The sequence below is a fragment of the Rhineura floridana genome, chromosome 5 (assembly GCF_030035675.1).
Source record: "Rhineura floridana isolate rRhiFlo1 chromosome 5, rRhiFlo1.hap2, whole genome shotgun sequence".
NCBI lineage: Eukaryota > Metazoa > Chordata > Lepidosauria > Squamata > Rhineuridae > Rhineura > Rhineura floridana.
The window spans coordinates 52120143-52405450 of record NC_084484.1 but is presented as its reverse complement, the minus strand read 5'-3'; the positions used below and the strand labels follow the sequence as shown (position 1 = coordinate 52405450).

The 285308-nt window shown below is 42.1% G+C and overlaps 3 protein-coding genes, 1 non-coding gene and 1 pseudogene across 7 annotated transcripts; 2 read left to right on the top strand and 3 right to left on the bottom strand.

Annotated features, from left to right (window-relative positions):
* Positions 1–13905: 13905 nt before the first annotated feature.
* Positions 13906–14472, bottom strand: LOC133386057 (maternal B9.15 protein-like). The gene has a single exon (XM_061629681.1). The coding sequence runs from the start codon at positions 14470–14472 to the stop codon at positions 13906–13908; it is 567 nt and encodes a 188-aa protein (XP_061485665.1).
* A 36654-nt stretch (positions 14473–51126) lies between these two features.
* Positions 51127–135816, top strand: GAS6 (growth arrest specific 6). 4 transcript variants are annotated; one of them, XM_061626724.1, is made up of 16 exons: positions 51127–51221; positions 61224–62091; positions 69254–69426; positions 86577–86601; positions 87229–87291; positions 101967–102089; positions 103690–103812; positions 106972–107097; positions 109109–109230; positions 111532–111650; positions 112964–113153; positions 116218–116382; positions 118169–118337; positions 121865–122037; positions 127591–127819; positions 135234–135816. In XM_061626724.1, exons 3-16 carry the CDS (start codon positions 69256–69258, stop codon positions 135383–135385), a joined length of 1950 nt encoding a protein of 649 aa, XP_061482708.1. In that variant the 5' UTR covers positions 51127–51221; positions 61224–62091; positions 69254–69255; the 3' UTR covers positions 135386–135816. The 4 variants fall into 4 exon arrangements, with proteins under 4 accessions (XP_061482708.1, XP_061482707.1, XP_061482706.1 ...); XM_061626723.1 differs by lacking the exons at positions 51127–51221; positions 61224–62091 and adding exons at positions 67972–68400; positions 130217–130364 and having other exon boundaries at positions 135234–135318; XM_061626722.1 differs by lacking the exons at positions 51127–51221; positions 61224–62091 and adding an exon at positions 67973–68400.
* Positions 135817–140557: 4741 nt separating this feature from the next.
* TMEM255B (transmembrane protein 255B) lies at positions 140558–228301 on the bottom strand. The gene is made up of 9 exons (XM_061629385.1): positions 228241–228301; positions 204629–204771; positions 201973–202035; positions 184342–184431; positions 148858–148938; positions 144715–144800; positions 143545–143704; positions 141789–141932; positions 140558–141227 (listed from the first exon to the last, which is right to left on the bottom strand). Exons 1-9 carry the CDS (start codon positions 228299–228301, stop codon positions 141060–141062), a joined length of 996 nt encoding a protein of 331 aa, XP_061485369.1. The 3' UTR covers positions 140558–141059.
* Positions 154812–154930, bottom strand: LOC133386332 (5S ribosomal RNA; annotated as a pseudogene).
* Positions 205328–205452, top strand: LOC133386405 (U6atac minor spliceosomal RNA). The gene has a single exon (XR_009763149.1). It is a non-coding gene; the product is annotated as a U6atac minor spliceosomal RNA (small nuclear RNA).
* Positions 228302–285308: the final 57007 nt, after the last annotated feature.

The following is a 285308-nucleotide window of genomic DNA, read 5'->3' as shown; positions in this document are numbered from 1 at the left end:
TCAGACAACCCCTGACATTTCCTGATACATACCATCCTTAATTTTTTTCTGGCAACAATATGAAAACAATTGCAGATGGTGACAGAAACCTATTGCTAATAGCAGAAGCAGGCCTGGGCAATAGGTCTGATTGTACTCTGCTGCAAAATGGTGTAAGGAATCCAACAGAATACATTTAGGAAGAGCTACATAAATTCAGAGATGCATAATATTGTGGATATTTACATCAGGGTTCGTCCATGGAGACAGGGACAGCTGGGCCCCATACTTCGCAGAAAGCAAGTTCACTGGGTATACTGAATCAAGAGAGAAAAGTTGGAGATACATGGGTTCAAATCTCTAAGCCATAAAAGTAACTGGATGGCCTTAAATAGGGCAACCGAACCTACTTTTCTTATATGATCCATCTATGCCACCCTGTGATACTTGGAGGAAGGGTGAGGTACAGATCATCTGTAACAGGTGTGGGAAATAGATAAATCTTGCTCTCACTGCATTACTGTTCTACAACTCAACTGGTGCTGTCCAGGTGATGTTGAACTACAACTCCAATTATTCCTGACTATTGGCCATGCTGGCTGGGGCCAATGGGAGTTGCAGCCCAACAACAACTGGAGATCGGTACAGCTCTTGCACTATCCTGATGTGTAAAAATTGTACTTTGTTTTGTGGTTACTCTTACTATTAGATTTTTTTTTTAGCTGTCAGAAAGGGCAATACATTTTGTTAATGGGATTATACCAATGACGTAACACAGTAACCCACCTTCCATCCAAGCTTCAGTGGTTTACACATGACCATCATGTCATTTATGGAAAGTTTGATGTTAGGTTTTTGGCAAGGTCTTGGACAGATCAACAGAGACATCTGCTGGTCAAAGAAAATGTTACAGAGTTGCAATAGTATTGCTAATATTTTATAGTTGCTAATATTGGATGGGGTTTAAAAACCAACACAATACCTTTGTATCTACAGATTTTAGGGTGACAGCACACATTATGAGCAGGCATAATTGCTGCAGGGAATCTGATGTTGTATCAGTGTTTCACAGAGCAAACTACATAGTATAGTGATTAGAATGTCAGCTTAGGACCAGAAAAACAGGGTTCAATTCTCTACTCAGCCACGAAGTTCACTTGGTGACACTGGGCCAGTCCCAGTCTCCCACCCTAGCCTATCTAACAAGGATGTTGTAAAGATAAAATGGGGAGGAGGAAAATCGTGTACGCCACATTGAGCTTCTTGGAGGAAAGGTGTAGTGCAAATGTAAACAAATCCAAATCTTTTAACACACTTGTATGTGCCAGGAAACTAATTGGGTCAGGGGTTCCAGATGGGTGTACATGGGTATTTAAATATGCAAGTATGTAATCTACATGTTATAATTGGAATGTTACAAACCCATTTATGCAAAGACAAAGATACGTTAGAGGGCTGGAAGTTCCAATCATTCTGTCTTTGTTATGCTGGTACTTCTCAAAGTGCATAAATGGGATACTTTTTCTTGGCTTCAGCTTAAGTGAGGAAATTTAAGCTTTTATTGGATAGTTCTTCCCATACAGACAAACCAGCAAGAATAAAATTAATTAGTAATCTAGCCTGCTTTAAAAATTCGCAACATGCATAAATCAAAATTAGCCTCCCCTGTAATTATCCTGTAATTATCCTGTAATTCAAAATAAGTAATTTAACTGTAAGAAATGTAGCTTGCCAAAGTGTGGCTTTTTAAAATAAAAACATTTCTTATTTTAAAAAATTATATTTATTTATTATTTCCCACATTTATTACATACTCTGTTCACCAATTAGTCCCAGAGTAGGTTGCATATATAAAATATTATCTACATTAAGGCCGTAATAGCTAGTCACAGTTAAAAATATCAGCACTTGTTACGATAAATAATAATGTCTTTTCCTTAAAGCCCACCTTTTCCGTGAAGCCTTTGCCACTACTCTTAGTTCTCATGACTTACTACTGTAACTTGTGGTGGCTGAAGCACACTGGAACTTGGTAGGGCGGAAGGCAGGAAGCCCAACGGTAGGTGGAGCCGGAACCAATGACAGGCAGCGCCAACACATTCTGCTGAGTTCTGCTAGGGCAACACTGTGTCCGAGGAGGTCTCATAATTTGCTGAAATTAATTAAAAATCAGCCATGTTCACAGAGTACCTATACTCATATTACTGACCTTGCCACATACTCTGACCTTCATCTTCTGCAGTTTAAAAAATGCCTGGCTGATTTTTAATTAATTTAAGAAATTTAGCATTGAAGTCTATTATAACAGGGCATGCTCAGTAAGAACCAAATGTCAGTGTTCTAAAAGCCAGACTCACAGCAGTTTGGCTAATCAGGAGGCCACACCAACACCAGAACTTTATTTCACTTTAGATAGTCATTGTTTCCCTCAGAGAATCCTGGGAAGTGTAGTTTGTGAAGGGTGCTGAGAGGAGACTCCTATTCCCCTGGCAGAGCTCCAGTGGCCAGAGTGGTTTAACAGTCAGCCCCTCTTCTGGGGATTGTAGCTCCATAAGGGGAATAGGGTCTCTCCTAGCAACTCTCAGCACCCTTCACAAACCACACTTTCCAGGATTCTTTGGGGGAAGTCATGACTAAAGGGAAATAAAGGTCTGGTGTGGATGTGGCCAGGAACAGCTTTGGTTTAAATTTGGGTGGGAGGCTGCATGTGCCTGCTGTACAATAAAAAGGTGTGGGAAACCCTGAAAAACGATACTGTTCACAGTGTTTTCCTTTCAGAAAGGAAAGGGGCTTCCCTTCTGCCCAGTGCCCACCCACACAATCTCCCCCTCTCCCTTTCCCCCTCCTCCCCCTCCTTGCCCCTCCCCCAAGTCAGTTTCACCTATCCTAACCATGATTGTACAGGAGTAAATCCCACTGAACTCGTAAAACATGCAAATGAACAAATCTGCCCTCCCCTCCAATCCCCTCCCTTTTGCCTCTTCCCTCCCCCTTCCTTTGCCCCCTCCCCATCCCCTTGCAATCCCCTCCTCCTTTCCTCCTTCCCTCTCCTGTCCCCTCCCCCCCTCCATGGTCAGTTTTACCTATTCTAAGCATGTTTGCGTGGGAGTAAATCCTATTGAACTCAATAAGCATACAAATAACTAGACCTGCCTTTCCCCTCCCCTTCTATCCTCTCCTTCTCCTCTCCCTTCCTCCTCCCCTCCCCTCCCCTCTTTCTTCTTCCTCCACCCCGCCCACTCCAAAACTCACTCACTCACTCCTCCTCACCCCATGGTCAGTTTCACCTGTCCTAAGCATGATTGCACAGGAGTAAATTTCACCAAACTCAATAACGATGCAAATTATCAAACCTGCCCTCCTCCCCTTCCCCTCCTGCCTGCTCCCATCTCCCTCCTTCTCTCTGCCCTTCCTCCTCCCCTCCCCTTCTCCCCCCTGCACTTCCTCCTCCTCACCTTCCCATCCCTCCGTGGTCAGTTTCACCTATCCTAAGCTTGATTCAGGAGAGTAAATCCCATTGAACTCAATAAGCATGCAAATGATCAATCCTTTCTCAGCAAATTTGCACAGGACCCCATTTCTTACCTCTCGGATTAAAAACCAGAGAAATTCACTAATAGGCAAAAAAAACCTCTCAGTTTAAGAACATACCTATAGCTAACCAATATTTCTATCACACTGTAAAAAGCAGGGAAATTGGGCAGCTATAGTGAATGCACCAGGGGAGCAGAAGACCTGACGCCCTCTCTGAGATATTGTACTGCCCTAAAAATCTGTAAAAATGCAAACACAATTTGGGTTAGTCTTTCCAATCCACTTCCGGGTGATTTTCCATTTATAGACCACTTACAAACTGAAAGTTCTCAAAGCACTTTACAACTGAGTACATACGCATAAACACAATAAGTACAATAAAAACCATGTCAAATTTGCATAACTAAATACATGAAATCACATGTAAAAAATCCATATGAATGATCTGTCCCTGCATCAGGGTAATACACATCTCCTGATAAGAGGAGATGTAGGAGTTCCCCCATCATGCGGTTATCTTGGAAGTGCCCACAGAGGAAGTGCAAAGCCATCATCATCCACAGCAGCAAAAATAGATGTGCACCAAAAGTCTATGATGACTGTGAAGCTAGAGCTCCTAAATTAACTCATCCAATAAGAGTTTGTGAATGACATCAGACCTTTAATAACTTCTAGTCTTTGTTTAGTTCTAGAATCTATATTTTTGGTAGGATGTGTTTTCCTTTTTTAAATGTTTTATGCTATGAAGTGTTTTTAAAAATAATTTGAGTAAACAAGCAAGTAACAAATGGCTTCTACAAAGCTGCCTCCCCACACTTTCCCCTTTGCACGTCCCATCAGATCAGTTTTGTTCAAGATAAGTTTGTTACCCCAATAGTGTCACTAGGAATGTATTAAGCGTACAAAGGAAGCAAACACATAAACACAATTCAACAAACAAAAAAAGCAATCAAAAAACAATTATAGATTAAAAACTTTCTTCCATCTAACCCGTCTCTGGGTTGCTAGGAACAGTCTCCTTCAGCCATCAAATCCTTAGGTAAACAGGAATGTTTTTACATTTCTCTTGAAATTTGTTTTTGTTTATTGATCTGGATTCTACAATGAAATATTGTTTGTAATTCTAATTTTATTAGCACTGGTGCCTCTCCCAGAAAGGAAAAGTTCTAATTGTCATTAGCGAGAATTAATTTCAAGAGCTATGGTGGTGGGGCAGTAAAAGTAGTTAGGCCAATTTTAAAACCAGCCAGATGACAATGTAGGGCACTTTCAAATGTCACTACTTTCAGTTGGGATTCAGTCACATACTGGAAAGTTCAGGTTGCACAATTATAGCTGATTGGGCAGTCTTGCATCACAAAACTGCTTCCCCAGAAGACTGGACTTTTTGCAATAAGGAAAGTTGACAGGAAAATGTAGTGAGGAGTCGGGTGGGTTAACGCTTGCTTTGACACAACGTTGTCTAACTTTCCCACAAACAAATCTGAATTAATGCTCATTCAATAGACAATGTTGTCTAATCTCCCTGCAAACAAATCAGGATGAATGCTCAATAAGCACCCCTAATTACAAGTCTCCAGATAACTGGAAATACCCCGACATTATCAGAATATTTAAGGGCCAATCTTACAAGTCATGGTATAAGTAAATGAAGAACCACAACGCTGGCAGGATGTTGTACCTTGGATAACAGGATGTCATTTTGGTCCAGCAGAGTGGGCCAATGCAGCTCAGCCAGCAGAAGAGCAGCCATCTTCATATCTAGCACCTGAAGTAATCCCAAACCCCATTGCAAGATACAAAAATGGACTGAAAAGATGTGAGCAGTGTAAGCAGGACAAAGACAGTACTGTAGGCAAGCCATCTACATGGATGCCACCCTGAAGGTCTTTGAGCCACCAGGAACCCAGCCACATTAGTGGAATACTACACAGTTGATTGCTATATTATCACAGTCAAAACAGGCCTGCATTCCATAGGCAGCACAACTGACTGGACTCATGTAGGATGTTGCCATGATGACATTACTAGAACTGACCCTCAGCCACAAACCTAGAGATAAGATTACATGATCAGGAACCTTCTCTGTGCATATGCACATATTCAATTGATTTTATAGTGATGCATTTCAAATGAGCTGCCCAGTTGTGTCAGCCTTGATAAGCAACAGCTCCACATGTAGATAGCTTTTCCCATTCCTTCTCTCTAGGAGCCTTTCTGTGACCAGAGTCCTCAGGACTGAACCAGATCCATGCAATACGCATGCAGTATGCCAAAGCTGGGGGAGGGTGACGGGGATAAATTATCCTCCCACCTCATTAATATGTTTGCTGAACAGTGAGCTGCCGTTTATTTATTGCAGGGGAAGGCAACACATGTCCTTTCAGATGCTGTCAGACTTATCCGCAGCCAGCATAGCCAGTGGTCGAGGACAAGGGGAGTTGTAGTCCAATACTTAAGGAGGGTGCTGATCCAGGCAAAAGCACTTGAGTGAAGGGTGTGGCCTGGTGAAGGGTCATAGTCTAGGGATAGTCCCAAGGGCTGGATAGAGAGGCCTGGAGATAGCTGTATTTGGTTCCCAGTCGGGAGGTTCCTCACCTCTGAACTAACAAACTAGCTAAATGTCACCTGACTTTGCTGCAGACTGCTGCATAACCTTGGGGAGGGCATTTTTTTATTTGTTTTTGTCATTTTCCTCCGGAGTTTGTTCTTCTGTTTACTCTGACCGTGTTGGTATACTGCCGAGTAGAATAAAGCTTGTCACCTGTGCTGCTGCTTTGCCTCCAAGGTCAACATGAAGACAAACAACAACATTGGCAGTCTGCGCAGCCCATTTGTGCCTGCACGTGCTTATGAGCACCCCCATTATTACAAGGAGTTAATCCTCAACATGTTTGAATCAACAAACTGGAAGCTGTTTCTCCACTTAAAACAAATCTATTCTCTATGCATGCTTATTTATGCCAGATGTAGGAGGTTAAAAAAACAATCCGTGTAGGTGAATTGGCAGTTTGTATGGATCATATGATCTGTCAGCTGCTTGCTTCTGGGACATTTAGCACCTGGCTGATTTTTAAAAACACTACAAAAAAAGTATGCTATCATAATTTTACATCTGCAGTCATTTTGCTCTCTTTTGTTTCATTCACTTCTCCAGTAACAACTTTTCTTATTATCACATTCAACAGAAGTTGGAGGCAGTCCAGTCTTTGTTATAATAGTTTACATAACAGCTCTGGAAGGCACATAATAAAAATGGGTTTCTTTTGCACCTGAAATCTAACTCGGAGCTGGAAACTCATTATTGGGTAGATTTAAATAGCAGCAACTCAATGGATTTTTTAAAATGCTTACCTATAGATAGCTAGGTAAGTCAGCGCATTGTAGTCAGTGCATTGGAGAAAGCATCAGATCTCATTATTGTTAATAAAATAAATATATAATATGCCTTGAAGCTCTACTTGGGTTTAAAAATCTTCCATTTTCCCTTAAAAATTGCACCACAGGTAGAACTCTGATATATTGCCACAGTATCCTTAAAACATGATGATGGGAGAAAATACATCCTTTGCACCTCCTGCCAGTTCACCGCCTCCTTTTCCTTCTTCTTCTTCTTGGACTCACTACAGGGATGTTGTTGGACTCACTATAGTTCCAAGGAGTCTGTGGAAATCCATGTACTTTAAACATACGGTGAGAAGTAACCTCTGTGACGCCCTTCCCTGGCTCTCCCTGTCAGGTTCCTACCTGCTTGTGGCTACTACCTTTCACTAGGCACCACCAGGGACTCCACCAGTCCGGACTGTCCTTTTTTATGGTATCGCTCTCCGCTCTAGCACAGATCTCACTAGATCCCTCTACTAGGCAGCACCACCAGTCACGTCCTATAACCAATGTTCCCAGAGACTTTGCCTGAGCCTCTCTCTGTCTGGTTGCTTTTGTGACTGTGTGCTTATTATTTATTTTTTATTTATTTTTATTTCATTTATAAACCGCCCATAGCAAGTAGCTCTCTGGGCGGTGTACAAAACAAGTTAAAATACAATGTTACAATAAAATCAATAACAAATATCAACGAGGTTTAAAACTAGAACATCACATGAAAACATTAAAGCATTAAAACATTAAAATGCCTGGGAGCATAGCCAGGTCTTAACCTGGCGCCTGAAAGAAAGTACCGTAGGCGCCAGGCGTATTCAGGTAAGCTGTTCCACAGTTCGGGGGCCACTACAGAAAAGGCCCTAGATCTAGTAACAGTCCTCCGGGCATCTTGATGAGTTGGTACCCGGAGGAGGGCCTTAGATACTGAACGAAGTGCACGGGTAGGTTCATAGCGGGAGAGGCGTTCCACAAGGTATTGCGGTCCCACACCGTGTAAGGCTTTATAGGTCAAAACCAGCACCTTGAATCTGGCTCGGAAACAAATAGGTAGCCAGTGCAAGCGAGCCAGGACAGGTGTTCCCAACCCCTTTGTATCTATATAGATAACTCATATAACTCTGGGTTGCGCTGGATACTTGTAATGTTATTATTCTTCTCTTCACCGCTGCCACCATTCGTTACTGTTTCCCTTCAGCCTTGGTAATTACCTTGCCCTCCCTTCTGGTCTGTATATTCCCCAGCCAAGGATCAGGCCTTCGGTAAACCAAAATAGTATTTATTAAATATCAGAAATAACAAGATTACTTTTATAATGGTACATAAGCATATGGTTTCATCTATTCCTGTGATACTTGTCTTATTATTAACTAGAACTCCCCCTCCCTCTTTCTCCACATTCTCCTGACATCCACCACCAAACACCTTCTTTCTCTCACATTCACCAACTAACACCCCCCCAGATTCAACTGTCATTCTTCCATTTATATTCCCAGCCATTCAAAGGCTCAGCCAATCATCCAGCATTCTACTGCTCATCTACTCCCCCCTCCTCTTTCACTCCACTTACCATATGTCTTCTATATAAACAGCACTTACCATATTTACATTAATACAGGAACATCACATTTCCCCCCCCCCTTAAAAATAACGGCAAAGTATTATTCCTGCTCTAGGATTCATACGTCGCATTAACAATAAAACCAAGTCTTTATGGGGAAAATGTCTTTTTTTTTGTTCCTACGTCTGCGTCACGTCACTGCAGTCCCGGCCACCTGCCTTGAAAGTCCATCGGCCAATACATTGTCCTAGCCTTTTATGAACTTGAAGTCCACTTGATAGTCTTGTAGAGCCTAGGACCACCTCTGCAGCATAGTGTTATGATTTTTCATAGTCTGTAACTATAACAAGGCCTGATGATCCGTCGTCACCGTAAATCTTAATACCCACACATATGGGCGCAACTTGCGCAGTCCCCACACGACCGCTAGGCACTCCTTTTGGATCGACGAATAATTCTTCTCCCTCAATGTCAGCTTGCAACTAAGATATGCCACTGGATGTCTGGTGCCTCCTCTCTCCTGCAGCAAGACGACTCCCAGCGCGAGGTCTGACGCATCCGTAGTCATGATAAATGGTTGCTCATAATCTGGTGCTATTAATATAGGTCCTTGGCACAAGGCTTGCTTCAGAAGATCAAAAGCCTTTTGACATTCATCCATCCATACCACACGCTCAGCACACTTTTTCTTTGTCAGCTCATGCAAGGGGGTTGCAATTTCCCCAAAATCTTTCACAAACTTTCGGTAAAACCCAACCACACCTAAAAATGCCCTAACTTGTTTCTTGGTTAAGGGGATATGCCACGATTGTATTTCCTCAACTTTGCTCCATAAGGGGGTTATTTTCCCACTCCCCACCTTATGTCCTAAATAGATCACTTCATTCAACCCAAATTGACACTTCTTAGCTTTTATTGTTAGTCCTGCTTTCTTTAATGCCTCTAATACTGCTGTCAGGTGTTGGACATGCTCAGGCGACTTGCTAAAAATGGCCACGTCATCTATATAGGCCACTGCAAAATCTGACATGCCTCGCAACACAGTATTAATTAGCCTCTGAAACAAACTTGGTGAGTTCCTTAGTCCCATGGGTAAAGTCACAAACTCATATAACCCATCTGGTGTACTGAAGGCAGTTTTGGCTCTGGATTGCTCGTCTAGTTCCATCTGCCAAAATCCTTTACAGAGATCTATCGTAGAGATAATGGTTGCTGCTCCCAATAGCTCTAACATTGCGTCCACCCTAGGTATAGGATACGCATCTGGGACAGTAATTTTATTGATTAACCAATAATCAATACAAAATCTTGTGGTTCCATCTTTTTTCGGAACCAGCACAATACTTGAGGCCCAGGGACTGATGGATTCCCTGATCACTCCTAGTTCCAGCATGTCTTCAACCTCCTTTTTAATTTCACTCAAAACTTTCCCATTCACACAGTACGGAACAGATCTGATTGGGGCAAGATTTCCAGTATCAATGGAATGTCTGGCTATACTGGTTCAGCCAGGTTTATTGCTAAAGAGATCTCCATAATTTTTCAAAACTCTCAGAATCTCTTCCTTTACTTCTTCCTTCACCTCCTCCGACCATTCCAATTGATCCACCCCTCCTTTTGCTTTGCTTTCCTGTACCAGATCTGGAAGTTCAGGCCCGCTTCCCTCAGGGAATAAGGTAACTTGCAACACCTTTGCATCCCTGGTATGATAAGGTTTCAACATATTTACATGAACCACTTTATGCTTTTTTAATTGGTCTGTGGTTATCACATACATCACTGTGTCAAGCTTTTCCCTTATGGTATATGGTCCCTCCCATTTGGCCTGTAATTTATCGTTTTTCCTGGGTATGAATGCCATAACCATTTCTCCCACATCATACACACGTTCCCTGGCTGTTCTGTCATACCAGTAACTTTGCTTCTGCTGAGCTTGACTTAAATTGTTTTGCACAACTTCCATCATTTGTTTCACTGGTTCACATTCATTCTCTCTCTCAGCAGGCATCCACAGTCTATATAAAATCCCATTCTCACACACAATTTGATTCCTCAGTTTGTCAGTAAAGGGAATCTTTTGTGTCAGGGCTTGGTCCTTTATTTGCTTCAAACTTGTATCTTTATCCAGCTCTTCCCTGAACTGCTCTGCCTCTTCACTAGAGACCATTTGATACAGTTTGTCTCTTTCAGCAGGCCTGCCAAGGGTTGCTATGGTGACCTTAGGCTCGATAACAGGTTCCACTCTGTTTTCTTCAGCCTCTGTTAACATGGTTTCTGTTGCTTTGCCAAGTTGTCGTCTGGTCACCACATATATTTTTCCTTGTGCCCCCATAACATCTCTTCCCAGTATCACTGGTTCTTGTTGTTGGGCATTAATACCTACTTTATATTTTTCCTCCCTACCTCTCCACTTTATTCTTATCAGGGCCATGCGTATGCTTTCTGGTTCACCCCTCACTCCTTGGATAGTCACCGTTTCCTGAGGTAATATTTCCTCAGATTTTATTAAATCTGGCCTCAGTAACGTCTGAGCAGCACCAGTATCAAGCAATGCCCAATAATTTGCCCCTTGCACACTCACTTCTTCTCTTAGACTCGAATCAAAGTCTTTTATTTCTGTCCAGTTTATCTGGCAGAACTGAACCTTTTTCGTTTCCAGCTCTTTTGGTTCTGTTTTCACTGCCCTTTCCTGAGCAGGATTACCAATGGGGTTGGCAACCTCACATTGAAACCATAGGTGCCCCAGTCTACCACATTTATAGCATAATTTCTCCTCCATTTTAGGGTACACAGATCCACTCTGGTGTGTCCTGTGCCCTTCAGATTTTATTGGAGGACTCACTCGCTGTGGTAGTACATCCTTTCTGCCACCATTATATGGTCTGGGTTTAAACTCTCTTGATGTTTTCCCCACCCAGCCAGTTCTATTGGAGGCAAAGTGATCCACCATCTCTGCGGCCTCCTGCACCGATGTAGGGGAATGGTCTTTGACAAGGAGCCTTATTTCTGGTGGTAACTGATGGAATAATTGATCCAGTATCATGAGGCTTTTCACCTCTTCCACTGACTGAGCTTTGGCGCTACTCATCCACTTTCCAAATATATCCATCAACTTTGCTCCCAGTTCAACAAAAGACCTCCCTGCTTGGATCTGACAGTTTCGGAATAACTTTCTAAAATAGTCAGGTCCCAGTCTGAATCTTTTGTATACTGCCTCTTTAAACTCGGCATGTGTGACGGGCCTGTCTGAGGGGAAATATTGGTATACCTCTGCCAATTCCCCTTTGATCAGGTTTGATAAATATTGCATATATTTATCCTCCGGTAGCCCCCACATTTGAGCTGCCTTTTCAAAGGTGCTGAGGTAAATTTGTGGATCTTGTCCCGGCTCAAACACTGCAAAATCTTTTGGTGTAACCTTTATCTTTGTTTCATTTCTGTCCTTTCTTGTTTCATCCGAATGAAACTTCTCTCTTTCAAACTTTAACTTTTCCACCTGTATTTCAGCATCCACTCTCATTCTGTCAAATTCCAACTCCCGCTGCTTGTCTTTCTCCTCAGCCTCCCATTTTAACTTCTCTCTCAAATACTCTATATAAGCGGGATTGCTTGAGTATCCTTCTGGGGTCTCTTCCCTAACAGGTTGTTTTTGCTGAACAGATGCGAATGCTATCAGTGCTACTCGCAATTCATCTACCCCTTTACCCTTGTGAGGTAAATTGAATGTTATGCACTTCTCCACCAGCTCCTCTCTTTTCATTTTCATATATTCAGCCATGTTGTTGGAGTTCACTCACTCTTTGCCACACACTCTTTGCCAGTCACTCTCACAAGTAATCTTTATTTGTTATTTCTTTTTGCCACACCACTTTTAGGGACTCTCTTTTGTTCGTATCCCACCGCTACAGCCACCACATGTGACGCCCTTCCCTGGCTCTCCCTGTCAGGTTCCTACCTGCTTGTGGCTACTACCTTTCACTAGGCACCACCAGGGACTCCACCAGTCTGGACTGTCCTTTTTTATGGTTTCTCTCTCCGCTCTAGCACAGATCTCACTAGATCCCTCTGCTAGGCAGCACCACCAGTCACGTCCTATAACCAATGTTCCCAGAGACTTTGCCTGAGCCTCTCTCTATCTGGTTACTTTTGTGACTGCGTGCTTATGCTGTTCCCAACCCCTTTGTATCTATATAGATAACTCATATAACTCTGGGTTGCGCTGGATACTTGTAATGTTATTATTCTTCTCTTCACCGCTGCCACCATTCGTTACTGTTTCCCTTCAGCCTTGGTAATTACCTTGCCCTCCCTTCTGGTCTGTGAAAAACCCAGCCAAGGATCAGGCCTTCGGTAAACCAAAATAGTATTTATTAAATATCAGAAATAACAAGATTACTTTTATAATGGTACATAAGCATATGGTTTCATCTATTCCTGTGATACTTGTCTTATTATTAACTAGAACTCCCCCTCCCTCTTTCTCCACACTCTCCTGACATCCACCACCAAACACCTTCTTTCTCTCACATTCACCAACTAACACCCCCCAGATTCAACTGTCATTCTTCCATTTATACTCCCAGCCATTCAAAGGCTCAGCCAATCATCCAGCATTCTACTGCTCATCTACTCCCCCCTCCTCTTTCACTCCACTTACCATATGTCTTCTATATAAACAGCACTTACCATATTTACATTAATACAGGAACATCACAACCTCCTATTCCCGTCAGCCCCTACCGGATGGGCAAAGGTCAGGGATGATGGGGGTTGCAGTCCAACAACAGCTAGAGCGCCACAGATTCTCCATCCATTGTTTAAAGAAATTGGTACCTTCTCCAGAGCAATTCTAGTAACTGGCTACACAGAATGCATAGATACCTCTAATTATTCTAAAGGGTCTTTAATTGGTGGGTTAGTTAACAAAACTTGACATTGATTAAATGGGAGGGACCCATTTTAATTAGGGGGATAACGAACCAGAGAGGTTGCTTATTGATTTGGGCTCTTAAAATTCTTTATTAAAATACTACTGTAATAACGAACTATAGAGAAAAATATTAAAGATTAGTGTGCCTTAGCAATGGGTGGTAACTTAAAATTTAATGATTAAAAAGTATTCTACTCTTCTTCACTATTTTAAAAATACTGAATATATTTATTTATTTATTTATTTATTGGATTTATTAGTCGCCCATCTGGGAGGATATCCAACCACTCTGGGCGACGTACAATCAGAAGTATAAAATTACAATGAACAATAGACATAAAGACATTAATACATTAAAATCACCACCAATAACTGCAGAGCCCACAGAACCTAATTTTAAGTTGTTCTGAGTTTATGGCTAACTTTAACTTATTTAAACTGTATCCCTGTTGTACCTTGCTTGGAAAAGGCAGGATATATTTAAATACATAGAAGTATTGAGAAGATCCATTTGAAATCCACTTTACCCATCCCATCTTGAGCGGCTCAGAGACAAAGGTTTGATGAACTTCTTCTGGTTCTTACCCTGGTAGACACTGTTCGGGTTGCTGATGGTGGGGATGCTTTTGGGCTCTCCAGCAGAGCTCTCCTCATCAGAGAAGGTGCTGGAGGGGCAATCCAGCATCTCTGCCTTGTCCACAGCCTGCCTGATGCGCTGAGGGATGTCATGGTGCTCTGTGCTGCCTTCAAAGTGAGCCACTGTGAAAGGGGGGTTGTTCTCACCATATCTGCAGCTTACTTCAAATGGATCGACCCAAATGGTAATCTCCTTTGGTAAGCCAAGGCTGTCAAAGTCCACATTGCTCTCCAAACATGCCTGGTCCAGTAGAGGGTCTCTTGCCTGGAACTGGTTTATCCTTATACACCTAAAGGCTTGCCCTCTTGAGGGATTGTCAGGGTACCAGTGGCCCTTGTACTTCTCAAACAAAGTAGTCATCAACTTGGACGCAAACTTCTCCATTTGCTGTTTACTCAACTGGGTGTGCCTTTTCACCAAGCGTGTGATGAAGACTGAATATATACTACCCATACTAGTGTTTTGGCAATATGGAAAGTTATTTAAATCTGATTAATAACTGATTAAAAGGCAGATGATGTCAACTACAATGCACTTTACGTGGGGCCGTCTTTGAAGACAGTTCAGAAACTGCAGCTTGTGCAAAATGCAGCGGCCAGATTGGCAACGGGGACCAGACGGTTCAAACATATAAAACTGATTCAGGCTCGCTTGCATTGGCTGCCTGTATGTTTCTGAGCTCAATTCAAGGTGCTGGTTTTAACCTATAAAGCCTTACATGGCTTAGGACCACAATACATGATGGAACACCTCTCCCAACGTGAACCCACCCATCCACTATGCTCAACATCAGAGGCCCTCCTCCGGGTGCCTACTCCAAGAGAAGCTGGGAGGCTGGCAGCAAGGTAGAGGGCCTTCTCAGTGGTGGCCCCCAAATTATGGAATTATCTCTCTGACGAGGTGTGCCTGGTGCAATTACTGTTATCTTTTCGGTGCCAGGTCAAGACTTTCCTCTTCTCCCAGACATTTTAGCATGTGTTTTTAAATTGCTTTTTAAAAATGTGTTTTTAAATTTGTATATTTGTTTTTAATGTTTCTAATTGTTGTAAACCGCCCAGAGAGCTTCGTTTATGGGGCAGTATACAAATGCAATAAATAAATAAATAAACTAACATTGTTTAATTTGTTCAATCACAAATTGTTTAGATTTGTTTGTTTGTTTAAACCTATCTTGTAAAATTCAGCCAGTGGAAATCAAGGTATGACTCTGCTTATCATGTGAATGTGGTGAAACACTGATGTTCAAAAACCAGGTTTTTAGAAGGATTTTTTTATGCTCACCCACTTCTCTTGACTAGTGAGAAGTTCTAGGGTCATATAGCATTTACCTGGTTTGATTTGTATTTGGAAGCTTGTTGATGTTTTGTGTAATATTTGTATTTATTTACAAATATACAGCTGAGCACTCCAAAAGACACCCTAGGTCTACTGTCTCCACAGTAGGGGAGAACCAGCACCTGAGATGCTTGCAGAATTCAGACTCAGCTCTCTGTGTCTTTCTTTCTTGGGTAGGGGGGGGGAATCCCAAATGGTTGCGATTTTCAATAACGATTTTCAATCACATATCAGGAAATGCAGGTTGTGCAATTAAAATTGATTGGGAGGTCTTGCGTGACTAACATTGTTCCCCAAAAGATCTGACTTTTTGCAATAAGAAAAGTGATGGGAAATGCACTGGAAAGTGTGGGATATCATTTAATGGAAAGTAAATCTTCCCACAAACAAATCAGAATGAATGTTTAATAAATAGCTGACTACCTCCCTGCAAACAAATCAGGATGAATGCTCAATAAGCAGGTAGTCTGGAAGCAACCTCAGTCTCTGTCAAACTGTTGTTCTTTTCACACACCAGTACCTTGCCCCCTCCCCCTGGATAGAGGGAAGGGGATCCATATGAGTCATCATTGCTTCTGGTTATCAACACTCTTTTGTCTAGTCACAGATACTGGCCAGGTATTGCTTCAGGACAACCCACACTGATAGACCTATTCACAGAAATCTGGCACATACTGTTATGGGTTTCCCAAGGAAATAAGTTGTTTGTGAGATGGCTGCAAAATTAGCCTTTCTGATTTTTACATGATTCACATATGAATGTACAGATAAAACCTGTCCTCACTATGACCTCACTATGTAATGAGACTTTGCTCAGGTTAAACTGACTTGTGCTGCTCACAGTAACAGAACAGAGAACCAGATAATACTATTTATACACAGTATTCAGCTATGGTCACAATGCAACCAAAGTTAAGCCCCTTTAAATCCTTGATTTCAACAGAAGAATTAAGCATATGCTTCACTTTCTTCCACTGAAAACAATGAGGCCTGAAAGGGTATAACTATGGTTAAGTTAGCAGCTTACACAGATAATCACTTTTATGATGATACAAGGAATCTCTTAATTCTATCTACCACAAACTCGTCTCTGGCTGGGAGTAACTCATACACACATGTAATGCTGCATGTAAGTTAACACAAGAGTGGCTGTATACTATAGCCAGCATGGATTTTTTGCATTCCACAGTGTTAAAATGAAAATACCCCCCATGCCATTCTGCTGCTTCCCATAAGCTCATTTCAAAACAAAACATTACAAATCTTATAGTCCTGAACTCAGAAACACTTGCTTAACAACCCTTTAAGTTTTCATGGTGATACACAAAACAGTCAGAGAGAACTGAGAGTTCAAAGTGTAAAACAAGAGGAAAAAAACAGACCCCTGATGGACTTTTTTCCGTTAGGGGTCTCATAATTTGTTAAAATTAATTAAAAATCAGCCATGTCCACTGAGTACCTGTTATCCTATTACTGACCTTGCGCCATACTCTGGCCTTCATATTCTGCAGTTTAAAAGTTAAGGAAATGCCTGGCTGATGTTTAATTAATTTAAGAAATTTTGCGTTGGAGTCAATGATAAACCTGGGCGTGCTCAGTAAGAAACAACTGTCAGTGTTCTAAAATCCAGACTCACAGCTGCTTGGCTTGGCTAGGCTAATCAGGGGGCCACACCCACACCAGACCTTTATTCCACTTGAGACAGCCATGGCTTCCCTCGAGGAATCCTGGGAAGTGTAGTTTGTGAAGGGTGCTGAGAGGAGATTTCTATTTCCCTGACAGAGCTCCAGTGGTTTAACAGTCAGCCCCTCTTCTGATTGAAGTTCTGTGAGGGGAACAGGGTGTCTTCTAGCAACTCTCAGCACCTTTCACAAACTACACTTCCCAGGATTCTTTGGGACAAGCCAGGACTGTGTAGGTGAAATAAAGGTCTGGTGTGGATGTAGCCAGGGACAGCTTTGGTTTAAATTTGGATGGGAGACTACATGTGCCTGCTGTACAATAAAAAGGTGGGGAAAACACTGAAAAATAATGATATTGTTCAGAATGTTTTCCTTTTGGAAAGGAAAGGGGCTTTCCCCTGCCCAGTGCCCACCCACCCAATCCCCTTCCCTCCCTTCCTCCCTTCTCCTCCCCCCCCTCCCTGACCCTGACCCTCCCTCAGGTCAGCTTTACCTATCTTCAGCATGATTGCACTGGAGTAAATTCCATTGAACTCAATAAGCATGCAAACGATCAAACCTGCCCTCCCTTCCTCCTCCCTCCCATCACCTTCCTTTTGCCCCTTCCCTCACCCTTCTTTTGCCCCTTCCCCCCTTCCAATCCCCTCCTTCCCCCTCTCCCTCCTTCTGCTCCCCTCTCCCCTCCCTTTCTCCTTCTCTCTCCTGTCCCCTCCTCCTCTCCCATGGTCAGTTTTACCTGTCCTAACCATGATTACATGAGAGTAAATCCAATTGAATTCAATAAGCATGCAAATGATCAGACAAATGGTGGCCAGTATATTCCCTCGGCATTAAAGGTCTTCTCTGCTAAGGTTATCTCTAAACTGCTTTATGGGGCCCAAGTAAGTATATATAGTACTTTTTCACTTTTTGAGATAATTCAGTCCAAGTTTCTCAGAAGTATATTAGGCACTCCTCCTTGTGTCTCGAATGCTAAGTTACGATTTGTTACTGGTATGCCCACTATTGAGTCCCGTATTTGGATTCTTAAATATCGGTACTGGCTGAAACTAATTTTTGAACCAGTTGGTCTGTCTCCCCTTGTACTGACAGACAATTTTCAATAGAAATGGAAGAAATCCCTTGATACTCACCTTGTGTCCTTGGGATTTTCCCCTCTAAGTGTTTTGGCATTGGGCCCTGTGAAAGCTATGGAGACCATTAAGCAGAGAATCCTAGATGTGGATTATCAAACTCTTATGTCCTCCTCTGAGTATCGGCATTCATTTAACCTGCACTCAAAACTGTTCACAATGGCCCAGTATCTATCTCATTTATATACACCAAAGCTCAGAAGAGCATTTACATTGGCCAAATTTAATGTATTGCCGTCTGCTCTTTTAGAGGGCAGGTTCAAAAAATTCCCTTCTCTGAACGATTCTGCCCTTGCAATGCTGGAGCTATTGAGACTGCTGATCATGTGCTTTTAGACTGTAAGTTCTACAACAACCCCCGATGTCGTTTCATACTGCCTATCTTACAGAAACTTCAATGCAGGGATTCAACTTTATACGCCCAGCATTTATTTGCTGACAAAGATCCTTTTACTACCTGTAAGGTGGCAAAGTTTTTTGCCTCAGTGATTGAAATTCGGAAAAAACTGATGACCCCGAAATTCTGAATCTTATTTATATATTTTAAATTGCTCCAACTTAAAATTGCCCTGTATTTTATTATCTATTCTCTGATTTTTTAATGTGTTGTTTTTAACTGTATATTTGTTTTGTGAATATCTATATGAAAAATTTCTGGCTGGTCTATAACCGTAATAAAATTTATACATACATACATACAAATGATCAGACCTGCCTTTTCCCTCCTTCCCCTCTCCTCTCTGTTCCTCCTCTCTACCTTCTTCCTTCTCCCCTGCCCACTCCAGCCCTCCCTCTCTCTTCTCATCCTCTCTCCTCCTCCCCTCCCCATCCCTTCTGGTCAGTTTCACCTATCCTAACCATGATTGCAGGGGAGTAAATCCTATTGAACTCCATAAGCATGCAAATAATCCATTCTCAGCAACCTTGCACAGGATCCCATTTATTACCTCCTGGATTAAAAAGCAGAGAAATTCACTAATAGGTAAAAAAAAAAAAAACCTTGCCGTTTAAGAATGTACCTGTAGCCAACAGATATTTTTATCAAACTTTTAAAGGCAGGGAAACTGGGCAGCAATAGCAAATGCACCAGGGGAGCAGGATGACCTCCTCTCTGAGATATTGTACTGCCCTACAAATCTGTAAAAATGCAAACAGTTTGGGTTGGTCTTTCACAGTCCAATCCACTTCCTGTGTAGCTTGGAAGAATTTGGTAACGTGCCTCTGAACATATGGTGAGTAATGGCAACACCTGCAATCAGCCCAAATAACAGAAACAAGACATGTGCTGTGTTGATCTTGTTTTAACAGGGAAGAAGCAACAATATTAAGACAGTCGATATAGTTCAGATAGTCACTTTAAATATGTTTGATTTACTTTGCAATTTTAGTGTAGTTTCCTACAGCAAATCATTCTCTTTTGCTTCTGTTTCTGTGAATATTTGAAGTACAGCAACAATTTGCAATGCTAAAAAAAACTCCAAAAACAATTGTGGAATAATGGCACTGACTATTCTGCAGAATAGTTTCCAATGGACATGAGTAGTGCCTCAGTTTGCACTAGTGGGAGGTGAAATACTGTATGTTCTAGCAAAATTCTAGGTGTGCTCTATGTTTTTAATTGACCGGCCCACCTTTCCTTAAGTGGAGTGGTTTAAGCATAGCAGGCTGAAAACGTATCTTGGGCAGGCCAAGTTTGTTTTTTCCAACAGCTAGAGTCATTGCTTAAGTAGCAACATATTATAATCAGTCTGATTTTACATCAAACGGCAGTTTCAGATTCAACTGTTAATGCACCCAAAATAGAAATAGAACATAATCTCCAGTTTGAAACACAAAAGGCTGTCTTCACCATTATATGACACTGACCAATAAAAAGGCTTTGAAATTAATAAAAATAAATTTGACACAGATTTCTAGGATGAATCATGAGAGAAATATAATTTTCTAGGTTAGATTCTCTGTAGAAACAGTAGTAACACAGGAAAGAAGCAAAGTGAGAAGAACACCAACAAACATACAAAAATGTAATTCTCCATCTTTGGAGATGGCAGGTGTTGCCACCACTCACCATATGCTCAGAGGCACATGTTATCAAATTCTTCCAAGCTACACAGGAAGTGGATTGGATTGTGAAGGACCAACCCAAATTGTGTTTGCATTTTTACAGATTTGTAGGGCAGTACAATATCTCAGAAAGAAGGTCAGGTCTCCTGCTCCCCTGGTGCATTCACTATAGCTGCCCAATTTCCCTGCTTTTTAAAGTTTGATAGAAATATCTGTTGGCTATAGGTATGTTCGTAAACTGCAAGGTTTTTTTTTTGCCTATTAGTGAATTAATATAAATGCTGCCTGTCATCGCAGTATCATCATGGCCTCTTGGTTCAAGGACAATATATGTTTTCTTAGGAAATGCCAAATGAACTCACTTTTTCCATATTACTCAATCTCCAGCACAACTGGAACAGAGCAGTTGGCATGTGCCAGGATTGCTTCCACAGAAACTGTAATTATGTGCTCTGCACGTTCCAATACGTTTAAAATGTTCCTTTTAAACAGATTTTGAAGATACCAAGTTTGGGTTTTCTTTAATGCCCTCACAATGTATCTCTCTGTGGGAGCCTTGGCAACAATTCTGGGCAGATGAGCTTGCTTGGAGCATAAGCTGGTTAGAGTTAATCATTTTCTTTCACAATTATAGATGACAGAAACACCTTTGCTCCTCTGTCTTTTTGGCTGGTGCTTAGAAGTCCAATAATAATAGCATTCCAGAGGTTAAACAGTATGGTAGGGAATATAAGGATGCAGTCCTGCCTTTGCATGTTGTTTTATGTTAGATCAGTCATATTACATTTCAAAACCTCCATAAGGAGCAATCCTCCACAAAATCCAGATACTGCTTTAAGCACACCTTCCTGATACTTCTCATCAACTACAGTGTAACAAAAACTGCCTGGATCACATCAGCTGTATCTTCTCTCCAGTATTATGAAACGAATGCAAAGCAGCTTCTAATAAAATATTGGACAAATATAGCATCAAGTTGCTGCTGAGTGAAGGGTTTAGAAATTTACTTCACCAAATTAATAACATATGCTCCAATCTGGTTAATGCTAGTAGTAAAAGCTAGTGACTTATGTGCCCCTTTAGTTTTTTGAGGCTTTAATTTAATGTCCACCATGTTTTCCTGTTGTTAGTTGTTGGATTTTTTTGGTTGACCTTTGGTTTTAATGAGACTTAGCTGTGTGGCTAATGCTAGCTGGATTGAGGCCAAATGTCTGTCTCTTTTGCATAAGTTAAATACACCATACATTAGATGGTATTTTCAAAGGACAAAATATTCCATATACTAACTGCTTAAGTAAAGAGCAGCCTGAATGCTCTTCACATAGGATCTCTCCGGTGGGCTGGTATAAAGCAGGGGTTGCTAACCTATCACCTGTGGGCACCATGGTGCCTGTGAAAACCTTCAGGGTGCCCCCATCAGGTAGCTCAAAATCTGGACTTTCATCTTTTTTAAAAAAGTACGTCTCTAGCCCTCCGAAAAAGAAGTTATGGAGCAAAATGTGGAGGCACCCTTTTAAGTAATTAATGTGAAATTAGTAGAGATGTGAAGGCCCAGGGAAAAAATAGAAAAAATGGGGAAATTCATTATAAAAATTTTCCTGTTTTTTTCTGGGCCTTTACATCTTTAGAAATGAGCCAGCCTGGCTGCTCCTGTCTGTCAGTGTTATTAACCAATGAATGAAGTCCAAGCTGTGATTGATAAGTGAGTTGTTTAGACAGGGCAATAAGAATCCCTCTGGTCCTGAAGAGCTGTTTTGTCCTCCCTTTTAGTGCACTGTTTCTGCTTTCCTTTTCTTCTAGTCCTTGAAATCTCCATAGTTTGTACTTCCTTTTTCCCTAGCAGCCAGGATGCATCTTTCCTGTAATGGATTTACCTGCAATCAGATAATGCCTAAAAAATATTTTCTGCATATTCTGTAACATAATAAGGGTAGGTGAATGTTAAAGAATCTCCCTCTGCTCAAAAGACAAATGTGAAAACTTGGCAAAGAGCTAAAGGCCAGGAACCCACAAAGAAGTCACTGTTTAGTTAACTGACAGTACAATGGTATAATGTCTACTCAGAAGTAAGTCTCTTTGTGTTTAATAGGGTGTTTCCAGGTAAGTGGGTACAGGATGGAAGCCTAGGCTTTGGTTCAGGAATGGCACTGAGGAAAAAGGGGGTTTGTGCCTTTAACAGCTGTATTGCAGGCAGAAATTCAACAGGTCCAGCCTTTTCTAATGTTGCAATACAATTCTGGGAAAAGCTGGACCATGACTACTCTCTAATTTTGTGTTATGCTACATCCCGTGGCAACCATTTTGTGTTATGCCCTGCCCCCATGGCAGCCATTTTGTGACTGGTGCTCCCAGCACTCTCTCAAAATTTGAAATGTCCCTTCTGGTCCAAAAAGGTTGGCAACCCCTAGTCTAGTGTTTAGCTCTTGCTTTTTTTAATCTTAAGGATGTCCAGTAAAGACAAGGCCCAACCTGGTCGGACATAAGGAGTTGTGGTACATACTACTTTGCATGGTTGGTTTCAGACCCTGGACAGTTGGCAACTGCTGGCAACACCAAGAACTGGTTCCTGGGTTTGGGTGACTGGTTCTTGACACATACATCTGAGCTGGCATGAGATGGCAGTCCATCAGTCCTTGGACAAGCCACAATCCTTTGCCCAGTGCTGCTCTTCCCTGCTCCATCTGCAAGATGGGCAGTGCTTTATTTCTAAGTGATAGGACTCAAGTCTCTTTGGAGACCACACCAACTAATCTAGAAGCCCTTCACATAGGCCAAACTAGATGCAATGTTGTTTGGTGTGTGCGTATGTGTGTGTTTTAAACAAATAGCTGATCCAGGGGTGGGTGCCAAGCTGGATGGGGAATGTGGCATAGGAGGAGGCGGCTTTAAGCCTTTGCTCCTGCTGAAGTCCCAATCCAACAATGGGAGGAAAGCTGCTGGTTATCTCCACCTTGTCAAAGGTAAGGAGATTCTATTCTGGTTGCAAGGGGAAGGGAAACTGACAGGGAAGGGTGGTTTACCATTTGTGTTTTGTGAGAAGTCGTTAGTTCCTGCACAATCCCATACTGTCGTTTTTAATACTTGTAAAGAATGATTGGAAAAGCTAAATGATTTCTGGGGTGTTCTCACCCATTCCTAATTTGCTTATTTGGAATGGATCATCAGCTGTCCCATGTTGCTTTTGGGTATGCAACTGAAACTTCCAAAAATGGCTTCATCGTGCACCCCCAACCACAGTGTTAGACCTCTGAAAATGGATCCCCTAGAGTCAAACCAGAGAGAAGTGGAAACTGGCAGATGCTTTGGGGGCTGGCTAGTAGATTTAAACAGCTTAAAACTTACTCAACTCAAGCATTGGCACTCTCATGTTGAGGTTTTGGAATAAGTTCTTAATGGAAACTAATGGCTTGTGGGCCCATAACAAGCAAAACTGTGGTGGGGGGGGAAACAACTGTGGGAAGAAACAACTGTAGCTAGTACCAAATTAATGGAATGCTGGGAACTTGGAATGGTAGAGTATGAGTTGCTATGCAATGGTCACCTAAGGAGAGAAGGGAGGTTGAAAAAGGGCAGTTGGGGGAACTACAGGAGAGTGAGCTGCGCTGGACAGAAGGGCAGTCAGGAGCAGATAAATTGGGAGATCTGCCTCAGAGAAGCCAAGGCACTGAACAGCAGCTGCCTAAAAAGCACTGCAAGTTGATACTAACTGAGAACAATCACTTGAACACATGCACTGTGTTATCCTGAGGAGTGCAGACAAGGGACATTGGGTTGTGAGTTGTTCTTGCTTGTGTGTTAATATATAGAAATTTGTTATTTCTTCCGATTGTCTGCTGGAATCCCTCAATTATCCATCACAGATTGTCCTTAAAATCTTCTACACAACCTTAACACTTACGTATGCTGACTGAGCACTCCTCTTTTCAAGCTCTCTAGAAATAGCTCCACACATGCCCCACACAGAGAGAGGGTGATCTGAAAGTGGGGGACATAAAAACCATCCCTGCATCATGGTCAAGTCACCTGCTGGTGAGCTTTAGACTTACAGTGGCCTTTTCCCTCTGCAGGGGTGGGGGACCTATTAAGATGGTTTTCAGAGGGCTCTGGGAGTTTTCCAGTTGGCATAGTCGAAGCCCCGGTTGATCTGTGGAATATAGAGATGAGCCAGGCAATGGACATGATTGTACCTGAGTGTCCTCTCTCAACTGGCAGAGCTCAGAAAGCTCCATGGTATACCCTGAAGCTAAGAGCAATGAAACAAGAAGGGAGACGGCTTGAGTGCAGATGGAGAAAAACCCCTAACAAATGCAAACAAACCCTGGTACGTGCTCATGTTCGAGCCTACTCAGTGGCAGTGAAGGCGGTGAAGAAAACTTACTTCTCTGTCTTCATTGCGTCCTCAGCTTGCAGTCCAGCTGAGCTGTTTAGAGTGGCTAAGGGTTTATTACATACTGGTCCTCGGGAGGTGATAGAGCCTTCTAAAGCCGGCTGTGACATGTTTACTACGCATTTTGAGGACAAAATCACTTCCATCCACTGAGATTTGGACTCCATTATTGATGCTGATGATCCAAGTGAGGTGTCTGGAGCACTTTCTTGTCCAATGTCGGATGAGTTTCAGTTTCTGCTGCTTGAGGACGTAGACAAGGTACTTGGTGGTATTGCTATTGTTTTGTTGTTGTTTATTATGTTTTTATAGTCTGCTTTATTTGTCTGTTTTTAAACATTGTTTAAGTTGCTTGGGGACCTTCGGGTATCAAGGTACTAATAAATATTATAAATAACAACAACAATAATACTCCATGTTCAGCTCAATGGAGCTTGGTCGAATGAGTTACTCATGTGTAGGGCACTCATGTTGAACCAGGACAGGAGCAGGGCCATGCTGGCTAGCCCCACTCCTGCCATCTTTACATTGAGTGTGGACAAAAGGAACTCCAACATGTGAGCAGTTGCTCACGCATAGGGGCTCCTTCCGTGCAGTTGGGACACCCAATGGCATAGCTGACCCTATCACTTTGAGCACTTCCTTGCGAGCAGCTGCTTATATGATGGAGTTCCTTTTCTGGTGTGTCTTCTCAACATGTAGATGTCAGGGCCAGGGCCAGAAGTGCAACCTGCTCCTATTTCAACCTGTGAGTGCCCCACATGTCACTGGTATGTGAATATGCTGCCCTGGGCTCCTTTTAGGGGAAAGGGCAGGATATAAACAAACAAACAAATAAATGTGATTAGGGTTCCAGGTCACAGGACAACACTCCAGGGATCTATTTTTTCCTTCTGTGGTGTAGTGATAAGAGACTAGGATCTGGAAGACCAGGGTTCAAATCCCACCTCAATCATGAAACTTGCTGGGTGACCTTGGGGTAGTCATACCATCTCTCTACCTCACAGAGTTATTGTGAGGATGAAATGGGGAGGGGAGAGAACCATGTATGCCACCTTGAGCTCCTTGGAGGAAAGGCAGGATATAAATGTAATAAATAAATAATATTCTCCTGGATTTTAATAGAAAGAGGATGAAGCCAATTTTTTTAAAAACAATTTGAAATAGGTGAGTCGGGAGTAAATGTCTGGCTTCAGATTCCATGTTTTCTGCCTTCCAATCCCAAAATTTTAGTCTAGGATTCTGATTCCAACTTGTGTTTAGTTTTTAACTACTGAACGTACAAATAAATAAGGGGCTGATTTTAGATGAAATCCCAACCCCAAACGCAATTGTAGTTGAGCAGAGTAACTTCTGAATGAGGTGCTACTTGTCATCACACATTTCTGGAACCTATGTAAAATTCCAAGAATACAGGAAATTGTTGGAATGGAGACAGAGAAGAGTGATACAGGGCCCCAGAAAAATGCCAGTCCAGCTTCAGCCTGGTGAAGAAATGATGCAAGAGTAAGAAACTTCAGCTAGGGCAGTGCCAGCTCACAGTATGTTGGCAACTTGACTGAAGCTGGTTTGGCATACCATACGCAGCTATCCCACTTGTCTTGCATCCCTCCAAGTATGATATGCAAAACTGTGGTGATGTTTGCCATAGAGCAATTGCTGCTGACTGCTGACTGCATAGCTGCCTCAGAGGCAACTCATCTGCCTCTGAAATAACCCCAGTAACAAGGGTTGCATCTGCCTCTGTTGTTAAATATAACTTTTAATATTCAGTCAGACAGGATTTCAGGGTACTTAGGCCTGAATCATACAAAGAAGCATGCACAGACTGGCCTTTTTAACAGAAACCATAGATGGTTCCACATTATATTTTAGTACAGCTGAGGCATTCTTCTGCAATTAGTGAGGCGTAGAAGTATAATGGGGAGGCGATCCACACAGCACTTGATATACCACTAAATTATTCATCAATGCCCCATCACCAAGATCCTTCTCAAATGTCTACTCACAAGTAAGCTCCATTCAGCAAATGCTCTTTTAATGCTAATAAAAAGATTTTTTTCTGGAAAATTACATAATTTTCTCCATTCTTTACCCTGTTGTATATTTATATAATCTATACAGCAGCAGCAGTTTATAAAAATAATCACGTAAATAATTACATAATTCTTGCAGATTTTTTTTTAACTACAGAGTTGCTAACAGCCACCAACACACGCAAAGAGCGGGAGCCTGTTTGACAATGAGACGAATGTGCGGATTATCCCAGAATTTGATACCAAATCCAATTTTGCAAATATTCTACACCATCTCTACTGTGCAGATTAGACAGGATGCTGTTGCAACTGCATTTTTATCATCCCAAAATTGCCACAAATCAGGCCTGAAAAAAATCTGGGAGGATTATTCAGAAAGAGCTGGCATGCAAAGCCCAACATGACAACTTCATGTGGATGCTGCATAAAAGGTTAGTGGATAAACAATAAGAAAAGCCCTGCTTAATCAGGTCAAAGGCCCAGCTAGCACAGCACCCTGTTCTCACAGTGGCCAACCAAATGCCTATGGGAAGCCCACAAGCAGGACCGGAGCACAAGAGCACTTTCTCCTCCAGCAGTTTCCAGCAACTGGTATTCAGAAGCATCCTGCCTCTGACCGTGGAGGGAGAATATTGCCATTACGGCTCGTAGCATTGATAGCCTTATCCTCCATGAATTTGTCTAATCCTCTTTTAAAGCCATCCAAATTGGTGCCCCCCCCCATATTTTGTGGAAGCGAATTCCATAGTTGAGCTATGGCTTAAAAAGATGGGCAATTCCAGAGAAAAGTGCTAGTATGGAAGCACCCTATGTGTGGGACACTCCATGTAGCCAGCCATTCATGTTCCACTCCTCAACAGATCCAGCAGTTTTCTCCATGCCACTGAGATTTAACCTTTTAAATTTTACATGATGAAAATCACTGGATCTGTGTGGCAAATGGCTGCATCCAAGCAATGAAGCTTCCAAGGAATTGCTTTGAAAATAGCCATTGTGCTTTTTTGTATGAAACCAAACCTCAGATCAGCTTTGGTGTAGACAATATAGTGTAAATCATTGGGGTTGTAACCCACAAACAACTTTGTTTTAAACTCATTGTAATGGGTCTGAATACTCAACAATATAATGTCAGAATTGTGTCTGGGGTTTATTGCTTTTGCTGCATTAATCCAAGAGATATTGCTGTTTAATGTTTCTCTTCCCTCACAGTTTGAAAAAATACCTAAAAACATTAACAAGCTGGAAGCAATCACAGTATTTCTTCCCAGAATTTTAACACAGATACTGTGGATAACCACAAATTTATCATCCACATTCCTTCATGATAGTGAATAGAAATAAAATGGTTTCAAAATAGGGTTGCTAGGCTCAGGGCCTGAGAATGATTCTGTATCTTTAAGAGAAGAGAAAATTCAGCCAAGTGCAGGTTTTCTTCCAACACTGTAATGGGAAAAACCACAAGGTGAAATTCTCCCTTCCCCCTGCACAACTTTTAAAGATACAGAAGACTTCTTGGTTGCCAGGCCCAGCCTCCAAGAGGTCTTCTGTATCTTTAAAAGTTGTGCAGGGGGAAGGGAGAATTTCACTTTGTGGCTTTTCCCATTACAGTATTGGAAGAAAATCTGCATTTGGCTGAATTTTCTCTTCTCTTAAAGATACAGAATCATTCTCAGGCCCTGAGCCTGGCAACCCTTAGTATTGCATATATCAGTCAAACAGAATATCTTAAGGTTCCACCTAGATTACAGTCAGAACTGGCTCTGAAAAAGCAACATTTGCATGATACAGATTTAATTGGGAAGACACTGCAATATACCTATGAGATGTTCTTATAAAACCAGACAAGGACATGTGGACATGTTTAACTACACACAGAATGTACTTCAATAAACTAATTTCAAGAACTGAAGGGCCTGGCATATTTGACTACAACAACATTTTGTAACTCTGAAATTATTCTTCTGGTTGCAATCAAGATTACAAACTTCATGGCATGGTAGCATTAAACCAAAGTCAAACAACTCCATCTTTCTGTAACTAGGATTGTGTCAGTGTCCTTGAAATTATGCTGCTTTTTACTGGGAAGTGATAATAAACTTACTGCGCAGTACAAATCCCACACATTTACTCCAAAGTAAGCCTCACTCCATTCAGTGGAGCTTACAGCCATAAAGTATGCATAGGACTGCAGTTGTGCAATACAATCCTTTGCAATGCATATTTACTTGGAAGTAGGCCCCATTGTTTTCCATAGGACTTACTCCCAAGCAATCCTATATTATGCACTTACCTGGGACTAAGCCCCATTGAACTGAATGGGACTTAGTTCTGAGTAGGCATGTAGAGGATTGCAATGTCAGTCATCATTATTATTACCAACAATTATCTATCAAACAGAATCTCCTAATAGATAACAGCTAATTTTACCAAAATTACTAAAGAGAAGAAATTATTAATATCTCATAAATGTCAGCTTGGGGTAGAATTGTTTTTACTTCTCTGGAAATAAAGCATTAAACACACCTCTTTGATACAACTTTTTACAACAAAAGCAGCCCAAAATGGGCTGAACTCTGACTGCAGATACAGTCGCATTAAATAGATGTAGATCATGTGGCTGGGATCTATACATTAGTCCTGCCCAAGCAGTGAATGTGGCCAGTGAGACATCATGGCCTTTTTTCTTTGAGCAGATATTCCGTCCGCACCCATGCGATATCACAAACCGATTTTGAAACTTCATTCAATTGTAGAATGGTTTGCCATGCAACCTGTTGTGTTTATGTGTGTGTGGAGCATCTGCAAACTGATAAACATAAATCACTTTGGTGGGCCCCATGAGAAATGTCATTAATTGTATTTAATTTCAGTTTTCTTGGACATTCCTAAGAATGCTCAAGCTGGCTTTGAATTTAACTTTAGACATTTTGGTGGCAACTCTGCCTTTGGGCATATTAGATTAGTTGCATCGTTCTTGGATGTAGACCTATCATGTCATTGCTGAGAAAGAGGCAAAACAATCACAATTTGTACTTGTTCCCTCCTGCCTGGCAGTACAAGCGGCAACTCGATTAAATTTCAAATATTTTGGGCTGATGGAGGATTCAAGAAACTTGATGATGTGAAAATATCGCTGGTCTTGGACCGTAATAAAGATTTTACAGATGATGTGAAAAAACATTTTATGAGTGTTTCTTTGTGAATTAATATTGTCTTTAAACAATGGTTGGGTGTGTAATAAATAACTGTTATTGATAGTTTACTCAGATACTATTAACAGCCAGCAATACTTGTTTCTGTATCAAAGTTAGTCAGATTAGAGTGATTTGTTTTCCAGTTGTATCCTGTTTTTGATTCACCAAGGCTGACATTAATGGCATTACCACATTTTGTCCTTGCAAGAAGCCAGTGGGGCAAGCTAGGCTAAGAGACTGATTTGCCCAACTCTACTCAGTGAGCTTTGTGACTAGCAGATTTCCCTAGTCCAAGATTCTGTTACATTACACTTTTATCCAACCCTTCATCCAATTACCTCAGAGCTGGTAATTAACCCCTACACCACACTGGATATCAAGAACTGACCTGGTTTGCACATAACACTAAGCCATGGTTTAGTAAACCATGGTTTATTTGATTATCCAAACCTAATGCAGCAGCTTAAGCGTGGCTTGTTAACACAAACAAACCATACTCATAAGACACAGTGGCTCAGCAACGCAGCAGCAGGAGGACCGGAGGAGAAGCATAGTGGCTGTGATCTTCATCTCTGGAAACTCTCATATTTGTTCATTTGTACTAAGCCATGGTTTGGCTTAGCATTTCATGTGAACCAGGAAGGTTTGTTGTTGACTTTTTTGTTATTTTATGTATTTATTATTTAGTATAAATGGAACTGTTATTAACAGTTAAGAAAGTAATGTTATTTTTGTTACAAGTTGTACTTCAACATGAAATGTTTTCATTATGTACTGGTGTAACAAGGTGGAAGAAAATGTGAAATGTAAATTCATACACAATGTTAGAGTACTGTTTGCTGAAGTAATCTGAGATAATAACTGTAGGCTGACAACACTTTCTCTGCTTTGGATACTCAGCTGGTGCTTTTAAACCAGTAGTCTGTAAAGTGTATTCCAGGATATCCTTAGAGTTACTTGGAGCTTATTGGCTTTCCTCAAGCAGAGAATCAGTAATGGCAAAGAAGCTTCCCTGAAAAGTCATCTTATGGCATCACTGATCTCTGCAGGACAGCTTTGGGTATCTTCTAGGGGGCACTCTCAGTTCAAGCAGGCCACCTGGAAGATGACTGTAAACTGAGTTCAGTTTACGAAGAGATGGTTTGCATGTTACACTAAGCCAAACCATACCTTAACATGAAGGTTCCTAGAATGGAGATTACAGCTGCTGCACTCATCTCTCTGATGTACTGCCATGAACTAAGCCATAGTTTGGCTTTGCATGTTGTCCAAACTCAGGCTTCTGGTTTGTTTCCTCCTGATAAACCACAAGCTGTAAAACCAAGAACAAACCTTGGCTACAGTTTGGGATGGGGGAAAAATTCAATTCAGTTTAATTTTAAAGCTGAACCTATCAAAGTCACAGTTTTCAAAACAGCATGAGAACAGGAACACAGCCATCCTTCAAAATTTGCATTTGTCCAAATTTTGCAAAGCAGTTTTCCAACCAATCAGTGTTTACAAAAATGCATATATTAGAGAAAAGTGTTCATAAAATGAATATATTAGTGAAAACAGCATACACAAATGCATTATATTAGGAGAAAACGCTTGCAAAAGTCTGTGCATTAGTCAAACTGTGTACAAAGACGTATTTATATGGAGAAAATTGCACTAAAATGCTGAAGATTTTTCATGAGGATTTTTTTTGCAAGTTGCTGCAGAAGTGTGGAGAACTGAATTTAACACTAGAAAAATGAGAAACAGCGACAGCCGAAATTGACAGATACTTCCATCCCTAGCTACAGTATAGTTTGTGGTTTGTCTGGAGAAAAACAAACCACAATCCTGGTTTCAAATAATATGCTGTGCCAAACCATGGCTTAGTTCATGGTAGTGTAGCAGCAGAAGGACTGGAGGAGGAGCAAAGCAGCCGTAATCTCCGCTCTGTGAACCTCTGTGATCGCACTAAGGCAGCCTTTCCCAACCTTTGTGCCCAGATATTGCTGGAATACAACTCCCATCAACCCCAGCCAGCATGGCCAATGGTCAGGAATAATTGGAACTGTAGTCCAGCCATATCTGGGGACCCAAAGGTTGGGAAAGGCTGCACTAAACCACAGTTCGATTTTGTGCTACAGGTAAACCATCTCAAAGTAGATGCAGTATTTCAACCAGACACAGTCTTCTTCTAGGAATTCACTTTCAGTTATAAGCAACTCCACCCCCCAAGAGCCTGCTCTCTTCCCTATAGAGCAGGGGGTTACTTTTTAGCTACCACAGAGAGACCCAATAGGCCTGAACTGTTTCTTTCATGAACTCAACCTGTGCCCTAGCATCCCCAGAACCTTCTGCAATGTGCTAGAGCTGAGTGGCAGAAAAGATCCTTCTCCTCTTTATCACGTGGCCATCCTATTCTGCTCTCAGGTCAGCACTCAGCAGAGATAGGTAGTTTTACAAACAGTTCTCTTTATTAGACAAAACACATGGAAACACAAGGCTTGTCCACATGTGAGCAGTATCTCACAGCAAATACACTCCTTTCACTCTAATGTCCACCACATAGAAATGGCTAAACTACAACATGCAAATTTTAGAGGGGAAACTGGCCTGTACCATTACAGACTCCTTAATGGTACATTGAATATGCTACATACATTATGGCAGAACAACTAGTAACTGAATTGTCCAGAAATAGTAATGGATACAAATTCCTGTAATGAAGACACCAGCTCTGGGTAAACAACAGCACTATCATTGTTTCCTTGGCTCCTTCCAGTGAGGAAGAGTGGTTGCTGGCTTTAGCTCCTGTAGCATCTCTAAAATTCATACATATTGACCTTTTTGGCCCAGACTATGTGGTTAGTGGATTTCCAGTAAATCCTGTTTTATATTCTGATAGATTTTTGTTCTGAAAGTATTTTGCGCAACTATTTATCAGCAGCTAGCATCTGATCACAAATGCATGAGATGTACTTCAAATGCCTGGAAGGATTTCCCTTGGGAACAATCATCACTGAAATAATGTGGAATGTTGTGCAATACCGCTTCCTTCACTAATGAAGCTCTTGGACAAGGAGAAAAATAAATGAAATGTAACTGGAAGTGGTGTTCCTTTTTCATTTTTTTCATGCCAAGTTTATATTCACACTTTGGTGCCATATCCTCATTTATACCCATCCAATCAAATCTTTACACACAGAATGCTTGGAGTTTGTATAATCATGGCTGTGGATAACTCTGGTTTACTTGGATCACAAACAAACAAATTATCTTCCCTTGTGCTTTAGCTATCATGTAAGGCAGATTCAAATTTGCCTTTTCATGTTCTGTCTAAAGCATTTTATTTTAAACTTGTGAAGACTTTCACAATGACTGTGATATCATTTCTGTGTTTACTTCTTTTTAATGCATTTTCCATGCAGAAGAACTAATTTGAGTTTGAAACATGCTGGAATCTACCTTATAGGCTTGTGCACACCCATGGGAATTGCTTGCTGTATCAGTTATATTATCTATATACTTGGGTAAGCACCCATGTCCACGAACATAAGCTTGAATTTGTTACTTGTTTGCTACCCAGAGACAGTTGCAGTCATTGTAATGGAATGTTTTTCCCTTGCCAAGCCACTGGGCTTACAGAAACAGAAGCATCTGTCTACCTGTAAATAGGCATTACACACCATAGTTCCACATAGTGTGAGAAGACCCTAAGTGTTCTGTTACCTTATTCCCCAGCATCCTTACATGTAGACTGCTGAAGCACAGATGGATTAGCATGAGGTGGGTCAACTGCTTCCTCTTTCAATTTGCTTCTCCTTTAGAAGTGAAGGTGGACTGCCTCACTAAGCCAAACACAGCCCATCAGTGAGAAATGGTGAGGTGACCCTCCAAGCCTTGAGAAACCTCTGGCCCTTGCTGCTAGCTTGGACTCAAAAGCAGGGGTGATGCCAGTCACCTTGCAGGCCACAAGAGGGTTGGTCAGGTTCAGGCTTGGTGGGTCACAGGTTGTGGAAGCTGGATGTAAAAGAAATGAGCACTTCTCTGTTATTTTCTTCAGATGACCTGTTTATTCAGCATTCATTCTGATTTGCTTGCACAAAACTAACATGGTGGTTAGACTATGTCTGGACTTTATTGAGCATTTGTTCTGATATTTATGAGACAATTATAGGACTATGGGAATTCATCCTTATTGCTTGCGGGGTATTTACATATCTTCCCCATTAATCATTCATTTGTCCCACTCTTTCAGTGCATCTCCCTGTCACTTTCTAAACACCAAAAAGTCTTTTTTTAAGGGGAATTACAGAGTGCTTTTATTTGTTTGTTTATTAATGATTTGATTTATATCCCACCCTTTCTCCCAGGAGGAACCCAGGGCGGCAAACAAAAGCACAAAAAACACTTTAAAACATCATAAAAGCAGACTTTAAAATATATTAAAACACAACAATCATTAAAAACATATTAAAACACAACATCTTTAAAAATATTTTTGAAAGCTTTAAAACCATTAAAAAAGGTTTAAAAATATGTTAAAAAACAATTCCAACACAGATGCAGACTGGCATAAGGTCTCTACTTAAAAGACTTGTTGAGACAGGAAGGTCTTCAGTACATGCCGAAAAGATAACAAAGATGGTGCCTGTCTAATATTTAAGGGGAGGGAATTCCAAAGGGTTGGTGCCACTGCACTAAAGGCCCATTTCCTATGTTGTGTGGAACAGATCTCCTGATAAGATGGTATCTGCAGGAGTTCCTCACCTGCAGAGTGCAGTGATCGACTGGGTATATAAGAAACAAGATGGTCTTTCAGGTATCCTGATCCCAAGCTGTATAGGGCTTTGCACACCAAAACTAGAACCTTGAACTCAGCCCGGTAGCTAATAGGTAGCCAGTGCAACTCTCTCAGTAGCGGAGTGACATGTAACCTACCCCAGTGAGCAGTCTTGCTGCTGTATTTTGCACCAGCAGCAGATTCTGGACTAACCTCAAGTGTAGCCCCACATAGAGCACATTACAGTAATCCAACCTGGAGATTACTAGTGCATGGACAACAGTGGTCAGGCTATCCCTGTCCAGCTTTCTTACTATCTGAAGTTGGTGACAGGCACTCCTAGCCACTGAGGTCACCTGGGCCGCTAGTGACAAAGATGAATTGAGGAGCACCCCCAGACTATGGACCTGCTCTTTCAGAGGGAGTACGACCCCATCCAAAGCTGGCAACCGACCAATTATCCAAACTAGGGAATCACCAACCCACAGCATTTCCGTCTTGCTAGGATTGAGAGTCAGTTTATTAATCATCAACCAGCCCACCACCAAGTCCAGGCAGCAGTCCAGGGCTTGCATGGCCTCTCCCAATTCAGATGTTACAAAGAAATAGAACTGGGTATTGTCAGCATACTGCTGACACCTTGCCCCAAATCTCCTGTTGACCGCTCCCAAGGGCTTCATATAGATGTTAAACAGAGTGAAGGACAAGATGGTACCCTGAGGCACCCCGCAGCACAACTGCCAGGGGGCCAAAATAAAGTTGCACAATGCTGTTCTCTGAAAACAACCTTGGAGAAAGGATCGGAACCACTGTAAAACAGTGCCTCTCACCAAGTGAGACCATCTCACCAAGGTGGTCCAGAAGGATACCATGGTCAATGATATCAAAAGCCGCTGAGAGATCAAATAAGAATAACAGAGTTGCACTCCCTCTGTCCTTCCGAAAAAGGTCATCCATCAGGGTGACCAAGGCCGATCCAGGCACATAACCAGGCTTGAACTTGGACTGGAATGGGTCAAGATAATCTGTTTCATCCAAGAGTACTTGCAATTGCTGCGCCATAACCCTCTCAATCACCTTCCCTAAGAAGGGGGTATTTGTGACCGGTCAGTAGTTGTTGCAAACCAATGGGTCCAGGATGGGCTTTTTCAGGAGTGGTCAAATCACCTCCTCTTTCAGGGCGACTGGAACCACTCCCTCCTGCAACAATGCATTGACCACACCCTGGATCCACTCGGTCAACCCCCCTCGGCAAGCTTTAATAAGCCAAGAAGGGCAAGGTTTGAGAAGACACATTGCTGGCCACATTGTTGCAAGCACCTTGTCCACGTCATCAGGCTGCATCAACTGAAACCGTTTCCAAGAAGTTGCAGGAGACATTGCACTGGACACCTCCCTGGGGACTATAGTAGATGTGGATGGGGCATCAAGATTGCTATGGAGGCAAGCAATTTTACTCTCAAAGTGCCTTGCAAACAATTCACAGTGGGCCTCCCAAGGGTCTAAAACTCAATTTCCTAGAGATGATGTCAACAGACCCCTGACAATATGGAAAAGCTCCACAGGAAGTCTACTTGAGGATGTGATGGTGGCCTAGAAGTGGTCCTTCTTTGCCACCCTCACAGCCGCACTGTAGGCACGGTTATGATGTTTCACTCATACCCGATCAGCCTCACAGCATGTCTTTCGCCACTTGTGCTCTAGCTGTCATCCAGCTTGCTTCATTGTCCTTAGCTCACTAGTGTACCTGGGTGGAAACCGGGCTCCACAATGCCGGTGAGGGCACTCAGGAGCAACCATGTCAAGAGCCCAGCGTGCCTTGCTGTTCCACAGGGTGACAAGGGCTTCAACAGGGTCACCTGCTCTATCTACTGAGAACTCCCCCAGGGCATTCAGGAATCCAGTGGATTCCATTAGTCTCCAGGGGCGGACCATCTTAATCTGTCCATCGTTCCTGCAGGGAAGGATAGTAGCCATAAGTCTAAACTTCACCAGGAAGTGGTCTGACCATGGCAATGGGGTGACATTCACCCCCCCATCTCCAGACCATCCCTTCCTCCATCTGGAGCAAAAACCAAGTCGAGGGTGTGCCCTGCCCTATGCGTTGGGCCGATGACAACTTGAGACAGCCCCACGATTGCCATGGAAGCCATGAAGTCCCAAGCCAGAACACTAGAGGCAGCATCAGCATGGACATTGAAATCACCCAGGACTATTGTTCCAGGCTCTTCCAATACAACAGCCAAGATGGCCTCCACCATCTTGGTCAGAGAAGCTGCCAGGCAGCAAGGTGGACGGTACACCAGCAGCAACCGTAGTGTACTGTCTCCTGGGTCTGACACCAGGTGCAGGCCCTCACAGACAGCAGACAGAGTGGTTTCCTGGTGACAGAGATGCTGTCCACAGATGTAGACCATAGCAACTCCTCCCTCCCCCATCCCTGCAGCCTATGCTGGTGTTGCACCGAGTATCCAGGTGGGCAAAGCTGGGTCAGGTCTCTTCCTCCCAGCTCACCCACCCAGATCTCAGTAATGCGCACCAAATCAGCACCTTCATCCATGATCAAATAATGGATGAGTGTGGTCTTATTGTGTACCAATCTGATGTTAAAACAACAGCACACACAGGCCAGTGGGTACAGCAGATGAGCAACAAGGAACCCATCCATGAGAGGAGTGGGAATGAGGAACACGGTGTAGATAGCCTTGCCCTTGTCTTCTGTGGTAGTTAACCACCTACTTCATCTACTTTAATTTTGCAAACCTAAGTTCCAGTATGCTCTTGAACTCCTCCTGCAAAATACTGACAGTCTGGAGGCATCTTGTGTCTTGATTTTATTGATTTATCATTTGTAGTTCTGGCTAACCCTTCACTGAGTTGGTCCCAAGATGGGTTACAAAAATAGCACAGTTAAAACAATTACAAATTACCATTAAAACCATAGAATAAAACCACCAAACCAACTAATAAGAAAGTTAACAAAACAACAGTACAGCACAGCAATGCAGGAAGAAGGAAGACATCCACTCAGCCAAAGACCTAGGTAAAGAGCTGTGTCTTGACTAATCAGCAAATACATACAATTATGGTGTAAGATGCACCTGAGAGGAGAGGTGTGAATAGATGTTTCTGTCATGTAATTGAAAGGCACAAGGAAAGAAGTTAATTTTGTATTGAGGTCCACTTCTGTCAATATCTACGTTTATTTATATCTAAAAGTTCTGTCCATTCCAAGCCCAGATAGTTCTCCAAGTGAAATATTCTTAATAATATGTGCTCTATACCTGGGGTCACCAACCTTTTTCGATCAGTGGGCACATTTAGAATTTTGAGAGAGTGCTGTGGGTACCAATCACAAAATGGCTGCCAAGGGAAGCCATAGTCAAGGTGCTTGCAACAATGCGGCCAGCAACGTGTCCTCTCGACCCTTGCCCTTCTTGGCTTATTAAAGCTTGCCGAGGGGATTTGACTGAGTGGATCCAGAGTGTGGTCAACGCATCATTGTGGGAGGGAGTGGTTCCAGCTGCCTTGAAAGAGGCGGTGATCCGACCACTCCTGAAAAAGCCAACCCTGGACCCATTGGTTTGTGACAACTACCGACCGGTTGCAAATACCCCCCTTTTAGGGAAGGTGATTGAGAGGGTTATGGCGCAGCAATTGCAAGTACTCTTGGATGAAACAGATTATCTTGACCCATCCCAGTCTGGGTTCAGGCCTAGTAATGGGCAGAGCTTGGAAAAGTTACTTTTTTGAACTACAACTCCCATCATCCCAATCCAGTGGCCATGCTGGCTGAGGCTGATGGGAGTTGTGGTTCAAAAAAGTAACTTTTCCAAGCTCTGGTTATGGGACTGAATCGGCTTTGGTTGCCCTGATGAATGACTTTTATCGGGAGAAGGACCCTGTTATTCTTACTTGATCTCTCAGTGGCTGTTGATACCATTGACCATGGTATCCTTCTGGACCACCTTGGTGAGATGGATATTGGAGGAACTGTTTTACAGTGGTTCTGATCCTATCTCCAAGGTCGCTCTCAGAGAATAGCATTGGGTGACTGTCTTCTGGCCCCCTGGCAGTTGTGCTGTGGGGTGCCTCAGGGTACCATCTTGTCCCCCATGCTGTTTAACATCTATATGAAGCCTTTGGGAGCGGTCATCAGGAGATTTGGGGTGAGGTGTCAGCAGTATGCTGACGATACCCAGCTCTATTTCTCTGTAACATCTGAATCGGGAGAGGCCTTGCAAGCCCTGGACCGCTGCCTGGACTTGATGGTGGGCTGGACGAGGACAATAAACTGAGTCTGAATCCCAACAAGACGGAGGCACTATGGGTTGTTGGTTCCCGAGTTCAGATGATTGGTCAGTTGCCTGCTTTGGATGGGGTTGTACTCCCTCTGAAAGAGCAGGTTCGTAGTCTGGGGGTGCTCCTGGATCCATCTTTGTCACTAGAGGCCCAGGTGACCTCCATGGCTAGGAGTGCCTTTTACCAGCTTCAGCTGGTAAGACAGCTGCAGCTGTTTCTGGACTGGGATAGCCTGACCACTCTTGTCCATGCACTGGTAACCTCCAGGCAGGATTACTGTAATGCGCTCTATGTGGGGCTGTCCTTGAGGTTGGTCCGGAAGTTGCAGCTGGTGCAAAATGTGGTGTTGAGACTGCTCAGTGGGGCAGAGTATCACCAATATGTCAATCTGCTGCTGAAAGAATTGCACTGGCTGCCCATTTGCTACTGGGCCAAGTTCAAGGTTCTAGTTCTGGTGTACAAAGCCCTATACAGCTTGGGACCAGGATAAAGACCATCCTACCCCTTATATACCCAGTTGATCACTGCCCTCCGCAGGTGAGGGCCTCCTGCAGATACCATCTTATCAGGAGGTCCATTCTGCATAACATAGGATACGGACCTTTAGCGTGGTGGCACCTACCCTGTGGAATTCCCTCCCCTTAAATATTAGGCAGGTGCCATCTCTGGTATCTTGTCGCCTTCTATTGAAGACTTTCCTCTTTCAACAAGCCTTTTAAGTTAAGACCTATCCCAGTCTGCGTCTGTGTTGGAATTGCTTTTAATTCCCCCCCCAAACAATATGTTTTTTAACCCTTTTTATTTAAGATGTTTTTAAAGCTTTTTTAAAGAATGTTTTTAAAGTTGTTTTGTTTTAATGTATTTTAAGGTCTGTTTTTATGATGTTTTAAAGTGTTTTTACTGCTTTTGTTTGGCGCCTTGGGCTCCTGCTGGGAGGAAGGGAGGGATATAAATTAAATAATAAATAAATAAAATAAATAAATAAACATGGCTGCCATGGGAGGGCATGGTGTAACATATAATTAAAAAGCGTAAAATCATTGCTGCTTCTCTCTGTCCCCCAGCCCTCCTAGACAATACCCTGCTGGTTCGGATTGTCAAGATGCAGCTGTTAAAGTTACAAGAACCTGTTTTCCCCAATGCTAGTCCTAAACCAAAGCCTAGGCTGCCATCCCATACCCATTTACCTGGGAGCAAGCCCCATTAAACAAAAATAAATTTGCTTCTGAAGGTGATGCATATATTCCTATATACTATTTTTGTAAGCATTCACACATAGTGTGAAGCTGTGAAGAGAGGCAGGGTAGCAGTGGTGATGGCGCCACCGCTTGCTTGAGGTGCCCAGTGGTGGCGTTGTTGTGTGAGTTGCACAAGGTGCCCAGTGGTGGTGGCGGCAGTGATGCCCGCGGCAAGCAAGTGAGCGAGTGAGTGGGGTACAGGTGCGTGAGGTGCCCAACGTTGGCTGGCTCTGGCCCTTGGTGAGTCAGTCAATGGGGGCAGGTAGGGAGGGCAACCTGGGGGGAGGGGGACCCATGGTGGAAATGAGTGAGTGAGTGAGTGAGTGAGTGAGTGAGTGAGTGAGCAAGACATGGTGGGGAGGCACGCTGGTGACCTGTGGGGGTAGGGAGGGGAAGTGCTCGCAACCTGTGTGGAGAAAGGGAGGTGGGAGTGCTGGCGACCCATGGGGGGAGAAGTTCTGGTGACCTGTGTGCAGGGGGAGGGAGAGGGAGGCTGGTGACCAGTGGGGGTGCGCTGGCAACAGAAGGCGGGGTTGGTGAACAAAGTGAACAGGGGCAGAGCCCCTAGTACCATTATTTAATTATACAGTAAATTCTTAATAAGTGCCTGGACATCAGCTCTGGTACAGCAGGGGACGTGCCTACGCCTCTTTGCAAACCTTTCAAATTTTGCATTTGCCATTTGGGGAGGGGTTTCTTAACATCCATCTGCACCTATTTTGTAGTAGTATTCAGCAGTGTAGTGGCAAATTCAGAAGTGCAGGGTCTCTTCATGTCCTCCCTTCACAACCATGTCCCTCTTTTTTTTGTTGCTGGGTTGAGAATGAAATCCTTGTTAATGCCTTCTCCCACAACAACAGACTTCCCTAGGAGCCAGTAAGCATGAAAGAGGAGAATGTTAGCTACTGAAAGGAATCTCAGTGGCTGCCTCACCTCCTTTTTCTCTGATTGGCTCCAATCAGCCAAAAAGGACAAAGAAGCATGTTAGAAGACTGTTCCCAGCAGTTAACACACTCCCCTTTCATGCTGATCGGCTTATAGGATGTTGGAGACATAGGGACCCTGCTGGGATCCTGCTCCCAAAAACGGAAGGGGTCTAAGACCCCTCGGGACCCCAGACAACTACACCCTTGGCAGTATTTGCAGAAGATAACTTCTAGGGAGTACCTTTATTCAACATTCTGACTGCTAGAAAAAAAGGAATGGCAAACTATAGAGATTCCAAGGACTACTAGAAAATAAGACAGAAGCAGGTAAAGTGCAATAAAGGAGGTGGGGAGAAATAGCAGCTCTTTAGGACTGCAGGAAATCCGATTGCTTGGTGTCCAAACAACTCTCAGTCTTAGTAATCACAGCTCTGACTTCACTTGTAGGCTAAAAACAGTGATGGACAGGAGCGGCCAGTCTGACTCATTTCACAGAAATTGCTTAGAAGGTTATCTGCACATTTTGCTTCATAGCCTCCTTGCTAGGAGGGCTACAGACTTACTTTAAAAAAATAAAAGAACATTCAGCCTGGGGCCCTCCCCCAGTGCCAGTGGAGGCCTTCATGGATGCCATGGAGCCCACAGAGTCCAGGTTGGTAACCCCTGCTATATATTATATATAAGCCCTGCTTCACAGAATTTTAACAGGTTTATTTACGCAAATAATCAAACCTGTTAATCCTATTGGCTGCTCTTGTGCAGGTGGACTGGTTTGTAAAGAGGCATCCATTAAAAACCTGTTGTCAAGCTGGACTTGATTTGGAAGGCTGGCTGTGAGGTTTCAAAAGTTTTACAAGGGTGTTTTATTATTTGTCATATTGTGAATAAGATGTCGAAAGAGTTGGCTTTCTCCTCAGGTTTGTTGGTTTTGTAACAGTTCCAGTAATACATGGGAGTAAATGTCTTTCAAGAACACTTGCGTGGACACAAAAATTATGCTAAACAGATGGTGCTGGGGTACAAGGTGTCAAAGTCATTCCCATAAGTGCAAAACTGTATCTGACTCTTTTCCATACGTGGCTAAAGAGTTCTTTGCACACTTCTGGCTCCATATGGTGTCCATTTACAAATGATTTAAAAACAAGTGTAAACACAGTTGATTTCATATTATATTGAACAGACTGGACTGCAAAACAGATATAGCCTAAGGATAGTGATTTACAGTGAAATCCTACACCTCTCTTCAGAAGGAAATTCATTGGGTTTACTCCCAGTTATGTGAAATGGAAAAGGAAATGGCTTTAAGGCTGCAATCATATAATCATGTGCCCTATAAGACTGCAGCCAAAGACCTTTCCTCTTTCATGAATACTTACCACTGGAAGAGTCAAATGTATTGGAAAATATTCTGCTTGGTTTTAGAAAACTATTTTCATGGCTTAAAGCATTTCCTTTATGCTTATATCCTAGTAGAGTGGGTTCATTTTTGTTCACAAAATAATCAAATAAAGGTTTTTCTTACTGGTGCTTTACATTACAAGTCCAAATTGTTCAGCACAGTACTTAAAAATTTCTATCCAGATATTTTCAGCCTTGAAATAGCTTTCGCCATGAGTCTATCAGTCATTGTTCTAGCAGTCCAGAAACAAATCTCAGTGAGTTTAATAGGAATTCCTTACTAATAAAGTGTGTTTTGGATTGCAGTATGAAAAAAGGGGGATGGGGAGAAAAACAAAGATGACAGCATTGTATCATGAAAGCCAGTTTGTGTAATAACCATAATCTTCAAACCATTTCTGCACCTAATGTGTGTGAATGGCCCCTACAGGCAATTTTCTGCCATGCTTTGGAACTGATGTTCCGTGTACAATTAATGGGCTCATCAAAAAGTAAAAGTGGATATATGAATAAATCACACAACATGCCTGCACACATTTTCAGTCAAGAGTCATTTGCTAAGAGCATCCTAGGACAGATAATTATAGTGTTACAAAGTCCTGATGAAGAGGATGACTGACGGTCAGAGCTTGGAAAAGTTACTTTTTTGAACTACAACTTCCATCAACCAAATCCAGTGGCCATGCTGGCTGGGGCTGATGGGAGTTGTAGTTCAAAAAAGTAACTTTTCCAAGCTCTGCTGACGGTCTACCCTTTTAAAAAAATGTACAGTGTGCATTTGGCACACTGTGAGTTTGACAGTGTATGTAACTCTGATATACACTGACATAACTGTTTGGATGCATGAATACATGGTATCAGGACTAGAACTGAAGCCACCCTGGGAAAGTTTTTTGAAGAGTGAGATACAGATCTTTTAAATAAATTAATTAAACCTGTAGCTCTGGGCGCAGGTGTCTCATGTCATGTGGTGAGCCACCAGGGCTCCAAAATGGAGACTTTCCCTGGGTGGTAAAGGGACAAGAAGATTCCATCCACCCAGGATGGCAATCAGCTCTCAGGACGGACTATAAAGGCTTCCACTTCAGGCTGGGAGTTTTGCTGGGTTCTGGCCTGTTCACTAGATCTGGCCTGTTCTTTAGTTCCTATCCTTGGCTTGACCACCTACCTCTGCTGTCCAGCTCATGCTCATTGGCTGTCAATGGATCAAAGCTGACATGTAGATATTAATGCATTGGTAGTGCAGAAAATAATCAGTGTGGAACCTTGACAATAGGAAAAAAAGGGCAAGTTGCAAAATACGTTGTATTTAGTAGAAGAATGTGAGACTTGGAAGCAGGGCCACTGAGTGCTGGCACTGGGTGTGGGGCAAGATGCATAATTGGCTTCCTCTCCCTAATTCTTCCTACAAACGAAATGTTACTACTTCCTTTATTAAACAAGTTTTTAAGTGACTTAGGTTTAACTTGAAAATGGAAATGGACTGCCTTCAAGTCGTTTCCGACTTATGGTGACCCTATGAATAGGGTTTTCATGGTAAGCGGTATTCAGAGGTGGTTTACCATTGCCTTCCTCTGAGGCTGAGAGGCAGTGATTGGCCCAAGGTCACCCAGTGAGCTTCATGGGTGTGTGGGGATTCAAACCCTGGTCTCCCAGGTCGTAATCCAACACCTTAACCACTACACCACACTGGCTCTGTAGATTTAACTTAGGGCAAGTCTTTAAACTCTTAGCCATTAAACTGTTATGGCCTATAAAACCATGAAAATGCATATTATTTTGCATTGTGATTTAAACAAATATATTCAATATTAATTTGAGACATGTACTTTAGATCAGTTCAGGCTAAATAGTTTTAATATTTTTTACTTAGTGCAGCACATACAAAGGAGGTCCAGAAAATTCATGAGGTCCTAAATTTTGTCAGTACTGTACACTAGTACTCTACACAAATATTAACATGATGTTTGAAGAACAGGTGTTTCATATTTGGTTTTAATCATAAAAATGAAAGGAAAGGTAAAATGTGCAAATTTATTCTGGTGTGCTGAGTATACTGCCAAATTAATTCAAAATGAAGTATTCAATAATGAGATATGAGACAAATCTATCCTTACCTCTTAATGCTAATGCTTCTACTTCAGCAAAATCCTCATTAGCTTTTTCTTCTAATAATAATGCTTGAACATCCAATGACTGGCTTTCTCTATCTCCCCCATCACCACATTATAGTTTTAAAACAAAGCCCAGGCTGGATAAACTTGCCATCATCATCATCATCATCATCATCATCATCTTTTTCTTGCTTTTCTTTTTTCTTCTGTGCTCCAGACTCCTGGGCTGGCAACCAAGAGGTCTTCTGTATCTTTAAAAGTTGTGCAGGTGGAAGGGAAAATTCCACCTTGTGGTTTTTCTTATTACAGTGTTGCAAGAACACCTGCACTTGGCTGACTTTCTCTTCTCCTAAAGACACAGGATCAGTCTCAGGCCATGAACCTGGCAACCCTAGTTGGGAGTGATATGTGACCCATTAAATTGGTGCAAAACCTGTAATGTTCTGTTCCCAGGACACCTCAAAATTGTACTGATAAATACTTCAGACAGGGAACTCCATGGCATGACTGTTAACTAATGAAAGGATGTCACAGGGCAGATCAATTATATCCCATGGAAGGCCACCACTTCACACCAGAATATCATTGTCTTTGGGGCTGCTAGTACTTTGTGTTGAATGTCAGCAGCAGAGCCTGGAAGTAATTCGTTACAAGTAACAAATTACTTGTAATTCATTACTTTTTTGAGGAATGAGTGGGCAATTCTTTTACATTTTGATTGTAATAGAATTAGGAGTGATTTTATTACTTTTGTGGAGTAATTGTAATGCTTCCAGCATTACATCTGGACATTATTTTCTTCTCCTCTGATTTGTGGATGAAAATCATGTGCCTCAAACTGGGCTTCTGCACAGCGTCACTCTTCCCTCATGCTCTGTGGGTGGGTAGGAGGCAAAGAGGGAGGAGGTGGAGAGTGAGATGGGGTGGAGTAGAGAAAACAATTGTTTTAAAAAATGGATGGTGGTGGTGAAGAATGGAGTAGAGGGGAAAAGGTGCTGGAGGGCAAGAACATGGATAGAGGAGAAGGACGCAGCAGCAGAATGGAGATAAAGAACTGTGGAGGTGAAAGATGACTGTGTGTGTGTGTGTGAGTGTGTGAGTGAGTGAATACTGTGTTTGCACTTGGCACACAAAGTGGCCTCTACCACCCTCTCTGGCTACTGTACTGCATTTGCAGTATTTTAACTTTTTTGCATCTCAGGGGAAAATGTTTGCTTGGGTGAGTGTCCCTTAGTTGGTGGCAGGGCAGGGTCTGGGAAGTGGTTAAGTGAGAGAGATTATGCTTGCTGGCTTAAATGGGGGGGTTGCCCTTGGTTTGACGTGCAAAGATCTGAGTAGTGGCCTCTGCCCCACCTCCCTTACCAGCGGAGAGACCACCATTGCTATCTTATGGATAAAAAGAATTATTCTACTACCTCTGTATGTGTGTGTTTATTTTTAATGTTGTTTTAGGCTACTTAGATGTGCAGCAGCCAAGGCCAGCACATTGTAGGCGTTTTTTTAAAAAAGTTACTGAAATGTCCCATCCTCCAGCCTTCAAAAGGGAGCTGCCTCGGGAGAAGGACTATGAGGGGAAAGAGACTCTGTTGCCATCAGGGAAGGCTGTTTCCACCTGCCTTGCTGCACCCTCCAGCCTTCAAAAGGGAGCTGCCTCGGGAGAAGGACTATGCGGGGAGAGAAACTCTGTTGCCATCAGGGGAGGCCGTTTCCACCTGCCTTGTCCCATCCTCCAGCCTTCAAAAGGGAGCTGCCTCAGGAGAAGGACTATGAGGGGAGAGAGACTCTGTTGCCAGCAGGGAAGGCTGTTTCCACCTGCCTTGCCCCACCCTCCAGCCTTCAAATGCAGCTTCTTTAGGAGGACTTTCTGATCTTTGGGTTGGGCTGTGTGGCTTGGGGGATAGCTTCTACTTTGTTGTTTAGTTTTATTGCTTGTTTTTTTGATGTTTATATACTTTTATGTTTGATGTTTATATGCTTTTATTTTGTACGTTGCTCAGAGTGGCTGGGTTTTCAGCCAGATGGGCGACTAATAAATTGAATAAAATAAAAAAAATAAAACTGGTTTTGACAATAAGTTATTATATGTGGTGTGTGTATGTATGTATGCGGTGTATGTATTTTTACATCTCCAGCGTGTGTGTATATGGAATATTTCCAATGGCCCTGTGAGACAGGGTTGGAAACCAAGGCAGCTCACAAGAAATAAAGACAGTTAAAATCTAATAACCATAAAACAAGTATAAAGCAGTTGCAAAACAGTTTAAAGTGGAGTGCTTTTGAATTTTGGGTTGGGTGAGTGAAGTCCCTTATGATTTGAGGTTGCAGTTCTGTGCATGCTGTTTGAGTAAGCCCCACCATTGGGACTTGCTTCTGAGTAAACATGCATAGGATTGCACTATAAATATCTTTACAGGTTGTGTACATAATAAACATCTTTGACAGTCATACTTATATAAATACTTCATACTATGTGTTGATATGTATCTGATTTCACGCTATGGTTGTACAGTATTATTTCCTCTCCATTCTAAGTGTGCCCTTCTTCCTTGGGGTGGTCATGGTTCCCCTCTGTTGTTTTCACCCTGAGGGGCAGATTAGGTTGAGAGATGGTGAGTAGCCCATGGTCACCCAGTGAACTAGGAGATTTCCAAGTTTCTGGGTAAGCTGATTTCCATTTTAAAAATTAATTGAAATGATTTATATGCAGGCAAAATTGATGAAGTAACACAGATCCACATGATACATTTAAAGCACATCCAACTCACATTTAAAGCACATGACTTCCCCCAAAGAATCCTGGGAAGTGTAGTTTCCACCTCACAATTATAGTTCCCACCACCCTTAAACTACAGTTCCCATGATTCTGGTGGGATTCATGTGCTTCAAATGTTTATTGAATATGCTTTAAATGGATCATGTGGATCTGCCCTGGGTATGCTATGCATTCATTTGTGAATTGAAAAGAATAATTTTATAAGATACTTTTTTTAAACAAGGGAAGAGCTATAGCTCAGTGGTGGGGCATATGCTTTGCATGCAAAGGTCCAGAATTAAATATCTGGAAAATACTATTGCCTGGAATCCTGGAGAGCCAAAGCTAGTCTATACCATCAGTACAGTGCTAAATACAGTAGGGCCCCGCTTCCCGGCGCTCCGCTTCCCGGCGTTCCGCTAATGCGGCGGCTTTAATTCCCCGTTTTAAAGCTGCTTTTGCAGCATTTTTGTGGCATTTTTGCACGATGCGCCCCATTATACTCAATGGGGTTCTGCTTTACGGCGATTTCTGCTTTACAGCGGGGGTCCGGAACAGAACCTGCCGTATAAGCGGGGCCCGCCTGTAGTACCAAATGGCCTGAGTTGGTAAAGGCAGATTCCTTTGTTCCTAGAAGAGGAAAGAGACGCAAGGGCCACAGGGACTCTGAAATTTATTTGTGTATTTTACTTACAACATTTATACACCACTTTATTGTAAAAAAACCCCTCAAAGCAGTTTACAGAAGGAATAAAAACAATAAAATTATTAGCAAAACTAGTTAAAAACAGGTATTTAAAAACATTCAAAATAATAAAACCAACAATGAGTTAAAGACAGATAAAAAGCACAATAACTTCTACATGCCTGGGTAGGCTTGCCAGAACAAAAACAATGTTTTTAGCAGGTGCTGAAAAGAGTAAAATGAAGGTGTCTGCCTAATGTCAATACACAGGGAGTTCCAAAGTGTAGGTGCTGCAAAACTAAAGGATTAATTTCTTATAAGAGCAGAACAGGTACTATGTGGTACTGCTAACATGGAAAGCACACCTTGAACTTGGCCTGGTAGCAAATTGAGCAGAGGTATTATGTGCTGGCAGGGTCTGGAGCAGCCACGTTAAAAGGCAGGCAGGGCATTCCAGGCAGGAGGTTGCCAACCCTGTTTGATATAGATATCTTTGCAGAGGATCCCTAGTCTAGCCTTACCAACAGCACAATCCTAAGCATATCTACTCATAAGTATGTTTAATATTGCAGTGTTCAGGGGCATCCGAGTGCTCCCATCTAACATCTCCACAACAGTAGGCTCTCTTCTTCCTACAATGGCCTTCTGATGACTAGCCTGAAGGCACTTAAATCCTTCTTGCCAGAAGCAAGTAGGGCTAGGTTAAATGTTCCCTACCCAGGCTCCCTAAACAGGTGAGAAGGAATGATCCTGTCGCTTCAGCTGGACCTGGGAACACACTCATTTAGCTAAGGTTTCTATCTTAATTTCCAATCAGATAAAAATTTTTGTTTGAGTTGTATGCTCCAAGCAACTGTGTTTGGTGCTTAATGTATCATGCTTAATTACATCACTAGGGTCCACCTCTGAAATCTCAGGGTTTGGGGGGCTTCTGACTTCAGTGAGAGGACTTTTCCAGGAAGGAGGCCTGTAAATATTTAAAATAAAAATAAATACAATAAATAAATACTATTCGTTTTCTTTCAAAACTCTCCCGAGTCACCTCCCCATCAGACTTATAGACCTGTGGTTCAGCAGAAAGTGGCTGCTAGGGGAAAGCCTTTGTCCATGCTCCTCCTTTACTAAAACATCTCCTTCCAACAGCTGTCTACTTGCAATGGAGAAGACACAAGCCTAGCACTTCTCTTCTTAACCACTGGAGATTATTATCTCTTTACAGGCAAAATGTACTATTATAACTTATTATTTTCATTTATAGACCACTTAACATCTGAAAGATCTCAAAGCAGTTTACAATAGAATATACAAATCTATCTATGTAAACACAATAGGTACAATAAAAGCCATATCAAATTATTTATGTAACGAAATACATGAACAATATCCATATACATAAACACAGTATAAAAACCAGAGAGTATTACAAGGCAGTATAATATATGACAACCAACCTAACATATGCTCATGCAATCACTCACCATCCATTCCATACAATCATTACCATCATTCACTACATATGTAGTGAATATCAAACATATCAACCACGCACACTCAACGTTACAACAACCCACATACAAAGAATCACTACTAAGCACACACATGTAAGATACTCTTCCCCTACCCTACACCTATGGAATACTCCTCTCCCATCTCTCACCTGAAAGGGGCCCAGTTCTGTACCAGAGCAGGCTCTCACCCTGAGGAGGTATAAAACTACTTTCATCCTCTCATTCCCAACTACATAATCATAACATATATGGTACTACACAACCTCAAACTGTGATAAATAATAATTCAGTTCAACTAACACAAACATCACCCTGCACGTATGTACCAAACAAAGTAGCCTTCTGAATGTCTTGTGGTTAGTGACAGGAATAGAAAGAACTTGTTTTGGTCCCTTTGAGTAAAACAAAACGAAAAATCCTGAGTTGGCAGTGCTGATCCTCATTCCTGTTATAAGGAAGTGAAAACATTTCGAATAAAACAGAACCAGTTCTTCTTTCAGCTGAAGCAACTTTAAAGGATTCTGATCCATCAAGGAACCCCCTGAGGCATAACTAACCAACAAGTGATGAAATGGACTACAGCTCATGATGATTTATGCCATAATAAATGGGTTCATCTTTAAGGTGCTACAAGGCTTTCTGTGGTTTTCAACAATTAGATGCAGAAGTAATAAAATAAAAAGTAGACCCGAGCTGGCTGTATAGAAAAGTTCAAAAACAGAAACAAGACAAAAACCCCAAAGTGCAATCTGGTACTTTGTTATTAAATGATGCAAAAGCTACTTTATCAATTAATGCTTACTTCTCCCCTCATCTGTTGTCACAGTACAATAGGGGAAAAGTAATTAAATTTGCTGGAGTTTGAACTAAAAACAATCAAGTTATACATATGTAAAGCATGCAAAAACTATGAATAAAAGTTGAAAAATGTAACATAAGCCCTTTGCTTCATATGTTTATAGATTTGTTAATAGGTGCCTTAAGGATGAATATGGGTTTTTTGAATCCAGCCTGTGCAAAATCCAGCACATTTATAAACTATAAAATCATGATGTATCATTATTACAATATTTTAAACATGAATAAAACTAGAAAGCAAAACTTGCCATGGAAAAACACTATGCTGTAGTTCTTCAGCATTTTTGTAAAGACATAGTAATCAAGCTTTCACAGCAATAGATTGTCCCAAGCTGTGTGATATTTTTCAATTGCCTTTTTTAGGACATGATGACCACCTGAACATGTTTGCTTGCCTTTTAGAGACAGAACAGTTGCTTCAGCTTAACAACTCACTTCTGCATTTTTAATTCCTGTTCCATAGTCACTGTGAACAGAGTGAAGAGAGAAAACATGAATTTTGTTTTTTATGTTAAATTTCACAAAGGAACATATAATTGAGGGTGCCCACCAAACATGGAAATCAAAAAGTTTTCAAAAGTTGGTAGAAAGAAGCAGAGATATTTAACACTGTCCATAACTGTGAAGACTTTTCTGCTAGGTGGTGGTGATCTTGTATTTTGAACAGCTGTTTCCCCTCCCCTTGCCACATGGAACACCCCCTTTAAAACTAAGAGGACTTTCAAAAGCTTCTAAAAGGGGTCTCTCTAAAGTAGCTCATTGCTACATTTGCCATGACATCATAGTTTCATTCTTACCCAACTTCTTTCATGTACTGCAGTTTGGGGTCAGGTAAGAGAATTTCAGAATAGATTTGCAGCCTCACTTTACAACTGTTTTATTGTAACTGGTTGAGGGAGGACTAGCATGGAGGCCTGGAGTTAGCATGTGGTACACTTGGGTATCTGTCAAGGCTCAGCAACTGTGGCAGGACCCCCCACTGATGCTTGGTCTGTCCCCTTCCCTCTTTAATTTTTCTTCTTTTGGTGCTGCAATACATGTATGGGGTGGCAAGGTTTGGGGGAGTTGTCATTTTAATTGTACACAATTTCTCCATTTATGTATAACAATAACAAGGCAACTCAGCCAACCTATTACTGTCTCTTTCCATTTTCCAGGAACAACGTAAAGGAGACCATAAACACAAATGTAATTCTTAGAGGGTCTGTGCATTGTATGTCTAGAATTTGTACCACAATAACACTTTTATTTGGCAGCTATGCACAAATAGAACTATCTTTGTCCATACAATTACTCACTGATATTACAAAATCAAAATAAAGCTTCTGCACATTTATTTCTTTGAGTCTACGTATGTGGGAAGGGAACCAGTTTCCCAATAAAAATCATCCTTAAAATTTGGGTGAAGAAAGATATCATAAAAGCACAATGCTGTTCTGCATCTCTCACTTTCCTCTTTATAGCACTGTGATCCTCCACATGTCTACTCAGAAGTAAGTTCCATTGTATTCAGTCAGGCTTACTTCCAGGTAAGTGGTTATAGAATAGTAGCTTTAATTTCACTCTGAAAAGTTTGCTCATGCACCCTAACTGTAGCTTAAATTCATCTTACCTGTGACAGCAAATTGAAGCAATGCAGGGGGTGAAGTTTGGTTGCAGCAGGCATGCTACAAATTCTCTCATTAGTTCTGTTTTTTGCTGAGCAAATTGCTTGTTATTAAAAAACAAACCTATTTGCTGGTAAGGTCACTTAAGGAAAACTGAACAAAAATGGCTTACTTAGCCAACATTCCACTTTCTTCAGTTTGGTCTGAGCACATATTTTATTACTGCAGAAAAACACAAGGCCTAATTGCCTTTTGAATCTAGTGCAATAATTTCACAATGTTTCTTGTAAAAGTCCTTGTTCAACAAGGATAAATGCCATGTATTATTCTCCCTTCCTATTTGAAATTGATAACAAACATAATTCTTGCTGATAAGCCTACACTGTGCTTTTATAGAAACCCACAAAATTAAACAAAAGTGGGAAAACAACAACCATCATGCCATCCTATTGTCACCCTGACTCATTTTGTTCTTTTATGGATGCAAATGACAAGCATTTATTAAAATTGTCCCATTTCTAGCTATTTAAGATCCCAGGATTTGGGGGGGAGGAAATGAGCTTTAAATGTGCTTTAACTGTATATTCCTTTATGGTAGGGTTGCTAGGCTCAGAGCCTGAGAACGATTCTGTATCTTTGAGAAAATTCAGCCAGTACAGGTTTTCTTGCAACACTGCAATGGGAAAAACCACAAGGTGAAGTTTCCCTTCCCCCTGCACAACCCTTCTGTATCTTTAACAGTTGTGCAGGGGGAGGGAGAATTTCACCTTGTGGTTTTTCCCATTACAGTGTTGCAAGAAAACCTGCACTTGGCTGAATGTTCTCTTCTCTTAAAGATACAGAATCATTCTCAGGCCCTGAGCCTGGCAACCCTACTTTATGTTAACATGAATAGATACATTGCTATCAGGGGTGTCACTACCGGGGTGCGGAGGGTGCGGACCGCACCCGGGTGACACCCTGAGGGGGGTGACACCCAGAGCCGCCCCGCCCCACACCATTGGCCAGCAAAGGAGCCAAGAAGCACTCCGGGTCGGCACAGCCAACTCCTCCTCGGAGGCGGGTGGGTGAGACTGACAGCAGGTGCCCGCTTGCTGGCGGTGAAGCTGGGATGGGCCTTCCACCACCACCCTGGAGCGCGTGTTGAGTGCGTGTGTGTACACGTGCACGCAAGGCCAGCCACCCCATCCATGCACCTGGGAGGGCGCGCGCCGGAGGTCCGCACCCCCCTGCACTCCCGCTAGTGATGCCGCTGATTGCTATGGTTCTGCCTGATAAAGGAGAATGACTGATGAGGGATACAACAAAAAGACTGTAATAGCCCTTACCCTGGAAATCCCCCCCCCGCTCAGTATGTGACACAATCAGTAGGGAAGGGAGGACAGAGAGACACCTAGGTTATTGAGAACAAGCCATGGTTTGAGATCCTAGCTTATTGTAAAACCACAATCTAAGCAAAAGATAGGGAACCTCAGACCCAAGGGTCAAATGTAGCCCTTCAAACGTCTCTACCTGGCCCTCAGTATTCTCCCCAGGCCACAGCCCTCCCCGGTCACACCCTCCTTACTTTTTTTTTTTTGGTCTGGCTGGAATATCCCCTTGAACTCTGATAATGCCTCTTGTTTGCCTGCACTGGTGGCTGCTGACCTCTGGGGCTGGTGGTGCCGAAGGCAAAGAGCCCAACAGTAGGCCAAGCTAACTAATTCTAGTTTTGTCCACATTCTCCCCCCTGCTGAGTTCTACAAGGGGAACACAGAAACAAAGGAGGAGGAATGTGATAGGCAGTGCCAGTCCTTGGACTGGATGTAAGTAAGAAGTCAAGCAGATGGAGGCTGGCTGAGAGCAGACTGGCAGGGCAGCAGAGCCGCATTCACCCTAATGGACCAGCCTCCATTGCTTCCTTTTCTCATGGGTTTACTATCAGATTCCTGTGAGTGGGGCTTTTGGTGTGTGTTGCCCTAAAGAAAGACCTGGCCAGCAGCTCAGCTTTGACCAAAAATATAGTCCATAATATTCAGGTGATGTGACTCCATGGGAACGTAGATGGCCCAACAAGGTCAGGTGATGATTGGAGGTCATGATACTTCCCTATATTGATATTCACTAATAGGTAAAAAATAACTGTACAGTTTAAGAACATACCTATAGCCAACAGATGTTTCTATCAACCTTGAAAAAGCAGGGAAATTGGGCAGCTATAGTGAATGCACTAGGGGAGCAGGAGACCTGACCTCCTCTCTGAGATATTGGACTGTCCTACAAATTTGTCAAAATGCAAACACAATTTGGGTTGGTCTTTCACAGTCCAATCCACTTCCTGTGTAGCTTGGAAGAATTTGGTAATGTGCCTCTGAGCATATGGATTTGATAGAAATATCTGTGGGCTATAGATGTGTTCTCAAACCGCAAGGTTTTTTTTGCCTATTGGTGAATAGTGTTTAAGGTTTTGGATTACAACCTGGGAGACCAGGGTTCGAATTCCCACACAGCCATGAAGCTCACTGGGTGACTTTGGGCCAGTCACTGCCTCTCGGCCTCAGAGGAAGGCAGTGGTAAACCCCCTCTAAATACTGCTTACCATGAAAACCCTATTCATAGGGTCGCCATAAGTCAGAATCGAAGGCAGTCCATTTCCATTTTCCCCACCGTTTTATTCTACAGCAGACACGTGTAGCCTCCTACCGAAATTTGAACCAAAGCTGTCCCTGGCCACATCCACAGCAGACATTTATTCCACTTTAAACACTCCTGGCTTCCCCCAAAGAATCCTGGGAAGTGTAGTTTGAGAAGAGTGCTGTTAGGAGAGTTGTTAAGAGATGCCCTGTTCCCCTCACAGAACCACTCCCAGAATTCTCTGGGAAGAGGGGCTGACTGTTAAACCACTCTGGCCACTGGAACTCTTCCCCACTTGAGGTTTTGGCTTCTTAAAGTTGTGGCGGGGGGTTAAGGCTTTCTTCTGCAGGATGACCTGCTCACTGGAACCAGAATCCCTTGCTTAGGATGAGGAAGCCCTCAACCCTGTCTTGCTCAGATGCCAGCACTTACTGAAGTCACCAAGTCCTGGAATGAGGTCTTCTATAATGTGACAACAGCCAGAGCTGCAAAGGTTCAGTGAAACTTCCCTGGCTCAGCCACTGAGAGGTTTGAAGTGATTCTTCCATCCTGTGGTGGCATTGCATTGTCCTATGCTTTTGGTGAGGAGCTTAGAGAGTTCATGCTATGCATCAAGGGGAATAGCCCGAGCTCAGTGGTAGAGTACATCAGTAATGCAGGAAGAGGAAGGCTTCAGCAGACAATGTGGGCAACTAGCAAAAAGAGACTGGGACAGCTTCATGTTTAGACTTTGATTCACACATGGGAGGCGGGGAGGGGAGGATAGAGAGTCTGATGGGACTTGGTAGGAGTTTGAGGGCACCATGGCACTTGGCACTACATGAACTGCATGAGATGAAACAGAAGGGTCGGTGGATAGAGCACAGATGGTATAAATCTTGGTCTGAACCTAATCGCTGGTAAGGTTGCACCATTGTGCCTACCACGTAGTGGTGGCAGCGGCAAAGAAAGCTTACTTCTTCATCATTGTGTAAGCAAGTAGCTCGACAGCAGAGATCAAAGTGGTGAATGGGCTCTTGTCATCTAACCAAGACAGCGTTACTCTGACATCCTCAGAGGCCTATTATAACAACTTTGGGAGGCACTTTAGGGACAAGATTGCTCAGATTCAGAGTTGGATGCCACATTTTGAGCAAGTCTAATGGGGGTGTCTGAAGTACTGTCTGTTCCATCCAAACTGATCCAGTAATTGTAACTGATCCAAATTACTGCAGCCTGAGGATATGGACAATCTGCTGGAAGAAGTGCAGTCAACTACCTGCCCCCTTGACCCATGCCCATCTTGGCTTCTGAGAGCTAGCCATAGGGGGTTCACTGGGTGGGTCTAGGGAATGATTAATGCTTCATTGGAGGAGAAGGAACTATTTGCCTTCTTCAAAAGACACCCTGGACTAGGGATGGGCGGGATTTCTGCTGAATTTGGATTTAGCACCAGATGTTTTTTTTTCCAATTAATTTTTATTCAAATTTTCAAAATCAAGACAATACAAAAAGAAAAACACAAATCAAAACTAACACAATAAAAAGAAACAAACAAACAAACAGAAAAACTATTGACTTCCGATTTGTCGTAGTTCAGCTATAGGTCTATAATATATAACAAACCTGTCTCTTGATAAATTATAAAATCACCTTCCTCCAGCAGTTATCTTAGTTGGTATCAAATCTCATTAACATCATATCATTTTATTCTTCTACAAAAAGTCAAAGAGAAGTTTCCAATCCTTGAGATATATGTCCATCAATTTTTTTCTAGATAGACATGTCAATTAATCCAACTCTTCAAGTCTATTAAATCCAGTAATTTCAAATAGCTCTTCTTCCTTTATCCGTGTTGATTCCATCTTCCATCTTTACGCACCCAATAATCTTGCTGTCATAGTCATATAATAAGAGTCTGATAGGGATTTCCTTCATCACAAATATTTTCTTGCCATCATTTCCGAACGTATCACTGAAGTATTGTTGCAGAACCGCATCTCTGTTCCTCTTTTTTACAGAATGCACTAGCACATCTCTTGAAGGGTTTTTCATTGTCACAAAACAGGAATTAATTCTGTAAACTTTCTCCATTTCAAGTTCCATCAAATCCTTCCAGTCCATGAATTTTTTTGAACTGATGATATCTTTATCTGCAATCTCTTCTCCAATTCCTTCAGGGACAGCGCTGAATTCCAAACAGTAATATTTGTCTCCAGGATCCATCACAGCCAGGAAATCCAAATCTTTTTCCAAGACCATATTTAATCCAATCTCCAGGGCTTGAACCTTCCCTTTAATTTTTCTTTCATCCTTTTTTAATTTTCCAAATTTATATTTGTTCTCCTTTCTCATAGAATCCTGAATTTCTTTCAGCTTCTGTCTCATTTCGCCAAATTCACTTATCATCACTTGTCTGTTATGTCTGAGTTCTTGTTTTGTTAGCTTAATCTCATTCATTATTTTCTGAAACATATCTAAAGAGAAAGTCCCTTCTTGTACATCCATGATCTCAACCACCTTCTTGATTGTCATTCTTAGAACCAAAAAAACACACAATCCCTTCAATTTCCAATGTCCCAAGCAAAGAACAGTTTATTTCTTTATCCAGTTACAAAGGAGTTAATCTTTCAAGCCAGCTGACGTCACCCTCTAGACAAGATGAACTGCCTTATCTCTTGTATGTCCAAAAGTGCCAAAACAACTTTAATTCACAGCATCCAAATAATTAGTAGCAGGAAGAATGAGCAGATTCGTCAAAAAAAAAAAGTAAACCGGAAAATAGTCCCAGACATATATTACTCAAAAGTCTTATAAATCAAAAAAAAAATTCTCTTTAAATTAGAAACCCCTCAGCCGTTTGTAATCTTTATAATGCTGAATTCCATGCCAGCTTTTTGCAATAAAAATAAAGATAAACTATTTCTATTTTCTTCCCCTTAGCTCCGTGAATAAAAGAGAAAGCTATGACTCACCCAGGATTTCTTAATTGCTGGTTCTTTGACAAATCTCTTTAGCTGTATTGATAACAAAATAATGAGCAAAGACAGGAGAATGCTTGCCTGTTAATCTGTTTTTCTTTGAAGAAAAAAAAACGGCTCACTTAATCAGTTGAGCTGGTTGGAAATCCTAGCTCCGTCCGAGCTGCTGGAAGACCTTCTTTCACAGAATTCCAGCCTCCAACAAACACAACAAAGCTCTGTGGAAAATCTCTACGTTTCTTCCTTATCCGGAAGAAATTTTCCCCAGTCAAAAAGCCCTTCTGACTGGTTTTAAAACTGAAAAAGTTTCCACCAAGACGGGAGCCCGTCCCAGAGGCAGCACAGGCGGAGCGATCCTCCTGGGAAGTCCTATTTAGCACCAGATGTTTTAATGGTCCGCATATTCTCCAAATTTGCGGAGTGATCCTGTTTGCTCCAAACTTTAGCGGCTTTCCCCCAACACCAGATTTTTTCCCCTTGAACCTTCCCTCAAATACATTGTTCTTTTATTTTACTCACAGCACAGTACAGCGCTCTCTGTGTCACCCCCTCTAGTCAAATAATCCAAACTCCAAGCAGAAGAAAGCAAGCCAAGTCCCGCCCACATTAAAGATGTGCTGAGAACGGGGAGGGGGCACTGGAAGCTGCTTTCTTCCTTTCCTTTCCTTTCCTTTCCAAAAAGAAAACAGGTCTCTGCTTGTTAAGGTGAAAACTGACCAGCCTTGGACACAGACTTGCAGTGGATGAGAAGATGGCAGAACTGCTTTCCTTTCCTTTTTCAATACTTCCTTTCAAATTATCAATATTTTTTCAGTTTTTAAAAATGATATTTTCTTTTGTATTAAAATATCAATATTTTGAAAGAAAATATTAATATCTATTTTTGGAGAGGAGAAAAAGACAGGTAAAAGCAGCAGGTAGCAGGTAAAGAACAGAGTCAAATTTATACTGTTTGTTAGGTTGACAGATTGCTTTCAAAGCCTCACCAGCCAACACATCCCATCCCTACCCTGGACCCAGAAGTGTTTATTGTTTATTGCCCAAAGAGTTAGTTGTTTATTGCCCAATATCCCCTTTTAGGGCAAGGTGCTGAAGAAGGTGGTGGCAGCCCAGCTTCAAGTATGCCTGAAGGAAACTGATTACTTGGATCCATTCCAGTCTGGCTTCAGGCCTGTCCATGGAACTGAAACTGCCTTGGTTGCCCTGGTTGATGATATTTGTTGGGAGAGAGATAGGGGGAGTGTGACCCTGCTCGTTTCCCTTGATCTCTTGGTAGCTTTTGATACTGCTGACCACCGTATCCTTCTGGAGTGTCTCAGGGAGGTGGGGCTTGAGGGCACTGTGCTTCAGTGATTCCACTCATACCTCCACGGCTGCTTCCAAAAGTAGTTATGGGAGATTACTGTTTGGCACCATGAGAGTTGTCCTGTGGTATTCTGCAGAGTTCCATCTTGTTCCCCATACTATTTAACATCTATATGAAGCCGCTAGGAGCTTACATCAGGATTGGAGTGAGGTGTCATCATATGCAGTTGACACTCAACTCTCTCTGCTCCATCTGAATTAGGAGAGGCAGTTGAGATGCTGGACTGGTGCTTGGAGGCTGTGATGGGCTGGATGTGGGTCAATAAATTGAGGCTGAATCCTGAAAAGACAGAGGTGTTATGTGTCTGGAGGTGTCATGTCAGGGAGGTGAGGAGATGGCCTGTTCTGGATGGGGTTGCACTCCCCTGGAAGGTGCAGGTTCACAGCTTGGGAGTACTCTTGGATCAAACATTGTCACTGGAGGCTCAGGTGGCCTCAGTAGCTAGGAGCACCTTTTTCCAGCTCTGGCTGGTTCACCAGCTTTCGCCGCTTTTGGACAGAGATTTATTTATTTATTAAATTTCTATACCGCCCCATAGCCAAAGCTCTCTGGGCGGTTCACAACAGTAAAACTTCAATATACAATAAGCACAAAGAAAACTTTAAACATACTAAACTACAAAAATACTGGTATACTAAATGCTGAATTAAAATGTTAAAAAGTTAAAACATAGATGTTAAAATGCCTGGGAGAAGAGGAAGGTTTTAACCTGGCGCCGAAAAGATAGTAATGTTGGCGCCAGGCATACCTCAACAGGTACTTGGCCACAGTACTCCATGCTCTGGTAACTTCTAGATCAGATTATTGCAATGCGCTGTATGTGGGACTGCCCTTGAAGACAACCTGGAAACTTCAGCTGGTCCAAAATGCAGCAGCCAGATTACTGTCTGGTTTCCCTTTAGATCTCATATAACCCGTTTAAAAATGGCTGCACTGACTGCTAGTTAGTTTCTGCACCTGAAAGACTGCCTCCTTCCCTACAGACTCTCTTGGGTGTTGAGATAAGCAGAGGGGCTCTTTTGGTAGGTCTGCCACCCTTGGAAGCTCGGGGTGGTGGTCCAGGAGAGGGCATTCTCTGTGGCAGCCCCTAAGTTGTGGAACTCCCTCTCCACTGAGTGCATCTGGCAACTTCACTGTACAGTTTTAAGCGAATGCTGAAGATGCACCTCTTTACCCTGGTCTTTGACACCTGAGAGGTATTTTTAGGAACCACCCTATTTTGGGAATTTAGGTTGTTTTAAATTGTTCTTAATGTCATATTTTAACATTTTTGTAACCTGCCCTGGGACCTTTGGGTGAAGGGCAGGTAATAAATGATGATTATGATGATGGTAATAATACATAGATGGACAGGGGCCTATCGAGTATAAGGCAGGGTCCTGATTCCATGAAGAAGGCAGCAGGCTTAATATTGAACATTGCCAGTTAAAATGATCTTGGATAGAAGAGTTGAGGAAGAGGATGTTGTACACATGTGATGGGGGGGAGGGAGAGCTGAGGAAATAACATCTCCCCTTTTCCATGATGTTCTCTTGAATCTGGGAGCAGAGGTGAGATTCAAACTTAGCTCTTCATGGTCTAAGTGGCACCGTGGCTCTTTCTTCTCAAAGCCCACAGTGAGTGATCCTGAAACAAACACTTTACCAGACCCAGCAGGCTTGTGTCAGCTAAAAGAGCTTTTCAAAACCCAGAGGGTCCTTACAAGTTTATTGGTGGTGCTGGATTCTCAGTGACAAAAGCAGTCATGATTGGACAGCTGAACTATGTGAGACAGGCACAGGAGCCCTGAGAGAGCAAAATGTTGGCAACTCAAGTAGACAGGAGGGCGTCAGCACTCATTTCCCTTCTGTGTCTCCAGCTGGCCCTGCTTGCCCCAACTTCCCCTGAGCCACCTCCTTCTGCTGGAACTGTTGGCCCCTCCACCGTCCCTGCTAATAACTGCCTCTTTCCCCTGAGCCAACATGTCCTTTCGTGACATCACAGGCAGTCTGTAGCCAATGGCAACAGCTGGGGAAGCACCAGCAGATCTTCTCTAGGCCTCACAATTGTGAGGGTAACTCAGCAGTGATTTATTAAAAATATGTATAGCTCACCTTTCATATGTACTGATACCAGGGAGGTGCACAATATATAACTGGGGTGTTTGAACTCCCATTATCGTTCTTGGGAGAAAAGGTGTAATGAACACTACTTTAAAGGTAGAGATGTATGTAGAGAAAGACCTTTATTTAGAAGTCATATAAGCTGGCTTGCTTAAGTCCTGCAGTTCTCTTCATTACTTTTACAGGTGATCTCAAGAAAAACCTTATTGGGTTCAGACATCCCTGAAAGTCATACAAGGGCACAGCAAATGGGATGGATACCATCTGACAGGATCACTCAGGCACCTCCATTGGCTTCTGCTTGGCAACTTCATCCCTAACTTCAGCCTGCCAACTCCCACTGGCTTCCACCCATGAATATCTGCTGGTTCATCCATTCATCCTGCACCTGAAGGCACCCAGACACATACCATTTGCCTCGGCCAGATTCAAAGCCTTCCATTCATGCACACAGACGCATGTCAGCCTCACATCCATGAAGAATACCAATGGACACATTCACTCTTCAGCCACTCTTTGTTCATTCATATACATGCCCCAGCTTCAATCCACCAATATTCACATAGCTTCTGTCAACTGGCTTTTGAAGGTGAATTTCAACTATCTTACATCTGCAAACATCAGCCTGCTTCATCCCTACAGCATCCACCAGCTTGTCAATGCAGGCTGTACCAGCTTCCATCCACCAACATCTGCCAGCTTCTGCTAGATCTATCACCAGACATCAGCCAGCTTCCACCCATGGATATTAGTCACCTTCGAGCCTTAATCCCACTCAGCAAGTGAATTTACCTTCTCAGCGTGCCACAGCATCCCACCACTGGATGAACACTTCATTCCATATGCTGTTTTACCACCATGTGGAAGGAGACTGCACAGTGCTGAATGTCACAGCTGTTGCCTATTGTGTTCTGTTAGGGAAGAGAAGAAGGCTTTCCCCTTTATATCTGCTCAGCTGCTATGTCCTTTTGTGACATCAGACAATCCACAGATAATGGCAACAGCTGGGGAAGCATCATCATAACCTCTTCAGACCTCACAATTGTGGTTCAGGTATGTCTATTTGCTTGGTTACAATTTTAAAAATGTACAGCTCATCCCAGTGCCATAACTAGGCAGGTGCAACAGGTGCACAGGCACAGGGCCCAGGACGAAGGGGCCCCTGAAATGGATTTGCTGAAATGAAAGCAATTGTTATATCATATTTGTTTTATTATTATTTTCCCCCCCAAAAAATTAAAGGGCCCCAAAATAAAACCTTGCACAGGGCACATGAAAAGCTAGTTACAGTACTGGCTCATCCTCTATCTGTACTGATACCTGGGAAAGGTGCACCATAAACCTGGGTGTGGGACATTTTTCAACCCAGTGCCTGCATTCCCTTGTGGCCAATGTTCCAGAGGCCATATGCCATTGGTGGGTGGGGCCAGAAGCAAAAGGGAATGGAGCAATAAATGGGATTCTTATCTTTATACAGTAGACTCCATTCCAGAGGTTTCTATACCACCACCACCTCTCCATCCAGTTAAGCAAGCAGCATCATTGCAGCTAAACTGGAAACATTCCAACCAGGCAAAAGCACAACTGGTAAGGGGCTTAGCCTGGGGGTATGTCCTGAGAGCCAGATAAGAGTGGCCTGGAGTTGGCCCACAAGCTAGAGGTTCCCTACCCTTGTCATAAAGATTCAACTATTAATTTACAAGGCCCTTAAGAACTTGGGTCTAGGATATTTCAAGGACTACCTGAACCCTTATATCCCTTACCTGGATGGAGGATAGGGAGAGGTGCATGTAAGTATATTTGAAATTAGCCTACTGTACAAAAGTAATATTTATATTCATTTTCCCCTCTCACTTTTGCCTCTGGCCTCTCCCACCACTGGCATGTGGCCCTCAGAAGGCTCCTCAGAAGGGTATGTGGCCCTTGGGATAAATTTTTCCCAATCCCTGATTTGAACAAACCACTTCCCTCAGTTTGGACTTCATAGTTTAAAACTGGAAGTAAATGCTTTGGATCTCCTCCCCTGGTATGTGAAGGAAAAGGAGATGGAAAGGTGCGCATAAGGCTCACTACAGCTTGCCCCCATAGGAAAGGATGGCAAACCTCAGGCCTGGAGGCCAAATGCAATCTCCAGGCTTCTCTAGTTGGCTCTCAGGACTCTCCCCAGGCCATACCCTTCACCAGCTCTGCTTCTTACCCTCCTCATGTGCTTTTGCCTGGCTAAAATGTGTCCCTGAACTGTGATCATGCCTCTTGCTTGCCTTGATAAAGAAGCTTGTAAGAGGAAACTAGAAACCTCTGACTTTTGAGTGGCTGGAATATAATATTTTGTACAAAAAATAAGAATCAGATCCATTCTTCCACTCACCTTTTGCCTCTGCACCAACATTTCCCTCTGGTCTCACTCAGCCTCTGGCCTCCAGAAGGTTGCTCATGAGGGAATGCTGAAAAAGGTTCCCCACCCCTGACATAGGGGAAAGCCATTGTTTCCCATTATGTTGGCACTTGGCCAATGTGCTGTGGCAGTGATAAAAGCAAATCTAGTAATTAAGAGGATAGGGATAGAGAAGAAAACCACAGATATTATAATGGCATTATATAAAAATATGGTATTTATATGTAGAGGTCTTGCAGAGTTCTAGTTGCTCCATGTAGTTCCTGGAAAAGATACCTAAAGGATCTATTAAAATAGTCAGTGCATTGAAGCACCTTCCCTACAGAGAAAGGTGGAAATATTTGCAGGACTTTTTTTTACAAAAAAGATGACCAAGACGACTATGATGAAGTTTTATACAGTTATGAATGATATGAAGAGAGTGGATACCAGTAGTGAATACAACATGTTCAGAACTCAAAGTCACCCAATAAAATTGATGTCAAGGACTGACAAAAGGAAGTGTTTTTTACATAATAGCTTATGAAATGCTCTTTGTCAAATCCTGATTCATACAATACAATGCTTCCTGACTCATCTCAAAATGAAGTATTATTGATTCATGGGACATGGCAGGCAGTCCAAGGTGAAAAACTACAAAGTGCACAAAGGAATGATAGTAGCATTTGAAATGCAGTTATTCCTAATAAAATTGCACATTCTCCATTCCATATTGCCCAGAAAGTACATGTATAAAGAATGTTCCGAACCAATGCAGGTACAAGGCTTTGCAAAAAGGAAATAAAAACTTTTATTATCTAGCTAATCCTAAACATTTTTGCGCTGATGCATCACTCAGTCTATAATAAGCAGTACTTTCCTCACTTCTCTCCTGCTAAACAAATGGCCAGCACTGTTGTCTATTACAATGCTGTTCATTTGTGGAGGGAAGGGGATGTCTGGATGGTCAATATAGCAGTGATGGGACAATGGATCCGGCTGGAAGGCCAGCCACCTGTCAATCACATGCCATCAGGTGATTAAAACTTAGGGCATGCATAAACTGTGATGATGTGTATGCAGTGCTTGATGCAAGTGCCGTTTTGGGGTGCTGGACACTTGCCATCATCCTTATGTCATCCCTGTCTCACACTACTTGTTAATCTAAAGCATTCTGCTGGAACAATTATAATCCTCACTTCTCAAGAGCTTGCTGCATACATGTGTACACAGAGAGCGCTGTCTCAAGGCACCTCCTATTGGGGCAGACCTACTGATGTTGCAGGGTTGTGCCACTCCACATCGCTATGTTTTAACTTGTCTATGAATGGAATAGGCAAAATAGGAAGCAGTACAGTAACTTAGCCGCCTCTGTATACCCAGGGCTTTTTTGGGGACAGTACTCACCAGTACAGAGTAATGGCACCTCTTTTTTGCTCCCACAGGCAGCCATTTTGTGCTGGCACCCACAGCACTTTTATCAAAGTTTGAGTACTGGCACCACACGTTTTACCAAAAAAAGCACTGTCTGTACCAATATATATACCTGTATATCAATTCACCAGCTTTCAGCCCCTCTCTTTCGAAAGACTGAAAATTGTTTTTTTTAAAAGGTCTGTAGAAATACAAATGAGGAGAGTATGAAAACACACACACTTGTGTGTACCGACAACATGGATAGTTGTAGCTGCAGAAACAGTGTGTACAACTGCAAACCTCTATGTACAAGCGTACTGTGAAAAAGTGATCCCTGTGTGTTTCAAAGGTTATGTAAGTACACAGCCTTAAGTATCAGGTGCAAAGGAAGAACCAGCAGTGCACTTATAGTGCACTGCAGTCCTGATTCTTCCTTTGGAATTGGGCACCGTGGCTTCACCACTACATCACCTGACATCAGGTGATGGACAGGTGGATGATGTTTTTTCAGAACCACTTCACAAGGCCTACTAGAGAGGTGTGGCAGGCCTAATTAGCTCTGCCAGCTGGAGATTCCCCACAGCTGTGACACAGTCTTCCTCCCAAACTCTGCAGGTCCTCATCTCCCATCACAGAACCTATTTTCATAGATGGAAGGGAAAGTTAGCAAGAGAAAACAATTTTTTACATCTTCTTGATATTGCTGCAACAACAACAACAAAAGGTCTGGTGGCACCTTAAAAACCAACAGTTTTTTATGACATAAGCTGTCATGGACTGTGCCATATTACAGTTGCTTATGCATTAATAAGCAATAATAAATAAGCTTATGCCATGATAAAATAGACTTTAAGCTGCCACAAAACCCTTTGTTGTTTGTGCTGTAACTGCTAACCCTCTGGAATTTCTTGTTTTGGGTTGTACTCCCAATACCACTATTAATATCAGTGAGGCTTTTTTGCAATATGACTTTGAGAAGTGGGTTGCATTCATGATGTGTCAATGTCTCACATTACTCCCACATAACTATGCTTAGAAGCATGCTAAGATAATTCCCCCCTCCCAGATTTAAAAAGGGTCACGTGAAGTACAGACACAGCAATAATTTGCAGAGCTTTCAAGAACCCTTTGAAATTCAGAATGGCTTCCTTTAAGAGTTATAGTCATCTCCTAGGTGCACAGAATTATACAACCTCCAATTAGAGGAAATCACACTGAGAATTAACCAAGGCACACATTGTGGGGACAAAACTGGCTAGCATTTCCTGTCTTTGAGAACCATGCCCTACTTCCTGGCACCTGGGCAGGAAATACAATTAGAAAACTAAAGCTGCAAGTTCCAGATTGGAATGTTTCTGAAGCATATTTTGACACATTCCCAGACTGCACTGTATTCTCTTGAATTGCCCAATTTGCAGTTACTGTAAATGTTGCAAATATTTTTCTTCTGCTGAAAAAAATCTTTCATTTTATATAATTTGTTGTCTGCCAATAACGGTATGTGCTAATGCATAATTCTCATTGGGTTGCTTTCTGGCTTACCTAGTACAAGCCTGGGCCAGCTAGAGATATTCATTACAGTGACTTCATAAACTGAAGGAAGCATTGTCCAAACCTCTCTGAAACAGACATGCAACCCAATTGCATGGACATTTACTTAGAAGCAAGTTCCACTGAGTTGTACTTGAAGTAAGCATCCATACATTTGCAACTGCATAGAAATGCATAGAACCGGGTGGCCTTGCAATTAAGCAGATTTGCTCATAGGTGAAATATCACTAAAAGGATAAAAATTTCTTCTTTCCCTTTCCAAAAGCATGCATAAGAAGCAAATTATCTATGCACCCATATCCCATAAATGTGGCAGACCATACAAACAGCTCCCTCCCTCCTCCTCTAATTTAGCTGAAGGGAATTTTCAAAAGTGATTTGTGAAAATTGGTCTTCTCCCTTAATAAATCAAATTAAAAAGCTGCATCAACTTGTATTGACATTAAATACCCTCTTCTTTCCGGTTCTCAGCCATGTTACAAACATTCAGAAGCGATGCTTGCCAAGCTACAAAAGACATTCCTATCATCACTTAAATAAAGAAAGCCATTGTTGCCAACAATGAGCCATAGGAGTGCTATAACAAGTGATGAACTAACAATTCTAACACAAGATTCTGTTGTGGAGCATCATCACATCCCTCACAAAACTACTTCAAAACATGTACAAATGGCATGCATGCCATTAGACAGAGTGAGGTGGGTGTCTCAGGTGACAGATTGCTGGGAGGTGGGGAATGGTGGCGGAGTGCTGGAAGACAGAGCTGTGAGTACCATTTGACCTGACCTCCACCCTCCTAAACTGATCGCTGCCCCAAGGTGTAATGAGCCATGCTGTTTCATTTCCAGAGTTAAAGTAAGATGCAGCTATCAGTCTGTTGGTGCCTGTATGTGGAATGGAAGGGTTAGGGCTTGCCTTTTGCCTCAGGCAACAAAATGTCTTGAGCTGAGCCTGCATACATGGGGAAGTGGTGGCTAATAATAGATTCTCAAAATAAAAGTATGCAATCTATGAGCACTTTCAAGGTATCACTATTCAGGTTGCACAGTTAAAGTTGACTTGGAGTTCTTGCACAACAAATACTCTTCCCCAAAAGATTGGACTTTTTGAGTTAAGCAACAGAAAAATGCTCTAAAAACGTAGGGTGGGTGACACTTGGTTGGATACAATGACATCCAACCTTCCTGCAAGCAAATCAGGATGGATGCTCAATAAGTAGCCAAAGTGGTAAGCTTCTTGCAAACTCAATAAACTGGTTGTCTGGAGGTGTCCTATGTACATATTGTCATATGTGATTGTACCTGCATGTATTTCCTCCCTCTCTTCAACAAGAGCTGCGATTCTTCTATGACTGGGCACAGCTACTCAGTGCACGATTGATGCCCCATAGATACGCAATGATCTTTGCATAAGTGTATAATAATCATATGATATTTCACACAGAGAATTGCTGTCCATGTGGTAATGTTGTCACTTCAAACAAAACTAAACAAAAAAATTGAAGGCCGGAAGGAATGTATTTGTACACAATGGCTTCATAACTTTAAAGGAATCTCAGGCACGCGCGCCCCCCGCTTGCGCGCGCGCACACAAGAGCTATTGAGCCGGTTCAGGCACCGGAGAGCCTGTTTATCGACGGGTCGTTCGGTTCCTCCTGCAAACTCTTTGGAGCCTTCTTTTCTGCCCTCCTCGCTCTCTCTGTGCCCTCCATCCTCTCTATTTAGCTATCCTGCGCGGACGGCGCGGGAAGCATTAGGTGTGTCGCTGTAGCTGAAAAGCCCGAGTGCAAACTTTCTCAATTGATTGGCTCAACTGCACAAGCGACTCCCCCGCCGGGCTCGGGAGAATTCTCGCTGCCTCCAACAGTAGCTGCGCTCCCTCCTCCTGCACCAGACCGCCCTGCTCCTCTCCGCCAGTCAGAGGGCGCAGTCCCAGCCTCAGCAGCCGCCGCATCATGCAGCAGCCGCCGGCTCCAGCTGCTGCCCTATTGCTAGTCCTGCTGGCTACAGACTCCTCTCAGAGTGAGTAGTACTTCGAGGGGCTGCCTTTTCCTCCCCCTCACTGGAGGAAGAAAACACCTCTCACCCGCCATTCCAGTATTTCTCATGGCAGAGAAACCCCACTTCGACTTTCTCCTAGTCTCTCTTTTAATTATTAATATCTATATTAAAATCAAAATCTCCACACAGAGCAGTGCAGCATCTATGGCTACCCTTTTCTCCTCAAGGTCAGGGCATCCCAAAAGCCTTTCCCCACAAGGAGCCTGTCCTCCGTTGCAAGAAAAGCTAGTTTATAGATACGTTTGTTTTTTTTAAAAAAGGCTGCTTATGTTTTGTCTCATCCCCATCACTTTTTTGTTTTTTGAGACCTTCCTCTACTACTGGGCTTTAGCGGTTGACTTTACCCTTTTGCCGAAAAAGGGTGGGGTGACGCACACACTCGCTCCCTCCCCTCCCTCCTAAGCATTGTTCTTGAGGGCGAGCGCGCTCAGCGGGAAAGGGGCGCAGGGATGTCATTGTTTATGGCCCGGTGAGGTGAATCGTTGTGGCGCCGGCGCCGCTCTGGGCGTGTTGGCTGTGGCATTGTTTGGATTACTTGAGGCAGGAGACGGATACACTGAAACGCCATGGAGGACCTAGTCACTGAGGCAGAGCCCTGGGACGGAGGGGTTGAGGGAACGGGAAAGCTCCATTTAGGACTTTTATGTCGGCTGTGCCGCGGAGCTTATGAGGACAATTTCTCTGAGTTCTCTGGTTACGAGATGCGCGACAGTGCCATTGTTTCCGCCCCGGCCTTCATGCTCAGCTCTTCTGTTATGGTCCCATGTTAATCGCTTCCTCTTCCCACCTTTTCCTGCTTTCTTTGGGACCCCAGCTATGCTGCTCCACAGAACCCGAGAGGAGGCTTCACAGTTCCTTCGGCAGAGGCACCGCCGAGCCTACCAGATCTTTGAGGAGACTAAGCAAGGCCATCTGGAGCGAGAGTGTGTGGAGGAGCTCTGCGACAAGGAAGAAGCCCGGGAGGTGTTTGAGAACAACCCTGAGACGGTGAGAGACAGAGAGAGAAGTGGCGGTGATAACTGGGATGCAGGTTTTTTTGTTTAATGAACTGTGTTAAGGCCTTATACAGTAACAGGAATGGGAATGAGGGCGCCAGCTGCTTGCACAGCTGGGGAAGTTGTTTGGAGGAGGAGCATTAGATAATAAAACCACACAGGGTAACCAGCACTTCTCTTAAGAAGATGGCGTTATTGTTGCCAAGCCAAGAAAACAAAAAAGTAGCGAAATAGAAGGGGAAGTGGGTTGTTTATATTGAACTAAGTTGGCATTAATCTCTTACCATGATATTCCTGGTTTTGTTCAGTTTTCGTTTTGAAGGACAAAGTTACTGGAGGAGGGTGGGGAGGAGGAAGAGTTGTACTTTCCATATGGTATGAGGATCCTTTGGGTGTATCTTGTTTTCTGTCTCACTATCCCACCTCTCCTGATTCTTAGATACTTTAAATGCTTGTGAGGTTTAAGGATTTTGCTGCAGCTATCTGTTGCAAAGAAACATATTAAAATAGAACAATTTAGATGAGTTATCAAGCTCTCATATTGGATTGGGAGATTTTGCTAACCTTCTGGGTCAAAACTTGTTCACGTTGGTAGGTAAATGTCAGCAATCATAGGAACACAGGAAGCTGCCTTGTACCAAGTCAGATCAATTGCTCCATGTAATCCAGTCTTGTCTACACTGACTGGCAGCAGCTCTCTAAAATTTAGACTGGGGACATTCACAGTCTTACTTGGAGATGCTGAGGATTGGTCCTGGGATCTTCTGCATACAAATCAGATGCATGCTCATTAGGTAGACTGAATCTGATTTTTAAAAAAGTATTCTGCCTAGTGAGATTGATGTGGTTACAAATCTAAGGTGCTAAAGCTCTCAACAGTAAAGTATTAATGAACCTTTTAAATGGTTCATTAATAGATTTGTACTATGCTTCTTACAGTATTCAGATTGTCTAGTACTTTTGCATTAATATAAGTTGTATTTGAATGGTTACCTAAATATGATTTTCTGATTTGCTTGCATCTTCCAGATGTGTTATTCTGAATAGGCTCTTTTTTTGCTGGGATTGTCTGGCATTAGTTTAGGGAATAAATTTCCTGGAGAAGAAATTAACTGGTGATTTTACACAGGGCTATGCATTCCCGTTAATGATTTGATGGGGGTAGGTGGGTAGGGCGAGAGTTATGTAGGTCAAAAGTACTGGGAATGGGAGGGACTTGGCTGCTTTCTCTTACAGGAGTTAATGTTTTGTATTTAAGGCAAAACATGTCTTGACATGTATACTCTTAATAGCCTCAGAGCATAGCAGCATAAAAAATAGCTGCAAAGCAATAGAAAAACTACAGCTAATAACTTCTGCTAGAACTATTTACATTGAACTTTAAACACTAGGTTCCAGGTAAAATCAAGGTTTGGGAAGAGTATAAATAGACTGGGATGTTTTATTCTTATTTTATTCTGTACTGTTAAGACTGTAAATTGGATGGCATTACAAAGTAAACTCATTAAGAGTTGGGTTCCCACAGAATTAATCTCATAAATTATTTATTGATGCTTGTAAATTCTTGCTTAACTTTTAAATATTAAGTCCCGCACTTAGGCTGCAATTATAAGTCCCAGCGTTGAAGGCTGGGTGTGGGGGTAGAGGATAGAATGCAATCGCCTCTTTGGTAGCCTGCACTGGTGGGGAGAAGCTTCTTGCTGATGGGTGATTTTGCTGCAGCAAAGGCCAGAGTGGGTGGTAAACTACAACTGGTGGTTCTTCCTCCAGTAGTAGACAACAGAAAACCAGAGTGCTAAAGGCTTTGGATCTGCATGATTCAAAGCCCCACAGGATGCTGAAGGGACCTGATCCTTGGGCCCCTGGCACTGGCACAGGAAAAGAGAGAAATGGCCCCCGCTCACACATATATGTACCTTTTGCTGTGACCAACAGTAACCGGCAGGGCTTCAGATATGGTGGTGGCTCTGCTGCCCTGATCTTCCCTGGCCCCAGTTAGGATTGTTCTGCTCATCATTGTAAAATCTACTGGAATCCAAGTTTACACATTTGCTGCAGTAATTCATGGTAGCATACTGAGTAATTTTTTAAAAAAGCTTCACATCTGAACTTCCATCTGAAAACATGAGAGATAAGTCACCACACTTTATTTATTGATTTTTAACCAGAAAATTTACTATAAATTAGCAAGCATACCACACATGCTGAATTTGTTAGTTTGACATGAGGTCAGCTGTAAACTGATGTTTCAACAGCCTTGATAAAATAGTGTTCCACTGCAAAAGGGATACAGTGCTTTCTATTCTGCTTCTACATTTATTGAAATCATTACAATTATGAAAAGAATTTGATATCACAGTGCCAGTTGTTTGGCTTTCATCATGTGCATTTTACCTTTTTTAACTCTCCTCCAATTTGTTAAATTCTTGATGAGATTGTATAGTTTCAGCTTAACCAAGGAGGAGGAAGAAAGTGAAAATGGTGATTCTCCTAAGTTTCAGAGGGAAGAGAAGAGAATGGAGGTTAAACTGCCCTACAAATGTGGAAATGCAGTGAATATGAAGGGGTAGCAATGTATTTTTGGTATTCACCATTCAGTGTACTGAAGGAAGGCTAATGTAGCATAGTGACTGAGCTGTGAACTAAGAATGCTCTTGGTTCAAATGTCATCCCAGCAATAACTTTGATAGGTAGTGTGAGGCAAGCCACTCTCAGTCTTCCCCTTCACTTCCCAGTGGTGGTAATAATACTCACATTACAGGATGGTTGTCAGAATTATTCAAGTAATGTATGTGAAGTGTTTTGAACATTCAAATGTGCTACATAAATGCTCACTATTATTTGACAGCATATTTCTTAATGGTTGTATGAATGCAGATAAGTTATAATACACCTGTGCATGTTAATGAGAATTAATACCACTTCACAACTTTAATAAATAAATATATAGACTGATAAGGCATTTTATAGCTTTACATGCTATCTCAGCATGGTACTGAAAAGAGCATCAGAATTGTTCATTAGGCCACCAGTAATACATGATGGTTGCATTTGGATGTCACTATAATCTGTCGTTCAGCAAGATGTGAATGAGATTAGCCACTTCCTGGGCTTGCTGCTGACCCTATCCTGTCTTTCTCCTGTGGTGCTCTAAAGGAGGGGTTTAGAAGCTTTTGAATCCACTTGTGGTTAACTGTGATTTGTCATATCAACCGGACTCATCAAACTGTTGCTAACACTAACTATGGTTAGTTTAAAACAGACCAACTTCAAACTGTGGTTTACAAAGCTGGTTTAGTTTAATCACAGTTAATGTTAACCATAGTTGGGGTTTCAGAAAACAAGCTGTGGTTGACTAAAAGTATAAGTGAAAGCTTCTGAACTTCGCACAGCCTTATGGGAAGAAGAATGGGATGGGGAGCATGTAAACCCTGGAGAAGGCTAGGGTAATTCACATCTTGCTTAATCTTAGTTTAGGATGATACCTGGCCCTGGACCATCACATTAGAGTAGGGGGAGTGACTCTTTGATGCCACTGTGATACCAAAGCAAATTGAGTTCCCCTGCACTGGCTACTTGCAATGGGAGAAAGCTCTTATTGGCATCAACTCTATCAGGTTGAGGATGTAAGTTCTGTAGCTTTTTAATACTTAAGGTACACAAGATCCTTATTTTTATTAAATTTATTTCCCGCCCTTCCTCCCAAAAGGAGCCCAGGACAGCAGTAGCTGTTATGTTTTTCATATACGGGAGTAGAAATTGCATGCTGTTTCCTTCTCTACACTGTGTACTCTTTAATGTGCTTGACAAATTAAAAATATGACATATTTGGTCATATTACTGCATTTAAAATCTATGCTGGGAATCAAGGACATTGATTTGTGTGATATGACTCCTCTGCAGGGGAGATTATTTGAGAAGGACAAATTATCATGGGGATTAAAGAAGGTTTTGAAAAGCTTTATTGTTAATCCTGTTTATGCCATGCTGTCACAACAGCTGTTATACCCCAGTTTATGCATTTCTGTGCTGGCAGAGGTATTAGGCTTTTAGGTCATTAGGGAATTTCAAGAGATAATTTTGATGTAGCAGAAAGAAAATAAAAACAAATATTTAATTGATTGACATTGAATCAGTGTCAGCAGGTACAGAAATATTTGTTTGAACATATGCGAACAAGTTGGCTAGATATTATAACCAAGGCTGAACTTGGGGAAGACATCTAGGATACAAAGCTTTACAAGAAAGTATGTTGCAGTGTTTGGAATGTTTTCAGATTTACAAGGAACACAGTTTATTCCAGATTAATTCTACTTAGTGGAATGGAATCTCATTGAGAAGATTGTGGTATTGAATAATGAGTTTACAACTTGCAGAGAACACAAATAATTGACCTTTAGTGTTCAGTCGGGTACACAAGCTTGATAGCAGAGACTGTTATGGAATTTAACTGACGTCACCTCAAAAAAGTTTCTTAAACAAACATCTGAGTTAAAAAAACTGAAGGGTTTTATGGGAAGAAGCAAAAGAATTCACAGGAGTAGTGATTATACCTGGACCCAGTTCAGATGTCATGCTACCTGACTGCCAAACCATGATGGGGATTGGGGGGTGGAGGGGACAGTGTGTTGACTATTTGATTTGATTTGGTACAGGTCACTTTCCTGTTTTCCTTAAGGGTTCTACATCATGACAATTACATTTCATTTTACTAGTTTGTATTATCAATTGATCCAGTTCGCTCCTTTGTAGAGAAATGGTGCATGATTCAGCAAAAGTCAAGCACATTTTCCTATTTATTTCAGTGGAAAAGTTTTTAAGGAATACTTAATTCTTCCATTAAAAACAAATTGAGATATACAGGGCAATCCTGAGCATGTGTGCTCAGAAATATTGAGGTCAATGAGACTTTCTTCCTAATATGAATAAAATCATAGAATATTTAGAGTTGGAGGGAACCTGTAGGGCCATCGAATCCAACCCCCTACTCAGGGCAGGAATCTAACATACCCAACAGATGGCTTTCCAGCTGCCTCTTGAATGCCTTCAGTGTTGGAGAGCCCTCCACCTCCCTAGGTAGTTGGTTCCATTGGCATACCACTCTTAACAGTTGGGATGTTTTTCCTGATGTTCAGCCGAAATCTGGCTTCCTATAACTTGAGCCCATTATTCCATGTCCTGCACTCTGGGATGATCAAGAAGAGATCCTGGCTCTCTTCTGTGTGTTAACCTTTTAAGTACATGAAGAGTGCTATCATATTTATTTATTTATTAAATTTATTAGTCGCCCATCTGGCTGACTGTCCAGCCACTCTGGGCAACGTACAAAATAAAAACATACAAATACATTAAAACATTAAAAATCTCAACAATAATAATAAAACCTAACCCACCCCAAAAGCCTGCCTGAAGAGCCAGATCTTCAAGGCCCGGCGGAAGCTCATCATAGAGGGGGGCATGGCGGAGATCATTTGGGAGGGAATTCCACAAAGTGGGGGCCACAATTGAAAAAGCCCTCTCCCTAGTTCTCACCAGTCTAGCTGTTTTAACTGGTAGGATAGAGAGAAGGCCTTTTGAGACTGATCTTGTTGAGCGGCATCCCTGATGATGTTGGAGGCGCTCCTTCAGATAGACTGGGGCGAAACCGTATAGGGTTTTAAAGGAAAACAACCAGTAACCAGTGCAACTCCTTCAGCACTGGAGTGATGTAATCTTGTCGGCGGCTGCCTTTAATCAGGCGAGCTGCTGCATTTTGTACCAGTTGCAGCTTCCGGACCGTTTTCAAGGGTAACCCCACGTAGAGTGCATTACAGTAGTCTAGGCGAGAGGAGACCAGGGCATGTACCACCAATGGGAGCAGATGGTTTGGAAGGTAGGGGCGCAGCCTCCGTATCAGATGGAGTTGATACAGCGCCGCCTGGCTCACAGCCGAGACCTGAGCCTCCATGGACAGCTGGGAGTCAAGAATGACCCCCAAGCTGTGGACCTGGTCTTTCAGGGGCAATTGTACCCAACTGAGCACCAGGTCAACATTCCCCAACCTTCCCTTGTCTCCCACAAACAGTACCTCGGTTTTGTCAGGGTTCAGCTTCAGCTTATTCCTTCCCATCCAGCCACTCACCGACTCCAGGCACTTGGACAGGGTTTCTACAGCCAACCTCGGTGAAGATTTGAATGAGAGATAGAGCTGTGTGTCATCAGCATACTGGTGACACTGCAGCCCAAATCTTTTGATGATAGCCCCCAGCGGCTTTATATAGATGTTGAACAGCATCGGGGATAGGATGGAGCCCTGTGGCACCCCACAAGTGAGAGGCCAAGGATCCGAGACCTCATCCCCCAATGCCACTCTCTGGTACCTACCAGAGAGGAAGGAACAGAACCACTGCAATACAGTGCCCCCTATGCCTAACCTCTTCAGGTGGTCCAGAAGGATACCGTGGTCAATGGTATCAAAAGCCGCTGAGAGATCCAGGAGGACAAGGAAGGTGCTTTCGCCCCTATCCAACGCCCTCCTCATATCATCCACCAAGGCGACCAAGGCCGTTTCAGTCCCATGTCCAGGCCTGAAGCCTGATTGAAATGGATCCAGATAATCTGCTTCCTCCAAATGCACTTGCAACTGCTTCTCCCTTCAGTCTTCTCTTCCCATGGTTAAACATGCCCAGTTCTTTCAGTCTCTCCTTACAGGGCTTTGTTTCTAGTCCCCTGATTACCCTTGTTGCCCTTCTCTGAGCCTGTTCCAGATTGTCTACATGCTTCTTAAAGTGCGGTGTCCAAAGCTGGATGCCTAACCAGTGCTGAATAGAGGGGAACTAGTACTTCACACGATTTGGAAACTATATTTCTGTTAATGCAGCCTAAAATAGCATTTGCCTTTTTTGTAGCCATGACACACTATGGGCTCATATTCAGCTTGTGGTCAACAACAATTTCAAGATCCTTTTTGCATGTAGTGTTGCTGAGCCAAGTATCCCCTATCTTATAACTGCACACTTGGTTCCTTTCTCCTAGGTGTAAAATTTTGCACTTATCCCTGTTAAATTTCATTCTGTTGTTTTCAGCTCAGTGCTCCAGCCTATCAGGATCACTTTTGTTTCTGTCTTCCAGGATATTAGCTATCCCTTGTTATCTCCTTGCAGTTTGAGAAGGAACCATTGATAAACACTGTTTGAATATGATTCTGTAGCCAACTGTGGATCCGCCTGATAGTTGTTCCACCCAGCCACATTTAGTTAGCTTGCTAATCAGAATATCATGGGGTACTTTGTCAGAAGCTTTGCTGAAGTCAAGATATATTATGTCCACAGCATTTCCACAGTCTACCAGGAAGGTTACCTGATAAAAAAATGTGATACGATTACTCTGGCAGGATTTAATCTTGTAAATCCATGATGGCTTCTAATAATCACTGCATTATTTTCCAGATGCTTACAGACTAATCACTTTACAATCTGCTCCAGAATTTTTCCAGGGATTGATGTCAGGCTGACTGGTCTGTAGTTCGCTGGTTCCTTCCTTTTCCCTTTTTTAAGATTGGAACAACATTAGCCCTCCTCCAGTCATCTGTCATTTCACCCATCCTCTATGATTTCGCAAAGACAATAAACAGTGATTCTGAGAGTTCTTCAACCAGTTCCTTCAGTACTTTAGGATGCGATTCATTGGTCCCTGGAGATTTGAATTCATTCAAAGTAATTAGGTATTCTGTGGCCAATCCCATATTTAGGATTGTTGTCTTAAAAGTACTTAGCTTTTGGCCAGATCATACACATGTTTTATCTTGTATAAGAAGGTGATATTTAGGAGTCTTGGGTCATTTTATTTCAAGGATGGCAAACAATGGTGCCCTCCAGATGTTGTTGGACTATAACTATTTTTGGCCTCAGCTAGTATGACTGCTACATGTAGAAAAGAACATCAGCCATGATGAAACGTAATTTGCTACTTTTTTGCTCGTGTTCCCATTTCAGAAAACAAATATTATTAATTTTTATATAGCACCTTTGAATGTTTAAAGCACGCTATATTATTAACTATTATAAAAACCCTGTAAAGTAATGCATTATCATCTACCGTATGTTGCAGAAGGGAGAGATGGTGGTTTATCTAATTAGAAAAGTAGAAAGCTGCCTTATACCAGTAAAACATGTGCTCTCCCATTAAATTACAGGCCGTTCCCACAGACAGGACTTCATGTCTCATTGGGACCTGAACTTGGATCTCTGAATCCAGAGTCCAGAATTCCTGCTAGTGAGGCTATAAATGGCATAAGTTTTGAACAGGGCTTCTCCAAACTCAGCCACTAGGCTAATGTGCTTCCAATTCTGGATTGTGTGTGCGCACGCACATGCAGTCAGTGAAACTTGACTATCGGAGGTAATCATGAATTGTCAGTCATGTATAGAATAGGATTACCAAATGACTTGCTGTACTATACCAAAAGCTGCTGGATGGGTGGGAAGGGAAATTCACATTTTGTGAAGCAGAAAAATAGGAAAGACCCATTTGATCAATCTGGATTTGAGGAGGAGTTCTGCTTTTATAGGTTTTTGATTATTTATTATTGGCTCCAGTTTAATCTTTATATTTTAAAAATTGCAATGCGTTTATTGTTTGCACAGTTTCATTGTCTTTTAGATTTTGTAAGATCCTTTGAACCACTCTGAGGAGGCAGGGTAAAAATCTATAAATTGGGGAATAAAACTATAGGGAGAAAACAGGGCAGATTTTGCTTCTGCCATTAGAATTATAAGTTACAGTATTATGTATTTTTGTAGGTCATGTAATGCCCAGGATAAAGCAGTCTTGGAAAGGCAATTGCAGTTTAGGCCTGTCCTGACAATTCAAGTCAAGAGATTCCGTGATGTAATTAAAAGCAATATCAGCATCTTTCCACACAACTGAGTTTTATCAAGGATTTGTGAAACAAAAAGGGCTGGAGTTTTGAGCCGTGCTTCTACCCAGTGCCCACCCATCCAATTTCCTCCCCTGTTCCTCCCCCCATGTCAGTTTCACCTTTCCTAAACAGGATTGCATGGGAGTAAATCCCACTGAACTCAAAAAGCATGCAAATGATCAAACCTGCTCTCCCCTCCTCCTCCCTCCTATCCCCATCCTCTTGCCTCTTCCCTCCTTCCTTCACCCCTCCCTTCCCCGCTCCCATCCCCTTCCAATCCACTCCGTCCCCTCCCACCCCATGGTCAGTTTTACCTATCCTAGGACTAAGACCTGGGAGACCAGGTTTCAAATCCACACATAGCCATGAAGCTGACTGGGTGGCCTTGGGCCAGTCACTGCCTCTCAGCCTCAGAGGAAGGCAATGGTAAACCACCTCTGAATACCGCTTACCATGAAAACCCTATTCATAGGGTCGCCATAAATTGGAATTGACTTGAAGGCAGTCCATTTCATTTTCAAGTATGATTGCACGGGAGTAAATCCCATTAAACTCAATAAGTATGCAAATGATCAAACCTGTCCTCCTCCCTCCCATCACCCCCTTTTGCCCCTTCCCTCCCCCTTCCTTCACCCCTCCCCTTCCAATCCCCCTTTTCACCCTCCCACTTCTTCTGCTCCCCCTATTTCCCTTCTTCTTTCCCTCTACTCTCCCCTCCCCCTTCTCTTCCCGCATGGTCAGTTTTACCTATCCTAGCCATGATTGCACAGGAGTAAATCCCATTGAATTCAATAAGCATGCAGATTATCAGACCTGCCTTTCCCCTCTCCTCTCCCTTCCTCCTCCCTTCTTCCTCCCCTCCCCTCTTCTTTCTTCCACCTCCACTGCCCACTCCAGGCTTCCCTCCCTATGGTCAGTTTTACCTATCTTAAGCATGATTGCACGGGAGTAAATCCCACTGAACTCAATAAATATGCAAATGCCTCCCTTCCTCCTCCCCTTCCCATCCCCTGTGGTCAGTTTCACCTATCCTAAGCATGATTGCAGGAGAGTAAATCCCACTGAACTCAATAAACATGCAAATGATCAATCCATTCTCAGCAAACTTGCACAGAATCCCATTTCTTAACTTCTGGACTGAAAAGCAGGGAAATTCACTAATAGGCAAAAAACCTTGCGGTTTAAGTATGTACCTATAGCCAACAGATATTTCTATCACTTTAAAAAGCAGGGAAATTTGGCAGCTATAGTGAATGCACCAGGGGAGCAGGAGTCCTGACCTCCTCTGTGAGATATTGTACTATCCTACAAATTTGTAAAAATGCAAACACAATTTGGGTTGGTCTTTCACAGTCCAATCCACTTCCTGTGTAGCTTGAAGAATTTGGTAATTTGCCTCTGAGCATATGGCGGGTGGTGGCAACACCTGCAATCAGCCCAAATAACATAAACAAGACATGTGCTGTGCTGATCTTGTTTTAGCAGGGAGGAAGCAACTATATTAAAACAATTGATATAGTTCAGATAGTCACTTTAAATATGTTTGATTTACTTTGCAATTTTAGTGTAGTTTCCTATAGGAAATCATTATCTTTCGCTTCTGTTTCAGTGAATATGTGAAGTACGGCAACACTTTGCAACACTAAAAAACAGCTCCAAAAACAATTGTGGAATAATGACACTGACTGTTCTGCATAATAGTGTACAATGGACATGAGGAGTGTCTCAGTTAAAACAGTGGGAGATGAAATATATTCTAGCAAAATTCTAGGTGTGCTCTATATTTTTAATTGACCATGCCCATATTTCCTTAGGTGGAGTAGTTTAAGCATAGCAGGCTGAAAACATGCATCTTGGGCAGGCCAAGTTTGTTTTTCCAACAGCTATAGTCATTGCTTAAGTAGCAACATATTGTAATCTCTCTGATTTTACATCAAACTGCAGTTTCAGATTCAACTGTTAATATGCCCAAAATAGAAACAGAGCATAACCTCCAGTTTGAAACAAAAAAGGCTATCTTCACCATCATATGACATCGACCAATAAAAAGACTTTGAAATTAATAAAAATAAATTTGACACAGATTTCTAGGATGAATCATGAGAGAAATATAATTTTCTAGGTTAGATTCTCTGTAGAAACAGTAGTAACAAAGAAAATAAGCAAAGTAAGAAGAACACCAACAAACATACAAAAATGTAATTCTCCATCTTTGGAGATTGCAGGTGTTGCCACCACTCACCATATGCTCCGACGCACATGTTACCAAATTCTTCCAAGCTACACAGGAAGTGGATTGGACTGTGAAGGACCAACCCAAATTGTGTTTGCATTTTGACAAATTTGTAGGGCAGTACAATATCTCAGAGAGGAGGTCAGGTCTCCTGCTCCCCTGGTGCATTCATTATAGCTGCCCGATTTCCCTGCTTTTTAAAGTTTGATAGAAATATCTGTTGGCTATAGGTACATTCTTAAATTGCAAGGTTAGTAAATTTTCTTGGGAGGATTTTACTAAAATATTCCTATGTGGGTCCATGGCTTTATACCAGTTTAGATTCATGCCCCAGGACCTTAAGGATGTTTAGGGTTGTAAAAGTATGCACTGCAGCTATATCCCTGGGTGGAAAAGTGTGATTAATTGGTCCAGTGACAGCAGAAACTCCCTGATTTGGACTTCTCTGCAGTTCAACCAGTTTCAAAGCTGGCTGTTCAAATATGGGAAGACGAGTTTCCTTTAAGGATCCTGAAGTGGCCATTAATGCCATTATGATTTAAATGCACAGCAACTTTGTTGGGTGGGCAACTATTTAGCTGTTTTCCAATGCTTTCACCTCCCTCTGCTATGTCAGCCCACCTCCTGGGATTGGCCACAGGACAGTTTAGGTCTACTGCTTTATGAACAGCTTCAGCTTCTGTGCCAGCAGGTGTTTCTGCCAGTTACAGGATCTGCTGCTGTACATTCCCTGCTACTGTGCCCACTTGGGGGTTCAGTTTTAGGCTGACTGTATGCAGTGAGATAGGCGGGAGTCTATAGACTACTGAAAGGTTTGGGAGACAAGAGACTGGGCCTCAGATGGTGATGCCCACAGCTCACCTGAACTTTAAATTAAGTGGGAAAATGGTGAATTGGGAAGCCTGAGGCAACTTTGCCTTTCACCCGTTTTTCCTACCATCTATTATTTCTGTCGTGCTATGTTGAAGAAATACCAGAAAACTGGCTTTTATATACCTGACCAGCAAAAGGCTCATTGAAAGTTTTATTTTCAGTATTTTCCTGGACTGGAGTTTTAACACTCTCACCCAACCTAAAGGGATCACCAACAGCAATGTTTTGACCCATCCCCAATGGTGTCCCGGAGCATGCCAGTTTACTTTCTATTTTCTGGGATGAATAAGGGAAATTAAACAAATTTGCAGGTAGAAATTTGTTGTTTCTGTTGGACCTAATAAAAAACATTACGCTTCTGTGGTCATTCATTCATTCATTGGTGATCACTCATGGCCGAGTAAGATTGTCTTCCAGGGTAAAGTCTTTAACAGTGGGCCCGTAAGTGACTGTGGAGGCCAATTCTGGATCCACACAGCCTCCCACAGGGAGGACATAGGTTTCCAGATGGAAGATGGTCATGATGAGGATTTGCTTGACGTGCCTTCCGCTTAGCTTGTTTGTCCCTTTCGCCCTGTACTCGTGTTTCTTCAAAGTCCATAGCACCTTTGATAATGGCCGACCTCCAATTGGGACGCTCATGGGCCAAGGCTTTGAGAGAAGGAAGTGTTAGTCTCCTTGTATTTTCACATAGCTTAAAGTTTTGGGATAACCTCTTATACTATACCGATGGAGTTTTTCCTCTGATTAATTGTATTTTATCTTGTTTGTTCACCGCCCTGAGAGCTATTCTGCTAAGGGCGGTATATAAATTGAAATAATAAATAATAATAAATAATGACACCATGTTCAAGTCATCTGCAAGATGCAGTAACTTGTCTGCCTTGGACCTGAGAGGTTATTTGTTATGGAACAAGTGATGGCTGGTGAGTTTGTTTTATTGTTTGTTCTAGAAGTTATGTTTATACATGTTATTCTGGACAGTGCTGGTACTTGGTTGACTACTGTTTTCTGTAAATAAAGTTGGCTCTGATTTTTTTTAAAAATCCTACCCTTGTAAACCAGGTCAATGTTTGTTCCTTTTGTTGCAACTCTTCTTAGAATATCTCTATTTTTGTAGTTAGGTTTGTTATCACAAGGAATGATCATTAATTTATCTTTTGATGCTGCAGTCAAAATAACAAAGAGATCAATGGTACTTGAAACTGAATTAATTGTATTAATGCTACAGTTTTGAACAAGATTTATTCTGAAATCACTTAATATATATTACATATGTATATTACAGATATGTTAGCTTATTGTAACAGTGATAGGCCAAGATTATTTTCCTGTTATAGATGGAAATGTGAGATGAAGAGAGCTTACTTAACATAATTCAGTGAGTTGGTTGTTAAACTGGATTTGATTTACAGATATTAAGAACATATCTGAAGAACATAGCTTCTACTCTAAATTGCTATACTACACCAACCCTCTTATATAAAGATAGTTGCAAGTAAGTGTTCTCCTGTGTGTTATAGTCTTTCTCCCCTTCCTTCTCTTTACCAAATCAAAAAGGTACTGAAAGTTTGGTGGACTTAAGAAGTCTTCCTTCATCAAACTAATGAGTCTTTGAGCTATTTCCCAGAAATGGTATTTAAGTTGGGCTCAGGGCCAAATTAGACGTCACATGAGAATTACTATAAAATTCATGTTTTGGAGGTGGGGTGGGGAGGGAATACTGGATAGAAGCCTCAGGAGGCTACAGAATTGATCAGAAGGGTGAGGAGGAATGATCAGCCCTTTCCCCACCTGCCTTTTTTCTGAAGAAGCACACCCCTGCTGCTTCCCCCTCCCCATAGTGAGACAAATTCAGGTACTATCTCCACCCCTGCTGTAGGAGAAAAGAAACTTGGACGGCAATTTCGATAGGGAGAACACCTGACAGGAGAAGAGTTTAACATCTCCCTCCTCCCTTCCCCAACCCACCTGCTTGTTCATGCTTGCATGAGGTTGCTTTTCATTGAAGAGAGAGAAAGATGGAGAAAAGTTAAAAGCTTCTGCATGAAATTTCCAGTTTGGCAACCCCAAGCCTTGAATAATATCCAAGCCATGAAACTGTGTAACTCATGCTATGGCAAATGAGCCTGATGTAGCTGATTGTTTATCAGGAGCTTGATGGTGGGAAGTGCTACCTCTTTCTTTCAAAATCTTTTGAAATCAGTCCTTCTCGTATTCTGTGTCTTGTTGTGGTTCTATATTTATAAATGCTATTGCAGTTGCTGTAGTTCTCAAAGTATCATTATATGAAGATGGAAATAACATCACATTTATAGTCATTATATGAAGATGGAAATAACATTTCATTTATAGTGATTGCTTCTAAGGACTTGGGCAAGAAAAAGATGCATAATTTTAAAAAAGTTTTATGTGATAGCATTTCTACTAAATATTCCTGCGTGCTCAGTTCCCTACATAAGAGGAAATAATTTGGTGCCTCTATAGAGCAAGTGTACCTTTGTTCTGAATGATGCTGCCACCTTGACCTTAACTAACTTTTTCCTATATAGGATGTAATTTGCTCTTCCTGTCAGATTAATCCTTTAGCTATAAGAGGAACAGAAACGCCAATCTACTGAGTTTCGGAAGCCTGAAAAATTGAAACAGTCATGTGCAGGAAAGGGCTATTTCCAGCTCAGCTCAGCTCAACTCTCCTTCTTCTCCTCCTCCTCCTCCTCCTCTCTCAAAAGTAAACGAAACTATTTGGCCTTTGCAGATATTTAAAGTCACAGATGAAATGTCTTAAGAGCGGCTCATTTGACTGTCATAGAAAAATTCTGGATTAAATGTGTTTAAGCTGCGTAATAAATGAGAAACGTTCAGGCATCAGAAACTTACAAGTGCCAATGCAGTAGGGCCCTGCATTTCGGCGACCCACTAATACAGCGGCTTTCAATTAGACTAAGGCCCCACTCATACGGTGCTTGTTCTGCTTTTACGGTGTTTTTCAGGCATCGGGCGCCATTTTATTGACAGAGTTCCACTTTTCAGCGGGTTTCGCTTTTAGGCGGGGGTCTGGAACGTAACCCGCCATATGAGTGGGGCACTACTGTAGTTTAGAATTTATTGTGGGCATCTTGATGCGTTTTTCATGATCTTGGCCTTGGAGGACTCCCCCCCCCCAGTTCCTTTAAAGGCTGGGCTATTTAAATCCTTGTTACTTCCTTGGCTTGTAACTCAGTGCTGTCACTCTAAGGTGCACTGATTTTGCACCAGCTTCTTTTCCTGGAATATACCCTGAAAACAGCTGCTGATGTTTGTAACAACTCCTGGGTAGAATCAACATTTGGTGTTCCACTCCAAAGTCTAGTGCAGACAGACAGTAGTAATTGTTTCACCACTATCATCTTTTTTGTGTGTGTTTGAGGGTCCAAAAGAGAATTTACAAAATAAAAATCTGGTGGTGGTGAGACTTGAAATTGTTAGGTGCTTGGAAGGATTTGGGACGATTGTTACTAGAAACCTGATATGGACAGGTTTGGACATTTGCTTTTGCTGAAAAGCTGATGTGTCAACTGAAAGTGGCCAGAGGACTAATGGACTTGGACTCATTTTATGGTACATAGCAAACATTATTACGTCCAGTTTGGGGGATCATGGACAATGGAACGCATTGGAGAGATCTGCTTGAATGACACTGAGAAAACACCACGGTCACTGCCTAACTCTTGTTACCCATTGTTCATATTCACCTGATTTTTATGATCATAGTTTTGTTGTATGGAAAAAAGGGTAATTTGTATGGCTGGCTGTTGCAAGGTTTTTAATAGTTTTGTGGAGATCAGCTCGCTTTCCTTGTGATATTCAGATTTGTTGGGTGGGAGAGTTCATGCCTCACAATTGAAACTGAGTCTTCTCCAGCTAGTAGATTTGTATTGCAGATCTGGCACTTAGCTGGGAAGCACTGGTGTAGTGGTAAATTTTGAAGGCGCCATCTCTGTTATCTTTTCAGCGCCTACTTGAAGACCTTCCTCTTTCAACAAGCTTTTAAGTTGAGACCTTATCCCAGTCTGCAACCGTGTTGGAATTGCTTTTTAATATGTTTTTAAACCTCCTTTAAAAACAAAAATGTTTTTAAACCTTTTTTTAAATGATGTTTTTAAACCTTTTTTCTTAAATGTTTTTAAAGATGTTTTACTATATTTTAAAGTCTGTTTTTATGATGTTTTAAAGGGTTTTTAGTGCTTTTGTTTGCCGCCTTGGGCTCCTACTGGGAGGAAGGGCAGGATATAAAATAAATAAATAAATAAATAAGTGCAGGTGTTGATAGTGACAGTCCCCTTTGCCATACTCTGAAGGTGAGTATACTTATAGCCATGCCTACAAGGAGAGTCTGAAAAGGCCACCACGCATATATGCTTCCCACTAAAGAGCAGCACAGCAGTACATAGCATGACGCTTGATTCATTAGGATAAGCTGGCAGTTGTAGAGTAGTAAACTGGCAAAGGGTAGTGTAGCAGTTACTATATTGAACTTTTGGGCCTGTCACTGTCTGAGCCTACTGTACCCCACAGAGTTAATAGTATGAGGACAAAGTGGGGGTCCCTCCCTCCCATGTGTATCATTATGGTGCTCTGAAAGGTGATGTCAACACTCCTGCTCCAAAAGAAGTCTTGGAACTGTGCTTTCCTATGTTCCTTCTCCACAATGCCACTATTGGGAGAGCTCCATTTCTAGTGGAAGAAGAATAAACTGCCTCTTTAAACAATCTCAGCCCTTCCAACAAGTTTCTGAGAGCTGCTGGGGATCTGTCAACTGGGAAGACCCTATTTTCAAGCGTGCAGCTCAAGCCCTCTTAGCCAGCAGATTTACTAGTGGGTAAGTAACTCAAGGTGAGCTACTTACTCATAGGTATTCTGCTACTACTCTTTGGATGTGTGTGGCTTTAGCTTCAGAAATGCTGCAGAATGAGGAAGGCAAGAAGAAACAATTTGTGTCTTGTTATGGAAAAAGATTGGTACAATGCACATACCCTAAGACCTGATTAAGATGACATTGCTCAACTATCAAAGTGTCAGTAGTTTATTTTAATATTAATGCAATTGTGTATGAAATGTATTTATCTAATAACGGTTTGCTTTTTCTCTCTGACAGGACTATTTTTACCCGAGATATTTGGGTGAGTTCCAGTTATACCTTTTCAATATGTGGTAATGCTGCTTTGTTGTCCCTTTTTATGAGCAATCAATATCTTCCCAAAGAAGTGCATCATAACAGTGTACATCTTATTAGCTTAAAAGAGACCAAGTTGCTTTGCTGCTGCTTTAAAAAGTTGGCATACTTTTATATGTGTACATCTACAGTGTAATGGAGTTACAATAACTGGCTGCGATTCAGAGAGACGTAGTCCTTCAGAATCTGATTATTACACTATTATATTTGTGTTGTACATGTAAACACTAGAATCTTAAGAAAATAGTCTGTTTTGAGTGACTTCCTCACAATATTTTTTTTCTGAACTAGGAAAAAAATCTAGGTACTAATATCTGTTACACCCTTGCAGCATCTGATAGAAGAATTGCATTGCAAAGTAGCATTTCAATAAACCTTGGGGCCAAAATATTTTGATGAAATGAATAACATTTATAGTATTTGGGTGTGTGCGTGTATATTACAAGACATTTGTAGTCGAAATAGAACAAACAAGTAAACATGCTTGTTAGGAAATATTAGGACATCAGAAGTTGGTTAAGTTAATAATTTTTAATTTAAATTTAATAATGTTGGTGTATTTTTTGTTCTTCAGCATGTATTCATAAGTATGGCTCACCATATACAAGAAGTCCAGATTTTCATACATGCGTGCATAGTAAGTATTTTTCATCTTTCTATATATTACTAATAAAGTATTGTTGGCTTTTGTCTGGCTTAGGTGAGGAGCTATTCCAGTCCACGCTCACCTCTGTTTATACTGTCCATGCTCCTTGTAACTCTTTCAGTCAGATTTTTACTTTGCTCCACTGAGAAAACATTGGCTGTGTTCAGACATTGTAATAAACCATGGTCGTGACAGTCAGTGGTGTAATAGACTAGGAATGAGAAGTGCAGCTCTTGTACTTTTTTATTTTTTTGTTAAAGTAGGTGTAATGTCATCAAACGTTGTTGGGGTTGGAGGGCAGGCCTGGCCTGGCACATGATCCCTTTGTTAGATAGGCTAGGCTCAGATAGTGACTGATTTTACCCAGATATCACATCAGAGATGTGAACCCAGATTTCCCCAGCTGAAGTCCAACACGCTAATCACTGCACCACCTTTTGCCAGCTCTCTATTTGATGATTGTTGATACTAATAAAATGGGTATGATGCTGTGTCCTGCTGCTCTGTAGGTTATAGATATAAAGAATCAACTCAGTTTCCTGCAGTTTTGGACTCTTTGGGAATGGGGCTATGGGGCTGAGCTTCAGCACTTCAAAATTTGCCAATACATCATGGGTGTCAGAAATGAGTCTAACCTCCCCCAAAGCTCTCTCCCTCTCCTTGCCCTCTCGCTATAAGAAGGAGTTGGGAAACTTTCCGTTCTGATTTTTCAGTTAACCACAATTTAGCATTGTGACTGAACCCTATACTGTGGTTAATCTCAACTATTATTTGTTGAAAAGCCAGCTCCTTAAACTGGGCAGAATCCAGCTGATCCTCCCCTACATCTGTTGCTAAACTAACTGGGGAGGAAAGGTGATTATTGCCGATTCCCTGCCCCCTTGGAGGCCCTCAAATCTGTGCTGGAAGGTCCTTCAACTCTCCAGAAGAGATTTGTTTTTTGGGGGGTGCTGGGGGAATTGTCAAAAATAGTCTCTGCTCCTCCATAGCAAGATGCCTCTGGCTGGATCAGTATCCCTTGCACAAGGGGCACTATAATGCTTCATGGCTCTGCAGTTAGGAAGGTGGGGGGGGAATAATGCAATCACTCTTTGAGTTGAAAGAATATATATAAAAAAATTAAAACTAAAAGAACTTAACACAACCAGTATATGAACAGTAACAGTTCATGCACAATTAAAACACACCACAATGGCCCAACCCCAAACCACTGTTAGTTACTTGCCAAAAGCTACTTCAAGTAAATGAATTAACAATGTCAGTTAACTGTTTTTATTTAGATGGCAACGTCTGTATTTGATCTTTCTTTCTGCTTTCTCCTATACCCATACCCTTCCCTTCTTTGTCAGGTCTCTCTGTCCATCTCCTTCAACACTTTGCTGCTTTCCTTCTTCTCTTCTTTCCAGTCTCTGCTCCATACCGATAGTCCTTCCTTAATGGACTCCCACTTTCCTTTCTTGCCATTCTGTGTTCCTTCCATTTGCACAGCTCATATTCTAAGGATCTTAGAAACAGGCATTACAGCATCAATTGGATCCAACCCTATGGTTTGACATTGGCTTGTTACAGCAATTCATAGTTAAGGTTAGCCACAGTTTGTTGGGTTCAGATGACATGGTAAGCTGCGCTTTATCAGAAGCAAAAGCTGCTGAACTCATCCTTGTGGCTGTGCTGGGGGAGGGGGATCACACCAGGCTTGTTTAGGCTTGTAATGATAAACTGTGGTTTAGCATGATGTCCAAACCAGCCCATGGTTCTCTTATCTCTCCAAGATTGTTAAGTTTATAGCTTGGTTTGACCTGACATTTCCCTCCCGTTACTTCTCAAAATGAATTGGAAAAATATTCTGGAGTATTATTCAGTTGACAAAAAGTATAAATTCAAAGTAGTTATGAGATTACCATGTCTTTAATCTTGTAAAAGTGCACAAAAGTTAGTATCCCAAAAAGTTTTTATTAGCCACATACTTCTGTAAGCAGTTTCATTTCTTTATTAAAAATGTTTATAACCTGCTCTTCATCTATTCTATACAGATACCATGGCAGGTACCATGTTCAGAACATAAAATGAATAAATTGTACAATAATCAGCTGTGAAAAACAGTTGGTTATCTGATTTAATTTTTGTGTGGTTTTTGTTGTGTTTAAATAATTGTTGTAAGCTGCTTTGATATTTTATGTAATTGCTGTACACAAGATTTTTTTATAAATAAATGAATAAAAATCTTGTGAAAGTGAGTTCCACAGTTCAGCTATGTGCTATGTGAAGTAGCACTTTATTTTGTATGTTGCGAATCTTCCAACATTCAGCTGCATCGAATAGCCATGAGTTCCAGTATCATGAGAGAGGGAGAAAAACTCTGCCCATTTCTTCCACACCATGCATAACTTTGTACACTTCTGTCTGGTCCTTACTAAAAAGTCCAAAATGTATCCTTTCCTCATACTGGAGTTGCTCCAGCTTCTTGATCATTTTGGTTGCCCTTTTCTGAGCTTTTTCAGCTCTACAGTATCCTTTTTGAGGTGCAGCAACCAGAACTGTACACAGTATTCAAAGTGCAGCTTCCCCATAGATTTTTATTTGTGGCATTATGGTATTGGCAGGTTTATTTTCCTAATGAACCCTAACATGGAATTCACCCTTTCCACACAGTGGGCCATCCATCATGACCCCAAGGACTCTTTTCTGGTCAGTCACTGCCAGTTCAGACCCCATTAATAAATACTGTAAGAAAATTTAGGATTTTTCCCCAATGTGGGTCACTTTACACATGCTTACATTGAATTGCGTTTTTCATTTTAATGCTATTCATCCAGCTTGGAGAGATCCTTGTGTAGCTCCTTACAATTCCTAGATTTTTATCACCCTGAACAATTTGGTGTCATCAGCAAACTTGGCTACCTCCCTGCTCACACCTTACTCCAGGTCATTTATGAACAAGTTAAAAAAAACCAGTCCCAAGACCAATCATTGAGGAACTTTAATTCCTACATCCCTCCATTAGGAAAATTTTGCATTTATTCCTACTCTTTGCCTCCTGCTCCTTAATCAGCTACTGATCTGTAAGAGGATCTATCTTCTCCCATGACTGCTGAGGTTATTCATGAGTCTTCATTGAAAGGAGGGAATTTATCAAAAGCTTTAAAAAAGTCTTAAGTGCACACTGTTGACGGGAGTGTTCTTTCCTGTTCCCTGATCTCTTAAGACTTTGCAACTGCACTGGAGGGAGAGGAAGTGCCTGAGTTTTAGAGAGCTGGTTGGTTCCTCCAATAACATTTTAAACAAATTAAATTACTAAATTATTGTAGATCTTGAGAGTCCATAAAACTCTTTGGGAGCCAGATCCAGTTTGCAGGCCACAAGTTTGCCACCCCTGGTGTTTACGAGTGCAGCCTAAGTGTTTTACTACAAACTGGTCAAATGGGTTATGTAATCCTGACAAGTGTAGGGAGTTTTTCACTAAAAGAGATGCTACTTAAGCTTTCAAGATCAGAACCCATCAGCATTGTGACACTAAAAAGTTAACAGATGTGGTAGTAACTTAATTCTGGGATTAATGTGCAAAATCTCAGAGTTGCTGCCTACAAAACCTTTTTTTACTCAATACAAAAGAACCTCCTTTGCAGTGATTTAGAGCTACTCTGCCCAGTCATCAGTTGCCTGTGTGGTTGTGATATAAAATAAAGTTCCAGCGGCAGTTTTCTGTGGGCACCAGAGTACCTGCCCATGGACTTCTTTCCCTCTCCCCATTTAGCTGCAGCGTTTCCTCCTTGCATTGTCGCTACCATTCATGCCTGTGAATTGGCCCAAAGGGAGAATGCAGATGAACAAGTCAGCAGATGCAGAGTTGAGTTGAGTTGACTTGGGCTGCTACCTGAAAGCAGGCTTTTAACTGGAGCAAGCATCAGTGGTGGGAGCCTGCAAAGACAACAAGGTGATGCGATGAGCAGTAGTTGCCTCCTACATTAATAAATGCCAGCACAGTCATATTATACCCCCTTGTTCTTTCCTTGGTTGCAAGGATACAACTCTTGTCTGAGCATAAGCACAAGGCTAAAGATGGCAACAGCAGTGGAATTTGCTCGTTTCAGTCTGGTCCATGAGCCTCAGCAGGTGACATGGCTAGCTTTACAACGGGGTTTCTTATGTTCTACCTTCAGGGCCCACTTGAGATAGCTGAAAATTATGGAGGCCCACCAATCACAAGGCAAAATTTGGCAAAATCACCTGGCAATTACTGACATAATTTTCTGCTGATATTGAAACCATCTTTGGAAACTGCTTTGTTCTTTGCCACAGTGTTTTAAGGCATTCCATCTCTCAGCTTTCCTCAAGCTAAGTACAGACATTTGCCCTGGAACACTGATAGCTTGTGCCCACTAGACCTGGTAGGGCTGCCACAGGCCAAGTTCTGGTTTTCTCCCCATCCTCTTATATTGCAAACATACTGTGGACATTTAAGCATTGCAGTTTTATGAATAGCACCTAATTTAACTGTAAAGTGTCTTTCTTTGGTTTGGAAGGGGTCCCTGCTGTCATAGTTGCTTCTCTGCTGGGAAAAAAGTTGTGGAACCTCCACCTGTTTGCAAGCAAATAGCGGACACTTAAACATTGCCGTTTTAGTTAAAATTTAGTCCTATGCTCACTCTCATGAGAGTGCACACAGTTAAGTCATACCTCTTCAGTAGTGAACAGAAACCTAGGTTTCTGCTCATTTAGTAATGTTCTCCCAATCCTGTTTTTGCACACGCACGAGTGACTGAGTGAGTTAGTTGCTGGAAACTCATATTTAGTAGGCACTACAAAAGGCTTTAGTCCTATGCTTGCTCTCATTAGTAAGCCCCACAAAACACAATGGGGTTTACTTACTTCTGAATAAGATGAATAGGATTGTGGACCAGCAGGACTTGGAAAGTTCATTTTAAAAAGGAACAAAATAGTTCAGTTCAAGTTAACCCAAAAGCACGTTTAGTTCATAAGAATTTCTCCTTACCACAAATCTGTTAAAGATGCAAGAGTCCTGCTCTCCCTGAACACCAACCCTAAACCCTGCAAAGAACTCAAGTGAAGAGTAAAAAAAGAAAACATTTAAGCAACTTGATAATATATTTTTAAATTAAAAAATACTTAAAATGAGCATCTGTAATTGTGTAAACGTAGTGGTTAAAATGTTGGACTAGGACCTGGAAGACCAGGGTTCAGTTCTACACCCACTTAATTGAACACAATGGGGCTTCCTTGTAAGTAAAATGAATAGGATTATGTTAGTTACAACAGCTGAATCATACCTTCCCGTTGGTGTAGTTAACCATTACATATGTGAGATTGTGTCACTTCTATGGTAAAAACAGCAAATATTACATTCAGATGTTTTATTTAAGTTATGTCTAGCTTATTCCCTGGTGCACAGAAAGAACATCCCAGATCTGGAGCTGTGTTTTTAAGTATCATGGCTAAAGATCTCCAGAGGAGTTTCTTTTTTGCCCAGCCTGCCTTTGCAAGCAGGCAAGACGGCAGCAGCAACCTGGCCAGGGGATGAGCAGTTGGCTGGTGTACTGCGCTGAGGCAGCAGTGGTGTTTATCCAGGGGGCTGCAGCAGCCTGGGTGGGTGAGCAGGAGACTGGTCTGTGGCTTGACTGCATGGCGGTACTGTTTGTCTGGAATGCCAGTGGTAGTGTAGTGGAGGAACAAGTGAGGGGAATGGGGTTGCCTGGGGGGTGGCAGTCAAAGTTGAGATTGGGAGTTGGCGAGCGGGGGGCAGATCCCCTCTGGTGTTGAATATGAATGTAAAAAACAAAAGGGACTAGGCTATAGCAAATGTACTGAATATGAATATAAGGAACAGAGAAGGGACTGGATTATAGCTTTGGAGGGGTTGGGGGTTTAGGGTGGGCAGTGCCACACCTGTACTTAGTTATGGGCCTCCAAGTTCTGGAAGTATTGTGACTCAGCCTCCCCATTTAAGGCAAAATTTGCTGATACAGAGGTTCTAAGTGAGCTGTGGGCATGATTAAGTTTGCAAGAGGTTCTAATTTGGCTGTTGAGACAAATTTCCCTAAGCCACACCTACCTACTCCTGACATTGCATATGATGTCAGGTGTGGGGCAGATAAAGGTATGGCTTGCAGGCACCACCAACCAGCTGATCAGAGGTGTCTGCAAACTCCTGAGCCCACATGGTTTGAGAAACACTGCTTTAGAAAACTGCTTTTGAACTGGAAAAGTCAATGTTTACATATAATTGCTGTGGGGTGAAGTGAAGGTTCCAGTTCCTCCCGCATGGCAAGATCACTGTTTACCTTGAATAAAACTTTTGGTTGTTTCAGGACAAGGTGAACAGCACTCATATCCCATGGATGTGAATTCCTATAGGCATAAGAAAATTTAAATATTGTGGAGAAAACCTCAACTCAAGGTGGCTTATCCATGGCCATGTGAATGTGCTTGTGATAATGCTACTTGTCCTCTCGAACTTTGCCCTTCTTGGCTTATTAAAGCTTGTCGAGGGGGTTTGACTGAGTGGATTCAGGGTGTGGTCAATGCATTGTTGCATGAGAGAGTGGTTCCAGCCACCCTGCAAGAGGTGGTGATCTAACCGCTCCTGAAAAAGCCCACCCTGGACCCATTGGTTTGTGACAACTACCGCCCAGTTGCAAATACCCTCTTTTTAGGGAAGGTGATCGAGAGGGTTGTGGCTCAGCAATTGCAAGTACTCTTGGATGAAACAAATTATCTTGACCCATTCTAATCTGGGTTCAGACCTAGTTATGGGACTGAATTTGCTTTGTTTGCCTGATGGATGACCTTTATTGGGAGAAGGACAGGGGGAGTGCGACCCTATTATTCTTATTTGAGCTCTCAGAGGCTTTTGATACCATTGACCATGGTATCCTTTTGGGCCAACTTGGTAAGATGGGTATCGGAGGCACTGTTTTCCAGTGGTTCCAATCCTATCTCCAGGGTCATTGTCAGAGAACAGCATTGGGCGATTGTACTTGGGGGCCCTGGCAGCTATGCTGTGGGGTGCCACAGGGTACCATCTTGTCCTCAATCCTGTTTAACATGCATGAAGGCCTTGGGAGCAGTCATCAGGAGATTTGGGGTGAAGTGTCAGCAGTATGATGATGATCCCCACCTTTATTTCTCTGTAACATCTGAATCGGGAGAGGCCATGCAAGCCCTGGACTGCTGCCTGGACTTGGTGGTGGGCTGGATGAGGACAATAAACTGAGTCTGAATCCTAGCATGACATGACATGATATTGGATGAGAACGCAGACCTGGCTTGTATTACGGAGACCTGGCTGGATGAGGCCTCAGCTCCAATACTTGAGGCCATGTGTCCAGCGGGTTTCCAGTACGCATAGCAGCCGAGGATTGGTAGGCGGGGAGGGGGTGTGGCAGTCATCTATCGGGGATCTCTGGTTTTCGCCAGACCTCCTCTCCATGAGACCAAGTTTGTTGATTGCATGTACTGGAGGTTGGGCCCAACAGGCAGTTTAGGGATTCTGCTTGTGTACCGCCCACCCCGCTGCACAGCACACTCCCTGACCGAGGTGCTTGAGGTGGTCTCAGACGTGCGGTTACGTTCCCCCAACCTTTTGGTTGTGGGGGATTTTAATGTACACGCCGAGTCTATCCTCATGGGAGCCCCTCGGGATTTCATTGAAACCATGACTTCTTGGGATCTGCACCTCAGTAATACAGGGCCCACCGATGTAGCCGGTCATGCTATTGACCCTTGTGTTTGTCTCGGGAGGGGAGGGAAGTGTTCTGAAAGGGAGGGTTGTTTCTTCTAACCCTGTGTCATGGTCAGATCACTACCTGGTGAATATAGACCTCTCGATGCCACACACCCTCCATAGGGGACAAGGACCTATTAAGATGGTCCGCCCCAGACGCCTGATGGAACCTCAGGGATTCCTGAATGTGCTGGGTGATTTGGAGCTGACTGAAGGTTGCCCGGTCGAAGCCCTGGTGATGAAGTGGAATCGGGAGATCACTGGGGCTTTGGATCGGGTGGCCCCAAAACGTCCTCTCCCCCTGAATAGAACTCAGACAGCGCCCTGGTATACACCACGGTTGCGGGGTCTGAGGCAGGAGGTGAGATGACTTGAGCGCCGGTGGTGGAAATCTCGCACTGAAGATGATCGGACACTGGTTAGAGCAGCAATAACTGCCTACCAAGTGGCAATAAAGACAACAAAGAGGGAGTTCTTTGCTGCCTCTATTGCGTCAGCAGAGTGTTGTCCCAGGAGATTGTTCCAAGTGGTCCAAAGCCTGGTCGGTCCAGTTGCTCAGGAACCCATGGAACATTCTAAAATCTCCTGTGATACTTTTGCTAAACACTTTGCTGATAAAGTCAAGCGCCTGAAGAGCACGATTCCGCTCGCCGTGGATACAGGTAGTGGGCCAGGGTCGGCCAGTTGCATTCCGGTCTGGTGGGATCGGTTTCAGCCTCTTCTCTCTGAGGAAGTGGACAAGGTGCTCGTTACCGTGAAGCCAACCACCTGTCTGTTTGATCCTTGCCCTTTGTGGCTTGTTATGAGCTGCAAGGAGAGACTGAGCGAAGGGATCAAGGCAATGGTAAATGCATCCTTGAAAGAGGGTGCAATGCCATTAGCCCTCAAGGAAGCGGTGATAAAGCCCATCTTAAAAAAACCCTCCTTGGATCCCCGAGAACTGAATAACTTCCGCCCAGTATCTAACTTACCATTCTTGGGCAAGGTGATTGAGCGAGTGGTGGCCAAACAGTTACAGGCACACTTGGAGGAAACGGATTATTTAGATCCATTCCAATCGGGTTTCAGGACTGGGCATGGAACTGAAACAGCCTTGGTCGCTCTGGTGGATGATATGAGGAGGGCGCTGGATAGTGGGGAGTATACCTTCCTCGTCCTCCTAGATCTCTCAGCGGCTTTCGATACCGTTGACCACGGTATCCTTTTGGATCGCCTTGAGGGATTGGGAATGGGGGGCACTGTTTTACAGTGGTTCCATTCCTATCTCTCAAATAGGCACCAGAGGGTAGCTTTGGGAGATGAGGTTTCAGACCCTTGGTCTCTTAATTGTGGAGTACCACAGAGCTCTATCCTCTCTCCCATGCTGTTTAACATCTATGTGAAACTGCTGGGGGCCATCATCAGGAGTTTTGGGCTGAAGTGTCACCAATATGCGGATGACACTCAGCTCTATCTCTCATTTAAGTCCTCACCAGAGTTGGCTGTAGATACCATGTCCAAGTGCCTGGAATCCGTAAGTGGATGGATGGGAGAGAACAGGCTGAAGCTGAATCCTGACAAGACCGAGGTGTTGCTTGTGGGAGACAAAGGGAGGCTGGGTATTACAGACCTGATGCTTAATGGGGTGAGATTACCCCTGAAAGACCAGGTCCGCAGCCTTGGGGTCATTCTTGACTCCCAGCTGTCCATGGAGGCTCAGGTGTCAGCAGTGAGTCGGGCAGCTTGGTATCAATTACGTCTGATACAAAGGCTGCGTCCCTACCTTTCTGTTCATCTGCTCCCACAAGTGATACATGCCCTGGTCTCCTCTCGCTTGGACTATTGTAATGCGCTCTACGTGGGGTTACCCTTGAAAACGGTCCGGAAGTTACAGCTGGTACAGAATGCGGCGGCGCGCTTGATCAAGCACAGCCGTCGCCGTGATCACATCAGTCCAGTGTTAATGGATCTTCACTGGCTACCAGTTGTCTACCGGGCCCAATTCAAGGTGTTGGTATTGACCTTTAAAACCCTAAACGGTTTTGGCCCAGTTTATCTGAAGGAGCGCCTCCAGAGTCACCAATTATGGCGCCTGACAAGATCAGCCTCACAAGACCTTCTCTTGGTCCCACCGGTTAAAATAGCTAGGCTGGTGCGGACCAGAGAGAGGGCTTTCTCGATTGTGGCCCCCACCCTCTGGAACTCCCTTCCTCTTGATCTTCGACATACTCCCTCCCTGACAGGTTTTCGCCGAGCCTTAAAAACCTGGCTATTCAGGCAGGCCTATGGGATTGGGGAGGGTTAGTTTTATGATGTTTTAATTGGAAACTGATTTTAAATTGACTATGACTGTGTTTTATTTTGTATATTGTATATGATGTATTGTTTTTTATTGTAAGTCGCCTAGAGTGTCCATTAACCTGGACAGATAGGCGACCAATAAATAAAATTATTATTATTATTAGCAAGCCGGAGCTGCTATGGGTTGGTGCTTCCTGAGTTTGGATATTTGGTCAATTGCCTGCTTTGGATAGGGTCGTATTCCCTCTGAAAAAGCAGGTTTGTAGCCTGGGGGTGCTCCTGGATCCATCTTTGTCATTAGAGGCCCAGGTGACCTCGATGGCTAGGAGTGCCTTTTACCAGCTTCGGCTGGTAAGACAGCTGCAGCCTTTTCTGGACCGGGGTAACCTGACCACTGTTGTCCATGTATTGATAACTTCTAGGCTGGATTACTGTAATGTGCTCTATGTGGTGCTGCCCATGAGGTTGATCTGAAAGCTGCAGCTGGTGCAAAATGTGGCAGCGCGACTACTCAGTGGGGCAGGGTATTGCCATCATGTCGCCCTGCTGCTGAAAAAATTGCACTGGCTGCCCATTAGCTTCTGGGCTAAGTTCACAGTTCTGGTTTTGGTGTACAGCTTTGTACCTATACAGCTTTGTACCAGGATACCTGACATATTGTCTTCCTCTTATATACCCAGATGATCACTTCACTCCTGCAGATACCATCCTATTGGGAGGTCCATTCTGCATGACATAGGAAATGGACCTTTAGTGTAGTGGCACCTACCCTTTCAAATTCCTTCTCCTTAAATATTAGACAGGCACCATCTCTGCTGTCTTTTTGGCGCCTACTGAAGACCTTCCTTTTTTGAACAAACCTTTTAAGTAGAGACCTTATCCCAGTCTGCGTCTGTGTTAGAATTACTTTTTAAGACACTTTAAAGCTTTTTTTAAAAAGAAGTTTTAAAAGATGTTTTGTTTTAATATATTTTAAAGCCTGTTTTATGATGTTTTAGAATGTTTTTAGTGTTTTTGTTTGCTGCCCTGGGCTCATTGGAAGGAAGGGCGGGATATAAATTTGATAAATAAACAAATAAACACCTCCACATCCACCATTGAAAGCCAAAGGGTGAAGCAGTGAAAACAGATACCCAAAGCATCATGAGAAGAAACCTTTGGAAGGAGAGAAGGGCAAGATGCTTGGATATGGAAGGTCTGAAATATTGTAGTTTTTTTTTTCTTAAATGCAAAATGTCTCTGATTAAAGGACAATGACAGAGGAGGGCATTGTTTGGAATTGTGGCTAGGAATGAGAATGATGACTGAGCAATGGAAAACATAGTTTAAAGAACAAAGCATTGCTGAGCAAGAGGACAAGAAAGAATAGAACTGATACAGTGCTTTTCTTGAGTGTGCAAAATGCTTCACATAACATTTATCTCAGTAATCCTTAACAACAGCCTGTAAAGTTGTTGAACTCACTGGATTGCCTTGGGCAATCTACTGTGTGTCAAATCTCAGCACAGAACCTTTTATTTAGAAATGCTCTGCTGAGCCTGAGAGATAGAAACTTGCCTCAGGCAACATACTGAGATTATGGGTGACTTGGAGTATGAATAAGAAACCTTACAGCATGCATTCTTAGCCAACAGAATATACCAAAGAAATAAGGTTTGCAAGAAAGAGACAGACTTGAAGGTTGTCTTGGATATCATAGTAAGAGGGTGATTAAAATAACTTGTCCTTAACTATTAATGTTCTTTAAAATCTTCTTACTATCTGCCCATCTGGCATACAAATCTCACCCATGGTAATGGATCTTGAAATGTCTTATGTCTTGAAGTGAATTCTGGGAGATCGCTGTAGGATCATTAATCAACAGGAAGAGCTATGCTTCCTTGCTATGTCTATGGCACAGAGATAAGTAGAGATAGGCTTCCTGATTTAATTGGAATATTCACTTTACATTGGTTGAGTTGCACTTTTAACCTTCTCTATCTGCATGCAGGTGACAGGAAGCAACATAACATTCTTCAGATGAGTACTGTCTTGGCAAAAAAGAGGTGGCAATTTAGTTTGCTCTTACTGCAACTGAGGTATTTTTGTGTGTCTGTATGGGGTCTGTTTTGCTGCAGTGGCTGTTTTCAGCATGACTTTGTGATCTCAAATGATTTAGACAAGTAAGCACTATTAGCAACATTTAACATGAAATATCTGAATACCATATTATGTAACTGCTCTACTATCTATATTTTGATAATATAGATACTGTGTTGATTACAGTGTGGACCTGTAGCTATGAAATTGTATTTCAATAGTTAGAGAGAGACTGTGATAATTCATTAAGCCTTCATTAGAGAAAGACCAGGAACGCAGTTTGAGAGCCCTGCTGGATTCAGCGCTAACTTGGGAAGCCCAGATGGCATCCCTGGCCACGACTGCTTTGTATCAGTTTCGGCTGCTGTGCCAACTGCACTCATATCTGGAGTGGCCTGACCTTGTCACAGTGATCTGTGCTCTGGTCACGTCCAGGCTAGACTACTGCTGTGTGGTGTTTTGTTTTGTTTTGTTACAATATAGTATATAAATGTTGTTAATTTAAATAAATAAAATTTCCTCATTCTCTCATTTAAGTAGCTGTTTTTATTTCACTAACAAGAAAATAACATCCATGATGTGATGTTGGAAGGAGCCTGTCTGCAGAGAATGTAATTGTCAGTGCAGTACTCTTTTATAAAGTTTACAGCTGATGGTTCTGTTGTATTCTGCCTTCCATGAGTGAAATATATGATTTGTGGGATAGGGGCTTGGCAGGTTGGAAGATTATAGGAGCTCTGTGCTAGAGGTTGGAGAGAGGACTGACATGGCCTCCTCCCCTGCAAAGTGATCTGAATGGGCCTAATTAGAAAAAGTGCAGGAATTTATTTATTTATTACTTGATTTATATCCTGCCGTTCCTCCCAGCAGGAGCCCAGGGCAAGAATCTAATGTTGAGTTGGAAATACTGTGCTAGCCATGCTTAAGGCCACTAGATTGCTAGTCTTGATCTGATAAACAGCATGAGCAAAACGAAGCATTTTTTTTTTGCTTCATTCTTCCTCCCCACCTCCCAATGCTCCCCTCTTTCCTCCCTCCCTCTCCTGCATGGTCTCTTAGCTCCACAGTGTTTTTTATATATGTGCTATTTGCGCATATATAAGGTTGCCCTCTAGCTAGCTTCCTCCTCTTTCTGTGCTGCCTTCAGCATTCTGTTCTTCAAGGTCTTACTTACTATTGTACACCCAGAGACTGGGAGATCAACATGCCTTTGGTTGTGTAGGGGATTGACATTTACCAAGGCACTTTATTTAATATTTTAACAGTTTTGTTGTGGAGACATTCTCAAATAGTACAATTTCTGGGTTTCAGAATTTTAAAAAAATACTACAAGGAATGTCTCCCTTTGGCAGAGGATAGTCACATGCCATTCCTTAAGAATTAAGTGTTCTTTCCTCCCTTTCTTGCAACAGAACATTCTGCTACAATTCAAGATAAGTTCTTATCTCTACAGGAGGGATTCCTGAAGTACTGTCTGGTTAGGCTTAGGATATAATTTGATCTCCTAGTTTAGATGCAGCCCTATTGTTTTTCTTTTAACAAACTACAAATGAAAATGTAAATTCCTATTCTAATATGTAGTTTGTTTACTGCTGGGAAAATAAAGATGAATAGTTCTCCATATGTGTTTGTCACTCTTGTGCTCAAGGCCAACACTGTGTCTCTTCTCTTTAGGAATGTAAAGAAAACTTTAGAAAATGCACATATTATAAGGTGTATTTTGTGATGTTTTCCTTCACTGTACACATGTTTGTAGTATGTGCTCTTGGTAGTGGGTGTCAGTGTATGCATGTGTATGTATGCACATGTGGGTTTGTGTGCCTGGAGGAGAGGTGTTTTTTGTGTGTCTGGGTGGAGCCTTCTGTGTGTGCCTTCAGCACTAGGGAGTTACCTGTGAGTTTGGAATGATACCTGTGGCAACTTGTTGGAACTATTTTGACCTCTGGGAAAGTAGGTATACTCAGTGCAGCTTGGGTCAATGGCTGCTCTCTCTTAGGTCTACCCCAACTCCATGCATTGAACTTGACATCTGACATCTAGCACATGTAGCCCAAATATATAATACAATCATTACTCCCTTATTTTGAAGGGAAAGTATTTTGGGTAAGATAGCTGTACACTAACTACTGCAAATATACCCAAGCATTTTGCTTTTGTCTATATATAAAAAAATAATAAAATAATAATGAATTGTAGTCCATTTCTGTAAATAATGCTTTTTTATAATCATGACTTCAAGTCAGAATGAGGAAAGTAAATTGAAAAATAGTTTCTGTCTTTTTAAAGAATGAGCTCTTCACGACAAGCATTCATTTAGTTTGGCAAGTGTACTGTATAAGTTTTCTGTAATTGGGCAAGTTGCCTAGAAAACAGCATAGTACAGTAATGCGATGCTACTATCTTTGTTGACAAAGCAATACTACTTCTTTTCTTCCTCATTTGTATTGTAGAGGTGAATAATGCCATTTGTGGCCTCCAGAATGAATGGTAATAGCAATATTATTGTTTTAAGCAATTTTATTCAAGGATAACATTTTTTGTGATATGTTTTCACTCCCACCTCCAGATTTGCCAGATCAGTGTTCACCTAACCCATGTCATAAAGAAGGTACTAAAACATGTGAAGACTTGGAAGGTGGATTTCTTTGCCATTGCAGACTAGGCTGGCAAGGAGAAAGATGTGGTGAAGGTAAGTCTTGTTCTGTGCTCTTGTGGCCCTGGATTCCTAATGATAGGGAATGCCTGCAGTTTGGAGGTAGAGCACATGCTTTGCATGCAGAAAGTCCCAAGGTCACTCTCTTGGCATCTCCAGGTAGGGATGGAAAAGGCTGCTGTCTGTAATCCCAGCGAGTTGGTGCTGGTCAGTGTAGATCAGAAGTAGTGAACCAGCCTCCTCTGGGCAAGATGCAGCCCCCAGAGCCTCTGCATCCAGTTTATAGTGTCCTCTCCTTACCCTGCACAGCAGTTAGGTTTGAAAACAGCCTTTCATGGACACTGCTAGAAAGCTTTTTTCAAGCATAATTGTGGTGTAGGGGGCGTTTCAGGAAGGGGTGTCCACTGGTGAGGTGGGATGAGTTTATCCTTCCCTCTGATGCACTATGATTACACCATCAAAAATCCCCCCCATGGCATTGTAGCTTGAAAATAGCCTTCTACTGGTGCCCATGAAAAGCTGTTTTCAGACTGAATTACTGTGTGTAGGAGGTGATCTTTGTGAAGATGGCACCTGTGGAGGGGAGAGAACACTTCCCTCCCCAGCTGCAATTTCCATAAGGATCAATCCACACTCCAGAAATTAGGTTTGAAAAAATATGAAAGGCCATTAATTAATTTCAAGCTTAATTTCTGGGAGGGGGCAGGAAAATATAGGTCTGTGTGGTTTGTTCTATATTTGTGTACGTGTGTGGCAGCTTTGGTCTTACTTGCTTTGACCACACCCATATTTTAGCCCCACCTATTTTTGGCATGCAGTCACTGTAAGGTCAGTCACAAGAGATTGTGATACTTGGGCTGAAAAGGGGTTTCCCACCATTGGGGTAGACAGTGCTAAGATAAATGGACCAATAGTCTGGTTCAGCATTAGGCAGCTTCCTATGCAGACAGAAATTACAGAAGGGCCAGGCTGGAAGGTGCTTGCTTTACACGCTGTTTACTCAATACTTTTTGGGTGTGTGTGTGTAAAAATTTGGAAGGTGTGAGAACTTTGGTTAAATGTTCAGTAGCAGAGGCTTCCTTCCTATTTTCTTGGTGGAATCCAATTGGTGATCCTTGTGCTGTTCCTCCAGCAGAGGGATCCACTAATGAACGAGGAAGGGAGGTGATTTCTGCCAATTCCTCTGTCCCGTTGAATCCAGAATAGATCGAGGGGATGCTGGGGCTTGCAGAGGGAAAGGGAACTAGCAAAAATGGCCTTCCTTCCTCTTCTGTTAGCAGACACCTTTCCTGGATCAAAAAGCACATGCAGTCACTGAAGAGCATCAGTTGGATATAACTAAGTTTCTGTATTAACTATTTTGAATAACATTTAATTTCTTAGCTGTTAGGTTTGGGATGGAGGTAGGGTATTGCCCTCTACTTTTTGCCTTAATACTTTTGCCCCCCCCATGCAATTGATGCAGTATGCATTCTTAAGAATGAATACAGACATAATCATGTATGTTTTGAATATATAATATTAGAAATATGAAATGGTGAATATGAGCAGTGAAGGAGAGAGCACCTTCAGTTACTTTCTTCTCTACCTGATGTGATTGGCAATGCTCCAATAACCTTTCTTTATCTATTGCCAGATATTAATGAATGTGCTGAGCAGAATGGTGGTTGTAGACAGATCTGTTACAACAAGCACGGCAGCTATCGCTGTGCTTGTTATACTGGGTATACTCTTCTGAATGACAATAAAAATTGCGAAGGTAAGTTATGAGGAGGTTCAGAGTAAGCCATATCAGTTGGCATTACATGAAAAAGCCTGTCTTGACCATCATATGCTCCTTCTGCCTCTATTCTCCCCTTGTATGTGGTGATCCCCTCCCTTTTTTTCTAGTTTGAAGCAAAAACATAGTTGCCAATTCAGACAAAATGCTAAACTATGATTTGCATCAAAAGCAGGAGAGGAGCGATGAAATTAGCGATGAAATTACCCTATCCAGTGGCAGGAGTGAGGTGGTGGAAGGAAGAGCAGGAGAAAGCATATATTATTTCTGAAGCGCACCAATGATTTAAGCTACCTTTGTGTTTCATGGACTATGATTGTTGGATTTTGTTGTTGCAGAATCATGATGCCTACCACCAGCAAGGCTTTTCCAGAAGCTTCCTACACAAATGCCATTCAAATGAATGAAAGATAGTATTGGTGCTATATGACAATTACCCCCCAAAGGCATAGCCATGTTCATCTGTTGTAGCAAAATAATAATTCTTTTAAAAAGGACCTTAAAGCCGAACAAATTTATTGTGCATAAGGTGTCATAAATGAACTAATTTGCATCTGATAAAGTAGATTATAATTGTGAAAAACTAATAAAGAATACATTTATTAGTCTTGGTGCCATGGACAGTCTATTTTTTTATTAGCCTCTTAACACTGAATGTTAAATTGAACTGTTGCTAATGCTTCTTATTTTCTCACAACTATGGTTTAAGATTCTAGTATGAAAAGCCAGGCATGCATGCCTAGGCATGTCTGTATTCATACCACAGAACTATCCAGCACCATAGCAAAGTGGTGATTCACAAAGGATTTGTATGTTGGATTGTGCCAGTGTGCCAACTAACTAGCCCTCTCTGACGCTGAAAAACAGTGCCTTGCAAAGTGTTGTTTTTCTTAGTCCTGCTATATTGGATTGCATTAGATTCCATTAGATCATGAAATAGAGTGGGTTTGGAAATGTATGAATCTTTTAATAATCTAGGGCTGGGAATCTTTATTGAAATTATTCAAGAAAATGTTCCAGTGAGTGGATCAATAACTAAGAGTGGGGGTTTCTTTCCTGTTAATATCTTTGCTGTTTTTAGTAAACTATGCAAAACTTCAGTCTTGAACAGAGTAATACTGTTGTGGTCTACACACTGGGGAAAAAACCCTTCCCTATAGCAATTCTGTACCAGTTCTCATATAGCTACTATCCTTGCCTGATGCCCTCCAGAAGGTTTGGACTACAATTGCCATCGTTCCCGACTATTGGCCATGCTGGCTGAAATTGATGGAAGTTGTAGTGCAAAACACAGTCTGCGTCTGTGTTGGAATTGCTTTTTAAGAAGTTTGTAAAGCTTTTTTTAGAAATGTTTTAAAAGATGTTTTGTTTTAATAAATTTTAATGTCTGTTTCTGTGATGTTTTAGTGTGTTTTTAGTGTTTTTGTTTGCTGCCCTGGGCTCCTACTGGAAGGAATAGTGGGAAGAAATAATAATAATAATAATAATAATAATAAAGGTGCCAGTTTGGGTAAGGCTGTCCTATAGTATAACTCAGAGGGGCTAACCTGGTGCTTTCCAAAAGTTGCTGAACTGCGGCTTCCACCATCTCTGACCATTGACCATACTAGCTGGGTCTGATGAGCAACATCTGGAGGATCATAGGATAGCCACCTTTGGTATATACAGTCAGAAATGACAATCTGGTTGAATTAAAAGGGAGTGAGAAAATGGAAGGGTAAGATATACAAAGAGGAGAAGCAGGGAACACTTCTGCACCCAGGGCTTATCCACCCCAGATTGCTGTTTTTCATATCTGAAAAAGAAAATTCCTGTCTCTATCTGACCCCACCCACCACTGGCATGCAGCCCCCAGAAGGTGGCCTACAAGGGAATGTGGCCTTGAGCTGAGCTGGGCTCTCTGATTTGAAATTAGCAAACCCCATTTTTAAAAACTAAAATTAGCTTTAATAACAACCAATTTAATTTGGTTCTTGGTTACTGGTTCTGGTCTCAATTTCAGTGATGCTGTGCTGTGCCTTATAAGTGAGTTCAGAAGGTCATTCTGTGTCTTTATTATTATGGTTTATAGGCCAAAGATTGAGGATTTCATTTCTGCACTGTCTGCAGCCACGTAATAAGTTTGTCACTTGCTGGGAGGCAGTTCTCTGTTGATGTTTTTTCGATACCTTGCCATTAGGTATTCAGATGATTGTTGGAGGATTAGGCGGAGGATTTTGTAGAGCTGAATGTTTATTCATTGCGTTTGTAGCCTGACATTCTTATAAGGAGCTCACATTTTATCTTAACTCTGAAATAAGTTAGGCTGAGTGACTAATCACCTAATAAGGTCCACAGCTGAGCAGAGATTTGTACTCATGTCTCCCTAATCTTGTCTGACATTATATCCACTATTTCATAATTGCACACAGTTCAAAAGTTTAAATTCTAGTGTCATTGTTTGGAGGGGTTGTTTGATCATCATTTCCTGAATCTGTTCTATTAAACACACACTTTTTCGAATCTAGCTAATCTGTGAGAAGGTTGCTGTGAATAAACAGTGGCCCAAGGGAGTGGATGGGATGCATGTGATATTATCCCCACTGCAAAATGGATAGGAACATGCATTCCCCACCCACACCCTGCAGTGTAAGTGAAGGTAATATTGGATGCTTCATGTTCTTTCACATCAGTATTCAGAAATGAATTTGGATATGAACCTGCTGACAGTCTGTGTGCATGATTCCAGCAAGAGAATCTCCCACAGAAACCTCATTCTGTGTGTTTGTGTTTTGCTGAACTGAAAGGCTTTAATTTTTTTTCCCTTAGCAAAACAAACACTTTGTCATTTCCTAATTCTGTGATCCTTTTTGTCTCACAAAGTCTAACCCTACTTTGTATTGCTATCACATTGTTTCCTGTGATTTTTTCCAATGTTTCCTCTTTTCATAATGTTGAAGCATTTACCCAAGGTGCGATGTGACTTACAGAATATTGGCCTCTAGTTTCTGGGAAGTCTGAAGTCATTTCCTACTTCCATTATTTAATTGTAACAATGGAATGAGAATTGACTATGGACTGAGATGTGACTTGGGAAAGACAGGCAATGAAACAATGTCGATATTCTGATTATTGCTATTGATTTTTGTTCTTTTTCAGATACCAATGAATGCACAGTATCACCAGGCATCTGTGGAGAAGCTCAATGCAAAAATTTGATAAGCTCTTACATGTGTGTTTGTGAAGCTGGCTACAATTACGATGATGTAAGAAAGGTTTGCCAAGGTTAGTAGCTCCCCCTTTTAAGCCTGAAGAGAGCTGTTACCTTATGAATAGTTATTGGCTTCTTAGTTTCATTTGATGGCTTGAATTGAACCTGCATGAAACATTGACCAATATGTTTTCTTTGGGTATGGACTATTCAGTTTTGAGTATGCTGCTATTGCGTTGGTCTTTTTAAGTATTCTAGTTGAACCCTTTTAATTGTACTGTTTTCTATTATTGTATTTTTTCCTTCATCAATGTGAGTGTTTTGTAAAACAAAAACAAATGTATGTAATAATGAAATAATTTCACATTGCACATCAACAGTAGCTGCTGCTTTTGGTGCCGCAACAATACTCTGTATTGAGCAGAATATTAAATCGGATGATGTGTGACTCTCCTAGCTAGAATCCATGATGGTCAATGTATATGGTCTTGTTAACCCAGTGAGACCATGGCTTAAGCCAGGGGTGGGATGCGGTGTGGACTTTAAAAAACAATTAGGAGATTAAAGTGAGCTCCCGATTGTTCTTCTGCTGGAGCAAGGCAGTCTCCCACCCGCCTATCAGTCCATTCAATGGAAACTGCTTATCCCTCCTAGTTGATGCTCTTTGAACCTCTGAAAACCAGAGGTTTAAGGAGCAGCGCAGGGCTGCTTGCAAAGGGCTTTCAACCAGCACTGCACTGCGCTTTGAAGTCCCAACAATTAGCTCTTCAAAGAGCAGCATCACCTGATGTTACTATTTATTTATTTATTTAAAATATTTCTATCCTGCCCTTCTACTCTATAATAGGGCACTCAGGGCAGCTTACAAAAATAAAATCAAACACGCACATAATAAAATTGCAAACAGTAAAATCACAAAAAATAAATTAAAATACAATTAAAATACATAAAATACAATACACACACACACATATGTATACACTATGATGTCAAGTGGGTAGCCCTGCTTAGCTGTCAAATTTGACCACCAGGAGTTGGGGTTTGAGATCTCGTCCACTGACCAGAAAAGGTTCCCCACCCCTTGCTTTAAGCAAATGTGGTTATGCTTATAGTTAAATTATTTGTTTTATTTTTATTTATTAAATTGATATGCTGCACTTTCTCCAAAAAATAAGCACAAAACATTTTAAAAAAATATTAAAAAAACAAAAACAAATTCCAGTGCATATGTCTGGCAATTCAGTCACATTTTCTATGTTGCAATAGTGTTCCTGGTAATGATTAACTCTTCTGTGGCTAGTTTTGATTGGGTGGGCAGCTCGCATACAAGTGGAAAGTCTGATTTAGGGCACTTCCAAACTCACTGTTTTCAGGTGGGATTCAGTCACATACCAGCAAGTTCAGGTTGCACAATTAAAAGCTGATTTGTGCTCTTACACAACAAACCTGCTTCCCCAAAAGATTAAACTTTTTGAAATAAGGAAAGTGATGGGGAGATGCAATGGAAAACGGGTGATAACACTTGATTTGATGCAACATCATCTAGCATCCATAAACAAATCAGAGTGACTGGTCATTAAATAGTTAACATTCTCTAATCTCTCTGCACACAAGTAAGGATGAATGCTCAAACTGGTCATCTGGAAGCGCCTCTGGTGTTTAAGACCCAATTCTGTGTGCTGGGATATTTTGGTACTAGCATTTCTATCTGCTGCTGTGACTGACTTTTAGTAACTAAGGCTGCAATTTTATGCACAGACCCATGGAGTGAGCTCCATGGATAGGATTGGGCTGCACATGGCTGTGTATCCTTTATACCTTAAGGGTTGAAGTACCTTCCTGTAATATTGAACCAAGTTTCTCTACATCACTGTGGCACTCCAGATGTTGCTGGGCTATAACTCCCTTCATCCCTGACCATTGTCCATGGAGTGCCATATGTTCCTGTCCACCTGCTGTAGGGGGAATAAAATGTTTAATTTTCCTTTTGAACAACAGGTTTTTTTTTTAAAAGAAAACCTCAATATATTTAAAATGGATATAAGGATCTATGTCTCTGTCTTCCTCTTTGTTGCTGGAGTATAGATGTGAATGAATGTGAACTGAACTTCTGTGAGCAAATGTGTGTGAATTCCCCAGGAAGTTACAGCTGCCACTGCAATGGAAGAGGTGGAGTAAAGCTTTCCAATGACATGAACACCTGTGAGGTATTGCATTTACTTCTGCTCACTGAGATACAAATTAGAGAATTATTTGAAACTGCTGTATACAAAGGGGAGTAGTCCAGCTGGCTCACCAGGGACTGGCTGACTGTCCTTGAGTCTGGAGGCATATATAGTAGAAGGCTAGCATAACTGTAAAAACAGTGGGCCTACAAAGAACTTGCACTTCCCAGAATCTAATTAACACTCAGCATTTGTTTCCTACCCCCCACTGCTCCCAACAGGAAATATCAAATAAGAACATATTGTTTCAGGGCAAACTGTTTGTTTATCTAGCTCATAACTGTTTATTCTAATTGAGAGCAGCTCTCCAGGGTTTTCACCGGACATGCCAGGGATTAAACCTGAGACCATCTGCATGTGAAACTTGTGCTCTGTCACTGAGCTACATCATAACTGACTTGTTCTTGCTTAGCTATGCCTACACAGAGATTTTTGTGCCCAGCCTATGTGTGGAAACAGTGTTAGCAAGACTCCTCTGTAGACACACGTTAATACATTCACACATTCTAGGAGTCTTGTGAATTAGGATCTTTAGACATTGGCAGTAGTGCGTCTAAGCTGATTTCCCCAGTAACTTACACTCACACAGGTCTTAAAAATGGGGATATTTATTGAGCCCACACACAGAGAATCAAAATATACACATTTAACACTTCAATGGGAAATAGCTCAGCAATAATGCATATCTGTTAACATAATGGGGATAGCTCAGTAACAATATGTGTGAAGGAGTTAACTAGACAATCTAATCATAACTAAACTCAGATGCATACACACACAAAGGAGCAAGTGCACAAGGCATAAGAGGAGATGAGGAGTGAGTTCAGCATAATGGAGGAAGGCACACTAGCCTCTCTGTCTCTCTGTGTGTGTCTCTGTCTCTCTCTCTCTGTCTCTCTCTGTGGGCTCACTTTGCAGACTAGGTTTTAGTCATGCACAGCTGAGCAGGGAGGACCAGAGTATGGCTTCTGAAACACAGTAATACACACAGTCAAAGATCGGCAGAGGGAGCAGATGTGGAGGCTACAATTTGTAGGGAAAAGACCTCCAGAAGACAGGATAGAGAAGCAAGACATACCTTTCCCAGCCCTAGTGGGCAAATGGAAGTAGAGCCGGAACACATAGAAACTCCTGGGCCAGGCAGGGAAACAGCAAATTCAGCAGGCAGGCTCTGAAATGGCTTCTTGGATCTTTGCTTTGGTTAGCAAAGGTCCAGGGGAAAGCAGGAAAAGTAGTGGAGCCCTGAAAAGGGCTTTTGAAGCCGCTTCAGCAGGCAAGGACTTGTTTTAGCAGGCAGAGGTCCAGTGATAGGGAAGGAAAAGCAGGGGAGTCTGACCCCTGAGTTCCGTCTGGCTAAGTGATTCATTAGGTGATTTCAGGTAGAGTGATATTCAGTAGAATAGAACTGGGTAACCAGAACCCAGCACAGTGATTCAGCAGGTGATTTCATAATGGAACTAGGTGCCCAGAACTGAAAATGCCTCTTGGAGTCCAGTTTTTACACTTTCTGGACAAAAGCCTCGAAGGAGAATCCAACACTGATTGGATCAGGCAGGTGACCTTCCTTAATTTCTTTACCTATTATGAGTTGTATGGTCAAGGTAATAGGCTTTTTTTTGTGAAGACAGGTGGTGGTATTCACTTTTTAGCTAGCTTGATAAGATACAGATTTGAAGATGGGCTTCTCTCCTGAGGGCCAAACTTCTATAATTGCTTTTTGGATTGCATTGATAGGATTGCCAAAGGCCATGTCCTCTGCGTATGACTGGCAACATCCTCTCAGTTGAGATGACAACTCTTTTTAGCTTTTTCCCTCAGGTCTCTTTGCAAAGTGAACCAAACCAAACTGAAGCCATTTAGTGGCCACCTGGTTGGCCACTGTGAGAACGGGATGCTGGACTAGATGGGCCACTGGCCTGATCCAGCAGGCTCTTCTTATGTTCTTAAAAAACCATATAGGCTATGTTAGGGTGGAGTGTCTCTCAGGTCTTCTAGGTTTATAGGCTGATAGCCAGCCTGCTAACAACAGGTGACTGCTAAATTTGCAGTTCCCAACTGAAATTTTTTGTGTGGCATTACTGAGAGGTTGTCTGTAGTCTCCAGGTAAGCTGTAAGGTCAGGGTTACTATTAAGCAGTTGCAGTGCCATTGAATTATCAGTGTTTGCTGATCAAAGAAACCAAGGGATTTTTTTTTGGCGGCTTGTCATTTTTCACTTGTATCTAAATACTGTTATAAAACCTTTTAGTGCATGTTTATGTGTGCTTGGCTTTTCTCTTTGTAGGATATTTTGCCTTGTGTATCTTTCGCTGCTGCAAAAAGTGTTAAATCCCTCTATCTTGGAAGAATGTTCAGTGGCACACCTGTTATCAGACTACGTTTCAAAAGGAAACAACCTACACGGTGAGAATACATTTTTAATTAAAAGAGATGTCCTTCTTTTCCAAATGCATGATAAAATTGGGTGGGTGGGTGGATGGTGTGAGACTGATTATTTTTTTATGTCAGTAACCTGCTATCATTATTATAGACTGAATTCTAGAAGAGTGTATGTGGCTAGAGACACAGTATGATCTTCTATAGGCAGATGTCATTAGCAACATCATGCCACTATAAAGTAGTCTTCATAAGCAGGGATGGGGAATCTGTGGCCTTTCAGATGTTGCTGGACTACAACTTCCACATACCTGACCTTTGACCATGCTGACTGGGACTGATGGGAGGTGGAGTCCGGTAACACCTGGGGGACCACAGATTCCCCATCTTTGTCTTAAAGGTACCACCAGATTCTCTGTCATTTGTGCAATCACATTTGTCACCTTAGGCTGCAATTCTAACTGCACTTACTAGGGAGCAATCGTCATTGAATTGGGGGAGTCTTTTCAGTAAACATACTTAGGCTTGTGCATTGCTTATCATTACTGGGGTTCTTCCAAAGGTGTTTACAAGCATAGTTAACCATCCTTTATGTCCAGCTTTTGTACAAATAATCCTATGTGGTTTCAAAGTCCTTTAAATTCTTCCTTTTCACATTCCATTTGTGTATATGTCAGAATCTATTTGTGTTAGTGGCATGCATGACCCGTTGCAAAGCTGGCAGCACATTCCCTCTCCCCTCTTTGACACATGTACCTTGTACACATGAAGAATTTATGAAGGACACTTGTGGTGAGTGGAGGAAGCAAGATAGGATGGGAACTCCCCCCTCTTACACTTTATTTCTTCATATGCTTCTCATTGTCTTACCCCTCTGACACCTCAAGTACTTCTGCCACCAGTAGGTGTGATTAAGAGTGTTCCTTCCTCACTTTCTGGTTGCCTGTTCTCTTTTGTAATGATGCCTCATATAGCACATGCACAGTCTGAGGACTTGGAAGGGTCTTCAAAGGTCATCTAGTCCAATCCCCTGCTGATGCAGGAAATCCACTACTCAAGTGTCCATGACAGGTGTGCAAGCCTTGGGCATCTGGGGGAAGGAGTGGATGGTTGACCCCCGCCCCAAATTTCTTGACAGGTCTGTACCCTTGATAAATACCCTCATGTGTGTGCACAAGCTCTTATGAATGAAACCTGCCATTGACTATGTAATTATATATCCTCTATAGATAGTTCTTAAGTCTTTGAATTAAATCAGCTATATAGAAAGCACACTACGTCTTTTCTTCCTGAAACACTGCATAATGCTGGTTTCTTTTTCTTGACATCTTTGTGGTCAGACTTGTGGCTGAATTCGACTTTAGAACTTTTGATCCTGAAGGTATCCTTTTCTTTGCTGGAGGCCATCGAGACAGTACATGGATAGTCTTGGCTTTGCGCAATGGACGTTTAGAATTACAACTGAAGTACAATGGAATAGGCCGTGTGACCAGCAGTGGACCAGTTATCAACCATGGAATGTGGCAGACAGTGGGTATAGTACAGGCTGTTGTTCTCATACCTGTAACTGTTTAAGTCCTACACCTCCTAACAGTTTATTTAGAATTCTCTGTATTTCTCAAACAATGAATTCTGACACTTAATATTTTAATGCATAGTACCATTTTATTTTTCTATAACTTCTATTTTTCTACAACTAATTTTTCTATAAAAGTCACTTTTAAAAGTACTAAACTGCCTGCAAACTGAAGGCTTTGTTTTCTTAAATTGCTAAGTATTCTTGAATATTTTTGTGTGCAAGAGATGGAGACCTTGAGAGAGACTCCTTATTTGGTAAGGAATTAATAGATAAAACACATTATATGCTTTTGCTAATAGTTCCAGTTACACCCAATCGTATCTGGTTCTGTTCCTGAACTCTCATCAAAACAAATAATTTTCTCCATTCAATGGAACAAACATTGAATTTTCTCCATTCGATGGAACAAATATTTTTGTGTTTGTGTGTGTAGAGAGTATGGGGTGCTGACACTGTGTAAAATGATGGATTAGTTAAATGGTTTTGTTTATAAATAGTTAAGACTTACAGTGGAAATACCTAATGCAGCTGACATGCATACGCCTGTCAGCTGCTGCAGTCAAACCAGAATTTCTGGATTACATAATGGATTTCTTAACCTAAAAGCCTCACTGTAAAGAATGCCAACCTAAAAAAAAACAAACGAAATTAAAACATTACATTTATAAAAATTCCAGATTATTACTCCATTGATTGGAAAAGTGCTGAGTTTGTATGAAGACATTGTGGTCAAATGGAGTGTGTGTAGAATCCAGTGCTTATAATTACTGGATGGAAGAAATGTGGACTGGTAAATGCAATTATTTTGTAATTTGATGTAATAAGAGGTTTTCTGATAGATTGTGCAGTAGTTTTAATCTCTATTAATCTTCTTTTCTGTGCCAAAAATTATTCTTTTAGTTGCACTGTTCTTGCACTTGGTGACTTGTAATTCATGTTCTCCCTCATGGTTCTGCCTAAAAGCAAAACAGAGCTCACAGGAGATGAATAATAAATGTCAGTGCCCATCAGGCTTGGTGTATCTGCTTAGGGCTACACAATTCCTGTTGCTGTTGCTGTTATTGTTTGCAAATATTTCAGGATCAGAGGTTAAGAACAAAAACAAAAAAAGAATTAGTTTTTATATATCTACTTATATTCTGTTAGAATAAAAAGGAGCAGTTATGGGAGCAGGCTATTGTATTGATTCATCTAGAATCCTTTGACTTACATTGCTCCCAAAGGTTCTCCTTAAACTACAGTGCTCATATTTTTAAGTTTGAGGTTTTCTCCAAACTTCTTTCCTTTTAAACATTTTGGAATTATGTAGTCCTGATAGTTTCGTTTTTACATGTTTCTTCACATTACAGCATTATGTATTAGAAAAATTTGGTTATCGTTTCCACCTGCCCTATTTCATAACAGTCCCGTTGCTAACCATAGTTTGGTGCTTGCTGCCCTGGGTTCCTTTGCGAGGAAGGGCAGAATACATTCATTTAATAAATTAATGAATAAGGCTGTGCATGAGCTGCCTGCTTGTATATGCAGGCTGCGCATTTCCATTTTGCTCCTTCTTTAGTTGAGCAGGAAAGCCACGTTGTGGCTGGCTTAGCATTAGGTCTGAACCTGGATTTGTGATTTGTTTCTCCCAAACAAACCATTATCAGTAAGCCAAGAACAAGCCTTGGATTCAGATCATGGTTTATTTGGAGAGAAACAAGCCACAAACATTAGTTCAGACATAACACTAAGCCAGCTGTGCCATGGTTTATTTTCCTACTCAAAGGCAGGAGTAAAGCAGGAGGTGCTCAAGCTGCGTACACTGGCATACAGTTCATGCACAAGATAATTGCTTAGCGCTGACCATAGACCGTAGTTATGTCCGAACATATCCTGAAAAGCATTATTGGTATACTAATGTGCATGTGACACAGAACAAACTCTGGGGCATCAATGTTTCATGTTTCGGAAATCTAGAAAAGGGCAGTTTTAAGCCATGTACACATTCTGGCTGCCATACTATACTGAATGTATATATAAACAGCTTTCAGAATGTGTGAACAATGCCTCCATCAAGAGTCTCAGATATCAGAATTCTCAGAAACCAGTTCAGGATGTATGCTTATTCAGTTCAGAGGAATAAAGATTATATTCATCACGCGACTGACATCTTGAATCTATCTTTTGCTGTGGCAGAGAAAACAAAAGTTTGCATAGTGTAATTAGAGTGGCATGAAGCAGGACTGCTAATTGCTCCTATCTAAAAGAGACACCACCCCCCATCCCACAGCTTTTACCTGGTGTGAGGCTCCATGGTGCAAAGCTACTTGTAAGATATGGCACACATATCTGACAGAGGCCTTTGCCTCCCAACAGCCTATTGTACTCTCTCACGGTTCCATACTGGTGCTGAGAATTGGAAATATTAGTGCTGGAAACTAAGTGGATTGTATTGTCTCCTTTTTTTTGCAACAACAGAAAGTGGCCAGCATATAAAACCAGGGGAATATAAGGAAGGAAAACCAAAATGCTAGAAAAATAAGTGTTTATTTGTAATCCAAGCCCAACACGTTTCAGCCTTTGTATATTTAGGCCTTCATCAGGGGAATAAAGGCTGGCAAGAAGTATCTTCCAATAAGCAAACTGCTTTCACTGATGCCAATGCCTCCGTCTTGGATTACAAATAAACACTTATTTTTCTAGCATTTTGGTTTTCCTTCCTTATATTCCCCTCCTTTTTTTTGCACCATAGAGTAAAGGTCAAATTCTCAATCTTTGCATTGCTGTAGAATTCTGTAATATTGGCTTCACTTTTACACATACTTGACTTTCTTACTGTATGTGAAAAAGCAAAGAAAGCTTGATCATTATTGGGCAAACTCTGTCCTAAATTTCTGGAGACAAGAATGGTTCATGATTACCCGAGATGAAATTAGCACAAATATTGTTTTTTCTTTTGTGGATGCCTTTGCATCATGCAGGACTAAGCATCTAATATTTCCCTCTGAACTTCTTTGTGTGTGTTTTTCCCTTCAGATCTCTGTGGAAGAACTGGAGAGAAACTTGGTTATAAAAGTCAATAAGGATGCAGTTATGAAGATATCTGTCTCAGGGGATCTGTTTACTCTGGACAGAGGGCTTTATCAGCTAAACCTAACAGTGGCAGGTGTTCCTTTTAAGACTAAAGATCTTGTCCAGCTTGTAAGTGCTAATGTTAACCATATATAGATAGTAAACTAGCAGAAGGATGGTCAACTGGTGGCCCATGGTCAGATCCAGACTCTGAATCAAATTTATTTGGTTCCTAGCATTCATATAAAATTCATACTTGGACTGTGGCAAAATACCCAATTTAAGAAAAAAATCAATTTTATTTTTGATTTTGTATCCTGACTTTGTATCTGTGGACAAGGGGGGGGGAGAGAAGCAATCCCTGCTCCCATCATCCCTGTGCACTGCACCCCATGTACTCAGTCCCCAACCTTCCCTGTGTCAAGAAAGATCACATTTGTACTTGCATTCATTTGAACATGAGTAGAACTCTGTGAAGTCAGGGATCCTGCATCACCAGGGTTTGGATCTTGGGGAGAGTTCTACCTGTGTTCAAATGAACGTGAGTACAAGCCCCCCGCAGACCTACCTTGCTCAGCCCAAGGAGTGTTGGGGATTGAACATGTGAGGTGAAGTGCATGGGATGTTGGAGGTAGGCCCCTTGCCTGCTGTCCATAGATATGACATTCGCATGTTCAGGCGCATGCCTTAAGGGAGAAGGGGTCAAACTGGGGATTGATCTACATATTGCCTCACTGCCCAAACCATTCTTCTGGTAGATGCTTCTGAGAGTTCAAAGCAGAAGAACGCTTTTCCTGCTCTTGAGCTTGTCTGGAGTATTTCCACACAGGTTTCCTATTGGGGTTTCTCGGAATCAAACTTTGTATCCATAAATATTAAATAGAAAGCTGCCATATGTGTGTGTGAGAGAGAGGGGAGGGGGAGATCAGCCTACTCATCACCTTGACGTTTGCTGTGTGGGGATGTGGTACAGCCCCAGGACACACTGTGATACTTCCCTGCCTCACACACCTCTGTGACCATCCCCTGGTCATTCCTCCCCTGCTAATGACACAGCCCATGGCACAGCAGCTTCTTGACCAGGAGGAAGTGGCAGTGGTGAGTGCAGTGACAGCTGCAGATGGCTGCATTCTTTCCAGTTGCACACACTCTTGAGCAAGGAGCAGCCACAGCTACCTGCCTTCTCCCTCTTGAGAGATGGAGAGATCTGGCATGTTGCAGCAGTTGCTTCTTGTCCCATTACTGCTACTACTGCTAAAGCCCCCTTTCACTCCTCAGAGGAAGAGAGCAGGAGGAGACTGTTGCTTCTTGCATCGAACACCACCATTCCGCTTGCCTGCCCAAGTGACTCACAATGGCTGCTGTATAGCCACCACTTGCTCTCTCCTTCAAGCAAGTGGAAGGGGAGGCTGAGGATCCATTAATGCCACAAAAGTGTGCCAGTCAACCCAAAGGGGACCAGTCCTCACCATTGGAGAGAGAGAGGGCAGGCATTGGTGGCTATGGTGGGTCAAGGTCAGCACTAGTTGGTCCTCCTGGGGCACTGGGGGGACGACGACAGCAACTACCAGATGGTATCTGCCCTGATGCTGATCATGTCTGCCCTTTCCCTACTTTTAGCACAGTTGGCAGCTCATACTATATAATTTGGATGTGGCTGAAACTTTTTGAGATTTCACTCACTCTGCTGTAGTTATGCATAAAGTGAGCAAGAGGAACTACTTACATTTCCTGATATTTTTTGTTTGCTGTCATTTTATGATTTTATTGCTTTTCTGTGACCAACCTTGGAAATATTTGTATTGAAGAGAAGCATATAATTCTTTAAAATAATTCGTAAAATATTTTTAACCCATAACCCTCATTCCAAATTCAGCAGCAACTATACGTAAAGCTGTGATCTTTATCTTTTTAGATTAACCCACGTCTAGATGGCTGCATGAAGGGCTGGAATTGGCTGAATGGTGAGGATATGACTATCCAAGAGACGGTGAGAGTGAATGATAAGATGCAGTGTTTTGCAGTTGCAGGGAGAGGCTCTTTCTACCCTGGCAATGGGTTTGCTGTGTTTAATCTCAATTATGGTAAGTGTTTGGCATTATTATGCTGTGCAACGTGATGTATTTTAATTTTGCAAAAGGGTCAGTGTCTGTTTTAAAGAATGGAATGGAAATGAAGAAATCATAATGCTATCTTAAAATTGCTATAGCTTCCTGATTGAAAAAAATACTGAAGCTGAATTAGAGATTCAAGGAGTAAAAGAAAAACTATTAGATATCTTAAATCCAGCACAAAATAGGGAACTCTAATTTACTTTCTGCTGCTTGCACTTCCACAATGTATTTTTATATTTTGCTTGGGGTCTATATGGGTCTGGTCACAGCCTTGATTTATTACTGCAACAGCGAGGATCATTTTCTGTCTTTGGCCCTCTGGCAGTGTTGATTAGACCAAAGTCAATGTGGTCACCTTCTTGGTAACACGTGCTGAGTTCAGGCTAATAATCCTGCATAGACTGGACACAGTAGAGGCCTTTTGGGGATGATTAAAGACCCTCCGTGGTGCAGAGTGGTAAGCGGCAGTAACGCAGCTGACGCTCTGCTCGCGGATGTTACGCTGCAGCCAACTCAGAAGGGACAGGAAGGGGGGAGGCATGAATTTCAGGCGCCTCCGCAGTCAGAAGAAGCAGAGTTGGGGATTGTTGTGTCTGAGCAGGAGCGTGCGGGAGGGGGGCAGCCTGCTCTTCAGCCATTTCCCACGAGTAACGCCCTTTCCGAGGAGCGGAGCGCACCGCCCCCAGTTGATGCAGAGGACTTGGGGGAGGAAGTTTCAGAGGCAGTGCCAGCTCCTCCTTTCCCAAGCAGTTCCCAGGAGGATTCCAATGAGGCACCGCCTCTTGACCTCGAGCCTGTTGCTCGGATGAGCAAGTGGAGGCGCGGCCCCTGTCTCCTCGTTCCCGCCGCTGTGAGAAACGGACAGGGCAAAGACAGGAGTTACGAAGGAGTCAGAGATTACGTTCAAAAACATTTCCTATATAAGCCTGCTGCTCTCAAGGGGGGGGTGTCGCTGAGTTAACTTCCTTCACACGCTGCAGAGCATGTCTAGAGTATAGTTAGGGACTTTAGTGAGTTAGCATAGGATTTCCTATGAAGCGCAATGCTTTTGATGTATCCATTACTCTAATAAAACGAGATTTACTTGCACACACGCTCCAGCCTCATTCTTTCGGCTCTGGGCTGGACAGTGGCCGGAGTTCGATTCCAATGGAAGCAGCAAGTCGAATCTCTGGTAAAAGGGGTCGAGGTCCCCTCAGCCTTCCATCCATCCATGGTCGGTAAAATGAGTACCCGGCAGAGCTTGGAAAAGTTACTTTTTTGAACTACAACTCCCATCAGCCCAATCCAGTGGCCATGCTGGTTGGGGCTGATGGGAGCATAGTTCAAAAAAGTAACTTTTCCAAGCTCTGGTACCCGGCATATGCTGGGGGGTAAAGAAAGGCCGGAGAAGGAACTGGCAATCCCACCCCATATATGGTCTGCCTAATAAATGTTGCAAGACGTCACCCTAAGAGTCGGAAACGACTTGCACTATAAGTGTGGGGACACCTTTACCTTTAACATACACATCCATTCCAGCCAAGACTGAAATCAGCACGTGCTCCCTGAACGAAAACAGTGTTTTGTCATTTGAATGTACCTTGTGAGAAGAAAGTCTAAAACATACCAAAGGAAATACACAGCCAAAGATACTATCTAGAGTTAATGGGTCAAGCTGAAAACATTAGCATGTTTAAATCCAGTGTTTATGCATACACACTCAAGTGCAGACATAGATAGCTATAGGCAAAGCAATAGAAGTCTTTTTAAAAGCAATTTAAAATATAGGATTGTTGTATAGGATAGTTTCTTTCCATGTAGCAATTACATCTTCAGATAGGCATTTCTTTTTTAAATGTTATTTCTAAATTTAGCAATGCAAAGGACAAAAAACCAGTATTTTGCATACATATGCCATCAAAGCCCTGGACTCCTTTGGAAGAAAGGACAGGATAGAAATTTAATAAAATTAATAAGTTATTAATTCTCTTTGTGCTTTTTTTAAAAATAGGGTACCAGCCAGTACTCTTCCAATTAGTGCAATCTAAGGAAATTCACAAGCTAACATTTCCTATAGGATAGATGATCAATAGGACACTTGTTTATTATTACTGGTTTGCTCCAGAGAAGTCCCTTCCTTTGGAAATGATATTGACATGTCTCCAAGCCAGGTGTCTTATATGCAGACAGGGATCAGTCAGACAGTTTCTGCAATAGAGATGTATTGGATGATTTGGCTCATCTTGTCCCCATGTGGTGTTACGGCAGGAATTGGTCTGGGACCAGAGTCTGCTCAGCAAATTTCCCATGATGAATGCTTAGGTGTCCTGGAGGAAAGGTGTTTACCTTTCAGTATGGAGATCAACCAGGAACTTTGGAAGCTGCTATTTAGAAGTATATTTTAATAAGGGACTTCAGTCTGTGTCACCATGAGCCTTCTTAAGACAAGACAAACAGGATCTTTTCTTTGCACAGCCAGTCGTTTTTGAACTTTTTTGTTGTACATTTTTGTGAATATGTTATCTGGTGGCAGATATTCTGTACCATACAGATACAAGAATGTTACTACAAGGGAGGCTTTGTTTCTTAAGTACAAATGAAGCATTTATCAAACCTTAAATGTACTGGCACATATGCTTATTTTATTGTAAGCGTTTACTCCTACCATCTCAGCAACATTTAGAGCAGTGTCTGTAACAAACCAGACAAATTGAATTAACTCTCTTTCAGTTTTACATATAACTAGAATTGTGCCATAATAACAAGGAAGATTAAAATGTACTGCAGATAAGGTTGTTTGTTTCCTTAGGCTTTCTGCTCCCAATTTCAAAGTTGGCATTTTATTTATTTATTTATTTATTTATTTATTTATTTATTTAGTATAAATGGTGCTAGTGTGGTATCCATTCACAAAACACAACACTGAAATAAATGAGAAAACCCAGGGCTACAACTAGATCATATGGAGTATGTTCTACTTATTATTACACTTGTATACAGCCCCGTAGCCGAAGCTCTCTGGGTGGTTTACAACATAAAAATCAATATACATTCTTATATCTGCTTTGTTTCATTTTGCTATGATTTTTGTGAAAGTCGTCTTGTTTCCCCCTTAGGTTAGTTGAAATCAGATCACTCGATTACTTCCTAAAGCTCCAGGCTGATATCGAAGCTGGATGATGACACATATTACAGGAGCCTCCTAAGAATGTGTCCGGTTGATAGCCTCTGGCAATAAAACGTCTCCCTTCTGATTAAAAAAAGCTTAACTTTGGCTTCAAAGAAGCTAAAAGGCCATAGTGCTTTCTATGAAATGGATGAAGTAGAACAGTTAAAATAGTTTCACATGGAAAGGCAACACACTTCTTTTTATTGCTGATTTAATAATATGTTGCTGTTTTGTACATGCAGCTATCTGAATTTTTGGCCTCCCCCCCCAGATGAGGAAAACGTATTTACCCTTTGATTTTTAAAGTCTTGTATGCACCTAGTTTTCTTTGTCTCTCTTTCTGTAGCCCAGCCACTTGGCAGCAATGAAACTACGAAGCAATGGGAAGTAAAGGTAAACATTCTGATTCGGCCAGCCACAGATACTGGGGTGCTCTTTGCCCTCATCAGCAATGAAGCAACAGTCCCTTTGTCAGTGGCCCTGATTGACTATCATTCCACAAAGAAACTTAAACAACAGGTAAATATGTATTATTTTTAAGTTTGCATTTGGTGTTTCATTGAGGTTTGTAGGACCAGAAAAAGAATGACGCATAGAGTGCAAAGGCGAAATTAAAATACTGTAGTCAAGCAAAAGCAAATTTAAGTCCTGTCGATATAGGCCAGGAGCAAGGAACCTTTTCCAGGCCAAGGGCCAAATCCCCATGTAGACAACCTTTTGGGGGCCGCATGCCAGTGGTGGGCAGAACCAGAGTCAAAAGTGGGCAGTGCAATGAATGTGCATTTTACCTTTGTACAAAGGGCTGTGTGTAGAAGCTAGCCTTTCTCTATACTCCATCCAGGCAACCAAAAGGTATTCTCAATGTTCAAAGAGCAGATTTCCACTAGACAAAAACACTCAAGGAAGGGTATGAAGTAGGGCTAGTGAGAGATGTGGCATGGGGAGAGTGGGTGTCTTGGGGTGGGGGAATCCAGAGAGCCAGATAGAGAGGCTTGAAGGGCCACATTTGGCTCCCAGGCCTGAGGCTCCCCACCTGTGACTTAGGTACATTCTTTAATACCCTGACTGAAATTAGTAGGACTTGAAAGTCCAGTTTGCTGGGTTGTGCCTGAAATGTTTGGATACTGTTAGAGTTGAGAATAGCACAAAGGAGGAGGAAGGGAGTGGCATGGCTGGGATTGATTCTTGAGGTGCAATAAGTGGGCATGAGTAGCTTTCAGAGGAATCGCTGTGTGTTATGCTACAGCAAAAAGAAGAGCTTGTGGTGCCTTAAGCAATAACACACACACATTGTGGCATAAGCTTTCATGGGTCAGAGCGCCTGCTCTATCAGGCGCACCACAATAAAATTGTTCGGATAGAAACAGAGGAAGCTGCCTGTTATACAGAGTCATGCCCTTCGTCCATCTGCTCAGTATTGTCTTTTACACTGACTGGCAGCTGCTGTCCAGGGTTTCAGGTGGGGGACCATTACCAGCCCTACCTGGAGATGCTGGGGATCGATCCTCGGATCTTCTGCATGCAAAGCTTAAGGCTTTCCCCCATAACTTAACACACTGAGTTGCGACCTGTGCTTTTTTTGTTCCATTTTCTCTTTTAATACATTATGAATTGGGATTATATAGCCATGAGAGTGGCTGTATACTGTAGCCAGCATGGATTTTTTGCATTCCACAACGTTAAATTGAAAATATCCCCCATGCCATTCTGATGCTTCCCATAAGCATATTTCAAAACAAAATCTTACAAAACGTATAGCCCTGAACTCAGACGTGCTTGATTAACAACCCTCTTAAGTTTTCATGGCTATACACAAAATACTCAAGAGAGAATCAAGAGTTCAAAGTGTAAAACAAGGGGAGAAATTCAGACCCCTGTTGGACTTTTTTTCTGTCAGTGGTCTCATAATTTGTTGAAATTAATTAAAAATCAGCCATGTTCACAGAGTACCTGTAATCCTATTACCGGCCTTGCCCCATACTCTGTTCTTCATCTTCTGCAGTTTTTTAAAAAAAGAGCATGACTGATTTTTAATTAATTTAAAACATTTAAATTGGACTCTATGATAGCACAGGGCATGCTGAGTAAGAACCAACTGTCAGTATTCGAAAAGCCAGACCCACAGCCACCCATGCCAGACATTTGTTCCACTTTAAACAGTCATTGCTACCCCCAAAGAATCCTGTGAAGCGTAGTCTGTGAAGGGTGCTGAGAGTTGTTAGTAGACTCCTTTTCCCCTGACAGAGCTCCAGTGGCCAGAGTGGTTTAACAGTCAGCCCCTCTTCTGGGGATTGTAGATCTGTGAGGGGAATAGGGCATCTCCTAGCAACACTAGCCCCTCTTTACAAACTACACTTCCCAGGATTGTTTGGGAGATGTCATGACTGTTTAAAGTGGAATAAAGGTCTGGTGTGGATGTGGCCAGGCACAGCTTTGGTTTAAATTTGGGTGGGAGACTACAAGTGCCTGCTGTGAAATAAAAAGGTGAGGGGAAACCCTGAAAAACTATGATACTGGTCACAGTGTTTTCTGTTTGGAAAGGAAAGGGGCTTTCCCTCTGCCCAGGGCCTGCCCACTCAATCTCCTCCCCCTCCCTGCCCCTCCCCCAGGTCAGCTTCATCTATCCTAAGAATGATGGTACAGGCGTAAATCCCACTGAACTCAAAAAGCATGCAAATGATCAAACCTGCCCTGCCCTCCTCCTCCCTCTTGCCCCTTTCCTTTCCCTTCCTTCACTCTCCCTCCCCCTCCCTTTCCAATCTTTCCTCCTTCCCCTCCCCCTGTCCCCTGTCCCTTTCTTCACTTCCCCCATGGTCAGTTTTACCTATCCAAAGTATGATTGCATGGGAGTAATTTCCATTGAACTCAATAAGTATGTAAATTACCAAACCTACCATTCCCCTCCTCCTTCCTCTCCCTCCCCTTCTCCTCCTGCTCCCTTCTTCCTCTCCTGCCCCTCTTCCTTCTGCCCACTTTGGCCCTCCCTCCCCCCCTTCCCTCCCCCATGGTTAGTTCCACCTATCCTAAGCATGATTGTACAATAGTAAATCCCACTAAACTCAATAAGCATGCAAATGATCAAACCTGCCCACCTCCTCTCCTCCTCTCTCCCTTCCCCATGGTTGGTTTCACCTATCCTCAGCATGATTGCAGGGGAATAAATCCCACTGAACTCAATAAACATGCAAATGATCAGTCCATTCTCAGCAAACTTGCACAGGATCCCATGTGTTACCTCCCGGATTTAAAAGCAGATAAACTGACTAACAGGCAAAAAACACTTGCAGTTTAAGAACATACCTGTAGCCAACAGATATTTCTATCAAACTATAAAAAGCAGGGAAATTGGGCAGCTTTGTTAGTTAGTTAGTTAGTTAGTTAGTTTAATTAATTAATTAATTAATTAATTAAATATATATTCCTCCCCTCCTCCCAGTAGGAGCCTAGGGTGGCAAATACAGTGAACGCACCAAAAACATTAATTATTTTTTACATTAAGAAAAATAAATTTGACACAGATTTCTAGGATGAATAATAAGAGAAATATAATTTTCTTGGTTAGATTCTCTATAGACACAGTAGTAACACAGGAAAGAAGCAAAGTAAGAACACCAACAAGCATATAAAAATGTAATTCTCCATCTTTGGAGATGCAGTGCTGATTGCACGGGTTGCTACCACTCATTATATGCTCAGAGGCACACGATACCAAATTCTTCCAAGCTACACAGAAAGTGGATTGGACTGTGAAAGACCAACCCAATTTGGGTTTATGGTTTTACAAGTTTGTAGGGCAGTACAATATCTCAGAGAGGAGGTCAGGTCTCCTGCTCCCCTGGTGCATTCACTATAGCTGTCCAATTTCCCTGCTTTTTAAAGTTTGATAGAAATATTTGTGGACTCTAGGTATGTTCTTAAACCACAAGGGTTTTTTTTTTGCCTGTTAGTCAATTTATTGAACCCAAGGGAGATACTCAGATTGTACCAGCAGCTTTCCAACTAACAATACAGCATAATATACACATATATGTAATTAAGGACCAGAGATGTATGTCGATTAACAACAAAGTTTTCACAAAGGAGAATACTAAAGTAGTGAGAACAGAACCCAGGGCTATGTTAATTAACTGAGTAGGGTGGTTAAGTCTGTGTTAATAAGCAGATTTACTAGGCAGTAGATTCTATTGAATTCAGTGGGATTTACAGCTAGTTAACATGCTTAGAATCCTACAATTAGACAGTGATCCTGTATCCACTTGCCTGGGAATAAGCCCACTGCATTCAGTAGAGTTTTCTTCTGAGTGGACATGTACAGGATTATACTGGAAGACTGTAATCCTTACTTGGGAGTAACCCTCACTGACTACAATGGAACTTTGTCATGAGTTCCCAGCTACACCCTGGCCCAAGTGAGGGAGACCTCCTGTTTGCCCTTCCCCTCCAGTGACCTTTCTACTGCCACCAGGTGGGAAGTCTTCGTATTTCCCTAACTGCCTCCCACCAGGCTGCCTAAGTTCTACTCAACACCACAAACTGTCTCAGGGACTAAGAGCTCTGCATGCATGCTGTTTTTATGCTGCCAGGGAATGCTTGCAGCAGAGAGGTGTGAGCCTTGGGCTTACCAGTTGGAGTGACTGGTAACTCAGAACTTCCTTTTGATTACTGCAATGCGCTCTATGTGGGGCTGCCTTTGAAGATGGTTCGGAAACTGCAGCTTGTGCAAAATGCAGCGGCCAGATTGGTAACGGACTAGACGGTTCAAACATATAAAACTGATTCTGGCCTGCTTGCATTGGCTGCCTGTATGTTTCCAAGCTCGATTCAAGGTGCTGGTTTTAACCTATAAAGCCTTACGTGGCTTGGGACCACAATACCTGATGGAATGCCTCTCCTGACACGAACCCATCCGTCCACTACGCTGAACATCCAAGGCCTTCCTCCGGGTGCCTCCTCCAAGGGAAGCTGGGAGTCTGGCAACAAGGGAAAGGGCCTTCTCAGTGGTGGCCCCCAAATTATGGAATGATCTTTTTGACAAAGTGTGCCTGGCGCCAACATTGTTATCTTTTTTGCGCCAGGTCAAGACTTTCCTTTTCTCCCAGGCATTTTAGCATGTGTTTTTAAATTGCTTTTTAAAAATGTGTTTTTTAAATTTGTATATTTGTTTTTAATGTTTTTAATTGTTGTAAACTGCCCAGAGAGCTTTGGCTATGGGGCGGTATATAAATGCAATAAATAATAATAATAATAATAATCCATCTGCAAAGCCTAAGGCAACTTCTACGATGGGACTAAAGAAGACAGGAGCAAGCTCACAGCATTCCTTTCCACCCCAAGGCAGTTGCAGTGGCTAAGCTGCTGTGTATCTCCCAGACCCCATGGGGAGAGTCTCTGGGGACAGCTGCCATTACTGTACCACTTTGAGAGAACAGAGCGGTGAGGTGGCAGTCCTTTTCTTGCATTGGGTATTTGAGTTGGGGGACTGTGCCAGCTGTCCTCGGAAATAACTTCTGTGATAGGTCTTCTGCTTGCTCCTCTTGCTCAACTCACCCATCATAGTTATGCAGGTCCTTTCTTGACAATTGCTAATAGCCATAATAATTAAAATGGCATCTCCATGTTCAGATGCAGTATACCAATGATTTGCCAGATTCTGCAGAGCAAACAGGGTTGGGTACTAGCCTTGTGCCCTGCTTGTGAGCTTCCCAGAAGCATCTAGATATCTACTACAGTGCTTGGCTAAATGGTCCTAATGGTCCAGCAGTTCATGCAGGTAATGAACTGAGGAGAAACATTTTAATGAAAACTGAGTTATGTGAATTCATACTCATAAATGCATTGTGACGTGGTTGGTTTCAAAGATAACGTTTTTCAAAGCTTTCCCCACTGAGTGGGAGATAACAGTGAATTTGGGGGTGGTTGTCCACTACAATTTTGAATAATCCCTGCATTTAGTGGTAATATCTTAAGCTCCCTAAATATTTCTAAAGTAACAGGGTGGGTTGGTATCCCCCCCCCAAATATATATATAGCTTCCATTCTTCATTTTGTTCCTTATTCTTCCTTGCTATTCAGTTCATTGTCTTGGCAGTGAAGAACACAGTGGTGTGCAGGCTGGCAATAACCATCTGTGATGAACAGGAACACTTGGTTGACATCTCCATTGACAAGGGTCAAATATTGCTGACTGTGGATGGCACAGCAGGACAGAGTGAACTAAGCCATTCGCAGGTAGAAGAAAACCTGTCTGTCTTGGATGACTACCTGCAATCATCTGTAAAGACCTATGTGGGAGGATTGCCAAGTGAGTATTAAATGTTCCATTCCTGGGCAAGGACCTTGAACGAGTGGTTGCGGGCCAGCTGCAGACACTCTTGGATGAGACCGATTATCTGGATCCATTTCAGTCTGGTTTCAGGCCTGGTTTTGACATGGAAACAGCCTTGGTCGCCCTGTATGATGACCTTTGTCAGGAGAGAGACAGGGGGAGTGTGACTGTTGATTCTCCTTGATCTCTCAGTGGCTTTCGATACCATCGACCATGGTATCCTTCTGGGGAGACTGGCTGAGTTGGGAGTGGGAGGGACTGCATGGCAGTGGTTCCACTCCTACTTGGCAGGTCGCCTCCAGAAGGTGATGCTTGGGGAACAATGCTCGGCACCCTGGACTCCAGTATGGGGTTCCGCAGGGGTCAGTTCTGTCCCCCATGCTGTTCACCATTTACATGAAACCGTTGGGTGCGGTCATCCAGAGCTTTGGAGTGCGTTGCCATCAGTATGCTGATGACACACAGCTCTATTTTTCCTTCTCATCCTCTTCAGGTGAGGCTGTCAATGTGCTGAACCAGTGTCTGGCTGCAACAAAGGACTGGATGAGGGCTAATAAACTGAGGCTGAATCCAGACAAGACTGAGATGCTGTTAGTGGGTGGTTCTTCTGACCAGATGGTGGATGTCCAACCTGTCCTGGATGGGGTTGCATTCCCCCTGAAGGAGCAGGTTTGTAGCTTTGGGGGTTCTCCTAGAACCATCTCTGTCACTTGAGGCTCAGGTAGCCTCAGTGGCACGGAGTGCCTTTACCAACTTCGGTTGGTGGCCCAGCTACGTCCCTATCTGGACAGGGATAACCTGGCTTCAGTTGTCCATGCTCTGGTAACCTCTAAATTAGATTACTGCAATGCACTCTACATGGGGCTGCCTTTGAAGACAGTTCAGAAACTGCAGCTTGTGCAAAATGCAGCGGCCAGATTGGTAACGGGGACCAGACGGTCCAAACATATAAAACCGATTCTGGCCCGCTTGCATTGGCTGCCTGTATGTTTCCGAGGTCGATTCAAGGTGCTGGTTTTGACCTATAAAGCCTTCAACGGCTTGGGACCACAATAGCTGATGGAACGCCTCTCCCAACATGAACCCACCCGTCCACTACACTGAACATCCAAGGCCCTCCTCCGGGTGCCTACTCGGAGGGAAGCTGGGAGGGAGTCTGGCAACAAGGGAGAGGGCCTTCTCAGTGGTGGCCCCCAAATTATGGAATCATCTTATTGATGAGGTGTGGCTGGCGCCAGCACTGTTATCTTTTTGGTGCCAAGTCAAGACTTTCCTCTTCTCCCAGGCATTTTAGCATGTGTTTTAAATTGTTTTAAATTTTTAAATTGTGTTTTAAATTGTTTTTAAAAGATGTGTTTTTAAATTTGTATATTTGTTTTAATGTTTTTAGTTACCTCCCAGAGAGCTTCGGCTATGGGGCGGTATAGAAGTACAATAAATAAATAAATAAAATAATGTTGCAGTCCAAAAAGTAGACTATCAAATGGTTTATAGAACTGACAGTGTTCTACTTCTACATTGGCAGCATTTGCATGTCATGGTAAACCATAGTTAATGGTTTATCCTAAATGTACAGATGACTCCCACTTTGCTCCTTACCTACTACAAGCAGGAGCAACAGACTGTGATCCTTGTCATAGTGTTGCGTCCAAACCAGGGATTGTGGTTGGCTTTGCTCCAGACGAACAATGATGTGAAGCCAGTTTAAGTGAAACAATCAGTCTCTGACTCATGACATGCAAAGTGGGCCATTGTGTGAGAGACTGACTCAAGGAAGAGCTTTATTTGGAGTTGAGATTGGTTGCATTCAGTTGTCATAAGCCGTTGGTTAAATGCAGCTAATTATATCATCTGCAGCAGAGCTGTGGCTGATAACTGCAGTTAGTTTTAAATAAGCCACCTTCATAACCCATATTGGCTTGTTTTTATACTAACCATAGTTAATGTTAACCTGTGGTTGGTTGTGTTATTTACCACAACAAACTGCACTTAACTCAAAGCAAAAATGAAAGCTTCCAAAGTTAGGGTCTTGGCTGCACATGAGAGGAGGCGGGACCCTGTGAGCCTAAGGCTTGCTGTAGCTTGTTCTTGTTGCAATAAGACATGGCTTATTATGATGTCCATACACAACCATTGTGAAGGTTGTGCCTATTTGGAGAGTGAAACACAACTGAACCTGAAAGGTGGCTTTATCAGGAAAGGAGCAGAAAGTAATCTGTTCCCATAGAGAAATCACTTGTGTGGTCATTATTATAAATTGCATCCCATGCTTTATTTCAGGCCCACATTGTAATAAGTAAAGATTGCACAGATAAGGGACCATGTAGAAGTACTGAAAGAGAAAACATACAATATTCATTTTATTCATCAAAGGGCAAAGAAATGTCCCTAGAAAGATTATACTACATAAGGATTGGTGTTATAGATCTTCCTTCAAAGGCTGGCACCTTCTGTCTAAGGCTACAATCCAATGCATGCCTAAGAAATAAACTCCATTGGGTTCAGTGGGACTTACTCTCAGGTAAGTGTATATTGGATTACAGCCTAAGGTTCTAATAGATAGGAGTGAAAGCTAATCATCTAGTCTAGTTGCTTCCAGACACTTGGGATGTAAAGGTATAGACCTACTCCCCTGTTCACACCATTAGGATAGTTTTATTTCAGCACCAGCAAATATTGAGACATTTCTGTAAACCTCTACCATTTTTACCGAGGAAGGTAGTACAAGTTAATTTCATCTTTTAAATGAAACAAGCTGAGAACCTGTTCATACAATCACTGGATGTGTGCTGACCACAACAAATGGCACTTCTCAACGTATGATAAATTCTGAGTCATGTATGTAGTCATGGAGGGTCACAGTTGGCTTACCATAGGCTGGTCCATAGCCTTTTTCTGTTTGCATCATCAGCCCAGACGATGAAGTGAACAGTAACAGACACTACTGGGAATAGCTCTCTATAGCTCTGTGGTCACTGGCTTGGGCAGAACCTGAGTCAGCATATATCGGGCTGACTTACATATTGAAAGAGCACTGTGAAATCATTCACAAAGTACGTACACAGGTTCAGAAATGCCTGTTGCAAATTTCTTTGGCTGCTGCTGTCATTTGGAATTTAAAGCACAGTGGGTAGTGCAAGTGGGCAATGAGGCTTCACTGAATCCTTGGTAAACCTTAGCCCCCATGTTCAATCTTAATTACTAAGACCAGAACCAAAGAGGTGACATGTGCATGTAGTGATGTTAGCAACACAGCAGTTTTCACTGCTTGAGAAATAAGCCACTGTTCAGTTTTAAAAGCACTATTTTGTAGAACAATGGGTATTATTGCAGCACCAGCTTTACCACATTTTGGTCACATGTCAACTGGACCTGTGCTACATGTTCATATCAAAATTTATATTTTAAATGGTATCACTTAGTTAATGCAGAGGCTGCAGTACATCAGAGGTGGGGAATCTTTGGCCCTCCAGATATTGCTGAACTACAGCTTCCATAAGTCTCAGCAAAAATGGCTGATGGCAACAGATGATGGGACTTGTACTTCAGCAACATCTAATGGCTGAAACGTTCCTCACACCTGTAGTACATTATACTTGTGCTACAATAGATTACTAAAGACCAGTTCACACACACCTTGTATATGTATAACCTATACGCCCAATGAACATAGGAATGAACTGTGGGCTCATTGATCCTCCCTTAAAATGCATAGAACCATTAATGTGAACCAAGGCATGTATGACTGCACCAATAGGTGACACTCTATGTTACTAGATCTGTTAGGCTTAAGTTGCAAGAGTGTAGAATTCAGTTGAATGAATTCTTCTTGATTGTAAAAGCAGTTCAGCAATGGCAGATGGTAGGCTCTCTCTCATAGGAGTCCTTCAAGCAGAGCCTGAACAACCATCTGTTGGGGATGCTCTAGCTCTGGATTTCTTGCATCATGTATGGAGTTAGACAAGATTGCCCACAAGCCCCGCCCGTGATTTTATGACCCCTGCGATCCATCCATTTATATGCTTAGTTATTTATATGCGTAGCCCCAATAGACACCAGAGATTATACATCCACCTCATGTACATAATCTACATTGCTGGGCCATGTGCCAACTGGTCCTTAGAAATTTATTGCATAAAAAGTATGTTAGCTGCAAAGCTGCATAAAAAATGCAGAACTTAAGGCAGCAGGGGAAGACGTATTAAAATGAATATGCAACACCCAGGGCTCTAGTCCTGAAATATTTACTTGCTTGCATCCATGTTGATGAATTTAATCTCAACTGTTCACACATAAGCAACTGCTAGGGCAAGAAACTTCCTAAGTTAGTGTGGCATCTTCACTGGATGTCTCCTTCTGTTTTATTTTTTGAGTGATAAAATCTGGGTGTTAGGTTTTACAGACACAAGAGTGAAAATGTTTTGGTTTGCAGAGAAATTCTAGTGCACTAGGGAAGTAGAATGGAAATACCATCAGATGTCTGCTTTGCAGGAATGTTTCCTGCCCCACCACACCAAAAATATTTTTCTCCAACTAGCCAGTGTCTGAGTACAAAGTTCTTCCTAACTTTTTCCGGCCATCACCCAGAATAAATCTAATCCTTACGCTTCATGGAGAGAAGACATGGATTGTGACATAAGTAGTTATGTTTCAGGAGTACATTTCCATTTCCAGGCACAATTCAGAGTGCTAGTCATTAAAAGTCCTATACAATTTAGGAGCAGCATAGCTCTAGGACTGTTATTCCCACATAAACCTACTCTGATGTCGAGATTTTCTTCAGAGGCTCTTCTGTGGGGCTTTCAAGTGAAGTGAGGAGTGATCTGAAAGAGGACGTTTTTGATGCCCTGGCTTTGGAATGCCCTCCCCTAGGAAGGTTTGCCTGGCAGATGAAGACCTTCTCCCTTTTTTTGCCCCGGCCTTTTAGATATTTGTTTTTAATAGGTACAATGGAATCTTTCTATACTCTGGTTTCAGCATCTATTGCTGCTGTTCTGTTGCTTTCACACTGTGTTTTAGTTTTATTTGGTTGTTTTAATTATTTGGCATTGAAGAGCAATTAATGTATAAATGCCTGTGGGGACCCTCTCTTTGCATGCAGAGCTTGGGAGGTTCTGAGCATGCCATTAGGTTCCTTTTTGTTTTTAACCATTGCCCATTGACAATTCATATGGGGGATATGATGGCAAAGTTTGAATAGTAAGTAGAACATCTTTAATGATATCATTTATCCATTCAGCTCTGCTATAAGGTAGCCAAGTTTAGTACAATGCACAAACAGGGATCTTTTGTCTTACCAGCCTTTCTTATTTTATTTTTATTTTTGGTACAGTTTTTTTCTCCATCTGTTGAGCCTGTTAGTGGCCCTTATGATAGTTTCAAAGGCTTTTCCTAAAATAGTTTGAGAATGGGATATTTAAGAGTCAAAACACACTGATTACTCCTTACCTAATAATCCTTACCTAAAAATATTTTTTTCCAAATTTGTTTTTAATAGCAGAATGCTAATGGCATTGCTGTAAAAAGTGCCATGTGGTTTTCTTAAATCAATGCATTTTATGATAGCTTCCTCAACAGAAATGCTTTGTTTGTGCAACTTGTCGGTATGTTAGATGTTAACGGAGAGCCAGTGTGGTGTAGTGGTTAAGGTGTTGGACTACGACCTGGGAGACCAGCATTTGAATCCCCACACAGCCATGAAGCTGACTGGGTGGCCTTGGGCCAGTCACTGCCTCTCAGCCTCAGAGGAAGGCAATGGTAAACCCCCTCTGAATACCGCTTACCATGAAAACCCTATTGAAGGCAGTCCGTTTCCGTTTAGATGTTAATGTACAGAAGTTTTTAAAGTTTCCAGAGTACACAATGCTTATTCCATTCCACTTTTTTGTGCAGTTTTTAAGGTTGCCAGCTGTTGAGCCAGCTCTTATAGCTGTACCTTGAACCTGCTGTGCAGGAATTAGCAGATGATGCTTCTCTCCATGCCACAAAGTTTCACTGCTAATTCCTGCAGATCAATCTTCCATTGCAGGCATGGCTACAGAGGTTGTCAGATCAAAAAATGACACCATGGTGTGTGGTTGCATATGTGAGTGAGAGAATGACTCTCTGGTGAATAAATTACAGGTGGATTATAGATTAGTACTAGCAATAATGTTGATATAAGCTGATTTCTTCATGTATTGGCTTATACTAAAGTCCTGTCTCTCTTTTCCTGCTTCAGTGTTTACATGGATTCTGGTAGGCATCTAATAAAAGATTTTTACAACTTCCAATCAAGCCTTGATTCAAGCTGTATGACTAACATATTACCTTGAAACTCATTAGTGTGTAGCTTGCCTTCTACACCTTTTACTAGAAAATACATTTATCATTTGATTCTGTAAGAAAAATATTTCTATAGCCTGTATGCATGTTCTGTGCCTGATAGGGTGCCCATCCCTCTATCAAATCACATATAGGAGTCATTTACTAAGCCGTTAACTGAGATCCTTTATTTTTCTCCCTGTGTTCTCACTAGCGCAGGGAAGTTTACCCAATGCAACACTGAAATCAGCTACCAGGTATTGGAGGGAGTGTACACATTCTTCTTTCCACTGGGCTAGGTTGTAAATATTTATTTTCTTACATTTATATCCCACCTTTCTAGCATCATGGAGCCCAGTGGCGTACTTGTGCTTCCCAGGCAGGCATCCAGGCACCGCCACTGACCAGACCCAAACCTGCTTAGCTTCAGGAAGATGGTGCCTTCATGAACGTTTGTATCATACTCCAAGCCTGGGAATGCATCCATATTTTCCTCCAGTAACAGCAGCCAGCTTGTTCTGAGCTGTAGATAATTCAAACTGAATCCAGCATGACAAGCAGGATAAGAACACTCTCCACACAGTGAGACTTATCAGATAATTACACTACATCAGAAACAGTCCTTGTCCTTAACTATATAATTGTTAATCCAGACCTTCTGTCTAAGAGATACTAGGGAGCACCTTTCCCAGACAGTACTCTAACCTGTATCAGATGTGCTTGAAGGGCAAGAGACCTGCAGGGTAAACTTGCCTTGGTTCTAAAACTTTCCTAAAGATTAAAAAGAAGACCTTTAAAAGGAGGACAGGGAGAAAATCTGAAAAGAAGAAAGCAGTGAGACTCTACATTTCAGAACATAGTTTCTAATTCTTGGTTTGCAGACACTGAAATGCTGTTGAAGTTCCTTCTCTGAAAGTGTCCCTGAATTTTGCAGCTTAACTGTTCCTGTAGCCTGTGTTAGTCATAGACTCATGCACAGCTTAGAATGTCAAATGGCATAATGTTTTGATTTAAAATTAACAAGAATGAGGAACTTGGTAGAAATGTTTATTGAAGATGTTTTCCTTCCCCTCTTTTTTAAACACAGATGTTCCTGTCACTTCAACTCCAGTCACTGCTTTCTACCATGGCTGCATGACGGTGAAAGTTAACAAGCAAGCGCTGGATCTAGATGAAGCTGTCTACAAGTCCAACGACATCACATCTCATTCTTGTCCTCCAATAGAGACTGGTCAATAGATGCCACTGCAATACATACAAACATTTTATATTCAAAAAAGTCCATTTCAATGCTTTTCTGTTTTATAAGATATAAATTATTCAGACTTCCAGCACTGCGTGTATAGCTCTCTTGAACACTGAAGTTATGTAGGAGCTACTGAAACTCATGTGTCAGATTAATTATTGAAATGTTTCTTCGCTTGGGAGGGTTTAAAATATGTAATATATTTGTAAATAGTTGAGAATACTAATATTGATAACCCAAAGCTGCAAATTATTGCCTAAGGTGAGTTGTTAAGAGACAGATCATACCTGTCATGTGGCAACTGGTAATATATTCTGCGTGGATTGGAAGATTAAAAAATAGTTCTGTATTTTTTTATTGCCAAATGCTGCTTACTGACTTATGAAATATGAAAAAAATAAAATGTAAAACTTTTTTGGACTTAGCTGAAGTAAGGACAATTACTGTTCTAGTTGGAATTTAATTTTAATATTTTTTTTAACGCGTGCTGTTTTTGAGCATTAGTACAGTTCTATATCTGAAATTAGTTATTTCATTGGCCAGTAATATTTTGCAATTGGTTTCCTGTCCAGGTCACAAGCTTAGCACTCAACTAACAAATCTAGGCACAATAAACTTGTCTGGAGCTTTTGGAAAGGCGAGGAGTAAAAGCAGCTTTTGGGGGATGATGGACAGGAAGGGCACATGTGCAGTGAAGCTCGCTGCTTTAGTGCCTTTTGCACTTAAACCAGAAGCAAATACAATCTGTTGTGGGAGAATATAGAGTACAGTACCGATATTAGCACGGCAGTTGCCTTTGTCTACAATGTAGACAGGTGGCAGACTTGTATGGTGGGATGCCCCAGAGTACCACCCCACCACCTTCCCTTAGGTGCTCTCATGGTGCGCTACTAGTGCTTTTATCACATCCTTAATGGGATGAAGCCAGGTAGTTTCCCTTCTATGGTCCATAACAATCCACCATCTTGGTCTGAGGCAACCAACCCACCCACCAAGACAGCAGGGTTTGCTGTGGTAGTCCAAGAGTGGAAAAGGAGCATTGAGATGTTAGGAAGGAAGGAGGTAGAGCTAGGCCCTTTGATAACTGGCATACATCTTCTCTTCCACCTCGCAGGGCTGCTTACGGTGGGAAACAGGAGCAGAGAGTGAGAGCAGCCAGAGCTGCATGCTCATGAGAGTCATTTTAGGAACCATTTCCTTCTGCTTGATACAGAGGTTGAATGCAAGGTGAAAGGCACAGCAGTGTAAGCCCACCTTCAGCTACAAGACTGCAGGCAAGAAGAGAAGGAGAGTCTTCCTGAGTAAGAGAACTTGGGTACTGTTGCTTCCTCATCCACCCAGTCGTCTGATTTTTTTGTTTTCCTTGTGCCTAGTGGGCCTTTGGTTTTAGAAAGAGGCAGAACAAAGTTTCACACTTTCTCAGCCTTTGCTCCACAAGGTAGGTTGTTGCAATAATGTCTATGACCTAAAGAGAGACTGCAGCTGCTAGCTGTCTTGCCATGAGATTAATTTGAGGAAGCAGGCAAAATACAGGCTCAGCTCTGTTGGATTTATGTGTAGTCCATAAGTTAGCACTCACTTTTCATTGTGAGGCAGATCCTGGGTTCCTTAGGAATGTGCTGCCAGCAGTGGACTTTCGTTCTAAGTAAGGATTTGGACTCATTATGCAGCTTTTCAACAAATAATACAGTTATAGAATGAACACTCTTAGTTGTTCAGAAACCACTGGTGGGGTCAGGAGAAATTGCAATAATTCCTTTGTAATGGAACTGCTGCTGTTTGTTGCATTTAGTTGGTGTGTGAGTGAGGGAAAGAAGATACATTGCTGTTTCTGATTCAGAATGCTTTGCTATATTGCATAAAGTCTTTTGGTGGTGCTAGTTAGTCTCTTTCATACATAGAGACCCACAAAAGGTTGCTGAAAGGATTTTGGTTGTTTTACACCCATGTAGCATTCCACCTATTCTCCAGCACACACAATACTTTGTATGTTCTACTCTTCCCTATTGGAAACAACAAGGATTTTCCTCTCACGAGAAATAGAGACACATTCCTTGCCTTTTCAGTGCAGAGGGAGAGACAGCAGTGAATGAGAGTACTTTATCCCCCAGTCTCCCACTAGGCCCAAAACCTCAACATACAGAAAACGGAGAATTAAAGATTCTCTGAATTCTGTGATGCTGTTTTCCAATCCAAAAATGGTGCTATTAGGGGGAAGCATACCTAAGAATGCATTATATTAGGGAAACTTGCTTGCAAAAAATGTACATTAAGAGAAATGTGCACTAAAATGCTGATGAATTTTCATGAGGACTTTTTTTAAAATTGCAAACTGAGGTGGAAATACGGAGAACTGAACGTAATACTGGAAAAATAAACCTGAAACAGATTCATCCATCCTTATTCACAGTGCAGTAGGCAGTTTAGGCATTCTCTATTGCTAAATGAAACCAATTAACACTAGGCTTTCTATAGCTGTCTTCCTTGAGGCCTTTACTTCCACACCAGTGAATGTGTAGTTGGCTGGCCCTTTCAGAAATGCTTTCCTAGTGCTGTCAGTTACTAACTGTTCTGCTGGATCAGCTTTCCAGTGACTTCCCTCCTCCTCGTTAGGCAAGCTCAGAAGCCCAAGACAAACAATCCCTTCACATATAGTTGGCCCCTCGCTCAGAAATGTCTGAACTACCCGCTGGAGCTTGCTCATTATCTGACGTCAACTAGTGCCATCACAGTCTTGAGAAACCTGAGCTTTTGGATCTGTTTTCTCTTGTAAGTGGGCATTTTCAAACCTGGGCCTGGGGTCAAGCACCACACACATGAAGTCAGTCGGTTAAATCAGTTATTCATGGGTCATAAACAGGATATAAAGAGTTGCCTATCTTACTACTTTCCCATAGCATCACTGGGGTAGCCTACAGGAACCAGGCTTGCTCTCTGTTCTTGATCCAATGCACCTGACGTGGAATGGTTTATAACCTTATCAGTTCATCTCTCTGGTATGATTAGGAATATCTGCAGATGCTGGATTACCCAATTATTTTGCTAGTTATAAGATCATCCCCAAATAATTGATTTTTCTTTAATATATAAATATATCTCACCTGTCCCTTACTACAGATTCACTCAAAATGGTGATTTCTTTCTGTTAAAATTATGTTAAATTTGCCCTAGGTTGTTCAGGGATTCAGAGTTTCTGCACATAATAGAAAATAAGATTTTAAAGTAATAACATAATTTCTCTTATTAGGTGAGATCACAGAAGTTAAGAACAATAATTCCAATGAAAAAATACTAGGGCCAATCACATATATCACACCTCAAGAATGCAGGATAATAAAACCATGACATGGATGGAGGTATTATTTGAAATGTGATGTGTCACGCTCATGCATTTGCTTCTTCAGTCCTATAAGTTAATACATTGTCACACAACGCCAGCAGGTCAATCATAAGTACATTTCCTTTCTTTACTTTGAATTCTGCATTTTTCCTAAAATTCTCTACTTGTTACTGTATTTGCCTGTTCTGTTCCATTATCCGTATTCAAGGATGGGGAGCCTGGGACTTTCTGGATGTTGTTGGACTTCAACTCCCATAATGCCTGACCATTGGTCATGCTGACTGAGGCTGATGGGAGTTGGGAGTCCAACATCATCTGGAGGGCCACGGGTTCTGCATCTTTGGTGTAAACAGTCTCCATGTTCAAGTTGTTTTCTATTCCTCCTCTGTGTTCCCAGGCTTCCTTCATCCTCCTCCTCCTTGTTGCTGCCACCTAGGGATATTCTGTATAATGTGAGAATCTCTAAACAGGAAATGGGTAGCCTGGGGGCTTTATCCAGCCTCTCCTGCGATAGACCCCTGAACCTCCACCAAAGGACTCTTCAACCCACACTGCCTCCCTGAGAACGGCAAAAGAAGCCTTAATGAAAATCCTCTTTTATTATGCACCAACATTAAATACTGCATCACTTGATGAAATCTGTAGCATATGGAAAAGATAACTTTATTTTCAGTAGTAGTAACTGCTACACAGCACAAACTATTCAGACAAGAGAACAAACCTAAATCTTTTAAAATACTTTGATCTTTCAATATTTTCCCTTTGCAAAAAATGTTCATGTTAAATCAGGATACTTTGTCTCTCCTTCTGTAATGTGCATAGACTAAAATTACAAATATGTTACACACAGAATATTTTATTGTAAAATAATTGTCACAAACTTTTGGAAGACACCTTTACCCAAAAGATGATCATAAATGAATACTGTGAAGGAAAGAGAAAATTCTTTCCCCCTCTCTAAGACAGCTGTCTGTTTGTACAGTGCTATTTATATTCATGATTGCAGATAAACTCAACTATTATAAGAAAATGAAACTAAGAAGCCAGAGTTTTATAGCTTTATCAGGTAAGCAGTGATTCACATATAAAGTGGCTTTTGTACAAGGAATCACACATGCAGCCCAAATGTGCATCTGCATAGCTATTGTGGATATCCTTTTGCAATATAAATGCTGTCATGCATTGCCATCCACTGTCTTGGGCCACCAACCAGACAATATCTGCATTCAGACTAGGGTTGCCAGGCTCAGGGCCTGACACTGATCCTGTATCTTTAGGAGAAGAGAAAGTCAGCCAAGTGCAGGTGTTCTTGCAACACTGTAATGGGAAAAACCACAAGGTGGAATTTTCCCTTCCCCCTGCACAACTTTTAAAGATACAGAAGACCTCTTGGTTGCCAGCCCGGTCTCCAAGAGGTCTTCTGTATCTTTAAAAGTTGTGCAGGGGGAAGGGAGAATTCCACCTTGTGGTTTTTCCCATTACAGTGTTGCAAGAACACCTGCACTTGGCTGACTTTCTCTTCTCCTAAAGATACAGGATCAGGATCAGGGCCTGAGCCTGGAAACCCTAATTCAGACATAACAATAAACTGTTACAGGGACAAGTCTATGCATATGTCAGGGTCATGTAACCCCATATACCAAGTATGACTACAAGAAGGATATTGAAAGCTTTTGCTTCTGTTCTGACAAATCATAGTTTAGTGCTAAGTCCGTTCCTGAACAAAATGGTTTGTCTTAACTATGGTTTCTTGAAACAAGCCCATTTCAATTTTTTTGTTTATGAAGTAGCTTTTTTCAATAAGCTATAGTTAAGATTAACCCGAGTTTAGGATTCAGACAACGCTAAATTGTGGTTAACTAAAAATGGAAACCAAAGCTCCAACTTTATTAATTGCAGCCACACTTGAAGAGGGTGGAGAGTGCATGAGCTCAAAGCTTACCTAGTTCTTTCCCATGATGATAAACCACAGTTTATCATTAATATCCAAATGCAGCCATTACCTTGCTGTGCATGGCTTTCCAGAACCTGGTTCTGCTTAAAAAATAGTTGCTGTGTATGTGTTAAGATAATGGGAGGGAATGCACGTTAGCTAAAAAGGAGGTTGAACCTGACTACATGCAATATTTGACTGACTGCTGTAGCAGGTATACCTGCCTATTTTGCATTCATTATCTTACTGACAAGTGTTTGGATTTAAAATTAAGAAATACCATGTCACTTGAAATGACATTCTTGAAAGCCCACTATGTAGGGCAGCAAACATTTTTGCCAAGGTGGTGTTTCTGTTTTTTAAAATCTGCTATCTGTTGATATTGATGTCTTGGTTATGGTACGTACGGTGGAGGCTTTTCACCCGACAGGAAATATGTTGGTGTATATAATGGAGGGGCATTGGGAGGCAGGCCGTAGTTAGAGCTGGACTGAGATGGTGGCTGGGTATCATCAGATAAAGAAATATCAGTAGATGATGAAGTTGGGAAATTGCTGGTAGGCTGTAGCAAAACAAAGAAAAAGTTTTCAGTATTTAATTGCTACCTTGACTGCAAAAGAGTATCAAGTGCATATGCATATAAAAATTAAATTGCAATTGCAGAGTTTTACACTTCCTTCCTCTCTCTCTCTCTCTCTCTCTCTCTCTCTCACTCTCTCTCTCTCTCTCTCTCTCTCTCTCCAGGGAACCTGTGGCCCTCCAGATGTTGTTCGACTCCCATTTCCCATCCACATCAGCTAGTATGACCAATGGCCAAGGAAGATGAGAGTTGCAGCTCTTATTTATCTTTCTAGTTTTGATTCTGTGTTCTGAGAAGAGCCTGCTGTACTGACCATATAAATATTAATTGTATTAGAAAGAAACAATTCATTTAACATGGATGAGTGAATAATTACTATAATTATAATGATACTGAAAACTACTATCAGTACTAGCCTTGGTCCTAGACGAGAAGAGCCCCTAAACCACACACAACCTTCTTTGCTACTAACACCATCGAGCAGTGCTACAACAGGGCATCTGATGTACAGCTTAACAAAGTAGGACTCCGTCTTTACTGTACCTGAAGGGGTAAATGATAGGAAGGATAATGAGGCACAGCTGCGGCAGAAGGACAAAAGCCAGCATATGTCAAAATCTGCTGAGCTGGATTGTAAAGAATCTGTGGTGGAGGACCAGAGCTGAAGGCAATTTGCGAAATGGGTACCTGTGGAATACAGAGAGCTCAATACACTTTGCTTATTTCCCAAGCTTGCTTTTTCTATACGTCCATAGGTATGTTTAATACAACTTTCCCAAACAAGATTATTATAATTAAGGGAAGTACATAGGAACATAGGAAGTTACCTTATACTGAGTGAGACCATTATTCTATCTAGCTTAGTATTGTCTACACTGACTGGCAGTGGCTCTCAAGGATTTCAGGCGGGAATCTTCTCCCAGTCCTACCCAGGAGATGCCAGAGATGTAACCTGGGACCTTATATGTGCAAGGGAGATGCTCTACCAATGAGCTATGGCCAGAGAGAGAGAGACGCACAATATATGTTAACAGGCACAGCTTCATACTTCTACACATTTGAGGCAACACAACTCTGTGAAGGACTATAGATAGAAATGACAATGTAGCCATAGAGGTTCAAGTGCATACAAATACACCAAGTTGCTTATTTAAAAGGTAGCTATGTTGGGAAGAAATGATTTCAGAATTCTCTCTTGTTTTTGATGAGTATTGCCAACACCCGACAAAAGGAATCTGCTAGCAGAATGCAGTGCATGTGGCAAAGCATCAAATTCAACACTCTTGGAGATCATGCAGTAGTCAGAACGGCTGAGGTGGAGAAGGAAGCATAGTGGGGTTTACTGTAAATAGTTTTAGTTTTCAAACTTGCGTTAAGTGTTCTGATTCTTCCACGCTAAAACCCTGTGCCAATGTAAGTGGCAGCTTTGCCTAGGACTGATGGGAGCTGTAGTCCAAAACATCTGGAGGACACCAGGATGGTGAAGGCTGCTTTAAAGGCTTGGGAACTATATGTGCAGCTTTTCATGCAGCTAGAGATTTACATGTGTTCATGTGCATCTAGCTATATCTTATGGAGAGCACCTATGATTTGTCAAGATAATCATATACTGGGACCCTCCGTGGCGCACAGTGGTAAGCGGCGGTAACGCAGCCGAAGCTCTGTTCATGGTCGGAGTTCGATTCCAACGGAAGGAGGAAGTTGAATCTCCGGTAAAAGGGGTCGAGGTCCCCTCAGCCTTCCATCCATCTGTGGTCAGTAAAATGAGTACCTGGCATATGCTGGGGGGTAAAGAAAGGCCGGGGAAGGAACTGGCAATCCCACCCCATATATGGTCTGCCTAGTAAATGTCACAAGACGTCACCCTAAGAGTCGGAAATGACTCATACTATAAGTGCGGGCACACCTTTACCTTTAGCCTTCTTCAGGTGTTCTTATTCCTGCATAGAGCAACATGGGAGCAGGACTGTGCCAAATAAACCCACCCGGATGTTCCATGTGTCAAGACCACCTTCCCTCATGGTATCCACATGTATAGTGCAACATACTATAAGGTCCCAGGGTGAGTCACAGCAACATGAAAGTACAAGATTAAAATCAGTTAAAACAATATGCACAAAGGCATGTTGGAAACATTTGTATGCTTGAGTATCTGGAGGAGGGGCTTCACATCAAGCATGATATTAGGGGTGGTGCTGCATGGCAAAGCAGCCCCATTCACATATTCTCTTGCATAGGAGCTAGAGAGCTACAATGTTGCATCCATCAGTATAAATGCCTCAAGTATTGCAAGACTTACCACATCTTTGAATGCCCCAAGTATGGCTGCTGTGACTATACCAAGAAACAATCCAATGATGTTCAAGACAGCGGAGGACCAGAGCAGCCGGTACAAGTGGACCACATCCTGACAGCTGTTCACGCCAAGGAACTCATAATAGCTGATAGAGTGTTCTGAGCTGGAGAAAAGGGGGTGGGGGAAAGCAGCAATTTACAGAAAACAGCACCAGCACCAGCAGCCTGCCATTTCTCAATTTCAGTGATGCTAGTCAGAAATGTTGACTCTACTCAGAATGTGTCAGAACGCAACTACTCCCCCCTTCCTCCTCTCATTCAAACAATAGCTCTTGGGAAAACTGATGGTGTGTCCAATACTCAAAATATAGCAAGTTGCTAGATATCATGATGGAAATAATGTTTTAGTGTGTGCCATTTCTAGAAACTGAATGGTAGATAGAGTTTTAACATCTAGGTATAGGTATTGTCACCTGCCCTTTGACTTTCCGATAGGGTAGGCTAGAAATTCAAAACCATAAAATAATAATGCCTGGTAACCATCTTAATGGTGGCATTTGAGTAGCAGCCCAAGAAAGCAGAGAGAGCTAAGTAACTTCTAGTTTGGAATTATATACAGAAATCAAAGCCAAGAGCTTGAGACAAGCTGGAGTGAGCAATTTATTTGTGACAGAACCTACATTGCTACTTTCCAGCTGGGTTTCCCTCCTCCACATTGGTCTCATGCAGAACATGACTTTGTTTTTTTAGCAAGTGCTGGCATGTGGGAAGGATATTTTGGGTTAAAAGGCACAGGAAACAGAAAATAAATCCTAGCAATTGACTTTTCCATACTGAACTTGGAAGTAGAAGTAGGCCTGACTGATGTATTACTCTGAACTGTCCACTATGAGTAGGTTTGTATTAGTTAGTCAATGCTACCAGAAAACTATGTTGTTTATTTCTAGATTTTATCATTAGCATTTTCAATGCATGTCTGGCCAAACAACAACAAATACAGTGTGAATGAGGGGACTCCTTATATAATAGTTATTTTTGCTGGAAGATGGGTTCTTGCAGGTGTCTTCTTTGTAAGACTATGGATTGCAGCATCTCTTGAGTTACAACATATTGTGGTACAAGAGCCTAAGGCTGGCAAGAGCCTTCTAACCTACTGCTGTCCATAGATACTTACTTTTCACAGTTGTATAAATCACAGCAATAGCATGTATTACTCTTCACTTTTAGCTGGCACTTGCTGTTTAAGGTATAACATGTCACCTGAAGAAAGAAGAGAAGGCAACAGATCTTCATTCTGACTATTTGAAGTTCTGTTTACTAGTTTACAGCAAGCACTATGTTGAAATTAGAAGTGTGCTTTGCTGGTTTGGAAACAAATAGTCATATGCAGATAAGGGCCACCACATGTGCAAGATGGTTGCTCACAAAGATCCCTTTGCTTTTGTCAAAGGGCGTCAACTCAATGCAAGGACCCCTTTCCCCAAATCACACATGCAGGGAAGGAAAAAAATCAGCCCCAAAAGTGCTACTGCTTTGACAATTCCATGAGGTGAACTTTTGTATTTATTTCAATAAAATGTGGGTGGGTCAAACAACTCTTCTTGAAAATAAGAGCATAAAATTCCACAGTACCATGGCTTGGGTGAGGGTTTAGAAATGGTTGCATTTCAGAAACAATCATACACAAGTGCACTGAGATAATGGAAAGTGGACACAACTTTTCAGGATTGCATCAAAATATCCTAATTCATAATCCCAACTGTTTCTTAAATTGGTGTATGCACAGAACTCCCAATAGTTTATTTATTTGACTAAGACAGCGTGCAAACTAATTCATACATGGAGCTGTCTACTTTTGAAGAAAATGAAGTCTGTGAATAAGGAATCTCGTCTGCTCTGTGGATCACTTACAGAGTTCTGGATTGAGGTGGTAAACATGGCTATAAGAGACAGACCTCTATTAAATATTTTAGCACATTTATTAAAGTTGAAATGGTATATATTTTTGTAAAAAATTATGAGTGGAAAAAAGAATGTTTATTTCCTAATGAAACGTCATGATTCAATTTCATTTTTATTAACTAAATCGTCTTTCTACTATCCAGTTAGAGAATACTCATATTGTAGTTTCTTGGAAATAGTATGTGTCTTTAAACTCTCCTTTCTTTGCTCTAAGCCTTTAATTTCAGCAGAGCTTATCAAGTTGGCTATAGCAAGAAAATAAATCATATTAATATGATTAGTATTTTAGTTTAAAATAGGACCATTATTAGCATTAAAAAAAGAAGAGTCTCAATTCAGCAGACCAAGAATTGTATTAATAACCTGAAAGTGATCTATTCATACGTTATGTTTGACACAAAAATCAAATATTCTACTAACAGGGTCATCCCTATTTCCATGCATCTTTCTCACCAAGAAGTACTCAACATTATACTAAGTTATGTAAGTTGACTTGTGCTCTTTAGTTTGAAATGTGAAAGAGCTTTGAACATCACCCATACAATTATTGAGGTAATATTAAGACCCCTTCCAAAAAATTCACATACACACATGATCCTACATACAAATGACCTTAAAAGTCCTCTCAACAGCAAATGCAGTTTTCCATGGGGCACGAGGGGGACTACTTCCTGGAGAAAAGCTTCCTTTAATTCATGTATTAAAAGAGTAGTAAGGAATGGTGTTCTCTGTATTTTAATTCAACACAAGGGAGGTGACAAATCATTTGCTCTTTATAATTATTTTGTACGCTTAGTAGTCTGTCTACAGTTCAGAGACTAAACTTCCATCTTTTCATACTTTGCTATCCTTTTGTCCTTCAGCAACACTTGTGTGGTGGTTTGTTGTCATGGGCTGTTTTTTTTTTGTGCAGAAGCAATCAAATAAAACAAGACAGTTTATAGAAGTCTAGCAAGTTGACTCCTCTCACACTCCATCTATGTATTTTTTCTTTCTTTTCACCTGTATTGATTTTTAATGTAGACAAGCACTAATGAAAGTAAGTGCAACCAAAACAAATAAAAAATAACCAAATTTTATAAGCCTTTCACTGGGAATACTGATCCAAAGAATACATCAAGTCCAAGAGCATTAAATCAGCTACTATTTTCCATCTTCACAGGGATATCAAAGAAAAAGGATAGCATGCCCTGCAGGCAACGAGACATTGAAGGGAAAGAGAATTGACCAGGAGCAAATTACAAAGTGAAAGAGTTACATATTCCAAAGTCTCACATACTGGGAGTGGTGGAGTCTGTTGATGTTCTTCTGAGGAAACGTATTCCAGTGAAATGCAGAATGATAAATCTGCCTTTTTTGTTTAAAAAACCAAGGGGGGAGGAAAGAAAGAAAAATGCCTATTCAAATAGGATGAAGGTGAGTTTCTCAAGAATTCAGAGTTGAAGCAACCAAAGCTAGGGTGACTACCTTCAGATCAATTGTTTAACACTGCTGTGAATACCTCCAGATTAGGTCAGAGGAAAAATAATGGCAAAGATTAATCAGTCAAGACATTTCTATAGAATGGAAACTAAAACACAGTATTATTGTTTAGATTTCCTCACCACCATCACCCTACCTGATCCCAAGTGTTCAGGGATTGTTACCAGCACTCTATAAGCTAGAAGCAAATACCAAGATGATAGCCCGAACAAATCCCTCTTTGATAATAATCAGGAATAAGGGGGAAAACAGAAAATTTCTTAGGAACTTGGAACAGCATTCTTCAAATATGGGAAGTCCTATTCACTGCCCTCTGATCCAAGATTTCACCAGGCAATATCAACATCTTTTATGCTTTTATCCACAGCCACAAGGGCTAGAAACTTTCCCATTAAAATACAATAAACTGGAAATTCTCAGGATGTCCAATTCTATGCCATTTGCTTACTTTCATGCTTGCGATCCTATTAATGAGTTGAGCAAACAAAAAGCTGTGTGTAAGAAACAGTCCTTGGGACTGCTTCAGACAATATGTTCTGTACTTGGATGATATCTGAATGTAAAATACACAAACCCTGAGTCATTGTGCACACATATGTGCACACATTATTTTGCTGGACATCTCTTTAAATGCAAGGGGCATTTGGGGAAAGACTGGGCCCCTACTCACATAACATTTTACATAGACAAGCAGCTAAAAATATACAAATATATAATTTACTTATGATGTGCAGCACTTACATTTTGTTCTTAGGCATTACACAAGAGTACTGATGAGGAGTGGGTGGGGGGACTCATCTGAATCACTGCTTAGTAATCAGATTATTTGGTCTGTTGTGTGTATCAGGGAGTTCAATTATACTATTGGAATTTGGTGCTGGCAGAAGAATAAACACTATCAGAATATCAGCTTTAAAAAAAAATAAAATGCAAGTTTCTAGTCCTTTCAGATGCAGAGATAAGCTTCAAATCAAGGCAAGATAGGTCACACAGGAGGTTTTCTATAGTCAGAAAGAGAGGCATCAGAACTCTGTAGAGTTCTTTCCCCTTTCCTATTACTAGGAGAACCAAAATAAATTATGCAAAGATGGGCAAACATGACTAATATTCATGTTTTATTTTGCAGATTTCATCTTTTCTTGGAGTTTTCTGTTTCTCTTTGCAAAACAATAGATGGCCCTTTTGTTGAGAATTGTACATATGTATACACTGCATAAAAATACAACAATACAGACAAAAATGTAGTATTCAGCATAAGGTTTTATTCAAAAATCCATTTGTACATGATTGCTCCTGCACTTGGCTGCAGAACAACCAATAATAAATCTGAATACAAATGCAGACATTCTTGGACCATGTCAGACCATTACAATGCAGAGTTATAGTTTGGGGCCAGAAGAAACTTAACTTAATTTAAACTTGGGTATATATGACAGTATGCCTCTCAGTAAAAACATCCTCAGAAAAAAAGAACTATGTATAAGGAATGCATTCCAAGGGACGATTATGTGACAAGAATGGAATGAGCATAGCTTTGATTCCAAAGCAAATATTCTTGTTACAAATATGATAGTGTGTTTTAAGTCTGAAAATAAATCCACTATGACTGAGTACTATGATCACAAAACATTTAAGCTCCTAGTCATCTTGTAAGGCTGCATACAAACCATACATTTAAAGCACATTACTTCCGTCAAAGAATCCTGGGAACTGACATTTCCCCCTCACAGAGCTATAGTTGCCAGCACCCTTAACAAACTACAGTTCTCAGGATTTGAGGAGGGAAATAATGTGATTTAAATGTATGGTGTGTGTAGTCTTAGTAGCCTTCCCATTCATAAAGCTACAAATTAACTACACTATAATATTTTACCTCTGTCTGGTAGACATCATATAAGAATCCTACTCCACTTGAATAATACTGGCACCGTTTAGTATATAAAGGCCTAGGTTCCTGTAAAAAGAAGAAAAAAGGTAATTGCAGTAATGTATTTTAAAGTCTTATCTTTCAATCAAGCTCTATCAATGTTGTAAAGTCGTGAAATCTGTTTAGATCATATAGCCAAGAAACACTCTGCCGTAAGTTTCCTTTCCAGCATGCATTTGTTGGCTTGGATGCAAGATAGAAGTGGTTATATTTATATAACATCAAAAAACAACAACACCCCTGTTAGAGCAGTACAACAATGGGGCCAATTACCTAAGGAGATGGTGGGCTCTCCAACACGAGGCATTCAAGAGGCAGCTGGACAGCTATCTGTCAGGTAAGCTGTATCTTGGATTTCTGCACTGAGCAGGAGGGTTGGACTCAGTGGTCTTATAGGTTTCTTCCAACTCTACTATTCTATGATTCTATGATATTTTGCAAGAAGGGTAATACATTGGAAAAATAACAATCCTACTTATGCATGCACAAGGCCAATTCATACACTACAATTTGGAAGGTTAAGTTGTTAAAATACAGATTTAGACAGGTTTTACAAAACACTTCCTAATACTGGGAACAGTTGGACAATTATGAAACTAGTTCCTAGTTTTCATCCTCCAGATCATAGTAATAAAGATTGGGAATAAATGCTGTGCTTGTGCATTCCCTCTGTCTTCACTTACAAGCTTAATGCATTACCTGAGCATCCAGGAACAAAACAAGATCCAAGAGCAGGCTCAAACAGCAAACCTGAATCTTTCGGAGAAGTATGTTATCAAAAACCAGGTTTTCATCTGCACCATAACTAATTACATTTTCCACCAAGACATCTGTCTTGTCTGAATTTATGTTGTGCATGAACCATACTGAATTTGGTTGCTGTGCCACCCTGATGTCACAAACACAAAAAGCTGGTGCTTTTGGTTGTTAGCTTACGTTCAAGTATGCTGACCTAAGCTGATCCTTTGTGGATCAAATGTGTAGAGATTTAAGAAAAAACTAGTTTTTTTTAATTTGGAGGGGTAGGGAAGTTTTGCTTGCCCATCAGTTTTCTCAAAATACACTAATGATTATGTAGTTTCCAGATACTGTATATGGGGCTTGTGCATACTAGCAGCTTAAGAAGCAGTGAGGCCATTTTGTCTCACTGCATTTCAAAATGAATCTGAACACCCCTGTACACATCTTTATCATTTGATGTGTATCTGCTCTGTGTACACACCAGTGGGTGGAGAGAGGATGGAATGTTTTAGCCCAATGCGCCATCACCTGGCTTATTTCTTCACGCAACCTCTGTCCAGGATATTGTTGTCATGCTCCCATCGTTTGCATGCATGCACAGTTTTTTTTTTAATCTTTTGTTTTTACTTGACTTCCAATATACTGGAAACTCCAGTTCCCCTGACCAGCAGAGCTTGGAAAAGTTACTTTTTAGAACTACAACTCCCATCAGCCCCAGCCAGCATGGCCACTGGATTGGGTTGATGGGAGTTATAGTTCAAAAAAGTAACTTTTCCAAGCTCTGCGTGACCAGCATTACCATTTACTTCCAAGTAGACATGGTTAGAATTGTACTATGAGCCAGCACACACAAACACCCCTTTTCTCTCCCCAATCTGGCTCCCACCCCCCATCACAACCCAGATTGGAGAGAGCCTGTTGTAAATAGCACTATTCTAAATATCTGCTGTTACAGCACCTTCTGCTCAGCCTTGAGTCTGTCCTGGAGGCACTGGGAGGAGATGCAGCCTCTCCTTTCTGCCCCTGGGGGTAAATCCCTTTGAACTGAGTGAGATTTACTTGAGATTAGAAATTGTTAGGATTGTAAGAAATCATCTGCTTGTTTAACTGAGAGGAGCCCATTCCATGCAGCCTTGTAACATTAAGAATTTCAGGCAGCTGGGTCCCTAAGCAGTTGTTCTGCAAAAAAATATTTTTTTTGCAGTAAGTAGGGAGTGGAGGGGAATAGAAGTAAAGGGCCAGAAATAAGTGATATATTACATAAAATAAAATCAGCATACATTGGTCCCATAAAGGTAACAGATTAAGCACTTTTATCAGTGATGGTGGAACTAACCCCCTGCACTGGAACTAAACCTGTGTGCATTCAAACTAAACTGGCTCAGCCCCGCCCTTTTCAGAAGTATGTAGAGAACGGATTAGAAAATATTCTCTAATAGGCAAAAAACTTTGCAGTTTAAGAACGTACCTATAGCCCACAGATATTTCTATCAAACTTTAAAAAGCAGGGAAATTGGGCAGCTATACTGAATGCACAGGGGAGCAGGAGACCTGAACTCCTCTCTGAGATATTGGACTGCCCTACAAAGTTGTCAAAATGCAAACACAATTTGGGTTGGTCTTTCACAGTCCAATCCACTTGCTGTGTAGCTTGGAAGAATTTGGTAACATGTGCCTCTGAGCATATGGTGAGTGGTGGCAACACTGCCATCTCCAAAGATGGAGAATTATATTCTTGTGTTTGTTGGTGTTCTTCTTACTTTGCTTCTTTCCTGTGTTACTAATGTTTCTACAGAGAATCTAAACTAGAAAATTTTATTTCCCTCATTATTCATCCTAGAAATCTGTGTCAAATTTATTTTTATTAATTTCAAAGCCTTTTTATTGGTCAATGTCATATGATGGTGAAGATAGCCTTTTTTGTTTCAAACTGGAGGTTATGGTCTATTTCTATTTTGGGTGCATTAACAGTTGGACCTGAAACTGCAGTTTAATGTAAAATCAGACTGATTACAATATGCTGCTACTTTAGCAATGACTCTAGTTGTTGGAAAAAAAGAGGATGCATGTTTTCAGCCTGCTATGTTTAAACCACTTAATTTAAGGCAAGGTGTTCACGATCAATTAAAAAAAATAGAGCACACCTAGAATTTTGCTGGAATATATTTCACCTCCCATGCTATCTTGTGCAAATTGAGACACTTCTGAGGTCTACTGGAGACTATTTTGCAGAAGTCAGTGCCATTATTCCACAATTATGTTTGGAGTTTTTTTAGTATAAATTTTGCAAAGTGTTGCTGTACTTCACATATTCATAGAAACAAAAGCAAAAGAAAATGATTTCCTATAGAAAACTTCACTAAAATTGCAAAGTAAGTCAGACATATTTAAAGTGACCATCTGAACTATATCAACTGTCTTAATAATGTTGCTTCCACCCGGCTAAAACAAGATCAGCACAGGACATTTCTTCTTTCTATTATTTGGGCTGATTACAGGTGTTGCCACCACTCACCATATGCTCAGAGGCACATGTTACCAAATTCTTCCAAGCTACACAGCAAGTGGATTGGACTGTGAAAGACTAACCCAAATTGTGTTTGCATTTTGACAACTTTGTAGGGCAGTACAATATCTCAGAGAGGAGTTCAGGTCTCCTGCTCCCCTGGTGCATTCACTATAGCTGCCCAATTTCCCTGCTTTTTAAAGTTTGGTAGAAATATCTGTGGGCTATAGGTACATTCTTAAACCTCAAGGTTTTTTGCCTATTACTGAATTTCCCTGCTTTTTAATCCGGGAGGTAAGAAATGGGATCCTGTGCAAGTTTGCTGAGAATGGATTGATCATTTGCATGCTTATTGAGTTCAGTGGGATTTACACACACACACCAGGCAATCATTCTTAGGATAGGTGAAACTGACCACAGGGGATGGGGAAGAGAGGAAGGGGAGGAGGGAGGGGTGGAAAGGCAGAGGGGAGGACTGGGATGGGAGCAGGCAGGAGGGGGAGGGGAGAAGGACAGATGTGGTCATTTGCATGTTTATTGAGTTCAGTGGGATTTACTCCCGTGCAGTCATGCTTAGGATAGGTAAAACTGACTGGGGGGGAGGGACGGAGGGCTGGAGTGGGCAGGGGAGGTGGAAGAAGGAAGAGGGGAGGAGAAAGGGAGAGGAAAGGGGAAGGAGGGAAAAGGCAGGTCTGATCATTTGTATGATTATTGAGTTGAATCGGATATACTCCTAAGCAATCATGATTAGGATAGGTAAAACTGACCAGGCTGGGCCTGCCAACCAAGACGTCTTCTGTATCTTTCACAGTTGGGCAGGGGGAAGGGACAATTCTACCTTGTGGTTTTTCCCATTACAATGTTGCAAGAACACCGGCACTTGGCTGACTTTTTCTTCTCCTAGAGATACAGGATCAGTCTCAGGCCCTGAACCTGGCAACCCTACCTCCCACCCAAATTTAAAACAAAGCTGTCCCTGGCCACATCCACACCAGGCCTGTATTACACTTTGGACAATCATTATTTATTTATCTATTTATTTAGTGTATTTATATACCGTCCCATAGCCAAAGCTCTCTGGGCAGTTTACAATAACTAAAAACATTAAAAACAAATATACAAATTTAAAAACACATCTTTTAAAAACGATTTAAAACAATTTATCATGGCTTCTCTCAAAGCCATGGCTCAAAGCCAATCATGGCTTCCCTCAAAGAATCCTAGGAAGTGTAGTTAATGAAGGGTGCTGAGAGTTGCTAGGAGACGCCCTGTTCCTCACAGACCTTCAATCAGAGTGGCTGACCGTTAACCATTCTCTCAGGGGAATAGGAGTCTCCTCTCAGCACCCTTCACAAACTACACTTCCCAGGATTCTTTGAGGGAAGCCATGACTGTCTCAAGTGAAATCAAAGTCTGGTGTGGGTGTGGCCCTCTTATTAGCCAAGCCCAGCAGCTGTGAGGCTTTTAGAACACTGACAGTTGGTTCTTACTGAGCATGACCCGCGTTATAATAGGCTTCCAGCCAAAATTTCTTAAATTAATTAAAAATTAACCAGGCATTTTTTAAACTTTTAAACTGCAGTAGATGAAGGTCAGAGTATGGGGCAAGGTCAGTATTAGGATTACAGGTACTCTGTGAACATGGCTGATTTTTAATGAATTTCAACAGATTATGAGAACTCGCAGAAAAAAGTCCAAAAGGGCTCTGAGTTTTTTTCTCTCTTTTTAGACTTTGAACTCTCGATTCTCTCTGACTGTTTTGTGTACCGCCATGAAAATTGACAGGGTTGTTAAGCAAGCATTTCTGAGTTCAGAACTATAAGTTTTGTAAGGTTTTGTTTTGAAATGAGCTTATGGGAAGTCTCAGAATGGCATGGGGGGGATATTTTCCATTTAACATTGCGGAATGTGAAAAATCCCCGCTGACTATAGTATACAGCCACTCTCGTGGCTGTATAATTTAGAACATTATTTTAAAGAAAATGATGTGGAGTAGATCGGTCCAGAACTAAAGTGGGAGACAATGAAAGCTGTAATTAGGGGAACATGTATAAAGAGCTCAGTACTTTTGAGAAAAAGGCGGGTGTAAATATTAGATTTAGAAAAAGAAATTGCTAGATTAACTAGAATATATCAGGAAACAGGAGAATGAAAAGTATGGCAAGAGTTAGAAAAGAAAAGGACAGAATTAAACCTGTTAGACATAAATGAAACATTGATCGGGATGCTTCATATGAAACAATTTTTATTAATTTGATGGCAAAGAGACACGCATTCTGGCAAATGGGATTCAGGGGAAAAGAGGAATAAAATTAAGGCTATCTATACAGATAAGGGTTCTATGATCTTTGATCCCTCTGACATAAATGCAGAGTTTGCTAAATATTTCAAAAATATCTATAAAGGAAGGGCTATTGATTTAACAGAAATTAGAATCAAAATAGTGTGAATGTTACCCCACTCACAGAAACTGAGAGTAGGATATTAGATTATCGATCTCTATAGAAGAAATAGGTGAAGCCATAAAAAAGGTTGTTGTTGTATGTCTTCAAGTCGATTATGACTTATGGTGACCCTATGAATCTTTTGGATATATACATAGGGTTTTCATGGTAAGAGGTATTCAGAGGTGATTTACCATTGCCTTCCTCTAAGCCTATGGCACCTGGTATTTCCAGGCAGTCTCGCATCCAAGTACTAACCAGGCCTGACCCTACTTAGCTTCCGAGATCAGACAAGATCTGGTGTGTTCAGGGTAGTATGGCCATATTAAAGCAAATAAATCCTCAGGCCCCAATGGTTATACAGAAGGGTTTTATAAGCACTTTTGAGATATTCTTTCACCTTATTTACAAAAAGTTTTCAATAATATTTTAGAGGGCGCCCACTCCTGGCTTCCTGGACACAGTCTAAATTATATTGCTCCTAAACCACATAAATGCCCACTTTGAAAGGAGTCGTATAGACCTATAGCACTATTAAACCAAGATTATAAATTGTTCACTTCAGTGTTAGCAAAGTGACTGAAATTGGTAACTGGAAATATCATGGAGGCAGATCAGTTTGGTTTTATCCCAAAGAGATATATAGCAGATTCTGTTAGACACTCTTCTTTAGCATTGGTAGCACTTGATTTGTTTAAGGCCTTTGATTGTGTTAATTGGGAATTTTTATTCAACTCACTTCGGTGTTATAAATTTAGCCCACAGTTTTTAAATACTATGAAAGCAATATATTCCCCCTCAACAGCTCAACTTTGGATCAATAATTATATTTTCAGATCTTTTTCTGTATATAGTGGAACAAAGCAAGGCTGCCCTATCTCACCTGTTTTATTTATAATGACTATAGAATTCTTAGCAACTAGTCTGAGGAACAATCCAGCCATAGAAGGAATCAGAGTGCAAGAAAATGAACACCTGATTAGTCTCTATGCAGACAATATTATTTTGATGTTAAAAGATCCAGAAAAAGCAGTCCCAGCATTGATATTGGAATTAAAATAATTTGAGAATACAGCAAGCCTGAAAGTCAATGTTGCAAAATCAGATTCAATGTGTTTTAATTTATCCCCACATATTAGAGCACCAATTTCTCAAAAATTGAACATTCCTATTTCATATAAATCCTTTAGATATTTAGGTGCTATCATAACAAAAAATGTGAACAGACCCTTTCAGGCAAATTATAAACTGCTCTGGAAGTCAATCTGTCAGGACTTTAAGAGATGGGGAAAACTTAATCTGTCTCTTTCTAATAGGAGGATAGTGGCAATTAAAAGGATGATTTTGCAGCGGTTTACATATTTATATTACGTGCTACCAGTGGAAGTGCCTGATAAATGGTTTAAGATTTGGCAAAAAAAGGTTGGAAGGATTTATCTTTAAGGGTAAAAAGCCTAGAATGACTAAATTTTTGAGATACAGGACATTATTGACTGAGGGTTGGGCTATTCCTTTTCTCAAAAACAATTATGAGGCTTACTAATGGAGGCATTTACTTACCTTTATCATTTCACAGAGCTCATATTGGGTCCAAACTGAACATTCCTTCTTGAAAGACGTTCACCCAGCAGTCTTCCCATTTATTAAGAAAAATATTACACTGGATTTTATTGAGCGGAAGTCTACTTCCGGGGCAATGATGCGTGTATGGAAAAGACGTAAGGAAAAGCTCATGCCAAGGATATCTTCTTTTATCCTCTTGGGGGGGACATCCAGATTTTGCAGTGGGAGATAAACAGTTTAATATAGAAGTGTATAAGCAGGTACAGCTATTTAAGCTTAAAGAATTTTATGCAGATGCAAACCTGTTGTCTAAAGAATATTGGCAAACACATCTTAGAAATGAACAGGTCCACTGGCTCTCTTGGCATCAAGTCGGGAATTTTATAAGGTGACCTAATATCAAGAGACAAGCTCTGAGAGACCTTACACCATTTGAAGAATTACTGCAATCCGTAGATGACACAGGCAAGGGATTGGTGTCCTGTATCTACACACTTCTTTTGCACAGAGATATGGGCTCCCCAGATGGTCTGAGGAGAATGTGGGAAATGGAATGGAATATAGAGATGGAAGAAGCAACATGGACAACTATGTGGACTAAATTTCCATACATTCAATATCAGCAGCCACAAAGGAACTACTGTTAAAAGTGCAAAAATGGTATCTTAACCCAGTCAAGTTGTCACATGTTAATAAAACCATCTCCCCACTATGCTGGGAAGGATGCTCAGAGAAAGGCTCTTTCCCGCACATGTAGTGGACATGTGTTAAGGTGAGTGAATTTTGGTGTTCACAGAAATAGAAAAAAATCACAAAGCAGGTGATACATAAAACCCCAGAATTAGCCCTGTTAAATCTATTCTTGAATGGAAACCAGACCCTTAAAGATAAACAATTGATTAGGTTTCTTTTAGTTGCAGCCCAGTTATCAATAGCATGATTTTGGAAGGATCTGAAAGGTATATCTATTTTGTTGTGGTATAGTAAAATCTGGCAATTACCTTTAATAAAGAAATTGTCACAGAAGTTAAAGATGGCGAAAGGACAGAAATGTAAAAACTTGTGGCAGAGTGGGTGAGTTTTATTACATATACTAATGTAGCAGACAATAAAAACAAGGTTCCCAAGGTGTTCCAAAATTTATGGAATCTATAAAAGGTGACCAAATAATAATAACTGACTATTTGCTTGTATATTTAAGTGCAGGAAATCTTATTTTATATATATGTTGTTTACCCCTTACTCTCAATGCATGTATGACTTTTTAAAAATAAAATAAAATGATCTAAACCTGCAGGTAGGAAGTGAGAATAATATACTCCCTGCTCATGTCAGAGATTTAGGGCCACCCCCAGCAAAGCGTTCCAATTGTACACACCTCATAGTTGCAACAGGTTGATCGACCAAACAGTTTTCAAGTCGGCATAAAGCTGCCTTGGAGGGAAAATGCATCAGAACTCAAAATTCCCACTTTTCGGAGGAAAAGGGGGTGGAATATGGCTACAGCCATGTGCACCCAGTTTCAAATAACAGAACTAGAGATGCACTGGAGCCAGAAAAACCTCAAGTGTGTACACAGTCATGGACTGGACTGCTTGGGGAAAAGTGAAATAGAGCAAATCTAAAAGCTAAGGAAATTTTCCTACTGGACTGTGCATAAAGTAGGCACTGGACATCTTTATTTGCTACCTACTGTCCAACAGGTGCTATAGGCACCCACAAAGAATTTATTTCAATGTGTGTGCACATTAGGGAAGGGATCGTCATGTTGCACCCAATCCGACTGACTGAAAGGGGGTTCTTTTCATTTCAGTTCGCTTCCCTCACTAATTTACTTAACCATTTTGATTGTTTTTCCTCCTAACAAATATCAATATTTAGATCATTATTTCTGATAAAGTGGGGGAAAGGCTTTTTCTGTGGTGGCCAACGCTACCCTCCCAATCCTGCCCCTTCGCCACTTCTCATCTGAAACGTATGTTTCCCCCCGCCCCAGCCATGGAAAACAAAAGATCGCCTGCTTGCCTGCCTGTTTGATCATTTTCACCTTAGGGAAGCACAGGCAAGGCTAGTCAATTTCTCCTCCTCCTTCATCTATGTCCTTTCTACAGTAAGTGTGTTTTGGGAGGGTGTAAAAGCAACTGCTGTGCTGAAAGAAAAACAGGTGCTATAATCACAGTTTGAAGGAGCTTTTAGGCATGCAGGCACAGAGAAAGAGAGAGAGGGCGATAAGGGGACAGAGTGGAAATCTCCCTCTCTTCGTGCTTTCTACTCCAACAGTCTTTCCTGCATTCCTTCTTTCCCTCCCTTTCCTTTTCCTCTCCCTCTAACTTTGGGCAGAAAGGGATTAAATTCACTGCATGCTCCAGCCCAAAATAAACATCTTCCTAACCTATAAAACGATCGATCTATGCCCCTTGCTCTCCCTCAGCACAGTGAGTGAGTGAGTGAGAGAGAGACTAAGTACGTGGGTTCCAAGTGCCGCGACTTGTGAGGTCAGGGTGGAAAACTGTTTTCCTTTTATCGAAACAGCATCCTTCTCCTCCCCACCTTCCTCCATTCAGAATTGTGTTTGAGCTCGGCCCCCACCCCAGGGGGAAAGCAAACAGCATATCAGTTTCAGTTAGTAGCTGCAGTGCCTTCTAGCCCCATGGCTCCGGAACAATGCTGAGATCTTTGAAGATCTCTCTCTCTCTCTCTCTCTCTCGTTTCCCTCCTGTCCCTCCGCAGACTTGACAAATATCATTTAACAGATTGCAGCAACAACTCCCTCTGCCTGCCCAATACACTCATTTACATAAGTAAAAGGGAAGCTGACATGGGAAGTTAAGATCAATAACCATTAACACTCACTATTGATGATTTCAAAGTAGAGTTTAAAAAAATGAATCAGGAAAACAGCCACAGAGAGTTGCGACTACTAAATCTTCTCTGCAAAGATAGAGAATATCAGAAAAAGTGGATAATTTGTTGGCAAATCTGATTATTGTGTAAATGGAGCCCATTGCTAGTGCACATAGAAAATATCTTCAACAATGAATTATCAATGCATTTTAAATGAATTGCTTTATTTATTTATTTATTTATTTATTCATTCATTCATTCATTCATTCATTCTATTTCTATGCCGCCTTTTGGGCAAAGGCCCTCAAGGCGGCTCACAAAAAAAATAAAAATAAACACAAATACAAAATACCCATCAGAAAAGAATACAGTGCACAAAAATTCAAACAACAAAATATTAACATTAAAAAAAAAAAAGGTTCTTTTGTCTCACTACACTCCTGGGGGAGAGAAAGAAATAGCATTCCAAAGAATGCTAGTCACATACACAGTTATAGTACTGCCCAAAGCCTTCTACAACAGCAAAAAACGAGAAGGAAGACTTCATGCTGTTGGCTAAGATCTCAGTGCTGAGAGTTTTTATATTCCCCAATATCCATTTATGTGTAGATTTAGGTCAACATCCAGATTGCTGAGTTATATACAAGGATCTGATTTTCTGTGTTGGAAGTGACATGGACTCATACTGACAAGTGAAATTCACTACTACAAGATGTAGTGATGGCCACCAATTTGTTTCATGGAGGATAATGCTTTCATTGGCTGCTAGTCATGATGCCCCCTGTCAGAAGCACTGCGAGAGTGGGAGAGTTCTACTGCACTCTTGTTCTATTTGTGGGCTTCCCATTGGCATCTGGTTGGCCCATGTGAAAGCAGAATGCTGGAAGAGATTGGCTTTTGATCCGATCCAGCAGGACTTTTCTTATATACTTATGACATGTTGGCCCTGGGAATTTGTGCAATAATAATTCATGTTCCCAGTGATCCACAGTGTACTGTGGCTCTAAACTAGAGTCAACAGGGAGATCCAAACAAGAGATAGCCACAACAACAGATGCAATCCTGCCATAGCCATCTGTAATTGCACTAACTCAAAGAATTTAGGCCAGACTTTTTTTGCACGGTGGAGATAAGAATGAAAAGCTCCCCACCACCACCAAGATTGAATTAATTTTTCCAGAGGGAAATCCCAAACTATAAAGTGAGAGTTTACCTTTAAACATGAAATGACCAAGGTTTTCTCCCCCTCCCTCAAGGAAAAAGCTCAGTCACAACTTTAAACAGTGGCTAGGCTGCCCTCAGCACTTTAATGGCATTCCCTTCTAATTTGGGATGGAATATACCATGTGAACAATGTAACATCATGAGGAGTATCATTCTTAGAGGAACATTCCTAAAAAAAAATGCACAAAAACATATTGTGGGTGTTTTGTCTGTACATTCCCAGCTCCAGGAGTGGAGTTGGAGTTTCTGTTAGGCAAAATACTTTCAAGAGGTTTGAGAAGATAATCCTTAAAGAGATATGCCTTTCAACATTTATCTTGAAGCCAGGTTATTCGTTTGTTGTTCGTGCTAAGTGTACCCTTTTTCATGTGTGTGCCAACCAGTACCCTTTCCCCAGAGTTCCCATTACCAAAGCCCCTGCTTACGTGCTTGAAGGTCACTACATACAAGGCCCAAGTAATATACCCTCATGATATGTGCCCTGTGATCTGAAGTATGCTCTGTGGAGGAGTTTACATACTCCTGTTGGCGGGCCATAATTGGCTAAAGAGGAGTTAGAATGCTATGTTCCATCACAGCTGCGAGGAGTTATGGGAGGCAGGTAGTGGGAGAAGATGGGTCAGTTATTTTGCTGTCCAATGATGGAAGTGTTTCAACTTACACCACCTCTCACTTTTGGCAACAAAGCATTATTTATTTATTTATTACATTTATATAACGGCCCATTGCCGAAGCTCTCTGGGCGGTTTATAGCAATTATGTCATTATCAGGTCTGGGGTCCACAAGGAAGAGAGGGAGGGACGGAGGGAGAGCACACATAGGATTCTGCCTAAGTTCTGGTCCTCTCTTCAACACCATTGATGCTATTGAATTGAACTATTAGAGTTGAGCAGGCATAGCAGTTATGCTAGTGTAACCATTTTGGTCTGAAGGCACATAAGGCCAGCTCCCTGCTGAAGCTAAGCAGGGTCAGGTCTGACCAGTGCCTGGATGAGAGACGGCCTGGGAACCATATGTAAGCCACCTTGGGTTTCTATCACGAAAAGAAAGGCAGGGTACAAATGTAATAAATAAAGTCATCAGGCAGAAAGTGTAAAATCGGAAAGCACTAAATGTGGATAGTTTGAAAGCTTACATTACCTTTCCAAAGCAAAGACAGGAGTTCTATGATCCATCAGACTTTAGTCTGATTGTTCCACACCCTGTGTGACAAAGATGCATGCCTTATGCCATTTTTTCTTCACTTTGGTGCAGACTCTTAATGTAACTATGCTCATGGTTGGGGAGGGGAATTAAAATGCAAAGAGTTAACATTGAGCTTTGGAGAGGGCATTTCTTGTTGCATTTTAATTATGCTTTTTTATATGTGTAATGTTTAAACCAGGGATGGGGAACTGGGCACTCTCCAGATGCTATTAGAAATCCAACTGCCATTTGATGTATATATAACCACTCTTGATAAAAAATAATCAGTCCTAGCCAGCATGGCCAATGGTCAGAAATGATGTGACATGTAGTCCAACAACATCTGGGGCTCCCTAACCCTGGCTTAAATTTATTTATTCCCTGCCCATGCTTAAGACAGGCAGAGCAATCCATCTTGTTGGAGGCTGGCAGGAGTGAAGCTGGTGCACAGCTGGCGGAAAGGGCTGCCACATCCAGCTGCTGCTCTGAGACCTTGGAGGGGAAGAAGCTGGCTGCGCCAGAAGGGCAGAAGGAAACAAAATGCATGTTTGTTTGTGCCACTCCTTTCCTGGCATACCAGCTGCCCGCATGGAGGGCCATGGGAGGGACCTGGATACCATGTAATTCCCTCCCCTCAGTCCTCCTTCTGACGTGCCCCCAGAACGCCCCTTTTTCAGGGCTTCCACCAGCTTTCCTTATGCCAGCTGAGCCACAAGTCCACCATATCCAACTCCCCTCAGCCCGGCAAATACAGCAGTTGGATTGCGCCCTTAGTGCGCTAGAAATCCAAAATTAAACTCCCCTGGAAATATGATTGAAGGGCACTATAAAAAACCAGAGACACATGTTACCAAATTCTTCCAAGCTACACAGGAAGTGGATTGGATTGTGAAAGACCAACCCAAATTGTGTTTGCATTTTGACAAATTTGTAGGGCAGTATAATATCTCAGAGAGGAGGTCAGGTCTTCTGCTCCCCTGGTGCATTCAGTATAGCTGCCCAATTTCCCTGCTTTTTAAAGTTTGATAGAAATATCTGTGGGCTATAGGTACCTTCTTAAACCACAAGGTGTTTTTTTTTGCCTATTAGTGAATATATTTATAAAATCAATATAAAAAGAGAAGGTCAGTGCAACTGGTACATCTTATAAGCATCTGAGGATAAATCTTGGCTCCAGCCTATAACTATCCAATTGTTCAATAAATTACTAGAATTTGTTCTGCCCTACAACAAAGCATATCCTTATTATTTTGATCTGGCTATGCTCACAGTGGATCTCAGCTTGCCTTGAACTCAGGACTGTATATGTTGCTAGCCACACAATTTATCCTTCCTTCACAATATCTGCATTTTTCTATTTTTATTCTCTCTTGCCAACTATTAAAGTACAAATTTCATCATCTTCATCACATCATCATAAGTAGTAGTAGTAGTCTAAATGAAAATTACACTCCTACAGAAGTATTGGGATTTTAAATTATATTCCTTCAGCAGTATTGAGATTTTAAGGCCAATAACTTGAACCTCTACTCTGGGCAGATTACTGTGATTGCTGCAAAATCAAGTGGAAGTGGATAATCAGAATTCTTTATGAGAATTATGAATGCTTTCATGTTCTCAGTAGCTTTCCTTGGGCTACAAAATCTTCTTTGTGTATCTGCTATACATTTGCTGTCATAGCACTGCAAAAAACAAAAACAACCCCCCCAACACTCCTCTTCACATTTGTACCAGCACCACAAATATTATTACTGTAAAAAAAAACCCTTCTTTGTGAAGTAATTTCTGCCAACCCAATTTAGTCTGATTTTATGATGACACTGAACATATGTTCCTGGGTTGAAAAATATAACATTATTTTCAAGCCAGTTTTCAGAATGAACAATGGTGCCATGGTGATATTTTCTAATGCAACTCAAACTTGGATTTCTCCTGTTTATACATCCAAAGATTTTGTTAATCTCTTTCACCATTTAGCTTCATGTTTAAAAGATCTATGTCTGTAATAAAAAGGAGTAAGTTATTATTTTTCCTAATCAAAATCAACAATTGGCAAATTCACTGAAAAACACATAGTGCATAAACAATACACATGCATCCCTTCACAATACTGGATCCAAATATATCAGCAAAACAAAAGTTTTAGGTATGTCAATGTTGTGCTTCTGTATGGAAAGTTGTCATGCCCCTCCCTAGACAAAAAAAATCCTAACCAAGATTCTTAATGTATAGTTTAAACCTATGTGTCCTATAAGCAATGTTTCTAATAACAAGGTACAACCTACAATTGTGTTAACCTGTTTATTGCCTGAGAAGAGTCCAATTTGCCTGCTTGTTATTGTCTGTTGATAATTGAAATGGTCTTGCTGGCAACACTAGAGGCTGTTTTCAGTTAGGTCAATGGGAACCAGTTCCAACCTACATTGCAGTAAACACAGCCCATTTGGAAGGATGCCATTAATGGCATAAAAGAAATAGTCAGCAATCCGCATAGCTAGATTATTTTTCAGAATAAAGATATGCAGGATAATCACACACATATTTTATAGAATCTTCAGTAAAATATTCAGACGTTTGCTTTATTTAAATCAGGGATGGAGAACCTATAGCCCTCTAGCTATTGTTGGACTACAACTTTCATCATCCCTGACCTTTGGCCATGCTGGCTGATGGGAGTTATAGTCCAACATTTGGACAGTCACAAGTTCTCCACCCATCCCTTTCAATCATAATAATACATCGTTTAAATGTTCTTGCAAAAAGAAAAGCCTAAAAGAATAGACCACATAGCTTTAAACACATAAAATCTAAACCTAGGAAGTAAATTAAAGTTACTTTTCCATTCAGAATGACGAATACTAATATTTTTTTAATTATCATATGAGCCCTGCAATTACATTAATGGCTCACTCAGGAAATGATATTAAAGATAATTAGTCATGATTTTGCATCTTTTACCACCACGGAGAAGGGAAAACATGCCTAACATTTTCCTTCAAAGTGGCTGGCTAATTTAATTGAGGGGAGGCACTGCATATTATTTGAGTTCAGTTTCCTATTGCCTTACCATTTATCAAGGGAATTGTTTCTATTTTTACAGAGAGTCGATAAATAGAATGAATTTTACTGCTAACATTGGTTTTTCTTGGAATATGTCAATATAGTTAAGTGGAGAAAGAATAGGCATATGTGAGCAAGAAGGTGCCATGCTGATTATTTGAAATGAACTGTGGTCCACAACTGTTTCTGCCTTTTTTTTCAGTTTGATGTGCTAGAAGATTCTTTGTTTTTTATGGAACAGACTAACAAAACCAGTCCTCTGACATTTTTAGTGTTAAAATCACCCTGAACTAAAATTAACGTGACACTAACATCATACTCTGTCCCAACTGTTCATTTTATATCACGTTCTATGTCTGATACTGTAGGTGTTGTACAACAGGAAGTTCTTTCTGGAAATTCCCTACGATTCCAGAAAAAACCCACCAGATGGCACCATGGAATCCACTAATTTCTAGAGAGAATTCATAATGAAAGATGCTCATCTTCTTGTAAGCGGCTCCCTACTCAGGCTTTTGCTGAACCCTTAAAAATCAACTTATACTGATTACAATTTGATGAGGAAGAAAAAAGTATCTAGAAGCGCAATCCTATGATGTCTACTGAGAAATAAGCTCCACTGACTTCGACTGGCAGGTACTAGGGATTGATTAATCTGTCAATTTTAGATTCTCTCAGCTTTTCATTTTTCTAATCTTAAATTCCAGTTAACACATGTTGTCATTAGATTGCAGTTAGTCCTTGTGAACATTAATTAGCATTTTAGTGTAAATTTTTCCTAATGTGTTATTTATTTATTTATTTATTGCATTTGTATACTGTCCCGTAGCCGAAGCTCCCTGGGCGGTTTACAACAATTAAAAACATTAAAAACAAATATACAAATTTAAAAACACATTTTTTAAAAAAATGTACACATTTTTGAGTGCAATCTTGCCTGATAGACACACTTTTCAAGCAATGTCCCCTAATATAATGCATTTTGTATGTTATTTTCACTAATATATGAATTTCACACACTTTCCTGTAATATACACAGGGATTTTTTGGTTGGAGTAATACATAACAAAACGCCCTTCTCTCTAGGTCACACCACTCACCAGCCTTCCTACACACCCTCATCGAGTACTTTTTGCCTGGCTGAACTTTGGAAACTGCAAACATTTGTGTGTCTGGAATGTAGCCTACTGTGCAAATTTAAGAGTCACATCCATTGTGCCACCTTTTTGCCCCTAGCCCTACCCATTTTTGCATCTGACCCCCACCTGCTACTGACATGCAGAACCACAGAGGAGTGGGGGCCTGGTCGATAAGTAATGATTTTAAATTAATTGTTGGTGGGGTTTTTTTGTGGGTTTTTGGGGTTTTTTGTGGGTTTTTTGGGTTGTTGTTTGGTGGTTTTAAGGGTGGGTGGCCTGCCTGAGTTGTGGAAGCCAGTATCAGGGGCATGTGTCAATCGGAGGGGAGTGATGGGGGGAGGGGGAGAGGCCAATATATAACGAGGCTGGGAGGCAGATGCTGGTGGAGTGCTAGGGGCAGGCCACGTCAGGTAAGAGGAACTAAGGAGAGATGCGTAATATCTGTCCCCTGTTCCGGGCCTGTCCAGAGCCAAAAGATAGCTGGTGGATGCTTGACTCCATACTCTGGCCTTTGATTGCTGCTGTGCAATGCCAGGTTTGTTGCCCAAAAAACATCTCTCATCCATGATATGATATTGGATGAGGGCACGGACCTGGCATGTATTACGGAAACCCGGCTGGATGAGGCTGCTGCTCCTATCCTTGCGGCCATGTGTCCAGCTGAGTTCTTGTATGCACAGCAGCTGAGGGTTGGTAGTCGGGGAGTGGGAGTGGCGGTTATTTACCGAAGGTCCCTGGTTTTCACCAGGCCTCCTCTCCGTGAGACCAAGGTTGTTGACTGCATGTACTGGAGGTTGAGCCCAAAGGGCAGTCTAGGGATTCTGCTCTTGTACCGTCCACCCCGCTGCACGACAGACTCCCTGGCTGAGGTACTGCAGGTGGTCTCAGATGTGCGTGCGCAGTCTCCAAACTTGTTAGTATTGGGAGACTTTAATGTACATTTGGAGGCCATCCTCACAGGGGCGCCTCGGGACTTCATGGAAACCATGGCTTCCTGGGAGCTGCACCTTATTCCAACGAGGCCCACCCATGTAGCTGGTCATGCACTCAACCTTGTGTTTGTCTCGGGAGAGGAGTGGAGTGATCTGAAAATTGGGGGTACATCCATCACCCCCTTGTCATGGTCAGATCACTAGGTGAGGGTGGACTTCTTGGTGCCACAAACCCTCTGTGGGGGTGGAGGACCCATTAGGATGGTCCGCCCCAGTCATCTGATGTATCCAGATGGATTCCTGAATGTGCTTGGGGATTATTTGGAGCATGCACACGGGCACTTGGTTGAGACCCTGGTGGAGGGGTGGAATGCTGCAATCACTGGGGCATTAGACCGGGTGGCTCCGAAACGCCCTCTCCCCCTGAACAGAGCTCAGATTGCACTGTGGTATACTCCATAGTTGTGAACTCTGAGGTGAGATGGCTAGAGCGCCGGTGGCAGAAATCTCGCTCTGACGACGATCGGACACGGGTCAGAGCGGCTGCTGCAGCCTACCATGTGGCGATGAGGGCAGCAAAAAAGGATTTTTATGCTGCCTCTATTGCGTCCACAGAGTGCTGTCCCAGGAGGCTGTTCCAAGTGGTCCGGAGCCTGGTCGGTCCAGTTGCCCCGGAACCGATGGAACATGCTAAGGCCTCCTGTGATGAGTTTGCAAAGCACTTTACGGAGAAAATCGATCATATTGAGTGCTATTCCGTGTGCTGTAGACACTGTGAGCAAGCCAGAGGCAGCCAGTGGTGCTCCGGTGGTGTGGGATCGGTTCCAGCTTCTTCCTTCTGATGAAGTGGACAAGGTGCTTTCAACCTTAAAGCCAACCACTTGCTTACTCGACCCTTGCCCGTCGTGGCTCATTATGAGCTGCAAGGACAGACTGGGAGACGGGATCAAAATGGTGGTAAATACGTCCCTGGAAGAGGGAGTAATGCCATCAGCTCTCAAGGAGGCAGTAATAAAACCAATTCTAAAGAAGCCCTCCTTGGATCCCCAAGATCTGAATAACTTTCGCCCAGTCTCAAATCTGCCATTCCTGGGCAAGGCGGTTAAGCGGGTGGTGGCGAAGCAGTGGCAAGTGCATTTGGAGGAAGCAAATTATCTGGATCCATTTCAATCAGGCTTCAGGCCTGGACATGGGACTGAAACGGCCTTGGTCGCCTTGGTGGATGATATGAGGAGGGCGTTGGATAGGGGTGAATGCACCTTCCTTGTCCTCCTGGATCTCTCAGCGGCTTTTGATACCATTGACCACGGTATCCTTCTGGACCGCCTGAAGAGGTTAGGCATAGGGGGCACTGTATTGCAGTGGTTCTGTTCCTTCCTCTCTGGTAGGTACCAGAGAGTGGCATTGGGGGATGAGGTCTCAGATCCTTGTCCTCTCACTTGTGGAGTGCCACAGGGCTCCATCCTCTTCCTGATGCTGTTCAACATCTATATAAAGCCACTGGGGGCTATCATCAGAAGATTTGGGCTGCAGTGTCACCAGTGTGCTGATGACACACAGCTCTATCTCTCATTCAAATCTTCACCGAGGTTGGCTGTAGAAACCCTATCCAAGAGCCTGGAGTCGGTGAGTGGCTGGATGGGAAGGAATAAGCTGAAGCTGAACCCTGACAAAACCGAGGTACTGTTTGTGGGAGACAAGGGAAGGTTGGGGGATGTTGACCTGGTGCTCAGTCAGGTACAATTGCCCCTGAAAGACCAGGTCCACAGCTTAGGGGTCATTCTTGATTCCCAGCTGTCCATGGAGGCTCAGGACTCGGCTGTGAGCCAGGCGGTGCTGTATCAACTCCATCTGATACAGAGGCTGCGCCCCTACCTTCCCAACCATCTGCTCCCATCGGTGGTACATGCCCTGGTCTCCTCTCGCCTAGACTACTGTAATGCGCTCTATGTGGGGTTACCCTTGAAAACCGTCTGGAAGCTGCAACTGGTACAGAATTAGGTGGCTTGCCTGATTAAAGGCAGCCGCTGGCGAGATCACATCACTCCAGTGCTGAAGGAGTTGAACTGGTTACCGGTTGTTTTCTGGGCCCAATTCAAGGTGTTGGTTCTGACCTTTAAAACCCTATATGGTTTTGGCCCAGTCTATCTGAAAGAGCGCCTCCAACATCATCAGGGATGCTGCTCCACAAGATCAGCCTCAAAAGGCCTTCTCTCTATCCCACCAGTTAAAATAGCTAGACTGGTGAGGACTAGGGAAAGTGCATTTTCAAATGTGGCCCCCACTTTGTGGAATTCCCTCCCGAATGATCTCCACCATGCCCCCTCTATGATGAGCTTCTGCTGGGCCTTGAAGACCTGGCTCTTCAGGCAGGCTTTTGGGGTGGGTTAGGTTTTATTATTATTGTTGAGATTTTTAATGTTTTAATGTATTTGTATGTTTTTATTTTGTACGTTGCCCGGAGTGGCTGGACAGCCAGCCAGATGGGCGACTAATAAATTTAATAAATAAATAAATCCTGGAAGTTTACCCACAAGGAAACATGGCCCTTGGGCTGAAAAAGGTTCCCTATCCCTGGTTTGGAAGATCAGAAGCAATCTTGCCTTTTTATCCCCACTTCTTATCTGTTCTCAAGATTTATTATGAGTAAGGTCACGCAATTTCCCATCTGGTCCAAGGCTTTTCTCCCCCACGTCTTACTGTTTGTTGTGTCATTACACAAACCCATGTACATTTGTTCCAGTATTATGTTTAGAAAGGAACAATTGTGTACCAATTGTGCTTAATTTCTAAAATAACAGACAAAGGATTGCATCCAGTGCTAGCCATACTAGGGTTGCCAGGTCAGAAGCATCCCAAACCCTGAGATCTCAGGGGCAGGCCCTAGTGATGTCACCAGGGTGAGCCGTAGTGATGTCACTGAGCCAGCTACATTAAGCATCAACCACAGTTGCTTGGAGCATACAATTCAAACATAAACATTTCTCTGATTGGAAATTAAGATAGAAATCTTAGCTAAAAGATAGTGTTTCCAGGTCCAGCTGAAGTGACAGGATTATTTCTTCTCACCTGCTTAGGGAGCCTGGGCAGGGAACATTTAATCTAGGCTACTTGCTTCTGGTAAGAAGGGTTTAAGTGTCCTCAGGCCAGTACCAGAAGGCCATTGCAGGAAGAAAGGAGCCCAGTGTTGTGGAGATGTTAGATGGAAGGACTCAGGAGTAAAGATGCCCCTGATGGCTGCAATTCTAACCACACTTACTGAGGGACAAAGCACCATAGAACTCAATAGGACTTACTTCTCAGCAGATATGGTTTTGGGGTGTTCTGTTGGTAAAGCTTGACTAGGGAACCTCTACAAAGATCTCCATATCCAAGCAGGGTTGGCAGCACCCTGCCTGGAATGCCCTGCCTTTTAACGTGGCTGCTCCAAACTTATTTACAGACATGTCCCTTCACTTCAGAAAGAGGTTTGAGAAAGAGTAAGAGAAGATTCTCTACCCTTTTCTGTCTACCCTATGGGTTGCTATAAAGTCACGTTGACAGCTAACCCAAAAGTGAGTAATAATTGACAGAGAGAAAACACACATGGTTTTGGTCTATCTTCACAGGCAGCAGTTTAAGAATAACAGCAATTAAAGCCACACTTCCCAGTATGTGAATTCTTTTTTACCACTATTGGGCAAGAAACAAACCATCATGCAACCAGCAAAGTGCATAATCAGTGGATTTAAATGGGTCGAGCTGAGTACATAGAACCACTGTTGTTGCTTCTATGGATATAAGGGAATGAGATTAAAGGTAAATGAAATGAAAATAGAAAAATGAAAACAAAAGACAATGATGATGTCCTAAATGCAATACCATACCAACCACAACAAGATTCCGATAAGGCAGAAAACTCAACATCATACAACTAGTCAGGATTCCTAACCAAAACCCAAAACTAAAAAAATCCTGGCAGCCAGTCAGCCAAGATCACAGAAATCCCCATGCAGCACATCTTGACCTGGGGGCTGCAGTTACTGCAGAATGCTGTGGCACAATTGCTGACATGAGTGAGACCCTATAAGTACATAATACCTCTGCTCTGAAATCTGCACTGGTTGCCGATTTGCTCCAGGCCAAGTTCAAGGTGTGCTTTCCATGTTATGGGGGCCACATAGTATTTGTTCTGCTCTTGTAAGAAATCAGTCCTTTAGTGTGGCAGCACCTATGCTTTGGAACTCCCTGCCTATTGAAATTAAGCAGGCACCCTCATTGTACTCTTCTCAACACCTGCTAAAAACATTTTTGTTTAGGCAAACCTACCCAGGCATGTAGAATTACCATGTTTTTTATCTGTTTTTAACTCACTGTTGGTTTTATTATTTTGAATGTTTTTAAATATCTGTCTTTAACTGGTTTTGCCAATGATTTTATTGTTTTCATTCCTTCTGCAAACCACTTTGAGGTTTTTTTTACAATAACGCAGTATATAAATGTTGTAAATAAAATATAAAAATAAATTTCAGAGTCACTGTGGCCCTTGGGTCTCTTTCCTCTTTTAGGCACAAAGGAATCTGCCTTATACTGAGCAGTATATACCATCTAGCTCAGTACTGATGACATGGACTAGCATTGGCTCTCCAAGATTCCAGGCAATAGTCTTTTCCAGATATTTAATTGTGGACCTTTGCATGCAAAGCCCTACCACTGAGCTATAACCTTTCCCTTGTTTAAAAAAGTGTATTTTAAAATTGTTCTTTTCAATTCACTAATGAATGCACATCCTACCTAGGGCAGATCCACACCATTCATTTAAAGCATATTCAACACACATATGAAGCACATGAATCCCACCTCAGAAATATTGGGACTGTAGTTTGTTCAGGGTGGTGGGAACTGTAACTGTGAGGGAGAAACTACACTTCCGAGGATTCTTTGGGGGAAGTCATGTGCTTTAAATGTGAGTTGGATGTGCTTGAAACATATTGTGTGGATCTACTTCATAAATGTTGCCTGCATGTAAATTATTTTAATTATTTTTTTTAAATGGAAATTAGCTATAACATTTACTGGGTGACCATGCGCTAGTCACCATCTCTCAGCCTCAGGATGAAAACAACAGAGGGGAATCATGACCAACCCAAGGAAGAAGAGCACACTTAAAATGGAGAGGAAATAATAATGTACAACCATAGTGTGAAATCAGATACTTATCGATACATAATATTTAGAAATATTTATATAAGCATGACTGTCAAAGATGTTTATTATTTACACAACCTGTAAATATATTTATACTGCAATTCTATGTTTGTTTACTAAGAAGCAAGTCCCAAAGTATTCAATGGAGCTTACTCAAACAGGGAAGCCTGCACAGGACTATAACTTCAAGTGATAAGGAACTTCACTCACCCAACCCAAAATTCAGAATCATGCCACTTTAAGCTGTTTTGCAGCTGTTTATAATTGTTTTTATGCTTCTTGGATTTTAAAGGAATTTATTTCTTAATGTGAGATGCCTTGGTTTCCAATCAGCAACCCTACCTCACAGGGATGTTGGAAAGACTCCATACACACACACTGAAGATGTAAAATAAATACACACCATATAATAGCATATTGCAAACTTACGTTGGACAATGGAACAGATCAAGGAATTTCAAGAGAAAATTGCCTTCTGCTTTATAGATTACAGCAAAGCCTTTGACTGTGTAGATCATGAAAAACTATGGAATGCTTTAAAAGAAATGGGGGTGCCACAGCATCTGATTGTCCTGATGCGCAACCTATACTCTGGACAAGAGGCTACTGTAAGGACAGAATATGGAGAAACTGACTGGTTCCCCATCAGAAATGGTGTGAGACAGGTGTATTTTATCATCCTATTTGTTTAATCTATCTGCAGAACCTTCTCTGGGATGCACACCTTAACGTGGTGAGGGGGTTTGAGAGTGATGAAGATGCTGAGAGCAATGCCATCAGGAGTCTAGAATGTGAGAAGCATGAACCAGGGAAAGTTAGAAACTGTCAAGCAAGAAATGGAATGTATCAACATTACAATACTTGGTATGAATGAATTAAAATGGACAGGAATGGGACATTTTCAGTCAGGCAACTACAAAATATGTTATGCAGGAAATGAGAAATTAAGAAGAAATGGGGTTGCTTTAATAGTGAGAAGTGATGTAGCAATTAGGAGCTATAACACAAGGTCTGAGCAAGTGATATCAATGAGATTTAATAGGAAACCTATTAATAAAACCATCATCCAAGTCTACGCTCCAATGACAAACACAGAAAGAGAGGAATTGGAGAGATTTTACACAGAAGTACAGGAAGAAATTGATCACACAGCAAAACAAGATGTTCTGATAATCACGGAGGATTGGAATGCAAAAGCAGGAAACAGAGAAGAACTAGAAATTGTGGGGAAATGGGGCTTAGGACATAGAAATGAAGCAGAAGAAAGACTTATTGAATTCTGTGAAGCCAATAATTTTTTTCTTGCAAACACATTTTTTGAGTGATCAAAGAGTGTACACGTGGATATCACCAAATGGTCAATAAAGGAATCAAATTGATTATATAATTGGTAGCAGAAGATGGAGAAGTGCCATACTTTCTGCAAAAACAAGACCAGGAGCAGACTGCGGTACAGATCATGAACTGGTAATATCAAAAATCAGAGTAAAGCTAAAGAAGAAGAACAAAGCAATCATAATGCCAAAATACAATTTAAATAATATCCCAGAAGCATGTAAAGATCAAATAAGGAACAGATTTGAGGCTTTAAACTTAGTTGATAGAGAACCAGAAGACCTATGGAGTGAAGTCAGAGACATTATCAGGGAAGAATGCAAAAAGGCAATACCTCTAGTTAAAAAGAGAGAAAGACCTCAATGGATGACTGAAGAAATTCTTAAAATGGTTAAAGAAAGAAGGAAAGCAAAAGCAAAAGGAAACAGAGACACAGTCAGAACCCTAAATGCAATAATACAGTGACTAGTGCGTAGGAACAACTATGACAATAGTTGTTGTATAGAAATAGAAGAGGACAACAAAAATCGTAGAACAAGAGCCCTATTCCAAAAGATTAGAGAAATTAAAGGGAAATTTAAAGCAAGAGTAGGGATGTTGAATAATCAACAGGAGAGCACACTGACTGACCGAGATGAAATAAAAGGAAGATGGAAGCAATACACTGAAGAACTATATAAAACAGATGCCAGGATGACAGATTCATTCATGGAGGAACCGTATGGTGAAGAACCAGAAATTTTAGAATGTGAGGTAAAAGCTGCTCTTAAAATACTTGGAAGAAATAAATCATCAGGAACAAATGGCATATCGGTAGAGTTGCTACAAGTTACTGAGACTGAATCTGTCCAAATTTTGACAAAAATTTGTCAAGAAATATGGAACACTAAACAATGGCCCACAGACTGGACATGTTCAATATATATCCCAATTCCAAAGAAAGGGGATCCCAAGGAATGCAGTAATTATCAAACTATTGCCTTAATATCCCATGCAAGTAAAGTAATGCTCAAGATTCTACAACAAAGGCTCTTACCATATATGGAGCAAGAAATGCCAGATATCCAAGCTGGATTTAGAAAAGGAAGAGGTAATAGAGATCATATCGCAAACATACGTTGGATAATGGAATGGACCAAGGAATTTCAGAAGAAAATCACCCTGTGCTTTATGGATTACAGCAAAGCCTTTGATTGTGTAGATCATGAAAAACTATGGAATGCTTTAAAAGAAATGGGGGTGCCACAGCATCAGATTGTCCTGATGCACAACCTATATTCTGAACAAGAGGCTACTGTAAGGACAGAATATGAAGAAACCGATTGGTTTCCCATCGGAAAGCGTGTGAGACATGAGTGTATTTTATCACCCTATTTTATATTAAGAACATATCATACAGAAAGCGGGATTGGACCAAGATGAAGGAGGTGTGAAAATTGGAGGGAGGGATATCAGTAATTTAAGATATGCAGATGATACCATACTACTAGCAGAAACCAGTAATGATTTGAAACGAATGCTGATGAAAGTTAAAGAGGAAAGCACAAAAGCAGGACTAACAGCTGAACGTCAAGAATACTAAAAGTAATGACAACAGAAGATTTATGTAACTTTAAAGTTGACAATGAGGAAATTGAACTTGTCAAGGATTATCAATACCTTGGCACAGTCATTAACCAAAATGGAGACCATAGTCAAGAAATCAGAAGAAGGCTAGGACTGGGGAGGGCAGCTGTGAGAGAACTAGAAAAGGTCCTCAAATGCAAAGATGTATCACTGAACACTAAAGTCAGAATCATTCAGACCATGGTATTCCTGATCTCTATGTATGGATTTGAACATTGGACAGTGAAAAACGTGGACAAGAGAAAAATCAACTGATTTGAAATGTGGTGTCGGAGGAGAGCTTTGCAGATACTGATGTTACCTTCAACTGGTAATCTGCCTCACAGTAGCAACAGAGGCAACCAGGATCCTTCATAACCCTCCTTTGATAGTAATAAATAAATGCAGACTGCACTAGAATCCTATGGTAGGAACAGAAGAGTCTCCATTTTATAAGCTGCCCAACTGTAGAAAGAATCCCGTTTCAAGTGTTTAGGTAAAGCGATGTCCCTTGAAAGTTTGTTCCCATCCTCTACTCTCTGCCACCATGCTACAGGAAAAACAACTCTTTTCTGTCTGGTGAGAGGAAGGTGCTGGGGAGGTTGGCTTCCCCCCCCCGTTGTTTTGCAAGGGTATTGGGTTGCATGCAAAGGCCAGCTCCAATGTAACAATATACCTCCAACAAACATGATTCACAGATAATGGATTCCTGTAATATCCATATTTTTTTTTCTGAACTAACATCATTACAAACTGCTTCCACCTGTAGTTGTTTCATTTGATTCAGGCATTCTACTTAAAAAAAAAAGCTGAAGAGTGGTTTTGAATATACAAAAACTGGAATGAATGTTATATAGCACATTACAGCTGTATTATGATTTCTGCAATGAGACAGGGGCCCTTTAAATCAAGCCACTTTTACATCAGCTTCTAATTTTGTAAGTGCTTTTCTATAGAGCTTTCTATTAAGTGAAGTGTTTTTCCTCTGAATAGGACAAATCTCTCTCTCTCTCTCTCTGTGTGTGTGTTTGTGTGTGCATGTGAGCTGATAGATTTCTTTCTTTCAGTGTAGTTTTTGTGTTAAAGTTATGGCATCTTCCACAAGTAAAACCAAATGTTTTCCCCTCTATTTTATCTCCTATTTAAAAAATCTGGAAGTCAAAGGCATAACACAATTAATTTTCATTATTTTGCTCTTAGCTTTTTAAGCAAAGCAGGAAAAACTAGCAAAAAATGATCTACTTTGAGAAAACAAACAGCGACAAAGATGTATAATGCTGGCATTCTATCTTATTTCCATCTCTTTCTAATGAAATCATGGTTGAAACACAAATAAGATGCCATATTACGGTGCCTTGCAAAAGTAATTAGACCCCTGACCAATGCTCTCATATTACTGAACAACAAATGGCACATTGTAATTTCGTTCTGTATATTTTATTTTGAAACACTGAAACTCAAAATCAATTATTGTTAGGTGAAGTTGGTTTTATGTTGGGAAATATTTGTAAGAAACGTAAAAAACTGAAACATGTTGCTTAAGTAAGTATTCCACCTACACACATTAATATTTGGTAGAAGCACCTTTCGCTGCAATAACAGTTTTAAGTCTTTGGGGGTACGTATGTACCAGTTTTGTACGCAGTGTTGGAGAGATTTTGTTGGAGAGATTTTGGCCCATTCTTCTTGGCAGATTCGCTCCAGGTCATTCAGTTTGGTTGGACATAGCTTGTGGATCGCAATTTTCAAAAGCGCCACAGATTCTCAGTGGGATTGAGATCAGGACTTTGACTGGGCCACTGTAGGTCATTCACCTTTTTGTTCTTGAGCCACTCCAATGTTGCTTTGGCCTTGTGCTTGAGATCATTGTTCTGCTGAAAAGTGAATTTCCTCCCAAGCTTTGGTTTTTTAGTGGACTGAAGCAGGTCCTCGCAGTATTTCCCAGTATTTTGCTCCATCCTTCTTCCTTCACTTTTAACAAGATGCCCAGTCCTTGCTGATGAGAAGCATCCCCACAGCATGATGCTGCCACTACCATACTTCACTGTAGGGATGGTGTGTCTTGAGGCATGGGCAGTGTTAGGTTTGCACCACACGTAGCGCTTGGAGTTTTGGCCAAAAAACTCTATCTTGGTCTCATCTGACAAAATGATTCTCCACATTGCAGCTGGGGCACTCTCATGCTTTCTGGCAAACTCCAGACGTGCTTTCAGATGGTACTTTTTGAGTAACAGCTTCTTTCTTGCCACCCTCCCATACAGGCCAGTGTTAGGCAGAGCTCTTGATATGGTTGACTGGTGCACCATTGCTCCACTCCCAGCCACGGAACTCTGTAGCTCCTTCCAAGTGATTGTTGGCCTCTCTGTGGCTCCTCTCACAAGTCTCCTTCTTGTTTGAGCACTGAGTTTCGAGGGACTGCCTTTTCTTGGCAGTGCCTGGGTAATGTGATGCAGCTTCCACTTGCTAATTATTGATCCAACTGTGCTCACTGGGATCTCCAAACACTTGGGTATTACTTTGTACCCTTTTCCTAATCTATGCATTTGTATTACATGATCTCTCACTTCTGTAGAATGCTCTTTGGTCTTCATTTTCCTTCAGATCCAGAGCCTGACCAATGATCCTTCAACAGTGGGGCTTTTATCCTGACAATGTGACAGCAGCTTTAATGGTTCATGGATGGAGGCCAATGGGAAGGTAATTGTGTCCTTAATAGGGCAATTTCTTTCATCTGTGTAAACTGGGAGCTTCCACAGCACCGGGATTGAATACTTATGCAAGCAACATGTTTCCAGTTTTTATGTTTCTTACAAACATTTCCCAACTATAAAACCAATGTCACTTTACAATAATTGATTTTGAGTTTCAGTGTTTCAAAATAAAATATCATACAGAACAAAATTACAACATACCATTACAATGTACCATTTGTAGTTCAGTAATAATTGGTCAGGGGTCTGATTACTTTTGCAAGGCACTCTATATATTTCACTGTGATTAAGGGGATTATGTTCCTATCACACTATCATGTCACTATCCCATCACATTATGCTATCACTGTATATTTTTACACTACGATTTTCTCACAATTCTGGCCCATGTTCTTAAAACAAAATGTTCTGGAGCACGCTGAATACCTGTCCAGAACTTAGCAGAGTTTTTTTAATCCATATTCTCACACAATCATTAACCTTCAAAAATATTAGAATAGGCAAAAAAATTGTGTAGAATGTCTGTGCTTCTAAACTGCCTCTCTGGTCCAGCTCCATAACTTTCACCTTCTTGGATTCACCAAACTCCTCAACAGTTTCAGAATGCTTCGTGACGTCTGCAATCCAATAATGTCTATTTAGAACTAAGCTCCATTAGGTTCAATGGGACTTACTCCCAAATAAGTGTATAATGGATTGCAGCCTAAGACTAGGGACCAGGAAGGCTCCAGTTTAAATTTCACTTCTTGACATAAACTCAGTAAGTAACCTACATCTATCATGTATTTAACATCTTTGTGCCTCACACTCCTATCTGCAGTATGGGGAAGACAATACTGACCTCCCTTGCAAAATTGTTGAACAAATTACTAAGATAAGAACACAAGAAGAGCCCAGCTAGATCAGACCAGAGGCCCATCAAGACCAGCATACTGTTCTCACAGTGGTCAACCAAATGCCTATGAGAAGCCTGCAAGCATGAGCAGCATTTTCCTACTCCTGATCCCCAGTAACTGGTATTCAGAGACATAATCCTTCTGGCACTGGAGGTAGAACACAGTCATCATGACAAGAAGCCATTAGTTGCTTTATATTCCATGAATTTGTCCATTCCTCTTTTGAGGAGTGAATTCCATATTTGAGGTATGCATTGTATGAAGCAGTACTTTCTTTTGTTTGTCCTGAATCTTCCAGCATTGCATTTTTATTAGATGGCCCTGGATTCTAGTATTGTAAAACAGGGAGAAAAACATCTCTTTAACCACTTTCTCCACACCATGCATAATTATAATGGCAAAATGCAATTCAGCCAGCTCACCTTATAATAGACTTCTACCATGCACCCTTTACTCACATTTTTCCAAACTAAAAAGTCACACATGTCATAATCTTTCTTTATAAGGGAGTTGCTCCAGTCCCGTGATCATTTTAGTTGCCCTTTGCTGCATCTTTTCCAGTTGTACAGTATCTTTTTGAGATGCGGTGACCAGAACTGTATACAGTCTCTAGTGTGGCTGCACCATAAATTAGTAAAAACAGCATTATCGTATTAGCAGTTTTATTTTCAGAGCCTTTCCTAATGATCCCTAACATGTGAACCACACTGAAGACCTGAAAGTGCTCCATAAATGCTAAAGGTCTAACAACTATTACATGTTGAATCTGAAGTGGTTCTGTTTTTTAAAATACATGCATTAGCATGTAATGTGCAGTTTGATCCGAAGTGAAAATAACAGAAGGCTTTATCCCGTATAGAATGTAAGGGGATAATATAAAGGAATCATTACCAAAGATTTCTATGGTTCAGCAGTAAACAGAAATCCTTCTTTAATTCATAATTCTTCATATAATTTCTTTGTTCTTTCTCCTTGGTTGCTTCCAGACAAAGCATATATTGAGCAATTCCCCTGATTTGTTCTCACAAAACTGCATCAGGTTATATGATAACAACATCAAGTAGTTGTTATCCTGCACTTTTCACTGCAATTTTCTGTCACAATTTTTTTTTTACCACAAAAAGTCTGATTTTCTTTTAATTTTTGGAAGTGGATTTGTTGCACAAGAATGCTATCTAGCCATTGCTATTTACAGTAATGCACCCTCTTGCCTTGTGAAAGTTCACTCTTATTGCACAAAGGTAGCATACCAGCATCTACCCAAATGTGTAAGAGATCCACACAAACATGTGACAGCTTGGAAGCACCTCCTATGTAAAAAGTCCAAACTGTGCAGAGCATAGAAACTGCACCTACAGAATCTGAGAAGAATACTACAGAAATAGATATCACAAAGGTCAGAAATTAATCTTCCTCCTTTCAAATACTGCTTCAAACTGGAGAGGAACAAACGTAATGCCCCGGCATTGATGCTAACTAATGCTAACATATTTTCCCAGAAATCCCACTACTTTATTCTAAACCTGCCATAGTTCTACTATCCAGAAAGTAGAGCCTGTACAAAATCCAACTTATTACAATACAGTGGTTTGTTTGTCTGTAAGCCATACAACACCCATAGCTTCTCTCGTTAGAGTTCAAGCAATCCATGTAAATTATAGTCTAAAACTCACAGAAGCCCTTGTGCCCAAATGACATAATCCAATAGGGTTGCTAAATAGTGGAATGAAGTGGCACCTCTACATGGAGTCTCCACCATTACCCACATTTTTTTTTGCACCATTGCGATCATGCAAACCACAGTGGATTGTATCTGTTAATCTGGGCCCTCCTAGGCCAGAGGAACTGTCAACATCAGCAGCTTCAGCAAACAGCAGAGCAGCCATGATAGACTAAAATGAATAACAAGAATGGAAAAAATGCAATTCTGTGCCACTTAGTGCAGGCAGACTGGAACTTTTTGCTGACTCTCAGTAATAATCATGTGACACCTTGGCATCTTGGATGATGAAAAGCTGATGATAAGGTCAAAGAAAACATCATTATGTCAGCATGAATAGGGTGCTAAAAGAACATGAGAAGAACAATGGTGTTACAATGGACATGGAAATGTAAACACTGCAGGAATGTCTCAAGGCAACATACTACAATGTTTCATGGTGCATATGACCTTGGTGAAGAAATGCTGGAGAAACCACGGTCCAGCTTACACTTTCCTCCAGACGATGATGAGTATCCACAGAATATGTGTAGATTCACTTACATATACAATGAAATTCACATTAAAAGATGAAAAATGGCATCTTCCTAGCCTAGATCCTGGTCAACACAATAGGTACACAGAGATTCATTCTCTCTCTCTCTCTCTCAGTCTGCTTGCTGTGTATATTAACCTGGGGTGCAGTTGTCTGGGGTCTTCGGGAGGACTTTTTTGGGAGCAGGGTCCCAGCAATGTCCCTATGTCTTCAGCATCCTACGAGCCAATTAGCATGAAAGGGGAGTATGATAAGAGTCTTCTAACATGCTTCCTTGTCCTTTCCTGCTAATTGGAGCTCCTATTAGAGTGAAAGAAGATGAGTCAACCACAGACAAGCCTCTTCTCAGTAGCTAACATTCTTCTGTTTCATGCTTATTGGCTCCTAAGGACGTCTTTTGTTATGCAAGAAGGCATTAACAAGGATCTCATTCTCAACCCAGCAACAAAAAGGAAGGGAAGGGGTGTGGCTGTGACTGTCATGAAGGGACCCTGCACTACTGAATTTGCCATGACACTACTAATCTTAACCCTTCTTCACACACTCTTACCCAGGGCTGCTGAAAGCTGCCACTGGGCCGGGGGGCAAGATGTACGATCAGGCCCCCCTCCCTAAACTTCCTATAAACCAAATGATACTACTTTCTTTAAACAAGTTTTTAACTGATTTAGGTTTAACTTGGGGTGAGAAAGATTGAAAATAAATGAAGGAAAATGGTCAGAATGGGATAATTAATATGTTTATTAGAAATAACACTGTTTACAAACCCAAGTGAAAATAAATAAACTTAACATTTTTAGTAATACTGCATTACTCAAATTACTTAACTAGTATTGTTAATACAGTTCCATGAACTGTTAACTAGGGCCTACTAATAATAATTCTGGTCTCAAGACATATGTTGTTCTTTGCTATGTCTGAATCATATTAATAAATGTTGGTGCTCATTTTTAAATTTTATGTTATTCATTTAACAAAATATATATTCCAGAAAAAACCTCTAAGAGGTTTACCAAAAAAACTGATAAAACAGTTAAACAAGTAATTAAAACATTTTTAAAACAATTAAAACAGCAGCAGACTAAAAAGATTAAAACACATCAGCATCTATGTGTCTGGATAGGTTTGCCTAAACAAATTTTTTTTAAGCTGGCACTGAAAAGAATACTTACTGCCTGATGACAATAAGTAGGGAATTCTAAAATGTAGGTGCTGCCCTACTAGAAGAATGATTTCTTTCAAGTGCAGAACGAGTATTATGTGGCACCTAACAGTGCCCACAGATTGAAGCATTTGAGTGGGCACATATGGGTAAGGAGCCACAAGTAAATTGGTCCCAAGCAGATAAGGGGTCTATATACCAATAGCAACGCCTTGAACTTGGCCCGGTAACAAATCGGTAACCAGTGCAGATCCCTGAGTAGATGTGTTACATGCTGACAGGGTCTCACTCCTGTCAGCAACCTCAGTGTTCTGCACCAATTGCAGTTTCCATGTCAAGTGCAAGGGAAGCCCCACACTGAGTACACTGCAGTAATCCAGCCTTGAAGTCACCCATGCCTGAACTACTGTGGCCACGCTCTCCCAGTCCAGGAACAGCTGTAGTTGTCTTACCAGGCACAGCTGATAAAGGCATTTCTAGCCACTGAGATTACCTGGGCCTCTAGTGACAGAGCAGAATCCAGAAGCACCCCCAGACTGTGTACCTGCTCCTTCAGGGGGAGTGTGACCCCATCCAGGGCAGGCAATTTACCAATTTATTGGATACAGAAACCACTCACAGCACAACTGCCAGGGGGCCAAAAAACAATCACCCAAAGCTACTCTCTGGACTCAGTCCTGTAGGTAGGATTGGAAGTGCTGTAACATGGTGCCCCAAATTTCCATTCCACTAAGCTGGTCCATGGCCAATTATATCAAAAGCCACTGAGAGATCGAGAAGCAGGAGCAAGAGCGCACTTCCCCTGTTCCACTCTCTGTAAAAGTTATCCAAGAATATTTGGATATGCTGAGATTTAGAATAGACATGATAGCCATTCTCTGGTGTGTTGAGATACTAACATTTATTTTGTAATATATTGCTTGTTTTTTCATGGTTCAGGACCCCAGAAGTCTGGGCCCTCCAGAGATCAGGGTCCCAGGAATTTTGCCCCCTGCCTCCCCTCCTTATTCCTGCTCTCCCCAGCTGAAGGTCGCAGGATCTTGGCCCACAGCCTGACCAGGTAACTACAAATTTTATTCCAAAATGCTAGAATACTGGGACACCTAGAAATTAAGAAATGCTAGGGAACTTAGAAATCCTGTTTGGCAACTAGATAGGACTTGAAGATGTTAGAAGGAGACCCAATCTTCATTTAGGATGGATATTATGCTTTGAATGAAGCATTACACATCAATAAACTGATTAATTAATTTCAGTTACCATCTTGAGTCTTTGGTTTTTTATCACTGCTAATGCTCAAGACTTCACTTTCCTTTCTTCCCTCCTCTGGCCCCACTCAAAAGCTCTCAAAATCTGCTCCATATGGTTGGGAACTCCCTTGAGCAGATTTCATGGGTGAATTGGGAGCTGCAGTTGGAAAGAAAGATGAAATCCTGTTGTGCAAGTGGAAGTCTGCTTGCACAATGTTGGATTCTCACACAGCAACTACATATATAAGTCATTTAGATATACCAAACCAGTTCATACAATTGGCATCTCTCTGAAATTCAATACAATGAAGACTCCAGTTGTAAATACAAAACAAAAACATTGCTACACGCACACAACTGGAAAATGAACCACTGAAATGTATGTGATTTGCAAATGAGAAAACCCAGCAAAATGATGTCATGTAACCACTATTATAAATCACTCATAATGCTGTGAAAAACAAGGAGAAAGTACAAGGGAAGCAGGATACAGTTCATAAGGTATATTTACAGGACTCTGGTAAGTTCCCAGAGTTCTCTCTGCAATGCCTGGCATGTTGTGAGGCTGTTGGTGACCCCCTTCCCCCAATGCTCCTTTGAATAATAATTTGAGAGCCAATAACAACTGTCTGAATCTGGCCAAAGTATGGTCAATACCTTTAACAGTTCAAAAGCACATCCTCATGCTTTTCTTGATGTATCAGCACTGATGTACAGCTGTATGCCTTTAAGAGTTCAGCACCAAACATCCATATTTGCCTGGACTTTGTGAATAATTTCAATTCTAGTAGTCTTTATTGTTTTTTAGTATATGTTCCTTCCGAAGCAAAGCCAGCACTGAATGTCTCTGCTATTAATGTTTAGCTTTTAAAGAAATAAATTGATACATTCTTAAAGACTTTTGATTGCCTGTCTTTCATGACCTCATTTCTACATAATGCATTCTTTTTTAAAAAACTGGGATTTTGGTACGGAGTGGCTAGTTTATACACTGACTAATGCCAGTGAGAATTGGCATGGTTTAAATTCTTCAGGCTTTATGGATGTATGAAGATCTACATAATGGAACAAGCCTGACTTCACTGCAGACTAAGCACTTAAAATAGCTCTAGATTGTCACAGTGATATAGTTCCTCAATTGTGTTCTGCTAACAGGACCAGGGCTGCAATCCTGTGCACACGGCTGTGTGGAAAGAAACATCACTTAACTCTCTAGGGCTACTTCTAAGTAGATGTGGGTGGGTAGGATCTGGGCTGCACATATCTTCAATAAATAGATCTTATCTTGGTCTAGTGAGCTAAGTAATTAGAATTTCATCCAACCAGAAATTACTGAGTGGCACAACATAAGCTAACAAGGGGAGAGAAGAATATCAAATGACATACTTACTATGTGTCGTGCTGCAAACGCACCATCAACAATTGCACAACAGAAAGCTGCTACCACTCCAAAGCTGATAAACACGATGGATGCTATCAGCTAGAAAGAGAAAAGTGGATTTAAATTATGCGTTCCAGATAGTTATTGAAACCTGATTATGATGAAAAAATTTTCCTACACCTGAACTGCTTCCTGCACACATTTGATCATCCAACTTGTACAGTGCCACAGAACACAGGGAGAGAAAACAGGGGGATTAAGAAGCAGAATTTCTAGCATGTGCTATAAACTTTTAACAGGCGTATAATCCAGCATATCAAAAGATGTCTTCACACCATGCTGTAAAACCCCAAAATACTAGTCTTTTTGTATTTTATGTTGTTTTATTTTGGTTGTTGGCATTGAGTGCCTTTTATTCTCTTGTACACCACTTCAACAAACTGGGATGTTAAGTGCTCTATACATATTTTTAATAAATAATAAAATAAAATGTACTCTTGTGGCATAAGCCTGTAGATGGCCAAGTGAATACCAAAGAGATACATGTCAGGTAGTTATTTAAATCTGTAAATGATCTGTGCAAATAAATAGTAATTAGGCCATTCAATACTTGAAAAGTATTAGCAAGCTTTTCCCCATACCACATGAAATATTGAAATATTTTGAACTTTTCACTGGATAAATTTGAACCTGGGAGACTTGCATTCAAATGCATTGAATGATCCTGGGTAAGTTCTTCAGCTGCAGATGCCCATTCTATAAAACAGGAATAGTAAAGACCTACCTTATATGGTTACTATGAGAGAAAAATTAAAATTAAAAAAAAAACAGCTGTAGGGGTACTTCACACATTTAGCTGAGAACTAATGTACACATCCATGAGGTGGAAATGAAGTAACAGACTACTGGGAGGTAAAATAGACTAAGCTATTTCAGAGTGCAGGTAGGGTATCAGACTTTGTAACACTTTCCTACATAACAGTGTAGGGAAATAAGTGCAGCAGCAAACTGGCTGCTCTTGCAGTAATGTGCTTGTTGCGCAGCGCACAGTTACACTGTAATGTGCTCCCAGAGGAGGCAGTGATGGCCACCAACTTGGAAGGCTCTAAAAGAGGATTAGACAAATTCATGGAAGATAAGGCTGTCAGTGGATACTAGCCCAGATGGCTATGGTGTTCCTCCATGGTTGGAGGGAGCATGCTTCTGAATGCCAGTTGCTGGAAATCGCAGGAGGGAGAGTGCTCTTGTACTCAGGTCTAGCTTGTAGGCTTCCCATGGGCATCTGGTTGGCCACTGTGAGGACAAGATGCAGGATAAGACGGGCCATTGGCCTGATCCAGCAGGCTCTTCTTATGTTCTTATTTCATTATACTTGCAACTAGTTTTTTAATAAAAATAAAAATGCCATACCACACATGCAGTCATAAGTGATACAGTCTATATAACCACCTCATTCTGCAGCGATCATAGTTATCAAATTATAAACTTCTTTCTTTTATAAGGTTGCTTCCATTGATAAGCTTATCTTTTTCCAAACTTGCTTCTGATGGTGATACTGAATAAAACATTCTGCAAGCAGTTCTGAAGTTGCTACTTTACATAAGCTAACCTCTCACTTGTTGACTGTACACCTATCATGAAAAACCCCATATTTATTATTAAGTGCCGTAGTTCAAACATTCATCATCTACCAAGTAGGAATGCGCATGTGGGAGTAGATCTAAAGCATTATTTTGTGGGAGGAGACGGGAAAACAGGAAGCCATTTGGCTTCCACAGCCAAGGGTTATGCCTCTTTCTCAACTTTATCATACCCTACCAATGATTCAGCTTTGTTCACAAAATCAAAATTGGTTAATCATCAATCAAAATCAAAATTGGTTAAGGTGGATTGATTCTCTCTTCTTCTTCATTTCCAATGCATGGTCATAGGCATGTTCTCCAAGTGCCATCTGAATTTGTATCTGTTTTGGCACATTAATTATGGTGAAGTATCTTCACTATTGACTATATTGATAAAAATGTGCATTTTGTTATTTTAATGTTGTTTTGAACTATGGAAAGGAAATCACCCACTACAACATTTTATCCATTTGGATGATCTTTTGAATAACATGATGCTTCAGGACTTTAAAGAGAAACTAATTAACCGATCTTATGAATAGTTTTCCCTCCCCCCCCCCAAGGAGTGATTCTACAGTCAGGTAATTACAAAATCCTTTTCTCATTACAAATCCATTGTAACTGTAGCAAGTGCTACAGCTAGAATAGACATAAATGAATAATGAACACCCAGTACCCATGACATAATCATATCTCCTCTAGTGTGACAGTCCTCGAGTGAAGTCTCGATTACAGCAGTGCTATTACTGAGGCACCGACCTTTGGGAAGAATAGGCTGACAAGGCATAAATTGTGAGGCTTGGTGCCTACTGCAGCGATAAGAGGCCTTAATAGCTGAGGAGTGAACACCCTTGTGAGATCTCATGTTTTTAATTTTTCACTGCAGAGATGGAGCACAGACTTCAGCACATTTGTGAATGGGGATGGGGAATTTGCTGCACAGAAGATGTGGCATAGTATCACAGTAAATAAATGGATGACTGCTGATCCTCAATCTCCAGCACCACCCTGCTGCAAACTGACAATACAGGTGCCTCTATACTGACAGGACAGACATTCAGACAGAATGTGATGAATTTCAATCACTGAATGCCCTTTGCCTGTATATTAATCTATTTTGCTGTTTAGTTGCCATAGTAGCAAATGTGTTTTCCTGGTCACAATTCTTGTACATTGTGGATGGGGACGGTGCACTAAACCTGTTTGGAAATTCTGCCATGTATTAGCCTCACAATATACACAAAAGAAACATGAGGTTATCTTTCTCTGCCTATAGGACCAAGAAAATCTGGAGACAAGTTACAAATTCCCCAAAATTAACTTGGCCTGGTCTCAGCAAATAAACCTTATCCCATAAGCAAACCTTTCCTACAGTATGGTAATGTACAAATTGAGCTCTAGATACGTGAAGAAGAGTTATTTTCATAATAAAATCACTGGTAGGATATAATAAAATTGGGGAGAGGGCATAACCCTCGACTATGGTAGCCAAAGACCTTTGCCTTATTGGAGATTAATGCTACAAACTTAAGCCCATTTACCTAAACCCCACTGAATTTAATAGGGCTTACTTCTGAGTAGACATTGTTAGGATTGTACTGTAAACTGTTGTTGGAAGGAGCAGGGCCTCCCTAATCATGGCTTGAAGGCTTTAGAATGGCATCCCTAAAGAAGCCTGCCAATTCTCCTCTGAGTTGCTCTTCCAGAAAAATTAGAAGGCTTATCTATTTATATAAACATATGAAGCTGCTTTATACCAAAGCAGTTCATTGGTCCATTTAGCCCAGCATTATCAGCATCTCAAGCAGGAGTCTTTCTCCTTTGCCTGCTACCCTTTGCACAGGCCTCTGGCAGTTAAAAAGGATATTCAGTCCATTCCATCTACTCTTTTAAAACGTCTTGTGTAGAAGAATATGCTGCTTTTAGCAATGTTTTCGTTGATTTTGAACAATATTGCTTTATTGATGGTTGGGGAGGTGAGCTTTTTGGTTTTGAACTAAGAATAGCAGGAAAAGTTTGATAGAAATATTTTAAAATAAATAAATAAATTGCAGTAATGCCTTAAAGACTATGCAAACATAAATGGGTCACTTCATGAACTGGAGTACAAATCAGGGTTCATAATGCAGTCAAGGGAACAAATAAAAAAAGCTTGCGGCCATGTTCAAGAGAGTTAATTCTACAGTGTGCCCATATTCCATCAAGTGTTTCTTTAGCAAATCTGTCAAAGTGTATCTAGAGTATTATTCAGAGGTATGAGATTGGAAAATAAGAACAAGTGTATATTTGCAAACGCAATGAGGAAAGGCAAGACAACTTTTTAAAAAACAAATGTGGGGCATGCTTCAAAATATAAGACATTTGAGAGATACAAATGAAGCCAGGTATTTTAACAGCAGAACTCCTGGTATACAACTTATACAAGTCAAGAAAGCACCATGCTTATGCTCAGGGGCTCTGCCAAGTCACACGTTTGTGGACTAATTTTGGGGAGAGGAGGAGAAGATAGAATGAGGGGAACAGAAAGCATATGGTTTTCAAAGCAGGTGGTGTAAGGCAAAGGGGAGGAGAGATTCAGAGCAGGTGAACCAATGCAGAAGGTTCAAGGGCAAGAACGATAAGCCAACTAGTAAAAAAGGCAACTTCAGAGGGTGTAGGCATTAACTGACCTTAAAGTCGGGACCAATGCACATAACCTACTGTGCTGTAGCAGTTGAGTGATTATTTTCTGAGGGTCTATAACTGGGAATGTTGAAGTGGGTAGAAAACATGTTCCCCTCCGTCTCCTGCCACTGGGCTCACCAATGTTATTATTATTATTATTTATTACATTTGTATACCGCCCCACAGCCGAAGCTCTTTGGGCGGTTTACAACAATGTTGAGGTAAGAGGTGATCCTTTTGCCCTCACCCCAATGATGCTATCAATTGCAGACCTTTTTCCAATTGACCTATATGGGCATCTGTCATAATGGCCCTTAGCCTATTTTAACAGTTTCATCTTAAGACTCACCGTACTACAGCAGCAGCAGACCATAACAGCCAGCACCAGCCTGCCAGTGCCATTGTTAGGGGTTGTCATGCCTATAGTTCAGAGAACAGCAAGTTCAGCAGAAGGCTGCACACCCACTGCTGAAGGCACAACACCATCTGTGCTATTGGATTGTTGGTGATGTTGTCATTCAGACTTATTGCTGTCCTTCACCCAAAGGTCCCAGGTTGGGTCACAACAGTTTATAAAATACATAATTTAAAAGGTTTTTTTTGGAAAAAATAAAATCACATCACAAAAATTAGGATGGGTCCTAAAAATGTATATCTCAGTGTCAAAGACCAGGGTAAAGAGGTGCATCTTCAGCATTCACCTAAAACTGTACAGTGATGTTACCAGATGTACCTTGGTGGGGAGGGAGTTCCACAACTTAGGGGCTACCACAGATAATGCCCTCTCCCAGGCCACCCCCCCATGCTTCTGAGGGTGGCAGAACTACCAAAAGGTCCCCTTCTGCTGATCTCAACACCTGAGGGGGTCTGTAGGGAAGGAGGCGGTCTTTTAAGATATTTGGGACTTAGGAATTTTAGGGCTTTAAATACTAACATGAGCACCTTGAATTTGGCCACGAAACAAACAGGCAACCAACTGAAGCTGAAGAACAAAAATCTTTCACTGCCCTAGTTAGATCTCAGGGTGAAAGGAATTGGTGGACTCATGTTTCTAGAACACTTCACAGTGCCAGTCCTCTACAGCAAAGGCTTCTATTAGAGTCTATAGTACAGTGGTACTTTGCATGGATCCCAATATCAGTCTTTGCCATTTTCAGGTGCAAGGATCAAAAATATTAAATCTGGGGAGGGGGGGAATCAGCCGGAGACTTTGAAGATCTGCTGTCAGTTAGAGGATACAATACTCGGCTAAATAGACCCAACATCATATCTATAGGGAACAAGGGGCAGAATCTATACCACACTTATATCACTCTACTGGATTCCCCAACAAAGTTACTAGATGAAGGGTTTCTTTCTTCTACCTCTACATGGCCTTCTTTTGCATCCACGCTAGCAGCTGATCCACATGTATAAACCTATTTCCCCATGTAGCCTGCTACAGCTGGACCACACCACATACATAACTTTCCACCATTGCTGAAACTCTAATTCTTTCCTTCTGTTCAGGGGCAGCAACTAGATTTGGCTCTATTGTGTTTCTTTTCTAGCAAACTCCCTGCACAACTCAGCAGTTTAAATAAATCTATGTCTCACATGGGAGGGGGGGGGTTAACCTAAAATGTTATCAAATTCTTCCAAGCTACACAGCAAGTAGATTGGACTGTGAAAGACCAACCCAAATTGTGTTTGCATTTTGACAACTTTGTAGGGCAGTACAATATCTCAGAGAGGAGTTCAGGTCTCCTGCTCCCCTGGTGCTTTCACTATAGCTGCCCAATTTCCCTGCTTTTTAAAGTTTCATAGAAATATCTGTGGGCTATAGGTACATTCTTAAACCACAAGGTTTTTTGTGTATTAGTGAATTCTAATAATGTATGTGGATCAGCACTTTGTTGTACTTTATATTACTCATTTAGTTAACTTATTAAAACTTAATGAATTGTTAATATATTATTTTGCTGATATATATCAATTAACAATACATTAACAGTTTTAATAAGAACTAAATGAGTAATAAATTTATGAAACAGATCCTTACACCACATATATATAGAAACTTGAGACTGAAACTAAGCACAAGATTGGGAGATACCTGTTGCTTTTTAAACGTTTTATAGTAGTTGTGGTGAGGGTGGCAGCAGGGCCGGTTCTAAAGGGCGGCCAGGTTGGGCACTGGCCTGAGGGCCCTGGAGCTACAGGAGCCCCTGAGGGGCCTCTGAGGGGCCCTCTGCTCCTCTTCTGTGATCTGCCCCCCCACGCCCCCCACTTACCTGTCAGTTGGCTTTTTAGCATTGCCATTAATGAAGATGGTGGCAGCAGCTTCCCTAAGGTACTGAAGCCACTGCTGCCATCTTAGTTGATGGCAGAGATGCGCGCATGCAGCACGCACGTGTGCCATCAACAAAGATGGCGGCGGAGGCTTCATTCCCCTTAGGGAAGCCACGGCCGCCATCTTCATTAAGGGCAATGGTAAAGACTAGACAGGTAGGTGGGGCATGGGGGGTGCGAAGGGGGGCCATGCACACACACACACACACACACCGGGGGGCCAGGGCAAGCTGATGCCCAAGGGCCCCCGCATGCCTGAAGCCGGCCCTGGGTGGCAGAACTCTAATCAGGACTATGGCATTGAGGAAAGAGAAAAACACACAGGTACCATTTTCATCGGGGAAAATGGTATGAGGAGAAAGGGCTAACTTGCCTTCCTCTAGACTCATAATCACAACTGGATTCACATCCACCCATCCCACAGTGCTATTATTTTTTTAAAGTGAGAGATTATACTTACGAGTTCAAATGATTTTGCTTCTATTTCTGATTAACCATAGCCTTGCTTGTCATGTTGGTGGAACCCAATGAATGTAGTTAATCTTAATTGTGATTTGTCTGAAACAACTCAACTTCAAACAGTAGGTTATGGAGCTGGCTTGTTTCAATAAACCACAAATAGGATTAAACATTAGGGTTTGTACATAACAATAATCTATGGTTAACTGAAATCAGAAGTGAAAACTTTTGATCTCCTTATGGTCATGCTGGAGAGGAGGGGGGATCATGTAAGCCCCAAGGCTCACTTAGATATGCTCCCACCATAATAAACCATAGTTTATTTATCTTGATGTCTGAATACAGCAGTAGTACTGTAATTGATAAATTATGAAGTTATGCCTATATTTGAGATCAAATACCTCTTTTAATTTTTTTGTATAAATGTTTTCTCTTTGATTAAGTATCAGTAGTAAATTAGACAAAGAGTAAATAAAGATTCCTGTGGAAAATAAGACAATGCATGTAGAAAGTAAGCTGAGAAAAATGGTTAATAATTAAATAATTGAAGAAAGTATATGAAGAGCAAAGTAGAGCTGTGAAGATTTTTTAAAAAACAACTTGAATAACCTGACAAGGTGCCTTCTTGTCCTGGCAACTAAAATTCTGATGCAGAAACCGAATAATCTGAAATAATACTTATTGCAGAAAGAAGACAGCTAGTTAACTGACTAACCTTCTCATATATTTATTAATTTACCATTATCCACCACATTTCCTCCACTGGGCTTGGAAGACCATACATTGAGGGTTCAAGCAATCTCCCAATAGGTATTGATCAGATTCAGACCAGCTTAGTTTCAGAAAGATAGTTTTATTATGTGCCTCACTGAAACTAAGATCATATCATTGCGCTCTCTCTGTCTTCACCCTGATGAGCTAAATAAACTGAAGTTAGAATGCCTAAAGCTAATAAGGTAACTTTCTCACCTGTTCATATACGCCTGTATATACTCTATTTTAATATGCAAAATAATATTCTACAAATATACACAGTGGCGATAGCTTCTCTAGCTAAAACATGTCAGTCTTTTCCACTCTTAAGTAGGAAATGTCACTCCAGAACTGAGGACTAGTAACACTAGCCCTCTCTTAATTGCAGTTATAAAATCAGGATTCAGTCATGATATAACATGCTCCATTTCCACAGGTCTGCTCCTCTCTATAACAACCCTCCCTTAATTGTAGTTAAAAAACAGGTAAGCACCAGTGTTAATTATGGTTAAAGATAACCACAGTTCCTGATAAACCAGGGGTAATATTCAGTGCCAGTTCTACTCATTGTAGTCTCATAGACAAACTTAGGTTTATTAATTTCATTGGGTCTACTCTTAGTAGGACTTAGTTGAATACAACTCGAGGGTTTCAAATCCTGGTTAAATGAGAATGCTAGTTAGCTGTAACCATAGTTAACACTGGTGCTAATTGCAGGTATGGTCAAGGTATTCTCCTCTGTTATTACCTGCTCTCAATCTCTTAACCACAGTTCAGAGGGAGTTAGTACTATGTCTGCACTGGTCCTCGGCAGAGCTTGGAAAAGTTACTTTTTTTGACTACAACTCCCATCAGCCCAATCCAGTAGCCATGCTGGCTGGGGCTGATGGGAGTTGTAGTTCAAAAAAGTAACTTTTCCAAGCTCTGGTCCTCGGTTTGGGTACGTAGGGCTGTGGGCACTCTACTCGCTTCAAAAGCAGCTTACCTCCCTTCACCACTTCTTACTTCAGATCTTTCAAGACCGCCCACAACAAAGTGTTGGTCCAATCACTGTCTCTGCCTGCCTGAGCCTACAGAAAAGTGTTTCCATTGGCCACACCTAGAGGGGCAACGAATTGGTCTACCAATCAGTTGTGAAATCTGTCTGAAGCTGAATTTTTAAAAAATGCACTCGAGTAAATCCGACCAGGTTTTAGAATAAAAAAGGACGGAGCTTGACTAGTGTTGTGTGTCCCTGTTTTCAGAAAACAGAGGTGGAGATGTGCTGGAACCAGCACAACAGTAAGCGTCTCTCTACCCTAGGTCTGATTGTTCACATTGGACAGTTTGACAAGGCTAGAGGAGCTGCTAAGGCTGCTTGCCTTTCCAACCACACCAGCTATTGGAAATTAAGTCCAGGTGTATACAAAGAGGGCGGTGGTTAGAAGAGCAGAAGCAAGGGAGGGAAGCACAGAGAAAGAGGGAGAGGATGGAGGACAGAGAGAAGCAGAAACACCTTTGTGGAAGATTTGGACCATAGGACAGGAGAGCTGCCTTCTACTCTATTGTACTGTACCATACACCACCCTACCCTACAATGAGCTGGAGCTCTTATGTCCAAGAGCTGGGACCAAGAGTTTTTCTAAGGCCTGTCTTCTGGTGTAAGAGGTGACTATAAATGCGCTGAGGTTTGGGGGCTTTAGGGAGCCTACCACAGTCATTCCATAGCTCTTACAGTCACTTGTGAAAATGCCCAAGGAGTACTCTTCTGAAACATTATCAAGCAATGTATCTTTGCTTTATAAAACTTGTGTTCTTAGTTGATACCACTGAATCAAAACAATAAATCATGGCCATATTATGGTTCTCCAAATTGTTCAGTGTCCACATTTTATGAAGAGCATATTACCCATCAAAATATCTTATGATGGGTTGAATTTGTAGCTTAAACTATGAGATTCACCATCTGTGCTGCCTACAGAAATCTAACATCTGTAGGAATAAAACTGCATGTGCACATAAAACCTGTGTAATTGCAAAGACAGACAAATGACCATCCCTGTATTACTATGTCCTAACTCAATAGTGTGGATAGAAATTAATCAAGCCCTCAATTTCTGAAAAGTTTAGGTAATCTCGTGAAACACTACTGTGAAAAGCCTACAACTGCTTCAGAGCATATAACTGACATTGAAATTAGTCATAGCTATTGAAAAAGGATATTTACAAAGTAGAAATATAGTGCTCTAGATTTTAATTTACTACCACAAATAAAAACAGGCAAGAGAGCTACGATCTGATTAAGGCTACTACCATTTGCTTTCTTATATTTTTCACCCTCTGTCGCAGTACCAAATTCAGTCATCTTCCAGTGAGAAGAAGAGGGAACAGGGTAAGGGCAAAGAAAACAAACCACTTCTTCACATATCTGTATGATCTTCACTGCCATAGGACATGGGGATGGCTCTTAGTTTAGATGACTTTAAAGAGGGATTAGATCTGTCCTCTAGGAATTTTTCTATAACTGGCTCTTAGCCAGGATAACTAAATGTGCAAAGGCAGTGTAATGTCTGAATGTCAGATGCTATGGACTAGAAATAAGGGGAAAACAGTTGCCTTCACTGTCAAGAGAACCTTGGACTAGATAGAACTTTTGTTCATTCCAGCAGCATTCTTCTTATCTTTGATAGCTGACATAAGAACATAAGAAGAGCCTGCTGGATAAGGCCAATAGCCCATCTAGTCCAGCAGTGGCCAACCAGATGCCTATGGGAAGCCGGGCCCAAGAGCAGAACCTGAGCACAACAGCACTCTCCCTAATTGTTTTTCTTGAAACAATTAGTAAAAAGGAGCCTAAATCAAAGATATCATCATGAATACTAATTATATAACTTTTAATTATATTATATTATATTAATATGTTCACAGCAGTTTATGGAGATGGGAGATAACCTGACCAATCCTATTCTGCAGGTGGAATATATGCACACACTCTCTCTAGCCTCTATACAGCAGTAGCTTCTTCTGCATATGTAGAGGGTTTTTTTTTTCTTCCTTTGGACTAATTCATTCTAAACTGAGAAACAAACTGGGAACTGAAAAAACAGGAAAACTTGTATTTCTTTTCCAGACAATAAACAAGGAAGACAAACCTAAAGAAGAGTGAGTTAACTGTACCACCCAATATTTTAGGTTTCTCATGTCGACTTAGATGAAATTGCCTACATTTTATTTTTTAAAGAACTTTACATTTATCGAAAAACTCAAATACTTTTGTTAGCGTCAAATAGTTTTGTTAATGTTGCTTGTTGAAGAAGAAAACTAACCAGAATAATAAGCAATCTTATTAGTACAATTTATTAGTATAATCATTTAGTACCATCTTATTAGTACCATTTAAAAGCCTGTTTAGTGGTGGCGATTCTGGCTCATCATGACAAAAATATCATGATCAGTTGGAGCTGGTTCATCTCCTGAATGACTTCACAAGTTCATTCTGCTTTGGTACTAAAATGACCAAATTACCATAGCATTTTTTGATTAAAATTAATCTGCAATCACTATTGGATAATGAAGCTGACTTCACTGTTCAGTTGCTGCTTTAAGACACTACTTTGGACATTGCAAGAAGTTCAGAATTCACCAGTTTCCAAAAGCAATTAAAGATCGATCTCTAGTAGATTGAAACCTACAAAATTATAAATTATCTTTTGTCCATCTTAGTGTAGGTGTGGCCTTAAATAATTTAAAATCTTATTCATATATCATTGTTTTGCTTATGTTTTTCAGTTCAGTTGAAGTTTTTGCTGTGTTTGGTTCCTGCTTTATGAGCACTCCCCCCTTTTCTGTCTAGGCTTCTTTCTTACTTAGACGCATGACTGAGAGATGTGTGGGTATAGGTGCATGGGTGTACCTTTGGCTTCTGCATGGCTTGAATGTAGCTTACTGTACAAAAGTAACACCTGTTGCTCTGCCTACTTTCACCTTTGGCTCTGCCCACCACTAACATGTGGCCCCTAAAAGATTGTCCATGAGGGAATGTGGCCCTCAGACTAAAAGAGGTTCTCCACTCCTAGGTATTTGTTAGGGCCCAAGACCCTACTTTGCCAGCCTCTGGATCCAGTGCTAAATAAAGTTACAATGGCTGCTGTCTTGCACGGAACATTTAAATACATTCACCCACCATTAGAAACAAACAAGCTCTGAATTTCCTCTTTCATGGTCATTGTGCTGACAGCTCTTGGGAGGAACAAAGAGCATCTTGGTTTCAAAATATAGAAAAATATTCATAAAATCTGTCAACTTTGTGACATTTTAAATATTATTTATTTATTTAAAATATTTCTATCCCGCCCTTCTACCCTCTAATAGGGCACTCAGGGCGGCTTACAAAAATAAAATCAAACACATACATAATAAAATTGTAAACAACAAAGTCACAAAAACATTAAAATAAATTAAAATACATAAAATACAATTAAAATACATAAAATACTATATATACATATATATATATATATATATATACACACACACACATACACACACACACACACACACACATGCATATATAAGCTCTCTCCTGCCTGCCTGTCAGTCTAACGTCTTTCACTCCAGGCACGCAGAGGAGACCAGAGCCAGATGATCTTAAATCCCGGGCAGGTACATATGGGCATAAGCGGTCCCTCAGGTACATTGGTCCAAGGCCGTTTAGGGCTTTAAAGGTCAGAACCAGCACTTTGAATTGGGCCTGGAAACAAATTGGGAGCCAGTGGAGTCGATAAAGCACAGGGGTGATATGCTCCCTGCGCCATGCTCCAGTTAACATTCTGGCTGCTGCGTTTCAAACCAACTGTAATTTCTGAACCGTTTTCAAAGGCAGCCCCACATAGAGTGCGTTACAGTAATCAAGCCTCGATGTCACCAATGCATGTGTCACTGTGGCCAAGTCCACTGCCTCCAGGAAGGGAAGCAGCTGGTAAACCAGTTTGAGTTGGCCAAAAGCACTCCTGGCTACCGCAGCCACCTGATATTCAAGCAGCAGGGCAGGATCCAGGAGGACTCCCAAACTGCAGACCCGCTCCTTCAAGGGGAGTGCAACCTCATCCAGAACAGGTTGCAATTCCATCCCTGGTGCAGTTTTTCCCTTGACCAGCAGTACTTCTGTCTTGTCTGGATTAAGTTTCAGTTTGTTAGCCCACATCCAGCCCTTCACAGCTTCCAGGCACCGGTTTAGGAGGAGCACTCCCTCCCTGCAATCAGGTTTACAGAAAGAATTAAAACAATAAAATTCTTGGCAAAAACAGTTAAAGACATGTATTTAAAAACATTCAAAATAATAAAACCAAAGACTTCCGGGAAGGGTGACTTAGCCTGTGCCTGCTTTTGAGACGGGCTCCTGCCTCAAAAGAAGCTTATTCAGATATATCAGTCAGATTTTTTCTTTTTTTTGACTGATTAAACTTCTCCCGGGTAGGGAGAAACGAAGAGATTAACCTCAAAGCCTATTTTTGTTGGGACGACCAGATCTCATTAATTTATGGGACGAGGTCCAGCCGACGAAGGTGGGACGGATTTTTAACAACAAGCTCTATCTGGAAAAGCGAACGTTCATCTTATCTTCTAAGAGAGAACGCACTAACAGGCAAGCACCCTTCTTTCTATATTTTTCTTTTACTTGACTTAAATTGTTGCTGTTTAAAAGAGATTTGCCAGATTGATCGGTTTTTGACATCTCACTGGGGAGCTATAACTTCTCTCTGCTACTCACTAATTAATAGCTTATCTCTGTTTTTGTTGCAAAAAGCTGTCCTGGATTTGCATTCTAAAGATATACACTGAAGAGGGATTTCTATTCCAGATTTTTATTTTGAAGAATATTATATTGCCTGAGACTACTCTCTTTTTGGTCTATTTTATTTTGACGAATCTGTTTTCTGACGACCGCCATTAATTGTTTCGATCCTGGGAACTGCATTTTGTTTACTTAAACATGGAGAGATAAGGCTGTCTGCTCTGTTTATACTGTGATGTCACCAAGTTTGGAGTATTAACCCAATTGTTGCTGAAATAAGAAGTGGTTTTCCTATATTTTTCTTTTAAAATGGCAATTAAGAAAGTGGCTGAGAAGCTGGAAATAACTATGTTTCAGAAAATAATGGATGAGATTGAGATAACGAAACAAAACCTGCGACAGGGTTGTAAGGAGCTGAAAATTGAATTGAGTAAAATGAAGCAGGAGATTAAAGATATAGGGGTCCCTGTGAGAGAGGTGACCCTGGAAGGGGTCCCTGTGAGAGAGGAGACCCCGGAGATTGGAACAAACGTGGAACAGGAGGAAGATTTGGAGTCTATGGACTTTAGAAACAAAATTTATTGTTTGGAGACGCAGGAGATTGGAGACATAGGGGTTCTTGTGAGAGGGGAGACCCTGGAGACTGGAACAGGGGTCCCTGTGAGAGAGGAGACCCTGGAGACTGGAACAGGGGTCCCTGTGGGAGAGGAGATCCCGGAGATTGGAGCAAACGTGGAACAGGAACAAGACTTGGAGTCTATGGACTTTAGAAATAAAATCTATTGTTTGGAGACACAGGAGATTAAAGACATAGGGGTCCTTGTGAGAGAGGAGACCCTGGAGACTGGAACAGGGGTCCCTGTGAGAGAGGAGACCCTGGAGACTGGAACAGGGGTCCCTGTGAGAGAGGAGACCCCGGAGATTGGAACAAACGTGGAACAGGAAAAAGATTTGGAGTCTATGGACTTTAGAAATAAAATTTATTGTTTGGAACTCAATGTTATCTCTGAAGAAATTAATGAAGATTCTAGAGATAAAGTTATCAATGGCATGGATAATCTTCTGGACTGGAATGATGTGATGGAGCCCAATATAGAGAAAATCTATGGAATTAACTGCAGCCATGTGACAATGGAAAAACTTTCAAGAGATGACCCAGTGTATTTTGAAAAAAAGAACAGAGATATGATTTTACAGCAGTATTTCAGCAACCTATTCAGAATGGATGGCAAGAAAATATTTGGGATAGAGGTAATTCCCATCAGACTCTTACTATATGACTATGGCTTTGACAGCAAGATTATTATGGAATACTGATAATGGAAGATTGGATACTGAAATTACTGGACTTAACAAGACTACTGAAGATGGAAGATGGAAAATGGAACTAATAGGGATAATAGAACAATGGCTACTGAAATTACTGAACTTAACAGATTCTGATGTGATGGATTAATTGAAATGTTTATTTTGACTATGGTTATGACAATAAGATTATCATAATTAGTAATGAGATGGATTAATCGATATGCTTATCTGGAAAAAAAATTGATAGATATATTTCTTAAAGAATTGAAACCTCTCTTTGACTTTTTGTGGAAAGAATAAAGTAATGTTTATGAGATTTGATGATTAAGTAAGATAACTACTGGAGGAAAGTGATTTTATAATATGACTTAAGAGACAGGATTGTTATATATTATAGACTTATAACTGATTTGATCTTTGACAAATGGGAAGTCAATATTTTACTCTTTATTTTTTATTTTTGTTTTTTTTTTCTTTTTTTCTTTTTGTTTAACTATTTTTGATTTTGTTTTTTGTCTTTGAATGTTTTATGATTTTGTCTTGTATGTTTTATGAAAATCTGAATAAAAATTATTGAAAAAAAAAAAATAATAAAACCAACAATGAGTTAAAAACAGATTAAAAACATAATAGCTTCTACATGCCTGGATAGGCTTGCCTCAACAAAAATGATTTTAGCAGGTATTGAAAAGAGGCGTCTGCCTAATGTCAATAGGCAAGGAGAGCCAAAGCGTAGATGCTGCCACTTTGTTGTTGTTGTTATGTGCCTTCAAGTCGATTTTGACTTATGGCAACCCTATGAATCAGTGACCTCCAAGAGCATCTGTCATGAACCACCCTGCTCAGATCTTGTAAGTTCAGGTCTGTGGCTTCCTTGATGGAATCAATCCATCTCTTGTTTGGTCTTCCTCTTTTTCTACACCCTTCTGTTTTTCTGTATTGTCTTTTCTAGTGAATCATATCTTCTCATTATGTTTCCAAAGTATGATTTGTGTCCAAAGTCTGAGGAAGGCAATGGTAAACCACCTCTGAATACCTCTTACCACAAAAACCCTATGAACAGAGTATCCAAATGCTGCCACTTTACAGGACTGATTTCTTACAAGAGCAGAACAACTGCTATGTGGCACCCATAACATGGAAAGCACAGCTTGAACTTGGCCTGGTAGCAAATCAGCAACCAATGCAGATTTCAGAGCAGAGGTTTTATGTGCTGATAGGATCTCACTCATGTCAGCAATCATGCCGCAGCATTCTGCATTAACTGCCTGGATGCCAGGATGTTTTTAGTTTTGGTTTTCAGTTATGAATCCTGACTAGTTGTGGGATGCTAAGTTGTCTGCCTTACTCATAGGAATCTTGTTGTGTTTGGTATGGTATTGCATTTAGGAAAGCATCACTGTCTTATGTTTTTCTTTTTCTGTTTGCGTTTCATTTACCTTTAACCTCACTCCCTTACATCCATAGAAGCAACAGCAGTGGTTGCATGTGTTCAGCTCAACCCCCTAAAACCCATTGATGATGCACCTTGTTGGTTGCATGGCAGTTTGTTTCTTGCCCAATAGTGGTAAAAGAGAATTCACATATTTGAAAGTGTGGCTGCAATAGTTGTTCCCAAGCTGCTGCCTGTGAAAGTAGACCAAACCATGTGTGTTTTCTCTCTGTCAATTGTTACTCACTGGAATTGAGTTGGCTGTCAAAGTGAGTTTATAGCAGCCCACAGGGTATACAGAAAGGGTACAGAATCTTCTTACTCTCACTCATTTCTCAGACCTTTTTCTGAAGTGAAGGGTCAAATCTGTAAAGAGGTTTGGAGCAGCCACATTAAAAGATAAGGGCAGGGCATTCCAGGCAGGGGGTTGCCAAGCCTGCTTGTATATGGATGTCTTTGCAGAGAATCCCTAGTCAAGCTTTACCAACAGCACAATCCAAACTATATCTACTCAGAAGTAAGTCCTATTGAGTTGTATGGGGCTTAGTCCCTTAGTGCGTGAGTTTAGAATTGCAGCCTTCAGGGGCATCCATCTTTATTCCTGAATGCTCCCATCTAACATCTCCACAACACTAGGCTCCTTTCTTCCTACAGTGGCCTTCTGGTGACTGACCTGGCCTGAAAGTACTTAAACCCTTCTTGCCGAAAGCAAGTAGGCTAGATTAAATGTTCCCTACCCAGGCTCCATCTTTTAGCTAAGATGTCTAGCTTAATTTCCAATCAGATTTTTTAAAAATTGTATGCTCCAAGCAACTGTGATTGATGCCTAATGTATCATGCTTAATTACCTCAGTCGGGCCTGCCCCCATGACCTCACATCAATTCTTCCAAGCTACACAGCAAATGGATTAGACTGTGAAAGACCAACCCAAATTGTGTTTGCATTTTGACAAATTTGTAGGGCAGTACAATATCTCAGAGAGGAGGTCAGGTCTCCTGCTCCCCTGTTGCATTCACTATAATTGCCCAATTTCCCTGCTTTTTAAAGTTTGATAGAAATATCTGTGGGCTATAGGTACATTCTTAAACCGCAAGGTTTTTTGCCTGTTAGTGAATTTGACCCTGATGGCTTTGTAAAGTAAATGTAATTGAAAAGTTGAAAAGTAGGAGAGGAGGGGGTTGAAACACTGCAGGACAACTGACCCCATAATTATTTAAGAATTCATAGAAATTAGAGAATGAAGTGGCTGAAGTCTGCTATACCATTTATAAACAACATTTAAAGGTATTATTCTTACCATCTGCTTCCGGTTCTCTACCAGATGGATACCAATAATCCCTAGGAAGGATCCAAAGCCAAGCTGTGGCAAAGAACAAGCCAAGAAACAGCAGGTCAAGTTAGCTGTGCATATTGGTTGCAGTATCCTAGTTACACAATGCTAAAAATTATGGTTTATTAAACTATTTGTTGTTGGTTTATAAACCTTAGTTAAGTCACAGCTTAGCATTATGTGCAAATTCAGATCTCCTCCTTAAGTATGATTAAAGAGCCATCACCATCCAGAGCTACAGAGCTGCTAGTGAACAGTGGCAAAAAAAACTTTTTTTTAAGAAAAACAATCAAACCACTCTCAAGACGCAGCTGCTCTTGATGGGACTTTTAACTGTTCTGTGATGTAATAAACCAAGATTTAAGTGATCATCTGCCAAACACCTCAGCTTTAACTATGGTTTATTAACTATGGTGAGTGTTAACAATGGTTTAGCATTATCTGCAAACCAGGCCAGTGTGTATATAGAATATAATTAAAAGTGAGGGTGCAATGAGCCATAACCCCAGATTTGCATGTATAATCTCAAGCATCACCATTCCAAAGAATTTAGATGGCAGATTAGGAATGACTTCTGCCCAAGATCCTAGAGAACTGCTGCCTATCAGAGTAGGCTATACTGAACTAGACAGAACAATAGGCAGTATGAGAAGAGCTGTAGCTGAGTGGCAGAGCATCTGCTTTGCATGCAGAAGATCCCAGGTTCAGTCCCTGGCATCCCCAGGTGACTGGCAGAGACCCTCATCTGAAACCCTGGACAGCCTCTGCCAGTTGCTATGCACAATGCTAAGCTAGATTGATCAATGGTTTGACTCAGTGAAAGGCAGCTATGTTCCTTATACCAATCACAGGAAATGATGCAGATGTAAAACCCCTAATTTCCTAACCATGAACAGGAGGTCAGGTTCATGTCATGAGTTCACACATATCTTTCTCATCCTTGTTTTTAACACTACTGTAGTGCTATATCTGCACTAGGGTTTGAACTTTTTGAAGCTGGTTTCCAGATCCCGGTCAAATGTTAATACAGGTACCATTAATCTCAGTGCAGATGTAAACCTATACTATTAAAAACAAACCATGGAAGGGAAGAAAGAAAAGGAAGAAGCACCTAAGTATGATCTCATCTCCTAACCCTGTTTAAGAGATTGAGAACATTACTCTGCAGCAAATCAGTATGGTTCTAGCAACTGTTTTGGTTTTTTTTTTTAACTTCTGAAATCTAAAGGTAGTTCAATTTTGCTAACAAAGAAAGAAATTAAAGCCACTGGGTCTATATAGTAATACTTGAACAATTCATAATATTTACAATGCCTGTTTACAATTAAAAATGATTGTGGAACTTAGGGAATACGTACTTTAGAAAACAAGACATGATCCAAACAAAATTAAGCACTTAAGAACATAAGAACATAAGAAGAGCCTGCTGGATCAGGCCAGTGGCCCATCTAGTCCAGCATCCTGTTCTCACAGTGGCCAACCAGGTGCCTGGGGGAAGCCCGCAAGCAGGACCCGAGTGCAAGAATACTCTCCCCTCCTGAGGCTTCCGGCAACTGGTTTTCAGAAGCATGCTGCCTCTGACTAGGGTGGCAGAGCACAGCCATCATGGCTAGTAGCCATTGATAGCCCTGTCCTCCGTGAATTTGTCTAATCTTCTTTTAAAGCCGTCCAAGCTGGTGGCCATTACACTTCTAAGTTGTACGTATTGATTTTGGCAAAAGAGTACTAAGCATGTTCTTGATTAATAGTAAACCATTCTTAATTATTTTAAAAATCTACCAATTGTTTGAAATACTAAAAATACAAACATTTAAAATCATATCAGAGATAATAGATAGCCAGGGAGTCTATTTTTTAAGGATGCTCCATGCAAACTGAGCTGCATATACAGGATCAACCACAGTTATTAATATATGAAAGATATGGGAAGAAAAATTTTAATTAAATAAAATACCTAAATTCCTGGAAACTGCTAAGAAGGAATCAGGAGTTCAGATTTTTTTTTATTTAAAATTTCTCACAAGTATGGTTATTCGCACCTTGTCTTTTGGATTTTAACATTTTATGTGATGCTATAAATGAGACCTTATCTTTCAACACAGATATATGAATTTGAGCTTGTTTTGTATTCCCCAAGTTAATGCATCATAAATCTATGTATGTTAAACACAGTGGAAAAGAATGGTCATTTAGACTCTCTCCATGAAATATTACTCATGACAGAGAATTGGAACTGAAGGTAGATAGGTTATTAATATTCCTAACAATGCTTCCAGTGGGGTCCTGTATCCATCCATCTTGCTCTAATCTACTCAGAATGTACTTTCACTCATCCTCACACGAATTGTCAGGTTAACATTACTTGAGCAAAGGTTGCTGTCAAATTCCATGAAAACTTTGTTAAGCAGATAATCCTGGGTCAGAGGCTGCATTATATTCCAAAACATGATGTCACACTGGTATCACAGGACTGTCACAGATATTTAGATTGGGATAACCAGCTACTTCCTCAATAGGGTTTACAGTTCTTACTGTTTATTTGACTTGACAATGTTTACTTCATTGTATGGCACACCGTTCTAAATACATGAAAAATCTAAAATATAATTTCTACTTCACTTACAATTATTCCTGGGTAATAACCTCCCACAGTTACATTTTCTGTTCTTGTGGTAGCTGCAAGGCCTATGGTCAGTATGAAAATAGACACTACCAACAGAGAGACTGTGAACCAAAGAGAAGTTTTCTTTCTTTTTGCAAAGTGTCCTGTGGAGAAAATAACATATATTATAAACATATGCAGAAAAGCAAGATGGCACCCTCTTCCATTCAATGTACAGAAGCGAACTGGATTGGCACCTGAATCTTATTTCAATGCTGGTGACAGGACAGTTTTCTCTAGCATGCAAATCAGGCTGTATAGCACACAGATCTGCCCTTCAACACCTCAAAACCATTTCTCACCTCCCTGCATCTGTCATTTGAGGGAGTTGTTTTATTCTCCTCCCTAATGATAGGGCCAGTCTTGACTTCATATGTGAACATGGCTTTGAGCATGGATGCTTCCACACTCTAGCACAATACTATAGGACAGTGGTTCCTAAACCTTTCCCCCCATGGACCACTTAAAAATTGCTGATGATCTTGGTGGACCACTTAATAATTTTTCTGCCTGTTGTAGCAATTGTAATGCTCTGCGCTAGGTGTCATATGATTTTAAATTGTGTTTGTATTGCTTCTTTTATTTGTCATTTTGTATTTTATTGTTTTAAAATTTGCATTCCATAGAATTCAAATTGAAATACAATAAAATACAATATAAGTGTTGTATGAAAAGAGAGGTTAGCACTCCCCTTAGTAAGGATGGAAGAGGTTCTTGTGGCCAGTACAACACACATATGGTTAAGGCATTGCCACTTACTTCATGGCATCTATCCAGGATTTTCAAAAAAGCATAAACTGTCAGCAATTAAAATTTCAGTTTAATGTAATAAAATAAAATAAAATATAAGAAATAAAAGATGCAATAAAAATACAATTAAAAATTAACATGAATGTTTAATTTGGACAAGCCACGGAACACCTGATTGAAGTTTGCAGACCACTGGTGGTCTACAGATCACGGTTTGGGAACCCCTGGTCTACGGCAAAACAAAATGTGCCAGAGATCTGTGATCAGTTTGGTGAAGAGCAGGATCATAGCAGTTTCACTGGGAGGCATAACACTTTCCCCTTACATTGTTCCCAACTTACATTATGCTATTGAATCTGGTATTAGCCACAGGGGGAATAATATACAAAGATCTCTTGAATCACATGTAGCTTAGGTGCTATCTATGCACTACTCCACACCAACTCTTAAAGCAGAAAAATCAAAGAACCAAGAGCTCCTGGCCAGAGCTTTTCAATTAGGCAGCTTTTCAGATAAGCAATCTTCAGAGTTCCACTAGAAACACATACACACATAATTAATCTGTTGCAGAAAAAATAACAGAACAGGGCCATCTCTGTTCTGTGTGAATTTAAGACAGCCTCTATCCCCCAACATTTTAAAGCGGGCCTTATCTTTTTCTGTTACTTTTAATTGCTAGTCTGTATCTGTGTGAGAGCTTTTGGTATGGTCATGTTTATTTCATGCTGGGTTTAGTAACTTTTTTGCACTATTTAAAATGTAATGAAAGTTCTGTTTTTATTCTGGATTTAAAATTGTATCTTTGGAAAAATTGGCGCTCAGAATTAACCCCCCGATTTCACCTTTGACCCCTATTCTCAATCATCCCATGTTTTACGAAAGGAATAAATTTCAGCAGTTCAAATATTGGGACAAGGTGGATCTTTACCACGTTAGAGACTTTTACATAGGTAGCCATCCCAAAACGCTTGACCAACTAAAATCTCAGCTCAAGGAAATTAAAACATCCTGGTTTCCACTTCACCAAATTCACCATTTCATCACAATGCCAGTTATCATCCAGCAAGTGACAAGACCCCTAACACCCTTTGAATCTTTCCTTGCTCAGTCTTGGGGAAATGGCAAGGGGGCATTATCAAAAATATATGGCATATTACTAGAGACAACAGTAGGTTCCTCTATAAACCATAAAGCCCCTTGGGACAAAGACCTTAGTCAAAACATCAGTGAATCTGACTGGAATGGTATTTGGACTAGAATCCCTTTCAAATCTGTTTCTTCTAGGATCCATGAAAATGCAGTGAAGCTGATTTTCAGATGGTACCTCACTCCCCACACCCTACATAGAATCAATACCAAGCTCTCCCCCTTGTGTTGGAGAGGGTGTGGGAAGCAAGGTGCATTTTATCCCCCTCGCTGGATCGTCACCTTGTAGTGGTGAGTGGGCTTGCGTGTTCCAGTGAACCCTGTAAGCGATGCCGTCGGGAGTAATGTACTCTCAGCAGGGTCACTCATGGCGGTAAGGTCAAGGGAAAGGAACCAGACAATGAACGATCCAAGAAAGTCCTCAATGGCAGAACAGGCGGAGCATAACAATGTGTCTGTTACAATGGCTGTGAAGGCGGATGAAGGCTGCAGCAGATAAAAGGCTTCCAGTCATCGTGATATCCATGCCACTGGATCAAAGCCTTTTTCTGTCAAGATTGTGTGTTGATCGTGGTGCACCGATCTCCCCACATAAAACAAATTCACCCACAGGCGTCTTCCAAAAGTCCCATGGCGATTGGCAAATGGCGATGCGTGCAGGACTGTGAAATCCAGAAGCCCCTAGTCATGTTCTGGTACATTGGTGGTGGATACAGATTCAGACGGATCCATTGTTACAGACTATATTTTGGAAGACAATCTTACTTGGTCACAAGTGATCACCAAGAAGAAGAACATTTTATCATATGTGGTGGTCTTGCGTGCTGATTGTTCCCTTTTGGGAGGAAGTATTTAATGAAATCAAGAAGATTACCAATCAATCCCTTCATTTAGACCCATCTCTGGCTCTGCTACTTATAGCTGATGAAGCCAACAATAAAATAATACACAAAACCTTGACAAACTTTCTTCTTATAGCAGCACGACTGGTGATAGCTGCTTTGTGGAAAACACTTGACCCACATATGATTCATAAATGGTATCAGGAAATATGGAAATTAGCACTTATGGAAAAACTAACACATAGTTCAAAAGCAATGAGACAAGGAACAGATGCAGACAAGTTCTATGAACAATGGTATAACTTTATTGTTTTTGTTAGTCAAAGTGATGGGGCATGCAAACCTCCAACCTCGCATGGTCAGATTTGGCGGTCCACATTGGGATAATTATCTGGAAAACAATTCAGGACAATAAGCATTTAATATATGCTTACTTCCCTAGAGCATTATAGGTACCATAACTCCTATTGTCAACTGAACTATATTCTCTCATTGTTGTATAAACTATTCTTGTTTTATATTCTGTTCTACCCAAAACCAATAAAAACATTATTAAAAAAAAAAGTATCTGTTTGTGTGAACCACTTTGGGACGTGGTTGGAGGCAAACTGCTGTGCCAGCCTGGAGCAGGTATAGTGATCAAGCCCAGATCAGGCCTGAAGATATCACATGATGGTAGTGGGCCAAGCTCAGAATCCAACAGATCCCAGACCACCTCCACCCTCCACCCTCTTTCAGGGCTTCCCACTAGCCGCCACCGCTGGTGGCACTTCTGTCAACCCACGCACCTGTTCATCAAGCAGAAGAGGGAGCTCCATAACAGCGGAATGATGCTAAAGTCACTATGGAGGTACAGGCCAGCAAAGGCTGACAGAGCTAAGCAGAGGGATACCTCTGCCCAATCTACCCCCCACTTGTCCAAGCTGGATTCAGAAAGGGAAGAGGCACCAGAGATCATATCACAAACATACATTGGATAATGGAACGGAGCAAGGAATTTCAGAAGAAAATCACCCTGTGCTTTATAGATTACAGGAAAGCCTTTGACTGTGTAGATCAGCCTTTTCCAACCAGTGTGCCTCCAGATGTTGTTGGACCACAACTCCCATCAGCCTCAGCCAGCATTGCCAACGGTCAGGAAAGATGGGAGTTGTGGTCCAACAATATCTGGAGGCACACTGGTTGGGAATGGCTGGTGTAGATCATGAAAAACTATGGAATGCTTTAAAAGAAATGGGGGTGCCACAGCATCTGATTGTCCTGATGCACAACCTATACTCTGGACAAGAGGCTCCTGTAAGCACAGAAAAATGGAGAAACCGATTGGTTCCCCATCAGAAAGGGTGTGAGACAGGGGTGTATTTTATCACCCTACTTGTTTAATCTATACGCAGAACATAACATATGGAAAGGGAGATTGGACCAAGATGCAGGAGGTGTGAAAATTGAGGGAGAAATATCAATAATTTAAGATGTGCAGACGATACCATACTATTAGCAGAAACCAGTAATGATTTGAAATGAATGCTGATGAAAATTAAAGAGGAAAGCACAAAAGCAGGACTACAGCTGAACATCAAGAAGACTAAAGTAATGACAACAGAAGATTTATGTCACTTTAAAGTTGACAATGAGGACATTGAACTTGTCAAGGATTATCAATACTTTGGCACAGTCATTAACCAAAATGGAGACAATAGTCAAGAAATCAGAAGAAGGCTAGGATTGGCGAGGGCAGCTATGAAAGAACTAGAAAAGGTCCTCAAATGCAGAGATATATCACTGAACACCAAAGTCAGGATCATTCAAATGATGGTATTCCTGATCTCTATGTATGGATGTGAAAGTTGGACAGTGAAAAAAGGAGATAAGAGAAAAATTAGCTCATTTGAAATGTGGTGTTGGAGGAGAGCTTTGTGCATACCATGGACTGCAAAAAAGACAAATAATTGGGTGTTAGAACAAATTAAACCAGAACTATCACTAGAAACTAAAATGATGAAACTCGGGTTATCATACTTTGGACACATAAAGAGAAGATAAGATTCACTAGAAAAGACAATAATGCTGGGGAAAACAGAAAGGAGTAGAAAAAGAGGAAGGCCAAACAAGATCCCATAAAGGAAGCCACAAACCTGAACTTACAAGATTTGAACAGGGTGGTTCACAACAGATGCTATTGGAGGTCGCTGATTCACAGGGTTGCCATAAGTCATGATTGACTTGAAACCACATAACAACAACACTGAATTAGTTTCCAATTTAATCCCCAAATCGCATGAAATATTAGTTCCCAATCCCCTCTATCTGGCACTGGCTAGGCCTCATCTTGAGTACTGGATCAAATTCTGGACACCTTAAAAACAATGCAGTGATTACTAGAAGCCAACATAGATTTGTTCTTAACAGACTAATCTTCTCATTTTTTATTGGGTAACCTCCCTGCTAGACTGTGGACATAATACATCTCAACTTCAGCAAAGCTTTTGACAAAGTGCCCCATGGTATTCTGGACACCACACTTTAAGGAGAATGCAGACAGACTAGGACAGGTTCAGAGAGGGCAACAAGGATGATTGGGGGACTGGAAACAAAGCCCTATGAGGAAAGACTGTTTCGCATGTTTAGCCTTGAGAAGAAAAGACTGAGGGGAGATATGATAGCTCTCTTCAAGTACTTGAAGGACCTCTTCTCAATCATCCCAGGGTGCAGGACATGGAATGGGCTCAAGTTACAAGAATCCAGATTTCAACTAAACATCAGGAAAAACTTTCTAACTGTTAGAACGGTACGACAATGGAACCAACCTATCTATGAAGATTTTGATCTAAGCAAAGAACGATTAGCTAAATCAAACAGCTTAATAACACATGGTTTGAAGTCAGCTTGGTTAGCAAGTAATCTGGCAACATGGAAGGAAGAATTGGAAGGGGGAGTGTGCAAGCCCAATGCTTTGCTTGGATTCACTGGGACTTGCCCACTATGGCTTAATGTTACATGCAAATCAGCCCTACATATCATGGTTAATTGTTATGCCTGCACTGGGCCTGTGTTAAATTTTATACTTAATGGGTTGTATTCAACTAACCTTTACTCAGAGTAGATCCCATAAATTAATAGAGTTAAGTTAGTCATGGTAATTAATTTCAACAGGTCTACTCTGAGTAAAAGGTAGTTGAATGCAACCTACTGCATCACTACAGCAAGGAATACCCACTCACTAGCAAATATTTCAGAGGAATAATGCTGCCCTTTATATACGTACGAAGGCGTTGGTTTCTGGCACTCCAGAAACTACCTCTGGCAATTACACAATGAGAAGATAACAAATCTCATTAAAATAGACACCCATATTGATAACTCTGTGAATCTTTCTGAAATATTGGGCGCATTGATAGAATTATACATGTTGTTAAAAAGCCTGGGAGAACAAAAAGGTTTTTACCTGGCGCCGGAAGGACAGCAATGTTGGCGCCAGGCGTACCTCATCAGGGAGAGAGTTCCATAGTTCGGGGGCCACCACAGAGAAAGCCCGTTTTCTTGTTGTCACCTTCCGGGCTTCTCTCTGGGTGGGCGCCCGAAGGAGGCCCTTCGATGTTGAACGCAGAGTACGGGTAGGTTCATATTGGGAGAGGCGTTCCACCAGGTATTGTGGTCCTAAGCCGTGTAAGGCTTTATAAGTCAAAACCAGCACTTTGAATCGAGCCCGGAAGCATATAGGTAGCCAGTGCAAGCGAGCCAGAATCGGAGTTATATGTTCACATCTCCGAGTTCCTGTTAACAATCTGGCCGCTGCATTTTGCACGAGCTGCAGCTTCCGAACTGTCTTCAAAGGCAGCCCCATGTAGAGTGCATTGCAGTAGTCTAATTTTGAGGTTACCAGTGCATGGACAACTGAAGCAAGGTTTTCCCTATCCAGATAGGGGCGTAGTTGGGCCACCAACCGAAGTTGATAGAAAGCATTCCGTGCCACCGAGGCTACTTGTGCCTCTAGTGACAGGGATGGTTCTAAAAGAACTCCCAAACTACGGACCTGCTCCTTCAGGGGGAGTGCAACCCCATCCAGAGCAGGTTGAGCCTCTCCCATCTGGTCAGGGGAACCACCCACTAACAGCATCTCAGTCTTATCTGGATTGAGCTTCAATTTATTTGCTCTCATCCAGTCCATTACCGCAGCCAGGCATTGGTTCAGCACCTTGACAGCCTCACCTGAAAAGGATGAACAGGAGAAGTAGAGCTGCGTGTCATCAGCATACTGGTGGCAACGCACTCCAAAACTCCTGATGACCGCACCCAGCGGCTTCATGTAGATGTTAAAAAGCATGGGGGATAGTACTGACCCCTGTGGAACTCCATATTGGAGGACCCAGGGTGCCGAGCAAGACTCCCCCAGCACTACCTTCTGGAGACGACCCGCTAAATAGGAGCAGAACCACTGCCATACAGTACCTCCAACTCCCAAATCAGCGAGTCTCCCCAGAAGGATACCATGGTCGATGGTATCAAAAGCCGCTGAGAGATCAAGGAGAATCAACAGGGTTACACTCCCCCTGTCTTTCTCCCGACAGAGGTCATCATACAGGGCGACCAAGGCCGTCTCAGTGCCAAAACTGGGCCTGAACCCTGATTGAAATGGATCTAGATAATCGGTCTCATCCAAGAGTGCCTGGAGCTGGTCCGCGACCACTCTTTCTAGAACCTTGCCCAGGAATGGAACGTTCGCTACCGGCCTGTAATTGTTAAAAATTTCTGGGTCCAAGGAAGATTTTTTCAGAAGTGGTCTCACCACCGCCTCTTTCAGGCAACCAGGGACCACTCCCTCTCGTAATGAGGCATTAATCACCTCCATGGCCCAGCCGGCGGTGCCAACCCTGCTAGCTTTTATCAGCCAAGAGGGGCAAGGATCCAGTATAGAAGTGGTCGCATGCACCTGTCCAAGCACCTTGTCAACGTCCTCGAGCTGTACCAATTGAAACTCATCCAACAAAACATGACCAGACTGTGCTCCGGATGCCTCATTTAAATCCACTGCTATAACATTGGAGACCAAGTCCTGACGGATGCAAGAAATTTTGTCCTGGAAGTGCCTGGCAAATTCCTTACAACGGGCTTCAGATGGATCTATCATGTCCTTAGGGCCAGAATGTAATAGCCCTCGGACAATCTTAAAAAGCTCCGCCGGCCGGCAGATAGAAGATTGAATAGAGGCAGCAAAATGTTGTTTTTTTGCTGCCCGCACTGCCACTAAATATAACTTAGTATAGGCACTTACCAGTGCAAAGTTGCATTCATCAGGAGTTCGTCTCCATCTGCACTCAAGCCGTCTCCTATGCTGTTTCATCGCTCTCAGCTCCGGAGTATACCACGCAGCTGTATGAGCTCTACCCAGGAGAGGGTGCTCAGGAGCGATCATGTCAACTGCCCGGGTCACTTCAGTGTGCCACAGTTCGACCAGGGTTTCGACAGGAGCGCCAGCCTTATCAGCCGGAAAACTCCCCAGAGCCTTCTGAAAACCATCCGGATTCATTAGTCTCCAAGGGCGGACCATCTTAATAGGTCCCCCACCCCTGCAGAGGGGGAAAGTCGCTGTAAGTCTAAACTTCAGCAAGTGGTGATCTGACCATGACAAAGGGGCTGATGTAAGACTCCCTACCTTCAGATCACCTTCACCCTGTCCAGTTGCAAAAATCAGGTCCAGAGTATGCCCTGCCACATGCGTTGGGCCAATGGCATATTGGGACAGCCCCATGGTTGTCATGGAGGCCATGAAGTCCTGAGCCGCCCCAGATAAGGCGGCCTCGGCATGGATGTTGACATTCCCCAGCACTAAAAGTCTAGGGGATCTCAACAGCACATCCGAGACCACCTCTGTCAGCTCAGTTAGGGAGTCAGTTGGGCAGCGGGGTGGGCGGTACACCAACAGAATCCCCAATCTGTCCCGTTGACCCAACAAGGTGCAAACACTCCAGGCCAGTAGCTAAATGGACAGGGTGCTTGGAGAGAAAGATGGAACTCCTATAGACCACAGCAGCCCCCCCTCCCCGGCCCTCAGACCTACCCTGATGCTGAACCAAGTACCCAGGTGGGCACAGTTGGGAGAGACTAGCTTCACCCTGTTCACCCACCCAGGTCTCGGTTATACATGCCAGATCAGCCCCCTCATCCACGATTAAATCGTGGATGAGAGAGGTCTTATTATGAAATCACCTTTATCAACCTACACGTGCAAAGAGCTATAGGACATTCAGGCTACAATCCGCTCCAAACTCAAAGGCCCATTTTCAACTAACTCATTGCAGTAGCAGAAGCCAGCGCAAGAATTCCCACTAACACAATGGGACTGTTCCCCCTCCCCAAAGCTGCTCTGGAGGGTTGGGAGAACCCACACAAGAGCACATGGGGGAGGAGACTTCCGGGAAGGGTGACTTAGCCTGTGCCTGCTTTTGAGACGGGCTCCTGCCTCAAAAGAAGCTTATTCAGATATATCAGTCAGTTTTTTCTTTTTTTTTTGACTGATTAAACTTCTCCCGGGTAGGGAGAAACGAAGAGATTAACCTCAAAGCCTATTTTTGTTGGGACGACCAGATCTCATTAATTTATGGGACGAGGTCCAGCCGACGAAGGTGGGACGGATTTTCAACAGCAAGCTCTATCTGATAAAGCGAACGTTCATCTTATCTTCTAAGAGAGAACGCACTAACAGGCAAGCACCCTTCTTTCTATATTTTTCTTTTACTTGACTTAAATTGTTGCTGTTTAAAAGAGATTTGCCAGATTGATCGGTTTTTGACATCTCACTGGGGAGCCATAACTTCTCTCTGCTACGCACTAATTAATAGCTTATCTCTGTTTTTGTTGCAAAAAGCTGTTCTGGATTTGCATTCTAAAGATATACACAGAAGAGGGATTTCTATTCCAGATTTTTATTTTGAAGAATATTATATTGTCTGAGACTACTCTCTTTTTGGTCTATTTTATTTTGACGAATCTGTTTCTTGACGACTGCCATTAATTGTTTCGATCCTGGGAACTGCATTTTGTTTACTTAACTATGGAGAGATAAGGCTGTCTGCTCTGTTTATACTGTGATGTCACCAAGTTTGGAGTATTAACCCAATTGTTGCTGAAATAAGAAGTGGTTTTCCTATATTTTTCTTTTAAAATGGCAATTAAGAAAGTGGCTGAGAATCTGGAAATAACTATGTTTCAGAAAATAATGGATGAGATTGAGATAACGAAACAAAACCTGCGACAGGGTTGTAAGGAGCTGAAAATTGAATTGAGTAAAATGACGCAGGAGATTAAAGATATAGGGGTCCCTGTGAGAGAGGTGACCCTGGAAGGGGTCCCTGTGAGAGAGGAGACCCCGGAGATTGGAACAAACGTGGAACAGGAAAAAGATTTGGAGTCTATGGACTTTAGAAATAAAATCTATTGTTTGGAGACACAGGAGATTAAAGACATAGGGGTCCTTGTGAGAGAGGAGACCCTGGAGACTGGAACAGGGGTCCCTGTGAGAGAGGAGACCCTGGAGACTGGAACAGGGGTCCCTGTGAGAGAGGAGACCCCGGAGATTGGAACAAACGTGGAACAGGAAAAAGATTTGGAGTCTATGGACTTTAGAAATAAAATTTATTGTTTGGAACTCAATGTTATCTCTGAAGAAATTAATGAAGATTCTAGAGATAAAGTTATCAATGGCATGGATAATCTTCTGGACTGGAATGATGTGATGGAGCCCAATATAGAGAAAATCTATGGAATTAACTGCAGCCATGTGACAATGGAAAAACTTTCAAGAGATGACCCAGTGTATTTTGAAAAAAAGAACAGAGATATGATTTTACAGCAGTATTTCAGCAACCTATTCAGAATGGATGGCAAGAAAATATTTGGGATAGAGGTAATTCCCATCAGACTCTTACTATATGACTATGGCTTTGACAGCAAGATTATTATGGAATACTGATAATGGAAGATTGGATACTGAAATTACTGGACTTAACAAGACTACTGAAGATGGAAGATGGAAAATGGAACTAATAGGGATAATAGAACAATGGCTACTGAAATTACTGAACCTAACAGATTCTGATGTGATGGATTAATTGAAATGTTTATTTTGACTATGGTTATGACAATAAGATTATCATAATTAGTAATGAGATGGATTAATCGATATGCTTATCTGGAAAAAAAAAATTGATAGATATATTTCTTAAAGAATTGAAACCTCTCTTTGACTTTTTGTGGAAAGAATAAAGTAATGTTTATGAGATTTGATGATTAAGTAAGATAACTATTGGAGGAAAGTGATTTTATAATATGACTTAAGAGACAGGATTGTTATATATTATAGACTTATAACTGATCTGATCTTTGACAAATGGGAAGTCAATATTTTACTCTTTATTTTTTATTTTTTTTTTATTTTATTTTTTTTTGTTTAACTATTTTTGATTTTGTTTTTTGTCTTTGAATGTTTTATGATTTCGTCTTGTATGTTTTATGAAAATTTGAATAAAAATTATTGAAAAAAAAAAAAAAAGAGCACATGGGGGAGGAGAGGGGATATCATTCTGTTGGGCAAGCAAATATCCTTGTGCTAACAGAATGATCTCAGTGCTATGTTGAATACAACCCTATATGATGGATTGTTCTGTAAAATAATTGTTCTGCATGTTTCCAACATGTCAGGAAAGACCAGGTTATGGTGAGCATCTACAGGCTAATGCCCATGTTATCACCAATAGCTGTTTTTACTGTATTTTTAATAGCATGTACTGTATGGTTTTTTATTTCTTGTAAACTGTTTTGATTTTTTTTAGAAAATGAAATAGTGGTATACAAATATATTTATAAATAAAATGAACTTGGAGCAGTTCGCTTTTTTAAAACATTGCATTTTCTTTTGTAAAGATTAGGATGAATATGTATATGTATTATTCTTCATGTTTTGTGTTCTGCTCAAGAGTTCTGCCTCTTCCAGCTGTTCTTTGTTAAAAGGTCAGTGGAAACAAGAGGGACTCTATTTAAATCTGTTGTTTCATGAGTCATCTTTGATCTATTAACTAGGGTTTGTTTCTTTGTTTTGCATGGCCAATTTGTGACACTTTTTGACAAAAGTTGCATTCTGGTCTGTGTCTTTTTCTTAGAACAACCATAAAAATAAATAGGAAATTTTTAAATTTAAATCCATTAGCAGTATCCAGCAGAAGCCCCCCTCCCCAAACTAACAAGTATATTTCAGATCAGTGCTTGATTTTTAGGAGAGCATCAGGAGGTGTAACAGCTATTGTATGCCAAAAATGCGTTAAGTGATATTTCGTAATAGCACTGAAGACAGTCTATTGAATATAGTCTACTGAGATCTGTAGTATTTCAGCTTAAGTTCTCCCTTTTGATTCCTTCCCCTTACAGCAATATGGGCTCTAATACTATCCTTTCCTCAATCTCTTTCCCAGGAAGAGATTCTTTGCATGAAACCTCTAGCCACATGGTCATAAAAAAGACTCCAATAATACTCTTTCCTTGATAATTTTTGAATCAGAACTCCATGCTAGAATGCCCTTCATTAATTTGGCTGCTGGCAATATGGTCAATTCCACACAGGCTCCATCCACTCACAATTATTACAAAGAAGATTCTCAGATCTGCTATCACTCCGTATGGTGCAAAGTGTTACACTCTTAGGGTGCAAAACAAAGTATTATGTGAGATGATACTTTTTTTTACCTTGCAACCCCAAAGCAATTTAAATTAAATCCTTATTCCTGTGGCACCAAGACAAATGGTAACCTCTGCCTCAGCTGAATGAACCCTTTATGATTTATTAACTAATTAAAATGACATCTGAAAGTTGTAGATGAAGCAAGATGGCCACATCACTACCTCCCTTTCACCTTAAGCTGTAGCTACGACTCAGAACTCACAAATTTGCCTGTCATCACAACCTTGTCATTTTCATACCGTTACTGCTTAAGTCGCTAACAGCAGCATTTGTAAGGCACCTTCTGCTCTATGGCTAGTCAAGAAAACCTTAGGAAAAACAGGCATATGAGTTCTTGACCCATTACAGTGAGCTTATAATGTTGCTTGACTACTTTGGTTGGAAAGGTGATAGCAGCATTTGGATACCACAGTGTAAGGAACTTTATTAAAAATCGAGAAGGTAGATAACTTTGCTTCCACAACCACTAATGATCTCTATCTTTTAAAAAAGTTTATTATAAGGCAAATGACACCTGCTCAACATAATGTGTTGTCATGCACTTGGAAGATAAGATAATGTATGGAAAGTCTGCTAGAAGTGAAGACTATTCTTACATTGTCTGAACAAGCACAGCCTACCCCAGTTAGACAAAAACAAAAATGCAGGCTGCGGACAGGGCAGAAAATTTGCTTGTTACTGGTTTCTGAAATTAACAGTCTATTTAAAAGTTAAGATTTTAGCACCAGAAGGCAAGTTCCCTTCCCTTGACTCCATTATTGAAGCATACATAAAGGTAGGAACCAAAGAAGCAGAAAGCAACAGGCTTAGAGGTTTTGACCATTAAGCGGTATATCAATCTTGTTAAAATAAATAAATCTTCACTGTGGACCAAGAAGAGACAAATAGTGACAACTACTATAAAATGAGACAACCAACTGCATTATGTATGCAATCTAAACCCCTGCCCACACCAGTGGGGTTTGATGGAGTGGCATAGCCACCACTGCATCTACCAACCTGCTGCTTGCGCCAGCCAGGGCAGAAGGTGTGTGTGGGGGGAGGCAAAATGCCACTTGGCTGCACCAGCTTCCAAGTTGGCAGAGTGAAGAGGCCTGGATCAGGCCCGTTGCAGTCCAGGAGATCCTGTGCAGACCCACCCCTCCCCCCAAAAGCTCTGTTTCAGGCATTTCCTTCGGCTCCGCTGGCTGAGATACTGCCAGCAGTAGAATCCAACCATCACTGGGGGGGGGGCATTGGAGTGCTCCTTGCTGGAGGGGCTCTCCTTCCAATGGTAGATTCCCCTCCTCCTGGTGGAACCGAGTGAGTGGAGGGCAAGGTCTGCCCCATCCAAACCTCCTCCAGCATTGGGTTTTTTGATTCCTCTGTTATTTATTTATTTTGTTTATTATTTGATTAATATCCCGCCCTTCCTCCCAGCAGGAGCCCAGGGTGGCAAACAGAAACACTAAAAACACATCAAAACATCATAAAAACAGACACTAAAATGCACCAAAACAAAACAACTTTGAAAACATTTTTTAAAAAGCATTTATTGTTAGAGAAACTATATTGTGCTTTTGCATATAAATGGTATCAAACTGATGAGATGTGGAGCCACTTCAGCTTCAGCCCAGAAATCATAGTGGCTGTCAATTCAATATGGCTACGATTGCAATTGCCATTCTGAGCTTTTTCAGTTATACAGACTTCTGCAGTAATGTCAATTGAGCAACTTACAAAATACTTTATATTAACTTTCCAGCAAGTCCTATAACATCCTCACACATCCATACTAGGGTTGCAAGGTTCCTGGCCTGAGACTGATCCTGTATCTTTAGGAGAAGAGAAAGTCAGCCAAGTGCAGGTGTTCTTGCAACCCTGTAATGGGAAAAATCACAAGGTGGAATTCTCCCTCCCCCCTGCAGAACTTTTAAAGATACAAAAGACGTCTTGGAGGCTGGGCCTGGCAACCAAGAGATCTTCTGTATCTTTAAAAGTTGTGCAAGGGGAAGGGAGAATTCCACCTTGTGGTTTTTCCTATTACAAGGTTGCCAGAACACCTGCACTTGGCTGACTTTCTCTTCTCCTAAAGATACAGGATCAGTCTCAGGGATTGTACCTGGCAACCTTAATCTGAACTGCAGTCATGCTTCAGTTTGCAGAGTATGCAATACACATTTTCAGCTCTTTGTTCTTTTACATTAGAATTGTGCAGTTTGTGTCAGGAAAGTTTCTGTCCCATCTTAACTGAGACTGCACTCACTGTGTTGCAATGCAGTACAAATCCTGGTGTCAGGCATGTTTGACTACACCTCTTATAGATAGACAATGCCTCTTTAATATTTAGATGTATTCATGGAAAGAGGGAAAAAGAGATTAAGGTTGCAATCCAATGCATACTTACCTGTGAGTAAACCTCAATGAGCAAAACAACAGATACTTACATTGCATGTGATTGGCCTGTTACAGATGACCTGTCCCTTGCCTGACTACGGTGGCTAGGTGGAAAAGGAGACAGGACTCCTGCAAAGAGTTGTGTAGAAGTGGGAATTTTAGCAGGTGTAGCTAACTATCTGGCCCCTTTGATAGCCCAGTCAAGTGGGAGGCAATTGGACAGCCAAAGAAATTATGAAGGAAAAAAAGGTTATTTCCAATGTCATTTACTCTTTGGAAATGATTTAGCAAATAAATAGGCAGAATTCAGTGCTTCTACAATGGCTTCACTATGGTCAGACAGATAAAAGTTAATAATCCTACAAAACACTGTCTCATTTTCATCACACTTCAATCTTTTTCTCAAGTAAATTAGAGAACAAGAGGTCTAAAACAGGACCTGAGAATGAGGAGTTCCTTCATTCCCACAGACGAAAAAAGTTCAAAACCAAGCCTGGGCACACTACTAGGCAATCCTACAATGTTCTCTAGGGCCTGAAACTTTTTTTAAAAAATAACAAATAATTTCTCTCTTGGCTCTTCGCAGCCTCCCCCCCCCCGAATGACTTCCTGGTTCCTCTGGGGATCATGGATCCCAGGTTGGGAACCACTGTCTTATTGTTTTAAGCTGCATTTAATAAGCTGTAAAGGTAAATTTGATTAATGGTTCAGTGCATCATTCAGTGCATCCCAATACTAAATGTGATGGACTTACATGGTTTAAAAGATATTAGAAATGCTTTTGGCAATTGCTTCCTCTGATACAGTGCTTGACTTGTCCAGCATGCAGGAACTAATTAACCAGGTGCTATTGAAAATCCCAAGACAGGTTCAAATCTATTATGAATTCATGTAGTAGAACCTCAATGTGTATATTATATACTCATACAAGTCCTTACTCGTTGAATTTAAGAGAGGAGGGGAGAGGAAACCTGATTTTATGTTCTCAAGTGTTAAGCTATAGTAATACAATATCACTGTTGACTTCATAGCTTTGGTGTCAATTACTTCTCCAATAAATAATTTAATGACTGGTTAAAGTAACAGAATCTTCATTGTCTTTATTTTAATGAAAAACCCTTTGAGTAACAGAATATTTCTAAATAAAGATTTCCTTTTATTTTCCCCTCCAAAGTCAAGTGGGCAAGAAATCAACAAAATACACAAGAAATCTTTCTTTTAGACATTCTTTATTGTGGGCCACGACAAGAATTGGTTATCTCATACTAACACTGTTTAGGCAAGAATCAGTACACAGATACTTTACCTTGCATTGCTTTTAGTGAACATTATGGAAGCAATAAAATATTTGACCTCTCTTTTATGTGCCATTTATGTTACTTTATGATAATACAAGCTGAGACAGTCAAAGGCAGGAGAAAGCTGAGTAAGAATATTTTCTCAAAGAGGTAATCTAGTATAGCTAAAATGGAAACAAATCCAGTTGTCATGTGAATAACACAACAGCAAAAACCAGACGTACAGCTCTTTTAAAAATACCTTGACCCAGTGCATCTAAAAAACAACCCTCTTGCAAACAGAGTAGAGACAACCCTGTATATCTCTCTCTAATAGAGAACTCAGGTGGAAAGTGCTAACAGGATTGTAGCTAAAACAGGGCCCCTAAGAAATAAGAGGGAGGTATCTACATGAGAGGGGAAAGCCAAAGTTTGTAGAACTACAAAAAAAAATTAGGGGGAAAATCTAAGGGGTCAAAAAGTCCTCAGTCTAATGATCAGTAGCCACATTATAGCATCTACTGGGGGGGGAACTGGGAAACCTGGGGGAAGAGGGAATGGAATGAAGTATCTTTAAAATAGACATGGCTGGCTTGAGCCCTGAACAGGAGTAATCCACAATGCAACATTTTTTGCATGCCCCACTTTTCATGGTCTAACCAAACAAACCTGATGAAACATAGCCCTGGTCTCCACTTTGAATGTGTGGATGACTCAATCCATAGACATAATCACTCCCAGAAAGCCTCAGCCTAACCAAAGAGCCAATGCAACATCCTGGTATACAAAGGAGGCAATAAAATGGCTAGGTTCACTCAGAACCCCAATATCTTCTGGAACGCCTCTCCTGATATGAATCTACCTGGACCCTTAAATCTTCTTCTGAAGCCCTTTTCCAGGTCCCCCCTTTGATGGAAGCTTGGAGGGTGGTAACAAGGGACAGGGCCTTCTCACTTGTGGCTCCCCATCTGTGGAATATGCTTCCCAGTGAGGTCTGCTGTCACTGACATCTTTTCAGCACCAGGTAAAGACATATATTTTCTCCCAGGCATTTGACAGACCGAGATGATGTTTTGTTTTTAATATGCTGCCAAACCTTCCTGTGGCTGTGTGGGGTGGTATTGCTATTGTTTTTTTGTTGTTTATTGTTATATTTTTATAGTCAGTTTTATTTGTTTTGTTTTAACATTGTGTAAGTCTAATAAACAATAAATTAACTAATAAATTTTATTATTGTTATCAACAGCAGCAGCAACAACAACAGTAATAATAATAATAATAGATTGACACCTAGAGTGCAAATGGCAGAAATATCAGAACAAGTGCAACTGAACACAGTTAAGAATGAATCTTGGATCTTATTTGGTGGTGATGATGCTAATGAAGAGGTCTTATTTTTCCGACACTATTGCACACTGTCAAGTGGCAACTGATAGCATTTTTTCAGGTGATAAAGGGCCTTCTGAGTAACTCCTAGAGCCCTCAAGCAGCAACACCTGGAGCCCATCTAGAACTACATTATCCTTTAGGATAGCCTTTCCCAACCAGTGTGCCTCCAGTTGTTGTTGGACCACAACTCCCATCAGCCTCAGCCAGCATTGCCAATGGTCAGGAAAGATGGGAATTGTGGCCCAACAACATCTGGAGGCACACTGGTTGGGAATGGCTGCTTTAGGATCATCAATGGGGGTTTGTCTCAGAGGTCACGTTTTAGAGCAGTTCCGGTTGTTCTTCAATGAGCATTCTCAGATGGTGATACTGGGGGACTCATGTTGTGCCCCTGTGGCTGTTAGCTTGCTGCAGGTGGGGGGGCAAAGGGCTCTATATTGTCCCCCATGCTTCTTAACATCTACATAAAACCATTGGGTGAAGTTATTCAAAGGTCTGGATGGCAATGTCACCAGTATGCTGATGACATGAAGCTCTACCTTTCTTTTCTATCTTCTGATACCAAGAAGGCTGTTGAAACATAAACTTGTGCCTGGAGGAATTTCTGGGATGGATGAGGACTAACAAACTGAGGTTAAATTCAGGCAAGACAGAAGTTCTGTGAATTGGGAGATCCCCAGCTCCAGAAGAAGGATGGCAACTAGTGTTAGACATGATAGCACTCCTCCTAAAACACAAAGTCTGCAGTTCTCCTGAGTGCTCCTTGATACAGTGATAACTGGAGAAGACCAGGTAGAAAGAGGTATGTTACCAGTTTCAGCTTGTTACCCAACTGCAGCCTTTTCTGGACAGGGCAAACCTAGTCACAGTTATCCATGCTCTGATCACATCAAGACTAGATTAGACAAGGGAGCATCTGATCATGTAACAGGGCTTCTCTTTCCTTGTGCATCCCCTCATGAACCCTCCAGAGAAGATTTTGGGGGTACATGGGGGGCTGGAGGGGAGAAAGAGAACCTGGAAGTTCCATTGCATAAGCAAATTTCTGTTGCACAAGCAAGACGACATCATTGGATGTTGCCATTGTTTAAAACATTTTATTGTAAGGTCAGTGTAAAAAGAGCATATTGGAAAGATTTGAACCTAATATAGTTGAAATAGTATGGCATAATTCTAACCATAATAATTTGACCCTCAGTTGTATTTTTTCTTTTGAATTCTTCTGTATGACCTTCCATGGTTCCGCACTTGGGATAGTTATAGTTAGTTCTGTGTGTGTGTGTGTTTTGTATTTTATTGTTTTTTTTGTTTTTCCTTGCCTTATCTTTAGTAAAATGTTTTAAAAAATAATTCTAACCATAACTCTACAGGAACAATTCCATCACCTTTTTCTCATTTATATTCTTCCCTCTCTGTCCCAAACACAATGATGCCTCATTCTTCAACACACTTCCTTGGAAGTCATTTTGACTTAAATCAATAGTACATAACTTCAGAATCAATGTAATATGTAAGGAAATTCCAATGATGGCAATGGAAGCTAATTGTAAATATCACAGCCTAAAACTGACTTAAGTAGAACAGTTCTACATGGTTCTACATTCCAAACAGAAGTACTTATATCTGCTGAGTCTCTTCCCTTAAGGTTCTCAGAAGCACATTGCATCATGTTTTTAGTTTGCTATTTAACAAGATGGTAAGCTAGGACTCCTCTATGCATGCAATAATTAAATTAACTACAGCTACCAGCAGCATTGTACAAATGAACATTACTATTCAGGTGGATTAGCAAGACAAAGGCAGGGGAAAAGCAAAGAGCATGATCCAGCAATCCCTTTGGAATTCCAATTCAAAAGCTCTAAGCACATGCTAAACTCTCCCACTGAAATAAAATGCTGAACTTTAGCTGGATTGTAAGTGGCTTTTTATATATATGCATGACAATCAGTACAAGTCAGTAATAGGATTCACACTGCTGCCATGAGATATGTTAAATCTAGAAGATGTTCTTTCAGTATGATTCTGTAAGTTTTAAAATCAATACCTCCCCTTCAAAATATTTTTCACATTTTATTCACATGCATATATGCTTTAATAAGATGATAAATATTCCCTACCTGTAAAGTATATATCCATTCTGTAAACTATATAGAACAAAATCTTTGGAAAACCTGAACTATGATCTTTCCAACCTCCTTTGATTCATTCCTCCAGTAAACAACACACAGTTACATCTTAACACCCTTTAACTCCCCTTTGCCCATACAATTAGGATTATTAAAGAGTGATAAGCCACGAGATATAACATTGCCAACATATTTATTTATCAGAATTCTAATCTATGTTAGAAAGGTTGAGGACCTAATCAGGAGGGAGGCAATAGTTATTATAATAGAATGTATAAAATGGTGTGTCTCTAAGTTAGAACAATTGACCGCATTACAATTTTAAGTCAGAACAGTATTCCTCAAAGATATCGCTAAGTCTAAAACAGTGGAAGGGTTTATACATGTTGGTTGAAAGTCAAGGGAAGATCCAATTTATTGTTTTTGTTCATTAGAATGGATGCTGCTTCTTGTTTTTTAAGATTCCTATGTAAGTGTGTAAGATATAAAAAACTTTACTGAAGTGAAAACCCACACATAAAAATCTCTATGCAGGGGACTGCAGAATGTCACTGATCTTTTCTTTAAATCTACACAGGCTTCCTGAATTTCTTTTTAAAGAGGTGGGAGGGTTCAAGCTGCCTGAGAAGATGCATCTTTTCCTCTATATAGGTGTGGATAGGGTAAAAGGTTGCTCAGTTGTGAAGGAAATGCAATCTTCACATGCTCAAAGGCAGTCTTATCCTTTTTTTATTTCTTAATCCTTCATATTGTGATGTCATGTTCCCTGGCATTGAAAACAGAGTCTGGCTGAGACCTAATAGGTTGTCAGGCTTTAATAGAATATGTTTTCTTATACATGAATTATTGCAAAAAGACTGGGGGAAGAAACCCCAGATCCACAGGGTACCCATGGGTGACTTGTGAAGAGACAGAGAAAGGAAGTGACTCATGGCTCCTCATACTACACTTTGTGGTTCAGAGATGAGTTTACCTCCTCTGGATAGATACATGCTCTCACCACTCCATGATGCAGATGAGACAAAACAATATTTTTTAAAAAGAGGATTGTAAAACGCTCCAAAAGGACTTCTCCAGACTCAGTGAATGGGCTGGAAAATGGCAAATGCAAGTCAATGTAAACAAATGTAAAGTGATGCATGTTGGAACAAAAATCTTTTCACATATAATAAGCTCATGGGGTCTGAACTGGTGGTGACTGACTAGGAACAAGACCTTGGGGTCATTGTGGATAGCTCGATGAAGATGCTGACACAGCATGCAACAGCTATGAAAAAGGCAAATTCCATACTAGGGATCACTAGGAAATGAAATGAAAAGAAAACTGCCAATATCCTAATGCTGTTATACAAATCTATGGTGCAGCCACATTTGAAATACTGTGTACAGTTATGGGCACCTCACCTCAAAAAAGATATTGTAGAGAAGGAAAAGATTCAGAAAAGGGAAACAAAAATGAACAAGGGGATGGAGCAACTCACCTATGAGGAAAGGGTGCAGCAATTAGGGCTTTTTAGTTTAGAGAAAAAGTGAGTAAGAGATGACATGATAGAAGTGTATAAAATGAGGCATGGCATGGAGAAAGTGAATAAAGTTTTTCTCCATCTCTCATAACACTAGAATTTGTGGGACATCTAATGAAGCTGTATGTTGGAAGATTCAGGACAGACGAAAGAAAGTATTTCTTCACATAGAGCATAATTAAACTATGGAATTCACTCCCATAAGAGGCAGTGATGGCTACCAAGCTGGAAGGCTGAGGATTAGACAAATTCATGGAGGATAAGGCTATCAATGGCTACTAGCCATGATGGCTATGCTCTCTCTCCATGGTCAGAGGCAGTAAGTAATCTTCTGAATAGCAGCTGCAGGAAGGAAGAGCGCTCAGATCCTGCTCATGGGCTTCCCATAGGCATCTGGTTGGGTACTGTGAGGATGCTGGACTGGATGACCCATTGGCCTGATCCAGCAGGATCTTCTTATGTTCTTGTGAGAAGTGGAAGTATGATGAGAAGCAGCATGAATCATGCTGCCAATCTCCATTTTATCTGAAGTCAACCAATATCTGAGGGCAAATGTGACAAACTTCCTTTAAAAAGCATTTGTATAAATGTATGTAAAAACTGCATGTGACCTTCGTCAACACACTGGGTGGTATTCAATGCTAGTCCGACTCAGAGTAGACCCACTGAAGGTAACAGACATAACTAATTTAGGTTCATTAATTTCAATGGATTTATTCTGAGTAGGCCTTATCTGAATACAATATATTGCTTATATGTGTTCATGGGGTGAAATTCACATGTAATGTGAATTTCCTGGGCTCCTTTGGGATATAAATTTAATAAATGATTATGTATGATTATGTGTGATCATTATGACTGTGGGATGCCTTCTGACTTCTACATGGAAGTGCTTTCTTTCTGTCTAGTAAACCTGGGTCAAATGCTTCTAACCACATTACAATTTTCATCAAGGGACTAACTAAATTGCAAAAGCACACTCACCCCAGTCAATGAAAATCACAGCATGTGAATCTTCTTTAATAGACTGCTTTCCCAAATTGCTGTTTAAAGACATACTTTGGTAGGCAGTAACAAGACCATTTCTATACAAGATTTCAAAAACATTTTTTTAATTACTAGTAATTTTCAACCAACTTAGCAGTTGACACCCACAACATTTAGGATAGGTAGTTCAGGCTAAAGCATGCATCATGATCCCTGGTCTTGTATTATTTATATATTTACTAATAGATTTATGAATACTGCAGTCCTCTCAGGGCAGAGAAATTTACAGCTTGACTGTATTCTGGAGCCTCATTAGACAGGAGGGGAGGCAGACAACAGATCACTGCAGAGAAGCTCAGATCAAGCACACCCCAAGCAATAAATTGGCAAAAGTAGTGTCAAAGGAACCTCTCTAAAAGTTTTTTTAACAACAACAGCACCACCACCTACATGATACCGGGGTTGGGGAAGGAGAACAAGACATATTTAATTTACTTGGGAGTAAGCCCTACTGAATGGGACTTTGGGGGAAGGGCTGTAGCTCAGTGATGGTGCATGTGCTGTGCATGCAAAAAGTCCCAGGATCAGTCCTTGGCATCTCCGGGTAGGGCTGGGATTGAGAATGCCCCATGTCTGAAAGCCTGGAGGGCCATTGCCAGTCGATGCAGAGAATACGGAGCTAGATGCACAGTCTGGCTCAGGATAAGGCGGCTTCCTATGCTGGGCTGACTTCTGAGTAGACATGCATAGGATTGTGCTGTAAGGCATTTTACAGAATTAACTGCCTTTCTGCAGGGTGAGCTCCAGAAGCGGAGCGTTCAAGCATCGGTGAGAGGTTTTTGCAAACGCTTGTTAGCTATACAGAGCCTCTCAGAAGCGGGTGACGGGTGGCGAATTTTCCGGCCCCTTGGCTCCGTTGGTCTCTCACCTTCAGACTTCACGGCTCCGCTCATCACGCACGTTCTTCTGTATCCACGTCGGCCTGGCTGAATGAAATTCGCCCCGAGCCCCATCTCAGCGGGAAAAACCACCTCTTTCAGGGAAGTTCACAGCTAGCAAACCATACTGCGGGGCCAGGGCGGCAGGAGATGGGGGGACGAAGTACAGCGAGCGTGGCACGAGAGTGCCTAACAGCCTCAGGAGGCTTCAATGTTCGCCAAGGGAAACAAAAAATGCCGGCTAGTTCCCTCACCCCCGGGAGAAAAAAACAAACTAACCTTAGACCCCCCATCTCTACCACACACAGCACCATGTTCCTCCCACTTCTCCATGCATGCAAGGCACTTTGTGCCCTCAGAAACTCCTTGCCATATACACATAGTCCCTAATGTCTAACACTGTGCCGGGTACTGGAATAAGAAAGGCGGGAGACGACCAAACCTGCTTCGCCTTCTGCTGCTTTATTCGCCCTCTGCCCGAGGACTTACCTGTGGGGTCCAGCACGGCTAAAGGGTCTGTCATGGAAGCAGTGGCAGCGGAAGGCTGCATCCTCCGAGCGCCCCGCTCTCCTCCACGCGGCGGGACCTGAAGGGCAGCATGAAAAGCTCGCATCAGAAATAAGCTCATCCTACAAAAGAAGGGGAGGAAGCCGCCGGAGGCAGGACCTGAGGCGGCGTGGCCGCCGAAGCCCGAGGGAGGAGCGAGCGAGCGGCTCTAACCTGGGTCCTTCGACGCTCCTGGAGGACGAGAAAACCCACTAGCGCGGCTAAGCGCTTTGGGGGCAGCTCGTGTCCACTCTCGTGCAAATGGAAAGCAAAGGGGAAAGGCAGCCAGTCGCTTCTGTAGAGCTCTCGTCTAGTGTTCCCGCCTTTTCTTGTGGGCAGAGGCAATGCAACAAATTAATGGGACAAAAGAAACGGAGTTGGCTTTAGTTCAAGAGGCGTAGGTCAAACTCCGTGATTTATTCAGGGTGCTTTCAGAGAGCATGCTCACGCTCTTTAATTGTTATTTTGAATGAAAAGCAGCCAATCAGCACCTGTTGGTGGTGCGGACAGGTGATCGCACAATAAACCACTACCTCTCTTTTTTTCCCTTGCAGTGCGCAGCAGCGGAGCCAGCCCTGCAAAGAATGAGGGGAGGGATCCCCAGCTTGAAGCCCTTTGAAACCTCCCCTCCCAGCGTAGAACTCTGCTACTTGGGAGCCACTCAGTCCTACGTCCTCTCCGTCCTTCACCCTTTCTCGGTGCCATGGTGGAAGGATTTGGCCTGTGGTGCTGCCTAGAGGGAAAGCTGCTTCAACTGGGCCTGACTGTTCCTTCGTCTCTCTCTCTGGGCAGTTGGGATGGGACACCTCAGGCCACAGGGCCAAATGAGGCTTGCCAGTCCTCTCTTTCTAGCCCTCAGAACTCTTCCCAGGACGTGCCAATTCCCCAGGCCACATCCCTCCCTGGCCTTGCTTTGCACACTCTCCAAGTATTTTTGCCTGACTGGAATGTGTCCTTGAACACTGATCATGCTTCTTGCTTGCCTGGATGGAGGACAGAGTGGGATGCAGTAGGTGTGTAGAAACTAGCCTGGTGTACAAAGATACATTCCTTCATCTGTCTATTTTGAGTCTCTAGCCCCACCTGCCACTAGCATGTGGGTCCCGGAAGGTTGTCCAGATGGGTATGGGGCCCTTGGACTGGAAAGGTCTCTCCTCTCTTGCTGTGGGCAGTGCAACATGGAGGGTTGTGTCGGAATTCTATTGAGTTGCGTAGCAGAGTGGAGAGTTTTTGAGCGAGCTTGTGTGTGTGTGTTTGAATCTTTGCTAAGATTCTACCTTCTCCGCAAATTAGTTAGACAGAGACTTTAAACTTTAAAAATAAGAAATAACTACTTTATTCTGGAAGTACATGCTTGATAGGAAAGAGTCCTATATCTAGGTAACTAGCTATGTTGGAGCAGTCTGCACTGGTCCCAGGGCAGCTCTCATGCTGGTTGAGAGGGAGAGACGAAGGAAAGATGTCTGCTCCCCTCTCGAGAGAGAAAAAGAAAAGTGGGAAGGCGGGAAGGAACTGGGGTCAACATCCTTTGCATATCAGTCTAGCAGGAAAGGGAGAGACGGCAAGGATCAAAGGACAGGTATAGCCTAGCAACCAAGAGACCTCCTCCCTAGCTACCCTTTTTAACCCCATGCAGCCTTAATCCACCAAGTTGGAGTTGAACCTCATACATTCCAACAGGTTGGTCATGGGTCACAGAAGGAGTAGCCACCTCATCTTCTCTCTTGCTGATGTGAATTCTCCCTCTGACCAGTGGGGATTCAGCCCAGTGAATGTAATCCTACCCAGAGAATGAGCAAAAGGAATAGTGGTTGCCTCCACAGCATCACTCGGCACCTTTTTTCTTCACTGACCAAGTGATAGTCACCATTGCCTCAGGTTTTTCATGGGCCTCCTCCCTCTGGATTGTTGTTGTTGTTGTTATTTGCCTTCAAGTCGATTATGACTTATGGCGACCCTAACATGGTGAGGGGGTTTGAGAGTGTTGAAGAAGCTGAGAGCAATGCCGTCAGAGTCTAGACTGAGAGGCTAGACTCCTAGCAGGAGCACCCATGGCAGAATGGTCAAAGCTGAGATACCAGACTAAGATGCATCCAAACTTAGAGGAAGGCAATGGTAAATCACCTCTGAATACCTCTTACCACGAAAACCCTATGAACCTCCCTCTGGAAGGCACTACTAAGTCTACCTCATCACATGTTCTTTGTGGACAGTGCAGTGGAGAGAACTGGACCATCTAAAGGGAGCAACCAAGCCAGTGATGGCTGGTGCCCACTGGAACTGGTGGGGCAGAAGGCAGGGAGGCCCACAGTAGACAGAGACAGATCCAATGATAGGCAGAGGCAAAGCTAATGACGGGCAGAGCCAGAACCAATGAGAGGCAGAACCAAGTCTAGCTTTGTCCCCATCCTCCTGATTTCTATAAGGGGCAAAACTGGGATTAAGGAAGAGGAAGCTAACCAGCAGTGCCACCCCTGGACTGGATGTAAATAGGAAGGCAGCAAGTAGAGGCAGGCTCAGGGCAGACTGAAGTTGGTGGGCAGTGCCACACTTGCTCTAATGGGCACAGAAGGCCAGCTCCCTGCTGAAGCTAAGCAGGGTCTGGTCAGTGCCTGTATGGGAGACTGCCTGGGAGCCATATGTAAGCTGCCCTGGGTTTCATGGGGTATAAATATAATAAATAAATAAATTAAATAAATAAACCAAACAAAAGGAGATGTTTGCCACCACCTCAGCCTGTCCTCTCTCACTGGACCATGTGGTGAGGAAGAATGGACTTCTTGGATCCAATCCCCAGAGGGTTTAATGTGTGAGAGGTGGCTGCTTCTTCCATGACCAACTCTCTGTGATGGGGTAGTCACTGTGGTGTGCTGTTTATTTTATTATTTATTTATTATTTGATTTATATCCTGCCTTTGCTCCCAGTAGGAGCCCAGGGCGGCAAACAAAAGCACTAAAAATTCTTTAAAACATAAAAATAGAATTTAAAATACATTAAAACAAAGCATATTTAAAAACTTTTTTAAAAAAAGCTTTAAAACATCTTTTTTAAAAAACAAAATAAAAGGTATAAAACCTTTAAAAAAGCAATTCCAACACAGACACAGACTGGGATAAGGTCTCAGCTTAAAAGCCTTGTTGAAACAGGAAATATTTCAGTAGGCACCAAAAAGATAACAGGAATGGTGCCTTTGTAATATTTAAGGGGAGGAAATTCCAAAGGGTAGGTGCCACTACACTAAAGGTCCATCTCCTATGTTGTGCGGAACGGACCTCCTGATAAGATGGTTTCTGCAGGAGGCCCTCACCTGCAGAACGCAGTGATCAACTGGGCATATAAGGGATAAGACAGTCTTTCAGGTATCCTGGTCCCAAGCTGTATAGGGCTTGTACACCAAAACTAGAAACTTGAACTTAGCCCAGTAGCTAATAGGTAGCCAATGTAATTATTTCAGAAGCAGGTGACATGTTGGTGATACCCTGCTCCAGTGAGCAGTCTCGCCACAGCACTTTGCACCAGCTGCAGTTTCTGGACCAACCTCAGGGGCAGGTCCATATAGAGTGGATTACAGTAATCCAGCCTGGAGGTTAGAAGCGCATGCAAGAGTGGTCAGGCTATCCCAGTCCAGGAACAGCCGCAGCTGTCTTATCAGCCGAAGCTGGTAAAAGGCACTCACTGAGGTCACCTGGGCCTCTAGCGATGAATCGAGGAGCTCCCACAGACTATGGACCTGCTCTTTCAGAGGGAGTATGACCCCATCCAAAGCAAGCAACTGACCAATTATCCAAACTTGGGAAGCACCAACCCACAGCATCTCCATCTTGCTAGGATTCAGACTCAGTTTATTGGCCCTCATCCAGCCCACCACCAAGTCCAGGCAGCAGTCCAGGGCTTGCACGGCCTCTCCTCTCCTGATTCAGATATTACAGAGAAATAGAGCTGGGTATCATCAGTATACTGCAGGCACCTTGCCTCAAATCTCCTGATGACTGCTCCCAAAGGCCTCATATAGATGTTAAACAGCATGAGGCACAAGATACCCTATGGCACCCCACAGCACAACTGCCAGGGGCCTGAAAGACAATCACCATTATTGTTGTGATGTTGTTGGAGTATAACTCCCATCATTGCCTGATCAATGACTATACTGGCTGCATCTGAAAGGAGTTGGAGTCCAACATCTGGAGGACACTATGTTGGCTACCCTGTTCTATGGCATACTTTCACTGCCCCGGGGGGGGGGAGGCAAGCGAGCAGGCTCACAATTTCTGCCTAGATAGCACCACAGGCCCAATACACCTTCCACACAATCTACCCCCCTTGAATAGTATAACTCAGTAAGTCCAAGAGGGGCTTAAGTATACATTTTAGCTGTCATGTGAAAATTGAACAAAAGTGCTTTTTTTTGTTTTCCTTTTGTTGCATTTGTAAGGCAAATAATAATATTTAGATTGGCTAGAATGTACCCACAATTTTAAAATGACTCTCCATTTTTTATCCTGCATTAACAACATTCACACATTGCTTGCAAATAGCATGAGAAAAGTTTGAAGTGCTCCTGACATCATATATGACAAGCCATGAGTGATCACAACTATTAAGTGTCTTGTTTTAGATCGGGGGGGGGGGAGAGAAGCTGTGGCCCTCCAGATGCTGCTGGACTACAACTCCCATCATCCCTGACTATTGATCATGCTGGTTTGGGTCATCTAATGTTCCTAGGACCTACCTCTCCATAACACAAATACTCAACTATGTAAGAGCAGGAAACAATACAATAATGCTGGTGTCATTGGCTCCAGAGCAAAAGGCACCTGCTCCCTCCATGTCTGGATCCCCTGAACAAAGAGGAGGCCAAAGGAAATGCTTAGTCTATGTACCAGGTAAGTGCTTCTTGCAAGGGGTTAAATTAAAGATCCTCTACAAGAGGGTTTACCTCAAAGAGACAGTGGGAAATTATTACAGTCCTTACAGTAGGGATAGGCCAGTCGATGGTGTGTTTCTGTTTGGTGCACCTTTTTCTCCCACATCCATGCAGCAATTAGGCTTATGAAAAAAGTTTCCATTGTCACAAATGAAAGCTTTTCCCCCTAACCCTAAAGGTCACAGGAGGGAGAGATGTTAAAGGGAGGAGGTCATAGCTGGGAAAGGAAGATTTGTCCTCTAACAATGAGGATTTTATTGGAAGATTCCTAGTCTTGTTTTTTCACCAGCTATTCATAGGTACACATCACCACACCCTCTGGGATCCCTCCACCAGTCCTAAACATTTCAGTTGGGTTTCAGGCCTGGTTTTGGCAAGGAAACAGCCTTGGTCGCCCTGTATGATGACCTCTGTCGGGAGACAGACAGGGGGAGTGTGACTCTGTTGATTCTCCTTGATTTCTCAGCAGCTTTAAATCCATTAAACTCAATGGAGCTTATTTCTGAGTAGGCGTGTATTAGATTGCACTGTAAGACTTTTTTTTTGCCATATGGATCCTTGCCCTTCTTGGCTAATAAAAGTTAGCAGGGATGGAACACCTGGCTGGGCCAGGGAAGTGATTAATGCTTCTCTGCGAGAGGGCGTGGTCCCTGGCTGCCTGAAAGAGGCGGTAGTGAGACCACCCTGAAGAGACCCTCCCTGGACCCAGAAAATCTTAATAACAATAGGCTGGTGGCAAATGTTCCATTCCTGGGCAAGGTCCTTGAACGAGTGGTTGTGGGCCAGCTCCAAACACTCTTGGTTGAGACCGATTATCTGGATCCATTTCAGTTGGGTTTCAGGCCTGGTTTTGCAACGGAAACAGCCTTGGTCACCCTGTATGCTTTGTCGGGAGAGAGACAGGGGAGTGTGACTCTGTTGATTCTCCTTGATCTCTCAGCGGCTTTCGATACCATCGACCATGGTATCCTTCTGGGATGACTGGCTGAGTTGGGAGTGGGAGGGACTGCAGGGCAGTGGTTCTGCTCCTACTTGGCGGGTCGCCTCCAGAAGGTGGTGCTTGGGGAACATTGCTTGGCACCCTGGATTCTCCAGTATGGGGTTCCGCAGGAGTCAGTTCTGTCCCCCATGCTGTTCAACATCTACATGAAACGGCTGGGTGCGGCCATCCAGAGCTTTGGAGTGTGTTGCCATCAGTATGCTGATGACATGCAGCTCTATTTCTCCTTTTCATCCTCTTCAGGTGAGGCTGTCAATGTGCTGAACCAGTGCCTGGCTGCAACAATGGACTGAATAAGGGCTAATAAACTGAGGCTCAATCCAGACAAGACTGAGATGCTGTTAGTGAGTGGTTCTTCTGACCAGATGGTGGATGTCCAACCTGTCCTGGATGGGGTTGCACTCCCCCTGAAGGAGCAGGTTCGTAGCTTGGGGGTTCTCCCAGAACCATCTCTGTCACTTGAGGCTCAGGTAGCCTCGGTGGCACAGAGTGCCTTGTACCAACTTTGGTTGGTGGCCCAGCTGCACCCCTATCTGGACAGGGATAACCTGGCTTCAGTTGTCCATACTCTGGTAACCTCCAAGTTAGATTACTGCAATGTGCTCTACGTGGGGCTGCCTTTGAAGACAGTTCAGAAACTACAGCTTGTGCAAAATGCAGCAGCCAGATTGGTAACAGGGACCAGACGGTTCGAACATATAAAACCGATTCTGGCCTGCTTGCATGGGCTGCCTGTATGCTTCTGAGCTCGATTCAAGGTGCTGGTTTTGACCTATAAAGCCTTACACGGCCTAGGACCACAATACTTGATGGAACGCCTCTCCTGACACGAACCTACCCGTCCACTATGCTCAACATCAGAGGCCCTCCTCCGGGTGCCTCCTCAGAGGGAAGCTGGGAGTCTGGCAACAAGGGAGAGGACCTTCTCAGTGGTGGCCCCCAAATTATGGAATGATCTCATTGACGAGGTGTGCCTGGCGCCTACACTGTTACCTTTTCGGTGCCAGGTCAAGACTTTCCTTTTCTCCCAGGCATTTTAACATGTGTTTTTAAATTGTTTTTTGTGTTTTAAGATTTGTATATTTGTTTTTAATGTTTTTAATTGCTGTAAACCGCCCAGAGAGCTTTGGCTATGGGACAGTATTTAAATGTAATAAATAAATAAATAAACCCATAGAGGCAAAAGGGATTTTAGGTTTTTGCGGCTGGACACACTTGTCCTAGGTGTCAGCATAATCCTGAGTTCATATTGGCAGGTTGGCAAAACAGCTGGTATATTATAGTGGCAATAAGAGTATGAGGTTCCTAATTCAAAAGTCACTTCAGTCATCAGCACACTAGGTTGCATTAGCCCCATAATCTGCAGTATGAAAATGATAATAATGTTGGATTATTAAATAATGCATATGAAAAGAGAATTTACACTCATACGTCTAAAGCTATGCATAGGGGATCGCCACCCTGGTAACTTACTGACACTTCTACTGACACACAGGTCAAGCCTATCTGACATTAAAGATCTAGAATAACCTTTTGCCTCTCTGAGTCAGGGCAGGGGGGTAGAGAGTGTGGATGAAGATGTATAGCTGGGAACAGCTGGTGAAAAGCAAGATCAGGAATCTTCCGAGAAAATTCTCATCGCCGAAAGACAACTCTTCGTGGAATATACTAGGTATTACTACTAATCCACCTGGAAGTTCTCCTGCTGCACAGGAGCCTGGCTCCCATTTATTTAAAATTTGTGAATTGTGCCCTGTGCCTTCACCTGTCTATTCATGCTTTAAAAGGGTTTTTATTCAATTATGGAAAATGATTTTAAGCCCAGATGGCACTATCTGCAACTATATTTATCAGATGTGACCAAGTCAGAAGCTGTACAATTTAGGTGAACTCTAGCTCATTAATGGCCTGTGAAGACTCGAAGAAATCAGTTGAAAATGGTATGTGGTTCATCATGCATTTCTCTGAACTTTCCTCTTGAAAGCAGCAAATAAAAAAATGCTTTCAGTTTTCCCAACATTCTTTTATCAGTGTTGAACATTCTGCCATCCACTTCTCCTGTTCGTGACTGCTCTCCCATTGGCTTTCCTATTCTTGGGCTGTGATCGTAAGAACTCTAGTTTATAAATTATCAGTTCTATTACTGATTTATTACTTGTGATAATACATTTAACAATGCAACATTAGAAGAGTAGGAGGCACTGACTTCTTGTAAAAGTGAAATGTGCACTTCATATGGGATGGCCATTTTGTAAATCTCATACAGCTGCCATTTTGTGAGAAAGAGTAAATATCTTGTTTCACACACACACACATGATGAAATTGCAAAGGTGATAGGAATAACAACATTTTCAGATCTTACAAAATAATTTTGGACATAACTATAAATTATATTAGATATTAAGCATACTTCCTTGTTTCTTTAGCATTTGTTAAACTTTGTTGTTATGTTCTGAGCAAGGGCATTGTCAACAGCAGTAGTGAGAGGAAACGGGAGCTGGTGATACTAATCCCCTCTTCTTCCTGGTGACAGCCAGTGTGATGTAGTGGATAGAGTGTTGGATTACAACCTGGGAGACCAGGGTTCGAATCCCCACACAGCCATGAAGCTCACTGGGTGACCTTGGGCCAGTCACTGCCTCTCAGCCTCAGAGGAAGGCAGTGGTAAACCACCTGTGAATACTGCTTACCATGAAAACCCTATTCATAGGGTCGCCATAAGTCAGGATCGACTTGAAGGCAGTCCATTTCTTCTTCTTGGTAGCTCCACCCTCAGTCTCCTTCATCATCTGCCACGTATTTTGTAGGCAGATGCCTGCCCTTGATGCGCCTGAAAGACTCTCTGGCACTTCAGCAAAAGTCCACTCCTCTTGTTTGAAGCAAGGGGGAGGTGTCATCTGTAGTGGCAGTGGGGAGCAGACAGCTTCCAGGGAGTGAAGACTTTTGTAAAAAAATTAATAAATAATTAATTTCTTTACTGTTCATGGCCCCCTCTGGATTACTTCGTGGCCCCCTGGGGGTCACAGCCCCCAGGTTAAGAACCACTGATCTATTATTTGTAGCTGGGGCCGATATGTGGAGGGTTCACTACCTTAAACAAGTATTTTATGGAAAATGAGACTGAGGGAATCAGTTTGTCTAGAAGTGGTGGTAGCAAAGGCATCTGCTTCCCAATAAAGGGTCACACCCTACCCTAGAAACATTATTTGGGGTAATAGAACCACTTCAATGGGATGCACATAATGGTTCCTCTAGGGAAGTAGACCAGTATGGTTAAGTGGAAGGTATGGCAGTTCCAAGGATGTTTGTTGAAATATAAAGTGGTATAAAAATTAACTAAATAAAGCGATGGAGTATCTATTATATTGACAAGAAGTACCTTATTCTTCTAGCCTTCCCCAGTCTTGGCTCTCCAGATGTTGAACTACAACTCCCATCATCCCTTTCTATTGGTCATACTGGTTGGAGGTGACATCTAGGGACCCTAGCTTATGGAAAGATTATGTAACGGATAGTTTGGGCCACAGTATAAGTCAGAGGATAGCACCTTTGGGGGCCTGTGGGCACATTTGGACATCTGAGAAACTGTCATGGGTACCACCACAAAGTGGCTAGTGTACAAGGTGGCAAGTGGCTGTGAGTCCCAAATAACAAATCGCTATTTACCCTCCAAAAAGAATAACAAAATACCCATTTGCAAGCTTCCTCTCCAAAGATCATAGTCACCCAACACTGCAACAATCATACACAGAGACACCAACCACCCCACACTGAAGCCAGGACCCTTGATCTGCATCAAGACCCTAGTGTGGGGACAGAGGAATTTAACAATTGTCTCCCCACCCCTACTGTGGTCCTCATCTGCATTCAATGGAACATTTTGTTGTAAATTGCCAAGGAGGTGGATTTAATTCACATCATAACTGCTGGGGGGAGGGTAAATCTACCCTACCACCAAACTCTATGGTCCTAATCATGAGGAGCCCTCACACTGGAATTTTGTTTGGTGGGGAAAGGGACTTCCTAGCTTCCATCACTTGTCCGCTCCTTCAAGGTCACTTTCACACCACTGCCCAGAATACTCTCTACTGTCTCCCTCCCAGGCAAGGATCCTTCTTTCTTTTCTCAAGGCAATTGGGACTGCTGGCACACTGGAAAGCAAAACCCAGGTATGCAGCAGCCCTGCCCCCTTCCTTTCCTTTTGAGGCCTGTGGGCCAAGGAAAGGAAGAAAGTGAGGCTGGTGGAGGTATGGGCTGCTGTCACTACTCCATGATAAATAAAAACATTAACAAACAAAAATCAGGATAGGCAAGAGGCTTCTGCTGGTGCCCCAAAATCAGGCAGGGAAACCATACTTTCCACTGGCATCATGTTGGTGACTCCGGGTATAAGCCATTGTCCACTACACCAATTTTCCCACCAAATGTGTTCTGGGAAGTCTTCAGTTTCCTGAAAGTTTGATTTGGATTCCTTATTGATACCATCAGTAACAATAGACAAACCTATCTGAAAGACATGTTACCCACCACTGCCATTTTTACGTAGCTTATCATTAGGAAAAAGGACAACGGTAAGGATGGTCAATAATAGCATTTAATTTAAAACAATAATTCCAATACAATAAATGAGAGAACAGAGAAAAACCAATAATAAATAGAAGCACGGTGGCATGCTACCTTAAAAAAAAAAAGCTAGTTCTCAGATCTTAATCATCCTGCAGCCACATCAGTGGTGTGTTTGGCATTGTCAGGATGCAGGATTGGGGCCCTGAGGTTTCAGAAGATGAGGAGAGAGAGGGAATCATTTGGCCAGAGTCGTGTGAAGAAGAAGCAGGAGAGGAGGGGGAGGAAATCCCAGAGATAGAACTGTCTAGCAGCAAAGGCCTTGAAAGTCTCACAGACACCGGCCCTTCCCTTGAAGTTCCCACGCATCCTCCCCCCTCGAGTTCAGAGCAGTTGGAGAAGGAGGGAGGGCCTCCTGAGTCAGGGAAAAGCAAAGAGAAACCGCCAGATGCCCCCCCGCTTTCCCCCATACCTGAGTCAGAGTCTTCAGAAGGGGAGGGGGCCGTGCTTCCCCCTTCCCCGCGTACCAGAAGACAGCTAAAGCGAAGGCAAAGGAGGGAGGAGAGGAGGGCGGTGGATGAGAGCACATTGAGGCAGAGTGAGAGAATTCGCGCCCGTTTTCCCCCTTCTTAAAAGACAGGAGAGATAGTGGCTTCTTGTTCTGTCAACTCTCTTGTATGTTGCAGGATATGTTTTGTAGTGCAACTTCATGAGAAGACGTAGTTTGTGTCTGGATATTACTTTAATAAAGACTGAATTGCTTTCACCAACTGGCCTGGTTCCTGAGTCCCATCCTGGATATGACAGCTTGACAGAACCACTTACCCCATCCTCAGCGCTTCCACCACTTGAACGTGACAAGATGGAAAAGGGAGCAGCAGGGGGGACAAATCCCACTTCTGAGGCGGAAGAAGTGCGACTGTTGAGGACTAACATTGCAGACTTGCAGGCAGATGTCCAAACCTTGTTGGTGGCAGTTAGGATGCTGAAAACTGACAATCAAGCCCTGAAAACCACGATAGATCAGATGCGGTCAGCCCCTCCAGCCAGTGTGATGAAGATCCCTATTGGATTACCACCTAAATATGTGGGACAGAGTGACCAGCTCTCCACATTCGTGGCTCAATGTGAAATGTATCTGGACATTAGAAATGCAGAATTTCCTAGTGATGTGGCCAAGGTGGCCTTCGTGATCAGCCTATTGGAAGGGGAAGCTGCCAGATGGGTCACTCCATACCTAGTAAGAAAGGATACCCTTTTAGGAAGGTATAGAGGATTTATGCAAGCCCTGACCGAAATGTTTCAGGACCCTCAAAGAGCTGACACTATGGCGAGGCAATTGGGCGCTTTGAAGCAAGGGAGAGGAACTGTTTCAGAGTACACTAATGCCTTTAAAATTCTGGCTCAAGAAACCAGTTATAATGACTCAGCCTTAATGTTTATGTACCAGAGTGGATTGAATGCTGAGATCTTGGATGATCTGGCCAGAACTACACCCCCAACTAACCTGCCTGGGCTGATTCGACTGTGTCTGCAGGTCGACCACAGGTTGGAAGGAAGACGCCTGGAGAAGAAACAGGAGGCCCAGAGATATTCAGCTTCAGCATCATGCAGCAAAATCCCTTCAACCCCAGGGATGTCAGGTAACGCGGGAGAAGGACAGGGAGGGCTCGTCCGAAACTGTCAGAAGAGGAAAAAGAAAGACGTCATCGGGAACGTCTCTGTTTTTATTGTTCAAAGCCGGGCCATGTGGCTAGGGAATGTGGACTGAAAGGGGAGAAAACAGGGCCATCGGAAAACTAAAATACCCAGCTCTCGCGAAGGCCGGAGGGCTGGGGGCAGCTGTGTATAGAGGGCCTCCAGTAGTACAGCCCCCCTCCAAAGGGGTACTGGTGCTACCTATTCGAGTTACAACTTCCACGGGAGTAATGTTTAACTCCACAGCGTTGATTGACAGTGGAGCCTCTACCAACTTCATTGACGCCAAGTTGGCAAAACGTCACAGAATCTCTCAATGGAAACTGGACACCCCCTTGTCAGTGGAAACCATAGATGGTAGGCCTTTGAAATCCGGAGGAGTGACACGAGCCACGGAGGAATTGAAACTAGAAATTCCTGGGCACGAAGAGTTCATTTCCTTGTATGTGTCAGATCTCTCGAACTTTGATGTGATTCTGGGAATGCCCTGGCTAGCAAAGCATGACCCAAAGATAGCTTGGAAGGATGCGGTGGTATGGTTCACTTCCCAGTATTGCCATGAGAACTGCCAACCAGAAATCACCGCAAAAGCTCTGGCAGGGCCAGTGCAGGAGATCAAGGAAGTGATCCTTCCCTTGAAATATGTGGACTTTGCGGATGTGTTTGATGAAAAGGAAGCGGAGTCTTTACCCCCCCATCACCCTTATGACTGTGTGATTGATTTAGTGCCTGGAGCAAGCATCCCAGCTGGGAGAATCTACTCTCTTACAGAGCCAGAGAGAGCAGCTTTGAGAGAGTTTTTGGAAAAAAACCTGAAGCGAGGATTCATCCATCCCTCACAGTCCCCTACAGGGCCCCCCCTGCTGTTCGTGAAGAAAAAAGGGGGGGAACTCAGACCCTGTAATGACTACCACGCCTTAAACCAAATTACTATCCCTAACAGCTATCCGTTGCCCCTGATTCCGGAGTTGTTAGACTGACTGCGTTCTGCAAAAATCTTCACGAAATTGGACTTAAGAGGAGCATACAATCTGATTCGAATGAGGGAGGGGGATGAATGGAAGACGGGCTTCAATACCTCCTATGGTAAGTTTGAATAATTGGTGATGCCTTTCGGACTATGTGGAAGCTCTGGCGTGTTTCAAAAGTTTATGAACGAAGTGTTTAGGGATCTCTTGGATCAGTATGTGATTTGTTATCTGGATGATATTCTGGTGTTTTCTAAGAACCAGGAAGAACATGACCATCTGTCGGAAGGCAGAGCTGGGGTCCCAATCCCGGGGAGCTGGATCCCGGAGAGTTGGGAGAAGAGTATTCGGATGGATGGCAGAGGGAAGGGGGAGGAACTTCCCCCCTTTGGAGCGAAGACGAAACAGAGGAACTGCCAGTAATAAGGTCGCTTAGCAACGGGGAGCCTGAGCCCTCCCTGGACATTCTCACGCCTCCCCTTCTTTCAGGCTCAGAGCAAGAGGGGGAAGAGGGAGGGCTGCTCACAGCCGAAAAGCGGGGAGGCAGTTTACCATCAGCCCCTCCCCTATCCCCCATCCTGGAAATCGGAAACTTCAGAAGAGGAGGGGGTGATGCTTCCCCCCTCACCGCGCACACGCAGACAGCTGAAAAGACAGGAGAGAAGGGGGGGAAGGCGGGCAGTACCTGAGGGGCAGTTAAGGAGGAGCGAAAGATTGCGCGCCCGTTTGGCCCCTTCTTAAAGAACAGGCGGGAAGAAGTCCCTTGCTCTGTCAACTTTCTCCCAATGCCGCAGGACCTGTATCCCTGTATTGATTCATGAGAAAACGCAGTCTTTGTTTGGACATTACCCTAATAAGACACGAATTAACTACAATCGTTGGTCTGGTTCCTGAGTCACATCCTGGGCCTGACAGCTTGACAGAGACACCTAAATCACCCTCAACGCTCTCTTCACTTGACTGGGACAAGATGTCAAAGGGGACAAACCCCACTTCTGAGACGGAAGAAGTGGAACTCCTGAGGACTAAGGTAGCTGATTTGCAGACGGATGTTCAAGCCCTGCTAGCAGCAGTCAAGGCGCTGAAGACGGATAATCAAACCTTGAAGGCCACGATAGACCAGATGCGAACAGCCCCTCCAGCTGCCGTAGTAAAGGTTCCCATTGGATTGCCCCCAAAATACGCGGGACAAAGTGATCAGTTGGCAACCTTCGTGGCTCAATGCGAGTTATATCTGGATGTCAGGCACACGGATGTCAGACGATGGGGCTAAAGTAGCTTTCGTGATTAGCCTCCTGGAGGGAGAAGCTGCAAAATGGGTGACTCCGTATCTTGTGAGAAAGGATACTGTCTTAGGAAGGTACAGAGGATTTATACAGGAGATGACCGAGATGTTTCAAGACCCGCAAAGGGCTGAAACAGTAGCGCGGCAACTAGGCGCTCTGAAGCAAGCTAAAGGGACTGTTTCCGAGTACACTAACACTTTTAAAATTCTGTCCCAGGAAACTGGTTACAATGACGCCGCCCTGATGTTTATGTACCGGAGTGGATTAAATGCTGAAATCCTGGATGAGTTGGCCAGGACCTCCCCCCCCCCGCTGACCTACCAGGGCTCATCCGGCTATGCCTACAGATAGATCACCGGATGGAAGGAAGGCGCCTGGAAAGGAAGCAGGAGGTCCCGAGATACTCAGCCTCGGCATCCCGCAACAAGACCCTTCCCACTGCAGGGATGGCAGGTAATGCAACTGAGGGACAGGGAGGGGCTAGGCCAAGACTGTCGGAAGAAGAAAAGGAAAGACGACGCTGGGAACGTTTATGCTTTTATTGTTCAAAGCCGGGCCATGTGGCCAGAGACTGTGGACTGAAAGGGGGGAAAGCCGAGCCGTCGGGAAACTAGAACACCCAGTCCACGTGCAGGCCGGTGGACTGGGGGCAGCGTTGTATAAAGGCCCCCCAACGATCCAACCTCCCTCAAAGGGGGTGTTGTTCTTGCCTATTTGGATTACAACTTCCAGATGAGTGGTGTTTAATTCCACTGCCTTAATTGACAGTGGAGCCTCCACAAATTTTATTGATGCAAAGTTAGTCAAGCGTCATGGAATTTCCCGGTGGAAACTGGACGCTCCCCTAGCTGTGGAGACTATCGATGGGAGACCCCTGAAGTCAGGAGGGGTGACACAAGCCACGGAGGAAGTGAAACTTCAAATCCCTGGGCACGAAGAGTTCATTTCGCTATACGTGTCAGATCTCTCGAACTTTGAGGTGATTCTGGGAATGCCCTGGCTAGCAAAGAATGAACCCAAAATAAGTTGGAAGGAGGCGGTGGTGTGGTTCACTTCACAGTATTGCCAGGAGAACTGTCAACCTGAAGGAATCAAGAACACCTTAGCGGGGGCAGTGCAAGAGATCGAGCAAGTGACCCTGCCGCCAAAGTATGAAGAATTCAAAGATGTGTTTGATGAAAAAGAGGCAGAGACTTTACCCCCCCCCACCGCCCTTACGACTGTGCGATTGATCTAGTGCCAGGAGCCAGCATCCCATCAGGGAGAATCTACTCTCTCACAGAGAATGAGAGGGAGGCCCTGAAGGAATTCCTGGATAAAAACCTGAGGCGAGGATTCATACGCCCCTCACAATCCCCTGCTGGAGCACCACTATTGTTTGTGAAAAAGAAGGGGGGGGAACTCAGACCCTGTAACGACTATCGCACATTGAACCGGATCACCATCCCCAACAGCTACCCGCTGCCCCTGATCTCAGAGTTGCTGGACCGACTGCGCTCTGCAAAAATCTTCACGAAGTTGGATTTGAGAGGAGCGTACAATCTGATCAGAATGAAGGAGGGAGATGAATGGAAAACAGGATTCTTGACCGCTTACGGACAGTATGAATACCTGGTCATGCCGTTCGGGCTTTGTGGAAGTCCAGGAATTTTTCAAAAATTCATGAACGACGTGTTTAGAGACTTGTTGGACACGTATGTAATCTGTTACTTAGATGATATCCTGGTGTTCTCAAAGAACCAGGAAGACCACGACCAGCATGTGAAGACGGTGTTGAAGAGACTGAGAGAAAATCACCTGTATGCTAAATTAGAGAAATGTGGATTTGACCTCAAGTCTCTAGACTTCCTTGGATATCGAATCTCAGCGGAAGGCGTGGAGATGGACCCAGGGAAAGTAAGCTGCATATTGGACTGGGGCCAACCTGTCACCAAAAAGGATGTACAACGGTTTTTGGGGTTTGCCAATTATTACAGAAAGTTCATTCCAGGGTTTTCCAAATTAACAGCTCCTCTGACTGACTGTTTAAGGGGGAAGAAGAAGTTTCAATGGACAGAGAACGCCACTGAGGCCTTTGAGGAGCTGAAGAGGTTTGCTACTCAGCCCATTCTGCGCTTTGCTGATCCGAACCGCCCTTTCGTAGTGGAAGCAGATGCTTCAGATTTTGCCATCGGGGGGGTCCTGCTACAATTAGACCAAGAAGGGAAGGAGCTGCACCCCTGTGCGTACTTCTCTCGGAAGTTAAAGCTGCAGAGAAGAACTACACAGTTTGGGAGAAGGAGCTGCTGGCCATCAAGGACTCTTTTGAAAACTGGAGACAATACCTAGAGGGGACCTCTCATCGAATTGAAGTGCGCTCCGACCACAAGAATCTTGAAAGCCTCCAAACAGCCAGAAAGCTGAACCAGAGACAGATAAGATGGTCCCAGTTCTTCACTAGGTTTAACTTCCAGATTACTTACCATGCCCAAGCCAAAAACCAGAGAGCGGATGCCTTATCCAGACAGCCACAGTACAAAGAAAGTGAATCCGAGGACCAGCCTCAGTACGTAATCCCACCAGAGAAATTAACGTTGGGAGTATGCCAGCCTTCATGGGAAGAGGAACTCAAAAAGGCACAACAAGAAGATGCAGACATGCTAAAATATCAGCAGGAGACGGGACAAGGTCAAGACTCAGAAGTAACCTTTCACTGGAGAAATGGACTGTTATGGTTCAAAACCGCCAGATATGTGCCAGAAGGGGAATTAAGGCTCAGAATCCTACGCCAGTGTCATGATTCCATCACAGCGGGACACTTTGGGATTTACAAGACCATTCAGAACGTGGCCAAGGACTTCTGGTGGCCTAAAATGCGTCGGGATATTGAGAGTTATGTAAAGTCCTGCTCTGTCTGTCTGCGGACAAAAACACAAACAGGGACACCAGCAGGACTGTTACAACCGTTGCCTGTCCCACACGAACCCTGGAAGGACCTCTCCATGGATTTTATAACTGATCTACCCAAGTCCCAAGGAATGACAGCCATCTTAGTAGTGGTGGATCTACTTACCAAAATGGCACACTTTCTTCCTTGTGCAGGGGCCTTAGAGGCTAAAGAAACGGCCAAGTTATTCATCAAAGAAGTCTACCGGCTGCATGGATTGCCAAACAGCGTAGTCTCAGACCGAGGAACTCAGTTCACAGCCAAATTTTGGAGAGCAATGTGGAAACAGTTGCAGACGGAATTAAAACTCTCCTCCGCCCATCACCCCCAGACAGATGGGCAGACGGAACGCTTGAACGCCGTTTTGGAAAGATATTTACGAAGTTATGTGTCCTATCAACAGACTGACTGGGTATCATATTTGCATTTTGCAGAGTTCGCCTACAACAATTCTCTGCACTCCAGCACTCAACAAACCCCATTCTTCGCTAATTATGGATTCCATCCTAAAGTCTTTCCAAGCAGCTCAGAAGGAATGCTGGTACCGGCAGCTGAGAACTTCCTTAAGGAATTGCAAGCGGCGCAACAGACACTGAAACAGCAGTTAAACGAAGCCAAAACGGAGTACAAGCGAGTTGCTGACCTGCACAGGAAGGAGGGCCCCCCCCTTCAACCGGGAGACCAGGTATGGCTGTCCACCCGCTTCCTCCAGATGCCGGGCAAATGTAGAAAATTACAAGACAAGAGGGTGGGTCCTTTCGAAATAGAAACTCAAATCAATCCCGTGGCGTACCGACTGAAGCTGCCTGACACGTTTAAAATACATCCTGTGTTCCATCAATCCCTCTTAACGAAAGCCGCCCCTCCCAGTGAGTTACAGCCGGAGGAACCTCCCGGAGCTCCACTCCTGGTAAATGAGCAGCTTGAGTTTGAAGTTGAGGAGATCTTAGATTCCAGGATCAGACGCCACAAGCTGCAGTACTTGATTCACTGGAAAGGCTATGGGGTGGCTGACAGATCATGGGAAGATGCAGCTGATGTGCATGCTCCAGAATTGGTAAAACTTTTCCATCAACGTTTTCCCCACCGTCCCAAGCCAGACAAGGGGAGGGGGGCACAGCCTGGGAGGGGGGATGGTGTCGGAAGGCAGAGCTGGGGTCCCAATCCCGGGGAGCTGGATCCCGGAGAGTTGGGAGAAGAGTATTCGGATGGATGGCAGAGGGAAGGGGGAGGAACTTCCCCCCTTTGGAGCGAAGACGAAACAGAGGAACTGCCAGTGATAAGGTCGCTTAGCAACGGGGAGCCTGAGCCCTCCCTGGACATTCTCACGCCTCCCCCTCTTTCAGGCTCAGAGCAAGAGGGGGAAGAGGGAGGGCTGCTCACAGCCGAAAAGCGGGGAGGCAGTTTACCATCAGCTCCTCCCCTATCCCCCATCCTGGAATCGGAAACTTCAGAAGAGGAGGGGGTGATGCTTCCCCCCTCACCGCGCACACGCAGACAGCTGAAAAGACAGGAGAGAAGGGGGGGAAGGCGGGCAGTACCTGAGGAGCAGTTAAGGAGGAGCGAAAGATTGCGCGCCCGTTTGGCCCCTTCTTAAAGAACAGGCGGGAAGAAGTCCCTTGCTCTGTCAACTTTCTCCCAATGCCGCAGGACCTGTATCCCTGTATTGATTCATGAGAAAACGCAGTCTTTGTTTGGACATTACCCTAATAAGACACGAATTAACTACAATCGTTGGTCTGGTTCCTGAGTCACATCCTGGGCCTGATACCATCACGTGAAAATTGTGTTGAAAAGACTGAGACAGAATCACTTGTATGCTAAGTTGGAGAAATGTGGGTTTGACCTATCATCTTTGGACTTTCTTGGATACCGAATCTCAGCAGGAATAATAATAATAATAATAATAATAATTTTAATTTATGTGTCGCCTATCTGGCCGATGGCCACTCTAGGCGACGTACATGTGAACAGTTAAAATACAATACGATAAAATACAATAATACAATATAAAATATAATAATACAATATAAAACAGTACAGCGATGATAACAATACTAATACAGGGTAAGAGGCAATTCAGTCATAAAAGTTAACCCTCCCCGGAAATCCCAAAGGCCTGTTGAAAGAGCCAGGTCTTTAAGGCTTTACGGAATACATTTAGGGAAGAGGCGTGCCGTAGATCTTGTGGGAGGGAGTTCCAAAGGGTGGGGGCCGCCACTGAGAATGCCCTCTCTCTAGTTCCTGCCAATCTAGCTGTTTTTGTTGGCGGGATTGAGAGAAGGCCCTGTGTGGCCGATCTTGTCGGGCGGCTTAATTGGTGGCGTTGAAGGCGCTCCTTTAGATAAACTGGGCCGAGACCGTATAAGGATTTAAAGGTTAATACCAACACCTTGAATTGGGCCCTGAAGACAACTGGAAGCCAGTGTAGATCGAACAACACTGGTGTGATATGGTCCCGGCGGCGACTATTCGTAAGTAGTCGAGCCGCCGCGTTTTGTATAAGTTGTAGTTTCCGGACCGTTTTCAAGGGTAACCCCACGTAGAGCGCATTACAGTAATCTAATCGCGAGGTGACCAGGGCGTGTACTACCAGTGGGAGCTGATGAACAGGAAGGTAGGGTTGCAGCCTTCATATGAGGTGTAGTTGATACCAGGCTGCCCGGCTCACTGCCGAAATCTGAGCCTCCATGGACAGCCTGGAATCAAGTACAACCCCAAGGCTGCGGACCTGGTCCTTCAGGGGTAGACTCACCCCATTGAACTTCAGGTCAACATCTCCCAACCTTCTCTTGTCCCCCACAAGCAGCACCTCGGTCTTATCGGGGTTCAACTTCAGCTTGTTCCTTCCCATCCATCCACTTACGGATTCCAGGCACTTGGACAAGGTCTCCACAGCCAACTCTGGTGAAGATTTAAACGAGAGATAGAGCTGAGTGTCATCCGCATATTGGTGACACTGCAGCCCAAATCTCCTAATGATTGTCCCCAGCGGCTTCATATAAATGTTAAATAGCATGGGAGAGAGGATAGAGCCCTGTGGCACACCACAATTGAGAGGCCAAGGGTCTGAAACCTCCTCCCTCAGTGCTACCTGATGGTACCTATCGGAGAGAAAGGAACAGAACCACTGTAATACAGTGCCTCCAATTCCCAATCCCTCCAGGCGATGTAAAAGGATACTGTGGTCGACAGTATCAAAAGCCGCTGAGAGATCGAGGAGGACAAGAAAGGAGAATTCTCCCCTATCTAATGCCCTCCTCATATCATCTACCAGAGCGACCAAGGCTGTTTCAGTTCTGTGACCAGTCCTGAAACCCGATTGGTATGGATCTAAATAATCCGTTTCATCCAAGTGTGTCGACAACTGGTTGGCCACCACTCGCTCAATGACCTTGCCCAAGAATGGTAAGTTCGAAATTGGGCGAAAGTTATTGAAAACTTGGGGATCCAAGGAGGGCTTCTTCAAGATGGGCTTTACAATTGCCTCCTTGAAAGCTGATGGCATCACACCCTCTTTCAAGGATGCGTTTACCACCGCTTTGATCCCCTTGCCCAATTTCTCTCTGCAGCTCATAAGGAGCCACGATGGGCAAGGATCAGTTAGGCAAGTGGTAGGCTTCACAGTCGAGAGCACCTTGTCCACATCCTCAGAAGGGAGAAGCTGAAACCGATCCCAACTTACTGGCATGCAACTGGCCAACTCTGGTTCACTTACTGTATTCACGGCACACGGAATCGAGCTCCATAAGTGTTCGATTTTATCGGCGAAGTGCTTTGCCAATATGTCACAAGAGGCCTTTGACTGTTCCAAGGGTTCCTGAGCAACTGGACCGACCAGGCTTCGGACCACCTGGAACAGCCTCCTGGGACAGCTCTCTGCAGACGCAATAGAGGCAGCAAAGAAAGCATTCTTCCCTGCCTTTATTGCCACTTGATAGGCAGCTACTGCTGCTCTAACCTGTGTCCGGACATCTTCGGAGCGGGATTTCCGCCACCAGCGTTCTAGTCGTCTCACCTCCCGTCTCAGAGTACGCAACCGTGGTGTATACCACGGTGCTAACTGAGTTCTATTCAGGGGGAGAGGACGTTTCGGAGCCACCCGGTCTAATGCCCTGGTGATCCCATCATTCCACTCCCTCACCAGGGTTTCGACTGGGCGACCTTCAGCAGGTTCCAATTCCCCTAGCGCAGTCAGGAATCCATCCAGATCCATCAGGTGCCTGGGGCGGACCATTCTAATAGTTCCTTCGCCCCTGCAGAGGGGGTGTGGCATTGAGAAGTCTATGTTTACCATGTAGTGATCTGACCATGACACAGGGGTGGAATAAACCAATCCCAACTTCAGAGCACTTCTCTCCTCACCCAGGACAAACACAAGGTTGAGAGCATGACCGGCTACATGGGTGGGCCCAGTATTACTAAGGTGCAGTTCCCAGGAAGCCATGGTTTCCAGGAAATCCCGAGGGGCTCCAGTGAGAGTGGTCTCGGCATGCACGTTAAAGTCACCCAGCGCTAACAATTCTGGGGACAATGCCCGTACAGCCGAGACCACCTCCAGCACCTCGGCCAGGGAATCTGCTGTGCAGCGGGGTGGGCGGTACACCAGCAAGATCCCTAAACTGCCCTTCGAGCCTAACCTCCAGTACATACAATCAACAAATTGAGTCCTATGAAGAGAAGGTCTGGCAAAAACCAAGGACTCTCGATAGATGACTGCCACACCCCCTCCCCGACTTCCCACCCTCGGCTGCTGTGCGTAACGGAAAGCAGGAGGAGTGGAAATGGATCCGGGAAAAGTGAGTTGTGTATTAGAATGGGGACAGCCAACCACAAAAAAGGACGTACAATGTTTTTTGGGGTTTGCCAATTACTACAGAAAATTAATCCCAGGCTTCTCCAAGTTAACAGCCCCCCTTACTGACTGTTTAAGGGGAAAGGGGAAGTTTCAATGGACAGAAAAAGCAACAAGAGCTTTCAAGGATCTGAAAAGAAAATTCGCGTCTGAGCCTATTCTGCGTTTTGCTGAGCCTACCCGCCCTTTTGTCGTGGAAGCGGACGCTTCGGACCTAGCTATAGGGGGGGTTCTCTTACAATTAGATATGGAAGGAAAGGAATTGTATCCTTGTGCGTACTTCTCCAGAAAGTTAAAGGATGCCAAGAGAAATTATACAGTGTGGGAGAAAGAGCTGTTGGCCGTCAAGGACTCCTTTGAGAATTGGAGACAGTATTTGGAGGGAGCCCAGCATCAGATAGAAGTGCGCTCTGATCATAAGAACTTGGAAAGTCTGCACATGGCTCGAAAGTTGAACCAGAGACAGATACGTTGGTCGCAGTTTTTTGCCAGGTTTAACTTCAGGATTACTTATCATGCCCATGCAAAAAATCAGAGGGCAGATGCTTTATCCAGACAACTGCAATACAAAGGAGACGAAGCTGACAACCCTCCCCAACACATCATCCTGCTGGAGAAGCTGATGTTGGGATTGTGCCAGCCTTCATGGGAAAAGGAGATCAAAGAGGCACAGCAGGGGGATCCAGACGTGCAACAATATATCCAAGAAATGGAACAGGACCAGAATTCAGAAGTAAGTTTCCATTGGAGGGATGGATTGTTGTGGTTTAAAGCTGCCAGATATGTGCCAAAGGGAGACCTAAGACTCAGAATTTTGCACCAATGTCATGATTCTATCACAGCTGGGTACTTTGGCATCTTTAAGACCATTCAGAATGTAGCCAAGGACTTTTGGTGGCCTCAAATGCGTCGAGACATTGAGAACTATGTAAAATCCTGCTCTGTCTGTATGCGGGCAAAGACAGACACAGGAAAACCCACTGGACTGTTGGAACCTTTACCCACCCCGAACGAACCCTGGAAGGAACTTTCCATGGATTTTATAACTGATTTACCGAAGTCACAAGGAATGACGGCTATCTTGGTAATAGTGGATTCCTTGACCAAAATGGCACATTTCCTTCCTTGCTCAGGGGCTTTAGAAGCTAGAGAAACAGCAAAACTATTCATAAAGGAGATCTACCAACTACATGGTTTGCCCAATAGCTTCGTTTCAGATCGAGGAACTCAATTCACAGCAAAGTTTTGGAGACCTGTTTGGAAACAGCTACAGAGTTGAAACTTTCTTTGGCTCACCACCCCCAGACGGACGGACAGACTGAGAGACTGAACGCTGTTTTGGAAAGGTATTTACGTTGTTATGTGTCTTACCAACAGACTGATTGGGTATCATACTTGCACTTTGCAGAATTTGCTTATAACAACTCCTTGCATATCAGCACGGGACAAACACCCTTCTTTGCTAACTATGGATTTCACCCCAAAGCTTTCCCCAGCAGCACAGGGAGTGTGCTTGTACCGGCTGCAGGGGAATTTCTGCAGGAGCTTCAGGCAGTGCAGCAGGTATTGAAACAACAACTAGACGAAGCCAAAATTGATTATAAACGAGTGGCTGATCAGCACCGACGGCCAGGCCCCCCACTTCAAATAGGAGACAAGGTATGGTTGTCTACCCGCTTTCTCCAGATGCCGGGCAAATGTAGGAAGCTACAGGATAAGAGAGTGGGGCCCTTTGAAATAGAGGCGCAAATCAATCCAGTGGCTTACCGACTGAAGTTGCCAGCTACTTTTAAAATACACCCGGTGTTCCATCACTCCTTATTAACGAAAGCAGCCCCTCCCAGTGATTTAAGACCGGAGGAATCTCCAGGAGAGCCGCTCATAGTGGATGAACAAACTGAGTTCGAAGTGGCAGAAATTCTGGACTCCAGAATAAAACGTAACAAACTGCAGTATTTAATTCACTGGAAAGGTTATGGGTCAGCTGACAGATCTTGGGAAGATGAGATCGATGTGCATGCCCCAGATTTAGTAAAACGTTTTCACCAATGGTTCCCTCATCGTCCCAAGCCAACAAGCTGGGGGGAGGCACAGCATGAGAGAGGGGATGGTGTCAGGATGCAGGATTGGGGCCCTGAGGTTTCAGAAGATGAGGAGAGAGAGGGAATTGTTTGGCCAGAGTTGTGTGAAGAAGAAGCAGGAGAGGAGGGGGAGGAAATTCCAGAGATAGAACTGTCTAGCAGCAAAGGCCTTGAAAGTCTCACAGACACCGGCCCTTCCCTTGAAGTTCCCACGCATCCTCCCCCCTCGAGTTCAGAGCAGTTGGAGAAGGAGGGAGGGCCTCCTGAGTCAGGGAAAAGCAAAGAGAAACCGCCAGATGCCCCCCCCGCTTTCCCCCATACCTGAGTCAGAGTCTTCAGAAGGGGAGGGGGCTGTGCTTCCCCCTTCCCCGCGTACCAGAAGACAGCTAAAGCGAAAGCAAAGGAGGGAGGAGAGGAGGGAGGTGGATGAGAGCATGTTGAGGCAGAGTGAGAGAATTCGCGCCCGTTTTCCCCTTCTTAAAAGACAGGAGAGAGAGTGGCTCCTTGTTCTGTCAACTCTCTTGTATGTCGCAGGATATGTTTTGTAGTGCAACTTCATGAAGACGTAGTTTGTGTCTGGATATTACTTTAATAAAGACTGAATTGCTTTCACCAACTGGCCTGGTTCCTGAGTCCCATCCTGGATATGACAGGCATAGAATAGATCCTATTTGCATACGACTGATAGATCTCCAATCTCTCATGTTAGAACCACACTTTCTACACTTCAGGCAAGTAAGGTGGCTCTTTTCACTGCGTTTTCTGGATCATGTACAATTACTTCTGCCAAAGTGTATGTTTCCCTGAATCTCCAGCAATATGCCCCACCAAAAACAAGTGATCCACTTAACAACTGTGAGGCTGCAGCAACATACCCCAAATAAATAGAAACCCCAACATACTGTTCTTTGGGAATGTGAGGCATTCTCAACATGTCAGGGAGCTTGACAGAATGCATATTCCAGGAAACAGAAATGGACTCAAATATTCCTGTGACTAAGTTCAGAACACTTCCATTAGTAAAAAAAGGTAAAGATAAAATCTTCATGTTTTCCAGGCTTGAACACATTATATAAGGCAAAGGACATAAAATATACAGTCAGAGCATTCACAATGGAAGCTAATGGCATTAGGTCCTGAGCAATTTCAGTGGGCAGGGACACGTATTCCTCAGCTGTTCATGCATAGAACAGACACACCAGATTCCAATCCCAATAAAGTCAGAGTGGCTGCCCATGATGTTCTCGACATGCCACACTCTCCACTGCTGAACTAATACACACAACCCAGCCTACAACAGCCAGAAAAAAAGTACACAGCTGGAAGCAAGAAACCCTGGACAGCAATCTGACAACCAGGGAGCCTTTATCTGCCGGCAGTGGTGTCTTAGTACTGCTGAAAACAACAGGTATCCGGGGGGGGGGGAATGACAAAACACATTTAATTAGATGGTTACGCACAGTATTCTATGAACATCCTCTAAAGTCTCAGCAAATAGCAATACGCAGCCAAGACAATGCTATTGTTTGAAGAACCTTTCATCAGGACAGATTTTCCACTTCCCATCCTGAGACATAAGAATGTAAAAGTCTGCTATATCTTCAGTTACAGATGCCAGGAGTCACTCTTCTTCAATTCTTCAGTGAAGACTATGCACATAGATTTCTGTGAGCTGGAGCCCTTCAGGCACAGAGGTGTATGTGCACAGCCTTTTCCCTGCAGACTTATACACTCTGCTCAGACGTAGGGTGTGTGTGTGAGGAAGCTGCACAGTCCCTCTACACTTTTCATGGCATGGGCTCTTGTCTAATCCACTTTTCCTTCTCTGCATTTTTATGCTCCCTTCCTTCCCTCTCCATTATCAATATGCTGGGTAAGATCCAGCCAAGTTTCCAAAAATGCATTAATACAACTGTTCTGGAAAGTATCCTTTCTGACTTTAGTGTGCCACACACATCCAATCCCATGCCAAAATCCTAGCTTTAAATGGATGCTGTGGATGTGACCTTGCTCTCAGACATCTGGGGCTGCGGGACTTCCTTTCTCTAAGCCATACAAAAAGAAAAAAGTCATCTTATTCTTATCTCATAAAACACTGCTATGGAACTACACAGAAAGAGGGGGAGCACCCTGAAAATAAGGAGGAAACTCTGATAGGACAATGGGATAGCTTAAGGAGGTGTCAGGGACAACATAAAATCTGTTCAGGAGGCAACAGGTTGCCTTGAGAGCTATGAAGGACTAACACAAGGATGGAGAACCTGTGGCAATCTAGATGTTCTTGGACTCCAGCTCCCATCATCCCTGACCCTTGGCCAAGTCTGGTTGGGGTTGATGGGAGCTGGAGTGCAAAAACATCTGGGGGCAAACAGGTTCCCCATTTTTGCTTTAAGCAATTCCTCTGTGTGATATCTGGTGCAGGTTCAGCAGTTTTGCTGTCTCCTACAGCAGTCAATACTTTCAATATACTCTCAGTGTAGATTTCCAAGTCAAGGAGGATAAAGACATCATAACTATCCAGTGATTTTTCATCCAAAGAAAACTAAACCCTGTAGAGCTTCCTCCAGACTTTTTTTTACTGTTTATGGGGAAGCGAGGAGCGCTGAATAGCATATACTTACATGAAATTGGTTCTTTAACCGGACTCTAGTATGCAAGAGATTTTACCAGGTCTTTCTTATGTGTTCCTGACCTGAGAGGAGACCAGAAAAAAGACTGGTTAGTCTAAGCTGGGCACCATATCATCTGCCCCTTTGAGTTCTGAGGCAGATAGAATGCAGTTTCTTCTGAACGCTCAGAACAACAGAAATTGTAACTCCAGTGAGCTGATGGTTCAGAACATCTGGCACCTGGAAATTTTAGGGAACTCAGTTTCCTCCTTCATCAAGACAGAATGTGTATTCAAGGAAATTAGAATGTTATTTATTCCAGCAATTTACATACCGCTTAATGCTGTAGTTTCTAAGTGGTATACAATGAGGTTACAAAAGAGATACAAAGGTTAAAATCAGTTAAAATTAACTATAAGCCAGTAAGTATCAAACCCATTCTGACAATTATTCCTGTGGTTAAATTCAGAATTGCTCCAGTAGCAAAAAAGGTTATAAAAACAGTCTTGAAAACATAAAGCAAACAACATAAAACTGTAGCCTCTGTGTCCACAGTGGAAACTAGTGAGATTAGGTCCTGAGCAATAATTCCTTGGGAGGTAATTGTTCTGTGAATTCTTGACAGTCCAAAAAACTGCTTTCATCAACACTTTGTGTGTATATGTTTTTAGAAAAGTTTTGAAGACTTTTTAAAAGTAAGATTGGATCTGAAAACAACACTCAAAACTGCCAGTTCCAAAGGAATAAGCTCAATAGGATTTTTTTTAAAATAGCAATGTTTAGTCCTTTTCCAGTGGGTGCTTGCTGAATTTTTGAAGAATGATATGTTTGAACGCCAGTCTGAATTGCAGCAACTTTCTTCAGCAGAACTGTGCAGATAATTTCTCCCTGCTGTTATTTAACATAAATATGTGTCTAGCCAAGGCCAGTAACACACAGGAGGTTGACAGGATCCACTTGTGCCACCTTCCACAACATTCCTACTGATTTTCTCTTTCGGTCGTTTGGTGCTTGTGTGTGTGTCAGTCAGAGCAGTACCTGTTTTCCTGGGGGGGGGGCATAAATAGCACCAGTGGTGACGGTGGGAGGGTCAAACCGCCCTCTGCAGCACTATAGTCCCAATCTGAATCCTCTCCCTGCCCGAGGAATTGACCCTTTAAATGTCTACTACAGATCTTCCACATCACATCTAGTTTGGACATTAGAGGAACAGATAACATTTTAGCTCTGGTCCTTTCTGTGGAAGAAGATCAAACCTCTGTCATAGGGCCACATCACTTAGAATTAGATAGCTTAAGCCATTTATAGAGTCAAAGGCAAGTGTCCAAAAAGTTAAAGCTTATTTTCTAAGATGATTAAAGGAGAATATTTGTATGTTGCAACTTAATTTAGTTCCATGCATTTCAGTGGAAATACTGTGAATCTGAGACACTCCCATCGTCCTGATCCGGGCCAATCAGAGGCGAAAGGCAGGGGGACAATTTGGCCTGAGCCTCAAACTGAAAGTGGGCCTCAAATTTAAACACTAGTTAAATTTTTGGAATTTGATTATTTTTTCCAACTTATTTTTATGTCTATTGGACCAAAATATCTCATACTCTCTCAGATCTGAGCTGCAAATTTAAGCAAAAAAAAAAAAGTAATTTGGTAAGGCTTTTTTCTGTTAACTGATATGGGCTTTGTCAGAGTAAATTGTGTCTCACTCTTTTTTTGGTGCTTTATTTTGTTTTTGTGTTTTTTATGTGTTTTTATTATAGTTAGGGGTAGGGATGGGGGAGAAATTAAATTCAGTTCACATTTAAAGCTGAATTTATCAAATCTGCACTTTCCCAAATAATATTAGAACCCAAACTCAGCCATTCTTCAAAATTTGCATGTATCCAAATTTTGCAATGGAGTTCTCCAACCATGCGATATTGAGAAAAATGCATATATATTAGGGTGAAATGTGCATAAAATGAATATATTAATGAAAATAACATACAAAATGCATTATAATAGGTGAACAGCTTACAAAAATGTGTACATTAGCCAAATGTGGATATAATTTTTTTTTATTAGGATAAAGAAGCACTAAAATGCTGAAGGATTTTCATGAGGATCGCCCCCCCCCCCAAACTGCTGCAGAAATGTGGAGAACCGAATTAAGATTGGAAAATGAGAAAGAGAACAAAAAATGACAGATCCTTCCATGCCTAGCTAGGGGCTTAAAAGCTGGAAGTGGTCCAGGCCTCTCTGGATCTCTTGAGAAGTTCTGTCCCTAATCACACTGGCCGTGCTGACTGGGGCTGATGGCAGCTGGAATCCAACATTATCTGCATGACACCATGTCGGCTACGCTGCACAGAGAGAGAAGGCAAGTGAGCAGGTAGTGACACTTGCTCACAATGTCTGCCTATGCAGCATCACAAGCCCAATATCCCTGCCACAATGCCTAGAGAGAGTAAGAGAGAAGGAAGGAACTGCTGCTGCCTTCTCTTGCTGACAGTCTAATTTCAAGTCAGGGCAACTTGTTGTTTGTTTGTTATTTGTTACTTGAATTTATATGCCACTTTTCCATATAAATATGCTCAAAGTGGCTTACAATAACACAAAAATGCAAATGACATCAATAGCAATCAATTCAAAAACAATAGTTTCAAATCATTTCAAAACATAACTATCCAACAATAACTCCAGTTGATTACCTAAATATTATCACATTTAAAGTCATCATAAAAACATCATAAAACAAGCTATCAATCAATTAAAAATATCAAATTAATAAATATAACATTTCAATAATAATCACATAACATTCTAATACAAAAGCATAAGAAAGCCTTTTTTGTCACTCTGGCATTGATGATAGAGTCTCCACTAATGGCTGCTGTTGTTATATGAAGACTCCATGTTCAAAGGCAGACTAACTTGGGGCACCAGTGGCTGGAGAGAACCCACAGTGGGAGAAGGCTACTGCTTGTAGGCTCCCACAAAAAGCATCCAGATGGACACTGCAGAAAGGCAAGACGCTAGACAAGGCAGCGCCTTGGTTGAGTCCCTGACATAACAGAGCACCCAAGGCTCATACAAACACTCCCCGGAATGTGTGACGTGGCAGCGGCAGCACCCCCCAGCACCCCCACTCCGTCACTTGGTGCCCCACTCGTCTGCACAGGCTCCATGACATGGCGACTGTAGGCAGGTGGGCGGACTGGCAACCTTGTGTGTGGCATGGCAAGCAGCAGGCAGCTCCTTGCCCCAGGCATCATGCTGGACTCCTCCAGGAGCCTCTCCTTGCCCTCTCCACCATGCTGGGGGAGGCAGTCACGGTAGCGTTGGCTGCTGGCTTCAAGCCCTCCAGCGGCAGCTCTTTCAAGCCGAGGTTACTGCTCTGCGGATATTCCAGCTATTGCACCTCTGCTGTTGCTGCTGGGAAGTATACATCCTGTTTCTATGTGGAAGTGTTAGCTTGAAGAGGTAGTTGTTGCAAAGTCTCACCTCTCCCCAGAGAGGCATAGCATGGGTAGTGAAAGGCAGTGGAACCCCACTCAGGTAACCACCAGTCAAGAAGGAACCCAGGGGAACTTGGCCACAGAATCAGCTTTTGGACCCTGCAGGGTTTGGTAATAATGTAAAGAATGAGTTTGGGCTTTGCAAAGTGCTTTCCCCTCAGCACTGTGGCCTGTTCATTTATATTTTGTTCCCACATACTAATATTGCTAAGCCCATTTCTATACATGAGTCTTAACATTGCTTTTTTCCTTAAATGAATCTCAATGAGAAGATAAAAATGTGTGTTCAATGTATCCTCCACACAATCTAACCTACTTGAATAATATAACTCATTTAGTACAGGGATCACATGTACATTTTGGCTGTCATGTGAAAATTGAATAAAAGTGTTTTCTGCTTTTCAGTGTCTGTCTGTAAGGCAAATATAATATTTGAAACATTAAAACAGCTCTTTCCATCTTCTGTCCAGCATTAACAACATTCACACATTGCTCACAAGTGACATGAGAAGAGGTCTTTTAACATCATGTAGGAAAAGCAATGAGGAATTACAACCAACTATCTTGGTTTAGATCGGGGAGGGGAATCTGAGACCCTCCAAATGTTGTTGGACTGTTGGGAGCTGGAATTTTTAAACAAGCCCGTCGTGCCAGATATAAAAATACTTGTGTGTTCAGTGTATTGCTTGTTTTTAGTTGGACTTACAGGTAAATGACTAGCCTTCATGTGAACTAGCTTGGGGGAATTTGAGAGGGATATTGCATTTTGGCATAGAACAGAAATTTGAGTGTCTTAGAGATAAAGAAGAAAATGTATGGCAAGCCCATTGTACTATGGCAACTTTGACATAATTTTAGGCTAAATTTGTGAAGGAGATGGCTCTACCTTTTAGCCCACAGAAGATATTTCCCCATAATTTGCAATATAATTCTTACCTAAGAGAAATTTCTTTCACAGCTAGAGAATATTTAATCCACTTAAACTCCCTTGAGCAATGAAGTTATTTGAACCGGTGAGTATACTGAGGCACTGTGCATTAATGTTATTTTCAAGTTTGTGAAGTTAGTGTGATGCAAGTTGCAGCCCAGAAATCTATTCTGTCTTTGCAACAAAACCACAATTCCAGCATCTCCTTCCTTGTGCTATTATGGTCCTATTGTCTAATCTGTTTGCTCTGGGACAAGACTGGAATTCTGCCTGCTCTTGCAGGTAGGAGGAGAGAGTGGGCAAAGGCACCAGGGAAGAGAAGGTTGGGAGAAGCCATGCCTGCATTATCTTTGCAGATGCAGACAGATGCTATCCACCCAACACCATGGTTGCAGCCTAGCAACCTTAATCATATTACTCTGTTGGTAGCTGTTTCAAAGTCAGGAACAAATGCTGGCAGTCATCACTTGTTTCTTGCAAGAGGTTAAAGTAAGAATCCTCTACAGGATTCTTGGTTTAACCCAAGGAGAAAGTGAGATAGGATTCCAGTCCCTAGAGTAGGGGTGGGGTATAGGTCAGATATGGTCTACAACGTGTTTTGATTTGACACACAGTATCCTTTCCTTCCCATGCAGCAATTAGGCTTATGAAAAAAGCTTCCATTGGCACAAGGTTGTATCAGCCTCATCATCTGCAATATGGAAATAACAGCAACAATGTGTTGGCTTATTAAATGATGTATGTAAAAGAGTATTTACACTCTAAAGCTATATATCAGGTGTAGGGAACCTTTGGCCATCCACATGTTGCTGAACTGCAACTCCCATCTTCCCTGACTATTGACCATGCCTGCTGGGGCTGATGGAAGTTGTAGTTCAGCAACATCTGGAAGATGGATATCAGTGCTCAAGGGAGTTTAAGTGGATTAAATATTCTCTAGTTGTGGAAGAAATTTTGCTCAGGTAAGAATGATATTTCAAATTATGGGGAAATTCGCCACCCCTGTTATACATGATAGATATTATTATTAATCCACCTGGAAATTCTCCTACTACTCAGTAGTGCTCTTCAAGAGCCCAATTCCCATTCAATTAAACTTAGTGAATTGTGCTTAGCCAAATCTTTCACCTGTCTATTCATGGTCTAATAGGATTCTTATTCAATTATGGAAAATGGTTTTATGCCCAGATGGCACTGTCTACAACTATACTTATTAGATGTGACCAAGTCAGAGTTAAACAATTTAGGTGAACACTAGCTCATTAATAGCTTGGGAAAACTAGAAGAAATCTGTTCAGAATGATGTATTGTACAAACCAACACACATTTTTCTAAACTTTGCTTCCCCAAAGCAGCAAATACAAAAATGCTTTCAGTTTTCTCACTTTTAGGTGCTTGCTCCACTTGCTCACTTCACATGGACAGAGAAATTGATGCTTTTGAAGCCCCTCAGGCTCCCCCATCCCATCAAGGCTGACCAGTCTGAACAGTCCTAAGTAGATGGGTTCAATATTATAACGTTAGAGACCATCCATGGGCCCATCTTTTCAAGGGGATATGTTACCAGGGAATTTGACATAACATGCTTGCCAACTCCCCTCTCCCAAACCTTGGAAAACTTATATTGGTAAGATGTGGAGGGCTGAGCCCAAGCATATGGAGGCATCACACTCCACGCTAGAAGCAAAGCAATGGAAGATATGCACACATCCACAAAAGAGCATCTAAGGATGACGTAGAGGGCTCAAAACCAATTCCTTGTGGTAAGGGGCAGTGGACATGTAGAGGGATGTATAGAAATGTTGTATATACGTGATTGTCCAGTCATATTTTGTACTTTGAAAAAAACTTGTAATCTCTGTTCATGTCAGAGTATAACTATCAAAGTTCTAGGCATTGTGATTTTACTATGTTGCAGGACTGTTTAGCAATAACTGCTTGGTGACAGGTTCTGAAAACAGAGAGTGAATGAGAGACAGAGAATCACTTTTCATATTTACAGATGGAGCCTGGATCAGGTAAATTAATTTTGATTAGGCTGGGAAACAACTGATTCCAAATGGCTGGAGGTTCTAGTCAGCAAAGAAGGACAGTTAACTGTCAGATGGGGACTTGGGAGAAATAACAAGGAGTGGAGAAAGTCATTTGATGTGTGGGGGAGGGAGGTGTGAGTCAAAGAGCAAAGAAAGCTGAAAAGAAAATGGACAGCTGTGGCCCAAATATTTTTATATTTATTATTACATTTATTGTTTTAAATTGTGTTTTAAATTATTTTTAAAAGATGTGTTTTTAAATTTGTATATTTGTTGTTAATGTTTTTAGTTATTGTAAACTGCCCAGAGAGCTTCAGCTATGGGGCGGTATATAAATACAATAAATAAATTAATAAAATAAATATCCCACCTTTCCTCCAAGAAGCTTAAGGTGGCATGCAAACATCCTCAGGTAGGATTACAGACATGACTGGCCTAAGTGTGCTGCATGGCCAAGTAGGAATTTGAACCCTTGTCTCACAGATCCTAGTCTGGCTGTTCATCCCCAGCATGTTAACAGTGCTGTTGGGCACACACCAGTCTCCAGGCAGTGAGTGACTTCAGAGATGCCAGCACATGCCTCAAGTTTGGTTTCCCTGGAATGAAAGTCACTGCAGACTGTGGTGTCTTTGCAATATATTGTATACGAATCTGTTTACACATATATACAGGCTGAGCATAAGATGGAGAGGCTTATAGTATGAACACTCCAACTGATCTTGCTCCCCATTAGTTTTTTTGAGGGGGTCCCCAAAGTCATAGCTTTGGGCTCAGCACAGAGAGCAAGTCAAGCCTCTGTATCTTCCCAGCTCCAGACAAAACTAGACAAAGGCTAGCCCCTGGTCTATCGATCCCCTACAACTAGGATGGCATCCAGACAGGTGAGAAGAGAAGGCTTGCCCTCACCTTCTGGAACATCAGTAGCTAGTTGTTTCTATGGCAACACGGCCAAATCTTTCATCATGTAAAATTGATGCTTAAGAAGTTTGACTAGGGCCATTAACTTAACAGAGAGACTGGTTTGATGACTGCAGCAGTTCCTTCTATTATAGACTTTCATCTAATTTCCCAAATGTAGAAAGTTTGAAAAGTAAAGCACAATAATATAGTCTGCAGCAAAACAAGCACTCCAACATAAGCATGCAATGAGACAGCATTTTTATTGCAAAAAGAGATATAATAATACATAATCAATATCCAGCTATACAAAGAAGCATAAACAATAATAAACTACTAAAACATTACTATAAGTTAAAAAAGAATATGGAGCATAAATGTATGGCTTGGCATTCTTATAGATTTCCCTAATAGGAATATGGGTTTTATTTATTTATTTAACATATTCTGCATAGTCCCAAGGTGCCCAATTGCCCCCCAGCTGGCAGTTGCGGACAAGGAAGGGGCTGGCTTGTGCATGGCAAGTTGAGCAGGCCCTAGCCAGCTGGGGAGGACTAACCTCAGAGGGAGGCAATGGTTAACCCCCTCTGAATACCACTTACCATGAAAACTCTATTCATAGGGTAGCCATAAGTCGGGATCGACTTGAAGGCAGTCCATTTCCATTTTCATAGTACACCCTACATGGCAACAATCTCAGGGTGGGATACAATAGCATTTAATTTAAAACAAAATTCCAATACAATAAATATTATTTATACCCCACCTTTCTTTCATTATAGAAACCCAAGGCAGCATACATATGGTTCCCAGGCAGTCTCTCATCCAGGCACTGACCAGACCCATACCTGCTTAGCTTTAGCAAGGTGGTGGTTTCATGCACCTTCAGACAACAACCTAGGATGATAATAAATAGAAACATAATATATACAAGCACTGTTGCATGCTACCTTTAAACAGGTTAGTGCTAGGATCTTAGTCACTAAAATGGTAGAGCTTGGAAAAGTTACTTTTTTGGACTACAACTCCCATCAGCCCCAGCCAGCATGGCCACTGGATTGGGCTGATGGGAGTTGTAGTTCAAAAAAGTAACTTTTCCAAGCTCTGGATAAGTGAAAAAAGAATAGGGAGCATAAATGTATGCTTTAGCATTCTTAGATATTTCCGTCATAGCAATATGGATTTTTTTATTTAACATATTTATAGTACACTCTACATTGTAACAATATCAGAGTGGGATACAATATAATTGTTTAAAACTATAATTCCAATGAGAGAAGATATAAAAACAATGAATCGAATAAAAAATGCAAACATTGGTGCACTCTACTTTTTAAAAAAGCTAGTCCAGGGATCTTAAGTCACCCTGCAGCCACATAAGTGGTGTGTTTGACATAGATCCTATTTGCATAGGACTGATAGATCTCCAATCTCTCACGTCAGAACCACACTTTATACTCTAGACAAGTAAGGTGGCTCCCACTTTTCATTGCGTTTTCTGGATCATGTACAACTACTTCTGCCAAAGTGTTTGTTTCCCTGAATCTCTAGCAATGTGCCTCACCAAGAACAAGCTATCCGCTTAACAACTGTGAAGCTACAGCAGCATACCTCAAATAAATAGAAACCCCAACATACTGTTCTTTGGAAACGTCAGGCATTCCCAACATTTCAGGAAGCTTGATTCCTTCCTTTACCAAGACAGAGTGCATATTCCTAGAAACAGAAATGGACACAAATATTCCTGCAGCTAAATTCAGATCTCCACTAGTAAAAAAAAGTAAAGATAAAATTGTCATGTTTTCCAGGCTTGAACACATTATATAAGGCAGAGGACATAAAATACATAGTCAGAGTATTCACAATGGAAGCTAATGGTATTAAGTCCTGAGCAATTTCAGCGGGCAGGGATGTGTGTTGCTCAGTTAATGGTGAATGCAAAATGTTTCTTTTATCGATAGTGTCATGCACAGAACAGATGTGCCAGATCCCAATCCTGATAAAGCCAGAGTGGCTGCCCATGATGTTTTCGACATGCCACACTCTCCACTGAACACTTGCTGCTTAACTAATACTCACAACCTAGCCTATAACAGCCAGGGAAAAGCACACCGTTGGAAGCAAGAAACCCTGGACAGCAACCTTACAACCAGGGAGCCTTTATCTGCTAGCAGTGGTGTCTTTGCTGGAATATTGCCTGTGCTGACAACAGCAGGCATGGGGGGGGAGGGAGATAACATTTAGTTATATAGTTATGCACAGTATACCCCACCTTTTCTTTTCATTATAGAAACGCAAGGCGGCTTACATATAGTTCCCAGGCAGTCTGTTAATGGGGTTACTCTCAAAAACGTATAGAAAGGGTTTTTTATTTTTATATTCAGCACAACAGACCAACACAACTGCTGTTCTGAAAAGCCAGTTGAAGTACATCCTTTCTGAGTTCAGTGTGCTACACCCATGCAACTGTATGTCAAAAGCCTGCCAATTTGATTTCAGATAGCTGGCATCGAGGGCTTTTCCTCAAACGATACAATGAAAAAAGAGGTAAAGTCCATTTATTCTTATTTAATAAAATACAGCAGTGAAACTACATAGAAAGAGAGGAGAACATACTCTGAAAAATAAAGATGGAACAGCTTACCAGGGTGTCAGGGGCAGCACAAAATGAGTTCAGGGGGCCACAGTTTGCTTTGACAGCTACTAGGGACTTACCCCAAGAATGGAGAACCTGTGACTCTCTAGATGTTCTTGGATTCCAACTCCCAACATCCTTGAACATTGGCCGGGCTGATGGGAGTTCGAGTCCCACAACTTCTTGGAGCAACAGGTTCCCCATCCTTGGTCTAAGCAGTTGCTCTATGCAGGAATCTGGTGCAGGTTCAGCAGTTTTGCTACCTGCTACAGCAGTCAATACTCTCAATATACTCTGCATGTAAATTTCTAAGTCAAACCAAGATAGAGGCATCATAAGCATCCAGTGGTTCCTCATCCAAAGGAAACAAAACCCTGCAGAACTGCCCCTGGACTTTTTACTGTTTATGGAGAAGTGGAGAATGCTGAATAGTATATACTTACATGAAATTGTTCTTCAACCAGACTCTAGTATGCAAGGGCTTTTACCAGGTCTTTCATATGTGTTCTTGACCTGATAGAACTTCTGCCAGCCTTTCTCTTCCTATGCTGATCCTCTTGCTGGGCCAACTCTTCATCATAATTGGCAGTGGCCACTTCTTTTCTATTCCTAGATGATGATGATGATGATGATGATGATGACAGCAGCAGTGGCAGCAGGGAGTTTAACCCTTTCCTCCCCAGCTACAGTCCTGATGAAAACTATTTCTTTGAAGCTCCTATTTGCATTGGGAGGAAACTCTCTCTCCTTACCTGCTATAATCCCAGTAAATACCAACCCCCCCATTGCTTCTATTTGCATTTTTTTAAAAATGTGCGTGTTAAATGCAGAGATGCAGTCAGTGTCTATTTTGACTTAGGCCTAGTTGCTAAGCTGGCACGTTTTAGTGTCATCATTGGTCCCATTGGCTCAGCTCCTATTTTCACTCTTACTGTCTGGGCTAGACAGCAGGTCTCATTGGACTTTGTGGAACTTACTTCTGAATAGACATGCTAGAGCAGGACGCTCCTGTGCTATTATAATCACAATATCATAACTATACACACACCTTTTTGCATGCAAATCTTAAAAACTCAGCCTTCCATCCTCTCAGCAGCCTCCATGTGCCCCATTCTACATTGCTCCAAAAGGTGTCCCCCCCAGCCTAATTGCACTGCAGGGTTTTTTTCATTGGGGGTGGTCAGAGCACGTGGGGAGGAAGGGCGGGATATAAATCTAATAAATAAATAAATTCATTAAAAAGGCCCCCTATTCACAGCATATTAAACTGAGACTCAGAGTTGGTTCACACATGTATGTTTAACACTTGATGAATGTCAGTCAAACAAGGAACAAACATGCTTCAAAGAACTGTCCTTCAGGCGTTTCCTGTTGTTCTACTATTGATACTACTAATAGTTTATTGCATGTTGGTGCCAGCTGGAAAAACATTTATCTGCATTGCATCTGCATTGAAGGATATGCAATTCCAAGGGCACTGGCCAAAATTCAGAGGCAGAAAGCAAATTTTGCACACAGATAATCCTAGATTCAGTCTCTGTCATCTCTAATTAAAATAATATTTAATAGCTGACCAAGGAAAGATTCCTGGGCAGAGATCTTGAGGAGCTGCTGTCAGACAGAGCACACACAACAGGCAGTGGAGGCTGGTCCATTTGGGTGAATGGGGCATGCCCCAGCAACCTCAATCTGCCCTGAGCCGGACCCCACTTGCCTGCATTCTTACTTATAACCATTCCAGAGAGTGGAACTGATTGTCAGCTTATGTCACCTCCACACCATACATTTAAAACTCCCTTATACCACGTTAACAGTCATAGAAAATCCTGGGAACTATAGTTTGTTAAGGATACTGACCTCACAGACTTACAATTCCCAGCACCTTTAAACTATAGTTCTCAGGATTCTCTATGGCCATTAAAGTTGTATAAAGAGTGCTTTAAATGTTTGTTATGGAGGTAGCCTTAGTCTCAATATTGCCCTTGAAAAACTCAGCAGAGAGGAGGATAGGGACAAAACTAGAATTAGCTGGCTCTGGCTCTGGTTCCACCTACTGTTGGTCTCCTACTTTCCTCCCTACCATTTCCAATGTGCACCAACTGCCATCAACCACTGGTCTGGATTAGGATTGCCAGGTCAGAAGCATCCCAAACCCTGAGATTTCAGGGATAGGTCCTAGTGATGTCACAGGGCGGGCCCTAGTGATATCATTAAGCATCAACCACAGTTGCTTGGAGTATGCCACTAATTTTTTTTCTCTGATTGGAAATTAAGATAGAAATATTACCTAAATGAGGGTGTTCCTTGGTCCATCTGAAGTGACAGGATCATTCCTTCTCACATGCTTAGGGAGCCTGAGTAGGGAACATTTAATCTAGTCTACTTGCTTCTGGCAAGAAGGGTTTAAGTGCCCTCAGGCCAGGCCAGGCCAGGCCAGGCCAGGCACCAGAAGGCCATTGTAGGAAGAAGGAAGCCTAGTGGTGTGGCGATGTTAGATGGGAGGACTCAGGGTAAAGATGGATGGCCCTGAAGGCTGCAATTCTAAACACACTTACTAAGGGACTAAGCCCCATAGAACAGGACTTACTTCTGAGTAGATATGGTTAGGATTGTGCTGTTGGTAAAGCTTGACTAGGGATCCTCTGCAACAATATCCATATCAAAGCAGAGTTGGCAACCCCTTGCATGGAATGCCCAGCCTGCCTTTTAATGTGATTGCTCCTAACTTCTTTACAGGCTTGACCCTTCGCTGCAGAGAGAGGTTTGAGAAATGAGTAAGAGTTAACAAGATTCTCGACCCTTTTCTACCTATCCTGTGGGCTGCTATAAATTCACTTTGACAGCCAACCCAATTCCAGTGAGAATTGACAGAGAGAAAACGCACATGGTTTGGTCTACCTTCACAGGCAGCAGCTTGGGAACAGCAACTGCAGCCACACTTCTCAGTATGTGAATTCTCTTTTACCACTACTGGGCAAGAAACAAACCATCATGCAAACAACAAGGTGCATCATCAGTGCATTTAAGAGGGTTGAGCTGAGCTCATGGACATACTGTTGTTGCTTCTATGGATGTAAGGAAATAAGGTCAGAGGTAAGTGTAAATGAAATACAAATAGAAAAGGCAGTGATGATTTCCTAAATGCAATACCATACTAACCACAACAGGATTCCCACAAGTAAAGCAGAAAACTCAGCATCCAACAACCAGTCAGGATTCCTAACCAAAACTAACAAAAATCCTGTCAGTCAAGGTCACAGAAATCCCATGCAGCATGTGACCCAGAGGTTGCAGTTAGTGCAGAATGCTGTGGTACAATTGCTGACATGAGTGAGACCCTCTCAGCACATAATACCTCTGCTCTGAAATCTGTACTGGTTACCGATTTGCTACCAGGCCAAGTTCTAGGTGCGTTTTCCATGTTATGAGTACTACATAGTACTTGTTTTGCTCTTGTAAGAAATTGATCTTTTAGTGTGACAGCACCTTTGGAACTCCCTGCCTATTGATATTAGCAGACGCCTTCATTGTACTCTTTTTGGCACCTGCTAAAAACATTTTTGTTATTATGTTTTTTATCTGTTTTTAAGTCATTGTTGGTTTTATTATTTTGAATTTTTAAATGCCTGTCAAACTGTTTTTGCCAATAATTTCATTGTTTTACTTCATTCTGTAAACCTCTTGGAGTTTTTTTTACAATAAAGTGGTATATAAATGTTGTAAATAAAATACATAAATAAATTTTGGAGTCACTGTGGCCTTGGGTCTCTTTCCACTTTTAGGAATAAAGGAATCTGCCTTATACAGACACAGGCCATTTGATACCATCTAGCTGAGTACTGATGACATGGACTAGCATTGGCTCTCCAGGATTCCAGGCATAGTCTTTTCCAGAGATTGGATTTTGGACCTTTGCATGCAAAACATGTGCCCTACCACTGAGCTACAACCCTTCCCCTGTTTAAAAAAGTAACTTTTTAAATTGTTCTTTTCAATTCACTAATGAATGCACAGCATACCAAGGGAGATCCACACCATTCATTTAAAGTACGTTCAGCACACATGAAGCACATGAATCCCACCACAGAATCATGGGAATCGTCGTGTAAGGGTGGTGGAAACTGTAACTGTGAAGGGAAACTACACTTCCCAGAATTCTTTGGGGGAAGTCATGCACTTTGAATGTGGATTGGCTGTGCTTTAAGTGTATTATGTGGATCTGCATTACTTCATAGACTTTGCCTGCATATAAATCATTTTAATTAATTTTTAAAATTGAAATCAGTGACAAAGTTTATTGGGTGACCACGGGCTGCTCACCATCTCTCAGCCTAATCTGCTCCTCAGGATGAAAACAACAGAGGGGAACCATGACCACCCCAAGGAAGAAGGGCACACTTAAAATGGAGAGGAAATAATAATGTACAACCATAGTGTGAAATCAGATACTTATCAAGACATAGTATGAAGAAATATTTATAAAAGCATGGCTGTCAAAGATGTTTATTATCTACACAACCTGTAAAGATATTTATAGTGCAATCTTATGCATCTTCACTCAGAAGCAAGTCCCAATGTATTCAGCAAGGCTTACTCAAACAGGGAAGTGTGCACAGGACTGCAACTTCAAATGATAAGGAACTTCACTCACCCAACCCAAAATTCAGAATCATGCCACATTAAGCTGTTTTGCAACTGTGTTATATTTGTTTTATGGTTATTGGATTTTAAATGGATTTCTTACGAGCTGCCTTGGTTTCCAACCCTACCTCACAAGGTTGTTGGAAAGATTCCATATATACACACATTAGAGATGTAAAAATACATATGCCCCATATAATAGTTTAATGTTAAAACCTGTTGGTCATTGAAGAACAATTTATTTTAAAAAATAAAGTCAGTATTAGTTTCCTACAAAATAAAAGCAGTGACACCTAGGTAAGCCCTGGCTGATTGCTTGAAAAAATGGTATTGGAGGGGGAGAGAAAGATTTAAAACACAAACACAATCCTTTGCTATGTTCACTCAAAAGTCCCATTGATTTACAGCTCTAACCATGTCGACTCAAAAGTCAGTCCTATTGAATTCAATGGGGTTTACTCCTGGTATGTGGGATTAGCACTGCAGTTTTACTCCCAGAAAAGTGAGTATAGGATTAAGCTTCATATTGGAAAGGTTTTCAAAACAGCCCAGAAAAAATTAAACTTGTTTGACTACTGATAATTAGGAAAGTATAACACATTGTAATCATAAGCTGTATGTACACTTTTATTATAATCATAAATGAAATTGTTTACAATAAACAATTGCCTCCCAAGAACCTGTTGTGATTTTTTCCCCTACATCTCCTGACCTACACACAATTTACGAGATTTTCGACTAACAGGAAGACAGCTGTTTTCTGGCCTTACAATGGATTCTAGCTATTGCTTGGAGGTCAACAAATCTGTCAATCACAACCCTGACTTCATTTATTTGCTAAAAACATGAAAGGGCAGGGTTAGAGCAGCCAGCTATGAGCTCATTTAAGAGAAGTTGTGGGGGGCAGCTGACATTTTGGTGTATATCTCTTGAACCAGACCACCTAGAAACTTAATTTTTAAAAAAATGAAAGCTGCGAGTCTGGAGATTGGGGTGAGTCACCTGGAGATGTGGAGAGGACCCTCAAAATCCAGAGTCTCTGGGCAAAAAATGGAGACTTGGTAGCCCTATTCTGGATATATTTTGATGGTCTGATTCAGAAGAAAGCAGCTTCGTATGTTCTTTACAAGTGCTTCAAAAACTTCTGTTGGTTATGATCAAACTGTATGACTTTGAAGACAGGCAAAAACATTCCCTTCTAGAAATGATTAAAAACTAAAAATGAGTAGAAACAAAAAATAGATATTAAATGAATGGAACCTGGTCAACATGGTAGCCATATAGGAATTGGCTTGTTTTAGGAAGGAGACAAAACATGGTTATTTCACAAGACATGGAATAGTCAGAGGATGGCAACATAAGAAGAGCCCTGCTGGATCAGACCAAAGGCCTATCTAGTCCAGCATCCTATTTTCCACAGTGGCCAACCCGATGTCTATGGAAAACCCACAGGTAGGACATGAGTGCAATAGCACTTTCCCCACTTGTGCTCCCCAGAGGTTGGCAGTAATGTAGTGGAGAGGCAATGTGAGGGAGTGCAGCTTCGAGATGTTTTTCTGAGAGCAGCAATTATTGGATCCTGCTTACTCCAGCAAGTGAGTGAGGTGATAGTGGGGCTTTCAAGTTTTACTACCGATTGTGACAGATTTGCAAGAGGAAGTCATATTCTATGACTGTCAGCTGATTCCAATACATTATTATGCTATGTAGTGCTGGTCTTGGAGTTTGAACATGCATGTGTATTCATGTGTACACACACACACACACACACACACACACACACACAGGTCCATCAGAACTCCCTGTAGTTTGGATTCTTCTTGTGGGCAGGACAATGGAGACTGTCATGATGAGGTACCGCACTTCAAAATTACAACTACACACTGAATTGACTGATAACCAGAGACATGGCTGGACATAGTATACAATCAGCCCTTATGCCTAATTGCCTTATCTTCTGTGAATGCATGTAATCTGCTTTTAAAAACATCTTCATCTCCTTCATCTTCATCGTATATAGCCATCTTCATCTCCCCTACTCAAGAATAACCAAAGCAGGTGGACATCACACATGTATGTCAGAGAAAGAGCAGTTTCTGGTACACCACAAAATCACAAGGATGGAGTCAAAGGTGACCCTTGTGATCGTTCATAGCCTTTCCAGTTCCAAGTTAGCCAGTGAAACAGCTAATTTTATAAAGAATTACAGACACAGCATTCATTACTCTTATAATAGCAATTTGTAATCCTTTGCTCTGACTTCCTTATAGGTTACATAAGAGGGATTCTGCTATGGTTGTCTGGCGATGGTTTTTAAATTGAATTACTCCTCCCCCTTCACTTCTCCTTGATATCTCAGTACCATATGTCTTAATTTTTCTACACTTCCCAATCTTGCCTTATATTTTTTATTATCAGTACAATTGTTCAGCCACTGTTTCATTCCAAGTCATTTAAAAAAAATTGTTTGTTTAGTTTACCATAAAAAGATATGGTACATATTTGTATTCAGAGGGGGTTTACCATTGCCTCCCACTGAGGCTAGTCCTCCCCAGCTGGCTAGGGCCTGCTCAGCTTGCCACAGATGCACAAGCCAGCCCCTTCCTTGTCTGCAACTGCCAGCTGGGGGTCAACTGGGCTCCTTGGGACTATGCAACTTGCCCACGGCTGCACAGGTGGCAGGGCACGTAACCCCTGAGCCACTCACTGTGGGGTGTTCTTTAGCTGGCCCTTTACACCAAGGAGACACAAGTGGGGATTTGAACTCACAGACTCTGGACTCCCAGCCAGGCAGCTTACCATGAAAACCCTATTCATAGGGTAGCCATAAGTCAGGATCGACTTGAAGGCAGTCCATTTCCACATATTTGTAACAAATAAAATGCAATATTAAAAAAGTAAAATAATGCAAAGAGGGGGGAAAGAAAAATAAATAAAAGACTATTCTGTCAAGGAAACAATACACTGTTGCCATAAATTCACACTTTTACAGTTTTGTTGTTTTGTAGATTGTTGCACGAGGTCCAGGCTCCAAAGTTTCATAATCAATCATTAGTGTTGGTTGGCATCAAGCATTCCAAATGTTGGCATATCATGCCAGAACAGGCAGGATATTATTAGCATCATTTATATAAAAAAATAAAAATTTGCCAAATCTTTCAAAAATTGCGTTTCTTCATTTGTCCCCAGTGCAGCCATATTTTGTGTGTTAATTTTTCAATAAACATTAGAAACCACACCTGGTTGTACCAAGCCTTTGCATCTCCTAGCAGCAGCATGGATGCTTGTTAAAAGCTGGATACGTTTAGAGGAAACCCCAAGCCTTTTTTTAGATCTCTATCCAAAATATGAGCATACAAATGCAACCTGCAACAAAATGTTGCCAGTGGATACTGGTCTACTAGGGCAAATGGGTCGTTGCCTCACCAGCCTCAGTCTACCCTCAGCCAGCCCCCCACTTACAGCCAGTCCAGGGGGTGGCACTGGCAGCCTGCTTTTTCCTCCTCCTTGGATTCAGTGTTGTCCTTGGAGGATTCAACGAGGAAGGAGGATGGGGTGGCTCTGCCTGTCATTGTCTCTGGCTCTGTCTACTGTTGGGCTCCCTGCCTTCCGCCCTACCAGTCCCAATAGGCACAAGTGACCACTGAATGCTGTAACGTATTTCTCTCTTACTTCCTTCCCTTCCCAGCCTGGAAATGGAATTTTGTTGTACAGTACTCTTCAGGCTCCTCAAAAGGAGGGGGAAATTTCTCCCCTCTCCCACCCTTCCCCACAAGAGACCTTTTCCCTTCTGCGTTGTATAATATTAGAGGGCTCAGGTTTTGTTCTAGTTGTCTGCAAGCCCCAAACCTGAGCATTGTATCCCTCTATAGCAGGAGTGATGGCTCTGGAGACCTGGGAAAGGGCAAAAATCCCTTTTTGCTTCCTTCCCTCCAGAAAGAACAGTATAGCCAGGGCCGGTGCCAGGCATGCCAGGGGCCTTGGACACCAGCCTGCCCTGGGCCCCGGCACACACATGCACTCACGCTCCACCTACCTACCTTTCCCTTGGTGAATGCTGCCCGCGTTGTGCACACATTGTGCACTTCATTGATGGCATGCATGCGTGCTACACGTGCACATCCCTGCTATCAATCAAGATGGTGGCAAGGGCATCAGCCCCTTAGGGAAACCTCAGCTGCCATCTTGGTTGATTGCAGGCTTTTCCCCGCAGCGCAACCAGCATTTACATTAAGGGAGAGGTAGGTGGGGCATGCAGGCGGGTGTCGTGGGCCTGCGCGGCAGTAGGAGTAGTGGTTGGGAGCTCCCGCTCATGATCCGCAGCAGAGTCAGACGCTGATGCTGCCCGGATCGTGGAAGGGAGTGCTACCCACCCGCCCTAAGGAGGGTCATTTAAGGGGCCCTCAGCCAGGGCCTGACCTGGCCGCCCTCTGGTGCTGGCCCTGGGTATAGCAGAGGGTATGGAGTTTTGTTTAACTGTATGACATACATATCGCACTAACACTAATCCTCCCCCCCCAAAAAAATATTCACTATAAGCTGTTGGGGCTTGAGAAGGGCAATTTCCTATCTTCCCCTGTCTTTCCCCTGCCCCTCAACTGACACCCTCACATTCTGTGGCCCAGCTGATCAGCCATAGACAAATTCACTAATAAAAATTCAAAAAAACTTTGTGGCCTGGTTATGGGACTGACTCGACCTTGGTTGCCCTGATGGATGACCTTTATTAGGAGAAGGACAGGGGGAATGTGACCCTGTTATTCTTACTTGATCTCTTGGCGGCTTTTGATACCACTGACCATGGTATCCTTCTGGGCCGACTAGATGAGATGGGTGTTGGTGACACTGTTTTACAGTAGTTTTGATCCTATCTCCAGAGTAATTTTCAGAGAATAGCATTGGGTGATTATCTTTTGGCCCCCTGGCAGTTGTGCTGTGGGGTGCTGCAGGGTACCATCTTATCCCTAATGCTGTTTAACATCTATATGAAGCCTTTGGGAGAGGTCATTAGGAGATTTGGTGTGTGGTGTTAACAGTACACTGATGATACCCAGCTATTTCTCTGTAACATCTGAATCAGGAGACGCCGAGCAAGCCCTGGACCGCTGCCTGGACTCGATGGTGGGCTGGATGAGGGCCAATAAGCTGAGTCTGAATCCTAGCAAGATGGAGGTGCTGTGGGTTGGTGGTTCCCGAGTTTGGATAATTGGTCAGTGGCCTGCTTTGGATGGGGTTGTACTCCCTCTGAAAGAGCAGGTCCATAGTCTGGATCCATCTTTATCACTAGAGGCCCAGGTGACCTCAGTGGCTAGGAGTGCCTTTTACCAGCTTCGGCTGATAAGATAGCTGCAGCCGTTTCTGGACAGGAATAGCCTGACTACTCTTGCCATGCACTGGTAATCTGCAGGCTGGATTACTGTAATGCGCTCTATGTGGTGCTCCCCTTGAGGTTGGTCTGGAAGCTGCAGCTGGTGCAAAATGCAGCAGCGAGACTGCTCACTAGGGCAGGGTATCACCAACATGTCACCCTGCTGCTGAAAGAATTGCACTGGTTGCTCATTTGCTACCGGGTCAAGTTCAAATTTTTAGTTTTGGTGTACAAAGCTCTATACAGCTTGGGACCAGGATACCTGAAAGACTGTCTTATCCCTTATATACCCAGTCGATCACTGCACTCTGCAGGTGAGGGCCTCCTGCAGACACCATCTTATCAGGAGGTCCATTCTGTACAATATAGGAAATGGACGTTTAGCATGGCGGCACCTACACTGTAGAATTCCCTACCCTTAAATATTAGACAGGTGCTATCTCTGTTATCTTTTTGGCACCCATTGAAGACCTTCCTCTTTCAACAAGCATTTTAAGTTGAGATCTTATCCTAGTCTGCTTCTGTGTTGGAATTGCTTTTTAATATGCTTTCAAACCTTTTTTTTAAAAAAACAGTATGTTTTTAAACTTTTTTTAAAAAAGATGTCTTGAAAGCTTTTTTAACAAAAATGTTTTAAAAGATATTTTGTTTTAATGTGTTTTAAAGTCTGTTTTTATGATGTTTTAAAGTGCTTTTGGTGCTTTTGTTTGCCGCCCTGGGCTCCTGTTGGAGGAAGGGCAGGATATAAATAAAATAATAAATAAATAATAAAGGGGAGGAAGGGGAGGGGTAGGGAGGAAGTTGGAAGGGAGAGGGGGAGAAGTGGAAGGGGTGGAGATTGGGTGGGTGGGCACTGGGCAGAGGGAAAGCCCCTGTCCTTTTTAAAAGGAAAACATTGTTAACAGTACAATTATTTTTCAGGGTTTTCCCCACCTTTTTATTCTACAGCAGACATGTGTAGTCTCCCACCCAAATTTAAACCAAAGCTGTCCCTGGCCACATTCACAGTAGACATTTATTTCACTTTAAACAGTCATGGCTTCTCCCAAAGAATCCTGGAAAGTGTAGTTTGTGAAAGGTGCCTAGTGTTGTTAGGAGATGCCCTATTCCCCGCACAGAGCTACAATCACCAGAAGAGGGACTGACTAGTAAGTCCCTCTTATCTGGCCATTGGAGCTCTGTCAGGGGAATAGGAGTCTTCTAACAGCTCTCAGCACCCTTCACAAACTACACTTCCCAGGATTCTTTGGGGAAAGCCATAATTGTTTAAAGTGGAAAAAATGTCTGGTGTGGGTGTGGCCCTCTGATTAGTCAAGCCAAACAGCTATTAGTCTGGCTTTAAGAACACTGAGCATGTCTGTGCTATCATAGATGCCAATGTTAAATTCCTTAAGTTAATTAAAGATCAGCCATTTTTCAATTTTGATGACACTGAAGAACAGATGACACTCAGTTTACTTCAACAGTACATAGCCAGAAATCCCATGACCAGAGCAAGTTCATTTTAATTATTTATCCATTTACCTTCTGAAATCAGTTAAATGAAACCTCTGGGGTATCTATGGCCACTACTGAATGCTCATATCACAAGTGGCATGGCAGCCTTTTGTCTTAGCTGCAGCAAAAATTAGATCTAAAAACTCAGAAAGGCACTGTAACATATACTATGAATCAAGCTTAACTTATACTCATCACTGCAGGGCAGGATGACAGTAAATGCATTTGTTATACCCAAAATGTTCAAAGGGATTCCAGAAGTATGCTATAAAGGTGATAAACGTCTGATGAAATTGCTTAGTGCCAGGCTCCATTTAGTTTAATGTTGGCAATGCTATCAAGATCAGCTATTTGCTAAATACCTGATGGGATACTTTCTGCTCATGTAATTGTGTCTTTATATTGAATTAGTATTTGACATATGCTGCCTAATATTACAACCACATATTTATCGTTAGGCCTCTCTCATCCACTGTTGTGCTTCTGAAAGTGTAAGTATAAAGGGACATGGTCAGCTAATGGAGGAAAAGCAAGGGAATCAGACACATATGTTCTTCAGATCCTCACCAAAACCCTTTCCATGGGACATAGTCTTCATAGTCTTCCATCTTCAGCCAAAATTAATCTTTAAGAATATGTAACTGTATATGCTTACACTTATCCTTTGCTATTCTCTTTCATCCCATTTCTCTCTTTGTTGTCTCTGCCCATTGTCAGAACTTAAGATTGTATGTTCCCTATTTGTTTATTATTTTCTAAAGCACACTGTCAGCAAGCACAGCAACTATGCTCCCTCCCTCCAATCAGAGAGTGTCCTACCCTGTTCTTTCTTCTCACACAGATAGAACCTCCAAATGTGGCCTTCTTCAGGAGTTGTTGCTTGGTTGGCACCTGGTGGTGTGGAGCAGGACCTTCTTAAAGGCCAGACATTGGACAAAGAACCAGCAAGCCCTGGTGGCCCATCACAATATCAAATAAGGAATTAGAAGAAACTGGATAGAGAAATCTGAAGAAAAGAACAAGCTGGAAAAAATTACAATGCAGAAATCACTTTACAAAAGAAGGGGAAACATACCATAGCATATATGTATTTTATGAAGCTATATAACACCCCTCAACAGATAATTCTTAAGATGTGAAGCCCAGGGGGGGAAAGCAGAAAAAGTCAGAACTCCCATTTTTATTTTTCCTTATTTCCCCCCTTTTTTGTTAAAAAAAACTGGGAAAGAAATCAGAAAGATTCAGGGGAAAATGTTTCCCCCCCCCCCCTGAATTTTTCTCGGTCTCCACATCTCTAGATATTTCCAAGGTGATTCACAAGCATAAGACACAAGACTATGTCATCATCATCATCATCGTAAAACAGCAGCAGTCTATAAAGCAGCAGATAAAGTAACAGCAGCATTAAGGTCTAGGAAAATTTAGAATAGTTCTTTATACGATGCTGGAAAGATATTAGTGTAGGTAGGCAATGGGAGATCCTTCCTGGGGAGAGACCTCCCAAAGTGAGATACCAAGAAAACTCTGTCTCTGTTTGGAACCTGTCTCATTTCAGATTGTTGTGGGAGAGGCACCTGGAAGTGGGCTTCTAAAAATGATCCCAGTGCCATGCAGGTTGATGTGGAAGGAGACGGTCCTTCATGTATCCAGCCATGATTAGAGCTTTAGGGGTCAGTACTGGATCCTAAGAATCTCGGCTTGCTTGCTTTTAAAAGGCAAGTTCCTAGCAATGATGTGCCTGAAAGCCAAAAGGGCACCAGAACCAGACGTTTCCATATATTAAGTGGATGAAACATCAGTGCCTAGCAGGGCAGGGAGTCCAAGCTGGGAAGGCAGCTGTCCACTCAGCTTTCATGAGGAGTCCAGTTCTAGCCTTTCATAAGGGGGTGCAGCTTACCTAGCTGAGGCGGGGAGGGTCCTCCAGAGATACAGTTCCTTGCCCTACCTTGTCTAGTAGAAGCAAAACAAAAAACATGAAAACATATTTAATTTGCATCATTTTTATAGGAAGCACTGTCCAGTTTTTCTTGGCACAAAATAGTGGGTTGCAGTATAGCACAGGATTTTAGCATTGAGTATTGTTTTATTTACAGTTCCATTAGTGAATGGAAATAGTGTTTCTGTTTATGAATTTTGATCTTTGTGGCACAGTTCTGCCTTCCCCAACCTGCCCCTTTGAGATTGTTCAGTCTCTGCAGTCCTGCATGATCTGTAAATGCAGGACTTGCATCTGCACTATACATTTAAAGTAGTATTATACCTCTTTAAACAGTCATGGCTTCCCCCAGAGAATCCAGGGAATTGTAGTTTGTTAAGGGTGCTGAGAGTTGTTATGAGAGTTTTATTCCTCTTCACAAAGCAACAATTCCCAGACTTTCATTCTAGGAATTGTAGTTTTGTGGGGGGAATAGGGACCTCCTAACAACTCTCAGCAAGGAAGGACTTTCCTATATGTTGGACAAAAATGAGCAGATAATTATTATTATTATTTATTATTTATTAAATTTATATACCGCCCGACTAGCGATAGCTAGTATCCCATCTCATACTTCTTCATATGACAAGAAAGCACAATCCTAGAAAATAGGAGTGATAGTGCTGGAAGATGGGAATTAGTGAAGCTCATTGAAGCAGTGACAGCCTATCAGTTACTTAATATTGGTATTGCAGCCTACCGGAACACAAATAAACTATGTCACACAGACTTGAAATGCTACATACTGAGTCTGTTTTTTTTTTTTTTTGGTAGCTGTAGATAATAAAGTCATAATTCACCAAGAAGCCAATACCCCTTCCTGGATAGGTCAGGCAATCATTGCAGTTAGAAGATCAACCTTCACTTTTATGAGTTGTAAATCAGATACAGAATTTTGCTCCTCTGAGCCCCCTCCAAACCAGAAAATTGCTAGCAGCAGCCATTTGAAGCTAATAAATCTTACTGAAGGCAATGTCCTGAACAATGCAAAGTTTTAATTCAGTCTTCTACAAATGTTTACAGTAGATGAAGCCTTCATTTGCAATCCCAGTAAAATAGCTTGTTTTCATTTCAACCATATCATCAAGGCTGGGGGAGGAGCAAAATCAGGTATACAAGGAAACATTGGTACAGATATCAGGACAGTGTATAGCATAAAAATAAAACAAACAACCTACTACAGATAAAATATAGAAAACAAACTACACATAAAATATAGAAAAAAGCTCATAAAAATCAGCAGAGGTAACTAAATCAATAACAGAGCAGGCTAAAACAATCACTACTTAAAAAGCTTGGGCACAGAGATAAGCTTTCACTTGACACTGAAATTGTAACCATGTTGGTGCCTGTCATGCTTATAAGGGGAATGTATTCCACAAGCAGGGTGCCACCACAGAGAAGGCTCAATCCTATGTCATCACATACTGAGCTTCCCCTAGCAGCGGAACACAGAGAAGCTCTTAAGGGATGAGCAGACTGATATATAGAAAGAGTTACTTCTTTAGTTATTTGGACTCCAGGCCATTTTAGGCCTTGAGAATTAGGCTTAGAAGAACATAGGCAGCCATTGTAATTCTTTGGAATCCATGTAATGCGATTCTATCCAGCTGACTAAAGTTCTGGCAGCTGCATTTTGCTCTTATTGGAGTTTCTGATTCATCTTTAAGGTCAGTTCCATATACTATGCATTATAGTAATCCAATCAGGAAGTTAACCGAACACTGGACACTATGGCCAGACTATTCCAGTACAGGAATGGTTGAAGCTGGCAAACTGGCTGAAGCTAGAAGGTAATCCATGCCTCCAAGACCACCTGGAATTTAATTACAGATCTAGGAGTACTCCCAAGCTACATACTTTTTTCAAGAGGAGTGCAATCCCCTCTGGAACAAGCTACACACTTAATTCCTGAACAAGGGAACCACCCACAGTGCCTCCATTTTGCTAATATTCAGCTTCAGTTTATTGGTCCTCATCCCATTACCAAATACAAGCATATATAGCAGAGGTGGCTAAGGTTTTCAGCCTAAGGACCAAAATGATGGCTATCCCCTGCTCAGAGGGCACACATGCACACATATACACACAATAATCACACATACCACACACAGAGAGACTACATATTTATTTATTTATTCATTCCCCGCCTTTCTTTTTCATGATAGAAACCCAAGATGGCTTACATATGGTTCCCAGGCAGTCTCCCATCCAGGCACTGACCAGATCTGCATAGCATTAGCAAGGAGCTGGCCATATGTGCCTTCAGACCATGGCATGGGACCAACATATATACATACATAATGTACATACATATACACACAAACCCACGTGTACACAGAACACTCTGCCTCCCTGTCTCACCGCACCATTATCTGTCTTCAAAGATTGCACTGCTGCTCTCCACTTCTTGCAAAATAAGAATTCAAGCTCAGATCTAAAATCTAAGGGTGTGTTACACTACATTTTCAAGACATGGCTATGTTATATACTGACCATTTTTTACATGCTACAATCACTGCTTAATCAAACCAAATAATGAAAAAAATTGCCAATGAACTGTAAAAAAAACTCAGAATTTTTTTTAAATGATGCGTTCTGTGAATGCCTGTTCTGCTTTTAATGTAAGACAACTGAGGTAGTTACAGAAATGGATGCGCCAAAGTAGACAAACTAACACACCTTTAGGTAGACTGGTGCAGCCATTTAGGTACATAACACCTGCATAGTGAGTACTAGGACTGGGTCTCGATGCTGTGCGCACACATGATGGCTTGTGTGAGCTGGGCAAATTGCTTGATCTGCATGATTCTTCCACCTATTGTGGCAGAGAAAGAATAACACCTCGCAAAAATCTATATGCACAATTAGCTCAACTCACATAAGTTATCATCCACAAGGTGATGGAGGCACATGGCCCTAGTCCCAAATGAAAAACAGGAAGAAAGCTCTAAGGGCCCTGTATGTCTGGACTTAGTCTAATAATTTGCAGTTACAAATCAAAAGTCAATGGTAGTCAAGACAGCAGTGGTCAATGGCTCTCTACAAAATTAAGACTAAATGATTCAGTTTTCAGATATTCATGGTGAATGTCTTCTGATAGTCTACTTTAAGGTGGGGGGAGAGAAAAGATACCCCTCATCTGGTGCTCAATGGGGTACAACTGCCCCTGAAAGACCAGGTCTACAGCCTGGGGTCATTCTTGACTCCCAGCTGTCCACAGAAGCTCAGGTCTCGGCTGTGAGCCAGGCAGCGCTGTATCAACTCCATCTGATACGGAGGCTGCGCCCCTACCTTCCCAACCATCTGCTCCCATCTGTGGTACATGACCTCGTCTCTTCTCGCCTAGACTACTGTAATGCGCTCTACGTGGGGTTACCCTTGAAAACAGTCCGGAAGCTGCAACTGGTACAGGATGCGGTGGCTCGCCTGATTAAAGGCAGCCACCGGCGAGATCACATCACTCCAGTGCTGAAGGAGTTGCACTGGTTACCGGTTGTTTTCCGGGCCCAATTCAAGGTGTTGGTTCTGACCTTTAAAACCCTTTACGGTTTTGGCCCAGTCTATCTGAAGGAGCGCCTCCAACATCATCAGGGATGCTGCTCCACAAGATCAGCCTCAAAAGGCCTTCTCTCTATCCCACCAGTTAAAACAGCTAGACTGGTGAGAACTAGGGAGAGATCTTTTTCAATTGTGGCCCCCACTTTGTGGAATTCCCTCCCAAATGATCTCCTCCATGTCCTCTCTATGATGAGCTTCCGCTAGGCCTTGAAGACCTGGCTCTTCAGGCAGGCTTTTGGGGTGGGTTAGGTTTTATTATTGCTGTTGAGATTTTTAATGTTTTAATGTATTTGCATGTTTTTACTTTGTACGTCGCCCAGAGTGGCTGGACAGCCAGCCAGATGGACGACTAATAAATTTAATAACTAACTAAATAATAATAAATACAAAATGAAATCACTATGAACTAACTCTGGTTCTATACCCATGCCACGACTGTGGCATGCAGAATGCAGAAAGTAGATTCCATTGCAATTCATAAGAATGGGAAACATCCAAACCACAGGTCTATATAAATATCCTTGAGCAAAAAGCTCAACAATCTTGTCACAGTTCATGGTTTGTTAAAATAAATATATTTCTTTAAGTAATGCATCACGTAAGAACTTATTTAATTCAGGTTTCTTTTCTTTTTTAAAACAAATGGTTTATTGCACTCTTGTTTTCAAATCAGTTGGATAAAGATAATGTCTATCTGTATTGACAACAATTATTTATTTATTTATTGTATTTATATACCGCCCCATAGCCGAAGCTCTCTGGGCAGTTTACAGCAATCAAAAACATTAAAACAAATATACAAATTTAAAACACATTTTTTAAAAACAATTTAAAACACATGCTAAAATGCCTGGGAGAAGACGAAAGTCTTTCCTGGCACCGAAAAGATAACAGTGTTAGCGCCAGGCACACCTCATCACCAACATCATTCCATAATTTGGGGGCCACCACTGAGAAGGCCCTCTCCCTTGTTGCCAGACTCCCAGCTTCCCTTGGAGGAGGCACCTGGAGGAGGGCCTTTGATGTTGAGCGTAGTGTACAGGTGGGTTCTTATCGGGAGAGGCATTCCATCAGGTATTGTGGTCCCAAGCAGTGTAAGGCTTTATATGTTAAAACCAGCACCATGAATCGAGCTCGGAAACATACAGGCAGCCAATGCAAGTGGGCCAGAATCGGTTTTATATGTTCGAACCGTCTGGTCCCTGTTACCAATCTGGCAACTGCATTTTGCACAAGCTGCAGTTTCTGAACCGTCTTCAAATGCAGCCCCACGTAGAGCACATTGCAGTAATCTAACTTGGAGGTTACCAGAGCATGAACAACTGAAGCCAGGTTATCCCTGTCCAGATAGGGGTGCAGCTGGGCCACCAACCGAAGTTGGTAGAAGGCACTCGGTGCCACCGAGGTTACCTGAGCCTCAAGTGACAGAGATGGTTCTAGGAGAACCCCCAAGCTATGAACCTGCTCCTTCAGGGGGAGTGCAACCCCAACCAGGACAGGTTGGACACCCACCATCTGGTCAGAAGAACTACCCACTAGCAGCTTCTCAGTCTTGTCTGGATTGAGCCTCAGTTTATTAGCCCTCATCCAGCCCACTGTCGCAGTCAGGCACCGGTTCAGCACATTGACAGCCTCACCTGAAGAGGATGAAAAGGATGAAAAGGAGAAATAGAGCTGCATGTCATCAGCATACTGATGGCAACACACTCCAAAGCTCCGGATGACCGCACCCAACGGTTTCATGTGATGTTGAACAGCATGGGGGACAGAACTGACTCCTGCGGAACCCCATACTGGAGAATCCAGGGTGCCAAGCAATGTTCCCCAAGCACCACCTTCTGGAGGCAACCTGCCAAGTAGGAGCAGAACCACCGCCCTGCAGTCCCCCCCACTCCCAACTCAGCCAGTCATCCCAGAAGGATACCATGGTCGATGGTATTGAAAGCCTCTGAGAGATCAAGGAGAATCAACAGAGTCACACTCCCGTCTCTCTCCCGACAAAGCATACAGGGTGACCAAGGCTGTTTCCGTTGCAAAACCAGGCCTGAAACCCAACTGAAATGGATCCAGATAATCGGTCTCAACCAAGAGTGTTTGGAGCTGGCCCGCAACCACTCGTTCAAGAACCTTGCCCAGGAATGGAACATTTGCCACCGGCCTATCGTTATTAAGATTTTCTGGGTCCAGGGAGGGTCTCTTCAGGAGTGGTCTCACTACCGCCTCTTTCAGGCAGCCAGGGACCATGCCCTCTCGCAGAGAAGCATTAATCACTTCCCTGGCCCAGCCAGGTGTTCCATCCCTGCTAACTTTTATTAGCCAAGAAGGACAAGGATCCATATGGCAAAAAAAGTCTTACAGTGCAATCTAATACACGCCTACTCAGAAATAAGCTCCATTGAGTTTAATGGATTTACTCCCAGGTAAGTGTGTATTGAATTGCAGCCTTGATGTCTTTAATACAGTGCCTGCCAACTATCCTGTAGTGCTTTGCTAGTTTACATGCAAGGAAAATCCAAGATCCACTTTCCTGTATTTACTCCTGTCATCCATAAGGTGGCACTACATACTCCTAACTAGTAGGAAGAACAGAGTTGGGTTTTAACATTTCTGTATGCAAAGGAGTAAGGTATAGTATGTTCAGTAGGGACAAGTTCAAAAACAGCAGCTGTGTTAGTCTGTTGGTTTGCCTTTTTTCAATATGTACTTTGTAAGGACGAGTTAGGGTCAATCTAGATTCCCTGGTTGATCTTTCATTTTGTTAATTTAAATAAATATAGGAATGAGGGGATTTGGATTAAGACTGTGGTGCTGGAGAAAGGGAGATAGCCTTTTTTCTTGCACAATTTCCCCAATGTAACCTTCCGCAGCTGTTATTTGCCTTGTTAAGATAAAGGCAATCCATAGGTCTTTCCTAAGAGGACTAACAACAGTTTTGGGGTGGGGGGTTTACACAGCCACTCCCCAAACACCACGATACTCATCCAGCCTCCTCCCTCCAGTTGCTTAAAAAGGTATTTTCAAAGAGAGATCTTGTCTAGTTTATAAATGTATACAAATAAATTAATAGTGT

What these genes read in the sequence shown, in the direction of transcription:
- LOC133386057 (XM_061629681.1), bottom strand. Translation starts at nt 14,472, where the DNA reads ATGGGTAGTATATATTCAGTCTTCATCACACGCTTGGTGAAAAGGCAC.
- GAS6 (XM_061626722.1), top strand. Translation starts at nt 68,334, where the DNA reads ATGCAGCAGCCGCCGGCTCCAGCTGCTGCCCTATTGCTAGTCCTGCTG. An exon ending in GGCTACAGACTCCTCTCAGA is followed by an intron (nt 68,401 to 69,253) that starts GTGAGTAGTACT and finishes TTGGGACCCCAG; the next exon opens with CTATGCTGCTCCACAGAACC. An exon ending in CAAAGAAACTTAAACAACAG is followed by an intron (nt 122,038 to 127,590) that starts GTAAATATGTAT and finishes CTTGCTATTCAG; the next exon opens with TTCATTGTCTTGGCAGTGAA.
- TMEM255B (XM_061629385.1), bottom strand. Translation starts at nt 228,301, where the DNA reads ATGCAGCCTTCCGCTGCCACTGCTTCCATGACAGACCCTTTAGCCGTG. An exon ending in TTGGGGCATTCAAAGATGTG is followed by an intron (nt 141,933 to 143,544) that starts GTAAGTCTTGCA and finishes TGTATTCCACAG; the next exon opens with GTACCCATTTCGCAAATTGC. An exon ending in CCTATCATTTACCCCTTCAG is followed by an intron (nt 141,228 to 141,788) that starts GTACAGTAAAGA and finishes GTTTTGCTACAG; the next exon opens with CCTACCAGCAATTTCCCAAC.